At 44.1% G+C, this 288,358-nt stretch overlaps 2 protein-coding genes across 2 annotated transcripts; both read left to right on the forward strand.

The window, feature by feature from the left end:
• The first annotated feature begins 4,466 nt into the window (after positions 1-4,466).
• Positions 4,467-126,766, forward strand: HNRNPLL (heterogeneous nuclear ribonucleoprotein L like). Its single transcript, XM_040350780.1, has 13 exons — positions 4,467-4,722; positions 43,647-43,765; positions 51,395-51,632; positions 54,420-54,505; positions 60,337-60,433; positions 60,511-60,583; positions 74,243-74,314; positions 88,670-88,884; positions 90,137-90,258; positions 100,799-100,994; positions 109,399-109,456; positions 109,544-109,642; positions 125,714-126,766. Exons 1-13 carry the CDS (start codon positions 4,561-4,563, stop codon positions 125,767-125,769), a joined length of 1,593 nt encoding a protein of 530 aa, XP_040206714.1. The 5' UTR covers positions 4,467-4,560; the 3' UTR covers positions 125,770-126,766.
• A 62,383-nt stretch (positions 126,767-189,149) lies between these two features.
• LOC120937505 (ADP-dependent glucokinase-like) lies at positions 189,150-241,779 on the forward strand. Its single transcript, XM_040350781.1, has 6 exons — positions 189,150-189,698; positions 210,282-210,441; positions 214,643-214,833; positions 228,972-229,068; positions 236,822-236,958; positions 239,785-241,779. The coding sequence occupies exons 1-6, from the start codon at positions 189,515-189,517 to the stop codon at positions 240,450-240,452; spliced, it is 1,437 nt and encodes a 478-aa protein (XP_040206715.1). The 5' UTR covers positions 189,150-189,514; the 3' UTR covers positions 240,453-241,779.
• Positions 241,780-288,358: the final 46,579 nt, after the last annotated feature.

The following is a 288,358-nucleotide window of genomic DNA, read 5'->3' on the forward strand; positions in this document are numbered from 1 at the left end:
ATATTCAATGGGTTGAAGTTGGATCAATGTCGGACCAAAGTAGTACAGGGAGTAGTTTCAAAGTCGGACCGACTTGTGTCGGACCAGTTAAGACAGCTCTCATAGGGAAACATTGATTTTCACACGTCATGCTACATGAGCTCCCAATGTAGGACCGTTGTAGGACAAGTGTGAACCCAGCCTCAATTAGCTGATTAGAGTGGGACACTTTAAACCTAGAATATTGCACCTTTTCACAGTATTCTAATTTTCTGAGATTGTGGATTTGGGGTTTTCATGAGCTGCAAGCCATGATCATCACAATTATGACAAATCATGGCTTGAACGATCTTGCTTTGCATGTAATGAGTCTATCTTGTATACTTTTAAGTTGTATTAGTGAAATAAATGAACTTTTGCACGATATTCAAATTTTTCGAGTTTCACCTGTATAAGTTATATTGTTTTGCTGCTAAAAAAAACCCTGAGGGAACTTCCATTCTGAAAGCCAATGTCATTGGCTCTTGACTCTGATTGGTGATACAACCAGTAACCATGCACATGAACGTCAAGTCTGAGTGTCCACCCAGAACAGGGAATGTCGTTCCCAGCCGTCATTTCACTATAGGCCAGGTGGGAACCGGTTAAACACCTCTTAATAAATGATCACCCTGATTCACTCTGGGGAGCCTTAACCACTTGCCGATCGCCCAGCGTTGTTATACGTTGGCTGTTTGAAGAGGAATATTGTTTTTATTGCAGCAGCTAGCTACCATAACCCTGATATCCTCTTCAGGAGCAGGCAGTCGACTTTCAGATAAAAGTGGTCTCTGCGGTGGATGCGATGCAAGATCACTTTTATCGGTGGCGGGAGAGGGCCCTCCCACCGCGCTCCAGTGCCCCCCCCCCCGCTGGCAGCGGAGATTGGATCCTTCACTGTGTGTAGTATGGAGCTGAGTGAGGGGAAGATGGCCTCCACCCAGCTCCATAAAATTGCAGGGTGGAAGCGACGTCAAAACATCACTTCTGCCCATAGACCACATTCTTTTTCACATTCACATTCCGCCCACATTTTTTTTTCAAATTTTTCTTTTCTTTAATGAATCTTTTATTTGTTATTGCATTTTAGTGTAAATATGAAATTTGAGGTCTTTTTGACCCCCAAATCTCATATTTAAGAGGTCCTGTCATGCTTTTTTTCTGGGATGTTTACACTCCTTACAATAGGAATAAAAGTGACACAATTTTTTTTTTTAAAGGAACAGTGTAAAAAATAAAATAAAAAGTTAAATAAGAAAAAACTTACAAATTTTTTAACGTCTGCGTCCCACCGAGCTCGCATACAGAAGTGAACGCATAAGTGAGTAGCGCCTGCATATGTAAATGGTGTTCAAACCACACATGTGAGGTATCACCGCAATCGTTAGAGTGAGAGCAATAAGTCTAGCTCTAGACCTCCTCTGTTAGGCCCCTTTCACATTGGACCTGTAGCCGCAAAGGCTGTATATCGCCGCTAAAAATAGTGGCACTATACTGCCGAGATTGGCGCGGGAATCGGCCGCTAGCGGTGCGGTATTAACCCCCGCAAGCGGCCGATAAAGGGTTAATACCGCCCACAATGCGCCTCTATAGAGGCGCATTGCGGACGGTATTGCCGGGGTTTCCCATTGTTTTCAATGGGAAGGAGCGGTATACATGCCGCTCCTCTCACCGCTCCAAAGATGCTGCTGACAGGAGATTTTTTTATCTCCCGCCAGCGCATCGCCTCAGTGTGAAAGGCCTCGGGCTTTCACATTGAGTCTGCAGTGAAGGAGTTTTTCAGGCGGGATAGCAGCGCTATTTTTAGCGCTGTACCGCCTGAAAAACTCCTCAATGTGAAAGGGCAATAAAAGAAAAATGTTACTGCGCTGATCTAATTATCCAGGGGGTTTAGTCTCTGGAGGTGTGGACTAATATAATACACCGTCAACCATATGTGAAATATATATATTAGGGACACAATGTACCCAATGTAAGGTGTAAATAACCTAAATACAAACAATCTGAAAAAATATATAACAAGTGTGACACAGTATTTTTTAAACTTGAATCACAGATATGAATTAGTGTGTCGGCATACACATCAATATGCCACAGTGCTCCTGTGAAGGAAAAATGGCTATTGTTACTACTACTAGCCGGCTAAATGGTGAAAACAAACATTTCCAAAAAATATGAATAAAAATATTATTCAAAAACAGGCACCCAATGTGCAATGCGCCAACTGCACCGTGAATTATCCAATAGCTGATATTGGAAACAAAAAGGTTCAATGTTGATAGTGCTGTGTACAGAAAAGTGCCGCTATCTCTTCCACCCGACAAAGATGTGCCACCATCACCAATGGTTAGACTCAACACTCACCAGACCCCAAGTAGTATTAGGCCCCAAAGTGGTGTCTTTTCTTTGTCCGTCAGTGGGTATTGCCTCCTTTTCCCTTTTACAAGATATCCTTAAATCCTCAAAAACAAGGGGCTCATCATGGTGTAGTATATTAAAATATATTTATTAAAAAAGTAAAAAATAACACTTACAATATAAAGTGCCTCTGACCGGCACTGAGTGTCTTTGGTAGTGTCAACCGTTAAAAGCCGCTGACCAGCATTTAAATGGCGTCCTGGAAGGTGTGCGTACCCCGCTTTGCTCCACGTGTGTTGCTACAAGGGATCCTTGCGTGTATGCTTTACCCTCCGTGTGTGTGTGTCCAGACAGCCTCTACGCGTTTCGCTATTGCGTCGTCAGGATATCTTGTAAAAGGGAAAAGGAGGCAATACCCACTGACGGACAAAGAAAAGACACCACTTTGGGGCCTAATACTACCTGGGGTCTGGTGAGTGTTGAGTCTAACCATTGGTGATGGTGGCACATCTTTGTCGGGTGGAAGAGATAGCGGCACTTTTTTGTACACAGCACTATCAACATTGAACCTTTTCGTTATACTGCAACCTATTGTATAAGAGCAAGATTGTCTGTCATTGGACTATTTTCAGTGCAGCTAGCACATTGCACATTCCACTGGTTGTTTGATAATCAATCATTTTATTCTTTGACATTTTTTGGTATTATTTGTTTCCAATATCAGCTATTGGATAATTCACGGTGCAGTTGGCGCATTGCACATTGGGTGCCTGTTTTTGAATAATATTTTTATATATATTTTTTGGAAATGTTTGTTTTCACCATTTAGCCGGCTAGTAGTAGTAACAATAGCCATTTTTCCTTCACAGGAGCACTGTGGGATATTGATGTGTATGCCGACACACTAATTCATATCTGTGATTCAAGTTTAAAAAATACTGTGTCACACTTGTTATATATTTTTTCAGATTGTTTGTATTTAGGTTATTTACACCTTACATTGGGTTCATTGTGTCCCTGATATATATATATTTCACATATGGTTGACGGTGTATTATATTAGTCCACACCTCCAGAGACTAAACCCCCTGGATAATTAGATCAGCGCAGTAACATTTTTCTTTTATTGCACAATTAACCCCTATCCAGGGTACACAGTACTGCAGCAGGTCACGGTTTTTATTTTATTTTGCGCCGGTGACACCTATCACCAATTTTTCAATGTGAAAGGGGCCTAACTCAAAACATGCAACCTGTAGAATTTTTTAAACGTTGCCTATGGAGATTTTTAAGGGTAAAAGTCTGTCGCTATTCCACGAGCGGGGCGCAATTTTGAAGCGTGACATGTTGGGTAGCAATTTACTCATAACATTATCTTTCATAATATAAAAAAATTTGCGCTAACTTTAATGTTGTGTATTTTTTCCTAAAAAATTGTGTGCTTGTAAGACCGCTGCACAAATACAGTGTGACAGAAAATATTGCAACGACCACCATTTTATTCCCTGTGGGTTCTGAGTAATTTTCTAGCAAAAAAAAAAACAGTAAACACCAAATTTCAAAACGAAGCTTTGTCCTTAAGTGGTTAACACAACTTATCACCCACTTTTCGCAGTTTACATACAACTTAATATAATTAAAAATATAACCTTTACTACCGCTTTAAATTTAGCAGCGGCTAGCAGCTTCCCTTCATTATATCCTCTAAAGTTCCGTTATTTCTTCTCAGCAGTTTCATAGTTTACAATGAGCCCCCCACTCTTTGTCTGCACATAACACCGTCCTATAATGCTGTGTGTAGGGGGGGGCTGTGTGTACGGAGGGGGCTGCACTCATTGCTGAGAACATTCTGAAGAGAAAACACGAGCACGGGCCGTTGTCCAGGCCGGTGCCTCTACACGCCCCTCAGATCCTGAAGAAACACGATCTCTGTGGTAACAGTTAAGCCAATCGGCGGCCGCAGCCTGACGCGGGGCGTGTCCTCACGCTGTTGTAAGCGCCGATGCGAAGCTTGGAACATGCGCCTTCTTCCCTGACAATCCCGGAGAAGGTGGGCCTTGGGCGCGTCGGCGCTCCGCCCACCCGCCTGTGCCCGCCCATTGCCACTCCTCCGCCCGGCTCCCCTCTGGATAAGCGTAGTGTGTATAGTGTCACATCAGACAGAGTGGGACAATAGCCGCTGAGATGTCGTCGTCTTCTTCATCATCCGAGCAATACGAGGAAGGCGAGTATGAGAGCAAAGCCAAGAGAATGAAGAGCGGCCAGGAGGACGGCGAGATAGACTGTACATCGGAGGAACAGGAGGGGGAGACGGCCACAGTACCTGGAGACACGGCCAGCTATGGGGTAATGCTGTACTCTGATCTAATGCGCACACATCCTCCTCTGGGGGCTCACATCCCACATTTCCCCATAGACTGACCCACTGGGGGGACCACGGGACACATCTATGATCGCTAATGGGATGTGATCGGATCTATTGGTGGTCTGATCACTACATGTATGCCCACCGATGATCTGATCACTACATGTATGCCCACCAATGATCTGATCACTACATGTATGCCCACCAATGATCTGATCACTACATGTATGCCCACCAATGATCTGATCACTACATGTATGCCCACCGATGATCTGATCACTGCATGTATGCCCACCAATGATCTGATCACTACATATATGCCCACCAACTATTTGATCACTGCATGTATGCCCACCAATGATCTGATCACTGCATGTATGCCCACCAATGATCTGATCACTAAATGTATGCCCACCAATGATCTTATCACTACATGTATGCCTAACAATGATCTGATCACTACATATATGCCCACCAAGGATTTGATCTGATCACTACATGTATGGCCACCAATGATCTGATCGCAACATGTATGCCCACCAATGATCTGATCACTACATGTATGCTCACCAATGTTCTGATCGCAACATGTATGGCCACCAATGATCTGATCAGATCGCTACATGTATGCCCACCAATGATTTGATCAGATCACTGCATGTATGCCCACCAATGATCTGATGACTATATGTATGCCCACCAATGATCTGATGACTATATGTATGCCCACCAATGATCTGATCACTACATGTATGCCCACCAATGATCTGATCACTACATGTATGCCCACCAATGATCTGATCACTACATGTATGCCCACCAATGATCTTATCACTACATGTATGCCTAAAAATGATCTGATCACTACATATATGCCCACCAAGGATTTGATCTGATCGCAACATGTATGGCCACCAATGATCTGATCGCAACATGTATGCCCACCAATGATCTGATCACTACATGTATGGCCACCAATGATCTGATTAGATCGCTACATGTATGCCCACCAATGATTTGATCAGATCGCTGCATGTATGCCCACCAATGAACTGATCACTACATGTATGCCCACCAATGACCTGATCACTACATGTATGCCCACCAATGATCTGATCACTACATGTATGCCCACCAATGATCTGATCACTACATGTATGCCCACCGATGATCTGATAACTACATGCATGCCCACCAATGATCTGATCACTGCATGTATGCCCACCAATGATCTGATCACTACATATATGCCCACCAACTATTTGATCACTGATTTGATAAATGATTGAGTTCCCCTTCGCTTGATCTCTTTCAATAATCGATCTATAGTCTGCAACCCATTCGATCAGTATGCCACAAAAGGAAATGGATATTGATTTTATAGCTAAAATACAATCAGAATGTACGATTATAAATTATTGATCACATCTCTGTTCCCACCATGTAATCTCATATTCTGATTGATCCAAATACGATTGTATTCATGAAAGAAGTATGTGATTCCTTCTGATTAATGTAAACAGCTGATAATATTGCACCCTGGGTGATCAATGTGGTTTGAATCTATTTGAGATTAATGTAAATCAATCAGAAGAGAAGTTTTGGCTATTTGGTCACAGAGCCTATAGTTTTGATCGAATCGCACATGGATTAGATAAATAAAATAGAAGCGTATATGGCAGCCACCATATGACATGTCAAAGATAAGGGGGGATTCAGTAATGCTGCCGCACTGCTTTTCTAGCGTTCATCCCACTTGTTCTTGTTTTGCGAAAAATGAATGAATCATTTGTGATTATGTTTTGGTGCAAACAGCGACTTGTGCGCCAAATTCAGGTAGTTCTAAAATGCTCCATGTCAACATTGTGGCGCAATACCTGGAATGAATTCAAAATAAGATACCAACACTTGTAATCTTACGGAAGTGGAGTAATCAAGACCGACTCTTTTGGTGTACAGAGACAGGCTCTGGCCAAAGTGTCGCACTTCTAAAAGTAGCACAACGTGCACCCAATTCGAGTACGGGTTCCAGACCTGTACATACATTTCACGCACGCCATGTTACTTTTAGAAAGCACACAAGACACTTTTGCAGGATCAGCCTGCGCCCGTCTTTACGATCTTTAGGGACTGTCATCAGTCGATTTTTGAGCAAAACCAATTGATTTTAAACTGATTCTGATAGGTCTGGACTGAAAATGCGATGATGGAAAAGTAGATCATTTGATACGATCAATTAATGTATGATGTATTGAACTATTCTTTTGATTTTCTGATCATATTTCCAATCAGACAGCAAATCTATCAACAACACAATTGTATATAAAGTTGTTCTATTTATGACCACCATAACCTTATTATTATTATACAGGATTTATATAGCGCCAACAGTTTATGCAGACCTACAGTTACAATACCATTTAATACAGGAGAAATCGGAGGGCCCTAATTACATGTCTTTGTGTGTCTTTGTGTGTCTGTGGACCGGCAGATCTAAGGACACTTGTACATTTTTACTTTTTTTCCCCGCACCATTTAATTTATTTATTTTTGAACCCAGGTGCAATACGCACAGTTGTGTAAAGATCTGTAATATAGAGATGCATTCACAGGTGTTAAAGAAAATGAATTAGAAAATGTTAAGTTTCAGTACGGTTATATCATTATTATTATTATTATTATTATTATACAGGATTTATATAGCGCCAACAGTTTGTGCAGCGCTTTACAACATCAGGGAAGACAGTACAGTTACAATACAATTCAATTCAATACAGGAGGGATCAAAGGGCCCTGCTCGTTAGAGCTTACAATCTAGAAATATACTTGTATATCCATGTAAATTGATACACTGGCTACATGTATGAAAATGTTACGTGTGTGTGTGTGTATATATATATATATATATATATATATATATATATATATATATACCCAGGGTCTTTATGGAACATAATTTGCGTAATTTATTTGGGATCTTTCTGTCAGCAAGATTCAGCATCTAAACTTCAGTAAATTATTGCATCCGTGTGTAAGGCCCTGTTCACACCAGATATTGTACAGGAATGCTATCGCTTTCCGGAGCAATTTCTGTGGGATTTGAGTGCAGTGCGTTATTATTATACCGCGCCAACAGTTAACTTAGCGATTTATAACTTGAGGGTAGACCGTACTAAAACTTTGGTACAGTAGGAATCAGAGGGCCCTGCTCCTGATGCCTTGTACACACGATCGCGTTTCTCGGCGGTCAAAAGACAGAGGGGAAAACCGAGAACCGGCTCGGTCACTTTTCCCCATGTACACACGGCCGGTTTTCCCGACAGGAAATCTAACTGAGAACTTTGGTCGGGAAAACCTGCCGTGTGTATGCTCCACAGCAGTGTTTCCCCATAAGAAAACTGCGCAGTGATTTGCAGTGAGAAAAAAGAGAGCATGTTCTCATTTTTTTTCCTGTCTTGAAAACTCATAAGGAACATACATACACATGGCCGGTTTTCCCGGCCAAAGGAAAACACGTCAGTTTTCCCGACGGGAAAACCGGTCGTGTGTACAAGGCATTAGCGCTTACAATCTAAGAGGGAAGGTCAAGAGATACAAGAAGTAATAACTGTGTGGGATATGCTGATGGAGAAAATAAATGTACAGTTGTTAGGTGGGGGCCAGATAGGCTTCTCTGAAGAGATGGGTTTTCAGGGATAGTCTAAGGCCTTGTACACACGGTCGGACCAAACCAATGAAAACGGACGGAAGTTCAGTTTCATCTGTCCAAACCGACCGCGTGTAGGCCCCATCGGTCCGTTATCCTTCGGACGCAAAATTGAGAACTTGCTTTAAAATTGGTCCGATGGGCGCCTGACCGATCGGTCCAAAGTGATGGTTAGTACGCAAAAGCATCGGTTCCAAACCCGTGCATGCTCAGAATCAAGTCGACGCATGCTTGGAAGCATTGAACTTCATTTTTCTCAGCACGTCGTTGTGTTTTACGTCACCGCGTTGGACTCGATCGGTTTTAAAACTGATGGTGTGTACGCACATCAGACCATCAGTCTGCTTCAGCGGTTATCCGATGAAAACGGTCCTTCGGACCGTTCTCATCGGATGGACTGGTCGCGTGTACAGGGCCTGAAAGTGTACAGAGTAGGAAAAAGGTGGACATATTGGGGTAGGGCATGCCAGAGGATGGGAGAGGCTCTGGAGAAGTCCTAGAGGCGAGCATGGGATGAGGTGACAAGGGAGCCCAAGAGCAGGTGGTCTTAGGAGGAGTGAAGAGAACGTTTAGGTTGGTATTTTGAGACTAGGTCAGTGATGTAGCTGGGGGCCAAGTTGTGGATGGCTTTGTAAGTTATTGTTAGTATCTTGAATTTGATTTGTTGGTTGAGTGGCAGCCAATGGAGGGATTGGCAGAGCATTCATAATGTATTTAAGTGGGGATAGCCTATTTAGAGGTAAGCCAGTGAGGAGGGAGTTGCAGTAGTCGAGAGGAGAGATGACCAGGGAGTGGATTAGAAGCTTTGTGGTGACAATGGGGCTTATTTACGAAAGGCAAATCCACTTTGCACTACAAGTGCACTTGAAAGTGCATTTGCTGTAGATCGGAGGGGGACATGCAAGGAAAAACAGCATTTTTTGCTTGCACGTGATTGGATGATGAAATCAGCAGAGCTTCCCCTCATATCTACAGCAGTCTACAGTGACTGCACTTCCAAGTGCACTTGTAGTGAGCTTGTAGGGCAGAGTGGATTTACCTTTAGGCCCCTTTCACATTGAGGAGTTTTTCAGGCGGTAAAGCGCTAAAAATAGCGCTGCTATACCGCCTGAAAAACTCCTGCACTGCAGACTCAATGTGAAAGCCCGAGGGCTTTCACACTGAGGCGATGCGCTGGCGGGAGACAAAAAAATCTCCTGTCAGCAGCATCTTTGGAGCGGTGAGAGGAGCGGCGTGTATACCGCTCCTTCACCGCTCCTTCCCATTGAAAACAATGGGAACCGCGGCAATACCGCCCGCAATGCGCCTCTATAGAGGCGCATTGCGGGCGATATTAACTCTTTATCGGCCGCTAGCGGGGGTTAATACCGCACCGCTAGCGGCTGATACCCGCGGCAATTCCGGCGGTATAGCGCCGCTATTTTTAGCGGCGTTATACCGCCACCGCGGCTCCCGCCCCAGTCTGAAAGGGGCCTTAGTAAATCAACCCCATTGATTAGGAAGGAGCGTATCTTGAAGATGTTGAGAAAATTGCAAATTTTGGATAGCGATTGGATGTACGGCCGAAAGGTTAGTTCAAAGTCCAGGATTTTCGTTTTCAACCCTTTCATTTGAATGGGTTGAAATCGCACAGCATCGCACCAAAAGTAGTGCATGCACTACCTTTAAAAATGCATTGCAACTGGATCACAAGGTACTGTGCAATCTGGTGTAGGCAAAAGCAGTGCGTTTTACTATCTGCATTCTTCCTGCTGTGGAGAAAGCCTCTTGAGGGGGAGGGGTGAGCAGGAGTGTCAGGACGCCCACTAACACACAGCTCCTTTCTCTATCTGCAAAGTAGAGAGTGTCCTGACTTGCCTGCTCGCCCCCTCCCCCCTCAAAGCCTCGCATTACGATGTGTAGTTACAGACAGAAGAACAGGAAGTGAGGATTTCTCTGAAAAAATAAGGACATTTAAAAGCAAAATCGAAGGATGAGGTAAGTGAAGAAGGACTGCACTGAGGTAAAGGAAGCTATTTAGGGAAAAAAAATCCTTTACAACCCCTTTTTAATATGCTTGTTTTGTTTTCGTGTCACCCGTTGTCCCTGGAAGGGGCAAAAAACTAGGGCCCCATTTACACCCTTTTCCAGGGCAGAATGTTGTTTGTGCTTGCCAGGTGAAGGGATTTCCCAAGGGCATGATGGGCCGAGAAATATAATGCAGGCTGTTCAAAAGAATCAGATGAACGCACACCAGATATTTCCAAACGCCGTCTTTATTTGTTCATAAAAGTAATAGGGAAAATGAACAAAGACCTCTGTTTTCTGCAAAAATAAAATATTGCATGGGGAGGGGGGGAGGGGGGATGTATAAAAAAGACGAATAGCACAACCAGACCACCTCTCGTATCACAGACAATACAGCAGTTTTTGTGTTTATTTGCAATGCCCTACGTCTGCAATCCTGGGCAGCCAACTGAGGCCTGTGATGGAATTACCACCAGACAGATTTTTACTCCAAACTGACACAATTACAGAGTAGTCAGGGGCAGATTTTATTGTTGCGTTACAGGCAGAGGGTGCATATGTGTGTCTTATAATGAATATATGTCACAATCTGACTCATACAGTAGCTCCGGTTTAGCTTTGCCTTGCTGTGTGACAGAATTGATACATGTCCCCCATTGCTTGCTTTATTGGGTATTTGAATTTGATATATGTACACAACGAAGGGCCTGTTCACACTGTGTGCAGTTACCGACATTTTCTCACACTGGATGAATGCAGATAGCGACAATGACTCATCGAAAACCTGTGCGCACAAGTTTATATGCGTTCAGGACATAGGTGTTAAAATGCATCATGTTTGCAATTTATGTAAATGTGCATAATCGCAAAATACACCTTTAAAATCACATTAAGCAAAGCAAGCACATACAAAATGCAGGTAAATGTGCATAAAAAATTGCATGTGACTGCAGGCCAATGCAAATGCATTTTTACAGTGTTTTATGCACATCATAGTGTGATTGGCGAGTATACACTTTTAAATCCAATAGTATTATGCTGTAATTTAAAAATATACTTCTACATGCATATTGAACTACACACCTTCTATTGGTTGTATACTGCTGGAAGGTTTTTTTTTCTTCTTCTTCCTGCAAGGTAAAGGGATAATGTGCTAGTATGCATCGCATTCTAGCACATTATGTGAAGCTTACTTTAAAATAAAGCTGTTCCAGCACCGCAGCCGCATCCATTTTCACCCGTCTCGCTTTTGGGTTTACTAAGGCCCTGTGATTGGCCGGAGCCGCAATGACATCACTGGCGCGCATGCGAGTGAGAGCCGCCTTTAACGGCATAAGGCTTGGAGGAACGGCATTGGTGGCCATTCCATCTGAGCGCATGCGCCAGTGATGTCACTGGCTGCATGTAATGTAAATATCTCCTAAAGTCCTAAACGTTTAGGGGATATTTACACTACCTATAGGTAAGCCTTATTATAGGCGTTTTTATAACGTTATTTTAGCGTCCAGTGTGTATGGGGCCTTAACAGTAGCTAAATAGTGTAATCCATATTTGCCTAGTATATGACCAGCCTAATGCCTCTTGCACAAAGGGCTGTCTAGCTGCTTTGCACCCCTCCCGGTGTTTTAGTGCACCTCTGCTGCCTGCAGCCTGTTAAAGACTATACCAGGTAGCCGCTAAATGCTGTACAGAGTGGTGCCTGCATTTTTTTGGGTGCCTACACTTTCAGAGAAACAAATGCCTGGAATGCAGAAGACTTAAATCTAAGATGTCAGGAGCAATGCACAGCAGCTAGAGGGCCCTGTGCGCAAGGGCCTGGCTATAAGAAAACCAATATTTTGGCCATTTTCACAAGATTTTGCATGCTAAGCTAATCAAAGGGGTCAACAATATTTTCTACCATTCCTTCCATATAAATATAAAATTTAAAGCTACGGTAATCTCTAGGGATAATATATATTTTTTTTAATTTACTTAGAGCAGGGATCGACAAATCCCGGGCACCAGGTCGCCATGGCGACTAGAAATAGTGTCCTGGCGACTTGGCTTGGAAGGTGGGCAACAAAAAAAAAAAAAAGTTTTTTTTTTTGTGTGAGCTGGTTCCATCTGGTGGTGAGCCGTTGGTATTACAAGTTATTACCACCAGATGTGAGCTGGCGCCATCTGGTGGTGGCCGTTGGTATTACAAGTTGAGCATTACAAGTTAAACAGCAATTCTAATGTCATTTTTCACTATTTTCACTGCCATCTTCTTCCCTCTAATTAGAACCCCCAAACATTATATATATTTTTTATCCTAACACCCTAGAGAATAAAATGGCGATCGTTGCAATACTTTCTGTCACACCGTATTTGCGCAGCGGTCTTACAAGCGCACTTTTTTGGGAAAAAATTACACTTTTTTAAATTAAAAAATAAGGCAACAGTAAAGTTATCCCCATTTTTTTTAATATTATGAAAGATAATGTTACGCCGAGTAAATTCATACCCAACATGTCATGCTTCAAAATTGCGTTTGAACACCGTTTACATATGCGGGCGCTGCTCACGTATGTGTTCGCTTCTGCGCGCAAGCTCGTCGGGATGGGGTGCGTTTTCTGGCTCCTAACTTTTTTAGCTAGCTCCTAGATTCCGAACAAATTTGTCAACCCCTGACTTAGAGCCCTTCATTGGTTGCCGGTAAAAGACAGAATATCCTTCAAAGCACTTTGCCTAATGCATAAGTGCATCCAAGGAAAAGCCCCCCAATATCTATCCGAAAAAATAAAAGCCCATAACCCCAATTGTATTCTGCGATCCACCAATCAAAACCTTGTCCAGATACCCAAGGCCAGGTACAAGTCCAAAGAAGATCGAAGGTTTGCAGTCCATTGACCTCGCCTGTGGAATGCACTACCAACTGCCATCCGTCTGGAGGTGTACCACTTGGCCTTCAGGAGAAAGATTAAAACCCATCTCTTCTGAGGTCAAAGGGTTTTACCCTACGGTTATGGTTACAGCGCCCAGAGGCGATTCAGTTTGCACGTTGCTGCGCTATATAAATTTTTCACTCACTCACTCAGAGCCAACTTGGTTGGTTGTAATTATTAATGTTCTATCCAGAGAGAGCTGCAAGGGAATCTCAAAATCATCGTAGTGCCACGTATGGGTGCCACGTATGGGAAGTGCTTTTGTGGCAGTGCTGGTGCATCTTTCCCTATGTTACAGGAAACACAGGGAGTCGCTCGCTTGGCACCTCTGCTGGTCTGAATTTTTTTCTTCTTCTGTATACTAGATGTTCTCTGATTTGAGTAGGGGCATAGGAGACTTCACAATAACCTCTTTGTCAAATCGAAGAATGGGGGTTATTTATGAAAGGAAAATCAACTTTGCACTACAAGTGCAAAGTGCACTACAAGTGCAAAGTGCACTTGATATTGCACTGAAAGTGCACTTGGAAATGCAGTCGCTGTAAATCTGAGGGGTAGATCTGAAATGAGGCTGATTTTATTATCCAATCATGTGCAAGCTAAAATGCTGTTTTTTTTCTTGCATGTCCCCCTCGGATCTACAGCGACTGCACTTCCAAGTGCACTTTCAGTGCAATTTCAAGTGCACGTTGCACTTGTAGTTTTCACTTGTAGTGCAAAGTGGATTTGCCTTTTAGTAAATAACCCCCAATGTCTCCTATTCATTAAAAACATTTTTTTGCTGAATGGCACATGTGCAGAGCAAACCATTTCTTGTGTTCAGTGTACCAGAGGGGAAGATGCTCCAGCACTGCCATGTCAAAAAAGCACTTCTGTTATGTGGCACAGAGTACTATGGTGGTTATGAGGCTCCTGCGGGCGACAGATGTGACATATTGATAATTAAAGGTAACCAAGCTAACCCAATGTAAGTGGTAAAACTAGATCATTCCTGCACTTTCTATAAACTGCTAATGGTTTGTTGCCTCGATCCTTTCAATTGTTTATGTAATTTACAGCAAATTGCAGTTGGCAAAAAACTGCAGTGGATATAGCTAGCATAGATGTTTTAATCCGTTTGTAATTATAACCACTCTGTTGCCAAAAAATGACATCTTGAATAAGAAGAGTAATAATACCAGCCCTGCTGCCAGTGTCTTCAATCTTCCTTCACTTGCATAGCTAAACCAGCCCAAAAAACTTTTAGGCTTCATTTCCACCGGTCGTTTTTACAGCCACTTGTGTTAGCCTTTTTTACAGCTTAAAAACGCCTGTCCATGTTTATTTTGTAAAAAAAAAAAAAACTCAAAAACGCCGCGGTAGTGTTTTTGAGCGTTTTCGCAAGTTTTTGAGCGTTTTTTAACATCTGGCGTTTTTACAGCTCTACTCTGGAGCTTCAGAACGCCCTGGTCCTGCGTTTTTTTTACAGCACAAAAACGCCTATGCCATTTGCAGCTCAAAAACGCCTATGTGGGCATGATGCCATAGAATAACATGGACAGGCGTTTTTAAGCTGTAAAAAACGCTCAGAAAAGTGGCTGTAAAAACGTCAGTGGAAATGAAGCCTTAGTATCCCAACAATTGCAGATATTTTTTCTTTTGCAGCAGAGGCTCTTTCACTTGCTTTTCTATAAACATAAACTGTAATAGAGGGAAGTGCTAGGTGCACTATATCCTAATAACATGTGTACTATATCAGAAAGAAAAGATAGATTTTGACACAAACCTAGATAAAAATACCCAATTTTATTACAATGATCAAAAGGTTAAAAACAAGGTAAAAATTGTATACAAAATTAGCTATTTTACAGTGTTTCCCTCGATGAAATACTGTATCCACAGCTACAGAAACTCCTAAAATTCCAAATTATACTTGAGGTGTCTTCAACGCGTTTTGTGGGAGACCCCGCTTCTTCAGGGGGTGTAGGGGAGTGCTAATAATCACTGGAATTTACAGGAAAAATTACAAATTATATATAATTCGGCAAAACCATCTAGAGCAGGGCTCAAAAATTCAAGTCCCGAGCTACTAGCCAGCCTCAAGGGTTACTCGCCACCAGTTGGCCCACCCAACCGCCCCCACCCCATAGCTCACGAAATGACACCTAAATGTTTTATGCAGAATTAAGTTACAAAAATAAATATTAGCAACAACCACAACAACAACTTTATCCGTGCCACCAATGCAGGCTGCCTATGTCCACCAATGCAGCCTTGTGCCCACCATGCAGCTGTGTGTCCACCATGCATTCATGTGTCCACCATGCATTCATGTGTCCGCCATGCAGCCTTGTGCCCGCCATGCAGCCGTGTGCCCACCATGCAGCTGTGTGCATGCAGCCTTGTGTCCACCATGTAGCCTTGTGCCCACCATGCAGCCGTGTGCCCACCATGCAGCCGTGTGCCCACCATGCAGCCTTGTGCCCGCCATGCAGCCTTGTGCCCACCATGCATCCGTGTGCATGCAGCCTTGTGCCCACCATGCAGCTTGTGTCCACTATGCAGCCTACTTGTGCAGGGGAGGAAAGGAACAGGAGAGCCACCGGGTGATCAGAACGCAGCGCAGGGAACACATCGGTAACAGCTTTCATTTCAATTGCCATGTTCCCACTACTCAACGTCATATACAGAAATGCATTGTCCATGAATGTAAACCGATTGATTGTACATTTGCACTGCATGCTCAAGGTATCATGGCCACTTTTTCTGATCCAGCAAATCATCATCACTAGATAAGTTCCCTAGTTCTTAAACCATCCACACAATAAATCTGATACATCCATGCATGTGCGGTTTCTTTGCAGAACCACAGGGAATCGCCTTTGGGAGAGAAATGTTGGAAGTTGTTTCTTTTATGAGAAACTCTATTTCTGCAAAGCTGTGTTCTCCCCAGAGTTATTTCTCAACATGTCAAGAGGTGGATTTGCATGTAAAGTGAATTAAGGATCACTTATATTTAAGAAATTAGCAATCATATTTTGCTGTGCTGTGCCACCTGCTCAAAGCAGTGTTCAAATGTATATTTGTCTTTAAAATACACCCAAACCGTGAAGGTCTCATGCACACTGGACATTTAACCCAGTGCATGAGGCTCAGGAATTTAGGTGTGGGTGGTAGAAGGGGTAGGTGTACTGTACAGCCCCGCCGCCTGCAGCCTGTCAAACTCTGAGACCTCATGCACACTGTTGCTGTTAAACGGACGTTCAGAGGCAGATGCTTTTTTCAACTGCCCCTGAACACATTCAATGTTCTCTTGTGTGACCATGTACACAGTTTTGTTTACAGTAATTTTTAGGCAGTTGCGTTTAACAGCCTTTCTTTGAAGGCAAAAAAATGAGTTCAGACGCCAAAGATTTCCACGTTTCAGACTCCAAATGCTTCTAAACGCGGTACCAGCGTTTAGCCGTGTTTTCGTTTATAAGCGTTTTTAAAGGTCCCCAATTTTTGGGATATTAAAATACAATGAAAAATTATGAAAAAAGATGGGAAACAATGTATATACACATACCTGATAGTCATCAACAGTCGTTCCTCTGGTGGCACACTCTTCCTTATATTCCTGTCCATCTGTGTCAAACTGGGCTGAACTTTTTCCAAAATTCAGGGTAGGTACGCAACTGTACGTACATGTTGGTATAATATCCTACCGACATGCACTGTGCGATCAATAGATGGGTCCAGTAGCAACAAACTCTGGTCCTCGCACGCAATTTGCGACGCCGTTCTAGCCTCATCAAGAGCAACATCAGGAGCATTTGCTGACATATGCTCATAATGGGATCCATTATAAAAAAAGCAAAGAAATGGAGGCAAATACAAGGACACTGCTGCTCTCTCTGCTGCTCCTAATCACTCTGGTCTCACAAAATGGCTGAAATAGTTAAATAATATGTTTTTTTTGAGCTTAGGGAGGGTGCTTCTAAATGGAAACGCGGTAAAACGTCGCTAAACGTGGCATGCAAAAGCGGCTAAACAGACTTTGCCTCAGTGTCCTGAGAGGCTGAAAGCAGCTACAACTGAACTGGACAGTGGACTAAGCAGTACTTACATTTAGTGCAGTATGCTCCCAGGGACAAATGCCCAATATTCGAGCAGTCTTCCGGGCATTCGTCCTTGGGCACATACACTAACACAACGCCATCAAGCAGCAGCTGTTAGCCTCTCCTAAAGTTTGAGAAGCTGCCAGCAGTGGGGCTGAGGTAGTGTACGTCTTGTCCCTTTCACCCACACCTAAATGCCAGAGCCTCATGCACAAGAACTAAACGCCCAGTGTGCAGGAGGCCTGAAACCGTTGGAAAATATTGTGCAATAAAGACACACAGGCCTGACCTGTGATATGCCTTCTCTTTAATCAGCAGTAAAGATCAGACATACTGGAAAAAATTCATAGCTGTTTCAAAATGAGCATTGCATGTTAGATATCTACCTGAAAGCATCAGCGAGCATTTGTATTACTATGCCATATCATACAATCTCAAATCATACCTGATTTTAAGTGAGGAGGAGAAACCCACAATTGCTATATGTGTCACGTTTGTGCTCCTTTATACTAGGCTTGGCATTGTCTACACTTCCTTTCATTAAACTGTTGAAAACTGACTTCATAACTGAAAGTATATGAACTCCAGAAATGTGATATCTCTGCAAAGAAGTGATGTAAAACCAATTCACAGAGCTATCATAATTAAATAGTTTTTTTTTTTTTTTTTTTAGAAAAAGGACAATTTATTTTCAGCTCAATCCAATAAAATTTAAAGAAGTTGTAAAGTCAGAAGGTTTTTTATCTTGAGGCTGGGTTCACATCTAAGACGGATGCGGCTCGCAGCAGGGGACTAAACGCAGCCAAAGACGCACAGCACTCCTGTGCAAGCCGCTTTGCAGCCGCCACAAAGATATGTGATATGCAAATTAGATGCAGAGAAACCCACATCCAATCCGCACTGGTGCGAACCCAGTCTAATGCATTTTTTGCATTAGGATAAAAAGCCGTCTGTGTGCAGCAGCCCCCCCTAATACTTACGTGAGCCCCATCTCTGTCCAGCGATGCCCACGACTGTCCGAGACTCTTCTTCCTGATTGGCTGAGACACAGCAGCGGAGCCATTGGCTTCCGTTGCTGTCAAGGTCAGTCGGCCAATCAGGAGAGGGTGGGGGCGGGACGCAGCTCCGTGTCTGCAAGGACAAAAGAAGCTGTGACTTGGCTCAGGTGCCCCTATAGCAAGCTACTTGCTGTGGGGGCACTCGACAGGAGGAAGGGATCAGGAGCACAGAAGAGGAACCCAAGCAGAGGAGGATCCAACTGCTCTGTGCAAATCCACTGCACAGAGGAGGCAAGTATAACATGTTTTTTTAAAAAAAAAATAACAAAGAGCATTTACAATAACTTTTAATTGTGGTATAATTTTCTTTAACCAAGAAAAACAATATGGTAGCACAATGGCTAAGTGGTTAGCATTAGGGTCGTCCGTTCGAATCCCAATCATGGCACTAATTGCCTGGAGTTTGCATGTTCTCCCTTTGCCTGTGTGGGTTTCCTCTGGGTACTCCGGTTTTCTTCTACGCTCCAAAGGCATGTTGGTAGGTTAATTGGCTCATGGATAAATTGGCCCTATTATGTGTATGCTTGAATGTGAGTTGGGGCCCTTAGATTGTACGCTCCTTGAGGGCAGGAACTGATGCGAATGTGCAATACTGTATATGTAAATTGACAGTGCTATATAAGTACCTGTAATAAATATTATACTGCAGTTTACAATTCTGTAGATGTGGTGGTTGCATTAGTTTACCAAGCATATTTTATTTTTTAATCTGGTGATTTTTGTCAGTAAAACACTTCCTGTCCTACAGCGACAATGCTTATTCACTGTACTGTATCCACATAGGATCAGCATTGTCACCTTAGGAAGAAGTGTTGGGACTACACAACACACCCTCACTCCTAATAGCCATACTATAGTAGGTGTTTTTATAGTTCACAAAGCTCCTTTCCCACTCCTTGAAATAACACTGCAGAATGCATGGAAAGATTGTGAACTCATTGGATTAAAACTGTTTTTTTTTTTTGTCTGACAGATATAACAAAACATGGTACATTAAAGTAGTTGTAAAGGCACAAGGTGTTTATTTTTTCCCCATCTTAATGCATTCTGTGCATTATGATAACAAACCTTCTGTGTGCAGCAGCCCCCCTAATACTTACCTGAGCCCCAGCTCGATCCAGTGATGTGCACGTACAGAACTCTCCCTCCTAATTGGCTGAGACACAGCAGTGGGCACCATTGTGCACCAACCTGTTTGAATGGACACACAGAGCTGTGGCTCGGTTGCCCCTACAGCAAGCTGCTTGCTGTAGGGACACTCAACAGGAAGGAGAGGCAAAGAGCGCCGACAAGGGACCCAAGAGGAGGAGGATCCAGGCTGCTCTGTGCAAAACCACTGCACAGGGCAGGTAGCCATTACCCCCTACCTACCTCCTGCACCATTACTTGGTTCCACCCCCTACCCACCTCCTGCACCATTCTTTGGTTTTACCGCCTACACACCTCCCAGTACTGCCTCTTCTTTTTTAGAGAATACAGAACCAAGTAACAATTGTGGTACTAAGTAATTTTTATGAAATTTGTAAATAATAACAAGAAAAGTAGTAAAATAGATCCCATGCAGCCAGCAACAATAGACCCCCCCCCCCCCAACAATGGAACACCCGCGACAAAAGATCCCCAGCAGCAACAACAGATCTCCCTGCAGCCAGCATCAGTAGACCCCTCCCTCAACAGTTGATCCCACCCTCCAGCAACAATAGAGCCCCCACCGGCAACAATAGAACACACCCCTGCAAAAATAGATCCTCTCCAGCAACAATAGCCCCCCCCCCCCCCAACAGCTAGCTTCAATAGACCCTGCACCCATTGCCATTACATACATTCAGTGCTGGAGGTGCCAGAACTGCGTTCCCGGAAAAAAAAACCCTGCTTATATCCAAGATGGCTTCTTTGTATGTGGTTGGCCTTTTAGGCTCTAGTCCTTTTTTTACAGTCGGTATGATGCACATTTAAGGTTTTGTTTGTTTAAGCTTTACCTGCCTATAAGCACACAACAGCTATGTTCTTGGTCATTGAGTCATGCCATTTTGTTGCATACCATTAACCACTTCCATACAGGGCTGTTATACACACTTCCATACCGGGCCTATTCTGGCACTTCTCTCCTACATGTACAAATCATAATTATTTTTTTGCTAGAAAATTACGCAGAACCCCCAAACATTATATATGTTTTTTTAGCAGACACCCTAGGGAATGAAACGACGGTCATTGAAACGTTTTATCTTGCACGGTATTTACGCAATAATTTTTTAAACGCCTTTTTTTGGGAAAAAAATTGTTTCATGAATTAAAAAAATAACAAAACAGTAAAGTTAGCCCAATTTTTTTGTAAAATATGAAAGGTGATGTTACACCGAGTAAATAGATACCTAACATGTCACGCTTTAAAATTGCGCACACTCATGGAATGGCGCCAAACTTCGGTACTTAAAAATCTCCATAGGCAACGCTTTGAATTTTTTTACAGGTTACCAGTTTAGATTTACAGAGGAGATCTAGTGCTAGAATTGTTGCTGGCACTCTAACGCACGCGGCGATACCTCACATATGTGGTTTAAACGGCGTTTACATATGTCGACGGGACTTGCATGTGCGTTCGCTTCTGCGCGCGAGCTACTGGGGACAGGGGCGTTACATTTTTTTTTTTTTCTTTTCTACATAATTATTTATTTTTTTACACTTTTTTTTTTTATTTTTTTTATCACTTTTATTCCTATTACAAGGAATGTAAACATCCCTTGTAATAGGAATGTGTGTGACAGGTACTCTTTATGGAGAGATGCGGGGTCAATAAGACACTGCATCTCTCCTCCAGGCTGGAAAGCATGAAATCGGTGAAAAAAAATTCACCGATCTCATGCTTGCTGTTGCTTAGCAGCCGCAATTGCGGCTTTGTTTACTTACGGGGACCCGGGCGTGACGTCATCACATCGTGCCCGGGTCCTCCGACGGTCATAGAGATGACTGGTGACCATCTGGTCACCAGTCATCTCTGTGCTTCCTGCCAGCGCCGGACGATTCGTTCTCCGGGCCCCCGATGGCACGGGAGAGCCCGGAGAAGCACCGGATGGCGGGAGGGGGGGGATGTCCCCTCCCGCCGCCTGTAAGAACGATCTAGCGGCGGAACCGCCGCTATGACCGTTCTTACGTTATGCAGAATCGCTGACACAAGAGAAGGATATCTGAATGATGCCTCTAGCTGCAGGCATCATTCAGATATCCACCCGCAAAGCCCAGGACGTCATATGACGTCCACCCGGATCGTTAGAGGTCCGTTGTGAACGTCATTTTACAATGGGCTGGTATGGAAGTGGTTAAAAAAGAAAAAAAAAAGTGACTCATGCTGATGGCAGAGGATCGAAGCAGCAGACAGAAATGACACTTGGTGCTCTTAATTGAGACAAGTACACACTATAGAGGGCATGACTTGTGTCGTATTAGCTTGAGTTCAAGCAGTTGACAAGGCAGCAATTATCGGACCTCAGGGGTCCTTTCACATCTAAATCCTCTCTCCCAAGAGCCATCCTCTAACAAACAAATTTAACTAAGGGGATAATTATAAATCTATTATAGGTAAGCTTTTTAAAATATAATTCAAGACTAAGGGCCCCTATTTATAACCAAGCATATGCTACTGTCCGCAGATAAACAAGTATTTACTCCATGCTATACTGCCATTTTAGGCCCCTTGCACGTGGGGTGTCCAGTTCCTTTGCGTACAGTCCCGATGTTTTAGTGCGTCTGGGAGTGCTAGGTCCAACATCCAGAACACAGCTCCTTATCTGTTTTGACTCCAATGATGACAGTATTTTGTATGATTCTCCATGCATAACATCAATAAATGTGACATTGCTTTCCGGGCCCCCAGGAATAGTAGTGGGATTGGGTCTCTATGCCGTCTGCACTCTGGCAGTCCTTGAGCTTGTAAGCTATAGGACAGTGATGGCGCACCTTGGCACCCCAGATGTTTCGGATCCCTACATTTCCCATGATGCTCATGCATTCTGCAGTGTAGTTGAGAATCATGGGAAATGTGGTTCCAAAACATCCTGGGTGCCAAGGTTCGCCATCACTGCTATAGGAGCATTGAACCTGGGGTCTCTGTAAGGGAATCGTAAAAAGGCACAGCCTGAGCTATGACAGACCAGTACGGCTCTTGCTGGCATGTGGCTCCAGGGCATAAGACTGTTGTTTCAGTATGCGTGGAAGGCACAGCATATAGCTAGGATAGGCTGACAGGTGCTGTGTTTGGATGGGGCTGGACAGTGCACCAAGTGGTACTAACTTTAGGGTAGTATGTGCCCAGGGACAAATGACCATAGTGCAAGCAGTGTGCAATGCAGGTATTGGCCCCCTCGAAGTATACTGCCCTAAATGGTAATACTACTTGGTGCAACATTCAGCTGCAGCAGCTGTCACTTCTTATAGCTTTTTACAGGCTGCTGCTTCTGTGCCTCTCTCTGGTACTTAAATCTCAGAATCTTGCACTGGGGCCCAGTGCCCAGTTGGCCTTATCCCACGTACACACGATCGGAAATTTCACCAAGAAAAGTCTGATGTGAGCTTTTGGTCGAAAATTCCGACCGTGTGTAGGCTCCATCGGAATTTCCGCCAAGAAAAGATTGAGAGCTGGTTCTCAAATTTTCCGACGGGAAAAGTTCTTGTCTGTAATTCCGATCGTCTGTATGCAATTCCGACGGAGAAAAATCCTATGCATGCTCGGAATCAAGTCGATGCATGCTCGGAATCATTGAACTTAATTTTTCTCGGGTCGTCGTAGTGTTTTACGTCCCGCGTTCTTGACGGTCGGAATTTGGTATGACCGTGTGTATGCAACACAAGTTTGAGCCAAAAAAAATCCAGGGTTTTCTTGTCGGAATTTCCGATCGTGTTTACGCGGCATAAGTCATACAGACTTCAGTCTTAATTTTATTATTAGTGCTTCGCTAGAATTAAACTGGTTAGTGCTCAAGGGGAGCAGGTTTAATTTTTGTTTTTGAATTGTGCTAAGCTGCTTCATACTGCCCCAAGGTTTTGGTGCAACAGTTAAGCTATATATGTTAGTGTACCACAGGTAGAAATCCGAAATGTATTTTCATCCCATGAACATTATCTTTTGTGTGGACTAAGTCCACTACTGCTGCTCTCTGTTTTAATAGAAACTTCCTGAAGTTGGAAAGGTGGCTGAAAAAGAACTTTGGCAAAAAGACTGCTTGTCTTTGTCTTTACTTGTACAGTAAAGACTTCTTTCTGGCAACTTGACCATGCAGCTCTTTTTTGTTCAAGTATCATCATATTGTGTTTCTTAAATTAACCACACATCTTTTTCCAGAGCAGCCTGTATTTCTCCTGAGGTTACCTGTGGGTTTTTCTTTCTCCCGAACAGTTACTGTGGCAGTTGTGGCTGAAATCTTTCTTGATCTACCTGACCTTTGCTTGGTATCAAGAGATCCCCAAATGTTCCACTTTATATCCTTTTCCGTCTTTGTAAAGTTTCATTACCTTGTTACGCAGGTCTTTTGACTGTTCTTTTCTACCTCCTCATGGCTCAGTGTCTAGCCTGCTTAGTGCATCCATGTGAGAGCTAAAAAACTCATTGACTATTTATACACAGACACTAATTTTGAGTCAAGCAGTGGGAGTGTCATGTTCTGGGGCTGCATGAGTGCTGCACTGGGGAGCTAAAGTTCATTGAGGGAACCATGAATACCAAACATGTACTGTGACATACTGAAGCAGAGCATGATCCCCCTCCCTTCAGAGACCGGGCCTCAGGGCAGTATTCCAACATGACAACCCCAAACACACCTCCAAGACGACCACTGCCTTGCTAAAGAAGCTGCGAGTGATGGACTGGCCAAGCATGTCTCCAGACCTTAACCCTATTGCGCATCTGTGGGACATCCTCAAAACGGAAAGGTGGAGGAGCGCAAGATCTCTAACATCTACCAGCTCTGTGATGTCATCATGGAGTACTGGAAGAGGACTTCAGTGACAACCTGTGAAGCTCTGGTGAACTCCATGCCCTAGAGGGTTAAGGCAGTTCTGGAAAATAATGATGGCCACACAAAATATTGACACTTTGGGCCCAATTTTCACTTAGGCCACTTTCACACTGAGGCGCTTCTAATCTGCCAGTAAAAACACTGAGCGCTTTTGAATTGCTTTTCAGACGCTGTTGAAGAGCTTTCCATTTATTTCAATGGAGAAGGGAGTTTTTCACAGCTCTGCCAGCACACTGCCCCAGTGTGAAAGCATTCATTGATTTTTTTTTTTTTTTCACTTCAGCTCTTACCAAATTCTAGAGACCAGCTCATGATTTGATGCTTCTTACGTCTCTGTTTGTAGTTTGCATCATGTGTGGTATATATTCTGTGCATATTTTTTTTTTTTTTTTTTTTTTTTTTATTCCACCTTTAAATTATTAGTGTACTTAACAGTATGTGTAACAGCCACCCGCTGGGGCCGTGCGGACCTGACCCCACTTCCATAGCCCTCCACGCCCCAGCTGGCCGTGAGGTCCTGGCCCCACTTCCTTAGCCCTCTACATCCCAGCTAGACTGAACGAGGCACATTACCCTATAGCCAACTTTAGGAATTGTTTTCACCCCCCCCCCCTCCCCCTCATGGCTCCCAGGAATCTCCTAACTTTTCCCTTGAGTACAAGAACAGTCTCAAACGTTCATCAGAAAATAAAAAATATATAAATCGCCTTAGGAAATGATCATAGAAGGGATAGATATGGTTACTACTATAAAACTACTAACATACAACTCAATAGTAGCGTACCCTGACTCTCTCAGCATAGCTCCATGTTTTCTTATAATCCCTCCATTTTTCCCATTTCTCCCTATGTTCACCAATCGTCTCTAGGTGACTATCCTTTAACTCTTCCAACCTATACGTTTCCTCCACTTCGTCTATCCAATTCCAGACGTGTGGGCATTCCGTCTCCTGCCACTTTTTAGGTATAAGCTTCTTAGCAGCGTTTAATAGGTGAGGAAGTAAAGACTGCTTATATTTTTTTTCCCCCTCTTGGCTGCAATGAAAGAGTACCACCCAGGGGTCTTTCTTTAATTCTTCACCCGTAATAATTTTAATTTGACTCAGAATTATGTCCCAATAGGTTTGTATTTTTGGGCATGACCACCAAAGATGGGCCATTGTGCCTCTTTCTGAGCAGCCCCGCCAACACTCTGCGGTCTGACCCGCTTTAAATTTGTTTGCTTTCTCCGGGGTGATATACCACCCTGAGATACACTTGTAATTTGTTTCAGCAGTTCGTATATCGATTGCAGATGAATGGGTTAGGTGCATAATCCTATTATAACTATTTGTCCCTCTTGTGATTCCTAACTCTCTTTCCCATTTCTCTATGAAAGGTGCAACACTCCGTGAACCTATCTTTACCAATATCCCATATAATTTAGTGATTGTGCCCTTTGAATTTTTAGATTTGCAAATCTTCTCAAGTGGAGTGAGCTCCGCCTCCGTCCGTAATGGGCGGGGGAGGTGCCGCACGAAGTGATGCAACTGGGAATAATGCCACCTATCCAGATTCCAAAAATCCGTTTTGGATCTCAAATCTTCATAGGACATTATCTCTCCATCTTTAATAATATCACCTAAGTGAACAGTGTCTACCTTTATCCAATTCCCTCCAATTTTATTTTCGCCTGGAGCAAAATAGGGGTTTTCTTTTAGATTCATTAATGGGGAGTTAAATTTCCCTTCTAATTGTGTCATTGTCCTATCCCACATTCTTAAAGTGTCCCGTGTTAAAACATGTATTTTGTGATCTAGTGCTCTGTGTTGTGCGGGGATCCAGATAATATTTTTCAAATATTTACTTGTTAGTGCTTTCTCTATTTGCACCCACCTTTTATCAGTCCTATCCCGTGCCCATTCTACCGCGCAAGCTAAAACCGCCGCCTTGTAATAACTTTTAATGTCCGGAACTGCCAGACCGCCGAGTGGCTTGCCCTGTTTTAGGGTGGAGAGGGATATTCTGTGCTTCTTATTTTTCCAGACATAGTTTAGTAGCAAGGCATTGATGATTCTCAAAAATTGCTGAGGGAGAGCTATGGGGACTAATAAAAATGTATAAAGAATTTTTGGGACTACAACCATCTTCAGCATATTGATACGTCCGATCCATGATATAGGTTTATTAACCATTCTTTTTAATTCGCTCTTAATCTCATTTAGTAAGGGAACATAATTTATTTTATACATCTTCCGCTCTGTGTTGGCCAGTTTGATACCTAGGTACTTTAATTCTTTAGTCCAGGGGAATGTGCAGATCTCCTTGACTCGACACATCTCCTTTTTGTTTAAATTAATATTCAAAATTTCAGATTTAGTTACATTGATTTTAAAATTTGAGATCATGCCATATTGTTGCAAGACTTTAGAGAGCTTTGGAATAGAATTGGCCGGATTGGTTAAGTAAAACAAAATATCATCGGCAAAAGCCGATAATTTATGTTCCTCCCCTTCTACTCTAACTCCGTTAATGTTAGGGTCGTTACGTATGGTAGACAACAGCGGCTCTAAGGATAGAATAAAGAGGAGGGGGGACAGGGGACAGCCTTGTCTTGTCCCATTTTTCATCTCGAATGAGTCAGATAGTGTACCATTAATTTTTATTTTTGCAGTAGGATGGTGATATAGTGCTTTGATCCAACGGGACATCTTATTTCCTATTCCCATGGTATTAAGAGTCTCCATCATGAGCCCCCAGTCTACCCTGTCAAAGGCTTTTTCAGCATCTACTGACAGGAATAGTCCTGGGGGCTCATTCTGCCTTATGGTCTGTAGCAGGAGAATTGCCCTTAGACTGTTGTCTTTACCCTCTCTGTTGGGCACAAAGCCTACCTGGTCGGGGTGTACTAAAGCGTGCAAAACCCCTTTCAGGCGCCCCGCCAGAATTTTGGCAAAAAGCTTAATATCTGTATTTAACAGAGAGATAGGTCTGTATCCCGAACAGAGAGAGCTATCTTTCCCTTCTTTCAAAATTATTGCGACTACTGCCGCAATAGCTTCGCTGCTGGTTTCGAATTCAGACCCTAGCCCATTGAAATATTTGCACATCCTCGGTATCAGAATGTTGCTATATCTCTTATAATACAGGGAAGGAAACCCATCCGGACCCGGGCTTTTTCCGCCCGTGGTGGTATTTATAGCTATTTTTATTTCTTCTTCAGTTATGGGGCGGTCCATGTTGGAACTTTCCTTCTCCTCTAATCTAGGAAGTCCTGCCCTGTCAAGGAAATCTCGGGTCTTTCTCTCCCTCTCCCCTGCCTGCCACCCTGGATGTTTTAATGTGTATAGTTCCTCATAATATTTTTTAAATGTTTCCGCAATTTCTCTGGTTGCGTTGACCATGGTCCCGTCTTTCCTTTTAATTTTTTCAATATAATTTCTAGCTTTCTTTTTTTGCGCCATTTTAGCTAGGAGCTTGCTTGGTTTGTTACCCCAAAGGTATCTCTCTTTGGAGATACACTTTAATTTATTTCTCGCTTCCTGTTCCATGATTTCCTTGAGAGCGTCCCTTTTTATAATTAGATTATGATAAATCTCTTTTGATCCCTGCGCTTTGTGTTTGCATTCTAGGGACTCTATATCTTTCATCAGGGTGTTTGCTTTACTTTTCCTCTCTTTTTTTTTTTTAACGCCCTCCGCAATTAGGATTCCTCTGATGTAAGCTTTGTGCGTCTCCCAGAGGGTTGCGCTAGTAATCCCTTCCGTGTCATTAATAAGAAAAAATTGATTTAGTTCCGCCTCGACTCTACTTGCCCCTACTTCGTCGCGTATCAAGCTATCATCTAGGCGCCACATCGGCCTCTGTCTCTTTTGTATAGATAATTTAATATTCATGGAGATTGGTGCGTGATCTGACACCGTTATAATACCTATGTCCGTCTGCGTAATAGAGTCCAGTAGCCTATGATCCGCCAGGATGTAATCAATTCTGGAGTATGTTCCGTGGGGAGGAGAGTAAAACGTGTAATCATGTTCATTTGGATGGAAGATCCGCCAAACATCAACTAGTTGGCAGTCATGAATCTTTCGTTTAATTCTTTGTAAATGCGCATTTCTTGTCTCCTTCCCACGGAACGTGCTATCTTCTTGCGGATCGAAGACGAAATTCAAATCGCCCATCAGGATTATATACCCCTCAGCGAAATCATTCAATTTCCCCAGAATTTTCCCTAAGTATTGGGTTTGGTGTACATTTGGGGCGTAGATATTTGCTAAGGTATAGACTATATTATCAATCCTTACCCTAAGAAATATAAATCTCCCTTCAGGGTCTGTCATCCTTGCCTCTAGGGTGAACCCGAACCCCCTTGTAAACCCAATTGCCACGCCCCTAGCGCGTTTTGAGATAGAGTCCCCGTAAAACCAAGTGGGGTATGCAGGGGAAAAAAGCTTGATATTCGCGTCTATAGTTAAATGGGATTCCTGGATAAAGACAACGTCCGCTCTAAGTTGTTCAATCTCGGCAAGGACCTTTAGTCTTTTAACGACTGAATTTAATCCCTTTACATTATAGGATAAAAATTTTACTTCTGTCATTTTCTATGACTAGATCATTTCCTGCTGAACTTTCCATGAGATTCCGGGATCCATTTTCCCTATTCCCCCCCTATTTTGGAGCTGGAGAATCCTTCTCCCCTTCCTAACCCTCACACCCCCCTCTATCCCTCCCCCCTCCCCCCCCTGCCCAGGCCAATACATCGCCTCTGAACCGTAGGGATCCTTGGTGTCCCCTACCCGTCGGTTCTTGTGGATGAGGTGGAGCACCTCTGCGCTCCTCCCGCCCTTTTTCCCCTGGTATTCCCCGGTACTTGATCTTATATGGGTGGGGTACAGATCTGCCCTCCCCATTCCCCTCTCCGGTCGTCCCCCCTCTCCCCCCCGCAGCACCAAATCGCATCCCTCGGGACCGCCCCGGGGGCCGTGCTGCTTTCCACTAGCTATTCGACCCACCCGGGTAAGTCCACAGCAGGCATTTCCAATTTGCGGCAGAACCCCGCCAGATCCTCGGGAAATATTAATTTTGCTGACACCCCTTCTTTGTGGCCTATCAAACAGGCCGGAAATCCCCATTGGTAATTTATGTTAAGTAATCGCATCTGCTCAAGTAAAGGCTTCTGATATCTTCTTCTGGCCAAGGTTTCCCAGGCCAAGTCCGTGAAAATCTGAATCTCCATCCCGGCATAGGATAACTGCGGCTTTCTTCTCAGTTTTCGCCATAACTCCTCTTTATGTTCGAAATGTCTGAACCTGACAATAATGTCCCTATGCCAGTTTCCTCCTCCTTCCCTGATCTTCCCCACACGATGGACCCGTTCTAATTTGAGGGGGCCTCCCGAGCCATTTTCGAGGAGGGGGAGGAACAAATCATTGAGAATCTTTCTCAGGTCTTCACCCTTCTCCTCCTTAATAGATCGTATTCTTAAATTTTGCCTTCGGTTGCGGTTCTCTTGATCTTCTAAACGGTATTGTAGCCACCTCTGGTTTTGTTTCAGAGTCAGATGTTGATTTTTTAATTCAATAAGGTCAAGGTCCTGTTTCTCTATCTTTTTGTCGGCTTCCTCCACTCGTTCCAACATGTGGAATAGGTCCGTTCTTAATGTGCTGATTTCCTCTCTTATTACGTTCTCCAACCTCTTTAACATAGCCTCCATTTCTCCCATGGTGGGGACATGTGAGTCTAGGCTAATGTCATCCATTTGGCTGGCTACGTGTTCAGATTCTATTGAGATGTCCGCAATTGGGGTTGCCGCCCCCCCCACTCCCTTTTTATTAGTCCCAGATTTTTCCACTTTTTTTGTCGTGCCTGGACTCTTAGAACTCCCGTCCGGAGTCATATAGTGTCTGATCGTACTGGTAGCAGAGACCTCTTTAGGGATTTTCGGGGCAGCCCCCCTAGTTGACCTGTTCATATTATGTTTCTTTGTAGATCTAATACGTTTCCCCAGTTTGAACGAGAAGGGACAGGCCTCCCCCCCTTTCTTTTCCTTTGCCCTTTAACAGTAGATTTTATAGCTTGCTGAGGGGCTAGTTGGAAATATTAAGGAGATGTTGGTTACATCTATTAATAGACTTTAAGAACGCAACCAAAAACAAAAGTAAAACAAAAAGGGGAGACTGAAAGGAATTATTGCGCCGGATGTTCCGGAGGACCTCGAGAATTTAAAAGTTTTCAGTAAGTTACCCAGGACGTTAGGGTGTATACGTAAAAGGGGGAAGGTGATTCCACCCCCATTAGAACCAAAGACCTTCTTGGGGAGGGACCCAGCAGTATCCGAGCAGTGACGGGCCGGGGGGGGGGGCTGTATACCCCCCTTTTTTTTTTTTTTTTTTTTCCCCTTTCCCTTTTCCCCTTTTCCTTTACCACCTTGGGGTGTGCAGAGACCTCAAGAGAAAGTGGGACTGCTGCACACTATGCCCTGGTAAAATGCCCCCAGGGCAATCTATCACGCCCAGCCCACAATATAGGTCAGGCCCGAAGAGGGAAAGACCTCTCTAATGTCGCCACTAATGCTCTGGCCCAATCCCCCAGTGGTTTAATAGACGTCTGCGAGGGTAGGTATAGTGTCTCTTAAATGACTAGTAGCCCTCGGGGGCTATTTCAACTGTGTGTGTGGTCTCAGCGCTTATGGACCATATATGCTTTCCCTTTTGTAGTTGTTTATTTAGTAAGTAGCCGAGCTATTATTTACAAAGATAGGTACAGTGACTCTGGAGTATCTGATATTTTTCAACTTATCCCCCTTAGTCAGTGTTAGTGTCCATGTCCACAACAAACAGAGCTAGTTGCCTGTAGACCATACGTGCTTTAACTCTTAGGGTATATATAAGCAAGCAAGACATCACTATAACACTTGAGATATTATGAATAAAGTAGGAGGGCTCCACTTTCTTACCCTGTCCTCGCTGTTAGGGCTAGGTCTCACAGTCCACACATTGCTACCATACCGTCATTTGAAAATGAGAAAAAGGTTAATATTACCTATTTACCGATCATCCAGTTAAGGAAAAAAATAAGAAAATTTCTCTTCCACCTGGTGCCGAGATGTCTCAGAATGTCTCCGAGCAAAAAGGGGGGGCGGGCAGCTGACAGCTGACAAATGAGCCACGGAAGGACGGAAACCTCCCTGAGATTCCTCCATGCAGTTTCATCTGCCGTCCGGGGGATGCGGGGGGGCCAGAGGATGAGAGACTCCCGGAGAGCGGCGGGGGCTGATGTGATCTGCGGGGGTGGACGGGCTAGCCGCTCGGTGGGCACCCTCCCTGCAACGCGTCCTCCGCCTCCGTCGCTGGAGCACCGCCGGATCTAGCTCCCTCCATCCCTCGCCGCCGTAGCCGGGTCAGATCAGTAGCGCTGGCCGCTCCTCCCTCCGACGTGCGTGCTTCACGTGCACCACGTCATCTCACCCTCCCTTCCACCGCATTCATTGATTTTAATGGAAATACGTTTTCGTGAGCTTTTTAGTCACTGTTTTTCGTGTAAAAAGCGCCTCAGTGTGAAAGTGGTCTTAGGGGTGTACTCACTTTGTTGCCAGCGGTTTAGACATTAACCACTTCCTTACTGGGCACTTAAACCCCCTTCCTGCCCAGAGGACTTTTTGCGATTCGGCACTGCGTCGCTTTAACTGACAATTGGGCGGTCGTGCGACGTGGCTCCCAAACAAAATTGACGTCCTTTTTTTCCCACAAATGAAGCTTTCTTTTGGTGGTATTTGATCACCTCTGCGGTTTTTATTTTTTGCGCTATAAACAAAAATAGAGCGACAATTTTGAAAAAAAAAAACATATTTCTTACTTGTTGCTATAATAAATAGCTCAATTTAAAAAAAAAAAAATCCCTCAGTCTAGGCCGATGCGTATTCTACATATTTTTAGAAAAATAAAATCGCAGAACGTCTGTTGGCGGAAGAGTGTGATAAAAGTGAACAATTTTCTCTCACCTGGAGTTCATGGTCTATGTTCAGATACTCCTCTGAGTTTATTTCCTGGGCTGAAAGTAGCTTAGATGACGTCGCTCTGGTTCCATGATGGAGTGCTTCTTGCCCCAATGCTTGCCCCAATTTCTCTCCCCCTTCTGTTTGCCCCTGCTTCTTTTCCTTTTCTTTTTATCTAAATACATCTTTGGGATTTCGTTTAGTCCACATTTCATGGCTTTGATCTGCCGAATGTTGCTGATTCGCTACCTGACCCCATGTGTTGTTTTTATTTTTTTATCTAATTTTTCCATACAGATTAGTATGCTCTTCCATATGCTGCACCGTATGCGGGGTAGCACTGCTCCCTTACCTGTAGTGTGGTTGATAGCTACCATAGCTAGACCTTCCTTCCATTTTTAGTTCTACGGGGATTGCTAACACTAACAGCCTTATGGTGGTCCTTGTATTCCTGCTTATACTCTCATTTCTATGGCCAGCGACATGTCTATATTCTGTTGTACACAATGCCTATTGTTGGTGTATTTAATTTTGCTGTATGTAATGTTGGAGACGATATTTGTCTTTCTGCTTTTCTTTTCCTTAATAAAATAAGATTGAATTAAAAAAAATCGCAATAAGCGACTGGTTTGCGCAAAAGTTATAGCGCCTACAAAATAAGGGACAGAATTATTTTTTATTATTTATTTTTTTACTAGTAATGGCGGCGATCTGCGATTTTTATTGCGACTGCGACATTATGGCGGACACATCGGACACTTTTGACACATTTTTGGCACCATCCACATTTATACTGCAATCAGTGCTATAAATATGCACTAATTACTGTATAAATGTGACTGGCAGGGAAGGGGTTAACACTAGGGGGTGAGGAAGGGGTTAAATGTATTCCCTATATAGTGTTCTAACTGTGGGGGAAGGGGGGTGACTGGGGAGGTGACCGATCTGTGTCCCTAGGTACAAGAGACACAGATCGGTCTCCTCTCTCCCTGACAGCACGCTGTCAGTGTGAGAGCCGGAAATGATCTCGTATGTTTACATATGAGATCATCTCTCATTGGCCGCACAGATCGCCTACCGAACGGCCACTCCGATTGGCCGTTCACGGCGATCTGTGATTGGCTGTGTCCAAGGGACACGGCCAGCACAGAAGTTCCCTGCTGCGCGCCCGTAAAAAGACGGCGCCCCAGAGAAGTAGAACCACCCTGCGGCCGTATATAGTCGTACGGCCGTCGGGAAGTGGTTAATGGCTGTGTGTTGAGTTATTTTGAGGGGACAGCAAATTTACACTGTTATACAAGCTGAATATTCACTAGCAAAGCATAATTTCTCCAGTGTTGTCACATGAAAACTATATAATAAAATATTTACAAAAATGTGAGGGGTGTACTCACTTTTGTGAGATACTGTACATTGGTGTATCTGATAAAGTGTATATATGTATGGATAGTTTGCTTCTTTTATCAAACTTTAGTGATACAATCTGTGCCAACGCACAGTGTGCTGGGACCTTGTGCTGTAGTTGGCACATAAAAACCAATGTTCAGCCGCTGCTGGAGTATGTACACATCCACAGGAAGTTTATATGAAGTGTCTACAGGATGTGAATGCTGAAGGGAGAGAAAAATGTGTACCAAGTATATTTGTCACGTATCAGCAGGTGTGACCAGACTGTGGACTGCACAGAGAGAACCAAAACTCATGTAAATAAATAGTAATTTATTAATGAATAAATACACCACCAATAACAAATAGAATACAATAAACCTACAATAAGACAGTGATCCAAAAACAGCAACCGACAAATGAGAATAATAGAAGGGGTATACCAGGATCATTAAAGTGGATGTAAACCCAAAATTTTATTTAGTTAATCCAGCTCTGAGCAATCCTCTTTTATTGTTCAGTGAAAATTAACAGACTTCCAGATAAAAACCTGTCTAAATAAAAAGTCCTTGCCTCCCTCTCCTTGCTTTTGAGTGACAGGTTATTTACATATCTAGCTTGGACATGTTTATTATATGTTATGTTATGTTATGTTTATCATAATATGAGGTGATTCATAGTATATTACAAGGATGTGTTATGCGGGGGAGGGGTGGATTTCTCACTTTTTATACTGTGGATCACCTCATATTATGATAAACATAACATAACATATGATAAACATGTCCAAGCTAGATATGTAAATAACCTGTCACTCAAAGCAAAGAGAGAGGAAAGGACTTTTTATTTAGACATGTTTTATCTGGAAGTCTGTTAATTTTCACTGAACAATAAAAGAGGATTGCTCAGAGCTGGATTAACTCTGTGTGGCAAGACTGGGCACAGATGATAGGAAATCTACATTGTGACATAAATATATTTTTTTGGGGGGTTTACATCCACTTTAAACGTTAGCCAGGCCAGGGTCATCAACGGGAGATCAGGAGATGGGACAGGGAACATCAGGACCAGGAGAGGAGGGATGAATATGTTGCAGGGTAGAGGTAAAGGTAACAGGAGGGACAGGTTTAGGATAGGCTCGGGATCAGATACAGGGTCAGGTACAGGTCGGTGCAGTTTCAGATAACAGGATCGCAGGTCAGGGCACAAGGACGACACCAAAGCAGCCTGTGTGTGTGAGTTGCCAGGTGGCGCCTGACTGCAGGAGATAACATCGAAACCAAGCTGCTGGGAGACACCCGCTGGTGGACACCGGTACTACGGCCCAGGGATCTAACAGTGCCACCAGCAGGTGAACCCCTTTCACTACAGATTCCGACTGTTAGAAGACATCTGCTGGTGGACACTGGTACTGTGATCCACAGGACCAACAGCGCCACCAACGGGTGAAACCCTTCCTTACAATGTTAAAATTATACTTTTTTTTTAATTATTTATCTTTTTTTTTTTTAGAACCACTTTAATGCAGCAGAGAGCTCTGTAATTTGGAGGTGAATCCGGTCACCTGACTGGCCCTTTCTTCCAGCTGTATCATGTAACTTTTTTTTTTTTTGTTGTGCTGTGCAAACCTATGAGTCCTAAGTTAATGCCTTTTAGTTGATTAAAATATGTTTTAATTAGAATAAAATAAAATATCAAATTCTGGAGCACTGTACCTTTAGGTACAACTTAGCAGTGTAAGGCCCCTTATTCATGTTCTGATAGATTAGATAATACATTTTTTTTTTTTTTTTTTTTTTTTTAGCAGAGACAGAAAATTTTAACTAGGGTAAAAAAAAATGTCTATGCGGGGTCCATTTTATAAATGTTTTTTTTGCACTATATTTAAAAATATATACAGTATTTAGAATCGCCGTTTTTGGCGATCTGAATACTTTGAAGTGCAACGGAGGGATTTGGGGTCTTTTAGACCCCCGATCCCTCCATAAACAGTACCTGTCACCGCCTATTACGGTCACAAGGGATGTTTACATTCCTTGTGACATAAATAAAAGTGCCCCCCATCCCCGCGAGCTCACGCAGCAAAGAAAACGCATACGGACGTCACGCCCGAATATGTAAACAGTGTTCAAATCACACATGTGAGGTATCGCCGTGATTGTCAGAGCGAGAGCAATAATTCTAGCACTTGTAACCGTAAAAAAAAAAATGAAAGCGTCGCCTATGGAGATTTTTAGGTAGCGTAGTTTGTTGCCATTCCACGAGTGCGTGCAATTATAAAACATGACATGTTTGGTATCTATTTACTTGCCGTAACATCATCTTTCACATTATACAAAAAAATTGGACCAAGTTTACTGTTTTCGTTTTTTTTTTTAATTCATGAAAGTGTCCCTTTTCCCAAAAAGTTGCGTTTAAAGCACCGCTGCACAAATACCGTGTGACATAAAATATTGCAACAATCTCCATTTTATTCTCTAGATTCTCCGCTAAAAATATATATATATATATATATATATAAGGGCCAGATTCACAGCAGAAATACGCCGGCGTATCTACTGATACGCCGGCGTATTTTCAAATTTGCCGCGTCGTATCTTCATTTGGAATCCTCAAACCAAGATACGACGGCTTTTGGCATGGATCCAACAGGCGTACGGCTTCGTACGCCTTCGGATCGTAGGTGTAATTCTCCGGCGGCTGCTGGGTGGAGTTCGCGTCGTTTTCCAGCGTCAGGTATGCAAATTAGCTGTTTACGGCGATCCACGAAGGTACGCGCGTTCGTCGCATTCTCTTACGTCGGCTTTTCCCGTCGTAAAGTTAAGAGTGCTATTTAGATGGTGTAAAATTACACCATCCATGTTAAAGTATGGCCGTCGTTCCCGCATCGAATTAATTTTTTTTTTGTTTTGCGTAAGACGTCCGGGAATACGAAAGTACGTTACGCACGTCGCCGTTTAAAAAACGCGTCGGGGCGCCGTAATTTCACGCAAAGCACGGCGGGAAATTTACAAACGGAGCATGCGCAGAACGTTCGGCGCGGGAACGAGCTTAATTTAAATGGTACACGCCCCATTTGAATTAGGTGGGCTTGCGCCGGACAGCTTTATGCTACGCCGCCGAAAGTTTACACGCAAGTGCTTTGTGAATCAAGCACTTACACTGGAAACTTGCGGCGGCGTAACGTAAACGGGATACGATATGCCGCCGTAAATCTACATGAATCTGGCCCAAAGTTTGTTGGTTCTACGTAATTTTCTAGCAAAAAATACAGATTTTCTTTCCCAAAGCACTTTATATTTGATGAACGAACAACATTCTACCTGGAGAGAAAATAGCCTGATAATATTGGTTTTTGCCCACTTTCACACAGAATGAGTGTCCATGCAGTTTAATTGGCAAAATTGTGAATTCTTTACAAATCCAATCCTTAACGGATTATAGGGGTTCACCCTATAAAAAAAAAAAAAAAAAAATTTTTTCCCTCTAGCATAAAATTAGGCATAGTAGCGCGAGCTACAGTATGCCTGTATTTATTTTTTTAGCCCCGTACTCACTGTGCAATCGTATATTGAAGATTCCGACTCCCCGCGGGGAATGGGCATTCCTATCCAGAGGGAAGGTGATTGACGGCCGGCTCTGGCACGTCACGCTTCTCCGGAAATAGCCGAAATAGGACTTGGCTCTTCACGGATATCTGTACGCAGGCGCCGTATAGCGCCGTGAAGAGCCGAGACCTACTCCGGCTGTCTTCGGGGAGCGTGGTTCACCCTTTAAAAAAAATTCTGACATCACACGGAGTCGCGCCATCCTACCGACAGAATGCCGGTGTTTTTTTTTTTTCTCAGCACATACCTCTTAATCCCGATTTTCACCTCACGGCAATCCCGCGGGAGTGGGCGTTCTCAAGCACTGCCTGTGATTGACAGGCTTCCGAACGGCGCATACTGCGCGTCACAGGTTGCCGACAGAACACGAACGGCGGTGCGCAGGCGCCGTATAGAGCCGCACCGACGTTCGGGTTTTTTCGGCAACCTGTGACACGCAGTATGCGCCGTTCGGAAGCCTGTCAATCACAGGCAGTGCTTGGGAACGCCCACAACCGCGGAATTGCCGTGAGGTGAAAATCGGGATTAAGAGGTATGTGCTGAGAAAAAAAAAAAAAACACAGACATTCTGTCGGTAGGATGGTGCGACTCTGTGGGATGTCAGAAATTGTTTTGAGGGTGAACCTCCACTTTAAGGTAAAAATTGTTCTTTTATCGTTCCCTCTGATATATAACACTAAGCTCCCCAGTAGATGTCATTTTTTTTAAATATGCGATATAATTGCTCAGCTGACTGCCCGCCGGCCTCCACTGGGGAGCTTAATGTAATATAATAGACGGAACTATAGAAGTTTTTGTCTTTTATAGCAGATGGGGGGGATCGGGGAGCTGACTGGCAGGGAGAGGAGAGGGGAGGAGGACAAAGGGAGACAGATACAGGAGAAGCAGGGCTGCAGCTGAGGGAGGTACGTACTCTGACCACGGTGGCAGGGCTCAGCAGCCCTGATTATCATGGTTAGTGCAGGGGGGGGGGGTAGAAACTGACAGGATCACCCAGGTATTTCAGGTAATACAGGGGGCCAAATTATAAAATATGGTTAATTTAAGGATGTTTAGGCCATGGTCATTAAGCATAACTATTCCCTTTTCTTTTCTTTTTTTTCTCTCGCTGTATTGTTGTTGTACAATGCCATTATTTTTCAATAAAAATATATTAAACAGATACATGGGGTCAAATTACACAGCACAAGCACTGTGCTGTATAACATGCTTTAGCCCCGGGCCTGTTTTTCAGAGTCGGTGTTTACGAGACAAAACCATTTTTTTTGCTAGAAAATTACTTAAAACCCCCAAACATTATATATATATTTTTTCTAACACCCTAGAGAATAAAATGGCAGTCATTGCAATACTTTTTGTCACACCGTATTTGCGCAGCGGTCTTACAAGCGCACTTTTTTTGGAAAAAATTCACTTTTTTAAATAAAAAAATAAGACAACAATAAATTTGGCCCAATTTTTTTTATATATTGTGAAAGATAATGTTACGCCGAGTAAAATGATACCCAACATGTCACACTTAAAAATTGCGCCCGCTCGTGGCATGGCGTCAAACTTTTACCCTTAAAAATCTTGATAGGCGACGTTTAAAAAATTCTACAGGTTGCATTTTTTGAGTTACAGAGTAGGCCTAAGGCTAAAATTATTGCTCTCGCTCTAACGATCGCGGCGATACCTCACTTGTGTGGTTTGAATACCGTTTTCATATGTCGGCGCTACTCGCGTATACGTTCGCTTCTACGCCCGAGCTCGTCGGGACGGGGCGCTTTAAAAAAAAATTTTTTTGCTTTTCGCATAAATTTTTATTTTATTTTTTCAGTGTTAAAAATTCTAAAATAAAAATAATCACTTTTATTCCTATTACAAGGAATGTAAACATCCCTTGTAATAGAAAAAAGCATGACAGGTCCTCTTAAATATGAGATCTGGGGTCAAAAAGACCTCAGATCTCATATTTGGGCTTAAATGCAAAAAAAATAAAAAATAATTTGGAAATGTCATTTTTTCAAATGACAAAAAAAAAAAATGTTTCTTTAAGACGCTGGGCGGGACTGACGTTTTGACGTCACTTCCGCCCAGGAGAGCTATGGGGACGGGCGAAGGAGATTTTTCCTTCAGTCTCGTCCCCGCTCAGCTGCTGGATGGTCGCGATCCCTTCCGCCGCTACCGACGGCTACGGTAAGCGGCGGAGGGCGCGGGAGAGTGGCGGAAGGGGGGGCCCCTCTCCCGCCACCGATAACGGTGATCTCGCGGCGAATCCGTCGCGGAGACCGCCATTATCGTTAACACGGCCGCCCACAGAAGAGATGAATATCTCGATTGTGGCAGCAGCTGCTGCCGTTACCGAGATATTCATCTCTAAAGTGAGGACGTATAACGACGGTGGGCGGTCGGCAAGTAGTTAAAGAAACAGGATCAATAATTATTATTTTTTGGTTAACAAATGCTTTAAAGTTAAGCCTAGTACACACGGGACAAATGTCGGGTGGCATCGGCCAGTTCAATAGAAACCAGCCTACATTCAGCCCGTGTGTACTGGAGTCGGTCCGACAGAAGCCTGTTGACGGGGCATGACCGAAAAAAGTCTGTTGATCAGCACTTTCAACCAATGGCTGAGAGCGCTGACCATAGTGTCCTGGTGGGGGGGCTGTCCCCCTGTCAGAACAAAATAGAATAGCAGGGGAGATTGTTGTACTAACATTGAATAGTTGGTACAGCTCCTCCTCCTGAGCTACTAGTGTGTACAAGGCGTTAAAGTTGAACTTCAATCAATCTTTCTGTTTTGTTGGAGTAGTTTAAAATTCAATTGCCTACCAGGTATTTTCAGATTGTTTTGTGTGTAGAGGCCGGGTTCACACTGGTACGACAAACGCTCCGACATTAGGAGATAATGTCACATGACGTATGAAAATCAACGTTTCCCTATGACAGGGGTTGACAAATTTGCTTGGAATCTAGGAGCCAGCTAAAAAACTTAGGAGCCAGAAAACGCGCCCCGTCCCGACGAGCTTGCGCGCAGAAGCAAACACATACATGAGCAGCGACTGCATATGTAAACGGTGTTCAAACCACACATGTAAGGTATCGCCGCGATTGGTAGAGTGGGAGCAATAATTCTAGCCCTAGACCTCCTCTGTAACTCAAAACATGCAACCTGTAGAGTTTTTTTAAAATCTCCATAGGCGACGTTTAAAGGGTAAAAGTTTGACGCCATTCCACGAGCGGACGTAATTTTGAAGCGTGACATGTTGGGTATCAATTTACTCGGCGTAACATTATCTTTCATAATATTAAAAAAAATGGGGATAACTTTACTGTTGTCTTATTTTCTTATTAAAAAAAGTGTAATTTTGTCACCAAAAAAGTGCGCTTGCAAGACCGCTGCGCAAATACGGCGTGACAGAAAGTATTGCAACGATCGTCATTTTATTCTCTAGGGTGTTAGGATAAAAAATATATATAATGTTTGGGGGGTTCTAATTAGAGGGAAGAAGATGGCAGTGAAAATAGTGAAAAATTACATTAGAATTGCTGTTTAACTTGTAATACTTAACTTGTAATACCAACGGCCACCACCAGATGGCGCCAGCTTACACATCTGGTGGTAATAACTTGTAATACCAATGGCTCACCACCAGATGGTGCCAGCTCAAAAAAAATAAAAATTTTTTATTTTTTTTGCCCCCCCTTCCAAGCCAAGTCGCCAGGACCCTATTTCTAGTCGCCATGGCGACTTGGCGCCCGGGATTTGTCGACCCCTGCCCTATGAGACCTGTCTTAACTGGTCCGACACAAGTCAGTCCAACTTTGAAAAAAGTTCCTGCACTACTTTGATCCTACTTCAGCCCATTGAATATCATTGAAGTCGGATCAAAGTAGGATCCTTGTCCTTACCATCCGACTTGTGGCATCCAACATTGTGAGTACAGCAGCAGTAAAAGGAATTTATCTCGCACTGGGATTGTTTTGATTGGTCAAAGAACAAGTCAGACTGTCACAAAGTCAGATCAAAGTATTATCCTGTTCATGAAAGGCGGATGGATGTCGGACCAATGTAGGACCGATGGCGCAGAGCAAAGTAGGATGAAAGTTGTATGACTGTCGTGTCGTACCAGTGTGAATCCGGACAGAAAGTAAAGCTGGATAAACACTATACAATTTTCTGTAGATTTTTTCCATATATGGTTCGAATTTCGAAAATCGTATCAAAGAATTTTCGTACGAATTTCGCACAGTTAGTGGTATGCAACAATAGCCGATTTTCGTGTGGCAAACCAATTTGAGGAATCCGACATGTTGGAAATTTTTTGAAAAACAAAAGATTTTCTGATCAATGATGGGAGAATCGTGCGAGAAATGTAATAGTAAAAAAAATGCGCATGTGCAAGAAAAGAATATACCCGGAGAGAAAAGAATATTCCTGGCAACATGAAGGCCTGGTCGGCCGAATTTCGAAAATCAATGGTGGCATCATCGGATCACAAAAAAAAAGAACTTTTTTGATTTTGAAAAGAAAATTAGTTCGAAATTCGACCGTGTATGACCTGCTTTAGATTTACCAAAACCATAAAATATGAGGTCAAATCTTAAAGCGGATGTGCCATGGGAACAAAATATTAAAAGTCAGCAGCTACAAATACTGCAGCTGCTGACTTTTAATATTAGGACACTTACCTGTCCTGGAGTCCAGCGCCGATCGCAGCAGAGCACGAGCGATCGCTCGTCACTCTGCTGCTCCCCCCGCCATCCACGCTCAGGGAACCAGGAAGTGAAGCGCTGCGGCTTCACTGCCCGGTTCCCTACGGCGCATGCGCGAGCCGCGCTGCGCCCGCCGATTGGCTCACACGCTGTGTGCTGGGAGCCGAGTGTTCCCAGCACACAACGGGCGACAGACGGGATGTGACGGAATGCCCGTCTTTCGCCCGTATCGTGTGGCCGGAAGTGGGTGCAAATACCTGTCTTTAGACAGGTGTCTGCACCCCCCTCCCCCCTGAAAGGTGTCAAATGTGACACCGGAGGGGGGGAGGGTTCCGATCAGCGGGACTCCACTTTAGGGTGGAGGACCGCTTTAAGAGTTTCAATTTGTATGCAATCAGGCAGGCCCTGGCCATGGTTTTGGTAAATCTAAAGGAAATCAGGCAACAAAAGTTACATAGTGTGCAGGGGGTCTAAGGCTGCATTCACACTATAACGCGGCGTATTTTGCCGCGATTTGTAAACTTTTTTTTTTTACAAAACATTTACACTGATGTCTATGCCGAACGCCGAAAGCCGCCTGAAAAAAAGGGTCCGGGACTTGTTTTCAGGTGTACGGCGTGAGATGTGAACCATCTCCCAGACATCAATGTAAATTCGCCCCTCCAGCGGCACGGGCGTCGGGCGTAAATACGCCTAGGTGTGAATGCAGCCTAAGAAACAGTAGTACCTGATGGGTATTTAATATATGTCATTTGTTTACCTCTTCTGAGAAGATATCTGTATATGTCACACTAGACATTCTGATTTTCTGACACTCCCTAAATTCTTTTGTACTTTTCTTACTGTGTATTAATCATTTGAATCACTGCCAAGGAACCACTTTTTAACCCTCTCAGTTATCACATATACAGTGATAACAGAAATTTACTTTTATTCAGCAGTTGATTCACAGTAGGTGGACTACCTCAGAAGGGTTGATTCCGATTACTTCTTTCCGACAGGGCAATAAAGGCTCATTCACATGTGTGGGTATTATTGCCACCCCCCTGAAAAGTAATCCATGGTGGATTGCTCTTTACGGAATGTTAGGTAGTGAGGAGGTGATATGTTGCCTCCTTACAGTCTGTTTTAACTCTCAAAATGCTGTCCACTGTGCCTCAACCTCATGCATTGCGGCTGAAGTGCAGTGTGGCCTTATTGACTCCAATGGGTGACATGCGGCGACAGTATCATCCACCAAATGCGACATACTGTATAATTTGCGCCGCAAAGCTTCGGGGGCATGTCACGGGTACAGCCCTTAGGGACTGCATTACGCTGTTTAGTTGGGGGGATGGTAAAAAGAATAGCAAGGTACTGTCTCACACGTTTTAGCCAGAATGGTGATATTTTACATATACTTGAATGGAAAGCTTCATACAGAGCTTTTAATGCCACAGTTTTAATAGATTTATAATTTGTATCTTCTTCAGGACGCAGGTGGAAATCAACACAAAGTATCGGTCTCTCCTGTGGTCCATGTACGAGGGTTGTGTGAGTCGGTGGTAGAGGCTGATCTAATGGAGGCTCTTTCGAAGTTTGGGACAATATGGTAACGTGTATTTAAGTTATACATCAAAGTGATTGTTTTTTTTTTTTTTTTTTTTTGTCATTTTTCAAGCTAGAGAATTTGGGCACCAGGGCCAGGTTTAGCCTGTCTGATCATGGGGTGCAGTAAAAAAAAAGGTCAGCTGGGGGATAATGTCAGCACACCTTTTTGTTTTGACTTTTATTTTTTTTTATTTTTGTGATTGAATAGTTCTTTTATTTTTATTTTTATGTGATTGAATAGTTCTTGTTTTTAACAGTCTTATTTTTCTTTGTTCCATGTCCTTGCACAAATGGAAATTGTTGTTCTGGACTCCCCATGAGTCACTGACTGTCTTTCCCACAGTGTAACAGCGATGCAGGGAACCAGTATCCCTATTCACTCAGCATGCTTCTGTACCACAAGTCCCCACGTCTGACATTACTTTACTAGTTCTCTGGGTCTCTACATGGCTGCAGGCACCATTAGAAATCATGGGGCCCTGTACAGCTTACCTTACAGCCCCCTCCCCCAATAGGGGTGTAGAAATTTGGAGGCACACTTGGAAAACCAGAAAAAATTAGGTAGTTTGTTAAAGCGGGGGTTCACCTGATTTTTTTTTTTTTTAAGTCCACAGCTACAAATACAGTAGCTGCTGACTTTTAAAAAACTAACACTTACCTGTCCAAGTCACCCGCCGAAGCCGAGCGGTAGGGAATCGGGAAGTGAAGTGCTGCGGCTTCACTGCCCAGTTCCCTACTGCGCATGCGCAAGTCTCGTTGTGCAGTTCCCAATGATTCCCATTGTGTTCTGGGAGCCGATTGTTTCCCAGAACACAACGGGGGGTTGTGACGCAGAGGGGCCTGGCTCTCGCGGGAGTCTATACCCAGAAGTGGTGCAAATACCTGTTTTATACAGGTATTTGCAACCCCTCCCCCCTGAAAGGTGTCAAATGTGACACCGGAGGGGGGGAGGGTTCCAAAAAGTGGAGGTTCACTTTTCGGTGAACCTCCGCTTTAATTGCGTAGGTGTAGCAAGTTTGCACTATTTAAGAGGGGCTTAATATGTGACTACTTCAGAGTGCAGGAGTCATGAGTTTGTAAAGTACAGAGTGCTGGGGTCAGATGTGTGTAAAGTACATAGGTCATCTGGCAAAAGATGCATTACATGTGCCCAAACACTAGTCATGCCCATGTCATCAAAAACGCTGGAGGGGTTTGGACACACTAGCCCTCCAGAATACCTGACTGTATATAGTGCTCTCTGTGTACAGCCTACTACACCTTGCAGTACACAGAACACATATTGAGAATAATAGTTATCACTGAGATACAACAGCAGCAGAGAGGAGCAGTGGGCTCTGCCATACCTTTCACGGCCCAGGGTGCCCAATAGATGAAAACCAGCAGGATTTGGGGACCCATAAGTAAAGGAAGATGCATACACAGGAGCCTCTCTGGTTCGCTGGGGCCCCAGCTCTCTAGAACATGTGTGCCCAAGTTGTGCAGCGCCCCTTGGCCCCCCTTTATTTATACTACAGGAGAGGGAGGGCTAAAATCATATGGATAAAATATATATAGTACCGTGCAAAAGCTTTAGGCTGCTTTCACACTGAAAACGCAGTTTTACCGTTGTTTTTGCTGCACTTTTCGGCCGTTAGTGTGCCGCTTTTAACCCCTGCTAGCAAGTTTGGTGGTGCTGCACATTGATTTCAATGGGAAGGGAAGGAGCGGTGAACTCATCGCTAATGCGCTCCAAAGAAGCTACTGGTAGGACTTTTTCTGACGCCCTGCCAGCACACTGGAGTGAATGGGGCTGCTGTTTCAGGGCGCTTTGCAGGTGCTATTTATAGCGCTATAGTGCTTGCAAAGCACCCCAGTGTGAAAGGGGTCTTAAGCAAGGGTTCAGAAATGCTGTAGAGAGTGTAAAATGGCCTTAAATAAATATATTTTTAGCAATTTAATATATTACAAAGTGAAAAAATCGAAATCAAATCAATATTTGGTGCGACTACCCTTTGGCTTCACACCAGCAACAATTCTTCTAGGTACACTTGCACACACGGTTTTCGAAGAAACGGCCAGTACGATGTTTCAAACACCATGGAGAACTAACAACCGATCGTCTGTGCATGTAGGCTGCCTCAGACCCTTCTGTCTCTTCATGTAATCCCAGACAGACTCGATGATGATGAGATCAGGGCTCTGTGGTAGCCAAACTATCGCTTCCAGGACTCCTTAGCAGCTGCAAGATTAAAGGATAAGTTCACCTTTTAAATAAATGCAGGGGTGTGTGGGCTGCTCATTTAGTAACCTGTTACACCCTAGATATGGGTGTAACATGTTATGAAAGGTGAATTTATTCTTTAAGTAGTGGATGTGTATGGATTTTTGAAAAATAAGAATATCTTTTAGTGTCACTTTAAGCAGTGTGCACAGTAAGTTAGATGCTTACAGGGTTTCTTGCAACATCAACAGAGTACATGAACATTTCCCAATATTTTAAGGATAATATTTTAAGGTTTTCGGATGAAAAACGGACATACCGTATTTATCGGGGTATTGCGCGCTCCGGCAGCGTATAGCGCGCACCCCTAAAGTGGACCCGACATTCCTGTAAAAAAAGATTTTAGTACTTACAGTTTTGGTGTCTTGCGCGGCGGCCTCGTCGGGTCCGTCTGCGGCTTCGGGTGTCCTCTTCGTCGGGTCCGGCGTCCTTCTGCGGCGTCCTCCCCGCTCGATTGCCGCTTTCCCGCGCCGAGTTCGAATACTGCGCCGGCATATACCGATGGATCTGACGAAACAGCTGACGCTGTGAAACGCGTTATCCGATTGGCTGGCCTGGACTCCCACGTCACTTCCGGTGCGACGACGGATCGCTGCGCTCCACAGTGGAACGCACGCCGCATCCTATCATCTCCACTGGCTTCCAGAGTCCAATGTGTGTAACAGTCTCAGCGTGTAGCTGCCCTGGACATGGATTTCCACAGATGACGACACCTTTGTGACCCCAGGCTTTGCATCTTACTCAGTGCCCGTATTTATTCTCCTTTTGTGAGTAGCCATTTCATTGTTTTTATTCATTTATTTATTAAACTATGGCTCACTGCACTTAGATTGGCGCATCTTGTCCTTTTCTTGTGATTCCTTCAGAAGTTTGCTTCTGCTTCAGGTGCTGCCGCCAAGTGACTTCCATAGCCACGATTATACATTTCAACTAAGACTTTCCTTGGACATTAGCCCTAATCATGGACTCTTATTAATTGATGATAATTATTTTATATACCTCCTTTTTATTTTCATTATTATTGCTTGTATGCATTATTGGATCGTGCGCCACATACCATTTTCTTTACATTATACCGAGCGCAGTACACTCCTGTATAGTCGGGCAGGCTCGGCTACTCTCGCGCTCACGTCCTGAGGGCGTGAGAGGAGCCGAGCCTGCCCGACTATACACGAGTGTACTGCGCTCGGTATATGCCGGCGCAGTATTCAAACTCGGCGCGGGAAAGTGGGTATCGGCGTATATCGCGCAACCACGATTTTGCCCCGATTTTCAGGGCAAAAAAAGTGCGTGGTATACGCCGATAAATACGGTACATGTATCACAATGGGATTGCGGATGAACATCCGCTGACACCCGATGCTCCATTTCTGCAGACGGAGGAGTCCTTTTTTACCATCCGTCATTGGATCGGATGATCTGTGTTCATCCGATCCCCCCCCATAGAGGAGAGTGGAGATCTGACAGGGCGGTCCCTGCACAATGTGAAGGGACCGTTCTGTCATCTGCCGGCTCAGCAGGGATCAACGGAGCGATCCCCACTGAGCAAGCGTATGTTAAAGGAACGGATCCTCGCGGGATCCGTACATGTGAAAGGGCCCTAATGCACACGTTGGAGAGACCTAGTGTGTGTTTGTCATGATGTTTTGCTAAGTGAACAGCAGCCACTATTTTAGTAAAACGCATCCAATGTGACCCCTACTCTTTTTTTAAAATTAGAGAAGCAGGACACTGTCCCCAATCCACTAAAACGTGCTGTAGGGTATCTGTTGTCTTTAAAAAAAAATATATATGCTTTAGTGTGAAAATGGTTTTAAATGTAATGGTTATCCTCCCACTTTTAATTGGGATTGAGCCTTTATACACAGGTTATTAATATATACGGTAATTACTTATATATAAATGCATAAAAATAAAATATAAAAAAATATATAATATGCAACATCCTGGTACTGTTTGTTTTTTTATCAATATCCCCACCACACACTGATCTTGCAGCACATTGCTACACACTCTTAGCTTCTGTGTCTAGCACCTTAATCACCAGCGTATGCACTAGCATCCACACTGTTCTGTCAGCTCATCCCCACCCCATAACATGTGCTCTGGCACCTCTCCGGGTGTCAACAAGATAAATATGTGCTGCTCCTTGGCCTAAATACACTAAGTGGCAGAATGGAATCTGATCGTGACTGGCACCCTATTACAGACTTAAATATTAGGTAGGGGCGTGCTCACCTCTGTGATATATCTATTACAGTGTGCACCTAGAAACGTGTGCAGCTCAATAAGTCTCCCGGGATGGGTTCTGTATGGGAAATTCATCTCTCTCTTCTGCTGAGGTTAGGTTATGGTCCCTTGGAAGGGGCATCAAAGGGTTCGTAGACTCATAGGGGATGTTTAAAATGGAAGAAACTACACAGAGCACACGATTGAGCTGTAGAAGTTTGAAGTTGGGAAAACCCCCCTAAAAGCTCTAGTACTGTAACACCCCTCCTGTAGGTACAAGCTTGTTGTAGTATTTTGTAAGTGAACTTTTTATGTTACTAAGTGGAAGAAAAGCTAAGTTTGCTTTCTGTGGTGTTGTTATTTTGGAAAATATAGACTGTAGATAAACAGCTGCTGGTGATCCAGACTCCTTAAAGGGGAGTTCCAGCCAATATTTATGTTTATTAAAAAAATGTTTATCAAAAAGTGTAGCTGCTGGCTTTTAATAAACAGACACTTACCTGCTCCAGCGTTCCAGCGACGTGCCGGCCGGGGCTCCGCTCCTCTCCCCCCCCTCCCCGGCCGGCGTCTTCATTGTCACTGTGGGCACCCGGCCGTGACAGCTTTCGGCTTCACGGCCGGGCACCTACTGCGCATGCGCGAGCGGCACTGCGCACGCGGCCCGGGGCTGCGCTGTTTGATTGGACAGGCGATCGCCTAGGACCTGTCACGTGTCCTAGGCGATCGCCTACAGGGAGGGGCTGCCAAAAGGCGATTAAGCTTAATCGCCTTACCAGCCCCTCGGCGGAAGGAGGAAGTGGGACAGGAAGTCCGACTCCTCCTGAAGCCCCCACTCCCCCCCCCCAAAAAAAATTACATGCCAAATGTGGCATGTAAGGGGGTGAGGAGTGGGATAAGCGGGAGTTCCATTTTTGGGTGGAACTCCGCTTTAAAGGGGTTGTAAAGGTAAACAATTTTTTTCCCCTAAATAGCTTCCTTTACCTTAGTGCAGTCCTTCTTCACTTACCTCCTCCTTCCATTTTGCTTTTAAATGTCCTTATTTCTTCTGAGAAATCCTCACTTCCTGTTCCTCTGTCTGTAACTACACGCAGTAATGCAAGGCTTGCCCCCTGGTGTGGAAAAAGCCTCTTGAGGGGGCGAGCAGGAGTGTCAGGACGCCCACTAACACACAGCTAATTTCTCTATCTGCAAAGTAAAGAGCGTCTACTTTGGATGAGGTAAGTGAAGGAGGACTACACTAAGGTAAAGGAAGCTATTTAGGGAAAACATTTTTTACTTTTACAACCCCTTTAACTTAAAAAAATGAATATACAGCAGGTAAAATAAGTATTGAACACATCATCATTTTTCTAGGTAAATTTCTAAAGGTGCTATTGACATGAAATTTCCACCACTTGTCAGTAACAACACATGCAATCCATACATACAAAGAAACCAAAAAAAAAATTCAGAAATTTAAGTTATGTGTAATAAACTAGTGACAAAGGGAAAAAGTATTGAACACGCTAACTGAAATGTATTTATTACTTTGTACAAAATCCTTTGTTGGTAATGACAGCTTCAAGATGCCCCCTGTATGAAGAATCTAGTCACATACATTGCTCAGGTGTGATTTTGTCCCATTCTTCTTCCACACAGTCTTCAAATATTGGAGGTTTTGTGGGGCTCTTCTATGAACTCTGATCTTTAGTTCCTTCCATAGATTTTCTATTGGATTCAAGTCAGGTGATTGGCTGGGCCATTCTAGCAGCTTTATTTTCTCTTTCTTTAAAACCAATTGAGAATTTCCTTGGCTTTGTGTTTGATTTCATTGTCTTGCTGAATTGTCCTCCCTCGTTTCATCTTCATCGTTCTGGTAGATGGCAGCAGATTTTTATCAAGGTCTTGGTCCATTTATCCTTCCTTCAATGAAATTAAGTCTGCCAGTACCATATGCTGAAAAACAGCCCTACACTATGATACACAACTTCACTGTTGGTATGGTGTTTTTGGGGTGATGTGCAGTGCCATTTGACCTCCAAACATGGGGTGTATTATGACATCCAAAGATTTCAATTGTATACAATATTCGCTGTGGCTGGTTTATGGTGAAATTATGTTCTTTCCACTTCCAGATTATGGCTCCAACAGTGCTCACTGGAGCATTCAGAAGTTTAGAAATCCTTCAGTAACCAGTGCCATAATTGTGTTTTGCAACATTAAGGTTGTGAAGGTCTTGAGAGAGCTCTTTGCTTTTACCCATCATGAGATGTTTGTTATGAGACACCTTTTTATAGGCCATCAGTTGACTGATCAAGCTGATATTTGCACTGACAAGAGACAGGATTGCTTTCTAATTACTGATAGATTTCAGCTGATGTCTTGGCTTTCCATGCCTTTTTGCACCTCGCTTTCTTCATGTGTTCAGTACTTTTTTCCCTGTGTCATTCCATTTTATTACACATAACTTAATTCCTGAAATTATTTGTTTTGCTTTCTTTGGATGAATTGCATGTGGTAAACATGTCATGTCAATAGCACCGTTAGAAATGTATTTACTGTATTTATTGGGGTATAGCGCGCTCCTGCGTATAGCGCGCACCCCTAAAGTTGCCCAGAAATTCCTGTGAAAAAAAGATTTTTGTACTTACAGTTTGGTGTCTTGCATGGCGTCCATCGGCGGCCTCGTTGGGTCCGGCGTCCGTCTGCGGCTTCGGGTGTCCTCTTCGTCGGGTCCGGCGTCCTTCTGCGGCGTCCTTCTCGCTCGTTTCCCGCTTTCCCGCGCCGAGTTTGAATACTGCGCCGCAGTACACTCGCGTATAGTCGGCAATGCTCGCGCTGACGTCCTGGACGTACAAGACGTGATCGCGAGTGTAGCCGAGACTGCCCGACTATACACGAGTGTACTGCGCTCGGTATATGTCGGCGCAGTATTCAAACTCGGCGCGGGAAAGCGGGTATCGGCGTATATCGCGCACCCACGATTTTGCCCTGATTTTCAGGGCAAAATAGTGCGCGGTATACGCCGATAAATACGGTACCTAGAAAAATGGTGACGTTCAATACTTATTTTACCCACTGTACATATATAATATAATCTCAATTTTACTGCCAAAAGTGATCCGGTAACTAACATACTAACCTTTCTTTTCTTTGCAGTTATGTGATGATGATGCCCTTTAAGCGTCAAGCCTTGGTAGAATTTGAAAATACCGAGTTTTCTAAGAAATGTGTTACATTTGCTACCTCTGAGCCTGTGTATATAGCAGGACAGCAAGCCTTCTTCAATTATTCCACAAGCAAGCGAATCACACGGCCAGCAAACACTGAAGATCCTTCTGGGGGAAATAAAGTCCTTCTACTATCGATTCAGAATCCCTTATATCCAATCACAGTTGTAAGTCTGCTCTCGTGTACTGATTAGAATTCGTGTGAGAACTGGTGCTTACTCTAATGTAAATGAATGTTCTAATAATGAAATGCATAGCCACGTGAACATGTGTTCATTATACATCATTTATATTATTTGTCTGCTGTGGTTCCTGATAGATTATTGGGGAAACGATCAGTATATAAATATTTGAGCTGCAGCTGCTAACTTATTTATATTGTTGCATGATCAAGGGCTGTCTTTCTAATTCCCGCTAATTGGTCTGCATTTCCAACAGCATAAACCGAAGCCGAATAGAGGGGTCTCAATAACCTCTAACTGACTGCCACGTAGGTTGGGATGGGCAATTGCTTGTTCAAATGCATGCATTTTGGAAAGGAACGCCTCTTTAAAGCATAGGTTTACTTGTCCTCATCAAGAGGGCTTACAACCTCCAGGCTAAATGGAAAGCCTGTCTACATGCTCCTTGAGGCAGAGAGGTACAGCTATTTATACTCTGACACCTAACAATAAGCAATTCAAATAAGCACCTTCTGACACTACTGTATCATTAAGGCCGGGTACACACGGACAAACATGTATGGTGAAAGCGGTCCGTCGGACCGTTTCCACCATACATGTCTGCCAGAGGGCTTCTGTACGATGGTTGTACACACCATCGTACAGAAGTCCGCGCGTAAACAATACGCGGGGCGTGTCCGCGGTGTCGCCGCGTCGATGACGCGGTGTCGCCGCGACAATGACGCGGCGACGTGGGCGGCCCGCCTTTAAAATGCTTCCACGCATGCGTCGAAGTCATTCGACGCATGCGAGGGACGGCGGGCGCCTGGACATGTACGGTAGGTCTGTACTGACGACCGTACATGTCCGAGCGGGCTGAATTCCAGCGGACTGTTTTAAAACAAGTCCAGGAATATTTGTCTGCTGGGAAAAGGCCCGGCGGGCAAATGTTTGCTGGAATTCGGCCCGCTCGCGCCCACACACGACCAAACATGTCTGCTGAAACTGGCCTGCGGGCCAGTTTCAGCAGACATGTTTGCTCGTGAGTATGGGGCCTAAAGGGGCGTTCCAGCCGGTTTTTGTTTATTAAAAGTCAGCAGCTACAAAAAGTGTAGCTGCTGGCTTTTAATAAACATACACTTACCTGTTCCATGGTCCAGTGATGCGCCGCCCGGAGCTTCACTCCTCTCCCCCCCCACCTTCTCCGCCAGCGCCTCCATTGTAACTGTGGGCACCTGGCCGTGACAGCTTTCGACTTTACGGCTGGGCACTCACTGCGCATGCGCGAACGGCGACCTGTCATGTGTCCCAGGTGATTGCCTACAGGGAGGGGCCGCCAAAAGGTGATATGATGTATCGCCTTAGCAATCCCTGGGCAGAAGGAGGAAGTGGGACAGGAAGTCCCACTCCTACTGAAGCCCCCATTCCGCCCCCAAAAAAATTACATGCCAAATGCGGCATGTAAGGGGGTGAGGAGTGGATTAAGCGTTTGTTTTTTTTTGCCCAAGATGCTGCTCTGGACCTAAATTCTATTGTTTAATTGTTTAGTAGTAATTCAGCATTGCAGTTAACTCCCAGACAATCTGTAGATACACAAATCAGACACATGTACAGTACCTTTAGACTGGTTTACCTGCCAAATTATTTGTAATTTTGGGATCACATAGGTAGTTAAAACAGGCGGTTTAGCCTTATTTCTACTGCTCACCTCCAAAGGAACGTGGTGGCCACTCAGGTGAGTACACATGGCTGTGGTGCTTTGCTCTGCAGTGTGGCAATTCTAACTTAGCAGACAGATAGCCAGATTCAGAAAGACTGGCTTAACTTTGAGCCGGCGTAGCGTATTGCATATGCGCTATGCCGCCGTAAGTCAGAGAGGCAAGTGCTGTATTCACAAAGCACTTGCCTCCTAAGTTACGGCGGCGTATCGTAAATGGGCCGGCCTAAGCGCGCCTAATTCAAATGAGGAACAGGGGGCGTGTTTTATGTAAATGATTCGTGACCTGACGTTTTTTACGAACCGCGCATGCGCCGTCCGTGGACATATCCCAGTGTGCATTGCTCCAAAGTACGCCGCAAGGACGTATTGGTTTCGACGTGAACGTAAATTACGTCCAGCCCCATTCACGGACGACTTACGCAAACAACGTAAAATTTTCAAAAAAACGCTGTCCATACTTATCATTGGCTAGGCCAGCTATTTGTTCGGCTAACTGTACGCCTGAAAATGCCTTACGTAAACGGCGTATCTTTTCACTGCGACGGGCAAGCGTACGTTCGTGAATCGGCGTATCTCGCTGATTTACGCATTCTAGGCGTAAATCAGCGTTCACGCCCCTACCGGCCGGCGGGACTAGACAGCTAAGATACGACGGCGCAGGCAGTCGTATCTTAGCTACATTTAAGTGTAACTCAATTTGAGAATACACTTAAATGTACGACGGCTTAGATTCAGAGGTACGACTGCGTATCTACTGATACGCCGGCGTAAACCTCTCTGAATCTAGCTAAGAGTATAGAACGTGGTGCACGCTTTCTAAACTCACCCATTGAAGTGGAAGGGACCGTGTCAATTTTCACAGGGGGTAGTAGGGACTTCCACTTTTGTGTGAACCCACATAACATGGATACAGACAGCAATAAAACCCTGACCACTTCCTCTCTATCCATAACTAAAAAAATATTTTACCTTCAGTTATCAAGTTTCTGAATAATAAAAACATTTAAATATTGCAGTGCATTTATTGTTTTCACAACTATAAAATAATTGTATTCCTTATTTCTTTCCTATAGGATGTCTTGTATTCAGTCTGCAACCCAGTAGGAAAAGTGGAGCGTATAGTTATTTTTAAGAGAAATGGGATTCAAGCCATGGTGGAATATCCTTTTTTTTTTTAGCTATTTCTTTCAATGTTTAGAAAGGATAAAATCAGGAATATAAACAAGGTTTGTTTCATAGAGATTTCATTGGTATGTGTTTTTTAGAACTGGTGGGATAAACTGCTTTCTTTCTCGTTCATTGAGACACACAAGATTCAGACAGCATAAGAAAAATTGGCCAGGCTGGCATAACCCACTCACATTTTCAGCATGCTTAGTTGTTTTGCTATTGTCCTAGAAGGGTGAACACCTTTTCTGTAATCAGAAAAAGTTTAACCATTTTGTACTAGCCATTTCTTTCAAGATTATTTTCTTTATCATAGATCACAGCCCATAGGAGGTATTCAGAAATTTAGGGCTATGCTGCCATCTTCAGGAGTCTGGACACAATCAAAGCTGTTAGGGCAGTCCTGCATAACCTCTATCACTCCTAGCATGCCTTCAGTTTTTTGCAAGTATTCTTGAGTGCTTTCCAGATGGGCTCATCTTCAGCATTGCCTCAGAGCCCATACCCGGACCCCACAATGAAGATGAAACCAGGTTTTCCTGCAAGAGAGAGTGGAGCTGTCAGCTCGATGTTGGGGGTAGGCGGGACCGGCCGGGGTGGGCGGGACCCAGCAGCTATATTACACCGGCCAATGGGATAGTATCTGGTTGGGCCGCTACGTGTATGTGGCCCCACCAACTTTATAAAGCCGCCCAATCATTGGCTGGTGTAATTTAACTGCTGGGTCCTGCCCACCCCCGACATCGAGCTGACAGCTCCTCTCTCTCTCTTTCACACAGTTATAGTTACACTCGGCTTAGTGTGAAACCTATCAGTGCCACCAGCCAGTGCCATCTGTCAGTGCCACCCACCAGTGTCACCTGCCAACCAGTGCCATCCGCCAATCAGTGCCACCTGCCAGTGACAACCAGTTCCAATTGCCAGTGCCACTGCCAATCAGTGCCATTTATCCCAACCAGTGCCATCTGTCAGTTCCAAACCAGTGCCACCTGCTAGTGCCAATCAGTGCCACCTGCCAGTTCCAAACCAGTGCCACCTGCCAGTTCCAAACCAGTGCCCTCATCTGCATCTTCCTTGACTCCTTTTGGGGCAGATTCCTCCTCTTCCATGTCTAGGGAAGAATTTATTGCTGTTGTGGCTGAGTTTTTGGGAAAACTTTCAGCCATGATTGCTGACTTTAAAACACAGGGGCCACAAGTGGGTTTCCTCGTCCTCTCCTCCAGAATCATCTGTTTCAGAATTTCCTACTGTGGCTGGAGATGCAGAGGTGGGTACCCTGTCCTTGGTAGATAACTTGATACTTAAAGTCTGTCTACCTGGATAAGCCTACAATTAAGAGACCCTGTAGCTAAGCTCACTGATGCAGTTCACATATGTCTAGACCTGGAACAACCAGAGTCAGCTAAAAGTCCCTTTCTTGTACAATCACTGTTGCACCCTTTTTTTTAAATAGGGATTAGCCTAACCCAGTTAAACTGGTTCTAAAGCCTTAACCACTTGGTAACCGCCCTATAGCCGAAATACGGCTACAAGGCGGTTCCCTAACTCTAGGAGGGCGTCAATATACGTCCTCCCAGAGAGTCAGAATTGCGCGCCCGAGCGGGCGCGCGCACACGCGATCACCGGCGCTCGCTGGGTCCACGGGACCCGCAGCAACACGGATCGCGGTAAGGAGCCAATGGAAGCGGCTCCTTACCACGTGATCGCGCCGTCCAATGACGGCGCGATCACTTGTAAACAAACCGGCGTCATGTAATGAGCAGCCGCCGCACTGTGGGCTGGATCTGTGACAATTGCAGTCACAGATCCAGCCATCCCTGCGCAATACTCTGCAATATAAAAATAATGATAAGCGCTAAAGTATGAGTGCAATACTCTGCAATACCCCCCATACTCTTCAATACCACCCCCCCATACTCTGCAATACCACCCCCCCCCATACTCTGCAATACCACCCCCCCCATACTCTGCAATACCACCCCATACTCTGCAATACCCCCCCATACTCTGCAATACCCCCCCATACTCTGCAATACCCCCCCATACTCTGCAATACCCCCCCAATACTCCGCAATACCCTCAATACTCCAATACCTTGCAATACGTCGCCTATGGGGATTTTTAAGTAGCAACGTTTGGCGCAATTTCACGAGCGTGTGCAATTTTGAAGGGTGACATGTTGGGTATCTATTTACTCGGCGTAACTTCATCTTTCATATTATGCAAAAACATTGGGCTAACTTTACTGTTTTTTTTTTTTAAGCACAAAACAGTTTTTTTTTTTAAAACACGCGTTCAAAAAATTGCTGCGAAAATACCGTGCAAGATAAAAAGTTGCAACAACCGCCATTGTATTCTCTAGGGTATTTGAAAAAAAAACATATATAATGTTTTGGGGTTCTATGTAATTTTTTAGCAAATAAATGATGATTTTTACATGTAGGAGAGAAATGTCAAAATTGGCCTGGGTGCTCCAGAACGCCTGATGGTGCTCCCTGCACGTTGGGCCTCTGTATGTGGCCACGCTGTGTAAAAGTCTCACACATGTGGTATCGCCATACTCGGGAGGAATAGCAGAATGTGTTTTGGGGTGTAATTTGTAGTATGCATATGATGTGTGTGAGAAATAACCTGCTAATATGACAGAAACTAGATTTTTTTTTTTATTTTTACAGAATTTTCAGTCTTTTTTCTTTTATAGCGCAAAAAATAAAAACCGCAGAGGTGATCAAATACCACCAAAAGAAAGCTCTATTTGTGTGAAAAAAAGGACAACAATTTCAGATGGGTACAATGTTGTATGACTGAGTAATTGTCATTCAAATTGTGAGAGCACCGAAAGCTGAAAATTGGTCTGGTGATTAAGGGGGTTTTCGTGCCCAGTGGTCAAGTGGTTAAAGGGTAACTCCACTTTTGTGGGGGGGGGGGGAATAACAAATAAAGAAAAATAATAGTGTATACAATTGCGACATAAGTCATATTGTAATGTTATTAAAAATTACTTTCCCCTTTCAATCTGCAGCCACTGTAAGTTTGTGAGAATGCATTGCAATATGGCTACCTGGAGGTGTTCTGTACACAGAGTGTGTACTGACCACCCCCAGAAACATAATTCCCTGCTTGTGTGATAGGCTCACCAATTTTTCCAGAAGTCTGCCTAAGATACAAGTCAGATTTCAGGCATTCCCTGCAACAAAAATTTCATTTTTGGTGAGACACTCCCAGTAGGAACATATCTAAAGGTTTTCAGGCCCATCAGATTTCCTCATTAGTGCCCTGCAGGTGCACACCTGATAGATAATTATAAAACCACTCCCATTAGACCCAGTCATCACTGAGGCTCAGAGGAACATACAGGGATTACTTCAGAATAACAAAAGGTAGTAATCTGCAACAAAGGTTGTTATAATCCTTGCAATGTACATAGATCACCCAGAGGGGAATTTTTTTTTCTCAACAAAAGGGGAGTTACTCTTTAAGGTTTTTCATCTTAATGCATTAAGGTGAAAAACCTTCTGTGCTGCAGCTGCCCCCCAGAATGCTGTCAATCAAATCTCCTGACATGGAGAGGTGCGGGGCCGAGTCCCACTGTCTGTGTAAGTGGATGCAGCAGCTGGACCAAGAGCGAACATGCATGGGTGCCCCCATGCAGGGAGGGGCATGTAGTGCCGAAGAGGTACCCCAGAAAAAGAGGATTGGGGCTGCTCTGTGCAAAACCATTGCACAGAGAAAAGTAAGTATAGGCATGTTTGTTGTTTTTATTTTATTTTTAAAAACAAGGGTTTAATAAAATTTTATAGTTTTTACCCCTCTAAGCAATTTGCACAAAAATACCTTATGAAGGCTGAGTACTATACAAGTGGGCGGTCCCCTAAAAAATGTATGCTTTTAAAGTGAAACTACACTGCATCTGAGTGTACAAACCAAAATCCCTATTTTCTTCATTTTTGAACCCATTGACCCATATGCGGCCATTCGGCGGGTGGGCCTAACGCTAAGCGGCGTTAGGCCTAGAGGAGGATCTGGGCTGCTTTGTGCAAATCCACTACACAGATCAGATAAGTATACCATGTTTGCTATTTAAAAAACAAATTTGACTTTGGTAGCACTTTACTTTTTTTACCAGGTTGAGGTTCAGGCTTAATATGATGCCAGTTTCAGTGTCACTTGCTTGGGGATATCCCTATATTTCTGATTACCTCCTGTGTACTGTAATGTTAAAGAATTTTTTTTCCTTTTGCCTTTCAAATCCCTTTCGTGAAGTACATTACAGGACACTTCATTAAAGTAATTGTTTCCCAAATAATTGCATTTTAAAGCCCGCTGCGCAAATACAGTGTGACATAAAATATTGCAACAACCACCATTTTATTCTCTAGAGTCTCTACTAAAAAAAAAGTATATATAATGTTTGGGGGTTCTAAGTAATTTTCTAGCAAAACAAATGATTTTAACTTGAAACCAACAAATGTCAGAAAAAGTTTAGGGGTAGATTCACAAAGAAAGTATGCCGGCGTATCTATTGATACGCCGGCGTAATTTCAAAATTCCTGCATTGTATCTTTGTTTTGAATCCTCAAAACAAGATACGACGGCATCTGGGTTAGATCCGACAGGCGTACGTCTTCGTACGCCTTCGGATCTAAGGCCCCGTACACACGACCAAACATGTATGCTGAAACTGGTCCGCGGGCCAGTTTCAGCATACATGTTCGGTCGTGTGTAGGCGCGAGCGGGCCGAATTCCAGCAAACATTTGCCCGCCGAGCCTTTTCCCAGCAGACAAATATTCCTGGACGTGTTTTAAAACCGTCCGCTGGAATCCTGCCCGCTCGGACATGTACGGTCGTCAGTACAGACCTACCGTACATGTCCGAGCGCCCGCCGTCCCTCGCATGCGTCGAATGACTTCGACGCATGCGTGGAAGCCTTTAAATGGCAGGCCCGCCCACGTCGCCGCGTCATCGGCGCGGCGACGACGCGGACACGCCCCGCGTAGTGTTTACGCGCGGACTTCTGTACGATGGTTAGTACAACAATCGTACAGAAGCCCTCTGGCAGGCATGTACGGTGAAAACGGTCCGACGGACCGCTTTCATCGTACATGTTTGCTCGTGTATACCGGGCCTTAGATGCAATTTTTCGACGTCTGCTAGGTGGCGTTCCCGTCGTAATCCGCGCCGAGTATGCACATTAGCTATTTCCGCCGATCCACGAACGTACGAGCGGCCGTCGCATTTTTTACGTCTGCTTTTTTCGGCGTATAGTTACAGCTGCTGTTTTGTGGCGTATAGTTAAACCTGCTATGTTAAGTATGGCCGTCGTTCCCGCAGAAAATTTTATTTTAGTTTGCGTAAGTCGTCCGTGAATCAGGATGGACGTAATTTACGTCCACGTCAAAACAATGACGTCCTTGGGACGTCATTTAGCGCAATGCACGGCGGGAAATTTAGGGACGGCGCATGCACAGTTCGTTCGTGGCGGGGACGCGCTTCATTTAAATGAAACACGCCCCCCTACTCGCCGATTTGAATTAGGCGCCGTTACGCCGCGAGAGATAGACTATGCCGCTGTAACTTACGGTGCAAAATCTTTATGGATTCGAACCAAACTGCAGTAAGGTACGGGGGCGTAGCGTATCTTAGATACGGTGCACCGGGGCAGATCTTTGTGGATCTGCCCCTTAGTGTTTAAGTGGTTAAACTTTCCTTATTTACACACTGAAGTGTATTCCTTTGATCTAAAGGACAAATTAATCGTGCAGCTGTAATTTGCACTTACCTGCCTATTTGACTGAATGCCAGGTTCCTTAACACTAATGAACATTTGACACAGTGCACAGTGCCCAGAAGGCCAAAGCTGCATTAAATGGCGCAGACATTTATGCTGGATGCTGCACACTGAAAATAGAATATGCCAGGGTAAGTCTCACTCTTGTTGCGTGTATCTTTGTTTTCTCACTTGCCATATTATTGATTGTCTCTTTCATTGTGTGCAGCCTACACGTCTTAATGTTATTCGGAATGATAATGATAGCTGGGATTACAGCAAACCCTACTTGAACAGGCGAGGTAGGAATTTCAAACCAATGGTTTCTATGCAAACATGAGCAATACATTACATTTAGTCTTTTTGGTGGTGTATGGCAAAATCCTACTTGGGGTTTTGTTTAGATGCTGTCCAGGGTATTGTTTAAAAGGCTGTCTGTGACAGCTTGCAGTTTCCTACTTTTTCTTCATGCAGCCTCTTTTCACCAGTTGTCCCTTTTCACTTTATCGCTCTCACACTTTGATGAGGGGGAGGGATGCATTTCCAAATCATAAACTTGCACGCTGCTTTTCAACGGACGAGACTTTGTTCCTACGCGTTAAAGCTGGACAAGGCATTCAGAAGTCCAGAGGAGGACGTCTCGGCAGGCTGACTCTACACCTCTTCATGCATCACTGAGACAACTACAAACAGCTCTCCGAAATAACCATCCTAAAATCAGACTTGCAACTCACCTTGACTGCATTCTGCATGCATCCTTACCGCACAAGCTCTCAGTGGAGGACATTTGAAAACATTTTATTTATTTGCTTGGATTCAGTGTGGTGCTCTAGCTCCATGGAAGCTGTCACCTGGATGTATTCTGACTTATCTCCAGTAAAGTGGTTGCAAATCAGTCTTAAGAGGACTGTTGAGCATGCCCAAAGTTTAATACATTGACTTCTGAACTACTATATCCACGTATTACGGACCATCGATCAATGCAGTTTAGCAAACGTTTATACATGTCAAGTAACTGCTTTACCAGTGTACTTTCAATAATCAACAACAACTGCAGTGATTCATCCACATTTATTAAGGTCAAAGGGAGTGTAATATCCAACTGTTAGAGGAGCTCACATCTTTTAAAATGTGGTACATTTAAAAAATATATTTTAGTATAATTGTATTATTTAGGATGTGTATGACGTGAATAATTTGCTTGTTTGTATTTCCTAAATGAATGAAAACTGAAAAACAAACTATTAATATGTTCTATAGCACTTGTAGGGTATGACCTACCCTTTTTGAAAGCGTGTTCTTTAGTTGCTATTAAGGACCAAGGCCGCGTACACACGATCGGTCCATCCGATGAGAACAGTCTGGCAAAAACAAAAGAACAAAAGCTGGACAGCCGCACTCCAAAATTTTCTTTAAAAGAGATGTCTTTATTTTCAACTGTGCATACAGTCACTGCAAGCCCACAAAAATCAGTATGGCCAACGTTTCGCACTGGCGTCAGTGCTGAGCCATGACTAAGCACTGATGCCAGTGCGAAACGTTGGCCATACTGATTTTTGTGGGCTTGCAGTGACTGTATGCACAGTTGAAAATAAAGACATCTCTTTTAAAGAAAATTTTGGAGTGCGGCTGTCCAGCTTTTGTTCTTTTGTTTTTGCCATTACCGCATTGCCAACACCCTGGTGGTTCAACAACCCCTGATCATCACGAGGCTCACCTGGAGCAGTGAGAATTCTGTCTGGATGAGAACAGTCTGATGGATTTTTCCATCGGTTAACCGATGAAGCTGACTGATGGTCAGTCGCGCCTACACACCATCAGTTAAAAAAACGATCGTGTCAGAACGCGGACACGTAAACCACGTACGACGGCACTATAAAGGGGAAGTTCAAATCCAATGGCGCCACACTTGGGGCTGCTTTAGCTGATTTTGTGTTAGTAAAAGAAGTTTTGCGCTTTTCTATCTGTTGCAGCGTGATGAAGGTGCTATCTCCATAACGAACGCTAGTTTTACCAGAACGAGCGCTCCCGTCCCCTAATTTAGTCTGAGCATGCGTGGATTTTTAACCGATGGTCGTGTCTACTAGCGATCGCTTTTTTTCTATCGGTTAGGAATCCATCGGTTAAATTTAAAACAAGTTGGCTTTTTTTTAACCGATGGCGCCCACACACGATCGGTTTCGACCGATGAAAAGGGTCCATCAGACTGTTCTCACCGGTTTAACCGATTGTGTGTACGCGGCATTAGAACACTGATACCAATTGTACAGAACTTAGGTTGTGTGTTTTGACCTTGTGTGTATACAGTGACAGTGCAACTAAAGCACTTTTGTCCTGTGTGATATTGGCCATTTAAAGCATAGTTTCCCTTATAAAATATGCCAAAATAAGCAAAGGTATACAGAGTGGGTATAGAAAAGCATCACCCCACTTAAAAATATTAACATTTTGTTGCTTTGCAGCCTGAAATGAAGACACCATTTTTTGTTTTATCCAGCTGTATTTATTTAGTGCAATTTATAAAATACAAGTGAAAGATATAACCAACATGCCAGGAATGAAATAAATAAAATCAAAAACTGAATAACTGAGTTGGCAAAAGGATCGCCCCCTTCTTAAAAAGCATTTCAGTACCTGGTAGCGCAACTGAAGCAAACACTGAACTATAGGTGGCAAGGCAATGTCAAAAGATCTCCAAGATAAAGTTGTGGACAGGCACAAGTCAGGAAATGAATGCAATTTTTTCAAAAACTAGAAGCACAGTGAAGTCTATTATTATGTGGAAGGTATGTCCTAGCATGGCCTAGTCAGAGCCCAGATTAGGGCTCCAAAATCTGTGGAATGACTTGAAGACCGCAGTCCAAAAACAGTCACCATCAAATTTAACCAAACTTTAGCAGTTCTGCAAAGAAAAGTGGGCAAATATTGGTCTAGATGTGCAAAGTTAGTAGAGACATTTCCCAACAGACTAAAGGCTGTAATTGAAGCAAAAGCTGGTTCAACTGACACAAGGGGGTGATCCTTTTTCCAACTCAGTGATTCTTTTTGATTTTTTGTAGTAAGGTATATTACATAGATGTCATCCACTTCTCAGTAGAGTGGCCCCTAACCTAACGACCCATTGATCACAAAGGTGGTTGGAGAAATTAGATTTTGCTGCCTTATGACCAGTTGTCTAGGGTGTAACTTGATCCAAGAAAACAACAGGTATGTATGAATAATACTAGACTATATGGCCAATGTACTGAAAAATCAGGATAGCTACACGTTCATACCACTGTATGTATACAGAGTTTCAAGTTGTGCTGAATGTAAGATACCATAGCGTACAGTGGGGAAATTATTTATTTGATCCCCATCAGATTTTGTAAATTTTCCCACTTACAAAGAAATGAAGGGTCTATAATTTTTTATAATAGGTGTATTTTAGACAGTATATCAACCAAAAAAACAGAAAAAACACATTAAACAAATACTATAAATTAAGTTGCAGTTGTAAAAAAAGTGTTTTCTCCCCAAGCAAAACATGACTTGGTACTTGGTGGAGAAACCCTTGTTGGCAAGCACAGACCAGGTTTGCACACATCTCAGGAGGGATTTTGGTCCACTCTTTCTTAGGCTGGGTTCACACTACGATTTTCCTGTCCGTCAGCCGCATACGATTTCAGTATTGAAAACGTACGGGCCCGGACGGGAAAACGTATAGATAGACAATGCATTGCAAATCGTATGCACTCAGATGCATCCGGGTGCGTACGATTTGCTGGCAAAACGTTTTTTAAACGTACGCAAAACCGTGTTCAAACACGGTTTTGCGGCCGTTTTTAAAACAGTATGGCAAACGCATACTTTTTTCTTTAACATTAACGTCAATGGAAAACGCACATATGTGCGGTTCCATACGTTCCCGTCTGTTTCAGCCGCATACGGTTTTTCATATAAATCGTATGCGGCTGACGGACGGGAAAATCGTAGTGTGAACTCAGCCTTACAGATCTTCTCTAACTCCTTAAAGCGGTGGTTCACCCTGCTGAACAACATTTCAGCATACAATTCGGCATCGTAGCGCGAGCTACACTATGCCGGTCTTAATTTTTTTATCCCCGTACTCACTGTTTAATCGTACCTAGACGATTCCGTCTGCCGCGGGGAATGTGCGTTCCTAGCAAGAGGGAGGGTGATTGACGGCCGACTCTGGCACGTCACGCTCCCCGAAGACAGCCGGAGTAGGTCTCGGCTCTTCACGGCGCCTGCGCACAGGCTATGCGCAGGCGCCGTGAAGAGCCAAGCCTATTTCGGCTATTTCCGGAGAAGCGTGGCGCGCCAGAGCCGGCCGTCAATCACTTTCCGTCTGGATTGGAACGCCCATTCCCCGTGGGCAGTCGGAATCGTCTAGGTAGGATTAAACAGTGAGTACAGGGATAAAAAATGTAAGACCGGCATACTGTAGCTCGCGCTACGATGCCGAATTATATGCTAGAATAAAAAAAACAAGTTTTTTTTTTTTTTAATAGGGTGAACCCCCGCTTTAAGGTTTCATGGCTGTCTCTTGGCAACTCAAAGTTTCTTGGCTCTCTCCAAAGTTTCTATAGGATTAAGGTCTGGAGACTGACTAGGCCACTCCATGGCCTTCTTGAGCTACTCCTTTTGTTGCCTTGTATGTTTTGAGTAATTTTCATGCTGGAAGACCCATTCACAACTCATCTTCAGTGTTCTAGCTGAGGGAAGAAGATTCTCATCCAAGATTTTACAATGCGTGGCCCAGTCCATTGGCCCCTCAATGTGGCAAAGTCAGTCAGTACCTTTAGCAGAGAAATATCCCCAAAGCATAATGTTTCCACCTCCATGCTTGACTGCAGGGATGGTCAGAAATGTTTTTGTGTGTTCAGTAGCTATGATTAAACACTAAGTATAGTGTGAAACGTGTCAGCTTTGCCGGTGTGCTGTGACATGTAGTGCTGTTTTTCTATTAGGATTTACAATAAAGGCAATTTTTATTCGGAGTGCGGCTGTCCAGAAGAATCCGTTCTTTTGTTTTACAAACTGCAGGGATGGTTGGTGTTAGGGTCATAGTGAGCATTTTTCTTCCTCCAAACGCAGCGAGTTGAGTTAATGACCACAGCATTTCTCCCAATCCTTCTCTGAATCATTTAGATGTTCATTGGCATGACTGTACATGTGCCTTCTTGAGGAAGGGGACTCGCCGTGTTTGAAGAAAGAAAATAGCTGACTATGATCCTAAGAACACCATCAAGCACAGAGGCAGAAACATTATGCTTTGGGGCTGTTTCTCTGCTAAAGGTACTGACCGACTTTGCAGCATTGAGAGGCCAATGGATGGGGCCATGTATTATAAAATCTTGGACTAGAACCTTCTTCCCTCAGCCAGAACACTGAAGATGGGTCGTCGATGTGTCTTTCAGCATTACAATGATGCAAAACATACCGCCAAGGCAACAAAGGAGTAGCTTAAAGCGGGGGTTCACCCTAAAAAAAAATTCTAACATTACATTGAGCTGACTTCTGACACTGACATTATTCTGATCTTCTTTTTTTTTTTCATACATACCGTTTTATCGCTATTTTTCACCCCGGCTTCCGGGTAGTGAATCCTGCGGGAGTGGGCATTCCTATTCACAGGCTAAGTGATTCACGTGATGAGAAAAGATTCCCACCGGCCACGTCACGAGTTGCTGAAAGAAGCCGGACTGCGAGTCGGTTCTATATGGCGCCTGCGCACCGACGTTCGGCTTCTTTCGGCAAATCGTGACGTGGCCGTATGCGCCGGTGGGAAGCTTTTCTTATCACGTCAATCACTTAGCCTGTGAATAGGAACGCCCACTCCCACGGGATTCACTACCCGGAAGCCGGGGTGAAAAATAGCGATAAAACGGTATGTACGATTTTTTTTTTTAAAAGATCAGCATACTGTCAGTGTCAGAAGTCAGCTCAATGTAATGTTAGAATTTTTTTTAGGGTGAACCCCCGCTTTAAGAAGAAGCACATTAAAGCGGGGGTTCACCCTATTAATAAAAAAAAAAAAAAAATTTCTTCTAGCATAACATGAGGCATAGTAGCGCGAGCTACAGTATGCCTGTCTTTATTTTTTTAGTCCGGTACTCACAGTGTAATCGTAGCGACAAGATTCCGACCCCCCTCGGGGAATGGGCGTTCTTATGGAGAGGCAGCATGATTGACGGCCGGCTCTGGCACGTCACGCTTCTCGGGAAATACCCGAAATAGTCTGTGCGCAGGCGCCGTATAGCGCCGTGAAGAGCCGAGACCTGTTCCGGCTGTCTTCGGGGAGCGTGACGTGCCAGAGCCGGCCGTCAATCACCTTCCCTCTCCATAGGAACGCCCATTCCCCACGGGGAGTCGAAATCTTGTGTCTACGATTACACTGTGAGTACGGGACTAAAAAAATAAAGACAGGCATACTGTAGCTCGCGCTACTATGCCGAATTTTATGCTAAAAACATGTTAATAAGGGTGAACCACCGCTTTAAGGTCATGGAGTGGCCTAGCCGGTCTCCAGACCTTAATCCTATAGAATTTTTTTGGAGGGAGCTGAAACTTTGAGTTGCCAAGGGACAGCCAAGAAACCTTAAAGGGGTTGCAAAGGTAAAAAAAAAAATCCCTAAATAGCTTCCTTTACCTTAGTGCAGTTCTCCTTCACTTACCTCATCCTTCGATTTTGCTTTTAAATGTCCTTATTTCTTCTCAGAAATCCTCACTTCCTGTTCTTCTGCCTGTAACTCCACACAGTAATACAAGGCTTTCTCCCTGGTGTGGAGTGTCATGCTCGCCCCCTCCCTTGAGGGGGCGAGCAGGAGAGTCAGGACGCTCTCTACGTTGCAGATAAAAAAAGGAGCTGTGTGTTAGTGGTTGTCCTGACTCTCCTGCTCGCCCCCTCCCCCCTCAAGGGAGGGGGCGAGCACGACACGCCACACCAGGTAGAAAGCCTTGCATTACTGTGTGGAGTTACAGAGAGAAAAACAGGAAATTAGGATTTCTCAGAAGAAATAAGGACATTTTAAAAGCAAAATCGAAGGATGAGGTAAGTGAATGAGGACTTGTGAATCTAACTACAAATGCTTATTCTACTCTCTGAACTGCAACTTAATTTATAGCGTTTGTTTTATGTTTTTTTTCTGTATTTTTAGTTGATATACCATATACGCCAGAAAATAAGACCTTTTACACTTAAAAAAATGCCCAAAAATCGGGGGTCATCTTATACGCCGGGTATAGAATGCTGCCCGATGGATGTCAGCCCCCTGGATGTCTGTTAATACTGTATGTGGCTTCAGCCACATACAGTATTCGCCGCTGAGCCAATCCCGGCGAGCAATGTATTCTATTAATGAATACAGAGCCTGCTCGGATTGGAGTAACAACCTCTGCCAATCCGAGCAGGCTACATACAGTAGCCTGCTCGGATTGGCTTTGAGAGAGGGAGAGAGGCACTGGCTGATGATGCTACAGCCTCTGCCAATCCAAGCAGGCTTTGTATTCATTAAAAGAATACATCGCTCGCCATACTTCACAGGGTAAATCCATTCACTGATTTTCACTGGAAAAATAGGGGGTCGTCTCATACGCTCAGTCGCCTTATACACCGGCAAATACGGTACTGTCTTTTATCATTTAAAATACACCTATGATAAACATTTTAGACCCTTTATTTCTTTGTAAGTGGAAAAACTTACAAAATATGCAGGTGTTCAAATAATTTTCCGCACTGTATGTTTTAAAATATTTTTAGACATTATTATATAGCTACAATTAGGAAATTAGGACCCAAAAAGGAATATTAAAACATTTTCAATTTGTTTAGGAAAATGTTTGTAAAAAGATCTTAATGCTCAGGATATTTTAAACATTTTAGTATGTGTGTGTGTGTGTGTGTGTGTGTGTATGTATACATGTACTCCTAGTTAATGTTTTGGAGTATATCTTCATGTGGGTGTCCTGTAAAAGTTTGTGTTTCTTTAAGTTGTTTAGGCCCTCTCTACTTTTATGTTGCTCCCTGGTAGGTAAGCAGTTATTTCCTGCAAAAATGTGGCCCATGGGTGACCCGCCCGACTCAACAAAAGTTGATTTAAAATTATCAGCTGAACAGCCCTCCTATCTGAAAAGCCCTCTATTGGCTGAACAATCTTATTAGATGTAGTCATTGTTTGGGTATAGCTGGCAGTGGAGGTTCTTCCAATCCATACTGTTTAGCATGAATGTAGGGATCGGTTGCGGTTCTATCCTTCGGCTATCCTTCGGCTGATTTCACAAGAAAAACAATGGTGTGCTTGGTTTTTTGGCTGTCCTAGCTTCATTCAGCAAGAGCCCACAGCGTAGCACTCGCCGCATGTCACTGGAGAGCACATTGAACACATTTTATAAGTGGTCAGAAACTTGTAAATAACTCATGAAAGAATAAAGTTATGTTAAAACCAAGCACACCATTGTTTTTCTTGTGAAATTCCCAATAAGTTTGATGTGTCGCATAACCCTCTTCCTATTGAAAAAACTAAAGTTGGATTCAAAATGACCGACTTCAAAATGGCCGCCATGGTCACCACCCATCTTGAAAAGTTTCCCCCCTCACATATACTAATGTGCCACAAACAGGAAGTTAATATCACCAACCATTCCCATTTTATTAAGGTGTATCCATATAAATGGCCCACCCTGTACTTTTAAATGGCATGACTTTGTTTTGAAGCTGTGTGAGCGAATTTTTCATCACTATGGGTGACCATGCACATTCCTTGTTCTAAGTTTTGGTATGTTTTAATCTGATCCCCTGCCAGTAGAAAGAACTTTGCTGTGAACAGACACACTTACAGATTGAGCCTACATTGTAACTGTAATTTACTAAATAATTGTGGATTGCTGTCAAATTTTATTATAAAAAATGTATATATGTTTTTGTATGCATTTTCTGTCCAGCTCTTCTATTTCAACACTGTTCATTTATGTAGAATGTTAATTGTGAAACCATGTAATACAGGTTGTTTTTGGATTATGCTGAAACCTCTTGAAAGGCGACATCTTTGAAAATATCTTGCTGATGAAGCTTGTAATTGATTTCAGGTACTGTTTTTGTTATCTGAACCTATTTGTTGATGTAGTCTGTTATATTGTTGTTATACCGTTCTAAAAATCTTTTATTATTTTTTTTATGATTGTGCCAAATATGTACATGATTAGGCTTGAACAATACGTTTATCTTTTTTGAATAACCAGACAGGAGGATAAGAGGGCAAGAGTCTAGACTATTTCTGGTCATACATGTAGCTCTGTAACTGTTCACTATACAAATACTGTATCTTCTGAAGATGCATTGCACTAAATATATGAGCTGATCAATACACAATTGTTTTTATTAAAAGAAAAAAATGCACTTGGTGGAAAATCTGGTAGAATGTGCCCAAACTGATCTTCTCTTTCTTGTGTTCAGTGTTTGTTTCTGAACAAGAGCATTTAAAAAAATATGGAATCTATGGCTGATTGTTTATTATTGCATGTATGACTATCATAAGGGTGCTAATGCCCACAAAAAAAAAATCTGACTGGTGAGATCCTGAGCAATCTTTCTCCCTGGCACAGCAGACTGGTTGGATTGGTGCAAACAGTGAGTCCTATATTATCTGATGGCTGAAACAAGATCCGCACGCATGTGTATATCCAACCCTGTGTTACCCCTAGGCCAGGTAGAGCCTTTACTGAGGGGAAATATCCTATGATTGTTTTGTAATTGGGTATATATGAAATATTGCATTTAAAACATTTCATATTTATCTTTTTACAGGCAGCTCCAGGGCAGCGGGTTTTGGACATTTGGTTTACTGTTGCTCTTTAACTACTTTACAGTCACCGCTTAGAACGTCAGAGCAGTATTTCTGAAGTGCCATTTACAGTGCCTTGAAAAAGTATTCATACCTCCTTGAATTTTTTTTTTACAAATAAATATGTGAAAAGTGTGGAGTGCATTTGTATTCGGCCCCCTTTACTCTGAGGCCCCCCGTACACACGGCCGAGGAACTCGACGTGCCAAACACATCGAGTTCCTCGGCCAGTTCAGCCCTGAAGCCGCCGAGGAGCTCGGCGGGACGAGAGCTCCCATAGAACAACGAGGAAATAGAGAACATGTTCTCTATTTCCTCGCCGAGGTCCTCGTCGGCTTCCTCGGCCGAAAGTGTACACACGGCCTGGTTTCTCGGCAGAATTCAGCCAGAAACTCGGTCGGAAGCTGAATTCTGCCGAGGAAACTGGTCGTGTGTACGGGGCCTGATACTTCTAACTAAAATCTAGTGGAACCAATTGCCTTAAAAAAATCCTCAAATTTAGTAAATATAGTCCACCTGTGTGTAATTTAATCTCAGTATAAATACAGCTGTTCTGTGAACCCCTTAAAGGTTTGTTAGAGAACCTTAGTTAAACAAACAGCGTCATGAAGGCCAAGGAACACACCAGACAGGTCAGGGATAAAGTTTAAGCTTAGAGTTGGGCTATAAAAAAAATATCCCAAGCTTCGAACATCTCACGGAGCACTGTTCAGTCCATTATCAGAAAATGGAGAGCGTATGGCACAACTGCAAACCTACCAAGACGTGGCTGTCCACCTAAACTGACAGGCTGGCAAGGAGAGCATTTATCGGAGAAGCAGCCAAAAGGCCCATGGTAACTTTGGGAGGAGCTGCAGAGATCCACAGCTCAGGTGGGAGAATCTGTCCACAGAACAACTATTGGTCATACACTCCACAAATTTGGCCTTTATGGAAGAGTGGCAAGAAGAAAGCCATTATTGAAAGGAAGCCATAAGAAGTCCTGTTTGCAGTTTGCGAGAAACCATGTGAGGGACACAGCAAACATGTGGAAGAATATGCTCTGGTCAGATGAGACCAAAATTTTACTTTTTGGCCTAAAAGCAAAACGCTATGTGTGGCGGAGAACTAACACTGCATATCACCCTGAACACACAATCCCCACTGTGAAACATGGCGGTGGCATCATCATGTTGTGGGGATGCTTTTCTCCAGCAGGGACAGGGAAGCTTGTCAGAGTTGATGTGAAGATGGATGGAGCCAAATACAGGGCAAGCTTAGAAGAAAACCAGTTTGAGTCTGCAAAAGACTTGAGACTGGGGCAGAGGTTCACCTTCCAGCAGGACAACAACCCTAAACCTACAGCCAGAGCTTCAATGGAAGGGTTTCGATCAAAGCATATTAATATGTTGGAATGGCCCAGTCAAAGTCAAGACCTAAATCCAATCGAGAAACTTTGGCAAGACTTAAAAATTGCTGTTCAGATGCTTTCCATCCAATCTGACAGCGCTTAAGCTATTTAGCGAAGCAGAATGGGTAAAAATGTCATTCTCTAGATGTGTAAAGCTGGTAGAAACATACCTAACAAAACTTGCAGCGAAAGGTGGTTCTACGAAGTATTGACTCAGGGGGGCTGAATATAAATGCATACCACACTTTTCACACATTTATTTGTAAAAGATGTTGAAAACCATTTATCACTTTCCTTCCACTTCACAATTATGTGCCACTTTGTGTTGGTCTATCACATAAAATCCCAATTAAATACATTTACATTTTTGGTTGTAACCTGACAAAATGTGGAACATTTTCAATGGGGGTATGAATACTTTTTCAAGTCACTGTATATTCAGAAGTGGCCAGTGCACCTGTGGACGACTTTGAGCTTAGCTGTCATATAAATAAACATCAAATGCTAAAAACGCGGTTTTAGCATTTGGTATTTTTTTCTTTTTTAATACAAAATAAAATCCATTTGTTATTAAATATAACCAAACAAAAGCTCTATCTAAAAAATGTCACATTGTGTGTGTGTGTGTGTGTATATGTATATAATATAATTATACATTTTGGTATTGTGGTGTATGACCAAGTAATTCCCTGTCAAACAATTGCAGCACTGGAAAAATTGCCTAGTATTGAAGGGGTATTACAGGCTGGTATTCAAAGTGGTGAAGTGCCTAAATGGTGTAGACATAGGCACAGGCATATTTGGGTGAACTGAATGACTTGGGAGGGACTCTTCAGGTAGAGACCATTGTTGCCTCGATCTTCAGTCTGCAGGAAATGTAGAGAAATTAAAGGGCTTTCCTTTTAGTCAAGCATGCACTGAATGCACATAAGCATGTGGTGTGTGGTGCATGCTTATTTGTTAAAAGACTGTATACAAATAATGCCAACACTGCCTAAAAACTCACTTCTTCAGCTTGCCAGTACATGTATATTGTGTTTAGTGACTTCATCTTCATGTGGTTGTTTGTTTGTTTGTTTTTTACTTTTTGATGTACTTTTGAAATAGGACAAAACAGCCAATCAGTTTGTAGTGTTCTTTCTGTTGCTTTTGTTAAAAGGTAAAGCAATACTTTTCCTTTCTTCCATTTTTATAAACCAAAATCTTCATGTGTTACTGTCATGTGATACAATACATACAGCACCAAATTTTTTATATTGTTAAGATCTAAATGTGCTCATCCATATTTGCTTTGTTGATTTACTGCTATTTAACTTTTGAAGATTCCATTGAATGTACATCATTGTGCTCCTTGTTGTGCAGAACTATAGATTTCAGACCCTAATAAAGTAGCAATTATTTAAACTATATTTTACTGAAATAAAGCTGGTGTTGCTTTTAAAATGAGCAAATTGTTAGCCTACATTGAATACAGGCATCAAGAGGCAGCTACAGGATGTTTTATATATTTTGCAAAGCCCCATTGAAGCCTATGCACCCAAGGTTGATTTGTGAGGCCTCGTACACACGGCCGAGGAACTCGACGTGCCAAACACATCGAGTTCCTCGGCCAGTTCAGCCCTGAAGCCACCGAGGAGCTCGGCGGGACGAGAGCTCCCATAGAACAACAAGGAAATAGAGAACATGTTCTCTATTTCCTCGCCGAGGTCTTCGTCGGCTTCCTTGGCCGAAAGTGTACACACGGCCGGGTTTCTCGGCAGAATTCAGCCAGAAACTCGGTCGGAAGCTGAATTCTGCCGAGGAAACTGGTCGTGTGTACGGGGCCTAAGTCTCATCATTGTCAGCCCATTACTGGGATGAATGAGTAGAGTATAGGAGAGAGGACAGAAATCCAACTTCAGGAATTAAAGATGGAATTCCCATAATAGAGTGCTTTGAAAAGCATGACTAGGTGTCTGCTTTCAGTGTATTCTAACTTTTACTAGTACTTGATTGTGAGGCCTCATACACACGATCGAGTTTCTCGGCAAATACCAGCAAGAAACTTGCTGGGAGATATTTTTTTGCTGAGGAAACCGGTCATGTGTACATTTTCGTCGAGGAAACTGTAGAGAAACTCGACGAGCCAAAAAGAGAGCAAGTTCTCTATTTCCTCGACGGGAATGGAGAAACTTGCCTTGTCGAGTTCCTCGACAGCCTAACAAGGAACTCGACGAGGAAAACAATGTGTTTCGCCCCTCGAGTTCCTCGGTCATGTGTACGAGGCCTCAGTCTTAAAAATAAAGAAAAAGGGTTCACTGCAAAGAAAATGAATTTAATAATCCCCTGTAAAGCCACCCATGTAGCCAGTTTTTTTGTTCTTTTCTAGAGTTAACACTTAATGTATAAATGTATAATTTGTAGCATCCAACACTCCTCAGTGTCTGATTCCTGGTCCTATCTGTGTGTACTTTGGATTTTTGTGTTGACCTCTAAATCACCATCAGACTTTGTGCATGTAGAGAGTGAAGACTGGTGACATAGGAGGTAAGAGGATTGAGTATTGATTATCTTTGCAGGAAATCCCTTTTTTCTGGTGTGTGTTTGTGTTGTGTGTTTTTATTTTTTTTATTGCGAATAGTTACTTTAAGGTAGCAACTGATTCACATTATGCACACTAATTACTGGTATTTTCATAAATGTTTGTGTGATACTGTGTAATTTACGTGAAGCTTTTGCTTTTTAAGATCGGGGTAAGGGACGTCAGCGGCAAGCAATTCTAGGAGACCACCCATCATCGTACAGATATGATGGTTATGGTAAGGATCTTCAACTCTTCACGATGAATATAGATATGTTACTGCTTTTTAGATGGTTATCTTTATACAGTATATGCCATGTAGGAGCAAATTTTTATTTAAATAATGCTGTTTTTTTTTTTTTTACAAAATACATAGGGCCAGATTCACAAAAGGGATACGACGGCGTATCTGCTGATACGCCGTCGTATCCCTGTTTCTATCTATGCGACTGATTCATAGAATCAGTTACGCATAGATATCCCTAAGATCCGACAGGTGTAATAGGTTTACGATGTCGGATCTTAGGATGCAGTACCGCGGCCGCCGCTGGGGGGATTTCACGGCGTAAACCAGCGTCGGTATGCAAATTAGCAGTTACGGCGATCCACAAAATGTTTTCCCGTCGTTGCGTCGCAGCAAGTGTTAGTTTGCCGTCGCAAAGATAGGGTACCTTTTACAAAGTGTAAACTTAGTACACCATGTAAAAGTATACCTGTCTTTCCCGCGTCGCTTTCGATTTTTTTTTATTTATTTTTTCCCGGCGCAAGTCTTTTTTACCCGTCGCGATTCACAAAATGGGAACACGCCTAATTTAAATGGGACTCGCCCCATTCGATTGGGCCCGCCTTGCGCCGGACGGATTTAGGATACACCGCCGCAAATTTCCAGGTAAGTGCTTTGTGGATCGGGCACTTAGCCATAAAATTTGCGGCAGTGTAACCTAAATCGGTTACGTTACGCTGCGCCGCCTGGCTGTGAATCTGGCCCATAGTGCTTAGTGCATATATATATATATATATATATATATATATATATATATATATATATATTTATTTATATATAAAAAAGCTTGCAATTGAGCATCGTTAAATGCCATGGCCTACCTGAGTATTGTTGCTGACCATTTTCATCCCTTTATGACTACACTGTACCCATCTTCTGATGGCTCCTTCCAGCAGGATAATGCACCATGTCACAGCTCCAATCATCTCAAACTGGTTTCTCGAACGTGACAATGAGTTCACTGTACTCCAATGGCCTACACAATCACCAGATCTCAATCCAATAGAACACCTTTGGGATGTGGTGGAATGGTAGAGAGAGAGAGTGTGTGTGTGTGTGTGTGTGTGTGTGTATATATATATATATATATATATATATATATATATATATATATATATATAAAGGGGTGTAGAATAGGACCTGCAATGCACACAATGATATAAACACTTCCAAATATGATTTGCAGAATATTAGAAAGGTACTAAGCAGCTATTTAAAATTTGTAAAAAATCTAAAACAGTAGTATAAAAATAAAACCGTCCAATAACTGGATCATTCGGATACTAAAACACTCCCCCAGGGGGTCAGACTCACCAGAAGCCTCTAATGAGAAGGCCTTAAGATGAGTGTTCCTCAATCAGTTTGTTCTGGGTCCTCACCATCAATAAAGATCCACTGGTACAGGGGCTCCAACACACATCATAAAATACAAGAAGCGTAATCCTATTTATTTATGACCAAACTCCCCATACATCAGAAGACCCCTTAATACTAACTACGTACATAAAACATAAATCAACAAGCATAAATGCGACCCAAGAGAGCGCTATCACCGTGATCAGCTGTCCAGGAAGAAGCGTGTGTCTCCTTGTAGACACCACGATCACTTCCGGGTAGGGAACAGCAAACGGTGAAGCACAAACAACACTTTGTGCGGGTTACGACTTGTGCGTTTCGTCATATCCGACTTCAACAGAGGGCCACTGTTAAAGTTGGATAACAACCGTTAACTAACACCTATGATGTTTTTAACTGTTTCCACTGTCATTACTACACAAAGTACTTATAACTGTGGTGCTGGCCACGTGTTTATCATTTTTATTTCTAGCGCTGTTTTAGTATCCGAATGATCCAGTTATTGGACTGTTTTATTTTTTATACTACTGTTTATATATATATATATATATATATATATATATATATATATATAGTGAGGGGTTAGCTCGGTAGCGGGGTGTGACCCCTTGGATGGGTTCACCACACACTGAATTTATACAGACTGGCAGTCGAAGACGGTTGAAAACAACGTTTTTGGTTTATTTTTCCATCTTGCTGGAAAACAATTGCAAGCATCCAAACAGCATAAACAAAATCAAACATAAAATAAATCCCAGCCACTCTGGGCGTCTACCTTCCACACAGGAACCTATCTATGAAGTCTAACACAGCCTACTGCTGGGTAGACAGTGCTGGTCATACAGCACAAACAATAGTCTTTTGATTTTTTTATAACACAGAAAAATCAATCCTCTTCTCACCTTCACAGAAGACCTTCTGGCACTGCTCTCCTACTCACACAGCCTTAGGAGTGATGCAGCCATTTCAGTGGTAATCCTTTGGGCTACTTATAGAGGCCTTAATTGCCTCATTCTGAACAGCTGGAGTCTTTCAACGCCCTTAGACCTTGTCTGGCTATTTCTCGCAGCCGACGCCTAATAATGATTAGTGTATTGTCTAAGCAAGGCAGAAATGTATGTCCCGTTTGTGACAACACCCACAGATTTACCTGACTTCCTGTCACATACCCCCCCTCTTGTTTCAACCCTAGGGTTGGGACACAGGTTGCCAGGCAGGCATGCACTCGGGACAACCCATCTGCATTCCCCATTTTAGCACCGGGGTGATGCGTTACCAGTTCAAGCTTTTTAATTTTCTTCTGAAGCTCATCTATCATGCTCTGTTTACTGTCCAGATCGGACTTGCTCTGTACGCTGCTCATCAAACGTTTCACCCTTTTTTTCAGTTCCTCATTTTCCTTGTTTACTTCATTTTTTTCCTTCTGTTGCTTATTAAGGGTTCTCTGTTTTGTTCGCAACTCTTGGTTTAGGTTTTCAAGGTCTTCTGTGAGGTTATTCTCTCTAGCCTTACTAGTTTTTGGGGCCTCTTTAAGCTTTAGTTGTAGCTCATTTAAATCTTCAATCCGTGCCTTTAAATCTTTGGTCTGTGCCCTCCACTTCAATGGGGCATGATCCGTCACCAGTTCAAACTGTCTACCCACGAGGTAGTACCGGAGAGAATCCAAAGCCCATTTCACCCAGGGGATTAGTATTCGTGTCATTATCTCTTGTTTTATTAAATTGATCACAAACAGCAAATTATCATATTCAGTATTCAGGCCCCACAGCTTCACTTTATTGGCTTCATACTGGGCTTTCTTTTTTTGACGGCAAGCTCTGGAAGCAAGCTTGTTTTTCTCCTTTCGAGATCGCGACCTGGCAGTGACAGGAAGCTCCGATACGGGTGTTAGGTCACTGATTACTTTATTCAGTTTACGCAGTTCACCACCAATCTGCAGAAGTTTTCTTGGATTTGGAGTCAGGTCTTCCACATCTATCCTGCGAGATTTCTTCACAGTGTACTTGCCGTGATGCAGACCATTCTTCTGGTACATATTACTGGGAAGCGTGTCTCTGTCCCATTTAGACGGTCTCAGCATCCCTTCCTGTTGAGAAGGCATTAATTGCTCGCTATATTCCCAGAAATACCTTCGCTTTCGTCTTTTCCTCGATGACACAGCAGTTATTCCTTTCAAATCTTCAACAGAATCATTTTCATAACCTGGCTCTTAAAAAGGTATCACTGATATCATGTTTATCATCTTCATTGTCTTCTTCCTCTGAGTCACTGGCTCCTCCTATCACAGGTGTATCATCATCACCGCTGCCTTTTTGTCTGGTTGGCTCATCATCCGAATCACTGCCAATGTGCTTTTGAGCATCTTTATTTTCAGACTCACTAGCATTACGATTATGGCTACCATTTTCTACATCGCTGGATGTTCGCTCCCTAGGTTCATTATCTTCTGAATCATTAGAGTCACGCTCATCCTGAACTGGGGTTGCACCACCGTCATCTGAGTCATCCAGACAGTCAGATTGTCCATCGCAAACAGCATTAGTTGGAACACAATTAAGATTTTTACACTGATTCTCGTTACTTTTGCACATCTGCAGTTTGCAGTGAACTTCATCACTGCCATCATGGCAGTCCGTGCGACCATCACACCGCTAGGTCGGAATACATTGATCTTCACTAGCACAAGCCCCCACTGCTCATTTTCACAAGTGATCTTCTCCAATTTACAGTCCTTTTCATCACTTCCGTCTTTACAGTCTTTTGCACCATCACATTTCCATTCCATTAGCAAGCATTCACCAGATGGACATTTAAATTCCCCACTTTGACAGCGGACGTGTTTAGTGACTGTACAGTTTTGTTCATCTGAATGGTCACCACAATCACTGTCTCCATCGCAGTGCATAGTATAGGGAATACACTATCCATTAGTACACTGGAACTTGTTACTGCCACATTCCTTACGTTCACAGCCTTGTTCATCAGGCTCATCAATGAAGTCTGGTTTACCATCACAGATCCAATTCTGAGGAACGCAGCAAGTCTTTGAAAGACACCGAACAGAGGGATCTGTTGGTCTCCAGCAGTTTTTTTCATCAGATCCATCAGGACACTGTGGCACCCCATCACAGCAGTATTTCTTCTCAAAACATTTTGTACTACTTTCGCACTGAAAAAAGTCTTCATTTGTCGTTTCCTGCTTTTTGGCTACAGCACCACAAAAACAAGTATTTTCCTTGGCTGCATCTCGAACTACAAATGGCTTAACTTTGAATGCCTTGCTAAGAGCAGCTGCTTGATATACAGCCCCCATAGCTTCTGCTTCATCTGCATTTATGTTCTTTCCCAACTCCTCCTTGCCCACTGCTTTAAGAAGCCATTCTTGACCTTTAGGTACACGAGAGTGGCTCCACCCACTATGATCACTTGATCAATTTCATCCATGTTCATTTCAGCACCACTCAAAGCCTTTTGCACAGGTATGGGGACTCTTTCAAATAGGTCTTCACAAAGCTCCTCACTGTTTAGCTGAGCGAGAGTGGGGGTTTTACTGATAACTTCTTCATCCTGATAGGGACTTGAAAAGTCATCAAGACGAAGATAATCCACCTCTTTTGTTCCCCATATTTCAAAACTAGTTAGCTTTGTGTCCTTGGTCAGATCCTCACAATATGTGTCCCACTGCTCCCAGTGAGATGTTAAGGGTGGACTGTTCCCAAGGATACCAGTAAACAAATCAAATATTTCAAAGTCTTTGCACTCCTCCAACAACAGACAATTCTCTGCTGGGCTTTGTTGCTGTGTCACGCTGGCCTCCATTTGCTGCTGGTGTCTCTGTTCCCAGCCTGCCATGCTCTCTCGGTGAACCTGTTGTGGAGCTGCCATGCTCTCTTGGTGAGCCTGTTGTTGAGCTGCAAGGCTCTCTTGATGAGTATCAGGAATCAAGTACTCACCGGGACCAAAATGCAGAGGGTGGTTCACCTTTACGACCAGGCGCGCCCGCCCACTGAGTTTTGGAACAGGTGGCGGAAGCACGAGGCGGTACCGGTGCCAGTGGGGAAGCGTTGCTGAGTGATGGTCGTAGATAGCAGGTGCTTCTGGATGGCGGTAGACGGGAACAGGAAACAGACAGTAATGAATCCGGACAGCCGGTACTGAAGGAGTTCAGGAGACAAGCTGGATAGTCCGGGGTGCAAGCCAGGGTTCGGGGAGCAGAGAAGACAGCAAATCCGGGTCACAAGTCAAGAGGTTCAAGGGCAGGAGAAACAACAACAGAGTCCAAGTCACAAGCCGAGGTCTGGATCAGGAGAGTTCAAATAGAGTGGTGAAGCAAGCCGAGGTCAGGTTCCGGGTGAGAGGTGAGTCGAACGGAATTCCAACAGGAAAGAGTTCCAGAGAAACAGGTCCAGGAAGTAGCTGACGATAAACCAGCAACCTGTCTACTGACAGGAGCTGGTTTAAATAGGGCGGTCACGTTGGTGATTGGCCCCGAGAGGCCCCGTGCGCACACGTCTGAAGTGCCCAATTAGCCGCCGGGAAGCCAATCTACTGCGCAGGTGTGGCAAAGGAGGAAGTACAGCGCTTTGGCCCTGACAGTGCCCCCCCCCCCCAAGGGGCGGACTCCGGACGCCCAAACCGGCCATCAACTCCGGATGCTCCTGGTGAAAGGCACGAATTAGCCGAGGGGCATGCACATTTCTTGAAGGCTCCCATGAATTGTCTTCTGGAGGGTAGCCCCTCCATTTGATCAGGTATTGGAGTTGTCTCCCCTTCTTTCTACAGCTCAAAATGGCCTCGACCTCAAACTCTTTTTCCCCATCTATCTCCACAGGTGGTGCAGGAAGAGCTGCCCTTCCCTGAAAAGGATCGGGAATGGTAGGTTTTAGGAGGGAGGCATGGAAAACCGGATGGATTCTATAAGAGTTGGGTAATGAAAGTTCAAAAGCCACTTCATTGATCTTGCGTTTGATTCTAAACGGGCCAATGAATCTTGGGCCTAGCTTCCGGGCAGGAACAGGCAACTTTAAATTGGCCGCAGAGAGCCAGACCTCCTCCCCAACTTCAAAAGAGGGACAGTCCTTCCTTCCTTCCTTTATCATATAACTTCTTGTAGTCCTCCTGGGCTTGTTGCATTACTTCCTTGAGTTTCCGAAAATTAGATTGTAAGGCGGTTATGTGTTCTTGAGCGGCTGGGACGGGTATCTCCGGGAGAGGATCTGGCAGGAAGGCTGGGTGAAAACCGAAATTAGCCCAAAAAGGTGTTTGGTTAGTGGTAGTGTGGACAGAGTTATTATAGGCGAACTCAGCGGTGGGTAATAGAGATGACCAATCGTCTTGGGAGGCAGAACAAAAACATCTGAGGTATTGCTTAAGAGTTTGGTTCGTCCTTTCCGTTTGTCTGTTACTTTGCGGATGGTAGGCCGATGACAAGCATGTTTTAACTTCCAGGGATCTGAAAAGTTCTCTCCAAAATTTAGAGGTGAATTGGACCCCTCTGTCTGAGACAATGGTCTTGGGGACCCCGTGAAGCCTAACGATTTCCATGAAAAAATTTTTTGCCGTTTCGGCAGCAGAAGGGGTTCCAACCATAGGTAGAAAATGTGCCATTTTAGACAGACGGTCCACGACTACCAGGATTGTCGTGAAGCCATCCGATGGAGGTAAATCTACAATGAAATCTAAAGCAATATCAGCCCAAGGACGTTCTGGAACCGGCAAAGGTTTAAGTAATCCCCAGGTCTTGGTTTTAGGACCTTTGTTGCGTTGACAGATTGCACAAGAAGAAATGTAAGCTTTACAGTCTTGTTTCCATTTTGGCCACCAAAAATATCGGGAAAGTAGTTCAGAGGTCTTCCTTGCCCCGAAATGACCTGCTAACTTACGGTCGTGGAAAGTGCTCAGAACTGATTGCCTAGTCTCGGTTGGAACATAGATCCTGTCGTGAAGCCAGAACAAGCCATCGCGCTCCTTTAGTGACGGTAGTTCTGGGTCAGAGAGTTGTCTGGAAGCAACCTTGATGGAATTTAATAGATCAGATTCAGAAATCAAAAGAAAATTCCGGGAAGGCAGGATGGTACTTGGTTCAGCTGTGCAAGGAGTCTCCGGGAACATCCTGGAAAGTGCGTCCGCTTTTCAATTTTTTGAACCAGGCCTATAAGTAATATGGAAATTAAATCGCAAGAAAAAAAGAGCCCATCGAGCTTGTCTAGGTCTCAAACGTTTTGCGGAGCGCAGGTACTCGAGGTTTTTATGGTCAGTAAAAATTATTATCGGGTGGATCGCTCCTTCCAACAAGTACCTCCACTCCTCGAGGGCGAATTTGATAGCGAGAAGTTCTCTGTCCCCTACGTCATAATTCTTCTCGGGAGTTGTTAGCTTCCGGGAGGCAAAGGCCACAGGGTGGAGTAGGGACTTTAACCCTTGCCTTTGTGAAAGAATGGCCCCTAGGGCTGTCTCAGAGGCATCTACTTCTAAAGTAAAGGGCAACTTTGGGTCAGGGTGCCGTAAGACAGGTGCTGAAGAAAAAATTATTTTTAATTTCTCAAAAGCTTCCTGAGCCTCTTGTGACCAGTGAAAGTGGCTGCCGTGGTGGGTAAGTTGAGTGATAGGAATTACGATGGCAGAAAACCCGACGATAAATCGCAGGTAAAAATTGGCGAAGCCAATAAACCGTTGCACTGCCTTCTTATCTACTGGTGTCGGCCAGTCTAAGATGGCTTTAATCTTCTGGGGATCCATGGCGACCCCGCCGGTGGAGATAACGAATCCCAGAAACTGTATGGTCGTTCTTTCAAATTCGCATTTCTCGGCTTTCAAAAATAATTTGTTTCCTGAGGATAGTGAGAACTTTCTTGACATGGTGCCTATGAAGTTCAAGAGAAGGGTAAAAAATGAGGATGTCGTCCAGGTATACGACCAAGAAATCGTCCAAATACTCACGAAAGATATCGTTAACTAGATGTTGAAAGGTGGCCGGAGCGTTACAGAGTCCGAATGGCATGACGAGGTATTCAAAATGACCAAAACGCGACCTGAAGGCGGTCTTCCATTCATCCCCGACCCGGATTCTAACAAGATTGTAGGCACCCCTCAGATCCAATTTGGAAAACACCTGGGCATCTCGAAATCTCTGAAAAAGCTCTGGTATGAGAGGCAACGGGTACCTATTCTTGATGGTGATCCGGTTCAGTTCTCTGTAGTCTATACAGGGTCGTAAAGAGCCATCTTTCTTTTGGACGAAAAAGATACCTGCCCCTGCTGGAGAAGAAGAGGGTCGGATAAAGTTATTTTGCAAGTTTTCGTCAATGTATTCCTTAAGAGCCGCAAGCTCGGTTTCAGACAGCGGAAAAATGCGGCCGAAAGGTATCTCAGAGCCGGGTAAGAGATCAATCGGGCAATCATAAGGCCGATGGGGAGGGAGAGAGTCAGCCTGCTGTTTATCAAAAACGTCTTTAAATTCGTGGTAAACAGAGGGGACGTGAGATGGAAGTTCAGGTGAGGTTACCACAGTTGAACAGGTGGCTACCGTGGGTGCACAGCAGTTTTGGGCACAAAAGGAAGACGTAAAGTTGACCTCTTTCCGTAGCCAATCAATACAGGGTTGATGTGTTTGCAACCAGGGGAGTCCCAAAATAATAGGAAAAAGCGGTGAAGGAATGAGATCTAGTCGTAGAAATTCCTGATGACCTGAATCAGTAATGGCTAGAAGAGGCACAGTTTCTTGTGAGACTAGTCCCGATTTAGGAAGAGAGCCATCGGCCAGATGGATTTGCAGGCGTTGATCCTTATTGCGAAGGGGTATGTGGAGTTTAAGGGCTAAATTAGAGTCCAGAAAATTACTGAAATAGACTTTTGATTTTTTATCACACAGAAAAATCAATTCTCTTCTCACCTTCACAGAAGACCTTCTGGCACTGCTCTCCTACTCACACAGCCTTAGGAGTGATGCAGCCAATTCAGTGGTAATCCTTTGGGCTACTTATAGAGGCCTTAATTGCCTCATTCTGAACAGCTGGAGTCTTTCAACGCCCTTAGACCTTGTCTGGCTATTTCTCGCAGCCGACGCCTAATAATGATTAGTGTATTGTCTAAGCAAGGCAGAAATGTATGTCCCGTTTGTGACAACACCCACATATTTACCTGACTTCCTGTCACAATATATATATATATATATATATAATATATATATATATATATATACGCACACACTGTATCTCACAAAAGTGAGTACACCCCTCACATTTTTGTAAATATTGTATATATTTTCATGTGACTACACTGAAGCAATTACACTATGCTACAATGTAAAGTAGTGAGTGTACAGCTTGTATAACAGTGTAAATTTGCTGTCCCCTCAAAATAACTCCACACACAGCCATTAATGTCTAAACCGCTGGCAACAAAAGTGAGTACACCCCTAAGTAATAATGTCCAAATTGGGCCCAAAGTGTCAATATTTTGTGTGGCCACCATTATTTTCCAGCACTGCCTTAACCCTCTTGGGCATGGAGTTCACCAGAGCTTCACAGGTTGCCACTGGAGTCCTCTTCCACTCCTTTATGGTGACATCACACGCATTGCGCTCCTCCACCTTCCGTTTGAGGATGCCGCACAGATGCTCAATAGGGTTTAGGTCTGGAGACATGCTTGGCCAGTCCATCACCTTTACCCTCAGCTTCTTTAGCAAGGCAGTGGTCGTCTTGGAAGTGTGTTTTGGGTCGTTATCATGTCGGAATACTGCCCTGTGGCCCAGACTCCTAAGAGAGGGGATCATGTTCTGCTTCAGTATGTCACAGTACATGTTGGCATTCATGGTTCCCTCAATGAACTGTAGCTCCCCAGTGCCGGAAACACTCATGCAGCCCCAGACCATGACATTCCCACCACCATGCTTGACTGTAGGCAAGACAAACTTGTCTTTGAACTCCTCACCTGGTTGCTGCCACACACGCTTGACACCATATGAACTAAATAAGTTTATCTTGGTCTCCTCAGACCACAGGACATTGTTCCAGTAACCAATGTCCTTAGTCTGCTTGTCTTTAGCAAACTATTTGCTGGCTTTCTTGTGCATCATCTTTAGAGGTTTCCTTCTGGGACGACAGCCATGCAGACCAGTTTGATGCAGTGTGCAGCGTGTGGTCTCAGCACTGACAGGCTGACCCCCCGCCCCTTCAACCTCAGCAGAAATTCTGGCAGCACTCGTACATCTATTTTCCAATTTCTATGACTAAGCATTAGTTGTTAATGCGAAACGCGTCAGCTGTCTATCCCACTGTATGCTGTTGTGTGCTGTGCATTTTTTCCTTTTTACAATAAAGAGCACGTCTTTTTTCAACAAGACTTTTTGGAGTGCGGCTGTCCATCCATTCTCCCACCTGCTTTATTTTCCAAAGACAACCTCTGGATATGACGCTGAGAACATTCACTTCTTTGGTTGACCATGGGGGGGTCTGTTCTGAGTGGAACCTGTCCTGTTAAACCACTGTATGGTTTTGGCCATCGTGTTGCTGCTTAGTTTCAGGGTCTTGGCAATCTTATTATAGCCTAGGTCATCTTTATGTAGAGCAACAATACATTTTTTTAGATCCTCAGAGAGTTCTTTGCCACGAGGTGCCATGTTGAACTTCCAGTGACTCTAAGTAAAAAACTCAATATAAATTTAAAATATGTAAAAAAAAAAGTTCAACTTTATAATGCATTTAATTATTATAATAATAAATTGCTCAGTGCTTGTACTATTCCCAAATGCAAAATTAGTGGCTTGTGTAAGAATTCATCCAATAGTTGAGGTGATATTCTCATGTATGCTACCCAAGTACAATCCAAGTGTCCCCAAACTCTTGCAATGGAATAAGGGAAAGAGAAATTACCACTCCAGGTGGGTCTGCTGGACAGGAGGCCAGGAGTGCCGGCAATGCACAAGGCAAAATTTAAAAGTTGAAAGGATGGACAGCCGCACCTCCAAAAAAAAACTTAAGTTGTCTTTATTTAAAAAAAAAATTTAGATGGAAAATGCACTACAAACAACAGCAAAGGGTGGAATACAGCCTACACGTTTCGCACTGCGATCAGTGCTTAGTCATGGCTTGTGTAAGAATTCATCCAATAGTTGAGGTAATATTCTCATGCATGCTACCCAAGTACAATCCAAGTGTCCCCCAACTCTTGCAATGGAACATTTGATGCCAAGGAGAGGAAAGAAAGCCTGCCATAGTGAAATAAATTTTCTGATGATGAAACATAAAATACATACTTTATCATCAGTAAAGGACATCTTTGGGTCAGGAGAGAGTCCTGAAGACAACTTTGCTGCTGATGAAACATGTGAAACTGACATCATATCCGCTCTTTGGATCGCATGCTGGATACAAGTACAGTGGCACTTACTGATACAGTTGATCTATGTGTATGCTTATGTAAGTGCTTTAGCTTTTACTACTTTTATGAAATAAACAGTATTTCACTATGGCAAGCTTTGTCTTCTTTCCTTGGCATCAATTGTTTCATATTATGTGTGGGATATGAGCAAGCGGCAATACATGTGGAACAACATTGAAGTCGGTCCCTGGGTGCAATTAAATCTCGGTTTGACTCACTTTTGATTAAAACAAGTAGTCAATATCATCTGGTGAGTGCAGAAGAAGTTAGGGGGTCACTTGGATTGTACATGGGTAGCACACATGAGAATATCATCTATTGGATGAATTATTACACAAGCTTCGAATTCTGCATTTGGAAATAGTACAAGCACTGAGCACTTTATTATACTACATTATTAAGTTGGACTGTTTTTACACATTATTTTGATTTTATATTGACTTTAATTGACATAGCACTGCACCTCCCGCTGGGTTTTTGTTTACGCAACTCTAAGGAGCCAATTTTTGAAGAAGAGGTATGGCCATACCATGACCATACTTGTGCTTTATAAAAATTACTGCATATTTATAAAAGCATAGCAATGTATTTTAGAAATGTTTTTAGCACTCCGCTACTCTTCTGAAAATGTAAAAGTCACATGACCGACTCTCCTCCAATGATGGAGCTTTCTCTTCTGGTCTACGAAAAGAAAACTTAGTGTGGTACTGTGGGGTGCATGAATAGGATGTAAAATGCAATGCACATTACCTGATGTGCATATAACTTAGCGTTATATTCTGTCTTTGCTACTTTACCCAACTTGAGCATGTTATGTCATCTGTCTGCTGCAGGCATGAGGATCCTCATTCTCCTTCCGACCTGTGTTAGGCAGAGAGTCTAGGGGAAATAGTTTTGACAGGGTTGAATCCAGTTGCAGAAAGAACATTTTCCGCATCTAGACGTGCCAAAGGGCAATTTGACAGCATAGAAGAATCTTAGTGTAGTGGCTAGTCGTTAGTTCGTCCCTCAAAGAGCTGGCACGTCTAAAAATGATCTCTGGTCGTGCCCCCTTCATACTTGCCAATGGTAAGGATCCTCTCGTAGAAGGTGCCAGTGGCTATTGAGCATTGATCGTATGTCCATATGATGACTCGAAAATTTGGTAATTAGTTTAGGAGTGGGTTTAAGAGAGGGAGTCTTCACCTTATACAAAAGTTCATTCCTAGTTTGGCCAATGGCTTTGTTATAGGTCTGACGTAATATGGATTTGCTGTAACCTCTAGCAAGTAAACAAGTTTTTAATAACTTTGCTTGTGTTTGAAAATCAGATAAAAAGGTACAGTTATGTCGTAGCCTGATACACTGAGTATATGGTATGCTCCGTATCAGAGCTGGGGGGTGGGAACTTGTTGCATGTAGCAACGTATTGCCCGCTGTTTTTTTTTTTTTACGAAAAAGGTTAGTGGCCAAGGAATTGTCTGCATTCCTAAAAATTGTTAAATCTAGAAATGTGGTAGCATTCATATCGCAACCAAACGTGAAGTTTAGATTGTACTGGTTAGTGTTTTATCTTGCCATAAATTCTTCAAGGAGTGCTTGTGTGGCAGTCCATACGATAAAGACATCATCGATATATCGCATCCAAACGAGTACATGGTCAGTGAATTTGGCCATGGACTCGTTGGAAAAAAGGTTCCTTACCCACCCCCCAGGTACATGTCGGCGTAGCCTGGGGTACAACAGGTACTCATGGCTACGCCCTGCACCTGGAGGTAGTGGGAGTCACAAAAACTGAACCAGTTGTAAGAATAAATTGTAGAAGCTTGATGATGAATTCATTGTATGGCCAGCGATGATGGTCTTCCTCATGAAGGAAGGTACGTATTGTCCCGACGCCCTGCTCGTGAAGGAGCCGGGGGGGGGGGGGGGACCATCCCCCTCAATTTGTTTGAGGAGAGCTGAAGTATCCCTTATGTAGGAAGGGAGGGCCATAACTTGTGGCATCAAGACAGAGTCCACCAGTTTAATGGCGTTCTCAGTCAAACAACCGCTACCCAAAATAATCGGTCTCCCAGGGGTCAACACAGCATTATTATGTACCTTGGGTAGTGCATAGAATTTCGCCACCCTGGGAGACCAAACATTCAGGTAATCGTAGACATCCTGGTCTATGAGACCTTTCGTAAAGGCATCATTGATGATGTCCAAAAATTGAATTTTGTAGGAAGTAGTGCGTGCCAACGTAATTGGGCAGTACCGTTTACGGTTAGATAAGATCTTCAAACACATATACAGGTTACTGCCTTGGCATTGGGAATTACATGATGCCATGGATGAACATCTTGGTCCATAAAGTTGATGCTGACCCAGAATTCTTTTAAGGGGAGCCGAAGATGAAATCATTGCCAGGAGAAGAAATTATAGCTGTGTTGTACATATACATTACATAGCGTGCTTGCAATTTTAAAATATATCAAATACCACTCTCACTCTTATCTTTTTGTAAGCTTTGTCTTTTTATTCCATTTTAAATGTAAAAGTTGCTGTATATACACCGTTATATGCTAACAAAGATTTTTCTTTTATCTCAAGGAAACCATGGCCCATTGTTGCCTCTACCAAATCGATATAGGATGGGTACTAGAGATACTCCAGAACTAGTAGCTTATCCTCTTCCTCAAACCTCTTCATACTTTCATGGTGGACCTACTGTTGGTTCAGTAGCCATGGTTAGTGGTCTTCATCAGGAGAAGATGAACTGCTCTCACGTTTTCAATCTCTTTTGCCTATATGGGAACGTTGAGAAGGTACAGTATGGTTTTCATGTGGCATTTCATCCAAGTATTTTTAAAACGTAATCAAAGCAGTCTAAAAAGGTATGATGAAATGCAAAGCTAAACAAAATCACTATACAGTGGGTCCCCATTCTGGGTCCCTAATAAGGACGTAGAAATCTAGAGAGTACTAACAACCAGCCTTCTCCTCTCTAGCCAGATCATCCTAGAACTCCTCACCGTGCATGGGAATCCTTGAGTACTCAGCAATGTCTTCAAACTGTCCCCCTTAAAGAGACCAGAACTCGAATATACCTGCCATCCGGGACACATTCCCGCTATTTATTTAGTTTCAAGCTTCTATCATATGATGTTCCCCATATGTTGAGGCATAAAGCGGAGGTTACAGAGAGAATACATGTACATGGGAAATGGTAGAACAGACATAACCGTGGCGCATTGCTACTTTGTGAAAGACGTGAAAAAGGAAGCTGTGGGTGTGAACAAATTTGTGAAGCTTAAAAAAAAAGCATGGTTAAATAAAAACAAGAGCCTACATCCTGTATACAGGGCACATATATGTTACAGTACTTGTACAATATGCTTTAACCCTTTTACAACCACCATCATACAACGGTTGCTGGTGGGGGGAGTTTAGCCAGTAGTGTGCGTAAATCTGACAAACCGACTGCCGGTTTCTATTAACAAACCGACTGCCGGTTTCTATTAACCCCATCAAAAGATGTTGTAAAAATTAGTACACCCTTGGCCTCAGAAGTTTGTGTTTTCCTCACAACATTTAAAAGGCATTCAAATAAGGGCTTTGACTAAGCAAGCCCATAATCCTCTATTTCTTATTTTTGAGCCATTTCTTTGTTTTCTAATTTTTTATTTTATTTAATTTTAGTAAAAAAATAAAATAAAAAAAGTAGTATGTTGCACTTTTGTGCACTAAAATTGTTTGTATTTTTTGACAGTTTGCATTTGATAAACCAGTGCAACAATATAGTTTGACATAAATAAAATGGAAACTCCCACCATTTTAGAGTCAAGTTTCTCTCTGGATTTTGTTTCCTTCTGTGACTACTTTGGCAAGATTTTCCCTGACCCCTTAATGATGGTGGAGTTGGGTGCAGAACAGAATTGTAGGAACGTCATGCATCCTTCCTCACAATACTAAACTTGTGTTTGTTCTTTTCTGTACTCTCATTGTAGAGAATTTCCATCACATTCTGTTTGTAGGTGAGATAATAAAAGCCTAAAAATCACTATCCTTTTATCCCAGGTAAAGTTCATGAAGACTATTCCTGGCACAGCTCTTGTAGAAATGGGCGATGAGTATGCTGTGGAAAGAGCAGTCACACATTTAAATAATGTGAAAGTCTTTGGAAAAAGGCTAAATGTTTGGTAAGAACCTTATTTATAAAGTAAGACAGTACTTTTCAGCTTTGTGATTCATATAGCCTGCTTTAGACATCTGTGATATATTCTCACTTATAGGAAAGTGTGATATTTGGCTCACACTCTTCTAATAATATTAAAGCAGAACTACACTCACCTCCACTCCAGCAATGCAGTGTCCAGAAGCTATCAGCCAGCCACTGACATCTTTGGCTAGGCTTCCTTTATTCAGGTTCCGATCTTAGGTTATTTTGATTGGCTGGGCTGGGCTGATGTCCCTTTAACGAATGCATGGAAAGACTTACCTTGAAACAAAGCTCTCCTGTGGCGCACTGTCACTGCTGCAGAGGCTTTCCTCTTCACCTGGTCTTCCTCATGATTTCTCGGGCTGAGGCCGCTTGAATGGCTGAGCAGTGATGATGTCACTCCCGCACTTGCGTGTGGAAGTCACACCCGTGACACAGAGCTCTGCAGAAATGTCACAGGTATGCCATTGACGTCACTGCCTGCTGCTCACTAGAATATCTTCTAAACAGGGCACATTTAGGGGATATTTATTTAACCTACAGGTAAGCTTTATTAAAAGCTTACCTGTAGGTAAAAATGGAGGGCCAGATTCAGAAAGAATAACGTTGCGCAGCGGCGGCGTAACGTATCCCATTTACGTTACACCGCCGCAGGTTTATAGCGTAAGTGCCTGATTCACAAAGCACTTACCTGTAAACTTGCGGCGGTGTAACGTAAATCCACTCGGCGCAAGCCCGCCTAATTCAAATGGGGCGGGCACCATTTAAATTAAGTGCGTTCCCGCGCCGAGCGTACTGCGCATGCCCCTGTCCGTCAAATTACCCGACGCGCATTGCGCTAAATGACGTCGCAAGGACGTCATTGGTTTGACGTTAACGTAAATGGCGTCCAGCGCCATTCACGGACGACTTACGCAAACGACGTGAAATTAAAAATTTCGACGCGGGAACGACGGCCATACTTAACATTGGTAGACCACCTAGGAGGCAGCCTTAACTTTACGACGCGTATCGCTACAGAAACAACGTAAATTTAGATCGACGGGCATCGCGGACATTCGTGAATCAACGTAACTAGTCATTTGCATATTCTACGCCGACCGCAATGGCCTCGCCACCTAACGGCCGGCCTAGAATTGCAGCCTAAGATCCGACGGTGTAACTCAAGTTACACCTGTCGGATCTTAGGGCTATCTATGCGTAACTGATTCTATGAATCAGTCGCATAGATACGACAATCGTATCTCAGAGATACGACGGTGTATCGGGAGATACGCCGTCGTATCTCTTCTCTGAATCTGGCACAGAGAGTTTACTACCACTTTAAATTGTACAGATTGCCCATTCTGAAAAAAAGTGTCAGAATGTTGTAAAAGTATCTACCTATATCACAAGCAGCTATTGAATTGCTGTGAATTTACATAATGCTCTAGCCTAAACTCTTTTGTGAATGTGTAGTTTGTACTGACACTGTCACTTTTTCTATTTAAAGCGGAGTTCCACCCAGGAAAACAACATTTGGGCAAAAGTCCTAAAAAAATAAAATAAAAAAAAAGTGAAATTTTTTTTTTTTTATACTCACCCGAAATACCTGTTGCTATGCGGAAGTCCGTAATCTGCCTCTTCGGCACCGCGGCGTGTTTTCTTCTTCTCCTTCTCCTAGTGAATGGGGCGCGCTGCTTTCTGGGAACTTTGTGTGTTCTCAGAGAGCAGCCGCCCATTCACAAGCCGGCACGAGACTCACACAGGCGTAGTAGGAAATGGGCAGTGAAGCCGTAAGGCTTCACTGCCGGTTTCCCCTAGTGTGAATGGCGGCGCGGGACCTGCATCAGTCGTGGGATCGGCATCGGGGGGCCATCAGCGCGGGCAAGTAGGACAAGGTAAGTGTCCTTATTAAAAGTCAGCAGCTACACTGTTAGTAGCTGCTGACTTTAAAAAAAAAAAAAATTGCGGGTAGAATCCCGCTTTAAGGCAGTGTCATTGCATTCTGATCGCTAGGCATTACTTTGGCAGAAATCTGTGTACCTAGCTAGTGCAGTCCCTTAAATTGTGTGCTACCCCAAACATCAATAACATGCATATGTGTTTGTGAATTATACAGATGTTTTCTTTCTAATTCTTTTCCTATAAAATATATGCTGATCTTACCAGTTCACTTTTCTTCCTCTTAATCTGACCATACAAAGCGGGGAAGCAGACTCATGCTGGTATCTTGGCTTGGCTTTACAAGATGCTGTGCCTATGCACAGTGTGCCTGTACCTCTTGTGATCAACTTTATAGTCACGCCTCCCTCCCAGCCCTAAATGTACAGGAAAAATACTGCCTGCCAATTGCACAAATAGACAGAAGTTTAAAAGAAATAATCTGCACCTCCCACTTAAAGTGGAGGTTCACCCGGAAATACCATTTTTTAACCTTAGATTCCTGCTCATTTTGTCTAGGGGAATCGGCTAGTTTTTTTAAAATCGAAGCTGTACTTACCGTTTTAGAGATGCATCTTCTCCGCCGCTTCCGGGTATGGGCTGCGGGACTGGGCGTTCCTATTTTGATTGACAGGCTTCCGACGGTCGCATCCATCGCGTCACGATTTTCCGAAAGTAGCCGAACGTCGGTGCGCAGGCGCAGTATAGAGCCGCACCTTCGTTCGACTTTTTTCGGCTACTCATGACGTGATGGATGCGACAGTCGGAAGACTGTCAATCAAAATAGGAACGCCCAGTCCCGAAGACCATACCCGGAAGCGGCGGAGAAGATCGCTCTCTAAAATGGTAAGTACAGCTTCGATTTTAAAACAACTAGCCGATTCCCCTAGACAAAATGAGCATCAATCTAAGGGTAAAAAATGTTTTATGGGTGAACGCCCGCTTTAAATACATACACGGCCCGCTTAAAGCAGAACTAAACCCATCGATTTAAGTTAAAAAAAATTGCTACTTTCCTGGCACAGCACGCCCATGTGTTTTCCTGGCTGAAATGACTGACAACGGCTCCTATATGGAGTCCCGCTGTTAAAATTGTATCAGTACGCTGTGTCCTATGGAGAGCGTGATCCCCAGCTGTGCCTTGGTCACCTCATCTGTCACACTCTCCTTTCAACAGCTGGGTAAGTGGATCACTCTCTGCATATGATCTCGTTCTGTATGCAATGTGCTTTTGACAGCATGACTGGAGTCACTGTCAATCATTCCAGGCAGTACTGAAAGAACTAAACTAAGAAGGGAATGCCTTCCCAAACACAGAGCACTTGCACATTACAGAGACGAATTCAAATTTTCCTAGCTATTTAAAGCAGAGTATGACAGGTGAGGTCACTTGGCAGCCAATCGCAGAGGAGGATTGCCCTTCTTGGTAAGGGTATTTAGGACACTTTTTTTTTTATTGCAATAATGTTACATTTTTATGTATATCTGATCATACAGATTTTTTTCCCTGACTTATAGCAGGAATAAGCAGTTAGAAAATTGGACCGCCGCCCAACGAAACAGCGTTTGTTGATCTAAATCATTGCCAACCTTCACCAATCCCAAATTATTTTTTTAAAAGAGCAATCAAAATCATATGTAGTGTTGACTTCTCACGTACAAGTGGGGTCGTCATGCGTGATAATGTTCAAGAGATGACCTTCACACCAACGAATAGAATATCGTTCGTTCGCAAACGATACGACACAATTTTTCCATTTTTTTCAATCTGTCATTTTTATTCACAATATCGATATGTTGGGTATTACTGAGCATCAACAAGTAGAAAATCGGGCGATCGGTCGCAGAACGGAAATTTTTCACTGATTTTCTTATCATGTATTCCTGCCATTAGTTTCATACAGTTTACTTTAGACTTTACTTTAGTTTCATACACTTTAACTTCTCTACTGAAGCCTACACTCATGTGCAGTGCATACAGTGTAACTGTTTACAGAGTGCTTTCACATCAAAATAATGTTGTTTTTTTGCTTTATATGTCTAAGAAAAACTTTTAGGCCCCATTCACACCTGAGCATAGCATTTTCAGGCAGAAAGTCGCGTGTTTTACCGCGATTTTGTACAGGTCAAAAGGTCACCAATATAAAAAGCAGAAAAACACCCAAATGTGCCCAAAAAAGTCCCAGAACTTGTTTGAGCTTCAGGCGTTTTGGAGCTTCTGAATAGAATAAGGGAAACAACTGCGCTATGTTAGATAAATTCTGTAGCCTATGTCTGGATTGATAAGCAGCAACTAATCTGTGAACCAACAGTGTACAAGAATAAGAAATAAAATAGTCGCGCTAAACCAGAAAAATTAATGAAAAAATATACTACCACTGAGGGAGCATATCAAATACACATGTTAAACCTGTGAAGTAAACCATATATGCTTGATAGTGAATAAACGTATTAAACCTGTGAAGTAAAGCATATATGCCTAATAGTGATTGGACATGAATAAATTATGAACATATATTAGTAATGGATAACACAAATACCACTACTATAAAGACATGTCATGTGCATATAACACCATTTGTTAAATAACGTGAATCTAATCAACATAGGTGCTCAATCTGCAATAGACAATTAGACCAATATTGATCAGTCTATTGGATATAATGAACAGTGACATAAGAAGGAAAAAAAGTCCATCAATGAGATATGTGAAAGAGTCCATAAAGTTGTGTAACATATTCAACACCCGTGCACACTCCAATCGACTGCGCTCTCGTGATCCCGCATGGAGCCCAATGTGAATCCACCACCATTAGTCAAGCAATCTGCTTACCAGATCCAAAGGTTCTAATGGACCAGAAACGGCATATAAAAAATCCAGCGGGATAATGATATCAACTGTGTCCGCAGTATGGCAAATGTCAGATGGACTCCAAACACAAATCTCTCATGGCAGTACGATCATGTAAGGAAGGAGAAGCCTCACATAGCATAAAATCAGGGTGATTTATTGATAAAAAGTATACAACTCACATTTTTGTGAACATAAACAAGCCTTAAGCCTGTAGCGCCGGCCGGACGCTAAACAGGCAAACCCGTCCGTGTAGAGATCAAACGAATGAGGGTGATGACGTCAGCACGCCGCTCGCTCCACCCAGTGCGTTTCGTGATAGGTCACTTCGTCTCGGGGCACCAGGAGCTTCTGGCTTCAGGTGTTTTGGAGTGGAGATGTGAACCATCTCCATAGAGAATAATATAATTTTTCCCCTCCAGCGTTTTGTAGCTTCAGGCTTCAAGCTACAAAACGCTCAGGTGTGAATGGGGTCTTAGTGAAGTTTAAATTGTTTGTTTGCACCAAGCTGGTCCAAACAATGTTGTGTTCTGGCAATGAGATTAGACCTTTCCGTCCTGCTCTTGGAACAAAATTGAGTCGGGCTGAACACCCCTCAGCCATTAACAGAACTTTGTATTATATTAATAAATATGAAGCTTCCTCTGACTGAATCTGAGATCATGATGTCATCCATCTGCCTCTACGCCTCAGCCAGTCAGAGGAAGATTTGTATTCATTCATAAAATATAAAGCTCCCTGTGATACAAAACTTCCTGTGAATGGCCGGGCAGTGATTTTGTTACAAGAGTGGGACGGAAGGTCTCGGTATGCTGCTGGAACACAGCTCTGTATATTGCATGCAGTTAAGGCTACGTAGTACAGTTTTTATGTGGTTCTTCCAGACACTGCATCTGTTAACATTGCTAAGTAAATGGTTAATTTGAACCAGCTTGGTCCAAATGAACTACAGGCATACCCCACTTTTAAGTACACAACGGGACCAGAGCATGTATGTAAAACGAAAATGTACTTAAAAGTGAAACAATACCCTTTTTCACTTCTAGGGTGTAGTGGGGGGTCAGGGACTGTAGTGGGGGTGTCGAGAGCTGTAGTTGAGGTCTCAGGGGTTGTAGTGGGGGTGTCAGGGGCACACTGGAACAGGGTGGGCTATGCTCTCTGAGCTTCAGCTCCTTCTACTGCGGCTGCAAAATGTCCGTACAGTACTTGTAAGGCACTTTACATACACTCGCAGGTATGTCCTTACTCGCGAGTGTATGTAAAGTGAGTGTACTTAAAGCGGGGTATGCCTGTATTCAAACTTTAATAAACACCTTAAAATGTGACCTGCTCAGGGGGTGGATTAATGGAGGCTCTTGCCGCCCCCCCCCCGCCTGGCTCGCGGGCCGGGGCTCCTGCCATGTGTTTCATAAAGAGCAGACACAGCAACCCGACCCTATATTACACAATAGACAATTGCACCCCCCTTGGTAGAGACTACTACACGAGACACCCGTTTGGTGCCTGTTATCTTGGCACTGTTTGTCTATATACTGTTTGTTCAATGGTCCCTCTCGGGATTTTAAAGTTTATGAGACCCTGCGTGGTCGCCATTTCGCTGTGTATACAATTTACTGGTGAATGTATGTATGTGTTTTACGTGTTGGAAAAACAATAAACTTGATTATACAAAATGTGGCCTGCTCCACAGTTGCTCAATAAGGTTTTAAAAACATATGTGCCAAACAAAGGAGCAGCTCTAAAAATACCCTTTGGTGTTTGCTCAGAGCAAGTAAGGTAGCAAATTCTTATCAATACAGCAGGTTTTAAAAGCTTATTGTAATGATCTCTAGTGATAATTTTGCAGCAGCATAGAAAATCATGCTTATTGTGTCCAAAGCTTGTACTTCATGTATATACAATGCAGGTTATTTACGAAAGGCAAATCCACTTTGCCCTACAAATGCACTGCAAGTGTACTTGAAAGTGCACTTGGTAGTGCAGTCGCTCTAAATCTGAGGGGAAGATCTGAAAAGAGGGGAATCTCTGCTGATTTTATTATCCAATCATGTGAAAGCTAAAATGCTGTGTTTTGTTTTCCTTGCATGTCCCGCTCGGATCTACAGCGACTTTACTTCCAAGTGCACATTCAGTGCACTTGTAGTGCAAAGTGGATTTTCCTTTAGTAAATAACCCCCAATGTGTATGGTACTCTCCTTGCACCAAGAGCTATTTTTTACCTTTATGGGCTTTACAGTAATTTTAGTGATATTAGTGCATACTTCTCTTCCAGCAAGAATTTTGCATGCAAAATAGTCAAATAGCCTTAAAAGAACTATAGAAATTACATTTTTTTTTTGATATGCTGAAACTTGTCTTTAATCTTTGAAGCAAACACTGCTTTAGAAACACTATTTGTTTGTGAACTTGCAGTGTGTATGCTATACCTGATGTTTGCATTTCCATGAGCATAGTAAATACTTTGGGTCAGTGCATCTTGTTTCGCTATTTTGTTAAATAAATCCACTGTTGAAAAATGTACAGTATGTAACCGTATGTCAATTATAAATATATGAGGGAGGGCCTGTGTTAACACACTTTGGGCTTGTGCAGATGGACATAGTTAGATAGTTAGTCAGGTTAAAAAAAGACTCAAGTCCATCCAGTTCAACCCCCAAAAAAACATACAATCCCATATACACAATTCTTCATCCAAAGTTGATCCAGAGGAAGTAAAAAACCCCAGCAAAGCATGCTCCGATTTGCTACAGCAGGGGAAGAAATTCCTTCCTGATCCCCCAGGAGGCAACTTTACCTATAAATGTTAGTACTCAGATATATTTTTTAACCACTTCCATACCGCACTTACGCACCTTCCTGCCCAAGCCAATTTTCAGCTTTCAGCACTGTCGCACTTTGAATGACAATTGCGCGGTCGTGCTACAAAGTACCCAAACAATGTTTTTATCATTTTGTTCCCACAAATAGAGCTTTCTTTTGGTGGTATTTGATCACCTCTGCGTTTTTTATTTTTTGCGCTGTTAAACAAAAGAAGAGTGACAATTTAAAAAAAAAACACAATATTTTTTACTTTTTTATTTAATAAATATCACAATTTTTTGAAAAAAAAAAATGTTTTCCTCAGTTTAGGCCGATACGTATTCTTCTACATATTTTTGGTAAAAAAAATCGCAATGATCATATATTGATTGGTTTGCGCAAAAGTTATAGCGTTTACAAAATAGGTGATAGATTTATGGCATTTTTATTTTATTCATTTTTTTACTAGTATTGGCGGCGATTTGTGATTTTTTTACTGTCACCGTGACATTGCGGCGAACACATCGGACACTTTTGACTCGTTTTTGGCGCCATTCACATTTATACAGCGAATAATGCGATAAATATGCACTAATTACTGTATAAATGTGACTGGCATTCAAGGGGTTAACACTAGGGGGTGAGGGAGGTGTTAATATGTATACCTGTATTGTGTTCTAACTGTGGGGGAAGGGGGGTGACTGGGAAGGTGACCGATCTATGTCCCTATGTACAAGAGACACAGATCGGTCTCCTCTGTCCCCTGACAGGACGTGGAGCTCTGTGTTTACACACAGAGCTCCACGTCACTGCTCTGTCGTTACCGATCGCGGGTACCTGGCGGACATCGCGACCGCCAGGCGCGCGCATCGGCATCTCGGGGACGTGCCGGCGCGCTCGCGCACCCCCAAGTGACCGGAGGAATACAGGACGTCAAAAGACGTCCTGTTGAATATTCAGAGTCACCGTGAAGCCGTCATTTGACGATGGCCCGGTGCTCAAGTGGTTAAAGCAATCTACTGAGCTGGCCAGAACCGCCTCTGGAGGGAGTCTATTCAACATTTTCACAGCTCTACTGCGAAGAAACCTTTCCACATTTGGAGATGAAATATTTTTTTCCTCTTGACGTAAAGAATGCCCCCTTGTCCTCTGTGGTGACCCTAGAGTGAATAACAACACCAAGTTCACTATATGGACCACTTATGTATCTGTACATGTTGATCATATCCCCCCTTAATCTCATCTTATCAAGAAGGAGTAGATTCAGTTCCTCAAATTTTTCCTCATAGCAGAGCTCCTCCATGACTCTTATCAGTTTGGTTGCCCTTCTCTGCACTTTCTCCAGTTCTCCGATATCCTTCTTGAGAACTGGTGCCCAATATCTCTATTAATACAAGAAAAGATTTTGCTCGCTTTGGAAATCGCAGCTTGGCATTACAGGCTATTTATTGAGCTTATGATCTACCAAACCACCAGATCTTTCTCCACCATTGATTCTCCCAGTTGTACTCCCCCTAGTATGTATGGTGCATGCATATTCTTATCCCCCAAGTGCATAACTTTACATTTATCAACATTAAACCTCATTTGCCACTTAGCTGCCCAATTAGACATTGAGCATTGAGGTTGGAGAATCCACTGCATAGCTTAGTGTCATCTGCAAAGGCTGAAATTGTACTTTTAATTCCAGACCCAATATCATTTATAAAGATATTACAAAGAAAGTGTCCCAGCACTGAACCTTGGGGTACACCACTGACGACCTTAGACCATTCAAAATAAGAATCATTAACCACTACTTTCTGAAATCTGTTTTTTAGACAGTTTTATATCCATTTACAAACTGATCTTTCCAAGCCTATAGACTTTACATTACACATGAGCCGTGTGTGGGGTGAACTGTGTCAAACACTTTTTCAAACTCCATGTATACCACATTTGCAGCCACCCCTCTGTCCAAGGTTTTACTTACCTACTAATAGAAATAAATCAGGTTTGTTTGAAAACTTCTGTCTTCCATAAATCCATGCTGTCTGTTGCTTAAAATATTTTTTCCCAGCAAGAACTCATCTATGTGGTCTTTTAATAAACTCTCCAGTATCTTCCCAACTATAGAAGTTAAACTAACAGGTCTATTGTTACTTGGTAAAGACTTTGATCCCTTTTTAAACATGGGCACCACATTGGCCCTGTGCCAATCCAGTGGTACCATTCCAGTCATTGAGTCCCTAAATATTAGAAACAATGGCTTTGAAGTGACAGAGCTCAATTATTTTAGGATCCATGGGTGGGTGCCATCTGGTCCATGTGCTTTATCCACCTTTATTATGTCTAAATATTTCTGGACCATATCACTTTTCAGTCATTGTGGATCATTTGGGGCTGTGTCACTACTATCTCCATTATGAACATGAGCTCCCCCATGCTCCTTTAAATACACAGAGCTGAAGTATGTATTTATTAAATTAGCCTTTTCTTTGTCCCCAGTAACCCACTCTAGATTTATTTTGTAAAGGGCCTACATGCTCAGACCTGACCTTTTTACTATGAATATATTTGAAGAATTTTGGGGATTTTTTTCCTAATATCTTTTGCATTCTGTCGTTCGTTTTGACTTTTTGATTTCCTTGTTAGATTCATATTGCAACTTGCTTTGCTCTTTAGTTGAGATAAGCTTGAGACGTTTCTGAGATCATTCACAGTTCATTGACTGGTGCGTTTGCCCTGCAGTGGACCTCTTTCTAAGCTGTATCAAGCTTCTACAGTCCCATTGCCTTGTATGCATCGAGAAGCAGTTGTAACGTAAAGAAAAGCCCATCAAGACAGGCACTAAGGCAAATCGGACATTGCGTTTACTGTAGATCCAACTGAAATGTATTCATGTGTTATGGAGAAATATGTAACTGCCATTTAAAATATATTAAATGCTTTATTGTTCTCATTTCAGTGTATCAAAGCAGCATTCTGTTGTCCCAAGTCAGGTTTTTGAACCTGAAGATGGTACTTACAAGGATTTTTCAATGAGTAAGAATAATAGGTTTACCAGTGCTGGTCAGGCCTCCAAGAACATCATCCAGCCACCATCTTGTGTTCTGCATTTTTATAATGTCCCCTTAACAATGGATGAAAGTATATTTCAAAAGGTAATCAATCATGCTTTTCTTTGTTGTCTTATTATTTGGGCAGTGGAAGGTGCTCGAATTTGGCTAATGCAGGCTTGCAAGCCCTTGTAAATCCGACTACCCCTCTAGACCCTGCTACACATTGCGTAGTGTAGTGCTCTGTACCTGGTACACCCAATACACAGCCCTGGAGTGAGTATTCATCATAATGCTCAAAGTGGCAATTGCTCATTGGTCAGCATCTAACCTCACTAACCAATGAGAAATGTTTCTTTATTCTGTGACATCAGAAGAAGAAGCCTCATATGCGCTTCTCATTGATCAGCATGGTCCGTGAACGCCTGCTGTTGCGAGCATGATGGAAACTCACGCTGTGTATTGCAGTGTATGAACTGCTATACCAACAGCACAAGGCTTTAAGGCTGCTATGTGCAGCAGGGTTTAGAATGGTGGCCAGGATATTTGGAGTTAATTTACCTTTTCATTTTTCATGAATATGTGAATTTAGGGGATGTACCATTCTTGTATAAAGTTTCTTTATGTTCAGTGCTAACAGAATTATATAATTTTTTTTATTTGTATTCAGGTAAACCTAAAAATAATATTCCAAAGGTCCCAAGCACACTTACTAGCTAGTCAGCAAAATCAAACAGACAAAACTGTTTTAACAATTCATGTTAAAAACCAAAAAGGTTTTTTATTTTTTTATTTCAATTTTTTTTGTAAGCATTTTCAAATATATGTAAAGCTATACTGCCATGCCAAGGCTCTAGCACAAAGTGTGAACTCCCATCCTCAGACAAGCTGTATATAACATTAAATAAACTGTGAGCAGGTATGCCTTGGAGGTATACCTTAAAGGTGCAGGGACACACCAGAAGCTCAGATTCAGTAATGGCAGCTAAAAACATCAAACAAAGTAAGAACACTAGGGCTGTTTAAAGATCAATTCTGTGAAAAAGATTGTCACATAGCAATCGGATACTACTGCTCTGTCTCTTTATAAAATACAGAATAGAATATAGGTTGTTACCTATTTTTATCTGGAGCCATCTCTTTGTTACATCCTCCTAAAGCACACGGATCAAAGGCTGTTTCTCAGCAGTTGAAGGTAGGGGTGGGGCTCTCACATCACCCACACACTGCACAGCTATAGCACAGAGTTCAGTGAAACCTGAGTGGAGAGAATGGACACCTCCCACCTTTATACATAATCATAGGAAATATACATGGCTAAGGCTGTCATCTGCTATGTACTTGGGGTGAGCCGTCACCTGTGATGCTTTGGAGTCCGCTTCAGGCCTTTCTCTGCATGAGGAATAGACAGCAGATTACACTATGGGCTTCGGATTGAGGGTATTAATTACAATAGAGGGATATGCTTTTTTCATGTAATGCCTCGTACACACGATTGCGATTTCCGACAAGAAAACCAAGGGGTTTTTTTTCAGCAGGAAAACAGCTGAAACTTGTCTTGCAAAAAAATGTGTATATCCAGGGCGCTCCAAGCATTTTAATCCTGACAGATCAAGTCTGTGTTGGAGAGGGTAGCAAATCTTCACACATTTTAGGCAGCACTCAGGGAGACAAGCAATCTCTAATAGAAACAGAAAAACAAACAAGGCACCTCTAAGTGCAGAAGTATAAAACTTTTAATATCCCCTAAAGGTGTTAAAAACACTTACAAGATGGTGGATGAAACAGGCATGTAGCAGGTAAGTGTGTCCAGAAGATGTCCCAGTCTTTGATGGTAAAGCTTCCAGGGAAGTCCACAAGATAACAGCCAACTTGTGCTGTGAGTGTTCAGGGGACACAATAGTGCTGGAGCCTGGGGATGATGTCAGAGGAAGCGAGACAAAAACCAGCATGGAACACAAACAGGAAGTGTGTCATAGAGACGGGACGCGTGGCTGAAGAAGGAACCAATGAGCTGTTCCGAAACACGTCCTGCCTCTATGACACACTTCCTGTTCACTTCCTGTTTGTGTTCCATGCTGGTTTTTGTCTCGCTTCTTCTGACATCATCCCCAGGCTCCAGCACTATTGTGTCCCCTGAACACTCACAGCACAAGTTGGCTGTTATCTTGTGGACTTCCCTGGAAGCTTTACCATCACAGACTGGGTCTGCCCTGCCACTGGAACATCTTCTGGACACACTTACCTGCTACATGCCTGTTTCATTCACCATCTTGTAAGTGTTTTTAACCCCTTTAGGGGATATTAAAAGTTTTATACTTCTGCACTTAGAGGCGCCTTGTTTGTCTTTCTGAAACTTGTCTTGCATACACACTAATCTTGGTCGAAATTCCGACCGCCAAGAAAGTGGTGACGTACAACACGTACGACGAGCCGAGATCAATGAAGTTCCATAGGCAGTTCGGCTCTTCTGCTTGATTCTGAACATGCGCAGGGTTTTTTGCGTCGTAATTGCTTACAGGCGATCGCGATTCCCCATAGGAATTTTTCCTGTCACGAAAATTTAGATCCTGCTCTCAATCTTTTCTCACATCGCACTTTTCACTTCGGGAATCGCAATCGTGTGTACGAGGCATTAGAGGTTTACAACTGGAAGAGTGGCTAGTCTTAGGTAGGCTGCATTTGTGTGCTGTAGATAACACCCCATGTGATGCTAAACCTTAATGACTAAAAGAACTGAAATTCAGTGAATCAAAAGGACAAGCAAGGGGCAGTAAAGCTGAGGAGGAATGAGCTATATCATGTTGGATGAGCTTGTCATGCTGGATGTCCTCCAGACAAGAAAATAGGTGAGCTGTATCTGAGAGCTTGCTGCAGCTGTCATTGTGTAATGTGAAAAGCTTTCAGTTTTGCAGTGAAATCATAGTAAATAATTTCAGTACAGAAGAGTCGCCTGTAACTGCAGAAGATGAGGCGGAACTGACAAAACCCGCTCAGGTGAATAGAAATGCATGAAGAAGTCATAACAAATGTATCTGTGATGACATTTCAATGCATTTAAATGCATGAAGCCCATATAACCACATTGGGATAATGTATTTTCCTGAAGAATGTGTGCAAATTTTACAGCATGGTAAGAATTATTTGATAACCGTAGACCCAATACAATTTTTCCAGGTCTCGTTTGGAAAATATTTTATTTATTGCAGGTACTTCTATAGTGCCATCAATTTACATATATATTCTACATTCACATCTGTCCCTGCCCTAGTGGAGCTTACAATCCAAGTTCCCTAACTTGCATTTATATTGCACATACTAATTTAGCCAATTTAGACAGGAGCTGATTAACCTACAAGCATGTCTTTGGAGCGTGGGAGTAAACCCACGCAGGCACAAGGAAAACATTCAAATTCCATGCATGTAGTGCTGTGGTTGGAATTTCAACTGATGACCCTAGTGCTGCTAGGTGGAAGAGCTAACCACTTGGCCACTGTGCTGCCCATGTGTAACATGTTCCTTTAACAAACAGCAATGAAGAGAATTTAAGGTTCTTATACCTATAAAGTCCAACATAATGAAGAATGATCACTAGGGGTGCAACGGATCGTCATTGATCCGAACGGGTCAACGTCCGGGATCAGCATACCACGCGATCTGCGAATTGAGCCCATAGGAAAGGCCGTGACTTCGGCCTAGCTCTGGAGCAGCAGCCATCTCGGTACACGCGGCGGCGGCCTAGGTGAGCTTCCCAGAGCGGCGTTGACTGGGGAGATGTGGACATTACAGTGGGGGAGATGTGGACATTACAGTGAGGGAGATGGGGGGACATGTGGACATTGCAGTGGGGGAGATGTGGACATTGCAGTGGGGGAGATGTGGAAATTACAGTGGGGGAGATGAGAGGAGATGTGGACATTACAGGGGGGGGGGGGTGATGTGGACATTACAGGGGGGAGATGTGGTGAACATTACAGTGGGGGAGATGTGGACATTACAGTGAGGGAGATGGGGGGAGATGTGGACATTGCAGTGGGGGAGATGTGGAAATTACAGTGGGGGAAATGAGGGGAGATGTGGACATTACAGTGGGGGAGATGATGTGGACATTACAGGGGGGAGATGTGGATATAACAGTGGGGGGAGATGTGGACATTACAGTGGGGGGGATATGTGGATATTACAGTGGGGGGAGATGTAGATATTACAGTGGGGACTATATATGGTGGTGTCCGAAAAATTATCCGATCCGTGGCTCTGATCCGAGGAACGATCCGAACCGTGAGTTTTTTGATCCATTGCACCACTAATGATCACTGTGGACAAGAATGTAGAACGACATTGCCTTACGTGTTTATACATAAAAATGTATGCAAAATGCATCAAACCACATCACGAGTGTCTTGTTGAACCAATGCTGCAAAGAATTCAGGCTATCCTGAAAGCTAATGGAGGTCTGCTCAGACCACGCTACATATGTGTAGAAGTGAAGACAGACGAGAAGTCTTCGAAAACTTGGGTGGAAAATCATATCCCTTGTGGGATGCTTATGATGACATTCTCAGGCATTTTCAGGCATTTTCAATCGACTTGATTGCAACAATCACGTGATTTCTCTGACCATTAAGACCACTATGGCTGGGACATTATTCATTACAAGTTTAAGCCCAGATGTGCGGGTTTACTTTGGATTGAGAACTAATGGCGTTGATGTTCTTTAACTTTCTCATACTGTGTGTGATGGATTTTAAAAAATTGGGTTTTTGTAGCCCCTTGATTTTATAGATTTATGAAATACAGGAGATTCTTTTTAACATGTGTTGATCTTTCTGAGCAACCACCCACCTAACAAATCCTTGTTTTACAGGGTTGAGGTGTATTCCGCTATTTGAAAAGTGTTACTAAATGTAAAGAGTGGCAGATTTCGATGGTTCTGACCTATGGGGTTGATTTACCAGGGGTCCTGCCCAGTACTGGATCGGTGGATAAAGTGGCCACATAAGTTTGCTGTTTAGCATTATGCAAATTTACATTTCTCCCAATCTTTTGTGATCATCTATGTAATACTATGAAAGCGCAACAAGTTTAACAGTTGTCTTTTGCCCTTTTTGACATGTCTAGCTTTGCAAGAAAACAGCACTGCCTAAGTAAACCTATCTAAAGCATTTCTAAGCAAACAGTATTGCATTGCATACAGTGTACACTGCATACAAGTACTTGTACTAGTTTTCTAGTTGATACCCCTTGGATCCCAGGATCAGACTGTACATAGGTCCTTGGCTTAAAGTAGTTATAAACCACTAATATGAAAAATAAACAAAGCATATACCTCTATAATGTATGCTAGTCTCAATCCAAAGTACCGAGTGTCATTTCTCTTTGACCTCTCTTCCCTCTGTCTGCATGAATAACAGATAGTAAGGGCGGAGGGGGCTCAACCCCCTCACACAGGTTTCATTAAACTCTGTGTTCTAGCTGTTCAGTGCATTTGTATGATGTCAGATCCCCGACCCCTTACTTTTACTGCTGATAAATAGCCTTTTAATATGCGTGCTTTAAACTGATGTAGAGAAGAGCGATAAACAGGTACAACTTATGTAGGAGGATTTGTTTCAACCACTTTAAGCCCCTCCTCTCCTAATGATAATCTCTGCCCATTGTCATCAACTGTTAAATGTCATCCCCTACTGCTGAGTGTAGCTCTGGCATTTGACATTTACATAACAGATGGTGGGGCTTATGTGTGTCAGATAAAAAACAATTGTTTTCCTTCTCACATTGTTTTTTGTGTGTTTATTGATTTACAGTAAAAAGTTTGCTACAAGTAAAACAGTATGGGCTAGATTCACATAGAACCGCGTATCTTTGCCGCCGCTTAACGTATCCGATTTAAGTTACGCCTCCGCAACTTAGATGGGCAAGTGCTGTATTCTCAAAGCACTTGCTCCGTAAGTTGCGGCGTAGCGTAAATCGGCCGGCGTAAGCCCGCCTAATTCAAATTTGGATCAGGGGGGCGTGTTTTATGTAAATGTATTGTGACCCGAAGTGATTGACGTTTTTCCCGAACGGCGCATGCGCCGTCCGTGGAATTTCCCAGTGTGCATTGCTCCAAAGTACGCCGCAAGGTCATTGGTTTCGACGTGAACGTAAATGACGTCCAGCCCCATTCACAGACGACTTACGCAAACGACGTAACTTTTTCAAATTTCGACGCGGGAACGACGGCCATACTTAACATTGTTACGCCGCACTTACGCCACCATATAGCAGGGGTAACTATACGACAGGAAAAGCCTAACGTAAACGGCGTAACTTTACTGCGTCGGCCGGGCGTACGTTCGGGAATTCGCGTATCTAGCTCATTTGCATACTCAACGCGGAATTCGACGGAAGCGCCACCTAGCGGCCAGCGTAAATATGCAGTTACGATCCGACGGCGTAAGAGACTTAGGCCTGTTGGATCTAACAGATATCTATGCGTAACTGATTCTAAGAATCAGGCGCATAGATACGACTGTGCAACGCAGAGATACGACGGCGTATCTGGAGATACGCCGTCGTATCTCCACTGAGAATCTGGCCCTATCTGTTTAACACTGTCTTACCATAAAATCTGTCAAGAGTTGTTCATGGAATTTGCTGACACAGGTCTGGATCAGAATTAAAATTCTGATTACTTTCAGTGTCCAAATTTTCCTAATGGTCCGTACACACGATCCAAAAATCGCAAGACAGATCGTCAGTTTTTTTTGCGTGCTAGTCACATATCGAAAATGGAGAGGTTTCTAAAATGACAAATTCTCATACGACAGAATAAAAAATTCGGAGGTGATGTCATGTGTTGTAGTGTATTTCTATTGTATTTTTGGATGACAACTGTACTGATTAAACAAAAAACGTATGATCGGGTATCGTGCGAGAAATTTTTTCGTGTTTGTGCAATTGGCTAATATCGGATGAACTGTAGTGATTGGCTCTGGCAGGCTCTGTACTAACGATCAGATTATCATACGATCAATTTAAAAGCAGTATTTTTCATCCGATTTTCGGATCGTGTGTACGAGACATTACTGTACAGCAGGCCACTTTACTGTTTTCAGCCTGGGCTAAAATATTTTAACTAGGGGGAGGGGGAACTCTCATTTGGATTGCAGATACTTATACAAGAAACATTTTCAAACAGACACATTCATCTTGATTTTTTTTTCTGATTAGTACCAATTGTTTGATACATGCAAACTTTCACTCCATTCATAGGTGAAATCTCCATTTTAGCCATAGATAAAATTCAACAAATGTGGCCTATAGCTTCATTCACGTCCCGAAACGCTGCAAATCGATGGACGTCCGTGCAATCCCCGTCACTTCCAATGGCACCCTGATTGCGGTGCAATTTTGCAGTGATTGTCACCTGACAAATCGTGGTAACTTCTGTTGCCCAAAAGAAGAAAAAAACTTATTTTGGGCGATTTAGACTGTTGTGATACTGAAGCTTTAAACCACGCCCAACTGATTGGATTATGCTCTATACTATTTTTGGTTATTTGTTTTGTATATTCCATCAAAGTTTTGTAGCCGGCAATATAGTGTGTCCTGTCAGGCATTTGCTCTCTACAATATTATGTTCTCTTTTGTCTATATTTTTTCTGTTGAAAAATCTTGAACCAATAAAATGTCAGTTTTAAAAATAAAAATAAAAAAACGGCAGACAGTCGGCACGTGTGTAGGGCAGCCAGTCTGACAGTCGGACGAGCATGCTGGAAAACCAGCAGCCTGACCAGCTCCCAATCGGGTTATGACTAAGCACAAGATGTGTGAAACATGTTAACCTTCCATTCATTTCTGTAACTGCATCTGTCTACATTACAATAAAGGACATTTCATTGGTACCCTGTTGCGGTGTGCAGCTGCCTATTTCCTTGTTTGTCGTGATGGCAAACTGGGCCAGCACCTGTGGGGGGTTACCTGCTGTGGGATCTCCTTGGCTCACCTGTAGCAATTATTTCTCCTCTGGCTTCCAGCGCTCTCAGGCGGGGGGGGGGGGTTGGGGGGTACATCCCACCGATCAGAACACAATAGCTCAGTGGGGGAGATCGATGTACTAACATCGGATTGTTAGTACAGTGGCCCTGACCTGAGCTGTCAGTTTTTTTTATTTTATTTTCACTTCAACCCATGGGGCTAAATAAAAAAAAAGATAATGTGTACTAGGCTTTAAGGTATTCTTTAGTCACAGGGAATGTCCAAAGGATGTAAAAACCTTAATAAGAAGTTCAATAACCATGCAAAACTGAAACCTCACCTTTTCATGTTTACTTTTACTATGGAGCTAGAATGCACTACGAAGCCTGTATAGTCTCTACTCCCTTGTTCTGAGCAGCACCTATATGTAGCATAAGAAAATAACTGCCTTACTACTGAAGAGCTCACTTTGTACTTTTGTGTTTATTTTTAATGCATGTACCTGTATGTTTCTTAATTTATTAACCATTTTGTGTTTTTATTTTAGCTCTGCGAAGACCACAACGTTTCTACATTCATCAAATTCAAAGTGTTTGATGCAAAACGTTAGTAGATCTTAAACTGTCATAGAATATGTTTTTCTGTGGTGGTGTTAGCCTATTTAATATCACTATCCTATTGTTCTTCTACAGCTTCATCTAAAACATTGTCTGGCCTGCTAGAATGGGAGACAAAGAATGAGGCTGTTGAATCACTCACAGTATTAAATCACTATCAAGTAAGAGTACCAAGTAAGTTAACTTTCTGTTTCAATCATTATGCAGTAAAATTAAATGATATACGGTATGTCAAAAAATTACTGTCAGTATGTACCGTAATTATCAGGAACCATGAAACCTTTTAAACCTTATCAAACCTTTTAATAAAATGGTACAACTGGTAAACGTAGTCAAAACATAGTCAGGATTCGGTGGCCAAATCGGGTAGTCAGAACAATCCAGGAAATCAGGAAGCCAGAGATCAACGTAGTCACAGGCAACAGACAGGATCAGGAACCAGAAGGGACGTCAGCCAGGCAAGTCTTCAACAGGAACACAGCAGAGAGTCTCTAGATATGTTGACCAAGGCGAAGACATTGAAGACATGAACCAAGCAGTTTGAATAGCCAGAAAGGGCTGGCTGTGGGCTTGACTGATGAGCAGGAGATAATCAACAGGTGAGCCACTGTGAAACAATGAGTACTGACAATCTTCTGGGACACGTGACAGGTCCCAGAAGATTGTCTGTCCACTGGGAGAGCACAGTGAGTGCCTGGCCGTGAAGCAGCAAGCTGTCACGGCCAGGTGCCCACAGTTCCAAAGGAGGTGCCGAAAGGAGGAGAGGGAGAAGAGCGGGGCTCAGTGTGGCCGTATCGCTGAACCACGGAACAGGTGTCTGTTTAATAAAAAGTCATCAGCTACACTTTTTGTAGCTGCTGACTTTTAATAAACAAAAAAAGCCTGGAACTCCACTTTATGTAGGACATGGGTGATTTAGAGAAGGCTCACAGACAGGCAGCTACATTTTGATTAAAAGGATAAGTTTACATAAACCAGGCTTAAAGGTTTAAAGGAAGTAAATGTGATTTAATTCTCTAAATATACTTTATTTAAAGGTTTGGTGAATAAAATATTTTAAAGAGATCAGTTACAGCTCAAGGAGAGAAGAGTTTAGTGTTTGGGTCCTTTTACATAAGCCTTGCCCGGGGTCTGTTCAGCAGAGAATCCATAAACAAATCTATTGCTGAAGTGTAGCAAAACAAGATGGATAACGCTGTTGTGAAATTTGTACCTGGTCATCTTTTTTCTGTATTTTGATACCTTTCCCTACCTGTGTGCGATCTATGGGTATCTGGAATAAAACAGACTTGCATCCGTATGTTGATCCCCATGTTAAATCCAGAAAAATAAAATTAAGGATGCAACCCTCCCCCCCTGACTTGGACGGACTCAGAGGTAAACAGATGTAATCAGACACACATCTGTTTTCATCTGCCTGTCCATGGACTTGCATGGAGTTTCCGATCAGGTCTACCTGAAAAACTGACAGGCAAACCCGATTGGAAAGCCAGTGTAACGCCATGTACACACGACCGGTTTTCCTGACATGCCAAAACGCAAAGTTTTTCCCAAAGTGATTCCTCTCAAGCCTGCCTTGCATACACACGTTCAGTCAAAAAAACGCTCGACCAAAGCGCAGTGGCGTCCAACACGTACAACGGCACTATAAAGGGGACGTTCCATTCAAATGGCGCCACCCTTTGGGCTGCTTTTGCTGATCCTCGTGTTAGTAAAAGTTTGGTAAAAGACGATTCGCGCTTTTCAGTCTTCGTGCTTTTCAGTCCGTTACAGCATGACGAATGTGCTATCTCCATTACAAATGCAAATTTTACCAGAACGAGCGCTCCCGTCTCATACTTGATTCTGAGCATGCACGTTTTTTCCCTCGGAAAAGCATACACATGAGCGGTTTTCGTGACGGGAAAAAATATAGCAGGTTCAAATTTTTTTGCGGGCAGTTTTCTCGTCAGGAAAACTGCTATGGTGCATACACACGACCAGTTTTCCCAACCAATCTAAAAAACTGCAGTTTTCTCGTCGGGAAAACCGGTCGTGTGTATGAGGCTTTAACCACTTGACCACTGGGCACTTAAACCCCCTTCCTAACCAGATACATTTTCAGCTTTCGGTGCTCTCACAATTTGAATGACAATTACTCAGTCATAAAACACTGTACCCATATGAAATTTGTGTCCTGTTTTTCACACAAATAGAGCTTTCTTTCGGTGGTATTTGATCACCTCTGTTTTTTTTATTTTTTGCGCTATAAAAGAAAAAAGACAGAAAATTCTGTAAAAAAAAAAAAAATAATCTTGTTTCTGTCATATTAGCAGGTTATTTCTCACACACAGCATATGCATACCACAAATACACCCCAAAACACATTCTGCTATTCCTCCTGAGTATGGAAATACCACATGTGTGAGACTTTTACACAGCGTGGCCACATACAGAGGCCCAACATGCAGGGAGCGCCATTAGGCGTTCTGGAGCACCCAAGCCAATCCTGACATTTCTCTTCTATATGTAAAAATCATCATTTATTTGCTAGAAAATTACATAGAACCCCAAAACATGATATATGCTTCTTTAGCAAAGACCCTAGAGAATACAATGGCGGCCATTACAACTTTTTATCTCGCACTGTATTTTCGCAGCAATTTTTCGAACGCGTGTTTTTTAAAAAAAAAACAGGTTTGGGCTTAAAAAAAAACACAAAACAGTAAAGTTAGCCCAATGTTTTTGCATAATATGAAAGATGAAGTTACTCCGAGTAAATAGATACCTAACATGTCACCCTTCAAAATTGCACACACTCGTGGAATGGCGCCAAACTTTGCTACTTAAAAATCCCCATAGGCGACGCTTTAATTATTTTTACTAGTTACATGTTTTTAGTTACAGATGAGTTCTAGGGCCAAAATGATTGCTCTCGCTCTAACGTTCGCTGCGATACCTCACATGTGTGGCTTGAACACCGTTTTCATATGTGGGCGGGACTTACGTGTGCGTTCGCTTCTGCGTGTGAGCACATGGGGACAGGGGCACTTTAAAAAATATATATATATATATATATTATTGTTCATTTTACTTTATTTATTTTAGTTTGACACTTTTTTCCCCAAAAATACATTTTTAGATCACTTTTATTCCTATGATAAGGAATGTAAACATCCCTTGTAATAGGAATATAGCATGACAGGTCCTCTTTACAGTGAGATGTGGGGTCAATAAGACCCCACATCTCACCTCTAGGCTGGGAAGCCTGAAATAAAACTAAAAAAAAAAATGATCCTGGCTTTGATCGTAGCGGTGAGTGGCGAGTATTGCTAAGTATTGCAGGGTATTGGAGTATTGCAGGGTATTGGAGTATTGCGGGGTATTGGAGTATTACAGGGTATTGGAGTATTGCGGGGTATTGGAGTATTGCAGGGTATTGCAGAGTATTGCAGGATATTGCAGGGTATTGCGCAGAGTATTGCACAGGGAATGGCAGAGTATTGCACAGGGAATTGCAGGGTACTGCAGAGTATTGCACACGGTATTGCAGAGTATTGCGCAGGGATGGATGGCTGGATCTGTGACTGCAATTGTCACAGATCCAGCCCACAGTGCTGCTGCTGCCTCCGCTCTCTCCCCTCTCCTCTCACACTGTACCGATCGGTACAGAGAGGGGAGGGAGGAACCGGCGTCATCACATGACGCCAGTTTGTTTACAAGTGATCGCTCCATTATTGGACGGAGCGATCACGTGGTAAACCGCCGATATCATAGGCGATTTACCGTGATCCGTGATGCGCTAGGTCCTCCGAGTGCGCGCCATTCTGGGAGGACGTTAACTAACGGCCTCCCGGGGTTAAGCAACTGCCCTGTAGACGTACTTTGTCTATAGGGCGGTTGTCAAGTGGTTAAAGGACCTTTGTAAGAAGGATTTTTTTTTCACCATTATTCATGTGACCTAATACTGGTTGGGTTTTATTTTTTATTTTTTTCACTAGCTTGAATATGCCAAGATAGTAATATTTGTATCCAGAGAAATGCTCTGCTTTTGTGCAGACATAAAGGAAATTGACTCCCTAATGAGGCAATATTGTACAGTATGCCCTTCGGACTTTGACTTCAATTGAACTCAAGCTGCTGAAGTTTGTGAAAAGCTGAAATGGACACATTCTTTTTTTCAGCTGAAAAACTTGTATGCGGCTGCCTATGTCACTATGTAAGTTTCCTAAATAAACCACATGGCTCCTGAAGGTGACCATTTGCATTAGCTTGTCACTAAATGTGCACTAAGAGTTAAACCACATCCTCTACAGCTTAAAAACATGTCAAGACAGTGAGCCAAAACAAATTGTGTTCTATGTGAATTTTGTGTTAGAATCCCATAAAATCCCAGAGAATAATTCTTTGAATAACAGATCTCAACAGTAAAGCTGGGTTTACATGCCAAGGTTTTTTGTTCCAACCAGTGGGTTGAACAGAGAAAAGAAAAAAAAAACTCTCAGATCCCCTCACCAACCCAAGCGGTGTAGATGCAGGGATCCCTGCTGATCTTTTGTATTCTGGCAGTGGGGACACCCCGCATGCAATGATCAAATGCTAGTTTTCCAGCATAACCTATCGACGTGACGGTTCTAACGACCAGCTTCTGTTGAACAGACAAGTACACACGTAACAAAATGTGTCTAGTTCCTGCTGAACCGGACGATTTCGATATGTATAGTGAGGGACAAAAAGTGTTTGATCCCCTGCTGATTTTGTACATTTGCCCACTGACAAAGAAATGATCAGTCTACAATTTTAATGGTTGGTTTATTTTAACACTGAGAGACAGATTACCACAAAAAAAAAAATCCACAAAAACACATTTCAAAAAAGTTATAAATTGATTTAATTTGCATTTTAATGAGTGAAATAAGTATTTGACCCCTTAGTCAAACATGACTTAGTAGTTGGTGGAGAAACCCTTGTTTTCAATCAGAGGTGAGACGTTTCTTGTAGTTGGCTACCAGGTTTGCACACATCTCGTGGGATTTCGTCCCACTCCTCTTGTCAGATCCTGTCCGTCATTAAGGTTTCATTGACGTTTCATAAAACTAATCTTTCAGCTCCCTCCACATATTTTCTAAAGGATTAAGGTCTGGACACTGGCTAGGCCACTCCATGACCTTAATTTGCTTCTTCTTGAACCACTCCTTTGTTGCCCTGGTCATGTGTTTTGGGTCATTGCCATGCTTAAATACCCATCTACATCTCATTTTCAAAGCCCTGGCTGAGGGAAGGAGGTTCTCACCCAAGATTTGATGGTACATGGCCCAGTCCATCGTCCTTTTTGATGCAGTGAAGTTGTCCTGTCCCCTTAGCAGATAACCACCCCCAAAGCATAATGTTTTCACCTCCATGTTTGATGGTCGGGATGGTGTTCTTAGGGTCATAGGCAGCATTCCTTCTCCAAACACGAGTTGAGTTGATGCCAAGGAGTTAGATTTTGATCTCATCTGACCACAACACTTTCACCTTGCGGGTGCTGCAGAATTTCAGTCCTTTGCGGCGTACTGTGTTACCAATTGTTTTCTATGTGACTATGGTCCCAGCTGCCTTGAGATCATTGACCAGATTCTTCCGTGTAGTTCTGGGCTGATTCCTCACAGTTCTCATGATCATTGAAACTCTACAAGGTGAGATTTTGCATGGAGCCCCAGACCGAGGGAGATTGACAGTTATTTTGTGTTTCTTCCATTTGCAAAAAATCGTGCCAATTGTTGTCACCCTCTCACCAAGTTGCTTGGCAATGGTCTTGTAGCCCATTCCAGCCTTGTCTAGAATCTTGTCCTTGACATCCTTGGACAGCTCTTTGGTCTTGGACATGGTGAAGAGATTGGAATCTGATTGTTGCTTCTGTGGACAGTGTCTTTTATACAGTTAAAGGGGTGGTTCCCCCATAAACAAATTTCTAACAATACATTCGGAAGACTGCTTACACTGCGGGTAGGCTGGCTTTTTTTTTTTTTCGTACATACCTTGATATCGCCGTTTCATCCCTCGGCTTCCGGGTATGAGTCTTGCTGGACCTAGTTGATTGACGTTCCTCCGACCGGCGCATACTGCGCGTCACGACTTTCCGACAGAAGCCGAACGTCATTGCGCAGGCGCCGTATAGAGTCGGCTCTATACGGCGCCTGCGCAGCGACGTTTCGTATGTACGAAAAAAAAAAAAAGCCAGCCTACCCGCAGTGTAAGCAGTCTTCCAAATGTATTGTTAGAAATTTGTTTTAAGGGGGAACCACCCCTTTAAGAGAGTGCTCCTAATCTCAGCTTGTTACCTGTGTAGAAGACACCTTGGAGCCAGAAGGGAGGATCAAATACTTATTTCACTCATTAAAATGCAAATCAATTTATAACTTTTTTGAAATGCGCATTTCTGGATATTTTTGTTGCTGTTCTGTCTCTCACTGTTAAAATCAACCGACCATTAAAATAATTATAGACTGGGGGCGTGGTCCGGACATGGCTGAGTGAGGACGTGTGCCTGAGGAGCTCCTGGTCTGACCCGTCCTTACCCAGCTATACAGCAAAATAACTACTCGTTTTTACCCGGCATGAACTCTGCTGGTAAGCGGAGAGAAAAGACACGGCTGCGGGTACCTCCCAAGCCCAGTAAGAGCGGAGATATCCAAAAATACCTTACCAGCACCAACGGATCCTTCAAGATGGCCGCCGCCAGTGGTGATGAGCCTCGTGGCATGCAATCTCCACAGCCCTCAGCGGCGACATTGAATATGGATCTTACCATTCCGGCTGTCTTCCAACCAGACGCACAGGACCCATCTCAGCCTCCCTCCACACCGCTGACTTTGAGGGCAGATGCAGAGCTGAGAGCACTGTTGCAAGCCCTGCAGACAAGATCAGATATAGAGGCCATCATCAGCAGACTGGAGGCATCACACCGTAAGGAGATAGAAGTGGTGCGGCAGGAGGTCCAGACATTGTCTGACCGTCTGGGATCGGGAGAATCGGCGGTGGCCACTCTCGAGAGTCGAATGTCGGCAATGGAGGCGACACAAGCTGCCCAGGCGGGCAAAATTCTCACCCAGCAACTCCAACTCGAAGAGATCGAGGACCGGAGCAGGCACAATAATCTGCGCCTGAGGGGCCTTCCAGAAGCCACGGGTGTGGAAGATCTGGTGGTGTCCACACTGGCAATCTTCAGGAGCTTAACAGGAGAGCTCTTCCCACCCACCCTGTAATTCGATCGGATTCACAGTGCCCCGGGCCCCCGATCGGTAGACCCAGATAGGCCGCGGGATGTCATATGCCAAATTCACCAATATGCACATAAAGAACTGATACTCCGGACAGCTTTGGAAAAAGGCGACGTGGAATTTGATGGAGCAGTACTTCGGATTATGCCCGACTTGTCCCGAGCGACACTACAACGATGGGCACTACTGAAGCCCGTGCTGGAGGCTGCAAGACGCGCTGGGCTTACATACAGATGGGGGTTTTTCCATCTCGGTCACCTTAAAGAAGGCACAGCATTCCTTCACCCTCCGCTCGCCGGCTGACCTCCCTGCCCTGTTTGACTTCATGGACGTGGAACAGGTCGAAGTACTTGATTGGCTCCAACCGCTGCCGCGCTCAGGACTGTCCGGAGTGAGGAGAGCCAGATCGCCCGGTCCATAGAGGAATCGGCGCAGACCCCGCCATGTCTCGGCAGAAGCACCAAGAGAGGACTAGCACACTGTCGGTGAGGTGAGCCCTGGAGTCTCAATAACTTTGTGTGCCTCGCCTTCCCCTGATCACCTTTTACTTTCTTCCCCGATATATTTTTTGACCCCCCCATTATTTTGTTGCTGCTCTCCCCGTTTTTTTTTTTCTCTTCTTCCCTCCCTCTCTACCGCTCCCCGGCATTATATGGTCCCCCTGTTTTGATCCTTTTTTTTTTTTTTAACAACCGCACAAGACAAACGATAAGGCTGATACGGCCCCCATATGCGGGCCATGTCCCCTCAGGATTCCCCCCCCCCCCCCTCCCACTTAATTTCTGATTTCCTTTTTCTCTCTGCTTTACTACACTTCCCTCTCTTCTTCCTCTATGCACACGTTGTCTCAGGTATAGGGCCTCAGAGGGTACAATAGTTTCTCTAATAAGATGTATTGGTAATCAGGGTTTTGGCAAAGCGACCCGGTCTGAAGCTGAGACGATGAGGGGATGCTCCGGATCCGTTAGATGGGACTCTCGTTGGTGGGCATCTCCTGCAATTACGGACTGTTTATTAAATACCTTTAACACCGATACCACTGTTAGTGTTGTGCCATTTGGATGCCTGTGAGCGTCTGTTACCGTACTTTGTAATGTAATATAATGTACATACTCTGTATGTTTTTTTCTCTCCTCTTCTGTTTCCTTTCCTTTTTTGAAAAACAATAAACTTATATTTGAAAAAAATAATTATAGATTGATCATTTCTTTGTCAGTGGGCAAACATACAAAATCAGCAGGGGATCACATACTTAGCTGGCCTGCATACAGAATGCATTAATTGTTTACATATTAGGAAATACAGTGCAGCACACATACAGCTCAGTACACTGTCCATACATGGCAGTTTGTGCCTGAGAACTTGTGAATGTGTGAGGAGCATTGCCTCATGGGACATGTAGTCCTCGACAGCAAGTAAGTGGTTCTAAAGGCAGATGTTTTTCTTACCTTGCTATAGGACCTGTCATTCTTTTTTCTGTTAGGGATGTTTACATTCCTTGTAATAGTAATAAAAGTGACCCAAAAAAGTATTGCAATGACCACCATTTTATTCTCTAGGGTGTTGGGGAAAAAAATGTATAATGTTTGGGGGTTCTAAGTAATTTTCTAGCAAAAAAATTGTTTTTAAAATGCAAACACCGAGTCTGAAAAACAGGCTCGGTCCTTAAGTGGTTAACATTGTTTTCTTATGGGACACATTCACACTTTTTTCGGCTGCTGTCTATTTGAAAAAGGTCAAGGACTTTTTCTCAAAGCAAAACAGTGATTTTTTGGTTCAATAGACTTCAATAGAGAAGCTGCTGAAAAGCATGTAGTGCCTTTTTGCAGCGATTTGCATTTTTTAATCTGCCCAACAACAAATTGGCCAATAAAAGCATAAAAAATGCATTTGATTAATCAAAACCATAATCGGCCAACTACCGGTAATCTATTATGAAAATAATCGTTAGTTGCTGCCCTAGTTCTATCAGATTACCGCTACCTATCAGATTGTGCAACGGAAGTGACCTTCCAATCAAAAAAAAAACGTACTGCGCATGGCATGATGCGTTTCACACACTTTATGATGTGACGGGTAGCAGTCTTCTGATAGAACAGCAGATTTGGACGAATGCGCAAGTGTGACGGGCGCGAGCACGCACCAATGATGATTACAGATCAGATTGTTAAAAAACCCATCAGATTTTAGCACCATTACAACAACCCAATCGGACATCTTATTACACCCAGCTACGTCTTAAGTTTCAGTCATTTTAGCAAGTGCCTTTCAGCGCCTCCCATCATTGACACCTATCGGTGCCATCTCTCAGTGCTGCATATTAATGCCACCCCATCAGTGCCACCTATCAGTGCCCATTGATTCTGCATATTGGTGCCACCTCATCGGTGCCCATCAGTGACACCTATCAGTGCTACATAAGAAGATATCATTAGTCTGTATTGTGTTTTGAAAATTGTCACAAGACATTAAAAAAAAGTATCGATAATCGGTATCGGCGAGTACTTGAAAAAAAGTATTGGTACTTGTACTTGATCTTAAAGTGGTATTGGTACAACCCTAGTATATACCTAGGGTAAGACAAACCTCTGGTTGTAATTATGTAACAATGTATGTTCCACTCCACTGTGTGCCAACTGACTGTGAGGATGGGACCCTGTGCTGTGGGAGAAATGGCTGCTTTACGCCAAAATCTGTAGAGAAACACACGTTAATGGGTCAGCTGTTTTTTGGGCTTTTTAAGGCTGACCTGAACAGCATTTAAGGCCCCACCCTACAGACAGGAGGTCTGTTCCTAGGAGCCAGGAGAGCTCCCATCTCTCTGAGTGAAGAGAGAGGCTGCATGGGTTGCAGCTAGAAGCTGTGTGCTTCAAAAGGACAAGTCGCTGTGTGCGAATCTAATGCTGTGTGCAGATAAGTCGCTGTGTGCGAATTAGAAGCTGTGTGCTTCAAAAGGACAAGTCGCTGTGTGCGAATCTAATGCTGTGTGCAGATAAGTCGCTGTGTGCGAATCAAACGCTGTGTGCGGACTGGTGATTTTTGCAAGACACAGAAATGATGAAACCCCCCTGCGAGGGCTACTTTTTGTTTTCTTTGAACTTTTCTTTTAAATAAAAGTGGGCTACCAGCCCTTAAAAACTCAGTATTGGATTGGCGTCTCACTGAAAAACGCATCTACCCTTGGAGTCTGATCCCCCAATCTCACACAACATATACCACACTCATCAGATTGAATTGACTCCTTGTTTGCACAAAAAAGTCAGAAAATGCTTTGTTGTAATATACACATCAAAGACTGGAAACTGTTGCCACTTTGGTGCAAGAACCACATATGGCCAGTCAAAGATAAACCCAAGGGTGCCGCTGGCTGCCATCACTGCCTGCCTCCCAGGACCACTGGGGTTTAGCATAAGCAACATTAAGGAGAAAAGGGGAAGCCTCTCATAGTAAAATAACATTTATTCAAACAATAAAACAAGGTAAACATGCACACAGTGTGTAAAAGTAGGTCAGGCATCTACAGCAATAAACCAGGAAGCCCTGCTGGCTTTCCAGCGTGCGTTCCACCAGACTAGAAGTGACGTAATTGGGAGTTTCACCCAATGCGTTTTGTCATTTAGATGCAGCATCCTCAGGAGCAGCCTGAAAAATAATTGTTGGTACTTGTCTTTTCTGCTGCCTGCACCACTGAACTTTAGTCTGTTGAAGTGATTGTAAAGGCAAAGGCTTTTTATCTTAATTTATTCTATGCAAAAAAAAGCCTTCTGTGTTCAGCAGGCCCCCAATCCTAACCTGAGGTCCATCTAGATCAGTGGTTCTCAACCCCTGTCCTCAGGACCCACTAACAGGCCAGGATTGCAAGATAACTGAAAGGCATCACAGGTGATATAATTTGCTGCTCAGCCAATGCAGTATTCTAGTCTGCATCTCCTCAAGGTAATACTTCAAATCTAGCTTGTTAGTGGGTCCTGAGGACAGGAGTTGAAAACCACGGATCTAGATGCAGCGATGTTGCAGGAGTTTCTCGGCTGCCCGGGACTCTCCTCCTCCTGATTGGCTGAGACAGCAGCATGGTGCCATTTGGCTCCCGCAGCTGTCAATTAAGGTCAGTCAGCCAATGAGATAAAGGGGGCCGGGCTGCGGTTCCATGTCTGAATGTTTTGCAAAGAGAAAGAGCCTATTTTAATGTGCATATGTCGCGTGGTGATACCGCGAATGCACCTGTATAAAATGTGCCACCGCCCCGATATATCGAGAATTTAGGTGAGGAACTATTGATTGGGCTTTGAGGGCACACAGTACAATTTGGTATAGAAAACTAGAGATTTATTGAGTATGAAATATCATATAAAATCAAACAGACATAAAATCGAATTTAGGTCAGTGACTAATACTACAAGGGTAGTGACAACAATATACAATCTTATTATATACAAGCTTTATCTGGCAAGCACAGTTACAAGTATAATGTTGAGTTGTGTATCCCATGTGGTATTTCCGGAGGTTTACTGGAGGCCTTGCTCTACATGTTACGCGCGTTAGCGCTTCCTCAGGAGCATAAGATATTGCATCTATTAAAACATATATACAGGAAAACAATTAAGTTCACAAGTATACATACATAGGAAAAAGATTTTTGTGTTATAAACAACACATAGAAAATAACATAAACATAACAAATTATATAAAGAAAAACAACATATAGACACAAGAATTGTAAAATATTTGCATTTGTCAGCGTAGGTGCGGTAGAGCAAAGGGGCAGCGTGTCACCAAAACCCATTGAGATAGATAAAAAGAGAAAGCATCACAGAAGTTTGACGCCAAGAGGGAAGGGGGTAAAATGAAAAGGGAAGAGAAAGGAAAAGAAAAAAAAAGGGGGGGGAAGGGGAAAAAAGAAGGAGAAAAGAAAAAAAGGGAAAGGGGGGAGGGGAGAAAAGGAAAGTGCAGGAATAAGGGATAGAAGAATAAAGGGGGAGGAAAATGGGGAAAGAGGAGGGAGGGGGAAGGGAAGGGACAGGGTGAGGAGGTAGAAAAGAGAGGGGAAGGGAAATAGTTAATGTGGGTAAATAAAAGGCATGGATAACTTACAAAATAAGTCGCATTGGGGGTAGACAAGCGACAGTAGTGTCCTAACCCCACAGTGGCTGAGTGGACAAAGTCTGTCAATCCAGCCTAACGTGGGGATAATATCTGTAGACAATATGGAGTTACATTTTTTTGAGTTAGACAGGTATTAATATGGTACTTTTATAGGACAGAATGAGAGGGGAAGGGAAAGGGGGGATTATTTTTTGGGGGGGATTTTTTGGAAAGAATGATTAAACCTACTGTATCTGGATACCTACTCACCAAAAAACACATAAAGGATTGTAAAAAAGGGTGATCAGACAGTCAGGTGCTGGTAAGCACTTAAATTCAGATCCGGGGATCTGCACGTGCGGTATTTCAATGCTCAATGTGCTGGGCTAGATAGGGTAAATGAAAACATCTAGTAACGCAGTCTTTCGATCCTAGGTATAAGTGCCAGAGGGTATTGTGTGATACTGCCAGAACAGAATCCTAAAAATAAAACGAGTATATGAAAGGGTGAGTCTCCAATGTAAATGACTGAGAGTCATTATTGGCATTAAGGCCCTATGTTTAGACCTATATGGTAAAGTAAGGGTGTGTGTACCTGTATATATGGAAAAAATTGTTTGAACAAGAGAGTCAAACTTAAAAGGAGGACTATAGGGAAATACACCTGACTAAATAATTATTCAAAAGTAGAAAATGTATTATTAAATATTAATAGTACATATAGTGGAAGAACTTGGTTGGATAAGGAACAATATTATTAAAAGATTGGCTGCAGTGCGGTTCACCGACTATAGGGTATATTGAGACCAGCAAGGCAGCCTCCACATACTAACAATAAAGAAAAAATATATACAGAACATATAAACATAAAGGCCATCCGGATATCAGATAGTATGGAGGGATATATATTGCAGGGAAATCCCTGAGTGAAATTACCAATAAACCAACTTATTGAAAAAGTAAAGAAAATATATTATCCCTCCAGTCTCATCTGAAGCTCGAGCTGCTGAGAAAAATAAGAAACCAGAGGTGGCAGAGATAAAGGGAAGAGGAATCAATGTAGCAATCTTATAATAATCAAAGAGGGAGCAGGAAATCCTGTGTATATCCTCATATGGTTGATGTTGAATGTACTCCGCTACATATAGGTTCAGACCAGGAATATTGTATCTCTGCTGGTTGATATAAGGCAACTGTGGCTGATGGATATTCACATATCTAGAGAAAAAAAATAATAAGGGACAGGAAATTACCTGTATACGTCCTTACAAAGTGAAAGTGCAGTAATTGCAGCAATGTCTAGAAAAGATTGGATTCCTGAGGCAAAAAGACCCGCATATATTTCAGAGGGGTCCCTGAAAGTCCAGCTTATGATTTCAGTATTTTCCAATAAATGCGTTCTCATAAAATATAGAAGAGAAAAGCATTAATTCACAATGGGTACTTTACCAGTCCTGGAACATTCAGGTGTTTGCTTCTGCCGTTCGTGATTGTAGTCCACAGATGGAAAGATCGCAGCGTCTGTGTATCCAGCCAAGCTGGTTGAGAAGAATTCTCCAGCCGTTTGCAATCATGTAGGGGGATCTGTTCAAGTGTAGATAACAGACAGACCAACTAGTGTCCTCATACTCTGAAGGTATTGCTTCGTGTGGGTTATTCAACGTTTGCAGTGATTAGCTTTGTAGCCGGTTTTACTGTTGTCCCCAAAGACTCACATCCGTAGGTTTGAAACAGGAATCAAATCATGTTCTATATCCATCAATAGTTGCCTGAAGTTTTAGCTCTGCTCTCAGTTGTATTTGTCATACAGTCTCAGATAGCTACTTAAGCCTCATCGTGTGAGAATCACACAGACATGCAAGTCTGTAAGATAGCCGGATGGTCAAAATAAAAAAGATCCTCGCCGACTAGTTTCGCATGGTCAATGCATAGCTTCGTCTGGGCGTATCGATGCACATCAGGGTTTCCTCTTTATAGTGTCCTTCCCTGATTGCAATCGTTGATTAGTTAATTGAGAAAAGAGGAAAGAAAAAGGAAAAAAACAAGGACAATAGTAATTGTATAGACATGTGTTTCTGATATAGCACCCTACCTGATTGTAAGGAGCTGTGTCAGCTGGAGCAGCGAGGTCCGTCGCGTCAGTGATGACGTCATCTCCGAGCGTCCATCACGTGACCCGGCGTCGAACGTGATGGAGTAAGAGATGGTTGGATAAGGAGGGCGGGCACAGCAGGTACAGCGCCCAATGAGGGAGCTAGGAAAACGAGGCAGGAGGACAATTAGGTGCCGTACGTAGTGCAGACAACGCTGCATCACATGGTATTCCCCCACGTGGGCTGCAATAACATTGTTGAACGGCGTCACACATAACGCGCTATCAGGTCGGCATGGAGACCGCCCAACAGGGCGGGTATATCGCCTAGACCGGCCAGTGGGAAAGGGTTATCAGGGAGGGGGGAGAAGGAGTATGGAGGACAAGGGGTAAACAACCGTTCACATCGGCTCAGTAGGTCCATATAGAGGTTGTTAGAAGGAGGGGAAAAAAGAAACAGTGACAGCAGGTTAGGTGAGGTGGTTATAACTAAGATGGAAACAAGGTTATAAGGAACCATATCGCAGCCCAATGCTGCACCGCACCGACATAACAAATACTCTACCACAGATGAACAAAGCACATTGTAGTATTAGTCACTGACCTAAATTCGATTTTATGTCTGTTTGATTTTATATGATATTTCATACTCAATAAATCTCTAGTTTTCTATACCAAATTGTACTGTGTGCCCTCAAAGCCCAATCAATAGTTCCTCACCTAAATTCTCCATGTCTGAATGGGCACAGGGAGCTGTGGCTCAGTTCAGGTGACCCCATAACAATCTGCTTGCTGTGGGGGCACTCAACAGGAGGGAGGGACCAGGAGTGCTGAAGAGGGATCCGAGAAGAGGAGGCTCTGGGCTGCTCTGTGCAAAACCGCTTCACAGAGCAGGTAAGTAAAACATGTTTGTTGTTTTTATACCAAAAAAAATGACTTTACAATCACTTAAAGGTGCTAGGCTACTGAAAAATCTTCAGCATCAGGCCCCGTACACACGACCGTTTTCCTCTGCAAAATTAATCAAGAAAAATGTTGGCAGAGCATTTTTGCAGAGAAAAACGGTATGTTTTTCATCGAGAAAACTGTTGTGGATCTCGACGAGAAAAAAAGAGAACATGCTCTCTTTTTTTCTCGTCGGGAGTCTTAATTTCCTCGTCGTGTTTCTCGTTGGGCTGGTTTAAGACCAGAAACACGTTCGTGTGTATGCTTAGAAACCTGCACATGCTCAGAATAAAGTATGATACAGGAGCGCACCTTCGGTAAAAGTAGCGTTCGTAATGGAGATAGCACATTCGTCACGCTGTAACAGACTGAAAAGCGTGAATTGTCTCTCACCAAACTTTTACTTAACACGCAGTAACATGAGATTAGCAAAAGCAGCCCCAAGGGTGGCGCCAGTGGAATCAAACTTCCCTTTATAGTGCCGTCGTACGTGTTGTACGTCACCGCGTTTGAGAACGACGAGATTTTGTCTTGACAGTGTGTATGCAAAGAAAGCTTGACAAGATTCTCGACAAGCCTGACAAGAAATTTGTCGAGGAAAACAATGTTTCTTTCGTGTGTACGAGGCCTCAGACTTCTTTTTAAGCCTTGTGTGTGCTGTGGTTCCATCTGACTTATTTTTACAACATTTTAAACTACCTACAGAGTAATTTTTAAGCAGTTTACACTTCGGATGGTTCTCCAGCAATCGAAAAAATACAGTAACTAGTTGCAGAAAAATATATGTACATGTGTGTACACTTTTATTGGAAGCAGAATAATAATTTGTAACGCTCGTATATTTTGCCATGCAGACTTTACTAAAAATGTTATTTTTTTCCACAGATGGTTCCAATCCATATACATTGAAGCTGTGTTTCTCTACCTCTTCCCATCTTTAAACAAGAGTATCGCAGAGCTTTTGTACTCTGCATGATTAACAATGCCTTGTATTGAATATATGTTCTTAGATGTTTAAAGCAGCACTACATGTTTTTATTATAAATGTTAGCTTAATTTAATATGGAAATATGGGATATAACAATAACAAAATGTATTTGAATATCTTGCAAATTTCCATTACCAGTAATTCTCATGGATTGAGGTTTTAGTCTCCTTAATAAGAACGCCTGACTGGTGGTTTTGTTTTCTGTACCGTATTTTTCGATCCATAAGTTGCACTTTGTCTGTGCATCTTATGGAGCGAATACTGACCAGCAGAGCCGCTGATAGGGGAATCGTCTTGGTGACAGAATCTCTCTGCCCCCAGCTAAATCCTGTTTCTTCCCTGCCTTCTGCTGCTATAGGGAGATTAACAAAAGGCATTGTTCTTTAAATAACATCTGCATTCACATGTAAATTGTTATGTAAATGCGGTCAGCCGCCGTGATTCATATGCAAATCAAGCCCCACCCTCTGCATGCTGCCCACCTAGAGGATGTAAAAAGCATACAGGTGAGCATAGGGGGCATATAGAGGTAATCAAAAAGGGGGGCTTGAGGTGCAGAGGTGAGCAGAAGAGGTGTGCAGTCAGCTGAGCAGAGGTGGTGTACAGAGGTGCAGAGTTGAATGGGAAGGAATAGTTGGAGTGCAGAGGTTAATACAGTAGGGGTTTGGGGGACAGAGGTCAGCAGATTGATGAGTTAGAGGGGCAGAGTTGTACTGAGAGGGAGATAATAATGCAGAGATTAGTAGAGAGATGGGGGGGGGGGGGGGGTTACTGTAAATACACCTGTTATATGGCTAGTCAGTGTAAATGTCTCAATGACATTGGTGGTTGATGTAAATACTCCTGTTGTGTTGGGTCAGTGTAAATGTCCCAGTTACATTGGGGATCAGTGTAGAGTGCCCCCTTAAGCCTCGTACACACAACCGAGTTTCTCGGCAATAACCAGCAAGAAACTTGCTGGGAGATATTTTTTTGCCGAGGAAACCGGTCGTGTGTACATTTTCGCCGAGGAAACTGTCGAGAAACTCGACGAGCCAAAAAGAGAGCAAGTTCTCTATTTCCTCGACGGGAATGGAGAAACTTGCCTTGTCGAGTTCCTCGACAGCCTAACAAGGAACTCGACAAGGAAAACGATGTGTTTCGCCCGTCGAGTTCCTCGGTCGTGTGTACAAGGCTTTACATTGATTGTCAGTGTAGAAATATTATTTGGTTATATTTTATTAAATATTTTAGTCCACCATTTGGTTCAGATTTTTTTCATATTTTCCTCCTCTAAAACCTAGGTGCATCTTATGGTCAGGTTCGTCTTATGGAGCGAAAAATACGGTATATAGAAATATATAATGCTGCTTTTAATTTGCATGTATGCATTCTCACTAAGACCCCTTTCACACTGAGGCCCTTTTCAGGCCTTTTAACGCTATAAATGGCACCTGAAAAGCGCCGCTCATGCCTCCCCAGTGTAAAAACTGAGTGCTTTCACACTGGGGCAGTGCACTTGCAGGACGGGAAAAAAATCTTTTGGGCGGTTTTGGAACGGTGTATACACCATTCCCAAAATGCCCTGCCCGTTGAAATTAATGGGCAGCGCTGCCAAAGCGGCTGCCAAGCAATTCGGCAGTGCCACAACACGGGCACTTTTAACCCTTTCTTTGGCCGCTAGCAGGGGTTAAAAGTGCCTCGCTAGCGGGCGAAAAGCATCGCTAAAATGACGGTAAAGAGACGCTAAAACAAACAACGCTTTAACGCTAACGCACCCCTTCCGCAGTGTGAAAGTAGCCTTAATTTCTTTGTGATATACAGAATTATTTCAATATATTTGTGTTAATGTGCATTGTGTTGGTCCTAAAGAGGATATCCAGTTTTACCTAAAACTTTCTTTCATAGCCCTATCTGTAGTAACATGGAGGACCCCCCATGCCAGCTGCTGGGTTTTACTAGTAGCTACAACCTCCATTATCATTTGCTGGGGAAGTCTAATATTGTAGTCCTGACAAAGACTTTTTTCTACTTTTATGATGGGGCTGTGGGAGTTGGGAACCCCTTCATGTAACTACACAGAGGGGTAAATAAATGATTGGGGTTTTCCAGTAAACCAAGAAATCCTCTTTGTTTCATAGGAAAGGGTTTATTAGTAAATGGTGATTATAAAGTAGGTAGTCTACATTTCACATATACATCTCATACCATCTCATGAGCCAACTTCCTTAAACTACAAACCTTGCTAGAAGGCATAAATTGGGATAAAATCTTAGAAACAAAGAACGGGGATGAGAGATGGGTTTGCTTTAAGAGCATATTAAATAATAAGGGCATTGGCCAATGCATCCCATTGGGTAATCATTTTAAAAGTGCAAACAAAAGTCCTGGATAGCTTAATCCAAAGTAAAAATGCATATAAAAGTAAAGGAGAAGACCTTCAAAAAATACAAGGTTGAGGGATCATCAGCATTCAGACTTTATAAAGAATTCAACAAGAAATGTAAGGGTGCAATTTGGGCGGCTAAGATAGAACATGAAAGACACATAGCGGAGGAGAGCAAAAAAAATCCCAAGATATTCTTTAAGTATGTAAACAGTAAAAAAGGGAGGACAGACCATAATGGCTGAGGAAGGACATTTGGTTACAAAGGATGGGGAGATGGCAAAGGTATTGAATGTATTCTTCTCCTCCTACTTCACAAGGGAATTAGGGGGGCTTCAGTAACCAAAACTGCAGTGTTTATCCTCATGACACATCACAGGAAGCATAGTTAACAGAGAACAGAATTAAAATTAACATTAATAAATCAACTGGCCAGATAGCTTGCACCCAAGGGTACTTAGGTACCTTAGTCAAGTAATTTCCAGACCATTGTTCCTAATTTTTACAGACAGTCTATTGACTGGAATGGTACCAGCTGATTGGAGAAAAGCCAATGTAGCACCAATATTTAAAAAGGGCCCAAAATACATCCCTGGGAATTACAGACCAGTTAGCCTAACATCAATAGTATGTAAGCTCTTGGAAGGGATGATAAGGGACTATATACAAGATTTTTGTAATGAGAACGGTATCATTGGCAGTAATCAGCATGGATTCATGAAGAATTATTCTTGCCAAACCATTCTATTAACCTTCTATGAGGAGGTGAGTTGCCATCTAGATAAAAGAAGGCCATAGATGTGGTGTATCTGGATTTTGCTAAAGCATTTGACACAGTTCCCATCAAAGTTTACTGTACAAAATAAGGTCCATTGACTATAGGGTAAGTACATGGATTGAAAACTGGCTACAAGGGCAGGTTCAGAGGGTGGTGATAAATGGGGAGTACTCAGTGTGGTCAGGGGTGGGTAGTGGGATCCCCCAAGGTTTTGTGCTGGGACCAATCCTGTTTAATTTGTTCATAAATGACCTGGAGGTAGGGGTAAACAGTTCAATCTCTGTATTTGCGGATGATACTAAGCTAAGCAGGGCAATAACTTCTCCGAAGATGTGGAAACCTTGCAAAAAGATTGGAACAAATTAATGGGGTGGGCAACTACATGGCAAATGAGTTTCAATGTAGAAAAATATAAAATATAAAATAATGCATTTGGGTGGCAAAAATATGAATGCAATCTATACACTGGGGGGAGAACCTCTGGGGGAATCTAGGATGGAAAAGGACCTGGGGGTCCTAGTAGATGATAGGCTCAGAAATGGCATGTAATGCCAAACTTCTGCTAACAAAGCAAACAGAATATTGGCATGCATTAAAAAGGGGAATAACTCCAGGAGATAAAACGATAATTCTTCCGCTCTACAAGGCTGCACCTAGAGTATGCTGTCCAGTTCTGGGCACCAGTCCTCAGGAAGGATGTACTGGAAATGGAGTGAGTACAAAGAAGGGCAACAAAGCTAATAAAGTGTCTAGAGGATATTAATAATGAGGAAAAGTTGCGAGCACTGAACTTATTCTCTCTGGAGAAGAGACGCTTGAGAGGGGATATGATTTAAATTTACAAATACCAGACTGGTGACCCCACAATAGGGATAAAACTTAACAAGACACGGAGCCACTCATCAAAATTAGAAGAATAGGGGTTTAACCTTAAAGTACGTAGATGGTTCTTTACTGTAAGAACAGCAAGGGTGTGCAATTTCCTTCCACGGGTGGTGGTCCCAGCGGGGGGCATCGATTAGTTTCAAGAAACTATTAGATAAGCACCTGAATGACCACAACATACAGGGATATGCAAGGTAATACTGACATGTAATCACACACATAGGTTGTCTTTTTTTCAACCTCACCTACTATTTACTATAAACATTCATAAATACTGTAGTCATTAGTGTGCATAATTGCAAATACATTTTAAAAACCTCCATGTTATTAGTGCAGCGTTATCAGTAATATTATTAGGCAGGTATTTAGACTTTTTCAGAACGTTTTTTACTTATTTGGATTTGACCATTCTGTATGCTTTTTAGCATCTGATAAATGTGCTTTCCATTTTTAAGATAGACGGTAGAATAAACCCTTTCCATTTTATTTAAAGTTAAAACTAAATAGTCGTGTCTCTTTTTCATTGTAAATCAGCTGTTTAAACTGTGTCATTCAGCTTGGATGCCTCACTGCTCAGGCCTGTCCAGCTAATTCTTATGCAACATTGCATGGACTGGAAAACACATAAAAAAGCAAAGAGAAGTGGAACAATGAGGTTGATTTACTAAAAGCAAATAGACTGTTCACTTTGCAAGAGAAGTTGCACGGGAATTTTCCCCAGAGCTTAGTGAATGTGGTGAAGTTTAATTTTGCAGAGAATACCCGATCACATCTAAGCAAAATAAAAAATAACAGCATTTCCACTTCCATTTGATTTGATAACGGAAGTCGGCAGAGCTTCACCTCATTTACTTATCTTTGGTGCAAGTTACCTAGTAAAAGTACAACTCCTCTTGCAAGTGAACGGCCTATTTGTCTTTAGTATATCAACTCTGAAAAGCTGCACATTTCAAACAACTGATTAGTGGCAGTACCCCATGTCATCATTTACACACAATTGGGGAATTGTCCATCTGAAAGCCTAATAGAAAATTCTTAAGAGGATGTACTATTAAAAAAGCATTGACTTTAATATCATATCATGAGACCCATCAAACAAGTTTGCAGATATAACATTTTACATTTCTCTTGCATTTGTATGTAACACTGAGATCATTAAAGGTCCTGACATTTCAAATTTCCTTCTGTTCAGTTACAAACAACTATAATTCTTTAGATGTCAGCGCACACCCTTAGGGATCGCTGCACTGCTCTCTCGATACTTTACTTCCACACGCACATACACAGAACATTTGTAGCTTAATGATCGCACCTCCCATCCTTTGCACAGCACAGTTCACTCAGATTCATATACTCACAAAATAATAGTAATGCCGCCTATAGCTTTAGCAATCACCTATTGTGTATTTTGATTGTCCAGATACTATCACAACAACAAAAAATGTAGGTTTAACAATCATTTGTCTTGCTCTGATTTTTTTTGCTAGTCCTTGTATATGCAGTAGTTTTTTAATATAAGTGGCTGCTGTGATTCAGTTGCAGAAATAAAGTCACCATTCAAACATGGAACCATAAAAAAGAAGACGTTTATCTCAGTTCGTTTGTAAATCTGTTCCATTGCGCCTGTGTCTCTCCTCCAGTCTGTCTTTCCAATTCCTTCCAGGTTGTTTCTTGGTGAAGGTAGAAACACCCTTTCCTGTCCAGATACTTGTAACGGCTACCCACTGGTAGTGAGGGGTATCGGCCGTTGGAGACGTCCTTTTCCCTGGCAAGCTGCGATATGCAGGTACAGCGGGTATATCCCATCGAACGCCCTTCCAAGAAACGAGACGGGCTACGTTTGAAGGGTCAAGCAGACTGAGTTTATTTTCCACATTTTTCCTCCTTATATCTGGTTACAACTGTACAGAAACAAATGACACTCCCCCCCTCATCACACACTAAGGCTAATTACTAAACATTCTTTAATTAATAACAACAAAACCTTCACCCACTCCGTCTCCTAGGCAGACGTTTCGTCTCCGCATACAGAGACAGTGTTATCACACATAAACAGTTTTTAGCATGCATAATTATAGTTCTGAGAGCAGACCTGGGATTAACACCTGTCCATTACAACACCTTTATACAAGGACAATGGACTGTCTCCCAGGCCCTGACGCAATTAGCATGTCACTAGACTGAGTCATAGAATATTGACTGGTTGGGGTCACAATTAACCAACATCTTGTAGTCTCTCAAGATCCTGCAATTATTATCAATGTCCAGGCAGAATAGTCCATAATCCGTTACAATACTTTTCTGTTTACTTGGGGTTCTCAATATTCCTCCATGCCCTCTCTATAAGTTCAAAGGAAAGAAAAAAGATGCTTCTTCTTGTGTATCATAAAGCTATAGGTGGTATTACTATTATTTTGTCAGTTTAGGAATCTCAATAAACAGTGCTGTGTAAAGGATAGGAGGGGTGATCGGTAAGAGTACAATCTTTCTGTTCAGTTGCATGAAGTCCTCTGCCGAGTAGGAGGCAATTAAATATCTGCAGATTTATATCTCAGAAGGCTTTACAGAACCCCTTCTATGGATTGATCCCGATTGGCAGAAAAAATGCTGCAGATTGTGGTTGTAAAGGCTTAAGATTTTTTTTACCCTAATGCATTTTCTGCATTAGGGTAAAAAACATTCCGTGGTCAGCTCTCCCTCTCCTACTTACCTGAGCCTGATCTCCAGTGCTGGCCATTGGCTCCTGCTGCTGTCAATCAAATCCTGTGAGGATGGGGTGGGGCTGAGCCACGCTGTGTGTCAATAGGCACGCACAGCCCAGCTTGGGATCGAGCATGCACGATTGCCCCCAAAGGAAGCGGCTTGCTGTGGGGGCGTTGAGAAGAGGGGAGGAACAATGGCTAGAAGAGGAGGTTAGGGCCACTCTGTGCAAAACCTTTGAGCAGGCAAGTGTGACATATTTGTTATTGGAAAAAAAAATACTTTTCGATCAGTTTAAGCTGGCCATACGCTGTGTGAGTTTTTTGTCTGGTTCACAATTTGTTTTGTGGTTGGGCTTCCTCCAGCCTGACATTCTTTGATTGAAAAAATCAAAGGAGCTTAGTGGAAAATTGTCAGACAAGGAGCAGGTGTATCAATTTAGATGTAGCCGTGATTCAGGCTGGGTTCACAATACTACACTACTTTCATCCTACTTTGCTCTGCTACATTGGTCCTACATTTATCCTACATTGGTCCTACATCCATCCTACTTTCATGAACAGGATACTACTTTGGTCCGACTTCAATGATATTCAATGGGCCTGAAGTAGGATCAATGTAGGACCAAAAGTAGTACAGGGAGCATTTTCAAAGTCAGACCGACTTGTGTAGGACGCTACAAGGCGCTCTCATAGGGAAACATTGAACACAGAGCAAAGTAGGATGAAAGTAGTGTAGTAGTGTGAACCCAGCCTCAAACATTTAAAAAGCCACTGCTGCCAGGCTATCAGGATACAGTAGACCAGCAGCAGGGTTCCTCCATCTGTATTGTATACCACGAAAGAAGGAATTTTATTTTTTTTGGCCTGCAGACTAAGAAACAAAACAATCAGTGCATGGCCAGCCTTTGTCTTTCCTTGGCTTCTCCCCCCCCATGTTCTACTCCACTAGAGCCATGTGTTATACATAAATCATCTGACAGATGGCATAGAACTGTCCAGGTACAAGGAACATTATTTTTATTTTTTTTGCAATTCATATTTGACAAAACATTAACTAAAAATTGATACAACTTGTTCTCTCGGTATCTAGTTGACTGAATAGACAAGTGTTACTGTAGTAGTGTTTTAGCTTTTACAATGTGATGTACATTATGTGCCTACTCTTTAATTGTGGTTATATCTGTCACAAGTGAATAAACAAGGAGTCATTTACAATGTATAAAGAAACCATAATTTTTGTAAAGTTACATAGGAGCAAACTATTATGTTAAATCTGAAAACACAATAATGTTAATCAGAAGTGTGAGAATTGGAGTTAGATAGAGAACCACTATAGTGGGCAAACAGTTTGTGGTTACTCCTAAATGATTCTCTCTACTTCTCTTAAAGGGAACCTGTAAGGATAGAAATGCAAAAGCTACGATTGTGGACTGTACTTTAAAAGTGCAGGCCATCAGGGTGTCGTCCCAACTCAAGCTTAGAAAGTCACTGACCTGGAACAAGCATGCAGCAAGTGAAGTCTAAAATTGTCCGCTCTTCTCCTATAATACATAGGTCAGTGACTTTCCTATATACATAAGTCAGTGAGGCCTGGATCAGGATGACACCCTGTTCCTTTAAAATCAAGTAGGCATTGACCACACCCATAGTTCTATCCTCATAGGTTTCCTTAAAGGGCTCCACATAATAATGTTTCTAAATCTGCTTATTAATAAAATAAATAAAAAAGTGCATTGTTTCAGTTGTATTACTGTTTATGCTGCAGTCAATATGAGAGGTCCTTTCAGTGGAGATTTAACTTGAAACCAACAACGGTGTGAAAATAGTGACCGCAATGAATGTCCAAATAGTGTCTTTTATATTACTCGTTAACATTATCAGTACAGTGTTGCTGCTGCATGCCATTCTTGCCATCATTCTCACAAAAAGCTGTGTGTAAAAAGGATATGTATTGGGTATTCTAAACCTGATCTGCAGATAAGTGTACCCTATACAATATGGTCTCCTAGAGCCAATACACAATCAGTTGGTAATCAGAGTCAACATGGTAGATGCCTAATGGCACACAAGGGGGATTACCTCTCCACAAATAAAAATACAAAAATGTTTTTTTCAATGTTTAGGAGGGTTAGATGTGGTATCATCATAGACCACCGCCACTGGTGCCCTATGCTTTTTACAGATGAGAGCAGGTTCACCCTGAGCTTATGTGATAGGCGTTAAAGGGTCTGGAGAAGCCGCAGAGAACTTTATGCTGCCTGTAACATAGTTTAGCATGACCGGTTTGGTGGTGGATCAGTGATGGTCTGAGGAGGCATATCCATGGAGGGACGCACAGACCTCTACAGGCTACACAATGGCACCCTGACTGCCATTAGGTATTGGGATGAAATCCTTGGACCCATTGTCAGACCCTACGCTGGTGCAGTGAGTCCTGGGTTCCTCCTGGTGCACCACAATGCCTGGCCTCATGTGGCGAGAGCATGCAGCCAGTTCCTGGAGGATGAAGAAATTTATACCATTGAATAGCCCCCACGCTCACCTGACCTAAATCCAAAAGAACACCTCTGGTACATTATGTTTCGGTCCATCCGGTGCAGCCAGGTGGCACCTCAGTCTGTTCAGGAGCTCAGTGATGCTCTGGTCCAGATCCCAGGACACCATCCATCGTCTCATTAGGAGCATGCCCTGATGTTGTCAGGCAAGCATACAAGCACTTGGGGGCCATTCAAACTGAGGACCATTTTGAGTTGTTGAAATTTCAGCAAAATGGACTAGCTTGCTGCATAATTTTTTCACTTAGATTTTCGTGGTGTCTTTGAATTTAGCCCTCTGTAGGTGGGTAATTTAATTTCCAGCAAAAGATGTGCCATCCTTTCATTCCTAACACATTACCCAGTCCATATCAGTATAGATATCCAGCATGAGATTTTTGCCGGTTGAGATCTAATATGTTTTCAAAGTGTTCGAGCAGTGTATATAAAGTTCAGATCAACCATGGTATTATTGAGCTTGGACCACCTTTAGTTTTGTCCCAAACATTAAAACTAGGTAAAAATGATGTTGAAAGATTGTCTTATACTTAGTATTCATAGTACGTAGTGGGAGATCTTTTCCACATATGTAATATATGCTAGGTGGTTATTTTACTAACTGCAATGATATCAAATGTGCTCAGGACTTAACTTGGGGCTCCTGTAAGGGGGAGGAGGGTGCATACTTAAGTAAACATGCTGCCATTTTTGCTTATCAACTCCTTGGATACCACAGATATGGTGGCATATTGACCCAGAGGGGCATTATCCTTACTCATCGATTGCCCTGGGTTTGGGCACTAATATTAGCCAGTTGATTATAAAATCATGTTTAGCTTCAATAACCCAGTGGTACATTTTCATGTTTTAGAAAGCATTGCTATGATGACTACCTGCAAAAATTTTTAATAAGCTAAACATAGCCAAGTATTTAGCAAACCCAACATTTCAGCATGATTTCCAAAAAAGGACTACATGTGTGTTATGTGCTACTATTCATACAGCATACCTAAAAACATTTTTAACCAGTTGACCTCTGGAAGGTTTTACCCCCTTCGTGACCAAGCATTTTTTGCTATGCAGCACTGCACTACTTTAACTGGCAATTGCATGGCCATGCAATGTTACACTTTAGAGCTTTCTCTTGCTGATCACCACTGGGATTTTTTTTTTACATAAACAAAGAAGACCAAAAATTCTGAAAATTCTTCTCTAATTTCTGTTATAAACCTATCCAATAAATAAATCGAATTTCTTTATAAGTTTAGGCCAAAATGTATTCAGCTATATGCCTGTTAAAAAAAAAGAAATCTCAATAAGTGTATATTAATTGGTTTGTGTGAAAGTTATAGCGTCTACAAACTATGGTGTATATACTGGAATTTACGCAGCTATAAATGCGATACTGTAATTTCAGTGATCAGCTACTTAGTGGGACTGTGACATTGTGGCGGGCAATCAGGCATGAACAGACACTATCTGGGAGGGTCACTAACTGACAGTGATTTTGCTAATGACACTAATACAGTGATAATGCTGTACAATGACACTGGCTGGGAAGAGGTTAACATCTAGGGGCAATCAAGGGGTTAACTGTGTAGTTATAACAATGTGTAATGTGTTCTGCTTTTACTAACCAATCTGGCTGTTTTTTCTCTGTGCTTTGCAGGGAGAAGAAACAGCCAGACCACTGATCTGTGTGTATGTAAACACAGGACAGCCAATCAGCAGGTCTCAGCCATAAATCATTGCCGGGACTTGTTGACAAAATCCGATGGTGTAGCCAGTGACATGTACATGATCCAGCCAGCCTGTGCTGTCCTGCCACAGTAAATGTACTGAGCGGCAAGCAGTTAAGGGCTCTTTCACACGTCCGTTCAGTTTTTTAGATCAGTTTTTTTTTCATCAGTTGATCCGTTTTTCCATCAGTTTTTCGTCAGTTTTGCATCAGTTTTTCCATCCGTTTTTTTTTGTTTTTTTGGGCTTTTTACATAGAAAAACGGATGTTAGCGGAACGGATGATAAACGGATCATCCGTTAACGTCCGTTTTTCGTCCATTTCGTTTTTTAGACGGAAGAAAAATAGGGTTTTCTTCCGTCCAAAAAAACGGAACTGAACGCAGACGGATGCTAACGAACGTTAGCGGATGCTCATCCGCTAACGGACGCTAGCCCATAGGGAAGCATTGCGGTCTGTTAACGGACGTCCAAAAAACGGACGAACGGAACGGACGTGTGAAAGAGCCCTAAGACATTTCTTACCTTTTTGATGTTTGAGGAAAGATTGACATGGCTGCCTGCAAGCATTTCTCTAGCTAGCTGAGCATGATCTGTCCCAGTAGCAGGGCTGGGAACATACAATTGAGAAGCCCAGCTGTATGTTGGTGAAAACAAGACTTAGCCAGTCCCCACCCCAGCCGTTAGGACAGATCAAGCTCAGCTAGCTGAGAAATGCTTGAAGCCAGTCATGACATGACACTTGGGCTTCTTTAAAAGGGAAGTATGGACTAATCTTTTTTGGCTATTTTCTTCTGGGTCACAGAAGTGCACCTGCTCTCTCCTGTGACTCTAAATCACCTGACAGTGGGCTTTAACCGCTCCAGGCTCTGGAAGGATCCTTACAATAATGTTGGGATCCACCCAGATGCCTGATTGGTAGCTGGCTTAGGCAGGCCATATACTGCAAATCCCCCCGATCAACACAGACAGTGCAGACAGGGGAATCCCTCAATTGTCTGCTCCTGTGAGACATGATTATCAACTTGGTACATTCAGCCTGTCCATTAACGGTTCGATCCAAACCATGTATGGCTGGCTTTAGCCTCTCGGCTCATTACTGAATGCATGAGGCAGGGGGAGAACAAAGACGGTCACCGTTCTCTGCTCAGAGCAGACCGAGAACTGAGTGATCAGAGGTCCTGTTCTCGGGACTGGTGAAGGACAGCTACAGCTTTACACTGATGCTGCAGAATAGAAGTGAGTGTAGATGCTACAACCCCAAACTTCTCCTTTACAGTAGGAGACTCACATTTCGAGTTTGTCGCACTGCTATTTGGCCCCAAGAATATTCACGAAGGTCCTTGTACCTCTTCGTGCCTCAAGAACTTTGAGTATCCAGGTCATAGGTAATCTAGAGGATGTTTTTCTGAGGGTCTCATCTACCTTTCAACTATGTGCAAAAATGTCCACAGCACAGGATGCTTCAGGTTTTTGGTTGTGTTGGCTTCCAAAAATCTGCTCTCCAACTGTGTCCCGCGATCGGTCACAGGAGCTGAAGAACGGGGAGAGTTGTGTGTAAACACACCTTCCCCGTTCTTCACAGTGGCACTGTCATTGATCGTCTGTTCCCTGATATAGGGAAAGACGATCAATGACGTCACACGTCCAGCCCCCCCTACAGTTAGAAACACATATGAGGTCACACTTAACCCCTACAGCGCCCCCTAGTGGTTAACTCCTAAACTACAATTGTCATTTTCACAGTAATCAATGCATTTTTATAGCACTTTTTGCTGTGAAAATGACAATGCTCCCAAAAATGTGTCAAAATTGTCAGATGTGTCAGCAATAATGTCGCAGTCACAAAAAAAAAAACGCTGATCGCCGCCATTAGTAGTAAAAAAAAAAATGTATTAATAAAAATGCCATAAAACTATCCCCTATTTTGTAAACGCTATACATTTTGCGCAAACCAATCGTTAAACGCTTATTGCGATTATTTTTTTACCAAAAATAGGTAGAAGAATACGCATCGACCTAAACTGAGGAACATTTTTTTTTTATATATTTTTGGGGGATATTTATTATAGAAAAAAGTAAAAAATATTGAATTTTTTTCAAAATTGTCGCTCTATTTTTGTTTATAGCTCAAAAAATAAAAACCGCAGAGGTGATTAAATACCACCAAAAGAAAAAAAAGGACGCCAATTTTGTTTGGAAGCCACGTCGCGCGGCCGCGCAATTGTCAGTTAAAGCAACGCAGTGCCGAATTGCAAAGAGGGGCAAGGTCCTTAACCTGCATATTGGTCCAGGTCTTAAGTGGTTAATGAAGGAACAACATTTAGTAACTCATTGGTTGATTAAACAGGCACATCTTAGTATGCAGGCATTCAGGGTAAAGCTGTCCACATAGATCATCCTCCTCACCGTCATCGACGTTGTCCCTTCCACGAGCAGTTCAATCGCTCTACTGCAGGGTAGTGTTCCTGGTCACAGACTCACAGCGGTGAGAGATGGTGGTGTGGGATTTGGTCTATGTGTGGACAGCTTTACCCCGGATGCCTGCCTACTTAGATGTGCCATGTGAGTTACTAAATGTACCTTTATTAAATGTAACCATATTGCTACACTTAGGCCCCTTTCACACTGAGGTGTATTTCAGGCGTTTAAGTGCAAAAAATAGCGCATAAATAACGCCTGAAATAATCCTGCCCCAGCATTCTCAATGTGAAAGCCCTAGGGCTTTCACACTGAGGCAATGCGCTGGCGGAAGGAAAAAAAATCTCCTGCAAGAAGCATCTTTGGAGCGGTATAGGAGCGGGGTGTTTACTGCTCCTTCCCATTAAAATCAATGGGAAATTGCGGTAATACAGCCGGCAATGCGCCTCTGCAGAGGCGCATTGCCGGCAGTATTAACCCTTTTTCGCCCGCTAGCAGGGGTTAAAACCGCACCGCTAGCAGCTGAATATTGCGGTAAATACAACGGTATAGCGGCGCTAAAAATCGCGCTGCTATACCACCACCGCACCCCCCCTGCCCAGTGTGAAAGGGGCCTAAGAGGCGCCTCTCTTCTTTTTTATACTGTGTAGCTCCTGCTGGAGTTTGCTTCTAATCCCCCTGTGAAGGCTGCCATTTGTGGATAGACATTTTATGGTTACACAACTTATCGCATTGCTATAATCTTTTATATGGGCTTTAAACTGAAGGATTTATGAATAAATGGTTGTGGAACAAATCCTTTGAGTTTCCATTATTTGTTATGGTAAAATTTGCTTTGATATACAAGAGTTTTGGATTACAAGCATGTTTCTGGAACAAATGCTCGCAATCCAAGGTTTTACTGTACCTGGTTGAGTCTGCTTTGCCAGTTCCCACTTCCTGGTTGTAAACTGGCCACGCAAAGCACAGAAGGCTATCTGTGCTAGGGTGGTCAGTTTGCACTCTTCTACTTCCGTTAAAAGTTACAGGCACTTCTGTGGTCAGTTTGTGGCCACACCCCCTGCCCATCCCTTCTTTCTTGATTGTCAGCAGCTTGACATTGGCTAGGGAAGTGACGTAATGCCACTGGGTATTTGCTTGCATCTATTTTCTTTGGAAACGCTTATCCTTGGCTGCAAACCTCACTTCTAGAAATTATGTCGATGTCTCCGAGATAGTCAGGCCTATCCACAGGTCCATGATGCGCTGAGGAAGGCAAATCGATCACGTAACTTATATCAAACATCAAAAAAAGGTATATATGTGCTTTCTTTTTCATTTCTAAGTATGGATTATTGAAATATACATTATTAACGATAAGAATACCATATATATATTTATTTTACAAATTTCATGTATTAACTTTAACTTTGAGGTCATGCTAATCTCAAAACTTGCAAGCAGCTGTAGCGGTCATTCACCACAGTAAAGCTGTACAGTGTTTCAGAGATGAAAATCTTCTGTACTATTTCAGTTACTGAAGAACGTTGCATCAATAAAAATAGACACTTAGCATTCATTGTAGAGACATTCATTTTATTTTTGTCTCTTTAACACGTCATATTGGTGCTTGGTTAAAATGACACAAAATTTTTGTTTAAAAAAACTTCTATTCATATATGTAAGCTTAACTCTAAAAAGTAACTTCTATTGCTCTCAATCTCCTCCAAATCTTCACGTTCCTTTATCTTAATTATATAGAGGGCTCAGGCTGATTATTACAACTTACAACCATAACAGTGCAGTGCTCCGTTATACTAAATACAGTAAATGACTATATCAAAATGTGTATACCAAATGAATACAAAAAAAATACCTAATGTATAAACAAATATAACCTAACCCACCCTTTGTGACACAATATAAAAAAAACATACACAATACAATCGCTGTGCAATTCACTATAGAAATGATATTACTTATACAAGTGCACATAAACAATACAAATGCGGTTCAATCCAATACATAAAGAATAATATTTAAAGTGCACATAAACAACATTTAGGCCCTTTTCACACTTGTGTGACTTGTCCCTGCGACTTGGGGTTGCAAAGTCGCATGACAAGTCGTACCGCATGATTTCCAATGAGTACCATTTATAGTTGTGCAACTTCAAGTCACAGCGACTTCAAATTAGTCGCTGCACTACTTTGGTCTGACTTTGATGCGACTTGAGGTCCATAGACAAAGTTGTGCGACTTTCAGTTCGTACAAGTGTGAAACGGGCCTAAGTTATTGCAGTATGCTTTGAATGAGGAAAAGATCTATAGGAGGGTTTACAACCACTTTAAGGAAAAATTCAACAAACTATGGGCCAGATTCACAGTTGTAATACGCCGGCCTATCTACTGATACTCCGGCGTATTTTCAAATTTGCCGCGTCGTAGCGTTGTTTTGAATCCTCAAAAGTTACGACGGCTTTAGGCTTCGATCCGACAGACGTACGGCTTCGTACGCCTTCGGATCGTAGGTGTAATACTCCGGCGCCCGCTGGGTGGAGTTCGCGTTGTTTTCCGCGTCGGGTATGCAAATTAGCTGTTTACGGCGATCCACGAAGGTACGCGCGTTTGTCACATTCTCTTACGTCGTCGCTAATCGGCTTTTCCCGTCGCAAACTTACGCCTGCTATTTCATGGCTTAGATTTAGACCAGCCATGTTAAAGTATGTCCGTCGTTCCCACGCCGAATTTCAAATTTTTTTTTTTTTTTGCATAAGACGTCCGGGAATACGAAGGGACGTAACGCACGTCGCCGTTCAAAAAACACGTCGGGGCGCCGTAATTTTGCGCAAAGCACGGCGGGAAATTTCCTAACGGAGCATGCGCAGAACGTTCGGCGCGGGAACGCGCCTAATTTAAATGGTACACGCCCCATTTGAATTAGGCGGGCTTGCACCGAACGCATTTACGTTACACCGCCGCAAGTTTACAGGCAAGTGCTTTGTGAATCAAGCACTTGCGCTGAAAACCTGCGGCGGTGTAACGTAAACGAGATACGTTACGCCGCAGCGCAGGTACCTGAATCTGGCTCTATGTGCCTGAGGCTGGATTTCCCGAACAAACAACCCTGACGGCACCTGAAGCTGGCCGTCCTGGCTTGCCCCCCCCAAAGCGCCCGTGAAGTCCTTCAAAAACATATGGAATACTTTGCGGTGGGGGGCCATTTATATGCCAGCAAATGTGTGATACATTTTTTAAATAAACATTTTAAAACCGCACTGTGGAGGTTATTTACTAAAGGAAAATCCACTTGGCACTACAAGTGCACTTGTAGTGCTTAGCGGATTTGCCTTTAGTAAATAACCCCCACTGTCACTGTAAACACCAACTTACTCCAAAAGCTGGTATTGAGCATTGAAAGTAGAAGCCACACACTGTTGAGTAGAAAACATTTTACTCCGTGCACATTCACATGTGCGTTAGAAAAGGTCTTTGAACAAACCAACATTTTATGTTTGACATTAGAAATATAATTTTTTTGGTTAAACAGGCATGTTTCAAACCATAACATACACAACTCTGGAACTTACAAAGTAACATTTTGAAAAAGTGAAGGCAATATCAGACATTAGTCAAACTGTGTTGATCTGGCCTTCATCAGATGACGTGATGTCACATCTGTAAAAGCCAAATTTTGAAGATGCACACAAATTTGGAGTCAAAATGTGGATTTCACTTCTGATCCCATGCCTAATGTCAACATGTGCTATGTCGCATCATGGGGGATCAACAGACGTGTTTCGCTTCTGAAACCCCTTTCTCTCACCTACTTGAGTTGCGAGGAAGGGATTGCACCCACAAAACGCATACATTGATATCCCGTGATGGCAGATAGCACGTTGAGACACTGTGTGCATCTTCAAAATGTGGCTTTTAAAATGCCTTAAAACTTGATTTAAAAGAAAATGTTACACAACAAAACGGTACAATTGTGTGTTTTAGATTCTGCCTAAAACATCAATGATGTTCTTCATTTTTATTTATTTTTTAACATCATTGATGTTTTCCTTTATCAGCTCTAAATCACGATTGCACACCATTATCTCCCAAATGAGGATGTGTGCATTTGCACTGGTGAAATTAGTTTCTTCTTTCACAACGTCCATATCACCTAAAAGAAAAAAACACCATGTATTATAAATATGCAGGTATACATCTATTACATGAAGCTGTGGTCTCTGTTGTGGTCACTATTTCGCCCACTTCATAAACCTCTCCTCCCTCCACCTCAGGTTGTGATGTGCTGAGTTCCCCTTCTTTAGGAGGTGTGGGGTTCCTGGTGTCCTCAGATGTCCACTTGGAAGTGTGGTACAATTGTCTGTTTTGGCAGAGTTCCAAGCTGAAGACATGATTTTTTCCCTTACCAAAGCTGGAATACTTACCTTTTTTCGACAAGTTTCACACATGGAGACACCCCAATTATCCATTGGATCACCTGTGTGGGACACCCTAAAAAGGTTGTTCTGGTGTCCCACACTAGTGCTCCTGTGTAAAAAGCTGCTTAGTGTCCTCTCCTTACACTGAATCAAGTTTGCATTTCATTCTGGTTACAAACACATCTAGACAACAATGTACTAAACTTCTTTTAATACAAATAGGCATGACCAAATGTAGTTAACTTGTATCAGGCAAAAACATTGTATTTATAGGCGAACAAACAATGTTTATTACGACCGATTACTGTGCCCACAAACCTGAAAGTTTACATTTTAAACTGTACAACAGTAAAGAAAAGCACATGGAGAAACATGCAAGTAATAATAATAATAGGAACACAGGACAAATACTTTTTAGTAGCAGTTTCCTGATCCTTCTGTACTGATCGTGCTCCCTCAATTTCAGGTCTAACCAGCGTTTCCTCAATTTGTCCTTGGATCGTCATACCCCAAAATTACTGTGCAGAGCTCTCACAACTTTAGACATGATCTTGGCCTTTCTCATATTTGGGTTTGGGTATGGTCCATATTTACCATCATAGTCGGCCGTCTTCAAGATGTCCACCATCTCTAAAAAGGAAATTTTTAAGGCCTTCTATCTCCTCCTGGATCAGGACGTTTCTGGCTCCGGGGCTTTCAACGTTGCTGCTACTATCATTCACCTGCTGTCTCTGAAAAAGAAGGGGCAGGGAATATACTAAAAAGAAGGTCAGGGGTGGGCGGAGTTTCACGCACACGTAGTGTATATAAAGCGTAACACGTGTGCATGGTACGTACGATCTGTGAGCGGAGGAAGGAGTGAAAGCGCTGATCGTGATAACGAAGGTATACAATTTTAACTTGGGGCATCAGTGGCCTATGCTGCTTATAGATTGAGGCGTATATTGGGAAAAGATTAGGAGATTTTAGCCTGACATTAGGGTTTGTTTTGTGTTGTGTCTTGCAGAGAAAATGGATTGCTTCAACGATCATGACTTTCTCCCCCTATTCATTGATAAGTACAGGGAGCTGCCCTGTCTGTGGCAGATCAAACACCTCTTTTATACTAATAAAAGAAAAAGGAAGGCAGCGATGGATCAATTGGTGAAGCCGCAGATCCCCACGGCAACCATTCCCTATTTGAAGGCAAAAATTGGTGGCATGAGGAGCACTTATAATAGGGAGCACAAAAAAGTCCAGGATTTACAGAGATCAGGAGCTGTAGCAGATGACATTTATGTACCCAGGCTGTGGTACTATGACAGATTGTGGTTTCTGTCAGACCAGAGTAAAATCAGGCCGTCACTCTCCACTCTTCTTCAACGTTTCCCTCCACCCCAGCTGAGGCTTCCGACGTCCAACCTGGGCCTTCCACCCAGGAAAAAGTGGAGGAGCCCAGCTTGAACCAGGTATAGCATTGTTCAACATATTTCTTGTCCTAAAATCAATGATGTTAATTAGATGTTATTATTGATCACTAATTTCTGTGACAAACAACATGTACGACGGTACTATAAAGGGGAAGTTCCATTCGGATGGCGCCACTATACATGTGCAATTAGTTTAGTTTCTAATTTGTTTTTTAACGAAAATTTGGAAATTCGTTAATTTCGAATTTTCGTTTCAACAAATTTTTTATTTCCGAATTTTCGGACTTCCCGTCTCATAACTTGCTTCTGAGCATGCACGTTTTTTTCACGTTGTTAAAGCCCACACACGACCATTTTTTACGATGTTAAAAACGACAACGTTAACTTAATTTGTAATGCCCATTTTCTACATCATGAAAAATGCTCTGGAGCCCACACACGATCGTTTTTTAATGACATTAAAAAAAAAAATTTTTACAACCCGATAAAGGGTTGTGTGTACGCGGCATAAGATTACAACCCCTATTAGAAACTATTATAGATTCAGACCAGACAAGCTTTATGAGAACGACGGATATTAACCACTTAACCCCTTCCATACAGGGCATTTTCACCCCCTTCCTGCCCAGACCAATTTTTAGTTTTCAGCGCTGTTGCACTTTGAATGACAATTGCATGGTCATGCAACACTGTACCCAAACTAAATCTTTATTTTTTTCCCCCCACAAATAGAGCTTTTGTTTGGTGGTATTTGATCATCTCTGCGTTTTTTATTTTTTGCGCTATAAACAAAAGAAGAGCGAATTTTTAAAAAAAAAACACAATATTTTTTACTTTTTTATTTAATAAATATCACAATTTAAAAAAAAAAAAATTTTCCCTCAGTTTAGGCCGATACGTATTCTTCTACATATTTTTGGTAAGAATTTGATGAATGACCCTAAACCAGTAGATTATGAGATGGACAGAGTGCATAGAGCCCTGGGCCCTAAATCAAAGGACAGTAGACGCCCGCGGGATGTGATCTGTAGATTACATTACTTTTCACACAGGGAGATAATTCTTCGAAAGGCATGGGAGGCCAGCTCAATTGATTTCCAGGGAGCCCCCGTGAAAATACTACCTGACTTGTCTAACGCCACCCTCCACAGAAGAGCGTTGCTCCGCCCGGTCTTGGACCGGGTGAAGGCCTGGGGAGGGTCGTACAGATGGAGGTTCCCTATGTCAGTGCTTATTAAAAAGGGACAATCATCCTTCTGGTTGCGTACAAGGGGCGATCTCCCAGGACTTTATACATTCCTGGAAACGGAACCATTTGCGGTCCCCGACTGGTTACAATTGAACCCCAGAACTGTAGATGTTAAGTAACTCTAAAGTAGGAGAGGAGGGGGAGGGTGATGGAGTAGAACTGGACTAATTCCCTTTTTTCCTTTTTTGGGTTTCGTTCCTTGGGCGCTCCAACCAGCCATGAATAAGCACTAAGTCAGTGCGAAACGTCGGTTATCCTCCTGTTTCTGTTGCTGTGATCTGGTATGTTTTGCTGTTCGTTTAAATAAAGACAACCTGTTTGGTTTGGAGTGCGGCCATCCATCCTTCATTTTACGCCCATGCTTGCCTAGTGCACTGCCAGCACCCTTGGAATCCTACACCTGTGTATGACCCTATAGCAGACCCACCTTGAGCGGTGATTTTCCTTCTTCTACAGCAGCCACTTCCTGAAGGCGACTAAGCTTAGTCGCCTACAGGAAGGAGGAAGTGGGACAGGAAGTCCCACTCGTGCTGAAGCCCCCACTCCCCCCCAAAAAAAATTACATGCCAAATGTGGCATGTAAGGGGGAGAGGAGTGGGTTAAGAGGAAGTTCCAAATTTGGGTGGAACTCCTCTTTAAATATACCTGAAAAAAGGAGGATATTAGTGCAGGACTTGAAGAAAAGGGGATGTAACATTGCCTTGGTACAAGAGACCCATTTTAGGACGGCAGACCCTTCCCGCTGGTATATCACGCGACAAATCCAGAGGCTAAAAGAGGGGGAGTGTCTATCTTGATATCGAACAACACCCCATGGTCACTGACAGAATCCTTGGTGGACCCAGGGGGCAAATATTTGGCCCTGAAAGGGAATATAGGTGGCAAGGTAATAACCCTTGCCACTTTTTACTCCCCCAACACATACCAAGACCGTTTTTTGAGAAGGTTTCTAGATAAACTGGCAGGATTCCAGGAAGGACAGTTCATAATGGGTGGAGATTTGAATATGCCACTTGACCCAAAGCTAGACACATCCTCGGGTGGTTCATCAGTTATGGGGGGGACTCGGAAGAGAGTTCAGCAGATGTTGCAACAGGCAAGGTTGACAGATGTATGGAGACTGACGCATCCAGGGGAGCGAGACTATTCCTTCTACTCCATCCCGCATAAGAGCTATTCACGTATAGATTATTATTTTATCCCACACAACCAGTTGCACTCTGTAAAGGAGGTAGTAATCGGTGAGATTACATGGACAGACCATGCACCAATTGTCTTAAAATATACGTTGGGGGACTCGGGGTCAGGAGGGAGGGGGCCCTGGAGACTGAACGAAAGCCTATTGCAGGAGGTGGTTGTATTAGAAGATGTGCGGAAGGAACTGAGGTGGTATTTTGAGGCTAATATGACCCCAAATTGTAACATGGGCGTGGTGTGGGAAGCCCATAAGGCAGTAATAAGGGGGGTTCTAATGAAACACGGGGCAAGGATAAAAAGAGAGAGAGAGCTGAGGGTAACAACCCTTATGACAGAAGTGGCAAATCTGGAGACAAAACACAAACACAATCCCAACCCTGCGCTGGAACGTGATCTAAGGGCGGCTCGGAGAGAAATTACTGAATTACTTCTACAGAGGGCTAAATGGGTAATTCAAAATGGCAGAAGGCAGAATTACGAATTCGGTAATAAAAGTGGAAAACAATTAGCTAGTGCATTAAAGGAACAACAAACCAAAACCTATATCCCGTCGATTCAGGGTACAGAGGGGGAGAAAATTGTGCTGCCTAGAGAGATAGCAGGGAGGCTTGGGGATTTTTACAACTCCCTATATAACTTACAAACAAACCCTAAGGACCAGGCGGAAATGGGTAATTACATAGCAACCTCAGGTATCCCGAGCCTAAGACCAGAAATGTCCCAGGAAATGGAAAAACCAATTACAATAGACGAATTGCAGCAGGTAGTGAAAAAGGGGAAGGGAGGAAAGGCACCAGGGCAGGACGGATTTACCACTCAATATTACAAAACCTTTATGCCTGAACTGGGTCCATTTATGGTAAATCTATTTAACGGTCTAGGGGAATCAGGCGCTCTTCATAGTGAGTCACTAAAGGCGGTGATAGCGGTGATTCCTAAAGAAGGAAAGGACCCCTCCCAATGTGGAAGTTATAGACCAATTTCGTTGTTGAACGAAGACCTGAAGCTCTTTGCCAAGGTCTTGGCAGGGCGGATACAGCAGAATATACCAGGGCTTGTCCACAAAGATCAGGTGGGATTCGTGCAGTTGCGGGAAGCCCGAGACAATACAGTCAAGACTATGAACTTGATCCATCTGGTAGGCTCCACCCGAACCCCATGTGTCTTTTTAGGTACAGATGCAGAGAAAGCATTTGACCGGATCAACTGGCAATTTATGTTTGCAGTGCTAAGGCACATGGGGTTCGGGAGAAAGATGCTGCAGTGGATCGCAAGCAATTACACGCAACCAACGGCACAGGTGAGAGTGAATGGAATACTGTCTCCACCTTTTAAACTATCAAACGGGACAAGACAGGGATGCCCCCTGTCACCGCTCTTATTTGCCCTGACGGTTGAACCACTACTGAGCAGGATCCGCCTGAACCCGGGTATCAAGGGGGTGTCTCTGAGAGGTACAGAATATAAAATTTCAGCTTATGCTGATGACATGATGTTCAGTTTGACCAGCCCGAGTGAATCCCTCCCCAATTTGGAACAAGAACTAGGTCTGTACGGTGAGTGGTCAAATTTCAAGATTAATTACGATAAATCTGAGGCGATGGGAGTGGCGATCCCGGGGAGAGAATTAAGGATATTGAAATCAAAATTTAAATTTAAATGGTCTGACACTGCCCTTACATACTTGGGAACCTCCATACCGGCGGACCTAACACAAGTTTTTAAACTTAATTTTCTGCCCTTGTTGTCCAAAACACGGGTCCTCCTGGATGGATGGCACAGGGGGTTTCACTCGTGGCTGGGGAGATCTAGCATCATTAAAATGAGTATATTACCCAAATTTTTGTACCTCTTTCAGACCCTCCCGATAGCAATACCCAGATCTTTCTTCAGGCAGGTACAGGCTCTCATTAATAAATTTATTTGGGCAAATAAACGCCCAAGAATTAAGGCTCATATTATATCACTGGCCAAACGGGACGGAGGAATTGCGGCCCCAGATATTTTTAGATATTACCAAGCAACATTACTGGGTCGACTTATTGACTGGAGCCGACATACTGGAGAAAAGTTATGGCCGGGGCTAGAGCAGGACCAATGCGACAGTGTCCTACAGCGGGCAGCATGGTGTTACCGGGCTCTCCCAATAGAAATGAAAAGACATCCGCTGATAGGACCCACCTTGCGGGTGGCACACAAGCTATTTGTAAGGGGGGTACTATCGACGGAGGACTCACCCCTTTTTCCTATCTTGGGAAATCCGCAGTTTGTACCAGGGTCATTGAACGGCCCCTTTAGTAAGTTAATGAAACAGGGGTGGTTCCAAGCATCGCATTTCTTGAGGGAGGGCGCTTGGATCCCCAGGCAGGAAATGGAGAGAAAAGACTTGCCCTATCAACTAGACTTTTGGAGATCCTTATGCCGCGTACACACCATCACTTTATGTGATGAAAAAAAATGACGTTTTTAAAAACGTCACTTTAATTGACTGTGTGTGGGGGAAAACGTCGTTTTATGTCTTGTAAAAAACGACCAAAAAAAATTGAAGCATGCTTCAATTTTATGTGTCGTTTTTCAAAAGTGCACTTTTTACTTCACAGAAATTGACCGTGTGTAGCAAAAAACGTCGTTTTCTAAGACGTTTTTTCATCCACTCATGCCCAGAAGCTACTTATGAAGCAAGCTTCAATGGTAAAACGTGGTGGAACGTAACCTCACTTTGCAAGATCTTTGTGAGAAAACGATGGTGTGTAGGCAACTTCGTCTTTGAAAATTGAAGTTTCAAAAACGTCATTTTTTACTTCACAGAAAATGTCGTTTTTTTTCATCACATAAACTGATGGTGTGTACGCGGCATTACAATTGTACCACTTCTTAGATACTCTAAAACCACCAGTTAGATACAGCCGAAGTCTGACAATGTTTGAGATATATTGCAGCGGGCAGGGGACTTTACGGCATTCCCTCTCAAGAATTAGTGCTTTACTTAATACTCCATCAGTGGACTCTCAGTTACCCTTTTTTAATAAATGGGAACGGGAACTAGGAAGACCTTTTACAGAAGATCAAAAAACCAAGATAATAGGGAATATTTTCGAAACATCTATGTGTATAAAGACACAAGAGATGAATTATAAAATCTTGTCTCAATGGTATCGGACCCCCGAGATCTTGAGTAAATGTTTTCCAGACATGACAGACAGATGTTGGAGGTGTGGGCAGGAAGGAGGAACCCTAATGCATATCTTTTGGGCCTGTCCTAAGATTTTAAGTTACTGGAGTAGGGTCCGGGAAATTACACAAAGATTTAGTAGGGAACAACTACCAACTGAGTGGTCTTTTTTCATACTTCAGGATGTGGAAATTTCAGTGAGGCGTTACAGGAAATCAGTGGTGTGTCATCTCCTGAATGCGGCCCGGGCCTGTATTCCAGGGCTGTGGAAACAGACAAGGGCCCCATCCATTAAGATGTGGCTTAATAGAGTTGAAAACCTGAATAGAATGGAGGACATCGTATGGACCTCAAGGCAGAAGCGGAGGGTTTACTTGGAAACATGGGCGGAATGGAACATATTCAGATATTCGGAGGAGGGGAAAGCCTTGATGGATGTAGACTGAAGGGGGGATGACTGCTGCGGGGTCCGTGGAGGGGAGACAGGCAGGGGCGCGTTTTTTTTTTTTCTCTCTGTTTCTTTGGGCTTAATGGGTATTGGGGATGGGTTAGGGATTGGGGGGGGGGGGTTAAGTAAAGTAAACAAGGAGATACAGGGGAAATGTCCCAATCATGGCGGGATTTTGGTTCCCCGCTATGAAGGGGACGAAACCGAAACGGGATAATAAAGGTGTTATCAGGGTTAGAGCCCCGACTTTTGAGGAGTGAGGGTCTCATCCAATATAAGAATATTTAAAATGTAATTTGTTTTTCCTTCCCCTGGTTATAAATGAAGAATAATTTGATGGGGAAATGGTTTTTGAAATGTTGGTTTTCTTTCCATGGGTAATCAAATGGATATCCCTGTAATATGTGATCAAAGGGGATTAAACCAGAGGAATACCCCTCGGGTTTGGTTTCTTTTTCCTTTTTCTTTTTTTTGGATTGTACTCGTGAATCTCTGTTTTCCTTGTTTAAAATCAAATAAAGGATGATTAAAAGAAAAAAAAATCGCAATAATCATATATTGATTGGTTTGCGCAAAAGTTATAGCGTCTACAAAATAGGTGATAGATTTATGGCATTTTTATTTTATTAATTTTTTTACTAGAATTGGCCGCGATTTGCGATTTTTTTACTGTGACCGTGACATTGCGGTGAACACATCGGACACTTTTGACACGTTTTTGGGACCATTCACATTTATACAGTGATTAATGCTATAAATATGCATTGATTACTGTGTAAATGTGACTGGCAGGGAAGGGGTTAACCACTAGGGGGCGCTGAAGGGGTAAATATGTTCCCTAAGGTGTGTTCTAACTGTAGGGGGGAGGGGACTCTCAAGGGGAGGAGACCGATGTGTGTTCCTCTGTACTGGGACAGTACTGACAGGAGGTGGATCTGTGTGTTTACACACACAGATCCACACTCCTGCCGTGATTACCGGCAATCGCGGGTGCCCGGCGGCAATCGCGGCCACCGGGCACCCGCGCCGGGTCACGAGCACTGCCGCGGGCGCGCGCGCCCTAGATCGCCGGGAACACAGGATGTTATATGACGTCCACCCGGAACAGCGAGGGGTTCCTGCCACCGTCATTTCCCTATGGCGCGGTATGGAAGGGGTTAAGGACCTTGGCTGTTTTTCAGATGTGGTGTTTACAAGATTAAAATAGTTTTTTTTGCTAGAAAATTACTTAAAACCCCCAAACATTATATATATTTTTTCTAACACCCTAGAAATTGCGGGTGGGATCCCAGATTCCGATAAGCCCCCCGCCCGCAGACCCTGACAACCAACGGCCAGGGTTACATAGTTAGTTAGTCAGGTTGAAAAAAGACACAAGTCCATCCAGTTCAACCACAAAAAATAAAAAAACAAAATAAAAAAACACAGTAAAATCCTATACACCCAACTCCATACCCACAGTTGATCCAGAGGAAGGCAAAAAACCCCAGCAGAGCATGATCCAATTTGCTACAGCAGGGGAAAAAATTCCTTCCTGATCCCCCGAGAGGCAAACGGATTTACCCTGGATCAACTTTACCTACAAATCTTAGTACTCAGTTATATTCTGTACATTTAGGAAAGAATCCAGGCCTTTCTTAAAGCAATCTACTGAGCTGGCCAGAACCACCTCTGGAGGGAGTCTGTTCCACATTTTCACAGCTCTTACTGTGAAAAAACCTTTCCGTATTTGGAGGTGAAATCTCTTTTCCTCTAGACGTAAAGAGTGCCCCCTTGTCCTCAGTGTTGACCGTAAAGTGAATAACTCAACACCAAGTTCACTGTATGGACCTCTTATATATTTGTACATGTTGATCATATCCCCCCTTATTCTCCTCTTCTCAAGAGTGAATAAATTTAGTTCTTCTAATCTTTCCTCATAGCTGAGCTCCTCCATTCCTCTTATCAGTTTGGTTGCCCTTCTCTGCACTTTCTCCAGTTCTCCGATGTCCTTTTTGAGAACTGGTGCCCAAAACTGAACTGCATATTCCAGATGAGGTCTTACTAATGATTTGTACAGGGGCAAAATGATATCTCTGTCTCTGGAGTCCATACCTCTCGTAATACAAGAAAGGACTTTGCTCGCTTTGGAAACCGCAGCTTGGCATTGCATGCCATTATTGAGCTTATGATCAACTAAAACCCCCAGATCCTTCTCCACTACAGATCCCCCCAGTTGTACTCCCCCTAGTATGTATGATGCATGCATATTCTTAGCCCCCAAGTGCATAACTTTACATTTATCAACATTAAACCTCATCTGCCACTTAGTCGCCCAATTAGACAGAGCATTGAGGCTTGTAAATTGGAGACATCCTGCAAGGACGGTTGTCGGGAAGAGGCCCTTGTCCCCATCAACATGGGGACAAGGTGCTTCAGGGTGGGGGGCGCAGTGCCCCCCAAAGCACCAACCCCCCCCATGTTGAGGGCATGTGGCCTGGTATGGTCTAGGAGGGGGGGTGCTCGCTCACCCCCCTTCCTGACCTGCTGGGCTGCGTTCTCGGATAAGGGTCTGGTATGGATCCTGGGGATTTTTTTCGGTGTGGGGGATTCCCCTTAAGATCCATACCAAACCGAAGGGTCTGGTATCATCCTGGGGGGGAACCTCACGCAAACGTTTCTTTTAAATTTTCGCGGGGGTTCCCCTTCAAGATTCTCCGCACACGAGTCGCCCCGCAAGTCGGATCATCTTGATCCGACTTCTGGTGCGACCTCTATTCAAATCAATGGGCTCCCATAAGGAACCATTGATTTTGAATAGAGAAAGAAAAACGCGGCTGAAAGCTAGTGTGGTGAAACGTGCATTGAATTCAATGCAAAACGCGGAAAAAATTGCATTAAAAACGACACTTTTTTCCTGGCGTCTGTACTAGCTTTACAGCCCAGTTTTTAAAACGTCCGTGGGCATGAGGCCTAAGTGTCTACTCTTAAATAAAATATCACTGTTATTGAACAACTGCTGCTGCACCTTCTGATACCTGTATGCACAGTTAAGCAGGCAATATGCAAATAATTTGTTTTTCGTTCAGCCTGCAGTACAAATTTCTCCATTCTCCCTATAGAGTAAGTATGAATGAGCCATTCTGTAGTGCCTGCTAATGTATTCTAACAGCCAGTGGCAGGGGGGGGGGGGGGCTGTGGCCCCGAGCGCGACATTTAGGGGGGTGCGAAATTTCGTGCCAGTAGTGTCACTACTGGCTGCCTTCTCCTAATTTTCATTTCCACGTCCCCCGATCTCCGGCCGCCATGTTTAGTGTCCGGCACCTTGTGATTGGGCGTATGGGGGTCATGTGCAGCATGGGGCTGGCCTGTCCGCTATCACGGTTGCTCTTGAAGTCTAGCCTCCACACATGACCCCTCCCTATACGCCCAATCACAGTGTGCCGGGAAACACTGAACATGGCGGCGGGACTCGGGAGACAAGCATTGCAAAGTGTGAGCTGCCAGGGCTTCTCCTTTGCCTGTCCCTCTGGTGCGGTGATGTGTGTACAGTGGGCGGAGGGGTGGGGCGTGGCTCGGTGGAGATGGCAATCATGGGAGCATGGAGGTGCAGCGGCTGTTAGCTGACCCCCGGTTCCCGCCCGGCAGGGACACCATGGAGCGGGTGGATGGCGCTGGCCTGGCCCCGGTGGGGACACCGACCATGGAGCGAGCTGGCGGGGACGCCACGAAGAGCAGAGGTAAGGAGGAGGATGGATCTGCACCAAACTGTGTGGAGGGGGGTCTGTGTGAGTAGTGCAGGTGGGTCAGTGTATGTGTCAGGAAGGGGGGTCAGTGTATGTGTCAGGAAGGGGGGTCAGTGTAGGTGTCAGTTAGGTCAGTGTATGTGTAATAGTCAGTGTAGGTGTCAGGTCAGTGTAATAGTCAATGTAGGTTATCAGTGGTGTACTCCAAGGTTCAGTGTTGGGACCCTTACTTTTTAATATCTTTATAAATGATATTGGGTCTGAGATCAAAAGTAACATTTCTGTCTTTGCAGATGACACCTTTGCAGTGGAATAACGTCCTTACAGGATGTCTCCAATTTACAAGCCGACCTCAATGCTCTGTCTAACTGTCTAACTAGAATACTGCAATCACTGAGCAGCAAATGATATCACCTGTCATGTATTTCAGTTATCTTGCAAACCTGGCCTGTTAGTGGGCCCTGAGGACAGGGTTGATGACCACTGGCCTAGGGTATCAAAGATCCTTGCACCAGCCCTGGTGGTCAGTGTGGTGTGTAGTGTAGTGTGATGTATAGTGGTCAGTGTAGGAATCGGGTAGGTCAGTGCACTGGACAGGTAGGTAAGTGCAATGGTCAGTCTAGGAATCATGTAAGTCCGTGTAGAGGTTAGTGTAGTGGTCAGTATAGGAATCAGGCTGGTCAGTACTATTGTAGGAAGGGAAGGGACTCGGGGAGTCCCAGGTTAGGGTGCGCAAATTTATTTCCTTCTTGCCTTGCCTTGGTCGCTGACAACCCATGCTACGCCACTGCTGACAGCTGCCACTGATAGTTAAAAGAATACCCGCACAGTAACTGCATCTGATTGGTACGGACATCTACCCACGAAGCAAATTTCACTCAGTGTATGGCCAGATTTTTTTTTTTTTTTTTTTTAAAGAGTTGCTTACTTTCCTTAACCAGACATGGTCATAGAGCAAAAGTCACAGGGTGCTGGAATTTATTATTATTATTATACAGGATTTATATAGCGCCAACAGTTTGAGCAGTGCTTTACAACATGAGGGCAGACAGCACAGGTACAATACTATTCAATACAGGAGGAATCAGAGGGCCCTGCTCGTTAGAACTTACAATCTAGGAGATAAGTAACATAGAAACTAGCAAGAGATCTGCTCTAAACTACCAAAGCAAGAATGTATTGTATAAGCTTGCCACCCATCTGGTTTTGAAATGAAAGTTTGTATATTTCTGCTGACTTCTGTAAGGTTCTTTTTTAAATATGCAGAATGACCAGTTTAGGCATTCTGCATTGAAACCCTACCCTTTAGCTGCCGCCGGACTGTTAAAAAAAAAATATATTTAACTCATTATTTTAAACCCTTTTTTTAACACCACCTTCCACTTCTGCTTTAGCCTAGGTTCATACTATGAACCGCACGTGAATCACACAGGAATCGCATCGCAACCAGTGAGGTATAATTTGAGGCCATTCATTTTGAATGGGCTCGAATCACATGGGAGGGCATCAAAGAAGTGCAAGCACCTTTTTTGAAGCCAAAGCTCAACTGCATCGCACTGTCATTTTGTACCATAAGATCAGGTGCAGGCAAACTGCACTGTGATTGTAATGTGTTCACATGTACACTTAATTGTATTATTTTTATAATGTTACGTAAAAAACTTTGACACATTTTTTAATAACTTTGCCATGCTTTGTTTCAAAAACATAATTGTAGCGTAATTATAAGTGGGACAAATCATTAAATAAAATGTAACCTTTTGCAAGAGGAGATTAGAGTTATAAGCTTTCTTAGTTACCAGACTGAATAAAAATGAATTTATCCTAATGTTAATTATGTTAATTTAAACTGGTTTTATCATGCTCACATGGTCATAATGACTAAAACACGTGAGAATAACTAAGCAAATTGAGCCATGCCTACGTTAGATAAGCCACACCAACTTTACACCACCCTTTTTTTCTAAAACTGTTTTTTCTCCTACATGAATTATGATTAGGAATAAAAATATATTTTTATTTTGCGTTTGTTATTAGTCTGGAGAATTTAAAATGCTGCATCTACAGTAATACTTGAGATTTAATTTCCACAAGCAGCAGTTGGTAAGCGCAAGTTTGGTACTGCAAATGCGGATTTGGGCCTCATGCACACAGGATGTTTTGGAAACTCTCCTAAAAAACGTTCCACCTGGCAGCAGCGTTTAGGCCCCTTTCACAGCTGAAAACGGTCGTGTGTACGCGCCAATAGATTCGGATACATCCGAATCTCTGAATAAGAAACATTTTGTCCGAATTTAGATTTGTAATGAAACAAATAGCACATGTCTGACTTTTATATCAAAAAATTCTCATAGCCCTGTATATTCTGCTTCTTGTGGAAGACATCAAAAAAATGTCATCCCACCCTCAGCCTCCTGTCATACACTCCACACATCCCAGGAGGATTTTCCCCCATGGGTTGGTAGGTATGTGTTTTTAGGTTTCGTTCACATAGGCATAAATATGTGTATTGCTTGTGTTTGCCTACACAGGTGCTTCATGCATCCCCCTGCAGGTAGTCCCAATCATGTCAATTGGGATACATACACTGCTTCCAATTGGACATTCATGTGGGTGCAGGTACATGGCTCCAAAAGTACAGTGTCTGAGTTTGGGGTCATGCACCTGCATGGCTGTCAAATTGGGAGCAGCAGCTGTGTCCATGCAGCTGCTGCACTCCAAATGACATGAATGGGACTGCCTGCACGGGACATCTGTGCATCCCTGTGTAGGTAAACACAGTGCTTGCATGGGCATACGCTGTAGTACGCATGTGCGAATGAGGCCATAAACGTCAGCTGATACAATACTTTTAGCTGCTAACATTTGCTTTCCTAGACCCAGGTAAAGTTCCTCTTTAATGTCTTGACTTATTCACACCATATTAGTAGAGCTGTATAAATGCAGGCTCAATGTAAAGACAATTAACAATTGTTGTGTATGTGCCTTGTCCACAGCATTCAGGTGCTTTGCGTAAAACTGCAGCATTTTTACACAGCAAACCATACAACACATTGCAAAGCACAGTTGTTGCAATGTGCTGATGTGCATAGTGCTGAATGAAGTTGAAAAAAAGAGTAAATACTGCAAATCATTAAACAAAAAGATGCAATGCTCAGAGCAGTGAAGATTCAAATGCAAACTTGAAGTTGCATCCTGGGTGCCGGAGCTGTGGTGTCCTTCCATCCACCAAAAGACAATGCAGTCATAGGCAGTAGTGTATTTAGGTTTTGTGCTGCCCTAGGCCTGACTAAACTCGTGCACCCCCTAATTTAAATATCACCCACCACTTCCTGTCAATGCCACACCCCTTGCTGTTTAGGAACTGCCCTGAAGTTTTTGAGTGGGGACATTAGTTCTGGGGGGGGGGGGGCAATGGATTTCCCTAATTTGCAGGGATTTCCTCTCACTTCCTGTTTGACTATGGGGCAGGAAGTGAAGGGAAATCTCTGCAATGGGACAGGGATGGTAAAAAAATAAACTGACAGGGGCTATTACCCTCCCTGACTCTATCTAAATGAAAAAAAAAGTGTTGCTTATAGTTCTAGAGGACTAGGAAGATATAACCGTGCCAATGGTGCAGCAGAAAACATATAGCACAGTGATGAAGGTTTTTGGTCCAGGATGATAGGACAGTCAAAATTAGAAGCGCCCCCCCCAGTTGCGGAATGCCGGCCACCTGCATACCGGAAGCAGTGCGTACACTTTATGGGGGCGATAGACTAATTTGCCTCTAAGCCCAGTCCACCCAAAAAAGACTGGCGCTACACTAACAGTGCAAGCCGGCGGGGACTCTTTTCGAGCTGCCCACCTGCAAAGTGCTGCTCTAGGCCTGGGCCTTGTCGGCCTAGGCCAGGATACAGCAGTGGTCATAGGAAAGAGTCAGCTAGCAACTCCATAATCCTCAAGTGTTTATTATGCACAGTGAGTATACAGATGGTGGCAGACACGTTTCGGCGATAAGCCTTTCTCACAGGCACAGCACACCAGAGCCGGAGTCCACGAACCTGGAAGCAAGATGGGTGAAGATGGGCGTGCCTGCAGCTCTGACATCTCGGTGTGCTGTGAACAAGGCTTATTGCCAAAACGCATCTGCCACCATCTGTATACTCACTGTAATGGCCTAATAAACACTTAAGGGTTATGGAGTTGCCAGCTGTCTCTTTCTTATGACTGCAAAGCATTGTTACATAGTTGGTAAAGCTGATGTATACCAGTCCATTTAACAACTGTTTTCCCTATTCCTGTACGTTGTGCTCACTAAGAAACACATCTAAAAAATGTTTGCATTTATCTACACTTGCTGCTTGTTACAACGCATGGCACCACAACTACACAACATTTTTCATAATACGCACCCGCTGATGTAAACAGGCCTTTATAGATTGTTTGAGTAGAGAAGACTGTCCCCCTGGCAACAGCTGCAGGGGACGGCTCTACAATTACTAAACATCATGCTCTCTGCTAATTGGTGAGCTCTGACTCAGCAGGTAGTGTGTCAGACTTCTGTAGAGAGACCACTGCTTCCACATAGAGAGCAGGCTTCCAATCTGCAGCGTGTTGGCAGGTGACAGGCTTTTCTACTCAGGCTGTGATTATTTTCTAAGGAAGATTAACTGTACTCCTGTTCAAACCTGTGCACTTTGTTGCACTTCATCCATTGCTCGACAGTGCACATCGAGGGGAATCCCATTATTGTCTATGGGGCTCATTCACACCTATGCAACATGCTTCTGTGCTACTTGTAAAAAGGTACAGGTACTTCTTTTGATGCAACAAAGTGCATTTTTAGTCCCATAGACTTAAATGGGAGTGTATGAAAAATGCAGATGCGCAAGCGCAAACCTAGATTTTTATACGCTATTTTCTTTGATGCACCTGAAAGGCATTTACCTTAGTAAAGTGGGTGTAAACCTCATACATGAAATATTAAAAAAGCATATCCCTCTGTAGCACAGGTCTACTATCAAAGTTATCATTTAATAAATGTATTGTTCTTTAGAAAGGGTTTGGCTCCCTCTAGTGGCCATTGAAACTTTATCCGGATATTTTCTTCTGGTTAAGAAAAACACTTATGCATTGTGGGATATGTGAGACAATGAGGAAGTACTCATGTTGTTAAATCAGGCTGGGAACTACAAACCCACAATGTCAAGTCACAGCACAGCCTGCTGGGTAAGCAGATAAAAGGACAGGCGTGGCCTGCTTTCTCTCTCTCTGGATCCAATTCAACAACCAGCAAGAGTCCTGTGTGTGTGTCCAGGGCTGGAAGAGCCTGCGGCCTATAGCAGAGAGCGGAATGCCTTCCCCAGAAGAATCCTTGTGAGCAGCCCTGCTGATCGAGCAAGAGAACCAGCTGGCGCTTCAGAGCTTTTGAAGCCATCTGCCTTCCAGCATTCCAGATGGAGCAGCACGGCGCAGAGATGCCATCTACACAGCCAGCTGGGATCCAGAGTGGTAAGAAGGCATTTGCCTATCCATGTAGTGACTGTACTATTGCTAAGTGATTGCCTGCTATACAGACTGCCGCTGAGACCTGTAGTTCCACAGCTGTGGATCTATTGCACCTGAGTATTCTATAGCTGGATCCTGTGGTTTTCTGTTTCCCTTTTCCCCTTGCTGCAAGGTCAGTACTGTACTGTTCACTCACAGAAGGAATTACAAGTGGGGATAGTTTGCAGATAGGTAATCAATCTCACCATATTCTACAGTTACTGTTGCCCTTGCTATTTTGGATTACGAATACATGCACCACCCCACACTGCAGTGCAATAAAGCTAGCTGAAGACAAAAAAAATGGAATTTGAGGAACTTTCAATACTTTATTCTTCCACAAGGCTTTACTGCTATACAATTGTGTATCACTCTGAACTGCACTCTAGGGGGAGCCATTTAGCAACATACAGTTGGAACTTGTACTTTTATTACTGTGCTCACTATTGTGTATTCTGCGTGCAGTGGTCTGTGTGCTGAGGCCTCAGTGGGGAGGTGCCTCAATACAGGTATTAAAGTATTGAGGAGCTATTCCACTGTGCACCTGTTCATATATACCCTTATTAGGTTGCTATTGGATACAGCGGTGTGACATTATTACTTTGAACATATATCTCTGCCAATCAATACTCGTGTTATTCATCTGTTATTCACACCATTTCTTTATGTTTTTCTTCACCATTTTTTATCATAGTAAACTTTTACAAGTTGTTCATTGATATCTTGTGTGAGTCTCTATATACTGTGCCACAACTGATGAAGTGACGGAACCCAGGGTCTCTGTAAATATACTATATGCTTGTACATTATTGTGTCACTTTCTGTTGCTGGGTTCTACACTAACATTGTTAAAGCGGGGGTTCACCCCAAAAAAAATGTTTAACATTACATTCAGCCGAGTTGTCCTAATGACAATCGGCTGTTTTTTTAAATTTTATTCCCGTACATACCGTATTTTCACCGCCGCTTCCGGGTATGTCTTCTGCGGGACTGGGCGTTCCTAATTGATTGACAGGCTTCCGACCGTCGCATACAGCGCGTCACGAGTTGCCCAAAGAAGCCGGACTGCGAGTCGGCTCTATACGGCGCCTGCGCACCGACGTTCGGCTTCTTTTGGCAACTCGTGATGCGCAGTATGCGACGGTTAGAAGCCTGTCAATCAATTAGTAACGCCCAGTCCTGCAGAAGACATACCCAGAAGCGGTGGTGAAAATACGATATGTACAGGGATAAAATTTAAAAAAACAGCCGATTGTCATTAGGACAACTCGGCTGAATGTTTTTTTGGGTGAACCTCCGCTTTAAGCAGGTGTGCCAGAGGGGTTGAGACAGTTCTTGGGGTTGAGCAGCAGAGTGCAGAACCAAACAAATATTAAGCAGCTCCTACGGAGGTAACGCTACACCTCTATAGTGTGTACTTGTCACAATTAGGAGCACTAATGCCGTGTACACACGATCGGAAATTCCGACAAGAAAACTGTGGATTTTTTCTGACGGAATGTTGGCTAAAACTTGTGTTTGCATACACACGGTCACACAAATCTTGTCGGAAATTCCGACTGTCAAGAACGCGGTGACGTACAAGACGGACGCTGAGCCGAGATCAATGAATTTCAGTAGGCAGTTTGGCTCTTCTGCTTGATTCTGAGCACTGCGTGTTTTTTTGCGCGTCGCAATGGCATACAGACGAGCGGATTTTCCATCAGAAAAATAGAGAACCTGCTCTCAATCTTTTGTTGGCGGAAATTCCGACAGCAAAAGTCAGATGGAACATACACACGGTCGGAATTTCCTAACAAAAGCTCACATCAGACTTTTCTTGTCGGAATTTTCGATTGTGTGTACGCGGCATAAGAGTTATTTCTGTCCACTGTTTTGTTCCTCTGCTTTTAGAATGAATCCATTCTGACAAGTTTTCCTGACACCAATAGAAAAATGGTAACAGGGAAAGGACCTGCAGTAGATTGACAGCCATGGCTTTGCTCCTGTGAGGTGTGTGCAGAGCCGGCCTTTGGGGTGTGCGAGCTGTGCGGCCGCACAGGGCGCCATGGGCAACAGGGGCGCCATGTGGCCATCACAGCTCGCAGAATGTGACTCATATCAGGGCCTATCCTAGACGGGGTGCAGTTCACCCAGGCGCCACAGAGGTGGGGGCGCTCAAGCGCCACAGTGCTCCCCTCCCTCCTCCTCCCCCTTGTTGGTGTCTCTCTCCGCTGCTCACAGCTGCCGCGCTGTTTCCCAAGTCCGTTCAGCGGTGTGAGGTGTGAGCAGGACACCAAGCCGTGCGGGGGGGGGGGGGGGGCTACCTGTAACACTCCCCGTCTAATGCTGTCCCTCGGGATCTCCAATGTCTCCGGAGGCAGTCTGAGTTGGTGGGCGTAGCTGGGGGTGTGGCTGCCTCCTCCACTCCTCCCACAGACTCCTTCACTCTGGCTGATCCCACAGCTGAAGGAGAAAGAAACAAGGACACAGAAGCATCTCCAGGCATGCTGTAAGTTAGTTACTGCACTGCTTCACATGTCCCTACATAAAGTCCTGACCTGGCACCATACCACCCCAGCCTGCCCTATGCCACCTCAGCCTGCCTTATGTCACTGCAACTTGCCCTATGTCACTGCAGCCTGCCCTCTGCCACCGCAACTTGCCCTCTGCCACCGCAACTTGCCCTCTGCCACCGCAACTTGCCCTCTGCCACCGCAACTTGCCCTCTGCCACCGCAACTTGCCCTCTGCCACCGCAACTTGCCCTCTGCCACCGCAACTTTCCCTATGTCACCACAACTTGGCCTATGCCACCCCAACTTGCCCTATGCCACATCAGCCTGCCCTATGCTACATCAGTCTGCCCTATATCACCCCAACCTGCCCTATGCCACTTCAACCTGCCCTATACCACATCAGTCTGCCCTATATCACCACAACTTGCCCTATGCCACCGCAACCTGCCCTATGCCACCGCAGTCTGCTCTTTACCACTGCGGCCTGCCCTATATCACCCCAGCCTATGCCACCACAACCTGCCCTATGCCACCCCAGCCTGTCCTATGCCACCCCAACCTGCCCTATACCACTGAAAACTGTCCTATGCCACCCAGCCTGCCCTATATAACCCCAACCTGCCCTATACCACTGCAACCTGCCTTATATTACCCCAACCTGCCCTATATCACCCCAGCCGGCCCAATACCACCATATACTTTAATTTACAGGGGCTATTTGGGGGGGGGGTGCCACAGGATTAGCTCGCACAGGGCGCCTGAACACCTAAAGCCGGCCCTGGCTGTGTGGAAGGGGGTGTGTCCCTTCCCTCCAATCAGCTCTCAGAGCTCTCCTCAGTGAGCTCTGTAGAGTGTAATTTCAGCTCTGAACTCTCACAAGTTTTAAAAATTCAGCACTTTTTCACAGATGCACATAAGAGATGGCTGCAGATAGACAGGTATAACATACAGTATGTAGGAGAATTTGTTTCACCTCTGTGTTTCACCTAAAGGTCAGTCACTTCACTGGGTATTGTTGGTTTTGTTGTTCAGTCATTTAGTCTTGTCAGACTCTTCATGACCTCATGGACCATAGCGCACCAGGCTTTTCTGTCTTCCACTGCCTCCCGAAGCTTGCTTAACTTCATGTTCATTGTTTCAATAATGCTATCTATCTATCTTGTTTTCTGTCATCCTCTTCTCCTTTTTCCCTTCCATGTTTCCCAGCATCAGGGTCTTTTCCAAGTAGTCCTCTCTTCGCATTAGGTGGCCAAAGTATTCGAGTTTCAGCTACAGGATCTGTCTTTCCAGTGAATATTCAGGGTTCATTACCCTCAGGATTGATTGGTTTGATCTTCTTGCCATTCAAGGGACTTTCGAGAGTCTTCTCCAACACTAAAGGTCAAAAGTATAAATTATTTAGGGTTCAGCATTCCTTATGATCCAACTTTCACAGCCATAGGTTACTACTGGGAATACCATAGCTTTGACTATACGGCACTTTGTCGGTAAGGTGATGTCTCTGCTTTTTATGATGTTGTCTAGGTTTGCCATTGCTTTCCTCCCAAGATGCAAGCTTCTCTTAATTTCACAGCTACAGTCACTGTCTGCCGTGATCTTGGAGCCTAGGAAGATAAAATCTGTCATTTTTTCCATTTCTCCTCCTTGAATTTGCCAAGGGGTGATGGGACTGGTTGCCATGAGATCATGTTTTCTTAATGTTCAATTTCAGGCCAGTTTTTGTATTCTCCTCTTATACCTTCATTAAGTGGCTCTTTAGTTCTTCTTCACTTTCTGCCATTGGTGTGGTATCATCTGCATATCTCAGGTTGTTGTTATTTCTCTCTGCTATCCATAGGCATGCACACAGGGTGTGCCAGGTGTGCCCAGGCACACCCTAATCACCCTGTGCAGCATAGATTCCCCCTACTACCCTCTACTACCCTACCTCCCCCTTCTCACCGCACCGCTGCTGGCTTCCCTCCTCTCCTCTCCCAGCGGCTGATGCTGCAGGGATGTTTTAGGATGAATGGGGGAAGGGGCCGGTAGATATGTAATTTACTGAGCCCTTCCCTTTCTGAATGAACACAGTGACCAATCTGTAGTGTGTGTTTGAGCTTTGGGGTGCACACCCTAAGCCGACTAGCATGATATGAAAGCTTAGGCCAGTGGGAGATTCTTTCATTCACACAGTTCAACTTAGATGGAGGAATCTGTTCCACTTTCTTCATCTGACCATAGAAAATCTGAAGATAATCTATAGGTGTATGGCCAGTCTTACTGTAGCAGAAGTAGACATTCTTCTGAAACTCCCATGCTTTCTCCATAATCCAGGAAATTTGGGCAATTTAATCTCTAGTCCCTCTGCCTCTTCGAAATCCAGCTTGTACTTGTGGTAGCTCCGGTGGCGGCAAACAACCACCTAGCCGCCGGTGGAACGGCACTAGCACAACTGAACCCTAACACCCCCAGCAAACCCCCACCCCTGTCTGACGGTTATTCGTTACCCTAGATGCCGGCAGTGAGAGCAGCGGTCGGGTCTGTGATGGACCCCCGTACTCAAGATGAGTCTGTCTGCCGTATTGCTCCTCTGTCCGGTACCACACAATCCAAGACCCCTTAGCTTTCTCATTCTCTAGTCATAGCTCAGTGTAGGGTAAAACTTTAGACAGTTTATTAGAACCAGAATACAAGTCTTATATACCGTTAAAGAGGCGGCCCCTACCTCCTGCTTATATTACTCTAACAATACATCTGTCCAGAAACATAAATTAACATGAGCTAATTAACTAATCCCTTACAGCAGCCGATGTGAATTCCTAACTACAATACACATTATCATACAATACAGAACTCCTTCATACAATTGCAGGGTTAATGTCAGGAATGCTGGTAGACCAGTACTGTGTGACTGCACAGAGGAGACCCACAATGTATGCGGTGAAGTTAAAAGGTGTTTATTAACAAATAAATGAAGACAACCAGTGCGTAACAAAATAGCATATACAATCAGGGGAAATACCGTATTCATAAACGAAGCCAGGCCGAGGTCATACACAGGGGAAGTCAGCAGATGGGTGAGGATGGGAACACAGCGGATCAGGGAGCGGATGGATGGACAGGCTGCGGGCAGGAATCCAAGAGGGAACAGGAATCAGGACACAGGGAGGACAAGTCCAGGCAGGGATCAAGGATCAGGTCCAGAAATCAGGGTCAAATACCAGCTCAGGTCCAGGAGGTATGACGATACCAGGGCGAGGAGTGATTACACACGCCGGGTATTTATAGAGGCGTGCTGATTGCATTCAGGTCACACCTGAACGCAGGAAGGGCTGTGTGCTCCACACTGCTAAGAACGCACCGCTGGTGGACGCCAGTACTGCAGCCCAAGGATAACATAGCAGTAACACCAGCAGGGGGAACCTTCCCTGACAGTACCCCCCCCCAAAGGAGCGGCCTCCGGACGCTCCAACTAGCTGTTGCTGGGGAAAGTCCGTGGTGTCAAGCTGGGCAGCAGATAAAGTCACATCAGGTTGGGCCGGATGAAAGTCCATGACTTTTAACAGGGCAAAGTGCAGCTCAAGCTGGGCAGCGGGTACAAAAATCTTAGGTTGGGCAAAAAGTACATCAAGCTGGGATGCAGATAGGGGCCAATCAAGCTGGACAGCAGGCTCCGGGTCGTCGAGCTGGGCAGCAGGCTCCGGGTCGTCGAGCTGGGCAGCAGGCTCCGGGTCGTCGAGCTGGGCAGCAGGCTCCGGGTCGTCGAGCTGGGCAGCAGGCTCCGGGTCGTCGAGCTGGGCAGCAGGCTCCGGGTCGTCGAGCTGGGAAACAGGCTCCGGGTCGTCGAGCTGGGAAACAGGCTCCGGGTCGTCGAGCTGGGAAACAGGCTCCGGGTCGTCGAGCTGGGAAACAGGCTCCTGGTCGTCGAGCTTGGAAACAGGCTCCGGGTCGTCGAGCTGGGCAGCAGCAAACTCCGGGTCGTCGAGCTGGGCAGCAGCAAACTCCGGGTCGTCGAGCTGGGCAGCAGCAAACTCCGGGTCGTCGAGCTGGGCAGCAGCAAACTCCGGGTCGTCGAGCTGGGCAGCAGCAAACTCCGGGTCGTCGAGCTGGGCAGCAGCAAACTCCGGGTCGTCGAGCTGGGCAGCAAACTCCGGGTCGTCGAGCTGGGCAGCAAACTCCGGGTCGTCGAGCTGGGCAGCAAACTCCGGGTCGTCGAGCTGGGCAGCAAACTCCGGGTCGTCGAGCTGGGCAGCAAACTCCGGGTCGTCGAGCTGGGCAGCAAACTCCGGGTCGTCGAGCTGGGCAGCAAACTCCGGGTCGTCGAGCTGGGCAGCAAACTCCGGGTCGTCGGGCTGGGCAGCAAACTCAGGGTCGTCGGGCTGGGCAGCGGGCAGGGACACCTCAGACTGGGCAGCGGACAGGAACTTCACAGGCAGGGCGGATGGCACTGAAACAGGCAGGGCAGATGGCACTGAAACAGCAACTTCAGGCTGGCAAACTGGCACAGCAACTTTAGGCTGGCAAACTGGCACAGCAACTTTAGGCTGGCAAACTGGCACAGCAACTTCAGGCTGGCAAACTGGCACAGCAACTTCAGGCTGGCAAACTGGCACAGGAACTTCAGGCTGGCAAACTGGCACAGGAACTTCAGGCTGGCATACAGGATCAGGCTGGCAAACTGGCCGCATAGCAGGTAGAGGTTTGGCAGAATCAGGTTCAGCTGGCATGCAAGCAGACTGGAGCAGGTTGGTTGGTGTGGAGACAGGTTGGGTTACTGGCAGGATCATCTTGGTTGGGAAAAACTTTCGTTTTTTCTTGGGCTTAGCCACAGAAGCTCTGTAGGTAAGGGGTGCAGCAGACTGGAAAGGAGGATTGGGATATGGCAGAGTAGAGGGAACAGTAGCTGGAGGAAGTTTTTGTGGGTTAGTAGGCGGCTGAGAAGAGACAGGTGGGTTGTATACAGGATAGGTACAGGGAGCAGAGACTGGATATTGGTATCTGGTGGGAAGCAGTGTATACTGAGCTTCAACTGGGGTTGCCATTGGTGATGGACAGATGGATCTTTGGGAAGGTGAGTGGTTAATGGCAGGGCTGGAAACAGGTGGATTTGCTGGAATCAGGAGATCTGACCAGGCCTGCAGCACAGGCTGAACAAAAGCAGATTCACACACACCTTGTCTAATCAGAGACTGCACTGAACTAATGCACTCAGACAACTTCTGCTGGGAACAAGAGGAATAATGTTCATCAAAAGAAACTGGATCATCCTCTAATAACCATATCAAGGATTCAACTTGGTCATGACTGAAGGGGGGAGAGAAATCGTCACTGCCATCAGGAATAAATGACAGGGCTGGCTTTACACACAAACGGATTAATGCCTGAACATCATCATAAGACATATAACCCTGATCCACCATGGAATGGGCTGATCGGATGGTTTCCATCAGCCGGTCACTTGTCCATCCCTCAAAAACCTGGCGACAATACTCCTCATCCTCCTCTGCCAGCAGAGAAAAGTAAGTGATTTCATTGAAATCCATCTTCAAAAAACGCACCGCAACAGGATGGTTCCTCAATGCAGGCACGTCTGGTCAGGGATGGCCCTGGTATACTGTCAGGAATGCTGGTAGACCAGTACTGTGTGACTGCACAGAGGAGACCCACAATGTATGCGGTGAAGTTAAAAGGTGTTTATTAACAAATAAATGAAGACAACCAGTGCGTAACAAAATAGCATATACAATCAGGGGAAATACCGTATTCATAAACGAAGCCAGGCCGAGGTCATACACAGGGGAAGTCAGCAGATGGGTGAGGATGGGAACACAGCGGATCAGGGAGCGGATGGATGGACAGGCTGCGGGCAGGAATCCAAGAGGGAACAGGAATCAGGACACAGGGAGGGGGAGGACAGGCAGGGATCAAGGATCAGGTCCAGAAATTAGGGTCAAATACCAGCTCAGGTCCAGGAGGTATGACGATACCAGGGCGAGGAGTGATTACACACGCCGGGTATTTATAGAGGCGTGCTGATTGCATTCAGGTCACACCTGAACGCAGGAAGGGCTGTGTGCTCCACACTGCTAAGAACGCACCGCTGGTGGACGCCAGTACTGCAGCCCAAGGATAACATAGCAGTAACACCAGCAGGGGGAACCTTCCCTGACAGTTAATTAGCACAAACAACAATGGGTGAAAGAGTCTTATGCTGCGTACACACGGTCGTTTTTTGTGATGAAAAAAAACCACATTTTTAAAAACGTCATTTAAAATGACTGTGTGTGGGGAAAACTTTGTTTTATGTCTTCTGAAAAACGACAAAAAAAAAATTCGAGCATGCTTCAATTTTTTATGTTGTTTTTCAAAACGTTGTTTTTTGTGTCATAAAAAATGACCGTGTGTAGCTAAAACAATGTTTAAAACTACGTTTTTAAACCCGCGCATGCTCAGAAGCAAGTTAGGAGGCAAGCTTGAATGGAACAGAGTGTCGCCGTACGTGCTGAACGTAACCACGCTTTGCTAGAACTTGTTGAAAAAACAATGGTGTTTATGCTACGTAGTTTTTTAAAATGATGTTTGAAAAACGTAGTTTTTTTTCATCACAAAAAATGACCGCGGCATTAGTAGTTATACTAGACTCATTTACATTATAACAGACAACAGACGGACAGGTGGCTGGAGTTGATGACTTTAGCATCTAACAGTATGTGTCCCAACATTATGAATCAGTCACTATTTCTAATATGTCATATACAGGGTTTCCGGAGTCTGTGTGTCTTGGGATTTCACAGTAACGTGGTGTTACTGTGGAGTCCCAAGACACACAGAGGGTCCCCAAGGGTCCCCAGGCATACATCTCACAAAAGAGCACTGTTTCCCCAAATGCCAGGGCCCATGATCACAAGGCAAGAGGCTAGCATTCAGTCCCCTACAAAGCCTCTGTCCTGGCTAGGTCTGTCACAGGGTCTTTATGGAGTGCGGAGCTGATGCAGCCATCTTCTATCGTGGTGGACCCAGCAACACCGTACGGTGGTGGGTCAAACGTGCTTAATCAACCCAACGAGTGGGGGGGCAACTTCTCTCGATGGCTCTGGACCGTAGCTCTCCACGCTGGTAGAAATCCAAATCAACTGGATCCTGGACATAGAAGTGGTATCAACAGCTTCCTTGTAGGCATAGGATGGACTCACCATAAATAAGAAAGAAAAGAAAAAAACAAAAGAGGACGCCTCCTCATAGTGTAAAAAAGCAAAATGTATTGTTCAAAAGGCAAAAAGCCACACATGAACACACTCAGCAATACAACACTGAAAATGCATAAAACCACAGCAAGGAAAAAAGCCAAAAATGGAATATAAAAATATAAAAAACCCTGTATTCAATAACAAGCACAGTTAGGAATGGCACATACATTGGCCCCAGCCATTCCTAACTGTGCTTCTTACGTTTGACCCACCACCGTACGGTGTTGCTGGGTCCACCACATCTGGTAAGGGTATTTTATCTCTCTACCTCTTGATGATTGGAAACATCTGTTAATGGGATCGTAGCCACTGTTGCATTGGAAATTTACCAACATCAGTTACCATATAAACTCTGAAGGCTGGATTTAATAGGATGGACACCATACACACAATATTAATGTGTTTTATGAATTCTCACCATTCACGTTGAACTTTATCATTCATTGATTGTTTTTTTCACATGTCGGATGTGTGTTTGAATATATCGCACCAGCGTTTTATCCTCCTAACCTTGAAGTGTGACACATCACACTTGTGTTTATTTTTCTAGCCACACCTATGTTTGGTTAGATTTTCATGTTTGGCGCTGCACTTTTGTTTTTTCACTTATTTACACAATTTATTCCTTTGTTTGTGTTGGCTGCCACTTTCTGACATCTTTTGGATCAGCGCAGTATATATTTATTATATAGTCGCATAGATACGACCGGCCTAACTCAGAGATACGACGGTGTATCAGGAGATACACCGTCGTATCTCTTTGAGAATCTTGCCCCATAAAACGACGTTTTCCCCACACACGGTCATTTTAAATGACGTTTTTAAAAATCACATCACAAAAAACGACCGTGTGTACGCGGCATGAGCATTAAGGCCCATTTGACTTCACTCTCCATGATATCTGGTTCGAGGTCAGTGATTGCATCATCATGGTTTTATGGGACATTTAGATCATTGGTGTATAGTTCTTCTGTGTATTCTTGCCATCTCTTCTTTATCTCTTCTGCTTCTGTCAGGTCTTTGCCATTTTTGTCTTTTATTGTGCCCATCTTTGCACAAAGCTTTCCCTTAATATCTCCAATTTTTCATTTTTTTTAAAAAGTCTTGTAAACCACTGGAGTTTTTTTTTCTGACCTGCAAGGTAATGTCATAATGTGCTAGAATGCATTACATACTAGCACATTATGTTATACTTACCTTCAAATGAAGAATTTCAGCTCTGAGATGTCAGAGCTGCAGGCCTTTACATCTTTATGTGTCTTGCTGCCTGGTTTGTGGACTCCAGCTCTGTGACTGACCAAAACTGCGATGACGTCACTCCCGCCGTTCACGACACAGGGCTCTAAAGGAATGGCACGGGAGGCTGTTCCTTCAGAGTGCATGCGCCAGTGATGTCACTGGCTGCATGTACAGTAAATATCTCCCAAACTTTGCCCCTTTAGGAGATATTTACACTACCAATAGGTTAGCATTATTATAGGTAAAAATTTGTGCTGGAAGTTTACTTAGGCTTATCCCAGGTTTACATGTCAGTTCCGACTTCGGGGGCGATTTCAGAGACAGAGTGTGGGTTTCTGCACAGATGCCAATGAAAATCACACCCTGAAGTCGCCAAAAGTAGTACAGAAACTACTGTCGCACCGATTCGGACGATGCCATTTCCGGCAATTGCAACTGGTTTGGCATGCAATTTAACATGTCAAATCGCTCCAATGTGCACCAGGGCTAAAGGGCTTGCTTACATCAGGTGCTCTGGAGTTATATTGGACAGCCTTGCTTAGTACAGACAAAGTGCAAGTTAATGCATAAAGCCTTCTTTCCAATGGTGTCAGTTCAAACCACTGCCTTGCACGCAGTACTCTCTTTTTTTCAGTTCAGCAAGTTGTACTGCACACTACTGCATCACAAGAGCGTTGTTTTGTGTGTATAGATGTTTTTGACAACTCAAAAAAGTTCAGACAAAATAAAAAGGTACACAGTGTAGTGTGGCAGGATCGGTGTATCTGCATTGTTTCTGTGTTCACTACGGCAGTCTGGTGAAAACAAGTCCTTAAAATGAAGGTTCTTAAAACAGTTTAACACACGGTTACAAAATATTCACAAAGCGATGCAAGCTTGATACTTGATACTAATTGCAATATAGGTGTAGGAACTGAATTTATATGATCTCATATAATCTTCAAGTAAACACCACCTGTGCGTATGTTAGGTCAGAAGGCTGTGAGTGTTGACCTTAGATCCTGCTGCACTGTTTACAAGGTAAGTCATACATGTGTTTAACTGCACATTGTTCCCATGCCATGTGAAAAATCAATACAACCAGCAAAGGTACAGCAACCGATAACATTTCAGTCTAATTTAAAGTGCTAGAAATACAAGTAATTACAACTTAATTGACCTTGATAAACGTTGCTAAAAACTGCTCAGATAGGCTGCTTTCTCTGCAGCTACAGATCCCATACCAGAGCGTCTGACCAACTCACTGATACACGTACTTCACAAATTCCTCATAGCCATTCTACATGTATGACAGTACAACACAGAGGTGGGCGATCCAATAAACCACTGATTGCAGACCTCACAAGCACCCACTTAACAAAAATATTAAGTGTAGCGCCGGGTTACTTTCAAGGTAACCGGTGCTGTCGAAATTTAAGGGGTAATCAGAGTGTAAGGACTCTGATTTCAATTTGCAATGTTTAGGTGGGGTCTCTGTTTCAGCTTGGTTTTACTGTGGGCTCATTCTGTTGTTGGTGGGGTGTTATCCCACCCCGGGACAACAGGTGGCACCGATGGAGTTGAGGTTTGGGCGCCTTTTACCTGCAGCCAATCAGGAGGGAGTGTTCTCGCTGGGCATGCTGGGAGAGGGTACTTCTGGAACAGACGCCATGGAGGCGGAGTTCTTTTCCCAGTGCGGCACCCACCTTTAGGGTGACTGCACCACGGCGCCCCAGCGTTATGGCCCATCTGACCGGGGTGCGCGTGCCACTCAGTGTTCCTGGTTCCGGGACCACGTTGGTTCGGAACGTTCGAGTCGTGATCGACTGGGTCCCCAAACCTGAGAAGATCCCAAGCGTTGTTCCTTTGAGAGAAGGCTGTTCGGTGGGGAGTCCGCCTAAGGAGAGCCAAGATAGGCTGGCAATCCAATAGGGTCTCGACAATCCACAGGGGATCAAGGTAGCCGGACACTAATGCCGCGTACACACGGTCGTTTTTTGTGATGAAATAAAACAACATTTTTAAAAACGTCCTTTAAAATGATCGTGTATGGGCTTCACATAGTTTTTTGTCTTCTAAAAAACGACCAAAAAAAAATTCGAACATGCTTCAATTTTTTATGTCGTTTTTCAAAATGTCGTTTTTTTTGTCATAAAAAATGATCGTGTGGGCTAAAACAGCGTTTTAAACGACGTTTTAAACCCGCGCATGCTCAGAAGCAAGTTATGAGACGGGAGCTTGAATGGAACAGAGTGTCGTCGTACGTGTTGTACGTAACCGCGCTTTGCTAGAGCATTTTCAGAAAACGATGGTGTGTGGGCAACGTCGTTTTTTATGATGAAGTTAGAAGTTTCTCATGATGAAAAATGTTGTTTTATTTCATCACAAAAAACGACCGTGTGTACGCGGCATAAAAGGCTGGACGTTGGTCACCTATCAGTCGGTAACCTAGCTGCAAACTACCTGAAGGAGATCCAGGCACAAAGTCTATCAAGGAGGATTGTCTCTGTAATCTAAATTTTGGGGAGGGTCTGTGGCAGAGACTTTCTTCCCTTAAAGTTCCGAGTGATACTCTGGCTGCCAGGTCAGTGAGAGAGGCCTTCCGGGTACACTAAACCCACTCTGGCGGGAGTGGCGAAGAAAACAAAGTGTTGTTGGAAGCGGGACTGTTTCCTTATTGTTATGCCTGAATCTGCTGTTTTTCCTCCTACTGCATCTTTATTCTTCACCCAGGGCCGCCATCAGGGGGGTACAGGCAGTACACCTGTAAGGGGCACAGGCAGTACACCTGTAAGGGGCACGGATGGTAACCCCCTTAAAAAAATTTTTTTAGGGGTCCGGAGGTTCCCAGGTGCCCGGAGGCCCACAGGGCCCCAGATGGCAACCCTCCTTTTTTTATTTATTTTTTATAAAAATATATATTATTTTTTTTAATATATTTTTATTTTATTTTTTATTAAAGGGCCAATTTTTTTATTTTTTAGGGGTCCGGAGGTCCCCAGGGGAGCGGAGATCCCTAGGGCCCTGGATGACAACCCCTCTTTTTTATAAAAAATACATTTTTTTTTATATATATTTTTTTCTTTTATTTTTGATATATATATTATATTATTATTATTATTATTATTATTATTATTATTATTAAAGGGCCCAGAGGGCCCCAGATGACAACCCCCCTTTTTTTTATACATTTTTTTTATTTATTTTTTATATTATTTTATTTCTTATTGTTTCTACCTCGTTGGGTAAATACCTTGTTGGGTAAATAAAAGCACACCTGCTGTGTGGACATTCCATTGTTACGGCTCTCATCAACTACCCTAGACGGCGGAGTCACAGAGGTAACATGCCTCCCAAAAACAAACCAGCAGCTCCTTCGGTTAAAAAACAAAAAAAACAAACAAAAAACAAAAAAAGACAATCATCTTGAAATTATTAGGCAGCGCCCCTTTATTGGGGTTAAAAGCAGGGTGTGGGGGAATGAGTGTATAAAATGGCAAGGGGTGCATGGTTTAGCTGCAGGATCTGTAGATTCTGGTGGCTGGGGCTCTATTATCGCTGGAGGGGATTTATTTTTGAAGGGGGGAGGGGATTTTGTTGCTGGGGAGTTCTGTTGTTGCTGGGGGGTTAGTTGTTGCTATGGGGGATCTACTGTTTGGGGGGCTATTGTTGCTGGCTGTTGGAAGATCTGTTGCTGCTGAGGGATGGGGGTGGTATTTTCTTGTAGGTGGTCCATTGTTGCTGGGTGTCTATTGATGCTGGCTTTGAGGAAGTTTGTTATTGGGGGTCTATTGTTGCTGGGGGTATATTGTTGCGGGTGGTCTATTGTTGCTGGGGGGGGTTCTATTGTTGCTGGCTGCAGGGGATCTATTATACTGCTTTTTCTAGTTATCATTAACAAGTTCTATACAAAAAGTTAGTTCCACAAATTTTACTGTATTCTCTAAAAGGGGTGGTCTTGGGAGGTGGGTAGGGGGTGGAACCAAGGATTGGTGCTCAGAGGTGGGTAAGGCCAGAGACAAGGGGCGACTTGGAGAGGGGGAGTTCCTGCACCTATTCTCTGAGAAAAAGGTCCCGGTAAAAGTATTTAAAGCGGAGTTCCACCCAAAAATGGAACTTCCGCTTTTCCGGTTCCTTCCCCCTCCAGTGTCAGATTTGGAACCTTTAAGAGGGGAGCAGATACCTGTCTAATACAGGTTTTTGCTCCCACTTCCGGCGATAGATCACCGCAGATTCCGCTGCAATCTATGCCATGTCTGGCCCCTCCTCCGTCCGCCACGGGTGTCTTCTGGGAGACACACAGGTCCCAGAAGACAGCAGGGACCAGTGAGGACATGCATTATGAAGCAAGGCTTCACTTCCTGATTCCCTTACAAAAGATGCCGACGCCTGCACCCGGGAGCTAAGGGACGGGTCAGCTTCGGGTGAGGACATTGCGGGCGCACTGGACAGGCAAGTGTCCTAATATTAAGAGTGCAGTATTGGTAGCTGCTGAATTTTTTTTTTTTTCGGCAGTAGTCTGCTTTGTTAACCCCCCCAAAAAAGTACACATCCTGGTCCCTTAAAGCAGATTAAACAGCACAGTGCTTGTGCTGGGTAATCTGCCCCCCTCTAAACGGCTACTGAGCCAAGACCACCGTGGTCAGAATGTGTCCCTCCATCATACGCTGCTGTCCCATCTGCTCTCCTCTCTCTCCCCTCACCCCCTCCTTCCTCCCTGTCAGCTCCCTCTCTCTGTCTCCATCTCCGCCCCCCAGGGCCAGACTTACCATTGGGCTTGACTGGGCTCAAGCCCATGGGCCCCGCCCAATAGGGGGCCCCCTTAAAGAAAAAAAAATAATAATTTATTTAGGGGTCCGGAGGTCCCTAGGGCCCCATGTGGCAACCCCCCCTTTTTTTAATTTTTTTTATAAATGTTTATTTTTTTATTTTTGTTTATATTTTTTATTTTTTATTAAAAGGCCCAGAGGTCCCCAGGGGCCCAGAGGCAACCTCCCTTTTTTTATGTATTTTTTATTTATTTTTTATTTTTTATTAAAGGGTCCAGAGGTTTATTTTTTCTTTTTATTAAAGGAAGGGTCCAGAGGTCCCCAGGGCCCCAGATGGCTACCCCACTTTTTTTTATATAAATATATATATTTTTTTCTTTATTTCTTCTTTTTTTTGCAGCAGCCCCCCCCGCTTCTCAATTTCAGGCGGCAGCACCCCCCCCCGCCCTGGTTCTCTGCTCCAGGGGGCCCATGCCTTAAGCTGTGTAAGGCCCTGCGCATACCTCCCAACACGCACGGATTCTGCAGGACTTTCCCACACAGACAGCTTCTTCCCGCAGTCCCGCAAAAGGGTTAATTTTCCTGCACTGCAAGATGAGGCAGCACGGCAGCAGGAGGAACCGGAGCGGTGTGTGGAGGACTGTGGCTGCTGAAGGGAAGAAAGCCGAGAGCCGGGCTAATGACAGTCTGTGGCCCCGGCTGTTGGCACAGGTGAGAGGCACTCCCCCCGCTCAACAACTGCAAAACCCCCCCCGCTCAACAACTTTAATGCACCCCCCCCGCTCAACAACTTCAATTCGCCCCCCCGCTCAACGTCGACCCCCCCCCCAATTCTCAGCTCCAGGGGGCCCCTTCAACACTCAAGCCCAGGGGCCCCCACCACCCTAAGTCCTGCCCTGCCGCCCCCGCAGCTATTATTAAAATTTAAAAACCTAAAATTGTCACTGCCAGACCCTCTATTAGATTCTGGTATACAGCACTATGGAAGTTATTTAAAAAAAACAAGCATTCTAAATACCTATTTACAGCTGTCTTCAAGCCTGTTACATGATCTCCCCAGCTGACTTCAGAGTGAGATCACGGCTTCTTCCGCAGAAGCCCTGTCTCGTAGCTGCAAAGCAGCCGTGAGTCATGTGACCGACCTTGTAAATAGGTATTTTGAATGCTTTTTTTTTTTAAACTTCCATAGTGCCTGGCAGGATCAACAGAGGTAGTCCGGACATTCAGGAACTCCCCAGGAACAGAGAAACAGGAGCTGAAGCAGCTGACAGGTTTGGCAGGCAGGAACTGGATCACTGGACCGGAACCAGGAACAAACAGGCACAGTTCAGCAGACTAGAACAGCTTGGACTGGAACCAGGACAGACAGAAACCGTTCAGCAGGCTTGGAGCAGACCGGACTGGAATTAGGAACAGATAGGAACCGTTCAGCAGACCGGAGCAGACTGGACTGGAACCAGGAACAGACAGGATTGTCAGACAGGCCGGGTAGGTTATCAGGCGGTCGGCAAAGTGCAGAGATTCAGGCAGAAAAGTAGTCAGAACAGGCCAGGCATCAGGTGCAGGCGGATGACTGGAACAGTCACAGGTAAGCCAGGGTTTATCACAGGTTAAGTCACGGATAAGGTTTCAGGTACACAAATATTGTAGAGCAGACAGCGGAGACTGTATGTGACAGGCAGGCTTAAATAGTCCGCCTGGTGCCAACAGAGGTGCGCATGCGTGGTTGCAGCCGCAATCGGGAACCAGAGAGTCTGAGGCGCCTGTTTCTGGCAAGATCTTCATAACAGTCTGGCAGTTACTTGCAATTTAGACTTCACAAACACTTTAAGTAAAATCATTATACTTTCTTTAAACTTTATAATCATAAACAAACCAATAATTATTTTAAAATAAATGTCAAACAACAAAGCTCAGTCACCAAGACTCGAGCTAAATGTAACACTCCATTAACCTCTTCAAATGGGCAACCCATGAGACAGAAACCTCTCTGGGATAGTATGTATTCACTACTGAAGGATGTTCACGACCCCTCGCCCTATATCCACGACCAAGCCTACTAGAGTCCAGGAGGTTTTTGATCACCTCTGCTATCTCCTCCGTAGTGATAGGGGCGTTAAGCGTAGAAATTTGGTCAGTGGACAATTTGGGCAAGACTAGTGAGGACATGAAATCGTCAAACTTCGACTGTGAGAATTGGGAGGTCGAGTCAGAGCTTAAGCAATTATATAGTTGTTTGTAGAAGTCACCAAATACCGTAGACATAGCTTTAGTTTAGGACAATGTGTAGGGGTACCATCTGGCTGCATCAAGTGGTCAGGTATCGATAAAAAGTGACATGGTTTAAGCATGTTAACTAGCATCCTATGTGGTTTATTTGCAAATTCGTAACATTTTTGTCTGGCCCATAACAATACGATTCTGGATTGAGATAGGTGCATCTCTTCAATCTTCAGTTGAACAGTGAGGTCAACTGTTACTTTGGCGGAATCTCTTTCAGGCGAGAACCTGTAGATATGTACTCACCCTTAAAAAAAAGCCTTATGGGCTTCCCACAAGGTAGAAATTTCCGCAACGACACATCATTGAATTGAAAAAATTCAGATAGCTTTTGTTGCAAGTGGGCTTGGGTTACTGGATTTTTGATCAGGGACTCGTTAAGATGCCAGTGGCACGTCTTGGGGCTTGAAGCCATCAAAACAATGTCAAGTTCAATGTATGCATGGTCCAAACCAAGTAATAGGATTTATCTCAGAGGAGACTACATACAGAAGTAGAGGGGCTTTTACAAAAAATGGTCTAATCTAGAATATAGCTTATGGGGGGGAGTAGAATGTGTAACTCTTCTGAGTGGGATGTTTTACTCTCCAGTTGTCGAAGAGGTTGTGCGATCTGGTTAGTTTACAAAAAGATGCGGACAGTTTCTGGGTTGCGGTCCATGGGGTATCTTGGAATAATGCCTATTTATCCTTGGCCGGGGACATGCACACATTGAAATCGCCGCCTATGATTATAAAAGGCTGAGAAAAGGAATGTAGCTTCCTTTTGTAGCGCTACCCCCTAAAGGAGCCGCTGGTTAATTTGGGATCGGCGTATTAAGTTACCAAATTCTTCGATCTAAGGGCAATACTCGTGAGTGTGGACGAAAGAACAAGTGTCCAGCCGGTAGCGTGAATTTTCAATGCTTTATTCCAGGCCCAACAAGGCCAACATCAACATAACACACAGTGGAGAAAAGGTTGATGAGTAGAAAGAACTTGTAGCATCAGGCCTTGGATATCAAAAACGTAGAGCGCAAGCCTGCTCTCGACACAGATAATTCAAATGTTGCCACCCTCGCCAGGGCGGGTAAGTGCCCCTTGGACAGGCAATTAACTTGGACCTGGCAACCTCGCCAAAATCAGATCACTGGGAGGAAATAAAGCCTCTGCCACAGGCGTAGTACATTTTCTTAGTATAGTTTGAAGTGTAAGGATAGCGAATCCTCCCAGTAAGTCCTGTACTATAGGATCACCCACTGACAACCAAAAAGAAAGAGAAGTACCTGTCATGTAGCGTGATGATCGGATCCCCGGTGGTTCGTCCAGGCCTCACAGACAACCTCTGCACTCAGGTTCTCCCGTGCCAATCCCCCACCATTCAGCCTTCAGCTTAGGATCTGGAAACCAGCAAGCCGCTGGGGTCCCTTTCTTTATCAGAGAAACTCCGCAAGGTGCACAGCCTCGTACAGGCCGGCCACGAGGATGGGGCCCGCGGATGCGCGCACCCTGAAGGTGGATGCCGCACCTAGAACTTGGGCCCTGCACTCTACCCGAAAAAATGGCCGGTTCCCCAGATATACCCTCCGCCAGCATGCCCGAAGAGGGAAGCTCCTCTGATTGGCTGCTGGGGAAGGATGGTTCCATCAGAACCCCTATAGCGCCAACTGCTGCCAAGGGGTGGAAGCGCACCCCTGGACACACAGACTGACCCAAGAGGCAGTTCTGAACTGGCAACAGCACAAACCAACAATTAGTGAATGGGAGCAACTGAAATCTCCCATTCCCCACTAACTTCAGCGTAACGCCCCACTAATTAAAAAGGGGGGGGGCGCTACACTTTTATGAGAAAACTAAACTGATATGTCTACATTTGGAGCATATATGTTAGCCAAAGTAAATTGAGTGTTCAGGTTACTACACTTCAGGAGTATGAACCGACCATCCTGGTAGGATGAGAGAACCCAGATCGGGCAGGATCGTTTGATGAGGATTGCCACACCTGCCTTTCCAGATGAGTCAGAGGCCATATAGGCCATGGGAAAATGTTTGGAAGCAAACTTAAATGATCCACCGGGTCTGAAGTGAGTCTCCTGAATCATAATCACCTCTGTGTTGGAGGACCTAAACTCCTTCAGAGCTTGCCATCGCTTCCCAATGGAGTTTAGGCCTTTTACATTACATGAGTATATCTTAAAAGCCATAACATAGCAGGGGGGAATATTGCTAGCATATTATAAACTTTAAACAAGTATATTATCATCCATGGTATAAAACACATAGGGGCAGATCCACAAAAGAATTACACCAGCGTATCTATTGATACGCCGCGTAATTTTAAAGTTCCAGCGTCGTATCTTTGTTTTGTATCTACAAAACAAGATACGACTGCATCTGGGATCGATCCAACAGGCGTACGTCTTAGTACGTCGTCGGATCTTAGGTGCATTTTTTCGGCGGCCGCTAGGTGGCGTTTCCGTCGAATTCCGCGTTGAGTATGCAAATTAGCTAGATACGGCGATCCACGAACGTACGTCCGGCCGGCGCATTTTTTACGTCGTTTGCGTTCGCCTTTTTCTGGCGTATAGTTACCCCTGCTATTATGAGGCGTACTCAATGTTAAGTATGGCCGTCATTCCCGCGTCAAATTTTGAATTTTTTACGTTGCTTGCATAAGTCGTTCGCGAATAGGGATTTGCGTAGAATGACATCACCGTCGTAAGCATTGGCTTGTTCCGGTTTAATTTCGAGCATGCGCACTGGGATACCCCCACGGACAGCGCATGCGCCGTTAAAAAAAAACGTCGTTTACGTCGGGTCACAACGTATTTACATAAAACACGCCCCCATCACATCCATTTGAATTGCGCGCCCTTACGCCGCCAAAGATACACTACGCCGCCGTAACTTACGGCGCAAATTCTTTGAGGATTCCAAAAAAAAAAAGTACGTTACGGCGGCGTAGTGTATCTTAGATATGCTACGCCCGACGCAAATATGCGCCGATGTACCTGAATCTGAAGTTGAAATGGACATAGAAGTTGAAATGGCGTCATAAGATTAGCAGTGATATCTGTAGAAAGGTCAAAAAAGCGACCTATAAAATGAGGCAACAAAAAACACAAAAAAAGAAAAAAAATTGAAAAAAGAACACAAAAACATTATTTGAAGAACCTGAAGGTAAAAAAAACTTGGGATATGGTTGGGGGCATAGCAGCCCGTAAGACCGACGGAGGGTCCCCGTCTCTTCTGTGATAGCAGTCAAAACCAATCAGTGGTATGAAACTGATGTAACAGAAGGGAAGTAATCAGCTTCCAGAGTAACATGGGTGATGAGACTTACAAAACAGGGTGAGAAAGGTGTCTCTAAGAAAAAGAAAGTGACCCATCTCCAAAGGGCTCACTCTGGCATAACCAAACTAAACATTGTCTAGCTGTGGTATGAGGCAAATAAAGAGCAGCGAAGGAAGGGTCTCTTCAGGTCGGGAATCTGTGGGGGTTAGCCCGCTGAGGAGTGGAGAAGGCCTTCTGCGATCATCGTTAAACTGGGGTCCAAATTTTTGCCGGGTTTTGAGTTGCTTGGGATGTGGAACCTAGAGCTGGAGTTCTTCCTCAGGGAAGAGTGGGAGACCCAGGTGGCAGACAAAAGCTTTGCTTTCATAGAGTTCTATGTTTTGTAGTGGACAAATAGCGGAAGGGGAACCCCCAGTGGTAAGGCACTTGATGGTTCTGTAGATGAGTAGTAACCGGGTGGAAGCTGCGCCTCTTTGCCAAAGTAATTGGGGAAAGATCGCTGAATATTTGGATCTTGGATTGTTTGAAGTCAATGCGTGATTTGTTGCAGGTTGCGACTGTAAGGGCTGTCTTACTTTCATAGTAGTGGAAACGAGAGATAAAGTCTCTGGGGTTAGAGCCAGGGGGGGTTTTGGAGCTAGAGATCTGTGGGCCGGTCAAGGCGCTGATCTATGTCTGGGATGTGGGGAGCTAAGGTGAAAAACAGGCCCAGAAGGTAAGAACGCAGCTACTAACCGTTTTACTGAGTTAACACATCGAACTTGCTCTCCAAGGTGTCAGTGTGCTCTCCCAATTGATCAATCCCCCCCCCCCCCCCCCAGAGCTTGTGTGCTATTTTACCCACCTCTCTTGCAATATTGTGGGTCAGGTCATGGAGAAGTGATTGCAGCCTGAGATCCAGTACAGCCACAGTCACTAAAGCTGTAGTGTCGGATGGCTGGGATTGCTGGGAGCTGTTTTCCACCAGAGGTACACTTTCCACCGTTGGGCGGGATTCGATGGAATCACTCGAGACCGGGGATTGCGGCCTGTACAAGAAGCGCTCCATGGTGTGGTTAGGTCGTGACGATGGTGGTGGGATAAATCCTCTGTAATTCGCTTTCTGGATTTTTCCCATATGGTGCCCGGGAACCACTGGCAGCCCGCGGTGTCGCTCCTGGAGCTGATGGTGTGGTTTGAGCTGAGCGAACAGAGAGATGGGGACCAGAGCTCTTCTCTCACATGTCCACAATCCTACTGCACTTTTTTAGGGTTTTATTTATTTTAGGGAAAATTTGTTGTTGGGCAGATTGAAAAACACAAAATGCTAATTGCTGCAAAATCGCGGTAAAACCACACTACATGCTTTTCTGCAGCTTCTCCATTGAGATTCATAGAATCGCAAAAAAGCACTGTTTTGCATTTAAAAAAGTCCCTGACCCTCTCCAAAAACACAGAGGCTCAAAAATATATTAATGTGAAAATGCTCCATAGGAACTGATGTTAAAAAAATGTCCTGCATTTCTGCAAAAAACACATTGGTGTGAATGGAGACTTAAAGTCAGCACTTTCTGAAACTCTGCATTAAAGGAGTTGTAAAGGTAAAAAAAAAAATCCCTAAATAGCTTCCTTTACCTTAGTGCAGTGCTCCTTCACTTACCTAATCCTTCGATTTTGCTTTTAAATGTCCTTATTTCTTCTGAGAAATCCTCACTTCCTGTTCTTCTGTCTGCACAGTAATGCAAGGCTTTTTCCCTGCTGTGGAGAAAGCCTCTTGAGGGGGCGAGCAGGAGGGTCAGGACGCCCACTAACACACAGCTCCTTTCTCTATCTGCAAAGTAGAGAGTGTCCTGACTTGCCTGCTCGCTCCCTCCCCCCTCAAGAGGCTTTCTCCACACCAGGGAGAAAGTCTTGCATTACTGTGTGTAGTTACAGACAGAAGAACAGGAAGTGAGGATTTCTCAGAAGAAATAAGGACATTTAAAAGCAAAATCGAAGGATGAGGTAAGTGAAGGACTGCACTAAGGTAAAGGAAGCTATTTAGGGAAAAAGTGTTTACCTTTACAACCCCTTTAAGTCTCTAATTAAAAAACGGGGGACAAGGTGCTTTGGGATGCTGGTCCAAAGCTCCCCCACCCCATGTTGAGGGCATGTGACCTGGTATGGTTCAGGAGCTTGCTCGTCCATCCCCCACACCTTTCCTGTCCTGTCGGGCTGCATGCTCGGATTAGGATCTGGTATTAATTTTGTGGGGCCCCTACACTGTTTTTTTTTTAAATGTTGGCATGGGGTTCCTTTAAAAATCCATACCAGACCCAAAGGGCCGCATTCTGGGTGACTGCCACGCCATTTTTTTCTATTGCTGGCAATGTTTTTTTTTCTCATTCTGCTGTCAGCAGGGAACCCTATTAACAGCTGATGACTCATCCATTGTTAAGGACGCAGCAGCTGGATTCCCTGCCCGCTCCTTAACAGCCAGCTATTCACTATGCCCTGATTGGGCAAAGCTTTGCCCAATCAGGGCTTAGAATGCACTGTGCTTTGCAGTGCGCAGTGCATTGTGGGGCACCCAGTAGCCAAACATCCCACTGAGTGCCCCGCAGATTCAGGTGTTCGAAGAAAGGGCAAACAGGCAATGTTCGGGCCAATTTCTGGCTTGGCTCTAACAGTTCGCCCAACTCTACACCTTGTCAGTGCCCATCAACGCAGCTTATCAGTGCAGCTCATCAACGCACAACGTGTTGATCAAATTCCACCAAAAGAAAGCTCTTTGTCTCAAAAAAAGTGATAAAAATGTAACATGGGTACAGTATTGCATGACCGCGCAATTGTCATTTAAAGCGTGATAGTGGCAAAAAGCTGAAAATTGTCCTGGGCAGGAAGGGGGTGAAAGTGCCTGGTATTTAAGTGGTTACACTGGGTCCACGTGATCCAAATATTGTCCAGTTCAGCAGCAACTGGCTGACATTCGGACGGAGGCAGTTATTTACTAAAGCTGGAGAGTGCAAAATCTGGTACAGCTCTGCAAAGAAACCAATCAGCTTCCAGGTTTTACTGCCAAATCTTAATTGAACAAGCTAAATTTAGAAGCCGATTGGCAAAACGCCATGCTGCAACCGCATGCATTACACACAGTTGCTGAGCACCAATCTACACTTAAAAGAGTTTTAGCCTGGGGAAAAGAAAAAAAAAGAAAAGTCAGCAGCTGTAGCTACTGACATTTAATATAAGGAAACGTACCTGTCCAGGGAGCTTACGATGTTGGCACTGAAGCCGATCCATCCATCGGCTCCAGGTGCAGATGCAGTTTCTCACTGCGCATGCGTGAGTCACGCTGTGCTTTCTGAATGATCTTGCTGTCTTCTGGGACCTGTGCATCTCCCAAAAGGCAGCAGGGAGAGGGGGGGGCAGAAGTTTAGTAGATTGCCGCACAACAATGCAGCCATCTTACTAAGAAGTGGGAGTGAATACCTGGTTTTGACAGGTATCAGTTCCACCCTGACCCTGAAAGGTGCCAAATGTGGCAACAGAGGGGTGGGGGGTGAGGGAGCAAACAAGCAGAGTGGAGCGCCTCTTTAAATGGGACACTATGATTAAGTGCTTTTGTAGTGTGAAATGCATTGTCAACGGAGTAATTTTAGTAATTGGAGTATATTTTTGGAGTGTGGTCAACCACCTATGTTCTTTTAGCGCTGGTTCATACCAGTGCAGCTTTGAAATCGCATTACTTCATCGTTATTTCAAAGCTGCAGATTTGTACTTGCGGCTTTATTTAACAGAAGTCAATGCAAGTCGCAATGAAATTTAAAAAGTCGTACAGGAGCCTTTTTTAAAGTTGCCGCGACATGAGTCGCGGCGATTTGAACGGTTCCATTTCTGACAAAGCGGTGCGACTTGATATGTGATTTGGAACTGTCAAATAAGGATGAGCTCCGGCGTGTTTGCAAACCCCACGTGCAGAGCCTGCCAGGAAGTCGGCACTGCAGAGATCAGGAAATGTCTCAATGCCTGTGATTAGCGCAGTGCCGACTTTCTAGCGGGCTCTAAACCTGGGGTTTGCAAACACGCCGGAGCTCATCCTTACTGTCAAACAAGTCACACCGGTGCGAACCAGGGCTAAGGCTGCATTCACACGTTTTTGGTCGTTTTTTCTGGCGTTTTGTTGCACGTATTCACACGTATTAGCGCGTTTGCATACAGCGTTGTCCGACGTTTTTGAACTTTGTCGTTTTTTATTTTAGCCAATAGGAAAAATGATCATCTCTTTCATCACTTGTTGCTATGTTTGTAGATTTTTTTATCTTCTGCCTGGGTGAAATGTTCTATTTCACAGAACAGATTAAAGTGACAAAACGCCCGTAGAAACGATCATTGTCGCGCTAGACGCTTGAATCGAGCGTTTCCATTACTTTCTATGGGAATACAAATGCCCAAATCCGCCCAATTCACGCGAGAAAAAAGGGTCCGGAACTTGTTTGAGCTTCAGGCGTTTTGGAGTGGAGATGTAAACCATCTCCATAGAGAATAATGTATTTTTCCCGCTCTAGCGTTTTGGAGCTTCATGCTTCAGACGACAAAACGCTCAGGTGTGAATGCAGCCTTAGGGAGGTGATATGTTGCCTCCTCGCTGCCTGCGTTAACCCTGTAAATGCTGCACTGCAATTGCATCACAGTTGCCTTGCCACACACCCCATGTGCTTGGGTTTTGTTTAGTACAGACCTGGGCAAACTACGGCCCGCGGGCCGTATACGGCCCGGCGGACCTTTTAATCCGGCCCACCCCCGCCGCCGCAACCTACTGTTATCACCGCGGCGGGGAACATAACAGACAGCGTTCGTTTGAACAGCTGTTTTCCCCGCCGCGCATAGACACTCCCCCTTGGACTGATCTGTCCAATCGCGAGCAAGGGGGAGTCACATAGACACTCCCCCTTGCTCGCGATTGGACAGATCCGTCCAAGGGGGAGTGTCTATGGCATAGACACTTCCCCTTGGACGGATCTGTCCAATCGCGAGCAAGGGGGAGTCACATAGACACTCCCCCTTGCTCGCGATTGGACAGATCCGTCCAAGGGGGAGTGTTTATGCGCAGCGGGGAAAACAGCTGTTCAAACGAACGCTGTCTGTTATGTTCCCCGCCGCGGTGATAACAGTAGGCAGGGCCGGGAGGGGTCACTGTGCCCATCACACGCAGCACATGCAGCCACTTGTGCCAACACATGCAGCCACTTGTGCCAACACACGCAGCCACTTGTGCCAACACACACAGCCACTTCACCACCATAAATTGTCGCCACTGTGCCAATCACACGCAGCCACTGTGCCAATCACACTCAGCCACTGTGCCCATCACACGCAGCCACTTGTGCCAACACATGCAGCCACTTGTGCCAACACACGCAGCCACTTGTGCCAACACACGCAGCCACTTCGCCACCATAAATTGTCGCCACTGTGCCAATCACATGCAGCCACTGTGCCAATCACACGCAGCCACTGTGCCAATCACACGCAGCCACTGTGCCAATCACACGCAGCCACTGTGCCAATCACATGCAGCCACTGTGCCCATCAAACGCAGCCACTGTGCCAATCACACGCAGCCACTGTGCCAATAACACGCAGCCACTCTGCCCATCAAACGCAGCCACTGTGCCAATCACACGCAGCCACTGTGCCCATCAAACGCAGCCACTGTGCCATCACATGCAGCCACTGTGCCAACACACGCAGTCACTGTGCCATCAATTGTTGCCACTGTGCCCATCACACGCAGCCACTGTGCCATCAATTGTCGCCACTGTGCCCATCAAACGCAACCACTGTGCCATCACATGCAGCCACTGTTTAATCAATTGTTATTGATTAAACAGTGGCTGCCTGTCCCCAGCCTCTGTCCCCCTCCTGTGTCATGTCCCCAGCGTCTGTCCCCCTCCTGTGTCATGTCCCCAGCGTCTGTCCCCCTCCTGTGTCATGTCCCCAGCGTCTGTCCCCCCCCTGTGTCATGTCCCCAGCGTCTGTCCCCCTCATTTGTCATGTCCCCAGCGTCTGTCCCCCTCCTGTGTCATGTCCCCAGCGTCTGTCCCCCTCCTGTGTCATGTCCCCAGCGTCTGTCCCCCTCCTGTGTCATGTCCCCAGCGTCTGTCCCCCTCCTGTGTCATGTCCCCAGTGTCTGTCCCCCTCATGTGTCATGTCCCCAGCCTCTGTCCCCCTCCTGTGCCATGTCCCCAGCCTCTGTCCCCCTCATGTGTCATGTCCCCAGCCTCTGTCCCCCTCCTGTGTCATGTCCCCAGCCTCTGTCCCCCTCATGTGTCATGTCCCCAGCCTCTGTCCCCCTCCTGTGTCATGTCCCCAGCCTCTGTCCCCCTCCTGTGTCATGTCCCCAGCCTCTGTCCCCCTCCTGTGCCATGTCCCCAGCCTCTGTCCCCCTCCTGTGCCATGTCCCCAGCCTCTGTCCCCCTCCTGTGTCATGTCCCCAGCCTCTGTCCCCCTCCTGTGCCATGTCCCCAGCCTCTGTCCCCCTCCTGTGTCATGTCCCCAGCCTCTGTCCCCCTCCTGTGTCATGTCCCCAGCCTCTGTCCCCCTCCTGTGTCATGTCCCCAGCCTCTGTCCCCCTCATGTGTCATGTCCCCAGCCTCTGTCCCCCTCCTGTGTCATGTCCCCAGCCTCTGTCCCCCTCCTGTGTCATGTCCCCAGCCTCTGTCCCCCTCCTGTGCCATGTCCCCAGCCTCTGTCCCCCTCCTGTGCCATGTCCCCAGCCTCTGTCCCCCTCCTGTGTCATGTCCCCAGCCTCTGTCCCCCTCCTGTGCCATGTCCCCAGCCTCTGTCCCCCTCCTGTGTCATGTCCCCAGCCTCTGTCCCCCTCCTGTGTCATGTCCCCAGCCTCTGTCCCCCTCCTGTGTCATGTCCCCAGCCTCTGTCCCCCTCCTGTGTCATGTCCCCAGCCTCTGTCCCCCTCCTGTGTCATGTCCCCAGCCTCTGTCCCCCTCCTGTGTCATGTCCCCAGCCTCTGTCCCCCAGTTTTCCAACAATGATATTTACTGCTTTTTATAAAGAAATACAATTGATTTAATGCAGTATTGAGTTTAGCCTTTTGGCCCGGCCCTCCAAAATATTTTTAGTTTCTCATGTGGCCCCATCGAAAAAATAATTGCCCACCCCTGGTTTAGTAGCATGACTTTCCCTGCTGAAGTTTTGCTGCAGCAGTAAAGCAAAGCATCATGCATGTGTACAACCCTGATCAGCTATGTGCCCTTCTTTAGGTGGGCATTAAAACCATAGCTCAACCACCTGCTTTTGTCACCCCCATCTGCTCATGTGAACGAGCTCTTTATGAATTCCATAGATAAGTGTTTAGAGATAACTTCAGTCTTGCAGGTTAGGATTCCCCTTCTTTCTACTACTCTGAGCACTGCAGACAGCAATGATATGGCACAAACAATGCTAAGCAGAGCAGACACACCCTCCTCAGTATTGCTGAGTAGCAGCTTCCGTGTGTGTGTGTCTCTAGCTCCTCCCCTGACAGAGGAAGAGGCCGGTGCTGTGTGTGTGTGTGTGTGTGTTGGATGGGAGAAGCTGGATGTGGCAGGAAGGTGACTGTTTATCTTACCTGAAGTAAACAGGCAGCAGCTCACCTCAGCTCTCACATGAATGGACACATGCTCTGCTAGCTGCTGTGTGATGACTGTGCATGTGTGTGATGTGTAGATAGTATTGCACAGATGTGCCATTGCATTCCACTCTTTACTATACATATGTGATTGCTCTGTGCCTGTGGTAGTAGCTGCTCTTCGTGTTTGTGTGGATCTTCTTTTGCTACTTTTCAGGAACAGGACTGACAACCTATGTGGTGAGCTTGGCATTTGAAGAGGACCTGTGTCTGACATTTCATGGCTGCCCCCAAGCTCCTGTGTCTCCCACTTTTATCTTTACTTGCCCTGCTTGTTGCCTACTGGTTCCGCCATGTAGAAGAGGACAACCTGCAGAACCGGTTGGATACAGTGTTATCATCTCTGCTTCAGGCTGAGCAAAAAGCTGGACTGGATGCCCACCGTCCTCCTCGTATAGCAATCGGTGAGTACGTTATCTGTGTCACCAATCTGATGTAGAACATGACAGTGGCAAAGATATTTATGAATCTGAAGGGAATGTTGTAGTATTATTCTGGACACTTCTTTAATATAATTTTATAGTCTTAAACTGATTGTAAAGGAAATTATTATTATTATAATATATATATTTTTTAACCAGTTAAGCCCCGGACCAATATGCAGCCTAAAGACCCAAGGTGTTTTTACAGTTCGGGACTGCGTCGCTTTAACAGACAATTGCGCGGTCGTGCGACGTGGCTCCCAAACAAAATTGGCGTCCTTTTTTCCCCACAAATAGAGCTTTCTTTTGGTGGTATTTGATCACATCTGCGGTTTTTAGTTTTTGCGCTATAAACAAAAATAGAGCGACAATTTTGAAAAAAATGCAATATTTTTTACTTTTTGCTGTAATAAATATCCCCCAAAAACATATATAAAAACATTTTTTTTCCTCAGTTTAGGCCGATACGTATTCTTCTACCTATTTTTAGTAAAAAAAATCGCAATAAGCGTTTATCGATTGGTTTGCGCAAAATTTATAGTGTTTACAAAATAGGGGATAGTTTTATTGCATTTTTATTATTTTTTTTTTTTTTACTACTAATGGCGGCGATCAGCATTTTTTTTCGTGACTGCGACATTATGGCGGACACTTCGGACAATTTTGACACATTTTTGGGACCATTGTCATTTTCACAGCAAAAAATGCATTTAAATTGCATTCTTTATTGTGAAAATGACAGTTGCAGTTTGGGAGTTAACCACAGGTGGCGCTGTAGGAGTTAGGGTGCACCTAGTATGTGTTTACAACTGTTTGGGGGTGTGGCTGTAGGAATGACGTCATCGATCGTGTCTTCCCTATAAAGGGAATGACGCGATCGATGCGCCGCCATAGTGAAGGACGGGGAAGCCGTGTTTACACACGGCTCTCCCCGTTCTTCAGCTCCGGGGAGCGATCGCGACGGAGCGGCTATAAACAAATAGCCGCGCCGTGGTCCCGGATCGCTCCCCGAGCGGACCCGACCTCCGCATGTAGCGGGGGGGGTCCCGATCGGACCCCCCACCCGCTAATAGGCAAGGACGTACATGTACGCCCATGTGCCTGTACGTGCCATATTGTGGACGTATATGTACATGCGGGGGTCGGGAACTGGTTAAATAAGCATGTCATACTTACCTGCTCTATGCAGTGGTTTTGCACAGAGCACCCCCGATCCTCCTCTTCTTGGGTCCCCCATCTGTGCTCTGGGCCCCTCCCTCTTGCTGAGTGCCCCCCTATATCAAGCCGCTTAATGCGGGGGCACTCGTGCGTGCTCGCTCCCCAGTCCATAAGACAGAGAGAGCACGGCTTATCCCACTGGAACGAAACCATTAATTTTTTTCCGACGGAATGTTGGTGTTGCATACACACGGTCACACAAATGTTGTCTAAAATTCCAAACGTCAAGAACGTGGTGACGTACAACAGTACAACGAGCCGAGAAAAATTAAGTTCAATGATTCCGAGCATGCGTAGGATTTTTGTGCGTCGGAATTGCATACAGACGAACCAGCTCTCAAATTTTTGTTGTCAGAAATTCCGACATAAAGCTCACATCGAACATTTGTTGTCGGAATTTCCGATCGTGTGTACGCAGCATTAATGTGGTCCAAGCTAGACCAATATAACTATGCAATAAAATCCATGTCTGGAGTTCAACTTTAAAGTGTATATAAAGCCTAAGTGCCATTCACACCTAACATGCACATTATTAAAACGCACATCTGTGTGGTGCTTAGGGTGCCATCGGGGTGGATTTGATTTAAATGAAGTCGATTAAAACATGATTTAAATCGCTTGTAAAAAGGCTTGATTTAAATCCTAATTTTTAAAGAGCAACTATCATCTCTGTCCCCGCAGCGGCTCTTCCTCTGACCCGCTGTTGACTCACCGACAGTCCCATTCACTTTAATGGGACGGCTGGCAATACGGCAGGGACACAACAAGGTGAGGGACGTGGCGGCAGCAGGTGAATGGATGCCCGCTAACAGGCGCTGCCATGATGGATCTAAAATGACAGGTGCTCTTCAAATGTAAGGACTCATTCTTGCTGGTAGTTAAAATCTTTAATATTTGCAAACAAAATTGAAGGTTTCCCATTTAAAATAATAAGCTGTCAGGTTAGTAAAACGGTGATATCGGAACTGATTCAATCATACAGTTTGTAGTGTACATAGATTTGCAAAACAATGGAATAAAGGGATATTCCTGAACTTTGTTTTATCTTATGGTTATTGTGAAATTATGTGAATGCATCAATGCAGTGCATGCTATCGCAGCTTGCAGAGCTTGGATTCATTGAATGAGTTTACCAAAAATTTTAATATTGCAGAATATACAGCCTCATGCTCCATTTTATGCGGAATAAACTAAATTATTAATATATCTTAAATAGAAAACTATCTTTAGATATATTTTTACTCCAAAAGCATTTTATTAAAATAAATTTGTTAAACAAAAAAATTGATTTGAAATCATATTAAAAAAAAAAAAAAAAAAAAAAAAAATATATATATATATATATATATATATATATATATATATATATATATATATATATATATATATATATATATATATATATATATTTTTACCATTGATTTTTATCCACCCTGGGTGCCATCTATTGTCCAGTTTTCTCCAGGTGGATAAAAAAAGATTGATGGTATCACGATGCATAAAACATGGCAGCACATTACATCATACATATTGTGCGTTGTGCTGCACTGCTTTGTGAAAATACTGTATGTACACTGAGAGGCATGGGCTGCATTAAAGTTGTTGTAAACCCCTACACAGTGTATACCACCGTCATCTTGTCTAAGGCTGGGCTCACAGCTGGAGTCCGGTGCGTCGCCATTCACTGTTTCAAGGTCTGATTTCAGGCCAGATTTTGGACTGAAACGGAGCAAAAGACACACAGGGCTTCTGTGCTCCGGAGATGTGTGAACCGGCTCTCTATGGAGCCGTATAGAGCCGACTAGCAGATCTGCATGTTCGGCTTCTTTCGGAAACAGTGACTCGGACGCGCCTACACAATACGGGGGCGGGGCCTTATCCGCCGGGGGGAGCTTTTGCTGAAAAGATGTCAATCATCTGGGCGACCTCCTCAGCTTGGAAACGCCTACTCTCGTGGGGAGAAGTCCCCGGAAGCCGGAATGAAAAGATAGATTATAAGGTATGTACAGCGTAAAAAAAAACTGTACATGTTAGAAGTCTAAAGAAGTTGTTCTGAGAAAAATGTTATTTGGGTGAACCTCCGCTTTAAAGCGGAGGTTCACCCATGGAGAACACATTTTCCCCTTAGATGGATGCTCGTTTTGTCTAGGGGAATCGGCTATTTGTTTTAAAATATGATCCGTACTTACCGTTTACGAGATGCATCCTCTCCGTCGCTTCCGGGTATGGGCTGCGGGACTGGGCGTTCCTTCTTGATTGACAGTCTTCCGAGAGGCTTCCGACGGTCGCATCCATCGCGTCACGATTTTCCGAAAGAAGCCGAACGTTCGGCTTCTTTCGGCTACGAGTGACACGATGGATGCGACCGTCGGAAGCCTCTCGGAAGACTGTCAATCAAGAAGGAACGCCCGCTCCCGAAGACCCATACCCGGAAGCCGACGGAGAATATTCATCTCGAAAACGGTAAGTACAGGTCATATTTTAAAACAAATAGCCGATTCCCCTAGAAAAAACGAGCATGAAGCTAAGAAAAAAAAAAAAAAACGAATTGGGTGAACTCCCGCTTTAAGGACCTGCTCATGTACATATACGTCATTTTTTTAAAGATGGATATCTCGGTAACGGCAGCAGCTGCTGCCACAACCGAGATATCCATCTTTTCAGTGAGTGGCCCTGTCAACGATAACCGTGGTCTCCGCGGCGGATTCACCGCGAGATCACCGTTATCGGCGGCTGATGGCCCCCCCCGCCGCTCTCCCGGGCCCTCCGCCGCTTACCGGAGCCGTCGGCAGCGGTGGAAGGCGATCGGGTCCTCTCACCTGCTCGGCTGGGATACGAGTGAGGGCAAGATGGCCCCCACCCGTCCCCATAGCAGGGCGGAAGTGACGTCAAAACGTCACTTCCACCCATGCTTCTTAAAGCAATATTTTTTTTGTTGTCATCTTCTCAAATGACACATTTTTTTTTTTTTTGCTTTTTAGTGTAAATATGAGATCTGAGGTCTTTTTGACCCCAGATCTCATATTTAAGAGGACCTGTCATGCATTTTTCTATTACAAGGGATGTTTACATCCTTGAAATAGGAATAAAAGTGATCCATTTTTTTTTTGTGTGTAAAAATGTATAAAATAAATAAGAAAACAAAATTTTTTTTTTTTTAAAGCGCCCCGACAAGCTCGCGCGCAGAAGCGAACGCATACATGAGTAGCGCCCGCATATGAAAACGGTGGTCAAACCACACAAGTGAGGTATCACCGCGATCGTTAGAGCGAGAGCAATAATTCTAGCCTTAGACCTTCTCTGTAGCTCAAATGATGCAACCTATAGAATTTTTTAAATGTCGCCTATGGAGATTTTTAAGGGTAAAAGTTTTACGCCATTCCACGAGCGAGCGCAATTTTGAAGCGTGACATGTTGGGTATCATTTTACTCGGCGTAACATATCTTTCACAATATATAAAAAAATTGGGCTAACTTTACTGTTGTCTTATTTTCTAATACAAAAAAGTGAATTTATTTCCAAAAAAAGTGCGCTTGTAAGACCGCTGCGCAAATACGGTGTGACAAAAAGTATTGCAATGACCGCCATTTTATTCCCTAGGGTGTTTGGAAAAAATATATATAATGTTTGGGGGTTTTAAGTAATTTTATAGCAAAAAATAAATGTTTTAATCTTGAAAAAGCCAAATCTAAACAGGCCAGGTTTGCAAGATAACTGAAATACATCACAGCTGATATCATTTGCTCCTCAGTGATTGCAGTATTCTAGACTGCATCTCCCCAAGGTAATACATCAAACCTGGCCTGTTAGTGGGCCCTGCAGGACAGGGTTGATGACCACTGGTGTAAAGGAAGCTATTTAGGGATTTTTTTTTTACCTTTACAACCCCTTTAAGGTCTGGAGACTGGCTAGCCACTCCATGACCTTTTTAATGTGCTTCTTCTTGAGCCACTCCTTTATTGCCTTGGCGATATGTTTTGGGTCATTGTCATGCTGGAAGAGTCATCCATGACCCATCTTCAGTGTTCTGGCTGAGCAAAGAAGTTCCCATCCAAGATTTTGCAATACATTGGCCCCTCAATGTGGCGATGTCGGCCTGTACGTTTAGCGGAGAAACAGTCCAAAGCATAATTCCACCTGCGCTGTGCTTGACTGTAGGGATGGTGTTCTTGGGGTCATAGTCAGCATTTTTCTTCCTTCAAACACAGCAAGTCGAGGTAATGCCAAAGAGCTCAGTTTTGGTCTCTTCCGACCACAGCACTTTCTCCCAATCCTTCTCTAAAACATTTCGAATTTCATTGGCAAACTTCAGATGGGCCTGTGTATGTGCCTTCTTGAAGAGGGGGACCATGCGGGCACTGCAGGATTTCAATCCATAGCGGCGTATTGTGTTACCAATGGTTTGTTTAGTGACACTGGTCCCAACTGCTTTCAGATCGTTCACAATCTCCTCCTGTGTAGTTCTGGGCTGATCCCTCACTTTTCTCATGATCTATTTGGGAATAATCGCTCTTCTCACCAAGCTTCTTGCTGATGGTCTTGTAGCCCATTCCAGCCTTGTGCAAGTCTACAATCTTGTCCCCGACACTGCCAGCCGAGGAATTTCTTCCATTCTACAGGTATATCTCAACCTCTGAAAGGTTTCCTGCCCCTGCTCTAATTACTGTCCTACTTAAAAAAAAATCAAGACCCCTTGGCAGTTTCCAAATGCTTTTGATTCCTTATCAGTGGCGTATCTAGGGTATGGCAGCCATGGCAAGTGCCATGGGCGCCATATGAAGGGGGCGCTGTTGAGTGGCTGGGCAGCAAGGCACTTACCAGGGTCTGATGGTCTCTTCTTCCCTCCTCCCGGGCATAGGCAGGATTTCCTTTTCAGCACCTTTGCTAATGGACAATGGCAGCGCTATCCCTGCTGCGGTAAGCCACAGCCCTCCCCTGTTCTCCCAGGCTCTCCCATTCCATCTGGTCGAATTGGCAGCGTACAAAGAAGGAAGAACTTCAGTTTCTCCCTCTCGTCTGTCAAAACTGAGGCCTTAAGTGATGAAGATTACATCACTTCCAGTATTGGTTCTGCATTTACCTGGCCTTGGAGAACAGAGGAGGGATCAGGGGTCTAATAAACCCCAGATTTCTCCATAAAGAAGATATGTCACTACCAGGGCTGTGGAGTCGGAGTCGAGGAGTCGGAGTCGGGGGAAATTTTGGGTACCTGGAGTCGGAGTCGGCAAACAATGCACCGACTCCGACTCCTACTAAATTTAGATTGGAATAAAAAAAAAAAAAAAAGCAAGTTTTAAATGTCCCAATTCACAAAAAGTTATAATTAATGACTTCTCTACTGTAAGAATAAAGACCAATGCATGCAGTGCCTCACGTAACCGCAAAACGAACACGTTAAGTGACCGTGAAGAAGCATGCTTTTCATGTGCTTCACTATATGGCACGCAACGCACAATTAGGAGCTGCAATACTTATACTTTCCATAGTGTTGTGTTCTGCTTTTACAGGGAACGCATGTTAGAGAACCAGTAAGTGTCCAAATAAAAAAATTCAAACAGGAGTTTTATAAAGCACTAAAAGAAGTTGAAAAGTATGATCGCTCATCAAAATGTACTGTTGAAGAAGCCATCCTTGTTTATCCAGAGATCGTTAGTGATGTGGCCAGAATAGTTACTGCAATGCCACCCACCCAAGTCAGTGTCGAAAGATTATTTTCAGCCCTAAAAATAATAAAGTCCTGGTTCACACTGGGTACGATTTGGAACGATTTGAGATGCGATTTGACATGTTAAATCGCATCTCAAATCGGCGGCAATTGTCGGCAATGGCACTGTCCTAATCAGTGCGACGCCGCATCTGCGATTTCAAAAAGTAGTTCCTGTACTACTTTTTGCGATTTCGGGCCGCGATTTACATTAAATTGCGGCCGAAATCGCGGCAAAATCGCAGCCGCGAAATCGCGGTAAAATCGCGCATTTTACCGCGATTTTGAATTCACAGCAGTGTGAACCTAGGCTCAGTCTGACTTAAGAGCTTCTATGAAAGAGAATACTGGCAGAGGCAATTCTCTTCCTTAGAACTCTACATTGAATTGATTTGCATTTGCTAAGCCTATAACTACATTTCAAGATTAATATAAACCATTTCTAGGTTTTACAGATTTTGTTTTTGGTTCATTATAGATAAGCTTTGTTTTTGTTCTAAAACAACCAAATAATGTGGTTTGTATTTTTGAACTGGTAAAAATCCTGTTCCTGATGTTTATGCCTGCTGCTACTATCCAGCCACTTGATTGTTTTCATTGTGTTTGTCTTTTGCTTAAACTGTGCAATACAGTAGACTGTTGGCTTCCCAGCCAGTAGTCCTGTGGTAGGTTGCGTTTCTTTCCCTCAAGGAATGTATAAAATACATTCGCATATTAATACAGAGGAGTCGGAGTCGGAAGTACATAAAACTGAGGAGTCGGAACATTTATCTACCGACTCCACAGCCCTGGTCACTACCCAAGGTATCACAACGGATGATAAATATCACTAGTTTTGTTAGCTGTTTTTTTTGTTAAGGTTATCTGAAAGATGGGTTTCAAATATTTCGACAGGGGCGCAGTTTCAGTGCTTGCCATAGGCGCTATTTTCACTAGATACACCTCTGTTCCTTATACACAAGACCATATATGTTCCAACAGTTCTGGAAGGTAAAATTGAATTGACTGACGTGGGTAAGCTCAGCCAAAGAGACAAATATTCGCAAGCCATGTAAATATTTGTTGTAACATACAGTTTGTCAGAGCCGGTTCACACTGGGATGACTCGTCAGGCGGCTCAGCTGCCTAACAAGTCGCGTCCCATTCTATGCAATAGAACCTTCTAATAGGAGCGACGCAAGTTGCTCCGACTTAGAAAAAGGTTCTTGTACGACTTCGGGGGCGGCTCGGGGCGATTTGCATTGACTTCTATACAGAAGTCATTTTGCTAATTGCCTCTGAAGTCGTCTTCAGGACGACTTGCAGAGTTGCCCCCGAAGTCGTGCTGCCGCAGTGTGAACCGGCTCTCAGTATGTTCATTTGTTCTTAAACAATTATAAGCACTTGCTAATAACAGAAATGTTTATTATGATTTACGGAGACTTTTCACGACGTTGGGAAAACTGCATGTTCAGCACATCCAAATGTCTGCTGAGTTAAATTGCTGCAGATCCTGGTAGTGAACACATTTCTCAGACAGTAAACTCACTCTTTGAAAGATCTAACCATGTGTAATCCAGTCTACACATAATTACTTCTGCCAAATTACAACCAAATAATAATGATTCAAGGTCACTGAACATGCTGTGTACATGTGCTATATAGCTATAAGCCCCGATTCACACTATTGCGATGCGAGAACCCGCGTGTTTTCATTGCGGGTTCCCACATCGCATCTCCCTAGCAAGCAGTTCGCATTGCTGTCTGCGAACCGCTGCGGGTGTACACAGTTAACGCCCCCAGATCGGTTCGGAGATCGCAGGGTGAACTGTGAATTCCGATAGGAATCGAATTGCATGGGTGTGCGATCCAATTCCAGTAGGGGGGGGGGGGGTCCTGCACCATTTTCATGCAAATCCAGTGCGAACAGCCACCCAAAAACACAAAAAGCCATAGACTAAATATGGGTACACGCAGATCTAAATTTGGCGGGTTCAGCGAATTGCGATCGGTGTAACCGCCCCGAATCGACAGAAGCATTTGGCTTCTTTCGTATAGGGCTGCTGGAAAACATTGTTCAATCAGCAGTGTGCAGCTAATCGACTGCAGCACTGATTAGTGATTTCTAGCAGAGGCGAGGCCCCCACGGTCAAAGTACAATTCCAGAAATGCTTGTGCGGATGTAGGAATCTGAGTTTTTTTTTATTCAGTCCACAGGTTGAATAAAAAAAAGAAATATGCGTATAATACATTTTTTTCTAACAGATTCCTCCATCGATGCTATATAGTGCAGGTGTACAAATCTCCCACTGCAGCTATTGTATTTTGACAGCTGGCACCAACATCTGTCAAAGTACCCGTACAGCACCTGCATGTGATTGGATGCTGGCACTTCTCTGCCTGGCTCCTTTTTAATTTTTCTAAAGAGGGACATCAGCTTAACTAACTTCAACTAGAGTAATACCACCCACTGTGCAATTACCTGCTAGTTAAAGTGCCTCTACGTATGTATGTAAAAATATCGAATAATTCATACACATCTCCAGATATTGGTTTTATGTGAATTGCCCTTGAAACTAGGACAATCGGACTCATTAGTCATTATATGGTTTAAATGAAACCAATGGGCCGGATTCAGATACCTGAGCGTATCTATCCGGACGGCGTAACATATCTTAGATACGTTACACCGCTGTAACTTTGGGCGCAAGTTTGGTATTCAGAAAGAACTTGCGCCCTAAGTTACGGCGGCGTAACATATGTGGGCCGGCATAAGCCCGCCTAATTCAAATGGGGATGTTGGGGGCGTGTTTTATTCAAATTTGCTTTGACCCCGCGTATTTTACGTATTTTTTTTAACGCGCATGCGCCGTTCGGGAAAAAATCCCAGTGCGCATGCTCTAAAATCCGCCGCAAAACGTCATTGCTTTCGACGTGAACGTAAATTACGTCCAGCCCTATTCGCGAACGACTTACGCAAACGACGTAAAATTTCAAAACTCGGCGTGGGAACGACTGCCATACTTAACATTAGCTACGCCTCATATAGAAGGGGTAACTATACGCCGAAAAAAGCCGAACGTAAACAACGTAAAAAAATGCGCAGCGGGACGTACATTTCTGAATCGCCGTATCTACCTAATTAGCATATTCCTTGCGCCACCTAGCGGCCAGCCTGAAATTGCAGCCTAAGATACGACGGGGTAAGACACTTACACCTGTCGGATCTTAGGGATATCTATGCGTAACTGATTCTCTGAATCAGGCGCATAGATACGACCGACCCCACTCAGAGATACGACGGCGTATCAGGAGATACGCCGTCGTATCTCTTTTCTGAATCCGGGCCAATATGTTTTCTCTTAAGTTTGGCTGGTGTTTAAACCTCTGGTAGGTTTTGTTTTTTTCTGTGTGGATTTACCTTTACGAACAGAAAATTAGCAAAAGTCCAAAGTGTTACAGTTGTGTGGGGAAATAAGACAATAAAAAATAAATAGGTAAGTAAAAATAAAAATGAGAGGAAATAAGACATGGTCGTGAGGGAACAGGGCCAACTGCTTGTGTGAGTTTTTTTTTCTTCTGTGGAGATAAGCAATGGAGGTGTGTGTGTGTGTGTGTGTGTGTGTGTGTGTGTGTGTGTGTGTGTGTGTGTGTGTGTGTGTGTGTGTGTGTGTGTGTGTGTGTGTGTGTGGGTATTCAAAGGTCAGGGCTGTGGGGGTTACAATGTGCGCTGTGGACGGGGATTTGCTTAGCTGGGGGTGTGGAGGTGAACTGTGGAAGGGGATAATTGTTCGGAGGTTAGCTGTGGATGGTGAGGTACAAAGGTGAGCTTTGGACAGGGGTAACTTTTAGACAAGGGAGCAGAGATGAACTGTGGAAGGTAGGTGCAGCGGCAAGCTTTGGTTGGTGGGGTGCAGAGACAAGCTTTGGAAAGATAATCCGCCGATCTTCCGAGTGCAAGACTGGTTCTGGTCTCTCCTGTTCCCTAGCGGTCTTGTGTATGGACTGTTCCTGATGTCATCACGCCCATAGACCGGCTCTGGACGTGAGGACGGCAGGAACAGTCTGCCACTGGATGCGGGGGGCTCAGTTTTCCAGTGGAAGGATTGGGTAAGTATAGCTTTTCCTTGCACCCCAGGATAAAATGAATGGTTAACCCATTCAGTGCAGGCACAGCCCCACTTCTTGGGAAAATAAAAGATTTGCCTGGAATTCTTCTTTAACATTGCCCTTTTAAGACCATCTTGCTGCAAGTCAAATTTTGATGTGCACAAAAAGCCATCCCCTGCGGGGGATGGGGGCGGGGTGGATGAGTTCCTGCACTTACTTTGGGACAAAAAACCTGTTATGAGATGACAACTGTCTAAACTGTTTACCAATTGTGCTACTGTGTTGCCACCTTACGATACTACACAGCCCTGATGGAAGTTGCTGGTTTCTGTACTGAAACACATTGACATGGTACAGGTATGGCCCATCATTGTCAGTATTATAAAGTCGGTACTGAGTAATGTTGTAGATCTTGTGCTGCAGCAAGTGCATGTAGACAATAGAAAGATGAAGATTAGCAGCACTAATATGGCGGGTGAAAACAGCATAAACATTGTTTATGTTTTGGCAAACAAAAATAAATTCTAATTGGAATTTAGTTCGACTTTAAGCAGGGATTTGTAATGGGTACAAAGACTATGTTTAGCCTTCAGGGCCGGGCAACCAGTTGCCGCTAGTTTGTCATGTGGGGAAGAAAAGTATTCTAATCTTGAAATACTTGCAAAATGTTATCTTGCATGGAATTCAGATAAGGATACAAATAATGTGTGATGTGTGTGGCCTCATGTTCCAGTTGCAGTCTTGCTGCATCTGCCATAATGTACAGATCTAAGTATTTGCACATAGGCAATGCTGAAAACTTTTTTTTGCTGCTGCTATTCATGAAGTAGGTACCATCAGCACTTCCGATACATGGCTGTCATATTCACTGTCCAGTCCTGCAAATTACGCTAGGAGATCCTGCAGTGCAATCTATTGGGCTCAGATTTCAGTTTGACAGCTTAGTTCTGGTATATCTTGACAGCAGATTCAATAATACAGAGTTGTACATGGCTGTCGGGGCATGACCAAGCAAGCTCACCACTGACCACCTGCCTGATGGGATATTTCTCTGTAAAATAATGCATACTCCTGACCCCTGCACTCTGTAAGCAGTGTTTTCTGTTAAATATTTCTGTTCTTTTCCAACTGTTGCTGGATAGTATGGAAACAACTGCAGAGTGTGTGTGCAATGTAATCTGACAGTAGACTCTGGTTCCAATTTACCTTGCCCTCTTGATCATCTTGAGAGATGACCTCCTAGAATTCAGAGGGATCTACTGTGCAGGCGCCACTGGGACACTGAAGACTTTCAGTGCAACATACAAACCCGGGGGGTCATGGCCTAAGTAAGCATCTGGTGACGGAGAGGGTGGAATAGATTAAAGCTTTTGTTAACCCCAAAAAAATGGACCCTGCTCCTTTTAAAGTATGTTATAACACATCAAAAACCTGGCTGATCCTGCCAGTTTCTGACCACGATGTATCATGGCTGCTGAGACCTGACGTGGTCAGTTTATGTGCCTCTGTCATCAACAGCCTGCTATCTGCTCTCCCCTCTGCTCCTGTGTCCCCTCCCATCTCTGTCTGTGTGTGAAAACTGTGATGTGGGGGGCTGAGGATGTGGGCTGAGGACATCAAAGTGGGGGGGGGGGGGCTGGGGACATTAAAGTGTGGGGAGCCAAGGACTGGAAAGTGGGGGCTGAGGACTGTAATGTGGGGAAAATGATGACTGTAATGTGGAGGGAGCTGAGACCATTAAAGTGGGGAGGGGGGGCTGATGACTCTAAATAGGGGGCAAAGGCAACACTGTATCCAACAAGGCCCAGGCCTAGGGCAGCACTTTGCAGGGGGCAGCACGGAAAGTGTCCCTGCTGGCTTGTGCTACACTGTTGGTGTAACACAAGCTGTTTCTAATTTTTGACTGTCCTATCATCCTGGACCACAAACCTTCCTCACTGTGCTATATGTTTTCTACTGTACCATTGGCATGGTTATATCCATATTTAAATTGGGGGGTGCACGAGTTTAGTCAGACCTAGGGAAGCACAAAACCTAAATACACCACTGGGTAAAGGACAGTACTGTTTATGGGGGTTGCTGTTAAGGAAGTGTGAGAACTTTACTGTGAAAGGGTTGGAGGGGTGTGATGTAAAGGGGGCCCTGAGGACACTCATCAAGAGGGGATCTTGATGTGAAGAAAAAAGGGACTCTGATGTGCAGTGGGGACTAAGGACGCTGATGTAAGAATTGGGTTCAGATCTGTGCATGTGCATGTGCATTAGGTGGATATGTCATGGGTAGGTGAGCAAGAAACGCAAACAAATAAGTTCTTGACCCTTTTTTTTTTTTTTTAATCATGGCGCGCCAAGCCGCATGGAGCTGCAGCAACAAGCAGTTTGGCACATGCAAAAATACACTACGGGTTCCAATATATTTGGACCTCTACTGGAAGAAAACTTTACTGACCGGACCTCAGTAAATTTTAATTCAATACCGCTGCACTCGATCAACACTCAATCCTGCCACAAAAAATGGAAAGATTGCCATTTTATGTCTATGATTACTATACTGAAATAATGCCATCAAATCAGTTTCTGAAACGTGCAGAGCTCGTTTGAAAGTAATTTGTGGTGAAAATGAGGTTGTACAAGGTCACTCACTTCTATGTAAACAATGGATAACAAATAGATTTGTGTAACTGGAAGAACCAGTTAGGGGGTTATTGTAGCTTAAAAGATTTGCAAGCCGTTGACAACTAAAATATCCTAATGCAATTTGAAGCTGTACCTTAAAAACTCTCGCTGGAATTGTAGACATCCAGATAGAAACTGAAGTATATGTCAACCCTCCCCTTGAAAAAAAAACAAACTTAAAAATAGAAATAAAAGGCAAAATATTTGGGTATACTTAAAAAAATAAAAATAAATTACAAATACCCTTTTTACAATTTTTTTTCTTTTTTTTTGATCACATAACCTCTGTTTTCATCTGCATAAGGATCTCAAAACACTAGCGGAGAAGAAACAGCAGCACACTGGTCTTCCCAGTGAATGGCAGTGCAGGGGGTGAGTGCCTGCACCAGTCTGATCATTGGAGGAGAGCAGGCTGAGTTCCCAGCACAGCCAGAAAACCGACCGTGCTGTGCTCTCATGCCTACTGTAGTCAGTTTTTACTAGGAAAGCAGAGGGAGTGGCAGAAACACCAGGGACTTCACACAAAGGAACCAATACAAGGAGAACGGGATACTTTTTTATACAAGTAAATTGTACAGCAGGCACATATCAGGAATATGAAATTCTGGGTTGACATAGTCTTTATGTAACAAAAGAACATTACCCTGTGTAACGGAACGTTTCACACACCGTTTGATTGCTTCCGTCATATACCGCTTCCTATCAGTCTGGATATAGATATCAGATATTCCAGCTGCTCACAAGCACACAACGAGACAAGACTTGTTTGTGTGCTGAACATGGAGTCTTTAATAGAACCAAGAATGCAACCTTATATACAGTTTAAAGAGGAGGTAACCAGAACATAAATTAACATGAGCTAATTAACTTATCATTTACCCAGACTAGGCGACTTGGATATAACCTTTCAGAGTAGATGTCATGTCTCCGCTTACCTGCTATACAATACACATTATCATAAGTGTAAACACAGGACATCTTCACACAATAGCAGGGTCAATTAGCACAGAGAACAGACAGATGGCTGGAGGTGATGGCATTAGCATCTAACAGTATGTGTCCCAACAGTATGAATGAGTCACTCTTACAATTAACCCGTTGAGTTCAGAATCAACAAACAGTAAATAGTTCTTTACAGATATCTTGGAATATATATTGTGGATAATAATTACATAATAATCCCATCTCTGGTAGTCCAAGATATCATTCCTCAGTCATCCTATGCCCCTAGTGGACATAGGATGATTTTAGACATAAGAGGGTCCAAGTCTGTCACACCCTGTGTACCAAGTATCATTTTAAATCTGGAATTGTGCCAAATAAATGTGTATCAATAGACAGGATTCAAACACCTCCCCAGGGATAATGAAATGGCACCCTTTTCCTTACATACAGCACATATGAATGCAGGCTTTAGCCAATGGTCTCTTACTTTGCATGTACTGTATACTCATCCTTTTCTTTCTTTAACACAACGGTGCTAAATAATATGTATGCACTACGATTGGATCCCCCCATTAATCAGATCAGAATACTTTAATAATTTAATTAATTTTTATTATTTATTTAATACTTTAAATCGTCAAATGACAGAGGGGCAGTATGGCTCTCGTTCTGGGTGGCTGGCGGGTACGCCGCGCAGCGTTATCACTGCTCTCTGAAACAATGTGATCGGCTGTCCAATCACAGCCAGTTACATGTAAATGCAGGAAGTGCCACTAATGGGCTCTTATCGCCTCACACTGACAGACTGTGTGGCGAGGACAGCCTATCAACGGCATCTTCTCGCAGGGGACATCAGAACAGGTAATCGGGGCACTGATGATAAGTGCAGCCTATCTGTGCCCATAAGTGCACATCGGTGAAGGAGAAAAAATACTTATTTACAAAATTTACTGACAGAAACTAAGAAACTTTTTTTTTTTTTTTTTTTTTTTTAAACAGCGGTGATCAAATACCACAAAAAGAAAGCTCTATTTGTGGGTACAAAAAGATAAAAAAAGTTATTTGTGTACAGTGTTGCATGACCAACAGTTGTCATTCAAAGAGTGACAGCACTGAAAGCTGCAAAATGGCCTGGGCAGGATGGGGGTGAAAGTTCCCTGTATTGAGATGGTTAATGTCTACACTGACTACCATGCTACACTTAGAAGGCTGGAGTGTAAGTTGGTTTAGCTCTCCACAAACACTAAGTGAAGTATTATATCCAGAAAAAAAGGCACTTCAATTGAACTCTTTTAAAAAAAAAAAAAAAAAAATAATTGTCTCTACTACCAAAATACTATTTCCCCTCCTTTTGTATTTAATTTACACTGTGTCATATGCATGAGGCAGTGTAGACTCAACACCTGTACGATGCAGAAGAGTGGAGCCTATTGTTGGGATAATGCAGCTCAATCACACATGTGCAGATATTGCATTATCACTGTCCACTTAATGGCCAAAAGAAGACATCGGAGGGGATGGCAGCAATGGAGAATGCAAAGCTGTCATTGCTGGCTCACAAACAACTCGGAAGCAACTTTCATAATGTGCCAGTATACTGTGACATTTTAAAGCAGAACTTTATCCACAAAACTATCTTTCCTTAGCCTTTTTCTACTTGGAGCAAAGTAGTGTGTATGATGACAAAAGCATTTGCACGGTTTATTGCATGGTTTATTCTCTGCATTAGCAATATGCCGGAATGAAGGTTTCACAATGTGATTATGGCATCAGCAGTAGTATTGCTACAACAAGTATGAAACTATGTATTCAAATTCAAGTATGCGATGGCAGTGGCACAAATTACATGTATTCAAAGCTAACACCAGCATCTGGCAGCAGAAAGGTTAAAGTGATTCTCTAAAAATAAAAAACATGTTGTACTTCCCTTCTCTGTATAATGGATTTGCACAGAGCAGCCCGGATCCTCCTCTTCTCTGGTCCCTCTTCGGCTCTCCTGGCCCCTCTCCTGTCGCGTGCCCCCCACAGCAAGCAGCTTGCTATGGGGGCACCTGAGCCGAGTCATAGCTCCTTGTGTTCATTCAGACACTGAGCCCCTCCCCATCTCTCTCCTGATTGGCTCCCGCTGCTGTCAAAGTCAGTTAGCCAATGTCGCCGCTGCTGTGTCTCAGCCAACCAGGAGGAGAGTTGTGAACAGCGCTGGAAAGAGATGGGGCTCAGGAGGTATAGAATAGAATGCATTAAGATAAAACTTCTTCTGACCTTACAGCCCCTTTAACTCGGTGTTAATTTTTTTGACGAAAATGATTTGCTCAATGCTTTCATGCAGCCGACAAAAACTATGATAAAAACTAAATGAAAATAAAATTAGAATGAAGTCAATTGACAAAAACTATGACGAATATTGATTCCCATTTCAATTTAGTCGACTAAAATCTCCAGTACATTTTAGTCTACTAAAATCTAATGGGTTTAGTTAAATTGTAATGCATTTCACTAGAGTTTCCAAACTCATTACCGTATATTCTCCTGATATAAAAATCAAATAAAATGTTATTTATGGTAATAAGGTTTAAACATGCACTACAGACACAGATCTAGCCATTGTGATATATAACCTTTTTGTCAAAAAGCAACATTTTGGTATGTTTATAAAATTGGTTTTATTTATAAACAGAAGTGCAACTTTAACCACTTCAGCCCTGGAAGGATTTGCCCCCTTCCTGATCAGGCCATTTTTTGCACTGAGCCGCTTTAACTGACAATTGCACAGTGATGCTGTACCCAAAAAAAAATAACGTCCTGTTTTCAATCCACCTAGCCACAAGGAATGGTAACGTGTTACCATGCCTTGTGATGTGTTACCTTAGTGCATTGAGGTGGCACCGCAATGTTATAACATGTGCCTGGTGGGTTGTGATATCATGCGCTTTACTGCAAAACACTGGAACAGATAGTTGTAAGTGTGCCCTATGTTCTGCCAGTGATTCAGGCTGTTTTGTGAATCAATGTATGAATTGTGATATCACTGGAACTTGTGATCATAAGTCCATGATTGCAGCAGTGTGTAATTGTGTCCATCCAGTCAATGATCCAGGAACGAAAAAACTATTTGATTATTTGTAAAAAAATATGTAAATACTTTGGGTTCTATTATAGAAATATTTATATTTTTTCAGGATGAAATGATTCTAAAAATAAGGAACCAATAAAGACATCTGAATGTAAAATTTTGTAAATTCAGGCATTTCATGTTTCTCATAATCGCAAAATAAAATGCTAACTTGAGGAAATTTGGAGCAGTCACTATATCAATTTGTCACAAAAAAGAAAATGCGTCCCATGCACTAACCTGATTATGAAAAGTAGCAACAACACTGAGAAGACACACCCCCAAGGCTTGAAGGGGTTTTGCCGTAGCCAAAAAGCCAACTGAATATATACAGTTGTGTTCAAAATTATTCAACCCCCCAATGCTGTAAAGGGTTTTAGGGAATTTAGTGTACATTTGTAATTGTATTCAGAATGAAATCCTACAAGGACTTCTTAAAGAACCATATGCAACTAAAATGACATCAATTGGTTTTGTAATACAGTAGTAAATGTTTATTTTGTGAATTCTTCATTTACACAATTATTCAACCCCTTAAAGACTACCACTCTGAAGAACAGAGGTTCATTGAAGTGTTTTCAATCAGGTATTGAAAACACCTGTGGATGTCAGGGAGCAGCAATAAAGCCTAATAAGCACCAATCAGGCAGCTTTAAAATGACTGTGATACTCAGCTCCTTCTAGACATTTACTGGTGTGGTTACAAACATGGTGAAGTCAAGAGAATGGTTCAGGAAGACAAGAGAAGAGGTGATTACTCTTCACAGGAAGGGCAATGGCTATAAGAAGATTGCAAAGATGTTAAACATACCAAGAGACACCATAGGAAGCATCATTCGCAAATTCAAGCCAAAGGGCACTGTTGAAACGCTACCTGGTCGTGGCAGAAAGAAGATGCTGACTTCGACTGCTGAGCGCTACCTGAAGCGTAGAGTGGAGAAAAGTCCCCTTGTGACTGCTAAGGAACTGACAAAAGATTTGTCAGATGTGGGTACTGAAGTTTCTGCTCAGACAATATGGCGCACACTGCGTAATGAAGGCCTACATGCCAGAACTCCCAGGCGCACCCCCTTGCTGTCTCCAAAGAATAAGAAGAGTCGACTGCAGTATGCAAAAATCATGTGGACAAACCACAGAAGTTTTGGGATTGTGTTCTGTGGACTGATGAAACAAAATTAGAAGTGTTTGGGCCCATGGATCAACGCTATGTTTGGAGGAGGAAGAACAAGGCCTATGATGAAAAGAACACCTTGTCTACTGTGAAGCATGGCGGGGGGTCAATCATGCTTTGGGGCTGTTTTGCTTCTGCAGGTACAGGGAAGCTTCAGCGTCTGCAAGGTACCATGAATTCTCTTCAGTACCAGGAGATAGTGGATAACAATGTGATGCAGTCCGTCACAAACCTGAGGCTTGGGAGACGTTGGACCTTTCAACAGGACAATGATCCCAAGCATACCTCCAAGTCCACTAGAGCATGGTTGCAGATTAAAGGCTGGAACATTTTGGAGTGGCCATCGCAGTCACCAGACTTAAATCCGATTGAGAACCTCTGGTGGGAATTAAAGAAAGCAGTTGCAGTGCGCAAGCCTAAGAATGTGACTGAGCTGGAGGCTTTTGCCCATGACGAATGGGCCAAGATACCCGTAGATCGCTGCAAGACACTTGTGTCAAGCTATGCTTCAAGTTTAAAAGCTGTTATAACTGTAAAAGGATGTTGTACTAAGTACTAAGATTAAATGTCAATTGGGGGTTGAATAAAACTGATAATGATGTGAGCACAGAAAAGACATTTGTGGTTATTTCATTATAAATGTTATGTTATATTTGTCTGACCTACACGTGCCTCTTTGATTTAATTGTAAGCAGGATGACAGGATGATCAAAATCAGTGTCAAACTGGGCAAAACAATCAATTTCAGTGGGGGTTGAATAATTTTGAATACAACTGTACAAAGATACCCAGGTAGCAACCCTAAAAAATAAGGCTACCTCTGGGTAAGAAGCTGCTATGGGCAAAACAAGGGCTATACTCAAATGTGCAAAAATATGAATATTTAATAATAATTTATAGTTTACTACAAAACATGGTAAAAACCGATCAACTATAGATACAAATTGAAAATGTGGCAGAGCTAGTTGGTAGAACAGAATGCTCCCGCGATAGCGGTTTTGCAAGTATCAGACATACAAACAAAAGACAATGACAAACATGCAACAATAAGACCCAGACAGTCCGGGTCTTATTGTTGCATGTTTGTCATTGTCTTTTGTTTGTATGTCTGATACTTGCAAAACCGCTATCGCGGGAGCATTCTGTTCTACCAACTAGCTCTGCCACATTTTCAATTTGTATCTATAGTTGATCGTTTTTTACCATGTTTTGTAGTAAACTATAGTAAACTAAGTAAACGATAAATTATTATTAAATATTCATATTTTTGCACATTTGAGTATAGTCCTTGTTTTGCCCATAGTAGCTTCTTACTCAGAGGTAGCCTTATTTTTTAGGGTTGCTACCTGGGTATCTTTGTATATATTCACTATATCAATTTTGTCATGGTGGGAAATTTTTATATAAAACTAAAGGGACAGTAAGCTCCAAAGAGCATTATTTAGGATCAATCAGGAGCACCTTTTTTTTTATCTTCTGCTACTTGTAAATAGATGTGGCTTTTCTCAAATATAATATGACTCCTGGTCATAATTTTGTAATTTTGTTAACAAATATAAGAAAGCCTAAAATATTAATTGAATAAATCGAATTGGTGAATTGTGTCAGTACAAATGCTTTTATAACCTGTAGGTTTGTATTCCCACACAGGTTTTGGTGGCTGCCTGGATATCATTGTAGATGGCGTAGCCCTGATGAAGGAAACCGCCATAGGACCTAGTTATAACCCGGTTCACCATAACTTCATTGAGACAGAGACACAGCTGGCTGAGAGTTTTGCCTATTTCTTTCCTCCCGGTGCAGCTTCAGAGTAAGTGTTTCATTTAAAAAACAGAAATAAGCTTCACTTTAACTATGCAAAGCCATCCTTTAAGCGGAGGTCCACAGAAAAATGGAACCTCCGCTTTTCTGAACCCTCCCCCTGTTTGGTGTCACATTTGTCTTCAGGGGAAACACACAGGTCCCAGAAGACGGCAGGGACCAGTGAGGATGTGCAGCGCGACTTGCGCATGCGCAGTAGGGAACCGGGAAGTGAAACCGCAGCGCTTCACTTCCTGATTCCCTCACCAAGGATGGCAGCGGGGGCAACCGAGAGCCAATCGATTTATTAAGTCAGCAGCTGCAGTATTTGTAGCTGCTGGCTTTTAATAATAATAATAAAAAAATTATATATATATATATATATATATATATATATATATATATATATATATATATATATATATATATATATATATATATAAAAACATTTTTTAGGTGGATTTCCACTTTAACATTTTGTGAATGCACTGCTGACAGCTCTGATAAAAGTAGATGTATTGGTTTGCAAATAGGTTTAGTCTAGGTTCACATCTGTGCAGGTAGTACGGTTTGTGTTTGACCTATGACAGGAGCCCCTTTATTTGGAAAGGGCTGCTGTACCTGCAAATTTTTGCAGTAGGGCAGTCCCTGATCCTTTTTTAACGCGGCTGCGTGGAACGCCATGGTGCTTTGGCACCATGTGGTTTTACGAGCCACAGTTCCTGATGCATTAAAGTGCGAGTAGGAAATAATGGCACCCCCTCACATCTGCAAAAAAGCAGTGCATTGTGGGTGCAGGAATGCATGCGGATCTGCATGTAAATTGCAACAGTGTGAACCTGGCCTTAGCAATAGTAATTTAGACCAGTTGTAAATTGTAATTCCACATACAAGGACTTTTGAGGTGTCAGTCATTAGTCTTAATACAATGATACAAAATCTTACAGGCATTTATTAAATAAATATTACTTTAAACAATCCAAAATGTTTACAATTTCTTTCATGTTTAAACAAACATTGTGCCAAATGACCTTCTTTATATGGTTAAGCCGGTGCAGTGCCATGAAATGCGATTTGCCATGAAATGTGATGGTCCGCCTCCATCACATCCCATTGGCTCACTCATGTCATGTGACATATAGACACGTCATCAGTCTCAGCGAGTCTATGCTATTAGCGTAGACCTGCCCGAGCGTCCGACGCTGGGTTCATAGACTCACAGGTTTACTTGCAATGGCAAGCTTACTCGCGCACCCAGGGAGGTCAACCCCCGTGCAGCTCTTCAAAGGGCTAAGAGAGAGGAGAGGGGGGCAGGCAGATGGCTGGGAATGGTGTGTGTGTGTGTGTGCTGCTGGCCACACAGCCTGAGAGCAGGAGGAGGGGAGAGGCAGCCTATAGATGTGTGTGTGAGATCATTGTTTCTATACATTGTTACACCAGCAATGCACTCACTGCAACACAGGCTGCTCCTCACAGAGCTGTGCATATCACATTGGCTTCTCCTTCCTAACAGTATATTTAATATGTTACACCACAAGCCCAACACTACTGCACTGCCTGCTCCCAGTTACAGGCTGTGCATGATGTATATACCTCGACACACAGCCTGAGGGGCTTTCTCCTGCCTCATATTATGCATTATGTTACACCCAGCACTGCACTTATGTATTGCACTTGTCTCACCTCACACACACAACAGCGTAGACTCGCTAAGACTGATGACGTGTCTATATGTCACATGACATGAGTGAGCCAATGGGATGTGATGGAGGCGGACCATCACATTTCATGGCAAATCGCATTTCATGGCAATGCACCGGCCACACAGACTATTGGGCTTGCTATAGGGTCACTCGGCTGGGTAAGGAGCTCGGGGCACTGGCAGAGGATCTGAGAAGAGGAGAATCAAGGCTGCTCTGTGCAAAACCATTGCACTAAGCAAGTAATTATGTAGTTAAAAAAGGGGGGGGTTTCCAATCCTTTTAAAGTGCTAGTAAAGTCTGTGTATAAAGATAAACTCTGGTTGCCCTGCGGGGTAATATCATAATGTGCTAGTAGTATGCATCACCTACCAGCACATTATGGAAGACTTGCCTTAAAACGTAGCCCTCTAGTTGTGTGCTGTCACTTCCATCTTCACCCGGTCTTCCTTCTGAGTTCGCAGGCTCCTCCAGCCATTTGAGTGCCTAATCCATAGTGACGTCACCCCCGCATATGCGTACGGAAGTCGCGGCACAGAGCTCTGAAGGGACAGCATGTGTAAATGCCGTCCCTTTGGGGTGCATATTCCGGTGAAACCAACGGCTGCCGAAATAGAGAATAATCCTGTAGGTACAAGTGACCATGCAGTGTTTACTACCACTTTAAATCTGACTGTTTAAGTACATTTTTATTTTTTTTATAAAAACTGTAAGATTTTTATCATTGTGACTAATGACTGGCACCTCAAAGTCCTTGTATGTGGTTTCACAATGTTAGGCACTTGAAAATAGGGGTTGCAAACGGGTACAATAAAGTAATCGGAATGAATTAGCATGACAATTGTGAACCACTATAACTGGTTTCTGAATTGCTTTACATTATTGCACAATATAAATCTATGGCACACATAACCAGCACAGGTTCTCATTCCTATTGAGGATAGTGCCTTTAGTCTGAGTTTCATTTTGTCACTGGGAGTGTCACCCCTACAAACATCTGCCTGTCCTGTTTCCATCAGTATTACCTTGCCTTCCCTCTTACAATGTCAGCCAGGCCCCCTCCCCAGTATCACCCAACCCCCTTCCTGCAGTGTCAGCCAACTCCTTTCCCCCTCCCCCATTATCACCTAGCAGCTTCCGGCTCCCTCAGACAGCCCCCAACTAAACTGTCAACCAATCTCTCCTGCACAGCACCTGTTATTAGTATCCATGTACTCCCTTTTCGTTCTTAACCCTCCCTTTTGGCAAGCTACCCATTATACCTTTCTCTCAGCAGCCCTTGTTCTTGCACCAATCTCTCAGCTTCTACTGTGCCTGCAGCCCCTTTTATTCAGCAGCCACACTTCCAATCTTAGGGTTACAACACTCTCTGTATTTGTATGTATAGAGAAGCAGGGTTGTCTCTCCAGGAGGATTTCTCCTAATTTGGACTATCTCCTAATCTCTTTAACAGGTATTTTGTAGTTCAGAGGTAACCCGGGAGGGTTAATAAAACCACTTGGGATTTCAGAGCAGCAGTATCAGTGTTGTCAGCTCACTACAGGAAGTTACAAGATCATTGTATCTTTGCAGGATCAATCGGTATTTTTTGCACTTGTCAAATGGCTATAAAGAATGGCAAAAAATGGTAAAAAGAAGGGAGCAAACAATTGTATATTAAAGGAAACCAGTAATGAAAGAAATATTTTTTGGCTGCCATTGCTGACCTCTTTCTGAAAACGTTAGAGCGAAGTGAGAAGGTCAGCAACTCAGAAAGTACTAAAGCCAGAGGATCAGACGGCCAGAAAAACGATAAAATTAATAAAAATTATCATCAATGGTAGATTTCAAATAAGGTTTCTAAGCACTTAAAATACTCTTTTGGGCAGCCAAATTGTGACCATTCTTGACATATAATGAAGCTTGAATTTATTTGATTCTTTTAAGTTCATTTGATAGCGTCTTGTGCTGCTGTCAATCATATCCTGCAAGAAGGCTCTGAGCTGTGCTGTGTGTGTGTGTGTGTGTGTGTGTGTGTGTGTGTGTGTGTGTGTGTGTCTATAGACACACACAAGATTTCCCCCATAGTAAGTGGCTGGCTTTGAGGGTACTCAGAAAGGAGCATGAGCTGAGTGTACTGACTGGGGAACCCAGAAGATGAGGTTTGGGGCCACTCTAAAAAAAAATCATTGCACGGAGCAGGTAAGTATAAGACCTTTATTTTAAGACAAACCAACCTAAACCACTTTTTTTTTTTTTTCTAGGTAAGGTGATTGTTTTCTGACTGACTCTGATTGTATCAATAAAATGTGCATTAACTACAATTTTATTAAACATTGTTTCATACTCCCACCAACCCCCCCCCCTTTTTTTTTTGTATTGCCTTCATTTACTAATCTTGAGGTACTTTGTGTATTTTATATAAATTATAATGGTGCTGTTAAATGTTGCATAAGGCAGCTAAGCTGAAAGCAAGTAAAACCTGTAACAGTGCGGGGAAATTTAATTTGAATTTATTATTCATTGTAACAGGAGGTATGTGTCCAATGAGACGTTGTTTAGAAAGCTTGTAGATGCCTCTAAAAGACTTCCGGAAATGCGCTGGGCTCTGGGTGGAAATGCTCCAGTCATGGCAAACCGCTTGGCTGCTGAAGGTTGTGATGTTCTACTAGGGGGTCGCCTAAGTCAAGAAGAAGCTAGTGTCTTATCCGATCACATCAAAGGTGAGTAATGATTCGTTGTTAATCTGTTCTACATAAATAACATGACAAAAAGAACCATGCAGGTGTGGTGTGGTTTTAAAATGTGTTTATCAGTTGCTATGTTGGTTCAAGAAACAGATTGACCCCCTGTGAGAAACTACAGCTGCAACTGGTGGACCATAGACCACCTGAAGTGATACCATCTATTGTATAAAATCATAAGAACCCACACAGAGAGTTTACACTGCCTTCTGCGAACCAATGTGGGTATCATTACATTAATGACACCCCCAGATCGGTTTACAGATCACAGTGCAAACTGTGAACTCGCACAGGAATCGGATCGCATGGGTGAGAACTCTCATCTCACAGACATCACATGTGATCAGCACCTGCAGTTAGGGTGCGAATCGCATTCAATGTCTAAGATCATGCTAGTGTGATCCTGGGCTAAAAGTTTTTTTATTTTTTTACTATGGTCTTCTCTAAAAACTGTTTCTTTGTGTGTACACAGCGAGTGCAAACCGAACAAATACTGTGACAGCTGGACGCAGTAGAGGCTTGTTTATTTATGTACCTTATGTAATCATTTAATAGCTGTCATGTGATCACATGATCAGGAACCATGCTGCTTGGTTCCCAATTGTTAGTTGAGACCAGAGCCGCCAGAGACGGTGTGAAATGGAAATCTGGCCCGAGTCAGTGTGAATAACTATGCAGCTTAAATCTGAAACCAGGCAGGGGAAAAAAAGTCAATAAATGCAGTTATGAAAAGAAACCCCTTGCAAACTACTAAATACAGAGTTCAAAGACATGTTTACTATGATTTGTAACTTTGTCCAGTCATTGTTGTGATGCATACACCTCTGCCAGTCCCGAAAAGTGATATTTGTGACTAAGCTGTAATAACTGATTCTAAAGTTTATTTAACAGGTATATATATATTTTAAATGTATTTTTTTTACAGTTGAGTGAAGGTGGTAAAAAACAGGCCAGTTCATTCCCTGTCAAAGTGTATCTCTAGGCAATGCAAGTTCACCAGATTCAGAACACTGCAAGCCATTTACAACTTGGAGAACAGCTTGTTGCTCACCGAGCAGATGCCCGGAGAGGGAAGTAATGAAGTGGGTGGAGGCAGGCGAATACAGGAACAGGGAGGCTACTCTTAAATTATAAGTTCACATTTTGTAACATGTTGAACCCATATTCAGGGTGCACCATGTAACATGTTACTGTAGAATTGCCCCCCCCTCGTTGTGATCGCAAGCAGGGGATTTCTTCCCCCACTCCTTATCACAATTTAAAAAAAGTGGCTGTGCGAGGCTTTGTCCATCTGGCCACATAATTCATTCATTCACAGAGTTCTGCTAATGTGACAACTACAAGTACCGACAGCCTTTGCGGCTCTTAGCTTGTAGTTCTCAATGAACTACCAGGGTGCTGTTAAGTGTTCTGGTAGTAAATTGATTCTTTCAGTCAGCGTGAAACTTCTTGCCAGTATAATGTACGAGCAGACAGCTTTTACTGACAGTCTGCAGGAATCCTGCATGGCACCCACAATTTGCTAATTGCAGTGTTTTTTCCAGGCTCCTACAAAAAAAATGTAAATGCAGATTTTTTTTTTTACCTGCAAAACTTACCCCAACAAAAATGCACTCTTGGCTGGTACTGGGAATTACATTTCCAGGATAACACTGTCGCAGCAGGATATGTCCCTAGCAACCTGGGGTATGGCTGCTGAAGTAAGAATGGGAATTTAGTGTAGCGGAGGCAACATAGTGATGGTGGTAGGGGACTCCATTATTGGTATAATACAAAAACGGGTAATCTGTTGCCAAGATACGGAAACCTGAACAGTGTGGTGTTTTGGGGGATCCAGTTTAGGCATATTATGGATCAAAATAAGCATATTATTGGGTGGCATTAAGAAATATCCGGTGGTAATGGTATACTTTTGCATCAGTGCCTAAAGTTAAAGTGGAACTATGCTCACTTCCACTCCAGAGATACAGTGTCCAGGAGCTCCCTCACTGGCTGCTAGCGTCTTCTTCCGGGTTCGTATCTTTGACATTTTGACTGGCCAGGAAAAGATGATGCGAGTTTATTCACAAGAGAGAAAATATGTGTAGCTCAGTGTACATTGTGAACAAGCTCAAGAATACATTAATGACGAAGAGACATAAAGTACTGTAGGCTTTTACAAGAGTATAGAAGCTGGTACAACCTCCCTCTCCTGAACGTAGAAGAATCGCGTTCATGTGAGGAATGATTTGACCGACAACCGAAATCGATTGTTGCCACGTTTTTCGTCTTCCGGTGGTCAGCCAAGTCTGTGAGTATATAAAGTGTTTTTTTTTTTTTTTTAAATGCTACTGGTGCCTTAAACTACACCAGATAGGCAGCATAAGCTTGGGGCATTACAGTCTTCAGGAATTAAACATGTACAGTCTGAAGGAAAGAGGAAACCTTAAAATACATCAAGGGAGGTAAAATGGTTTAGAGGGGTAGTATTTTCAATATGAAGCAAGGATCAAGAAACACTGAATGAATGAATGACTTGTATAGCGCTACACATGCGAACTGAATCGCCTATAGGCGCTTTTTCCAGCCAGTGTCTGCTTGGCTGGAGCGGTCATTTTACCCCGTAGGATCACGACACGCTTGGGACACACAGTCATACACACAGATATACATATATATATATACTGGGCCAATTTGGACAAGATCCAATTTACCTACCAGCATGTCTTTGGAGTGTGGGAGGAAACCGGAGTACCCGGAGGAAACCCACGCTGGCACAGGGAGAACATGCAAACTCCAGGCAGATGGTGTCGTGGTCAGGATTTGAACCAGTGACCCTTTTGCTGCTAGGCGAAAGTGCTATTCACTACACCACTGTGCTGCGTACTGGGACATGACCTCAAACTAGTAGGAAGAAAGTTCAAAACTAGAAAGTATGTTTTTACCGAAAGAGTATTTAATGCTTGGAATAGACTTCTGGTGAATAGTGTGTGGATTTAAACATGCTGGGGCCAAACATAGACAAAAAAGCTTAAAAAAAAAAAGTATAAATCCCCCCCCCCCCCCAAAAAAAAATTGGACAGACTCTATGGGCCACTTGGTCGTTTTTCTGCCATCACACTTCTTAAGTAGATGATATTTAGCGTGCTAAAGCATTGTGTATAATAAACACTTGCTGTGTTTGTGTTTTTTTTTTAAATGAAAAAATTAATACTATTTTCGTCTTTTTTTCCTTGCATCACAGTGCGGATCTCTCCTTTTTTTTTTTTTTTTTTTTGCCATTTATGCATATTTAAAGAGATTGAAAACAACTTTTGTTTACAGACACTTTTATTGAAAGGAAAAAAAACAGATAAATATACACAATATCCAATGTTAGTACATTTCCAAACAAACAAAAAAAATAAAATAGGTAAATATTGCATATCTGTCACATAATCCAGAACCAAGATTGCGTATGAAGAAAGTATCGGATACAATTCACATATACATATACTGTAGTGCAGTGCGTAAAAGAATACTACCAAAAAAAAAACACGTTTAAGGATAGAATGGAGAATAGGAATAGAGGTATAAAGTTCGGAAATGAACCAATCTAGAGAAGAGCATTAATAATAAGACCAGTAATTCCACTTCCTATGAAAGATGGGTATCTTATTCTAAATGATGTGATGTATCCTCTCAATAAATCTATATGACTCCATTCAGTCTGAGTCAGACCTGTGACCAGGGTGTAGTTAGTTCACCAATGATGGATAATAACCCATTGAATGCCACTATACAGGGTGCGCAACAGTTTTGCACAGGGGGGGCAGGTACATCTGGGATGGGGGCAAACGGGCACATTTACAAATGAAATGAAAAACCGGCAGTTTTGGTGGCCTCATGTTGCCACAATGGATGATGTACGTAGTACTTTTCAACTCCAAAAAGCATGAATAAAAGTACCCCAGTCCTGACAGACGTGAAAGCAAGTTTCACAAATGTTGGGAAAGTCATATTGCAGTGCCTTGAAAAAGTATTCATACCCCTTTTTGAAATTTTCCAAATTTTGTCATGTTACAATCAAATGTAAATGGATTTTATGTGATAGACCAACACAAAGTGGCACATAATTTGTGAAGTGGAAGGAAAAGGATAAATGGTTTTAAATTTTTTTTTTTACAAATAAATATACAAAAAGTGTGGTGTGCTTTTTGTATTCAGCCCCCCTGAGTCAATACTTTGTAGAACCACCTTTCGCAGCAATTACAGCTGCAAGTCTTTTCGAGTATGTCTCTACCAGCTTTGCACATCTAGAGAGTGACATTTTTGCCAATTCTTCTTTAAAAAATACCTCCAAGCTCTGTCCGATTGGATGGAGAGTGTCTGTGAACAGCAATTTTTTGACTGGGCCATTCTAACACATGAATATGCTTTGATCTAAACCATTCCATTGTAGCTCTGGCTGTATGTTTAGGGTCATTGCCCTGCTAGAAGGTGAACCTCTGTCCCAGTCTCAAGTCTTTTGCACACACTATCAGATTTTCTTCTAAGATTACCCTGTGTTTGGCTCCATCCATCTTCCCATCAACTCTGACCAGCTTCCCTGCCTAAGAAAAGCATCCCCACAACATGATGCTGTCACCACCATGTTTTACGCTGGGGATGGTGTGTTCAGGGTAATGTGCGGTGTTAGTTTTCTGCCACACATAGCGTTCTGCTTTTAGGCCAAAAAGTTCAATTTTGGCCTCTGACCAGAGCACCTTCTTCCACATCAAAGAACAAGGAGAAGCACACCACTCCAGGCAAAATCAGGTGCAAGGTAGATCACAGGCGCAGACCTTGGCTCACCACCGTGGAAGACAAATTAAACAAGAAATTGGTCGCACACTGAAACTCCAACTTATCTTGATGTCATCTTTATTGTCAAAAGGGTCAGACGGATACAGGCAATGGTCAACGCGTTTCACAAACTATTGCTTGTGAAACGCGTCGACCATTGCCTGTATCTGTCTGACCCTTTTGACAATAAAGATGACATCAAGATAAGTTGGAGTTCCAGTGTTCGACCTTCTTCCATATGTTTGCTGTGTCCCCCACATGGCTTCCAGCAAACTGCAAATGGGACTTCTTATGGCTTTCTTTCAACAATGGTTTCTTCTTGCCACTCTTCCATAAAGGCCAGATTTGTGGATTCCACGACTAATAGTTGTCCTGTGGACAGATTCTCCCACCTGAGCTGTGGATCTCTGCAGCTTCTCCACGGTTACCAGGGGCCTCTTCACTGCTTCTCTGATTAATGCTCTCCTTGCCGGCCTGTCCGTTTAGGTGGGCAGCCATTTCTTGGTAGGTTTGCAGTTGTGCCATACTCTGTCCATTTTCAGATGATGGTTTGAACAGTTCTTCGTGAGATGTTCAAAGCTTGGGATATTTTTTTATAACCTAACCGTGCTTTAAACTTCTCCACAACTGTATCCCGACCTGTCTGGTGTGTTCCTTGGCCTTCATGATGCCGTTTGTTCACCAAGTTCTCTAACAAACCTCTGAGGCCTTCACACAACAGCTGTATTTATACTGCGATTAAATTACACATTGGACTCTATTTACTAGATTTTAGTTAGGGGTATAAAATAAAATACATTTACGTTTTTGGTTGTAACATGACAAAATGTGGAAAATTTCAAGGCATATGAATACTTTATCACCCAGAAAACCCCTGGTTTTGACAGGTAACAGTCTCCTTCACCCACATCCTTCTGGGATACTTCACAGGACCCAGAATGCTGCGGGACCAGTCAATAGTGCTGCATGCAAATGTACAGTGAGCAGCCGGCTGTGAAGCTGCAAGCGGTCACAGACCACTGCCCACAGCTAGTATGCAGGTGCTGGGGACCGAAACCTGGTGATAAAACAGGCCAGGTGAGGACAGCACTGGATCCTGAGACAGGAAAGTGTCCTATTACTAAAAGTCAGCAGCTACAGTTTTTTGTAGCTGCTGATTTTTTATTTTTCTACAGATAACTGAACAACCTCTCTAAAGGGTTAGTAAAGGTTAGTTTAACCACTTAAGGACTGCCTAACGACGATATACGTTGGCAGAATGGCCCTGCTGGGCACAATCGCGTACCTGTAAATGATTGTATAAAGCCCAGCGGTGGGGCACGCTCCCGCGACCCGGTCTGAAGCTCCGTGACCTCGGCCGCGGGACTCGCGGACCCGATCGCCGCTACAGTCCCGCGATCGGTCCCCGGAGCTGAAGAACGGGGAGAGCCGCGTGTAAACACGGCTTCCCCGTTCTTCACTGTGGTGCTGGTATCGATTGTGTGTTCCCTAATATAGGGACGCACAATCAATGACGTCAGACCTACAGCCACACCCCCCTACAGTTGTAAACACACTTCAGGGAACACAACTCCTTCAGCGCCCCCTTGAGGTTAACTCCCAAACTGCAACTGTAATTTTCACAATAAACAATGCATTTTAAATGCATTTTTTGCTGTGAAAATGACAATGGTCCCAAAAATGTGTCAAAATTGGCCGAAGTGTCCGCCATAATGTGGCAGTCATGAAAAAAATCGCTGATCGCCGCCATTAGTAGTAAAAAAAAAATTAATAAAAATGCAATAAAACTATCCCCTATTTTGTAAACGCTATCAATTTTGCGCAAACCACTCGATAAACGCTTATTGCGATTTTTTTTTACAAAAAATAGGTAGAAGAATACGTATCGGCCTAAACTGAGGTAACAAATATTTTTTTGATATGTTTTTGGGGGATATTTTATTAAAGCAAAAAGTAAAAAATATTGCATTTTTTTCAAAATTGTCGTTCTATTTTTGTTTATAGCGCAAAAAATAAAAACTGCAGAGGTGATCAAATACCACCAAAAGAAAGCTCTATTTGTGGGAAAAAAGGACGCTAATTTTGTTTGGGAGCCATGTCGCACGACCGCGCAATTGTCAGTTAAAGCGACGCAGTGCCGAATCGCAAAAAGGGGCCTGGTCTTTTACCTGCATTTTGGTCCGGGTCTTAAGTGGTTAAAAAAATAATACTTGCCTCCACTGTGCAGTTAGTTTTCGAGTGGCCCCAATCCTAGTCTTCTGGGGTCCCTCGGGCGGCTGTCTCGGCTCCTCCCCGCAAAAGCTAACCCCTTTCTGGAAAGCGCTCTCCCAAGGGGGTTAGCTTGCGTGCGCGCTCCCGTGTGATACAGTGGCAGCCTTAGCTGCCAAGTGTATCACTCAGCCTCGCACCCCGGCACGCCCCATCATTGATTTGATTGACAGCTGTGGGAGCCAATGGCTGCGCTGCTATTAATCATCCAATGAAGAGCCGGGAAGACCGGGCTGAGAAACCATCGCTTTCACGACGCGGGATTTTCGAGGGCTCAGGTAAGTAAACGGGAAGCTTTACAACCCCTTTTAAGCTTGGAAGACGTGAAAACAACTTTTAAAATGACATTAACATTTTGAAGTTTATGAGATTTTAGTGCTTTCTGCCTTTCTAAACATGCTATAACTTTCAAAATAGATTTTCAATGCTGCAAGGCTTCTGTTCTTAAATCATTATTATTATTATTATTATTATTATTAATAATAATAATAATAATAATAATAATAATAATAATAACCAGATATGTGTATTTTATACATTGTTACAGTGGTCCAGCTTAGACCAATATAATTATACCTGGGCAATTCCCCTGGAATCTGTAAATCACTAATGTAGACACTCTTAGTCCGTAGGGTTCATTTTTGAGTTGGCCCACCCTTTGCAGTTATAATAGCTTCAACTCTTCTGGTAAGGCTGTCCACAAGGTTTAGGAGTGTGTCTATGGGAATGTTTGACCATTCTTCCAGAAGCGTATTTGTGAGGTTAGGTACTGATGTGGACAAGATGGCCTGGCTCAGTCTCCACTCTAATTCATCCCAAAGGTGTTCAGGTCAGAACTCGCTCATCCATGTCTCTATGGAACAGGAAGTGCCCATCCCCCAAACTGTAGTGAAGCATGAATTTGTCCAAAATGTTTTTGTATTTTGTATGCTGATGCCTTAAGAGTTCTCTTCACTGGAACTAAGGGGCCATGCACAACCCCTAAAAAGCAACCCCCCACCAAATGATTTGGACCAGTGCACAAAGCAGGATCCATAAAGACATCTTAATATCATTCCACTAGGGTTTAGCCCAGGTTCACACTGGGCTGCGGGAATGAAGCCATGCGAGTTTGGCTGAATTATCACGATTTCACTTCCACCTATTTGGTGGCAATTACATCTGTGCTGAAATTGCAAAAAGTAGTACAGAAACGACTTTTTGAAATCAGTGCAGATGCGGCATCGCACCGATTAGGACGGTGCCATTGCCGGCAAATGCTGATGATTTGACATGTGATTTGACATATCAAATCACATGTTAAAATTCACCAGTGTGAACCAGGGCTTACATCGCCTTAAAATCCATAACATTTCAAAGTAGTGATACTTCTAAAGTAGTGATAAATTCTCCTGTTTGTATAAATTCTAAATAATCTAAGCACCTAGACCAGATGGTATCCACCCAGTGTGCTAAAAGACTCAAGGACAGTAACAAACCACTCTCTCGCTTGTGCTTTCCCAACTGTGATGACCCAGTACATATTGGGCTGTTATTTAAGAAGGAGGAAAAAAAAACTAAAACTGGGTAACCATAGAACAGTACTGTAAGTCTAACTTCTATACTGTGTAAATAATTGAAAGGGGGATTAGGTTCGGGCAGTGGGTGTAAAGGGTGGTGCACTTCCATCAGGCATACAAGGGTGCAGTGGGGAAGGGGGATGGCAAGAGTACAAATGGTTGAGAGTGTAAAGATCTAGTGTATTTAGATCACATGGCTTTGGGAACAGGGTGGTGGTTGGGGAAATGTGCAGGTACGATGATGAGGGTGGAGGTTGGTGAGAGAGGGGGGAATGCAGGTGTGGAAGGTGTTGAGAGATGGGTGAGTGCAGGCACAGTGTGTGTTGTGAGAGGGGGGTGCTGATAGAAAGGAGTCTGCAGGTGCAGTGCTGAGGGAAAGGAGGTGTAGGAGAAAGGAGGCTGCGAATGCAGTGGGTGATGAGAGGAGGGGTGTAGATGCGTTTAGTAGTCAAGCCAAGAAGGGCTGTAAGCACCATGTATGTTGCAAAAAGGAAGGCTGCAAGTGCAAAGAGTGCTGACATAATAGACGCTGATTGAAAAGAGGGCGAAGGTCTGGTGGGTGCTGGAAGGAGGGGGTATAGACATGGTAAGTGGTTGTAGAAGGAGCATGCAGATGCTGTGCGCTCTGAGAGAAAGAAGGGGATGTAGAAAATTTCACAAATGTACTTTTTATTCTGAAAACTGGAAGTAAGAAGGTTTTGTTTCCAGCAGTTTAGAGTTGTTTACAATTCTAGTTGTTATGCTGTAGAATGTTTTGTCACATGATGCAGTAATGGCAAAAGCCAAAGTCAACAGAATTGCAGGAGATGAGAGATTAAACTTGGACATACAGTGTTTAGTCAGCATTATTCGCTATGTAATTCTTGTGACTTCTTGTCAACCATTACTACTGTTACTGCTTGGTTTAGCACACATGTACACAGGGCTGTGGAGTCGGAGTTGAGGAGTCGGGGGAAATTTTGGGTACCTGGAGTCGGAAAACAATGCACCGACTCCGACTCCTACTAAATTTTAGATTGAAATAAAAAAAAAAAAAGCAAGTTTAAATGTCCCAATTCACAAAAAGTTATAATTAATGACTTCTCTACTGTAAGAATAAAGACCAATGCATGAATAAAATAATAAAGTCTGACTTAAGAGCCTCTATGAAAGAGGATCTGGCAGAGGCAATTCTCTTCCTTAGAACTCTACATTGAATTGATTTGCATTTGCTAAGCCTATAACTACATTTCAAGATTAATATAAACCATTTCTAGGTTTTACAGATTTTGTTTTTGGTTCATTATAGATGAGCATTGTTTTTGTTCTAAAACAACCAAATAATGTGGTTTGTATTTTTGAACTGGTAAATATCCTGTTCCTGATGTTTATGCCTGCTGCTACTATCCAGCCACTTGATTGATTAATAAAAAAAAAATAATAAAACTTTGTTTTCATTGGCCCAGATTCAGGTACGAGTTGCGCTTTATTTGCGGAGGCACAGGGCAACGATTTTGCCCTGCGCCCATGCAAATATTTTGCGCTGCCCTCAATTCACGGAGCAGCAGCTCCGTAAATTGCGAGGGCACGCCGGCAAAATTGCCCAGCGTAAGCGCGCGCAATGTAAATGATCCCGCCGGGGGCAGGAATCATTTAAATTAGGCGCGTTCCCGCACCGATCGTAAAGCGCATGCGCCGTCGGGAAACTTTCCCGACGTGCATTGCGGCAAATGACGTCGCAAGGACGTCATTTGCTTCAAAGTGAACGTGAATGGCGTCCAGCGCCATTTACGTATCACTTACGCAAACGGCGTGAAATTCAAATTTCACGACGCGGGAAGGGCGGGTATACTTTAGCATTGGCTGCCCCTACTATTAGAAGGGGCAGCCTTACGCTAAAGACGCCGTACGGAAACTCCGTACCTTGCGTACGCAGGGCCCGCGCAACTTTGTGAATCGGTGTTAGTATGCAATTTGCATACTATACGCTGATCACAATGGGAGCGCCCCCTAGCGGTCAACGCAAGAATGCAGCCTAAAATCTGCGTGGCATAGGAGCCTTATGCCACGCAGATTTTAGGCTGCAGTCGGCGTAACGAGTTCTCTGAATCAGGAGAACTCGTTACGCCGGCGCAAGTCAGCAATTGCGCTGCGTAACTATGGTTACGCAGGCGCAATTGCTACCTGAATCTGGGCCATTGTGTTTGTCTTTTGCTTAAACTGTGCAATACAGTAGACTGTTGGCTTCCCAGCCAGTAGTCCTGTGGTAGGTTGCGTTTCTTTCCCTCAAGGAATGTATAAAATACATTTGCATATTAATACAGAGGAGTCGGAGTCGGGGAGTCGGAGTCGGAAGTATATAAAACTGAGGAGTCGGAACATTTATCTACCGACTCCACAGCCCTGCATGTACATGTTAGTCTCCGGCACTCAACAGTAGTGCGATGTCAATGGAGGAAGCCTGGAATTCCTATGGCTCCCAGTACATGCACAGGCCTTGCTGCCCTCCAAGGGTCAGGGGATACCCAGTGGCAACACTGTAAAATAATGAAGAGAGGGCGCACCAACCTTGTGCATTACCCAAGTAATATTTATTAAAATTATATAAATATTATTTGGGTAATGCGCAAGGTTGGTGCGCCCTCTCTTCATTCTATTTCAATGCTCCTTTTAATGTTTTTATTAATCCAGCTAATGTAAGTCCCTAAATTTGCCTTTATAACAACCAGTGGAGCCATCAGGCTCTGCAGCAGTGCCCATGTGCATTAAATGTTTGGACAGCAGTATTGAACTAAGCAATGACCCTGTCCATGAGACACAGCTCATGGATGATGTCAATGAGTAGGCTGGAGGTGTTTTGGGCAGTGTTTATGATAAAGATGGATCTGCTGCTTCTGCAGTTGAGGTTGACAATCTAGATGTGCAGTCTGGCAAAAGTGCTTGGATAACAAACATTTTTTTTTTGCTGTTGAAACAAGTTCTGTATACAGTGCCTTGAAAAAGTTTTTGTGATGTTGCAACCAAAAACGTCAATGGATGTTGGGATTTTATGTGATAGACCAACACTAGATTTCAGTTAGGAGTTTCAGAGTAAAGGAGGCTTAATACAAATTCACGCCACGCTTTTCACATATTTATTTTAAAAAATTGTCAACTTTTTATCATTTTCTTTCAACTTCACAATCATGTGCCACTTTGTGTTGGTCTATCACATAAAATCCCAATAAAATACATTTACGTTTTTAGTTGTAACATGACAAAATATGGAAAACTTCAAGGGGTATAAATACTTTTTCAAGGCACTGTATGTATTTTATCTACTTGCTTGGAGTTCAGCTTTAAGACCATAACACGACTGTGAAAACTATTAAGCCCGCTAGGAGCTGAAGCCATCTTGCATTACCTGGTTTAGCTTGGGTCACAGTGAGTCTGCATCCTGTGTGCGATCAATTGCCATTTTTCTGTAGACTGACAAAATGTTTTATACAATCTACACCAGTTCATTACATGTCCTATTGGCTGATCTCAGGGATAGGCGCATTAGAGCGGTACTTTTTTTTTTTTTTTGTCATAACATGACTGTGTTAGACAAGCTTGGCTCATTTTTAATATTGCAGATCTGTTTTCAGCAGCAAAGTGGTTGAGGAATAAAAACTTTTCAGGAAGTCGGGTATTGCAGTTTCCTGTGTATCTGTTATATGTCCTAACATTTTTATATATATATATATATATATATATAGATAGTGTGTTTTTTTTTTTTTTTTTTTACATTCGAGCCAGCATAGTAAGGTAATCTCATTTTCTCTGCACTTACCTTTATATCCTGATTTTGTCCAGGGCTTCCGCGTTCTGATGTCTCCGGGACTGGGCGTTCCTATCCCAGCCTCAGGGTTCCGATGACTGCGGGACTGGGTGTTCCTATCCTTCCGTTCGATGATTGACGGCTTGTGAAACAGGTAACCTGTCGCACAATGCGCGTCACCAGATTTTCGGAAATACCCGAGCTAAGAGTCGGCACTATAGGGCGCCTGCGCCCGCCGTGTAGAGCTGACTGCGCAGGCGCCGTATAGTGCCGACTCGCAGCTCGGCTCTTTCCCGACGTCTAGTGACGCGCGTTGTGCGACAGGTCACCTGTTTCACAAGACGTCAATCATCGTACGGAAGGATAGGAATGCCCAGTCAAGCAGTCATCGGAACTCGGAAGCCCTGGACAACATCAGGATATAAAGGTATGTACCAAGAAAAAATAAGAAAAAAACTGCCGATATATATATATATATATATATTTTTTTAATGAACCACATAGGCAAGCTCTGTTTCATCAAATTACAGAGTAACTTATTTTGAGCACTTGCTTCTAAGGCTGACTTCACACTGATTCAAACTGGATGTGGGTTTCCCCGCATGAACCCAGCCTAAGGCCCCATACACACGAGAGGATTTATCCGCGAATACGGTCCAGCGGACCGTTTCCGCGGATAAATCCTCTCGAGGATTTGAGCGGATTTCCATGCGATGGAGTGTACTCGCCATCGCATTGAAATCCGCGCCGAAATCCTCTGGCGATGACGTGTCGCCGCGATTATGACGCGGCGACGTGCGCGACGCTGTCATATAAGGAATTCCACGCATGCGTCGAATCATTACGACGCATGTGGGGGATCCCTTCGGACGGATGGATCCGGTGAGTCTATACAGACCAGCGGATCCATCCGTTGGGATGGATTCCAGCGGATAGATTTGTTTAGCATGTCAGCAAATATTTATCTGCTGGAATCCATCCCAGGGGATAAATATCCGCGGAAAAAGATCCGCTGGAGTGTACACACCATAGGATCTATCCGCTGAAACCCATTCGCTGGGATTTTTCAGCGGATGGATTCTATTGTGTGTATGGGGCCTTAGAGTATACCTAAAGACAAAACCCTTTTTTTTATTTATTTTCTTTTACTTTTGCGTAAAGTGAAAAGTCTGTCTGTTTTGATTGCTGTCTGTGCCCTGTTAAGAAGATCCAACATTGTCATTATGTGGCGTTACTCTCTGTTGCATTTAAGATTCACCCACTTCCAGAGGGAGAAAAGTATCCGTGATGTCACTGTAGCAGACTAAAGACACTTGGGGGGGGGGGGGATATTTGTGTGTGTGTGTGTGTGTGTGTGTATATGTGTATATATATATATATATTAGTGTGTGTGTGTGTGTGTGTGTGTAAAGTCTGCAGGAGTGCTCTCATTGCAGAAAGGACAGGGACAAACGACCCGTCAACACCAGGATCACAGTTTAGGTAGTAAATACCGTCTCTGTACAATGTCTGGATGAAGATGGTGCTGTCCTTCCAGTGGAAGAAGCAGATGAAGGCACTAATAAGGGAAGTCCAGGATTTCTTTAAAAAGCAATACATGCATTCACACGCAGTGTAACCTACATGGATTTATAAATGAACAATTGCTGTATATCTTATGTTGGGTCTACTTTAAATGCTTTCCTAACTGTCCTTTCCACTTACAGTTGCTGGTGAGCCAGTGTTAGATCCTGACATCCACCTTATTATGGAATATCCAACTGGTGCCAGATGGGGGAACCACATCTCTCGACGAGCAAACAGGTGTCTTATCTGATTCTAAACCTTAGTTGCAATGTTTATTCTTCCTTTCTCATTCCTCCCTTGTACATGGTAGCCTTGTCTTGTACACGGTGACCAGGTCTTGCTGAAGGCTACCAAGCATGAAACCACTGTATGCAAGGCTGGATACATGTATCTGTCTGACCTGTATACCTGTAGCTGTGGACAGCTGGCCACAGGCACATGGATGGACATGGACTACATGATTTTTGCCTTGAATTTTTGACGGAAACAAAGCTAGTGTTTAATAGGCAATACTGTACTTCACAGAGCTAAAAAGGGCATATTTGGCTCTGTCTTTATATCCTGACTGACTATCCTGTCACTTTGATATTTAGAAATAATGTATTTTTATGTTTCTCCTTAATTACTTCTATGTTATTACAGACTAAATTTGATTCACTAATGAAATGACGACTGTTTAGCAAAGTAAATATTCACTGACTTTAATAAATAAGGGAAAGTGTTTACTTCAATCATGCTATCAAAAGCCTATTTTTTTTTTTTTTTTTTTATTAAATTTCTCTTTGTACATTATTAGGTACTACAACTAAACACCGATCAACCTTCTTTACTTTCATTCACTTTGCAGACTTTGCTCCTTTAGTTAAATATGTGGTATATCCGCTCATTGTGCACTGTGTAACAGAAGTAATAATGCAAATCACATTTGCAGAAGATTCAGCTATCAAACAATGAGCACTTCATGCCATCGGTAGAATATTACCCATGTTTGGCAATTAAATTCTTGCAGTTTGCCATTCCTCCCTCCCATGAGCCCACATCACCATTTATAAATTTTACCAAATAAGCACCCAATGTTATACAGTCATGCCGCTTACACACAATCAGAAATTCTGACCGTGTGTAGGCCCCATCGGACATTTTCTGTCGGAACTTTCTACAGCAAAAATTTGAGAGCTGGTTCTCAAATTTTCAACAGGATAAGTTCTTGTCGGAAATTCCGATCGTCTGTATGCAATTGCGACGCACAAAAATCCTACGCATTCTCGGAATCATTAAACTTAATTTATTTATCGTACATCACGGGACACAGAGCAGCATATTCATTACTATATGGGTTATATGGAGTACCTTGAGGTGATAGACACTGGCAATCTCAAAAACAGGAAGTGCCCCTCCCTATATAACCCCCTCCCATAGGAGGAGTACCTCAGTTTTTACGCCAGTGTCTTAGGTGTTGGTCATTGTTTAGCTTGCCTCCACATCCTTGGGATTAAGGTGGGCTAACCGGTTCTGTCCAAAGGCCTCAGTGCTAAAGTGGTCAGCAACCGGACCCCAAACCATTGGGGTATAGCCCATAATGCTTTCTGTCACAGAGAGCTGGACTCTGGGCCCAGAACTTAGAAACCTTTGGGGGCCTAATGTTTCTGTTGCCAGGGTGCTATATGGGCCCAGGACAGTGGATCCTTCATAGGAACCCAGGGCCTGAAGGTCTAGACGCCCCACGGAGATGGGGGAAGATTGGACCTCTTGCTGTGGAAAGTCCTGCGGCATGGAGCAGGTAAGTGAAGGGGAAACTTGCGGAACTTGGTTCGCAGCAGGTTTTTTCTGGGGGAAGGTCACAGTGGGACATGCCTATGGTTTATGCGCTGCATCTGGCAAGGTGAGTCACATATCTTAGGATAGGATGACTTTGTATGTATATATTCCCCATAATCGTGACCTCCCTGGTAGTATTGCAACTGGTGCTAGAAAGCATTGAAAAAGGGCCTGTGTGTATAGTGACAATTCTCTCTAAGAGTAGCCCCTGGGAATCTATTGAGGTTTCTTATGTAAAAAGGGAGTGAATGCTCCTACCTGCAAGCCTGCTCAGAGAGGTCCAGGCGGTTGCTGCAGGGAAAGATGCCGCTCTGTGGATCCTGGCCTGGACGGCAGGATCAGCCTCTGACCTCCTCGTGTGGCCCCCTCCCCCCCCCCCTCGCCGGCGTGTGCGCGTCCCCGTGATATAGGCGCAATTTCGCGCCGTTTGCTGACAGGGGAAGGGCGGGCCTGTAGGTAAAAGGAAGGGGCAGCCCTTCCAAAAGGTTCCCAGCTCAGTGAAGTGTGGAACTGAGAGAGGAAGGACCAGAGCGGCAGCGTGGGGCGCCGAGGACACACAGTGGCCAAAGAACAGTATTACAGTCTTCAAAAAGACTGTCTTTTACCCTAAAGAAAGGAAAAGGGTTTCTTTTTCAGCAGTTTTTTTTGGCAAATACTACTAAAGGGGGACAGAATGGTTTTTCTTTCTTTGGTTTAAAAAAAAAAGGAAACAAACCAAGTTAATTAGAAAGAAGGCATTTTTTAAAGAGTCCCCCAGAAAGGTTTTTTGGGCAACAACTATTTATTTTCCCAAACACCGTTAAGTAGCGGGCGTACCTCGGTATTGTACCATGGCATCTGGTTTAGAGGGTACAAGAGGTGGGGATTCCCCCAGAGGCTCTGAGGTCTCAGACAAAGTCATGCCGCTACTTTCCCCAGAGGGAGCCTTGGTGGAACCATCGGGATCTGGGGCTGGAGCTGGCACGGGTCAGTCCAACCCTAGGGTGGTCACGGACGAGGTACTGTCCACCTCTCTAAAGGAGATGGAAAAAAGAATGGAAAAAATGATAGCCAAGGCTATGCGGGGCAGAAAACGGAATAGATCTCCGTCGCCCGAGTGTGAACCCTCAGATGAGGAGGTCCATTCCGCAGGGGAATTGGAAGACCTCTTGGACAAGGACCAAGTAGGTTCAGGGATCGAGGATCCGGGTACGGAGGAGTCTGGCGCAGCCTCCCAAGGGGAAGGCTGGTGGGTTCAAGTTTTAACAGACTTGGTCCATAGGACGTTCAACTTGCCAGTACCAGATCTCCAAGTATCAACGGTCTCAGCTTTGGGCTCACTAAGAGCGCCTCAAACCAATGCGGTTTTTCCGATCCATCCTCTACTAGAGGAAGTTATGTTCCAAGATTGGGCCAAGCCAGATAGAATCTTTGTACCGCCAAAAAGATTCTCTGCCTTATATCCTATGGAAGAGAAATTTTCCAAGAGATGGGCAGCCCCGGCTGTAAACGCAGCCATCTCATGTGTTAACAAATCTTTAACATGCCCTGTAGAAAACATACAGGTGTTCAAAGATCCGGTTGATAAACGCTTGGAAACGCTACTTAAAAACTCCTTCACTACTGCAGGGGCAGTAGTGCAGCCAGCTGTGGCTGCGATTGGGGTTGCACAAGCATTATCGGATCAAACTAAGCAGATGCTTAAACTTATTCCTGCCCAGCAGGCAGAAGAATTTTCGGACGTCCCTAGGGCCTTACGCTTTACGGTAGATGCGATTAAGGATTCTATCCAGCAAGCGTCACGTTTATCGTTATCCCTTATCCATATGAGAAGACTTTTATGGTTAAAGAGCTGGGAGGCAGAGCCCCCATGCAAGAAGCTCTTGGTAGGGTTCCCCTTCCATGGAGGACGACTCTTCGGAGAAGACCTGGATAAATACATTCAGACCATTTCAAGCGGAAAAAGTACTCTGTTGCCCACCAAGAAAAAGTTTCGAGGGCCTGCGTTTAAACGACAGTACTCCCCTGGGCAGGGGCCTTCCAATACCAAGCAGTATCGACGGCCTCCTGCAAGATCAAACTTTAACAAGTCGCAAGGACAGGCCGCCGGAGGCAAGAAGCAGTGGTTTCGCAAGCCAGCAAAGCCAGCCCCCAAGCCGGCCTTATGAAGGGGCGCCCCCACCCACGAAGGTGGGGGGAAGACTGCGTCTCTTTGCAGAGGTTTGGGAGGCCAGCATTCCCGACAAATGGGTACGGTCTTCCGTGGCTACAGGCTACAAACTAGACTTCCTAAAGTTCTCTCCTCATTTTCAGGAGTCAAGAGTACCAAACGATCCGCAGAAGGGAGCCGCATTAATAGCGGCATTGAATCATCTACTCTCTCAGGAGGTAATAGTAGAGGTACCAGTCCAAGAACAGGGGCTAGGTTTCTACTCCAACCTATTCATCATCCCAAAGCCCAACGGCGATGTCAGGCCAATTTTGGACCTAAAAATGGTGAATTCATACCTAAAGATCCGCTCATTTCGGATGGAATCCGTGCGGTCAGCAGCTGCCGCACTTCAGAAGGACGATTTTATGGCATCCATAGACATAAAGGATGCTTACCTTCATGTTCCAGTTTACCAGCCACATCAAAGATTTCTACGCTTCTCGGTGGCTCTACGTAATTTCCAATTCGTGGCGCTTCCCTTCGGGTTGGCTACGGCCCCCCGGGTGTTTACGAAGGTCCTAGCTCCAATCCTAGCCAATCTAAGGATCCAAGGGGTCACGATCCTAGCATACCTGGACGACCTCCTAGTCATAGATCACTCGTCTCCTGGCATGGAACGAGCAGTGGCCCTCACAGTTCAGTACCTCGAGAGGTTCGGCTGGGTCCTAAATCGAGAAAAATCAGCATTCCAGCCCACAAGGCAGTTGGAATATCTCGGCATGAGATTAGACACAGAACAACAGAGGGTGTTTCTACCTCTGATAAAGGTCAAAGCCATCAAGGAATTAATCCTACTGGTTCTAAGCAAGAAAGAACCAACTGTTCGCCTATGTATGCGGTTACTAGGCAAGATGGTGGCCACATTCGAGGCGGTACCGTACGCCCAGAGCCACACTCGCATCCTGCAGGCAGCCATCCTGTCAGCATGGAGCAGGAGGCCACAGGCCTTGGATATCCCTTTGCCGCTCTCATCAAGAGTCCGACAAAGTCTGTGTTGGTTGTTAGACCCTCAGAATCTACTGAGGGGGAAGTCTTTCAGCCCAGTGGCTTGGAAGATAGTAACCACAGACGCCAGCCTGACGGGCTGGGGAGCAATTTTGGATGGTTGCACTCGCCAAGGTACTTGGGCAAAGCCAGAGAAGCAGTTGCCCATCAACATCTTGGAGCTCAGAGCTGCTCGACTAGCCCTCAGGGCTTGGACGGCCAAGTTGCAGGGGTTCCCGGTGAGAATTCAATCGGACAATGCCACGGCAGTGGCATACATAAATCACCAAGGGGGAACCAAGAGTCAAGCCGCTCAGAGAGAGGTGAGCTTGATTCTCCTATGGGCAGAAGCCCATGTGCCCTGCATATCGGCAATATTCATACCAGGAGTGGACAACCTTCAGGCGGACTTCTTAAGTCGCCAGACTCTATGGCCGGGGGAATGGTCTCTACATCCACAGGTCTTTCAGACACTCTGCCAGAGATGGGGAGTGCCGGACGTGGACGTCATGGCATCAAGGCTCAACAAGAAGCTAGACAGGTTCATATCCCGCTCAAGGGATCCGATGGCCTGCGGAACCAATGCGCTGGTTTGCCCTTGGCATCAGTTCAAACTACTTTATGCTTTTCCCCCGCTCCAGTTACTACCCCGCCTGCTGCGCAGGATCAGGGTGGAGCACATACCAGTCATCCTGGTAGCTCCAGCATGGCCCAGAAGGGCATGGTATTCACTAATCCTAAAGATGGTAGTGGGAGATCCTTGGACTCTTCCTCTAAGGCCAGACCTGCTATCGCAAGGTCCGATCCTCCACCCTGCCTTACGGCATCTAAATTTGACGGCCTGGAAGCTGAATCCCTGATTCTCAAGGGTAGAGGTCTGTCTCAGAAAGTAATCTCTACCCTAATCAGAGCCAGGAAACCGGTCTCTAGGGTGATTTATTACAGGGTCTGGAAGGCCTATGTAGGTTGGTGTGAGTCCAAGCGATGGCTTTCTCGCAAGTTTACCATCGATAGAGTATTAAGTTTTCTCCAGCTAGGAGTGGATAAAGGACTGGCATTAAGCACTATCAAAGGACAGATTTCAGCTTTGTCAGTGTGGTTTCAGCGGCCGCTGGCCACCCACTCGCTGGTTAAGACCTTCATTCAAGGGGTCTTGCGTATTAATCCTCCAGTTAAATCCCCGCTTTGTCCGTGGGATTTAAATCTTGTTCTGTCAAGATTACAGAAACAACCTTTTGAGCCATTGGCTGAAATTCCTTTGGTTTTACTGACAAGGAAGTTAGTATTTTTGGTCGCCATAGTTTCCGCCAGAAGAGTATCGGAACTGGCAGCCTTATCCTGTAAGGAACCATATCTTATTTTTCATAAGGACAGGGTCGTTCTCCGCCCTCATCCTTCCTTCCTACCAAAGGTTATATCCAGTTTTCATCTAAACCAGGATTTGGTATTACCATCCTTCTTTCCTAAACCTACTTCCAGACAGGAAGGGTTGCTGCATACCTTGGATATTGTCAGGGCCATGAAGGCCTATCTTAAAGCTACAGAGAAGATCCGGAAAACAGATGTGTTGTTCATTTTACCGGATGGGCCCAAGAAGGGGCAGGCAGCTGCAAAATCCACCATCTTGAGGTGGATTAAACAGTTAATCACTCAGGCCTACGGCTTGAAAGGGTTGCCTCCTCCGTTATCATTAAAGGCTCATTCTACTAGGGCCATGGGCGCCTCCTGGGCAGCACACCACCAGATCTCTATGGCTCAAGTTTGCAAGGCGGCAACCTGGTCTTCAGTCCACACGTTTACAAAATTCTACCAGTTGGACGTAAGAAGGAATACTGATACAGCCTTTGGGCAGGCAGGCTGCAGTTTGAGACCCTCTGATTCCGGGGGCTCCCTTTTGAGTTAAATTTAAAAATTATTTTTCTCAACTAAGTTGGATTTATTATGATTTGAGTATATCTCTAAATTAAATCCTTTTGTTTTGGGAAGATGTTCTCCCTCCCCTCATTGTAAGCATTGCTTTGGGACATCTCATATAGTAATGAATATGCTGCTCTGTGTCCCGTGATGTACGATAAAGAAAAAGAGATTTTTAATACAGCTTACCTGTAAAATCTTTTTCTTGGAGTACATCACGGGACACAGAGCTCCCACCCCTCTTTTGGGGACCATTTTGGGAGGCATACTGCTTGCTACAAAACTGAGGTACTCCTCCTATGGGAGGGGGTTATATAGGGAGGGGCACTTCCTGTTTTTGAGATTGCCAGTGTCCATCACCTGAAGGTACTCCATATAACCCATATAGTAATGAATATGCTGCTCTGTGTCCCGTGATGTACTCCAAGAAAAAGATTTTACAGGTAAGCTGTATTAAAAATCTCTCTTTTTCTCGGCTCGTCGCCGTGTTGAACGTCACCGCATTCTTGACGCTCAGAATTGTTGACAACATTTGTGTGACTGTGTGTATGCAACACAAGTTTGAGCCAACATTCCGTCGGAAAAAAATCCATGGTTTTCTTGTTGGAAATTCTGATCGTGTGTACGCGGCATTGGTGAAAAGAATGGACACATGGATCAAAATCCAGATCTACGTGTGTCCTTTTGTACTGTAACCATCAATTAATAGCAGAAATAAATATTCACTACTGCTACAGACTTTCAGCTTGGGGAGAAATATTGTCATGTGTATATGATAGTATTGGTGTTTATAACATTTTTAAGTGCTGGCTAGCTTAAATATGGGGGTATACGGAGTGTAGGTACAGGCATTTAAAGAAATTATTCCTGTGTAGGAATGATAACAATATTATAAAATATTATTGCTGGCAGGGACGTGCATATGGTTTTAGAAGGCTGTTATACTCATCTATAGGACACCACAGAGAACTTTCTTAGTACAGGCAGTAGGGGTAATCATTTTTTTGAGGAAAGGAAAAAACAGATTAATCAGATGACCAGTTTTTTTTTTTTTTTAACTTGAAATAATTGTATTCCTGACAGGTACATCGTACACAGTGACTCTCATAATCCCATGATTGACTCCCTTGAAGATTTCAGATCACAATTGAAAAGTTTTAAGCCTGATCTTCTTGTGATCGGTGGGCTACAAATGATGGATAGCTTCCCCTTTAAACCAGGTGAGGATAAAGCAACTCCATGGCCAGAGGTGCCTTCACATACAGTACCTGCAGCCACCTCCAAAACAATGTGGCTACAGCCAAATTCTGAACTATTCTGATGTGCAAAGTTCTGGCACATCCTGGTAGTGTTTAAAGCCTACCTTGTGCATTATCTTATTGGCAACAGATCATAGTGATGGGCCAGTTGGATAGTATGAGAAACAGCTGCAAGCTTCAACATTACCAGTTAAACAAGTGTTTGAGTGTTGGTGATTAGAACTTCCCAGGATGCAGCTAAAGAGGTAGGGTCTTGGAGGCTGCTGTACATATGAAAAGCACCTTTAGGTGCCTGCACTTTATATTTTACATCTTTTTATTTATGTAATTTTGTAAAGGTAAATTGAGCAGCTTTGCCAAAATATGAAAACTGCTCTCTGCTTGGTGTTAAGGGCTTTTCATGTCATTGTGCTGCATTGGCACACACATGTTAATGTTCTGCTGCGCATTGTGTTGCATTAGTTTGTGTTGGGGTCCCATTCAGATTAAAGTGTACCAGTGCATTGCATTAACAGTGCGAAGGTATGAGAGGTCCCATCTGTGCCTATAAGTCAGTACCCCAAGCCTGCATTTGATCCAGAGAAATACAGAAATGTGGTGCAGTTTGTCCTAACAGTAAAAACATCCTTAGTTTGCTGGATCAACATTTTGTACAGTGTTATTTCTTATAAATATTATTAGCCATTTATATTTTGTGATTTCTTTTTTTTTTTTTTAATGATCGCAATACACAAATATGTGGAGTCAGGGCGGACCTTTTTCACCCTACCCCCAGTAACGTGCACTTCCACCATGTATCCTGGGCAAATTGTACTGCCTGGAAGGAGGCCACTATTAGGCCTAGGACTCTCATTGAGAATTTCAATGTGGGATGTCTCTTGGATCTCAGTTCTTAAGCATGTGATCTTAGAGAGAGAACTTTTTTATTTCTGGGAGAGACTTTTGCTTCTGTCAAGGAGCAGATCCAAGTATTCCAGGCAAAGGGAAAGCTGGAGAACAGATTTGTTTGAAATTGGCAAAAAAATAAATTCTATATTTTAATTACTGGTGTTGACTAAAAAAGGTTTTGCATTTTATTGAGGTTGAGTATTTATCTTTTTCCCAGGGCTATGTTTGATACCCTTTTTTTATTTATTTTTTTAAAGTAATTTTGCCTCTTTTTTTTTTTTTTTGCCATTTATGTTTATCTTGGATGTGGAGCCAACTGAGCAAACTATATTCCTTATATGTGTACAGTGAGGGGAAAAACATATTTGATCCCCTGCTGATGTTGTACGTTTGCCCACTGGCAAAGAAATGATCAGTCTATAATTTTAATAGTAAGTTTATTTTAACAGTGAGAGAGAGAATAACAACAAAACAGAAAAATGCATTTCAGAACCTCCTTCCCTCAGCCAGGGCACTGAAAATGGGTCATGGATGAGTATTCCAGCATGATAATGACCCAAAACACACAGCCAAGACAACAGAGTGGCTCATGAAGAAGCACATCAAGGTCCTGGAGTGGCCTAGACCGTCTCCAGACCTTAATCCCATAGAAAATATGTGGAGGGAGCTGAAGGTTCAAGTTATCAAATGTCAGCCTTGATTTGGAAAGGATCTGCAAAGAGTTGTGGGACAAAATCCCTCCTGAAATGTGTGCAAACCTGGTGGCCAACTACAAGAAATGTCTCACTTCTGTGATTGCCAACAAGGGTTTTGCCACCAAGTACTAAGTCATGTTTTGCGAAGAGGTCAAATACTTCAGTCATTAAAATGCGAATCCAATTTATAACTTTTTTGAAATGCGTTTTCCTGGATTTTTTGTTCTCTCTCTCACTGTTAAAATAAACCTACCGTTAAAATTATAGACTAATAATTTCTTTGTCAGTTAGCAAACATAAAATCATCAGGGGAACAAATACTTTTTTCTTTAACTATATTAAGATTTGTTGAAATTGATCGCCCAGGCAAAGGCTTGAAGCAGCTTAATTGTCTTGAGGACATTTTCTGATAGCTGCAAGGGGGATGAGTCCTTATGAAGAAGGTTGTCTAGATAGCCTGTGATTTGAATGCCCTGAGTTCTGAGAAGAGCAAGTGATCTTGCGGGAATCTCCTGCAGTGACCACCATTATCGGAAACTGGACCGGCTACTCACACTCCCTCCTTCCTGGCAAACTCTCAAGAAAGTGAGAGAGAGGGAGAGAGCTGTGCATGATGTCATAAGCCTAGGCTTTTTACCAGTCGGGAAACAGGAAGTGGACTGTATAAGGTATTTACTGGCAGAAGAAGATGGTTTTACTATCCAAAGTTAAAACGACAAGGGCAGAAGATTTAATAGATGGAAAGTTGAAAAAATTACCACTTCCCGCCTGGCCTATATTTAAAAAATGTCAATTTTTTTTTTTTTTTTTTTAGCAAAAAATAAAAACCCCAGAGGTGATCAATTACCACCAAATGAAAGCTCTATTTGTGGGAAGAAATTAAAAAAAAATTGGTTGGGTACAGTGTTGTATGACTGCGCAATTATCATTCAAATTGCGACAGCACTGAAAGCTAAAGATTGTCCTGGGCAGGAAGGGGAAAAAGTGTCTGGTATTGAAGTGGTTTATGCATGTGTGTAAAGCAAATTAGGCAAAAAAGGGTAGCAAAAAGTGTAATCCAGCATCTAGTTATATATTCTGTATATAATCTGCTAATTACATTTTTAATAAATAAAATACATTCTTTGCCCTAAATTGTGTTCTGTTGGCATTTTTAAAAACCCATGCTCTGTAATTTCACCACTTTTATATGATTATTTTTTAGGTCAGCGTGAAGCAAGATTGAAGGCGATTCAAGAAATGGTGTTGTCCATGGACCAAAATATAGGCTGTCACTTTGAGATGGCATCCTTTGTGGAGCAAAACCTCATGAAAGACTTGCTAGAGTATGTCATACCTTACTCTGATTCTCTGGGAATGAATGAGCAAGAACTTCCAAATCTCCTCAGTTTAATTAAAGGGGGAAACATTACAGTCCTCTCTGACCCTTATCCCCGTGTGGCTTCCATTCTCGACCAAATGCGTGAACTTTATCAGCTGCTTGGATCCAGGGAACTTAAAGAGGGTCAGAGGAGGCTGACCCGACTGCATGTTCACACGCTAGCATTTCAAGCTATGTTAGTGGGCAAAGAATCCATGTGGAAGAACACAATGTCTGCTACAGCAAAGGCATCTCTTACTGCTAATAGGCATGTTTGTGGTTCTGCACATATTGACACCGGCAAGGCTAAACTCATCATGGATGATTCTTTCTCAATCAGCAGAGAAGTAGGCAGCCAGAGGATACCTTTTAAAGAAAACCGCCCTGTGTCTTGTTGGGAAGAGGACACTTATGAGATCTGTCTAGCACCTGTTTTGGTCTGTACTGAAGTTTTTCAGACAGCAGGTGGAGGAGACAATATATCTGCTGCAGGACTGGTGTTGCAAATTTGAAACCATAGTCGATTCATGATTTTGAGAAGGCCAACATTCCACAACTAGAGAACCCTGTGACATTTTAGATGTATGTTTAAAGGACGGTGTGAGAAAAGGGGTACAATGCATACTGACATGATTTAAGGCATATTTTGTTTACTAAGAAACAGCGAAATCGGTGAGGATTCATTATTTTTGCTCGAAATACCATTCCATTTTTTCCTAAAGGTCAGTCCACCCAAAACGAATAGCGAATAATGCACAAGATTCAGATTCCATGTTGCTGAGTGAGCATGGACTTACGAGGATAACAGTGGGAAGATATCACTACAGAAGGCACTTTCAGTATCTTCCCAAAAATAAAAGTTCAATCAGTTTTAAATGAATGGACATTTGAAAGTCAAAACGAGCCCCAGTGTAAATCTGCTAAATATACATTCAGGTGTTCAATGTCTTACAATTTGTATCGTTCCTAAAGTGGCCACAGTCTGAGTAGAGAAGCTTCTTCCCTACCAGCATGCTTCGGTGTGGGACCCTTGCTCTTTGTGGGGAAGCAGTGATTTCCCTGCTGAGCCAAATCTCTGCAATCGGAAGGGAACATGACTGCTACAGATTTGCATAGCAATATCTCTGAGGCAATGGTCCTAAATGCTCCCTACTGAGTAACACAGGGAACAAGGGTCCTTGTTTACAGTGTGCTGGCAGGGAAAAGGTTTTTCTTCTTAGGCTGTGCAAATTATAATAGCGGTTTTGTGCCGGCTTGTAGTAGCGTTAGCACAGTACATAAAGGAAAAAAAAAAAAAGCTGTTGGAAGCATTTTATTAGCGTTTATTTCTGCTGGGGAAATTGCTAGTGTGCATGGAGCCTAAAACCTTAAACTCCTTTTGTTTTGATGCACATATAGAATATATTTAGCAAATTTAAACTGGAGGTTTAATTGGACTTTAAAGTGTCAAAGGTAGACATTTTGTTCGTTACCCATATCTCTGTAATTTACTCAGAGAATCAGTGGGGTGTATTCCCTAAACTATTAAATACCTACTTGCTTTTATAATGTGAAGAGGTCAGACAGACCTTCCATATTTTATATATATGTGTTAATTTTTTACGTGTATGTTCATTTTAAGATTTTTTTTTTTTTTTTTCTTCTCTTCAACAATGATTATGCATAGACTTGCATTCCTTACTCTCGTTGTATTGTATTACAGTAACTGAAATGTGTTTGGGGCTATTTTTCCCCCCCCCCTTGACATTTTTCCCCGTTCATATGCTTTTTAATTGCACAAGTACGTTCTAATCATTCCTCTAAAAAATATTGATTTTAATGAAAACCTTACTTGACCCTCCTTGCTTGTCTTTCTTGATCCATTTTCAACACCAGTGCTCCCACAAAGACCTCTTTCCCTAAGTCAATTTCTGCATTCTGCTATGTGAGCTAACTTATGTTACATACAGGTGCAAAAGTTCATACTCTGGGTCCTTGGTTTCTAAATGAGATGTAAAATTTGCACTTATCAAAAAAGAGGACTTTGGAACACTGAGCAACAGACCAGGTCTATTTTTCTTTAGCCCAGGTAAGACGCTTCTGATGTTTGTTGTTCAGGAGTGGCTTGACAAGAGGAATAAAAGGATTTTTAATAACGGCTTACCTGTAAAATCCTTTTCTTTATCGTACATCACGAGACACAGAGCAGCATAGTAATGACTATGTGGGTTATAGAGCTTACCTTCAGGTGATGGACACTGGCACTCAAAGACAGGAAGTTCCCTCCCTATATAACCCCTCCTACACCGGGAGTACCTCAGTTTTGTAGCAAGCAATACAGGTCCCAATATTCCCCAAGAGGGGCGGGAGCTCTGTGTCCTGTGATGTACTCCAAGAAAATGATTTTACAGGTAAGCTGTTATTAAAAATCCCTTTTTCTTTATCATACATCATGGGACACAGAGCAGCATAGTAATGACTATGTGGGATGTCCTATAGCAATGCCAAATGAGGGGAGGGAAACCAGAAGTAAATCACCTATAAACATATAGGCGCCCCCGGACGCGGGGATCTAAACAGCAGCCTGCAGAACCGCAGGCGCCCTCTAACAGTCCACACATTTACAAAATTCTACCAGTTGGATGACGACCAGGTCGCCGCCATGGAGACTTGATGGTGCACAGCCCAAGAAGCGCCCACTGCCCTGGTAGAGTGAGCCTTTATTGATACTAGGGGATCCTTCCCCTTTAATCCTGTAGGCCTGCGAGATTGTCTGCCGAATCCATCCAGAAATAGTGGCCCTAGACGCTGCCTGGCCCCTCCTGGGACCTTCTGGCAGGACAAATTAGACCTTAGTCTTTCGGATCTGGGCAGTAGCCTTTAGATAGACCTTGACAGCCCTTACTACATCCAAAGAATGTAGCATTCTTTCCTTCTCAGAACTCGGATTTGGAAAAAAGGAAGGAAGGATAAGATCCTGGTTTAAATGGAAACCCGATACTACCTTCGGGAGGAAGGATGGATGAGGCCGTAAAACGAACCTATCTTAGTGGATGACCAAGTATGGTTCCTGACAAAGAGCAGCTAACTCTGAAACTCTTCTGGCCGAAGACATGGCCACCAGGAACACCAGCTTCCTAGTTGGCAAAACCAAGGGAATCTCCCTCAATGGTTCAAAGGGCTGTTTCTGTAGAGCCGAGAGGACCAAGTTTAGGTCCCAAGGACACAAGGGGGTCTTAATTGGGGGATTAATCCACAAGACTCCCTGCAGGAAAGCCTTGACCAGAGAGTGGGTAGCTAATGGTCTCTGAAATAATACGGACAAAGCCGAAATTTGCCCCTTAATGGTGCTGACGGCTAGTTTCATGTCCACGCCAAGTTGAAGAAAATCTAGAATTCTTCCAACAAGAAACTTACGAGGGTGCCACCCCCTAGTTTCATACCAGGCTACGTAAGCCCTCCAGACCCTGTAGTAGATCAGTCTTGACACAGGCTTTCTGGCATTAATGAGAGTGGCGATCACCGGCTTAGAGAGCCCTCTCCTTCCTAAGATGTAGGATTCAGTCGCCAAGCTGTTAAACTTAGCGACTGTAAGGAAGGGTGGAATATGGGGCCCTGAAATAGTAGGTCTGGTCGATGTGGAAGGGACCATGGATCCCCCACTGATATCTTTACGAGTAGTGTATACCATGACCTTCAGGGGCCATGCCGGAGCTATCAGAATTACCGGCTTGCCTTCCACCCAAATCCTGCGAAGGAGCCGGGGTAATAGACGCACAGGTGGGAAGGCGTATATCAAGGAGAACTGGGTCCATGGACACACCAGTGCATCCGTCTGGCATACCAATGGGTCCCTTGTCCGGGACACAAATCTGCTTAGTTTTGCATTGAACCTGGATGCCATAAGATCTACATCCGGCGACCCCCACCTGCTGCAAATCTCTCGGAACATATGACATCTGAGGATGGAGGCACCATTCCCCTGGAGAGATCTGCTGGCGGCTGAGGTAATCCGCCTGCCAATTTTCTATCCCGGGGATAAATATCGCCGAAATGCAGGGCACATGCGTTTCTGCCCATGTGAGGACCTGATCGACCTCCCTCTGGGCTGGCCGGCTCCTTGTACCCCCCTGTTGGTTTATGTATGCCACGGCTGTGGCGTTGTCCGACTGAACCCTGACAGTTCCGCTGTCTAAGCCCTCAGAGCTAGCCGAATCGCCCAGATTTCCAGTTGATTGATGGGCAGAGACCCCTCTGCAGCTGACCACCTTCCCTGCTGGGATAGGTTCCCCATCACTGCTCCCCAGCCCGTCAGGCTGGCGTCTGTCGTTACTATCTTCCAAACGACCGGGCTGAAGACTCTCCCCTTTTGGAGATTGTGGGGGGTCATCCACCAACAAAGACTGCCGGACTAGAGGCGAGAGAGACATGGGGTAATCGAACGTCTGAGGTCTCCTGTTCCAGGCAGCCAGGATGGCCGCCTGCAATATCCTTGAATGGAATTGTGCGTAGGGTACTGCCTCGAACGTGGCCACCAGTTTCCCCAGAAGTCGCATACAGAGGTGAATGGATGGCCTTCCTTTGCTCAGGACTAACCGAATCAATACCCTTATAGTGTTGATCTTTGGTTGTGGTAAGAAGATCTTCTGGCTTTCCGTATCGAACAACATGCCGAGATACTCCAATCGTCTTGTTGGCTGCAAGGCCGACTTGTCCTCGTTTATGACCCAGCCGAGTGACTGGAGATACTGTACCATTACGCGTACTGCTCTCCTTAAACCGAGGGCTGAACGATCTGTTAATGAGATCGTCTAAATGCGCTATCACTGAGATCCCCGGGGATCTTAAGTTAGCCATCAGGGGTGCCAAGATCTTTGTAAAGACTCTGGGAGCCGTAGCCAACCCGAAGGGGGGGGCAACGAATTGGAAATGACGCTGACCTACCGCAAATCGTAGGTATCTGTGATGACCCGGAAATATCGGCACGTGGAGGTATGCATCCTTTATGTCGATGGATGCTAGGAAATCTTTGCCTTGTACTGTTGCGGCTACGGACCGGATAGAGTCCATCCGAAATGTCCGTATATTTAAATACCGATTTAGGCCCTTCAGGTTGAATAGTATCCCTGGTCCTGTACCGGCACCTCCACTATCACCCCCTGGTCCAGAAGCCGACTTAAGGCTGCCAGGAGAGAATCTCTCTTTCCTAGGTCTTTTGGCATGTTTGAGACAAGAAAGCGAGGAGGGGGGAACCCTCGAAACTCCAGTTGGTAGCCTGCGAGATTGTAGAGGGGAGCCATCTGTCGCGAACCTTCTCTTTCCAGGCCTCTGAAAAAAACTGGAGCCTCCCCCCCCCCCACCCGAGAGAGTGGGGGCGCCCCTTCATAGAGACGCCTTAGGGGCCGGATTGCCTGGCTTACGGGTCCAAGGTCTCCTGGTGCTTGACCTTGTGGCTTATTCCCTATGCCTGATCGACCTGGAGGCCGTTGATACTGTCGAGAGGCCGAAGTCCCCGGGGCTGAAGAGGGAGGGCATTTAAATGTGGGGCCCCGGACCCTTTTCTTTACCGGCAACAGGGTACTTTTCCTGCTTGAGATTCTCTGAATGTACCTATCCAGATCGTCCCCAAACAACCTTTCACCATGAAAGGGAAATCCTGCCAGGAGTTTTTTGCAAGGGGTCTCGGCTGACCAATTTTTCAGTCATAAGAGTCTCCGCATATGAAACAATGCTAGCGAGAGACGAGAAGCCTGCTGGATGGAATCTTTTGATGGCATCCACGGCAAAGCATAGGGCCCTTGGTAGGTCAGCCAAGTCCTGAGCCTGTTGGGCCGGGATATCCCTCAGTACCTGTTTAGCCTGGTCCTTTAAAGCCTGGCAGACCCCTATAGCCGCTATGGCTGAATTACTGCCCCTGCCGTGGTAAAGGAGGCCTTTAGCAAAGTCTCCAACCGCTTATCAAGTCCTTAAACATTTGGACATTATCCACAGGGCAGGTGAGGCTCTTATTAACACAAGATACTGCCGCATCTACTGTGGGGACCGTCCACTTTTTTGTGAACCTCTTCTCCATTGGGTAAAGAACCGCAAATCCTTTAGGGGGGGACAAAGAGCCTGTCCAGGCGAACCCAATCCTGATACATCAGATTCTCTAATAGAGGATGGATCGGAAAAACTGAATTAGATTGTGGGGCCCTTAAGGACCCCAAGGAGGAGACTGCACTCACGGACGGTACTGGCCGGGGTAGCTTAAAGGCCGAACGCACCATATCCATCAAGGACTGGATCCAAAGCCTCTCTACTTGAGTGGCTGAGAAGGGCTCCTCTAGAGTTGACTCCTCAGAATCTGCTTCCTGTAGCTCTTCTCCCGCTTGGTCCTCGCCCTTCTCCAAGGAAAAATCCTCCCTGTGCAGGGATTGATTTCCAGGAAAGGGGGACCAAGCCCGTTTCCTCTCGGGCAAAGCGGCCGCAATTAATGCCGCCAATCTTTATTCCAACCCCCCAAGGGTGGAAGCTAACACCTCCTCTGTAAAAGACAGGGGGCGCCTGGGTTGGAGCGACTGTAGCCCCCAGTGACCCCAATGGCTCAATCTGAGGACCAAACTCTGGAGTCTTGGGGGAGTATGGCGCCATAGAGGTCTGTCCCAGATCCTCCGAGCCCGATGGGGAGCCTTTTTGCTTTTTAGCGGTTTTCACTGTCCCTGACCCCTTAGGAGCCATGACCCTACTTGCAAGGACCGCTACAGGGACACCCACTAATCTGGACAAAAAATAGAGGAGGGGATCACTCCAAGGGTTAAACCCTGAGTACAATATGCCTCCTTGTCCAGATAGTTACTAGCTGGTCACTGTTGTCGGAGCTACAAAGACAGATTCAAATACAACCTGCTGAGGAACAGTGTGTTCGGGGTTAAGGTGAGTCTTCACTTTTGGAGAACTACTGCCCCAGTCACTGCTCTAAGAGCTCCAGCCATCAACTGCATTAGATGCTGCGTGTGCACTGTGTCCCATCTGCAAACTGAATCCTCTGCCCTTTTAACATGAGGCTGTCAGCATCTGGGCGAGTGTCCAGAGACGTCCCGCCCCCTCTCCCGATTGCGCACCCACGCGCGCACATGTCCATACGCCGCAGACGCCCGCCACATGCGCGCGCGCGCGCGCGCATGCCCGCCCAGGCCTGATGGAGGACAGCAGGAAATGAAGGGGGCGACCGTTCCAGGCAGGGGGGACACAGCACTGCGGGACTCAGCACATTAACCCAGGCTGAAGTAGGAAGACAATACAGATAAACAGTTTTTTACTTGCATACAGGTAAACAGTTTTACTTGCATTCAACCTAACAGCTTATGTAGGAATCAGCCAGGGGATATCTATATGGGTAAACTAGCAGCCATCCTGTCTATCAGACATAGTGATCATCATTGCCCATGCATAGCAGCATAATATAGACACCGAAAAAGATTGGAGGACCTACCGTCAGACCAAGTCCCGTAGGAACCTCCACTTACCTTTCCACGCTGCAGGGTGTTGCATAAGCAAGAGGCCCAATCTTCACCGTGGGTATTGTCAAAGACCTTCAGGGACCGGGGTCCATGGACCGGAACACCACTCCCCTGGACCTATATAGCACCCTGGCATCAGAAAACTTTTAGCCGTGGAATTGACCAAAGTACTGGAGCCCAGAGTCCAGCTCTCAAAAGAGAAACATTATAGGCCAAACCTCGTTCTTCCAACCGAGGCCCGGGTACCGTCCACTTTGGCTATGAAGCACTTTGAACGGATCCGGATTCTTAGCCTGCTCCAGTCCAAGAAGGACCCCATGAGCAAGAGCTTTCACGAACGTGACCAACACCTAAGACACTGGCAAAAAAACTGAGGTACTCCTGGTGTGGGAGGGGTTATATAGGTAGGGAACTTCCTGTCTCTGAGTGCCAGTGTCCATCACCTGAAGGTAGGCTCTATAACCCACATAGTCAATACTATGCTGCTCTGTGTCTCGTGATGTACAATAAAGAAAAGACATTTGAAGCCCATGTCCAGGATCCATCTGTGTGTGGTGGCTCTTGATGCACCGACTCCAGCCTCAGTCCACTCCTTGTGAAATTCCTTAACACTTTTGAATGGTCTTTTCCTGACAATCTTCTCCAGGCTGCGGTCATCTCTGCTGCTTGTGCACCTTTTTCTTTCACACTTTTCCCTTCCACATACCGTATTTTCCGGCGTATAAGACGACTGGGCGTATAAGACGACCCCCTAATTTTCCAGGAAAAATGTTGGTTTTGGGATATACTCACTGTATAAGACTACCCCCTTCTTGCTGTCTTTCTGGAAGCTGAGGGGGAGCCAGAACCGCTGACAGAAACAGGCTTTTTCAAATCTCACTGTGCCATTACATTACTCACTGTGCCATTACATTACTCACTGTGCCATTACATGCCCAGACTGTGCCATTACATGCCCCCACATTGCCACTGTGCCATTACATGCCCCCACATTGCCACTGTGCCATTACATGCCCCCACATTGCCATTGTGCCATTACATGCCCCCACATTGCCACTGTGCCATTACATGCCCCCACATTGCCACTGTGCCATTACATGCCCCCACATTGCCATTGTGCCATTACATGCCCCCACATTGCCACTGTGCCATTACATGCCCCCACATTACCATCACTTGCCCCTCACATTGCCATTGTGCCATTACATGCCCCCACATTGCCATCACTTGCCCCCACTGTGCCTGAACTTGTTGCCCCCCCCCCCAGTGCAATAACACTCACTTTTTTCCCCCAGCGCTGACAGTCTAACATGCTGCGATCGCGAGCGTGAATGATTTCAAAGCTGCGCCTTCACTGCAGAGTGTTCTGTGATAGGAGGAACAAAAATCTTCCCAGCAGCGCCTCTGTTATGTTTTCCGCCTATCACGGACGTCTTCTCATCTCGTCCGAGGATGAGAAGGCATCTGTGATAGGAGGAACAAAGAACAGAGGCGCTGCTGGGAAGATTTTTGTTCCCCCTATCACAGAACACTCTGCAGTGAAGGCGCGGCTTTGAAATCATTCACGCTCGCGATCGCAGCATGTTAGACTGTCAGCGCTGGGGGAATAAAAGTGAGTACTGAGACTGTACCCGGCGTATAAGACGACCCCCGACTTTGGATGCATGTCTTTGCATCCAGAAAGTCGTCTTATACGCCGGAAAATACGGTACATTTTTATTAATGTGCTTTGATACAGCACTTTGGGATCATCCAACTTTTTTTGCAATTACCTTTTTGAGGCTTTCCCTCCTGATGGAGGGTGTCATTGATGGTTTGCTGCACAACTGTCAGGTCAACAGTCTTTGCCATGATTGTGATTCCTACTGAACCAGACTGAGAGACCATTTAAAGGCTCAGAAACCCTTTGCATGTGTTATGGCTTAATTAGCTGATTAGAGTGGGGAACCTTTGAGCCTAGAATATTGCACCTTTTCACAATATTTAAATTTTCTGAGATTGTGGATTTGGGGTTTTCATGAGCTGCAAGCCATAATCATCACAATTATGACAACTTACGGCTTGAGCTATCTTGCTTTGCATGTAATGAGTTTATCTCATATATTAGTTTCACCTTTTAAGTTGCATTAGTGAAATAAATGAACTTTTGCACGATATTCTAACATTTCGAGTTTCGCCTGTATCTTGGCTTCTTCGGTACAATGCTGCATTGTGGGTCAAAAGGGGAAAGAATGCATGCCTGACCCATACTTGATAGTACATGGATTTTCAGCAGCATACTCAAGCAGTAGTGGTAAATATATGCCAAGGAGGTTGTCTGTGGATGGGATAGGAGGTTTTAATACAGGTGTGTTTAAGTGATAATTCCATCCAGCACTTAACTTTGCACTAGGCATTATATGGCATTTAAAGAAAAAGTGGTAAGGAAATTTTTCCCCAGTGGGGTTTTTAGCAGTGAAAATTCCAACAATTACAACATATATATTTTTTTTTTATTATCATGACTGTGTCCAAATGTACACATTTAATAAATTATTAAATGTGTACATTTGGACACCGTCATGATAATAAAAAAAAATTGAATCTCCATTTACAAGAATAAAAATACATACAGTTACAAACACAACATTGCAATTACAGTTGTACATAATAAGGACATCTGTATGTTGAATTTCTGACGCATTTCGATCCCTGATGCGGGATCTTCTTCAGAGGATTTATAGTTTGCTGTAATGAAATAAGTAATGAATTTAAATTCTATACCTAGGTGTATGCCCAATGGTTAGAAAACAAGAATATATAGTTACCAATCAACTGTGTTATAGGAACAGTATTCGTAACTGGAGTCCCACCAAATATGTTAAAAAGAGATCCCGGTGGTCTCCCGGCCACTGAACCTCCCAGAACGCGCTGCCGCCAAGCCGTGTGTGACTTGCAGAGAGTGATTCTAGGGAGAGAGGCACTTCTGGGGGCACGCAATTACATTTAAAGAAAAAGTATCCTCACATTTGAAAGTTCTAATTCAATTAGGGAGAGGGGTCAGCATCAATTACAACAAGTCGGCCATCTGCTGGTAACATTTTAAACAAATATTTACCAGCAGCTGGTTGATCACACATCACCGTTGGTGCTAAGTGTTTCTAAATAGTTTGTATAACTTCTTCCACCGTGTCCTCATGTGCCTGGACACCCCTCTAGAAAGCTATACAAGCATTCTAGTACAGTCTGGCAGGGCTGTGTGCTCAGCAGGCTGCTAGTAAACAATCGCTGACTGACTGGGCAGACATTGTGCACCCAAGCAACTGAATGCTTACTAGCAACTGGTTGATCATATAGCCCCCGCCAGCATAGACTGTGTTGGAATAGTTTGTATTGATTTCCTGAAGTGCATAACAAAGAACGCCAAGGAGGTGGTTAAAACTACTTGCTTCTAGTCAGTGCTGTGTAAAGGGCAGCAGGCTGCAATACTACACGATCCTTTCTGCAGACGGAAGGGAGTGTCGACTACGGTGCGGTCTTCTACCTCCCCTGTAGGAATTCCAATAAATTGGGCTTCAGTCATGGGTGGAGCTACAGCAGACAAATAAAATAAAAAAATGGGCCATGGATCAGAATAAGACCAAATGCTACATGTAGTTAGTCCCTTGGGGGATTTAACTAGGATTTTTCAAATGTGATAATACTTCTTTAAAAACACATTTTGTGGCACAAATAAACTGATGTTCACCCCTGCATGTTCATAGTCTTGTGCTTTAGGTATGCATTGTGCATTTGCAACTATGCCTTTAATAAAAAGGAGGGGGATTTCATGTGTGCCCATGATTTGTTTCATCTGTGCGTTACTTTCCTCGTTAGTTTAGGCATACACTTTGTCAGTTTCACCTTTTACTTGGACTTCACCTAGCAAATAGAGAACTCAATAGTGTAATTGTGATTCATGGGAGAAAGAGGGAGAACATCATATCATTAAACACACCTGGAGGGCTATCTACTAGCAGTGTGCAAAATGTGTTGCAATCTGTCCACAGTTAAAATTGATAATGCTATGCCTGGTGCATCTTACACGCTGGAGAACGAGAGTACACTTTCTTATCTACTCCTCACCATCTATATTCCCGGATAGACCTCTTTTTAGTCCCCCACCAGCTACTGTCGCTTGTCCTGGACGTTTCTATTGGACACATAACCTGGTCTGATCATGCACAGGTTATGTTACGCCTCTCCCTCCTCCCCGGATTTACAATAGCGCCTGAATGAGAGTCTGTTGCAGATCCCAGAGGTATTAACTGACATGGTTCAAGAACCCACAGCTTATTTTCAGACGAATGACACCCCTGAGAGTGACCCGGGTATATACATTCCTTACCCAAGGATATCGACCAAACATTTGGGGAATTCTATTCTTACCTATACTATCTCCCTTGTACTCCCCCTCTTAAATAGAAGATTACCTCTCTTCGCCTCCCATCCCTGATCCAAGGGGAGCTTGCATCTCGTTTGAGGAACTGAGTGGGGCAGTGAAGTCTGCCAAACAAAGAAAAGCACCCGGTTTGGCCGGTTTTACCATACAGTACTACAAGACCCTCCTACCCCTGCTGGGCCCACATATGGCAAAAGTGTTTAATGACCTAGGACAGTCTACATTGTTTCCACTGGCCACACTCTGTTATCCCAAAGGAAGGGAAAGATCCCTCTGTTACCAGCCGATTTCTTTGCTCAATGTGGACCTGAAGCTATTTTCCAAAACACTTGCCTCTTGGCTTCAATCTTTACTACCCCAACTCATCCCTTCTCGCAAGGCAAGAGACAATACTGTTAAAGTGCTCAATTTGGTCCACCTCGCCAATCAAACATGCTCTCCCTGCGTTTTCTTCAGCACCGATGCGGAGAAGGCCTTTGATAGGGTGAACTGGACCTTAATGTTTGCAGTCCTAAGACATATGAGGTTTGGGAAACAGATGCTCCACCGAATCTCTAGTGTGTACTCTTCACCATGGGCTGCAGTTAAGGTGAATGGGGTGTTTTCTGAGCCCTTTTCCATTTTTTAAGAGCACCCGACAAGGATGCCCCCTGTCACGTACCTTATCCAAGGACAAGATGCTGAGAGAGGCTCCCCTTTGCAGCTGAGCACAGTATACCCCTGAAGGTGGTACAGCGGGTATAATGCTCAGAGAAGCATGGGTTGCCAGCAGGATGAGGAGGACTTGAGCAGGTGATCCCTTGACGGCTACCTGAGGCTAAAGCAGCAGTGCAGGAGAAAGTCTTTAATGAGCTGCAGCAGAGTACAGTGGCTTGGAGCATCTAGGGAGCTCAATGTGCCCACCCAGGGGCAACCTCCGGATTCCCTACCTAGCCAATCTTGCGGAATGTCTACTGTGAAAGTTGTGGGGCATGAATATTGCTCTTAAAGGCTCCCCGGGATTGTCTTCTGGGGGATACCCCTTCCACTTGATGAGGTACTGTACTCAGTTTCACCTTCCACCAAGAGTGGAGGACTGGACTCTTTCTGGAAAAGGAATGGGCACTGTTGGTTTCAGTAGTGAAGCATAGAAAAAACGGGTGAATCTTGTAGGAGCTGGGTAATGCCAACTCAAAGGCCATTGGGTTTATCATTTTCTTGATCTTAAAGGAACCAATGCACCTTGGCTGAAGTTTCCATGATGGGCATGAGAGTTTGAGATTTACAGCGGATAGCCAAACATCCTCTCCTACTTTGAAAGCAGGGTTGTTCCTTCTTCTGTCATGATATCTCTTGTAATTATCGTGAGCCTTTTGCATGGCTTCCCAGAGTTGCTGATAAATGGACTAAATGAAACTTATCCAATCTTGAACTGCTGGTACAGGTGCTTACAGTATGGAATTGGGCAAGAATTAGGGATGAAAGCCATCATTGGCCCAAAAGGGAGTTTGGTGGTGTGCAGAGTTATTGCAGGCGAATTCTGCACAAGAGAGAAGAGAGGCCCAGTCGTCTTGAGAGCAGGTACAGAAACACCAAAGATATTGCTCCAAGGTCTGACTTGTCCTTTCAGTCTGGCCATTGCTTTGTGGCTGGTAGGCTGATGAAAGACGAACTTCAATTGTCAAGGATTTGCAGAGGTCCTTCCAGAACCTGGAAGTAAACTGTACTCCTCTATCGGAAACAATGTATTCTGGTACTCCATGCAGCCTATTTCCTTGATGAAAATGTTTGCTGTGTCAACAGCAGAGGGGGTGCCAACCATGGGTAAAAAATTAGCCATCTTTGAAAGATGGTCAACCAAGATGGTGGTAAAACCTTTTGGAAGGGGGTAAGTCCATGACAAAATCCATTGAGATTTTTCTCCAAGGTTGTTCTGGATGGGGTAACGGCCTTAACAGACCCCAGGACTTGGTATTAGACCCTTTTATTGCGTTGGCAAATAATACAGGAACTGACAGTTTTTACAATCTTCCTTCCACCCGGGCCACCAGAAGGATCATTGTAGAAGTTCAGAGGTCTTTTGTACCCCAAAATGACCAGCAAGCTTTTTGGTAATTTAAAGGTCCTTAGGACCTGAAGTCTTAACTTGTTGAGGGATGAAGATCTTGTCTTGAAACCGAAATGATCGGTTTGTCAAACAAGGTACCTTAGGTTCAGTGCACTGGCTGTAAGCTTGTCTAATTGCTGTCTTTTAGATCAGGTTGAAAGGATGGTACCCGGTTCAGTCATTTCAGGAACTTTGAGAAAGAGCATTGGCTTTCTCGTTCTCATTCTTGGAGCCTGGTCGATAAAAAAATGTGAATATTAAACCTGGAAAAGAGTAATGCCCATCGAGCTTGTTGGGGTCTTAGATGTTTCGCTGTTCTGAGGTATTTTCAGATTTTTGTGATCTGTGAAGATTATGATGGGATGGGTAGCCACTTCCGGCAAGTACCTCATTTCCTCTAGGGCAAATTTGATGGCTAATAATTCTCTGATGACGCATGCGTACATGCGAAATGCGTAGAGGCTTATGGGTAAAATTTCTTCATAGACGGAAATACGTCACACGCCTCCTCCACGGCACTTCCGCGTGCTGAACCGCATCGCAATCGAGGCATGGAGCGCACGCCGAGGAGAGATCGAGCAGTAACGCTGGACAAACTAGTGCCGGTTGGGCACGTTAACATGTGAGTGCACATTTTAATGTTTATAAATAAACTGCCTTTCAGATCAAACGGGACCATCGTTAAAAGTCTGAGGAGATACATACTGGATAGATTATATGCTATAATCTTACCCTGATCTGGTGAGCGCATAATATATAAGAGGTGGTGGTGACACTAAAATAAGGGTGAAAAAGTCACAACATTTTGGCAAGAACACACGGCACTATTTCTTGGAAGTTTGAGACATTTCTTGGAAGTCTGATATACTGGACTTTATTTCTGCATGTGCACATTGTATTTACATTTATTGAGACTGCATACTGAGGGTCACGTAATATATATATTTGAGAAGATTGGTGTTATTTTATATATATATGAATGTTATTTTATTTTATTATATGCACATGATTTAAACAATATATATACAGTGTCAACGAATTTCTATATGGGGTCAGTGCAGTAGTATATGTTCCACATATACGAATATCCATATTTTTCAATAATTCTCGTTCGCCCACGTCCTAGTTCTTCTCCGTGGGCTCATCTTCCATGAGGCAAAAGCTAAGTGTGGAGGAGGGCCTTAGGCCCTTGACGTTGGGACAATATTGCTCCTGTGGCTATTTCTGAGGCATCCACTTTCAATACATAAGGTAGAGTTGGATCTGGATGTTGTAGAACTGGAGCAGAAATTAAAAACTTTTTCAATTTGTCAAAGGCTTTGGAAAAGCCTATGAATCATTGGATACCCTTCTTGTCTACAGGAGCTGGTCACTCCAGAATTGCTTTGACCTTTTGTGGTTTCGTTGCTATTCCCTCAGTGGAGATAACAAATCCTAGAAACGGAACAACTGAATTTTCAAAGTCACACTTTTCTGCTTTTACGTACAGTCCATGTTCGCTGAGAGTTGCTAGTACCTTTTTTTACGTGGGTTTGATGAAGTTCCAATGTGGCTGAAAAGATGAGGATATCATTGAGATAGACCAGTGATGGCGAACCTTGGCACCCCAGATGTTTTGGAACTACATTTCCCATGATGCTCAACTACTTGCAGAGTGCATGAGCATCATGAGAAATGTAGTTCCAAAACATCTGGGTACCAAGGTTCACCATCACTGTGATAGACCATTACAAAGTTATCAAGAATTCCCAGAAGGTGCAATTTACTGTTGAAACGTAGCTGGAGCGTTGCAAAGGCCGAATGGCATGACAAGGTACACAAAATGACTAAACTGTGATCTGAAAGCCATCTTCCACTCATCCTCCCTCCCAGATTTGTACAAGATTATAAGCCCCTCTTAGATCCAAGTTTCGTAAAAAATATGGGGAGGTTTGGAATAATTCAGTGATGAGTGGGAGCGGCTAGCGATTTTCTAATAGTATAATCTTATTGAGATCTCTCACACAGGGTCTCAGGGTGCCATCCATCTTGTCAACAAAAAATATTCCAGCCCAGGCTGGGGATGAGGAAAGGGGCGATAAAACCTTTTTCTAGGTTCTCAAGCTTTCAACTCAATTTCTGGTAGGGGAAATATTCAGGGCAAACGGAAAGTTCGGCCCCGGGTAATAATGCAATTGACAATCATAAGACCAATGAGGAGGGAGCTTGTCGGCTTTTTTCTTTCAACAATGTCCATGAAATCTTTGTATACTGGAGGGACTTCCAGATGTGTATTGGATGTGGGTTGAATAGTCAGGCAGTTGGCCGAGTTATGAACACTTGAAACTAGACAATGCTGTGTGCAATAAGCAGAATAAAAGGATATTTCTTTGTTGCTCCAGTTTATGTGTGGATTATGGGCCTGTAGACATAGCAGTCCTATAATAATGGGAAACATAGGCAAGCAGATGATATCGAAGCAGATGAAGTCTTGATGACCGGAGTCTGTAATGGTGAGGATGGGCTTTATTTCTTGGGTTACGGGTCCTGCGCAGGGTAAAGAGCCATCGGCCAGATGGATTTTAAGGCTCCGTCTCTTATAATGAAGTGGGATACAAAATCTCTTTGCAGGGAAAAGTCCAGGAAGCAGCTGCAACCCCCGGAATCAATGATGGCTTGGAACCAGATTTCCTCTTCTGCCACCTGTAGGGAGACAGGAAGGGCAATATGAGAGGAGGAAGGACTAGCCACCTGAAAGTTCACTGGATGTTGTTGGTGTGACTTACTGGGCCTCACAGGGCAATCTTTTAAGAAGTGGTCAGTGCCTCCACAGTACAGGCAAAGATTGGCCTGATGACAACCTAGCCTCTCATCCAGAAGTCAAGGGAGAACAGACCAGTCCAAGTTGCATGGGCTCACTTTAAGGAAAGGTAGAAGAGGGAGGACCAGGTAGAGTAGGGTGAACTGGTGAAAGCTTAGGTAGCACCCAGGTGGGTCTGGAAGTGCTTGGAGTGCCGCTCTCGCAGGCACCTATCAAGTTTGATGGCCAATTGGAATAAACCTTCCAAGGTAGGAGTTTCAACTTGGGCAAGTTCATCCTTTAAGAGTCTCCAAAAAGCCATGGCGATATTGATATTTAAGAGCGGCCTCGTTTCACCCAGTGTCAGCGGACCACTTTCGAAAGTCCACAGTATAGTCCTCAATCGGGCGTTTTACTTGGAACAGTGTGTGTAAGATGGTTTCAGCAGTACCTGTACACTGTGGGTCATCATAAAGTTGAACCATAGATTAGAAAAAGCTATCCACAGAGTTTAATACAGGACTCTTTTGTTCAAGCAAGTTATGGGCCCATGCTTGGGATTCCTCAAACAGCAAGGAAATAATGAACCCCACTTTCACAGTTTCTGCAGAAAAAGTTCTGGGTTTGAGAGCTAGGTACAGCAGGCAAGCATTCTTGAAAGCACTGAACTTTTTTTCAATCCCCCGGAATCGTTCAGGCATGGGAACTCTTGGCTCTGGGGAGCCATTACTATGGTAGGACCTATGTTGACCCGTTCTTGTGAAGAGGAGGCAGAGGTCTCACTGGCAGATGATGGGCCCAGTCTGTTGGAGCGGGTGATATAGTCAGATGCTGGAGATGTCCCTCTAATTGGAAATAGCCCTCTTGAAGTCTTTGTACTGCCTAGGTAAGGGCAGTGACCTGCTGGCATAGGGCCTTGAGTGGGGAACCAACTCTGTCGGCCTCTGACATGGCTGGATTGTACTGTCACGTACCTTATCCTAGTCCAAGATGGTAAGAGAGGCTCCTCTTGTGGCTGAGTGCACTATACCCCTGCAGGTTGGTACAGCAGGTATAATGCTCAAAGAAGCATGGGTTGCCAGCAGGATGAGGCGGGACTTGAGCAGGTGATCCCTTGAAAGCTACCTGAGGCTGTAGCAGCAATGCAGGAGAAATTATTTAATGAGCTGCAGCGGAGTACAGTGGCTTGGAGCATCCAGGGAGCTCAATAAAAGGACCGGCAGAGCATCCAACACTGGAGATCAACTGATAACAGCTTCAAGAGGAGTTGGTGTGGCAAGCCTGGGGCATGCACGGGTAGACAAGCAGGTAGGAAGCAGGAGCAGGGTCCTTGAAACAAACCAGAGTCGTAAACAGGTGGGATCAGGTAGTGACAAAGTCCTAAGAGACAAGCCACGGTCATTCACAGGGTAATCAGGCAGATAAGCAGAGAAGAAGTCCTTAAGACGAAACAGGGTCAGAGCCAGGAACAGATCAGAGTAGGTCAAGAACAATCTGGGTCACAGAAGGAGGCACAGGAAGCAAATACAGGTTCAGGGAGAGCTGAACGTCTTGCACGCTACCACGCAGTCCCATCGCTTGCATACAAGCACCGAACTGACAATCTTCTGCGCATTCGCACGGGAACCTACCGATAGCGCCTGTTAATAGTTCCGCCATTGACTCCATTGCCATTTCCCTGACACCCCTCTTACGTCTGCTCTACGCCCTCTCGCTGGAGCCCTTTCTGAATGGGATTAGATTAACCACTTAAGACCCGGACCAATATACAGGTAAAGGACCAGGTCCCTTTTTGCGATTCAGTACTGCGTCGCTTTAACTAACAATTGCGCGGTCGTGCGACATGGCTCCCAAATAAAATTGGTGTCCTTTTTTCCCCACAAATAGAGCTTTCTTTTGGTGGTATTTGATCACCTCTACGGTTTTTATTTTTTGCGCTATAAACAAAAATACAGCGACATTCTTGAAAAAAATGCAAAATTTTTTACTTTTTGCTATAATAAATATCCCCAAAAAAGATATAAAAAAACGATTTTTTTTTCCTCAGTTTAGGCCGATACGTATTCTTCTATCTATTTTTGGTAAAAAAAATCGCAATAAGCGTTTAACGATTGGTTTGCGCAACATTTATAGCGTTTACAAAATAGGGGATAGTTTTATGGCATTTTTATTAATAATTATTTTTTTACTACTAATGGCGGCGATCAGCGATTTTTTTCATGACTGCGACATTATGGCGGACACATCGGACAATTTTTACACATTTTTGGAAACGTAATTTTCACAGCAAAAAGTGCTATAAAAATGCATTGATTACTGTGAAAATGACAATTGCAGTTTAGGAGTTAACCACTAGGGTGTGCTGTAGGGGTTAAGTGTGACCTTGTGTGTTTCTAACTGTAGGGGGGCGGGGCTGGACTTGTGACATCACTAATCGTCTTTCCCTATATCAGGGAACAGACGATCAGTGACACTGCCACTGTGAAAAACGGGGAAGGTGTGTTTACACACACCTCTCCCCGTTCTTCAGCTCCTGTGACCGATCGCGGGACACCGGCGGCGATCGGGTCCATAGGTCCCATGGCCGCAGTCACGGACTGGTTATCTCATATAGTGGCCTAGCCATAGCCATTATAGCTACGGGAGTTATTATCTGTAAGTATAGGAGAGTCACGGAAGTCAAAGAGCTCCAGGAATCTGTGGTTGTTCTATGGTGGTTGAAAGGTAGAGGGGTCGGATAGACCGGAGACCTTGAGGTTGCCCAGCGAGTTGGTGAGATCCGTTTTCAAATAGAATGATTTCTAATCACGATTTGCACTTTCCAAAGAGTGTAAAAATGGGAAGACAGCAGATACATAATTAAAATGAATGTAGGGAGATTTGTTTATTCTCTGTGTATCATCTGAGGCTGTTAACTTCACTGGGTATATGTGAGGGTTTACAAACACTTTAAATAATAAAATATTCATGCAGGAGAGAGAGAGAGAGATATATCTTGTGTTCTTATGGAATTGCAATAAAGCTGTTTGGAGTACTTCAACCCTTGAGTGCGGTCATCCACTACGAGTACTATTACATTCACACTGATATCACTTGAAGCAGTGTTTCCTCTTGTATTCAGTTTATTTGGACTTCGAGATCTTTGACAGCTCAGTGAGTGCTTTAACTGAGTTTATTGCTGATGCCTAATGATTTACTTGTATGTCCAATATGACACATCACGATTCACAAGGTACTGCTAGCCGCACATTTCAGACATTGACCACTAACTAATACACAAGATGTCTTGCGGATAAAAAGTAATGATAATATAAGCTCTCTGAGATTATTATTATTTAAGCTTGAGGAAAATATAATCAAGGAAGCCAAAGCCTACTGAGATAAATCCACCTTGACAGAGTACCTTACCCTTGAACCTAGGGGACTTAGAATCAAGAAGTTCAATGAGGAGTTGAAAAAATCATGGACAGATGTCCTCTCTGTCTGCTCTTTTGATTTGATATGCATCATCATTTTGTCAGAACACGAGAATTGAGAAAATATAGGACAAAGTCAGCAGCTCTACAAGCACATTAGATGCTAGACAACCTTTGGATCAAAAACAATTTGTATTTGGGCAATACTGTTTGAACCTTACAGATCACTGTGCCGTTCGGGATCTTGAATATTTAGCTCTGAGGGCCCAATTTGTCCTCTGAACTGGGTCTGTTAAAGGAACACTAAAGGTTCGTTTTTATTAGATCAATTGGATTGCTGTAAGGCTAGAGCATTTAAATATCACTTACCTCGTTTTTTTCCTTTTGGACCTCCAAAATACAGTAATCCAGGTTTGAAAATGCTATTTCCTGTCTCTCCTCCTCTTCTTGCTTTCCACCAGCATCTGAGCCGTTTTGCATGGTGGAAAGCAGAATGCGCTCACCCCCTCCCTATGACTACAGCCCTGCATGAAGATGCTCTCTTATCCCTCACAGGCATGGAGGCTAAGCCTAATGGGAATTGTAGTTCCCATTAGGCCGTGATGTAGCAAGAATGAATGTGCACCGCAAACCAGGAAGTCAGTGAGAATAATGATTCAGGAGTGCTGGAGGTGAATAAAACAGCTCGATTTCAACAGGTATCAAACTAGTTATAATGCAAAACATTACTTTTTACTTTATCAGCTACTGTCAGACTTTAATTTAAGAGGAAAATATTTTTGTCTTTACAACCCCTTTAAGAAAATGTTATTCAAAGCACAATCTGATTTGTACCCAGTCCAGTCCCCAGAACCCAGAGAAACCCAAATGGACAACTTTCAAAAGCTCATTGAGCGGGATCTAACCAATCTGGCTATTAACAACACATCTTTTGGTGCAAGTATTAATTGTGATAATCTAACTAAACAAGAGAGAAGGTTCTAAAGAGTCTAAAACAGGATACAGTTATAATTGTCCGCAATGCCGATAAAGTGGTATGTTAGTTGTCATGGATGCTGACAACTATAGAACAGGGGCAGCGAGACAACTGTCCGATGCCACTACATACAAGTTCCTGACTACCCGTGGTTAATATGCAATTTGGCCTGTTTATACTCCTGTATTCCACACAAATTAGCAAATTGAGGCAGTGTCATTTCACTTACAACATTTTACTGACTTTTTGCCTAAACAAAGTTTTATTTTGTAAGTACTTGTTTATTTGCTCACTCAAAACCATTTCATTTTTGATGGGATATATTACCTTCAGTGATGGGGAAGCATTTTTTCCCTCTCTTAAACCTCTTTATGGGGTGGTGGGAACGCGACCACATTTGTGGAGGTAGTAATCCCTATAGGTCACATATCAATCTCTACCTTAGACATATTGAGGACGTGATCATTATCTGCCACCGCGACAGAGGTGGTTTGGACATATTCCGGTCATACTTAAATGGAAATTGAAATTTAATGGTTCCATGCATAATACAGAGGTTTCTTTTTTGGATATCTGTTTGACAAGTGAACATGGTTGAGTAACTACTCATCTCTATCGGGGTCTAAGGTCTCCTTATTTACTTACCGCTTCTATGCACTCCGTGATTAGGGCATGGGCTGTTAAGTCCAAATGGCTTTTCCCCCAATCTACCTTTGTAGAGAAACCCCAATCTACCACATTTCTTTGAATATCCAGATATGGTGGTCTGGACAAAATATGGTATTAAGATTCTGCATAATATTGTACTAAATGGCAATTTGATGCCATTCAGTGAATTAAAACTCCCTTATGACTTACCGAACTCACACTTTTTTTAGATAAATCCAACTGAGACATGCCTTTTGCTCTCAGTTTGGCAGGGAACCTCTTGACCTTGAACCTAGTGACCTGGAACTATTGACACGCAGTGACTCCTTAACCACTTGCCGACCACGTCATGTAAATATACGTTGTCAGAATAGCACGGCTTGCGCAAAGCAACGTATATATAAGTTTCTTTAAATTTCGCACGCCCCTGCCGTGAGCTCCGTAACCGTGCCCACAGGATGCGCGGACTTGATCTCTAACCGATCTGTGTAAACAGGGCATCTCCCTGTTCTGCCTAGTGACAGGACACTGATCGTCTGCTCCCTGTAATCGGGAGAAGTGATCAGTGTCATGTCAAAGTAAGCCCAGCCCCCACACAGTGTGGGAGGGGGGGGGCTGTTGGGGAGCTGAACTGCAGGTATTATCCTATCGGATTGCACATGGTGTCTATGAGCTTAATTAATATGTACCCACTCTTGGTGGGACGGTCAGGACTGTATATCTGTTTGGGCAAGTATTGTATGTTTTTTCTTTTTTTTTTTCCCGTTCTGTCTTTTGTTGATGCTCACTGGACTTCTACTGTAACCGGTGGCTGATTTCTGCAATTGCGGCTGTTTTATGTATGTATACTGTAAAACTATACAAATTAATAAAAAGTATCTTGCAAAAAAACACTTGTCTCTACAGGAAACCCACTGGCTAACAATAGTCTTTTGATGGCTCAAGCTTCCCATCCTAAACACATGATGAAAAGCATTCCCGTGGAACAATTTCTTTGCCTTCACCGTATTTGCAGTAATGCTACCAATTTTTAACTATGAGGCATCTTTATCAGTGGTTCCGTGAACGTGGCTTTCCCACCTGGTTCATAAATAGAGCCTACAATATTGCTATAAGGACAGGACAGCTTTCTTTCAGGGCTCCGAGAAAGTCCATCAGGAAAGGTATAGCAAACCTACTTTTGTCATCTCTTTCAGTTGGGAATTTAAACAAATAGAATTGTTGAGAGGCATTCACCCATTCTTTTCAAAGGCCAGGCATGTTCAGACATCGGGACTGGTGGCATCATTGCTGTCTCTAAAAGTGCCCCCACTTTGGGTAATTTCCTTTCTCTTAGTTTTTTTTATCCAGTTGTATCACAGTCTACCACCTGGTTACATTTCAAAGGCAATTATAGCTGTGGGACCTGGAGTTGCTGTTCCCACATACTGCAAGAAGACACATTTTGGTCTACAATTAATTATAGATCCTTCAAACTTGATAAGTTTCTAGATTGCAACACCAGGTTTGTTATTGTCAGGAGCATGTACGCTCCTGCTCCATGTTTGCTGCTGGTTCCCGCATCCTGGTTTTGGCTGTGGCATTCTCCTTGTCTGCCTGTCCACCTGCAAGGTGATTGATTGTGGCCAGACTTTCGCTGGAGACCAAGCCTGTTATAAACTAGCCAAGCCTGCAGTCCCATGCTTGTGATAGTATGTGTAAATAAATACCTGCCTGTTTGTCTGCCCTGCTTTCCTAGATTGGATTTTGCTGTGTATGACCTCAGATCGGATAGCCACTATTTCTGAACTCTGCCTGCTTTATGCCTGGACTGTCATTGAACCACTCAGCCTGTCTGCCAACCACAAGTACCTGTTTGCTTTGCTCAGTTTACTTATGCCTTGGCATTGTAGCCAGGCACTATTGTTGTGTGTAAGGCCTCATTCACACGACAGACCGTTTGGGTCCGCCTGTTAGTTTTGACGGCGAACCTGAACGGCCGCTCCATGCAATCATCTGTCCATGCAGATCAGATCGGGTAAGATCTGATGAAAACGGACATGCTGTCCGTTTTCATCAGATCGCTCCATAGGAGACAGCGGTGCCTGACAAGTCCCTCCCCGCTCAGTGAGCAGAGAGGCGCTTGTCATCCGTCGGCTCAGACTGATCTCCCGCTGAGCTGGCAGGAGCAGGCGGACTCCGTAGGAACGGAGTCCGCCTCATGTGAATGGGGCCGTGTGAATGGGGCCTGCTTGCCTTATGGTAAAGGGGGCTGCTATATGTGAAAAACACAGTAGCCAGCTATAGTGTCTGACCACCTGCGTTAGGAGTAAGCGTGACAGTTATTTATCAAATTACCTGTGGTGTCTGCTCAATACAGTATGTGGGATGCACAACTAGGAGGCTTACAGATCATTTACATGATCAGGTATCCGCAATAAATCTGCTACCATGGCTAAACATTTTAACAGCTGTTACGAGGGGCATACACCTCAGCAGTCCTTATATAAGTGATTGAAAAGGTGAGGACTACCAAGAGGGGATGGGGTGGATTTGTACAGGCTTTTACACAGGAGAGAGGTGATCTGGATTATCCAGCTTCAGATTTGTTAGCCAATTGGTCTCAGCTACAAATGGTATGCCACTAATTTTTATGAATAATTCCTCTCTTCTGCATAAATATTTTAGTATTTTTTAAGTTTTTTTGGGTGTGCTTGCTAGTTTGTCCCTTTTTTTTCCCTACTTTTAGCACGCAGTGTTTATATTTATGTTTCCATTTACATGGTCTCAATAATTACTTATGTACCAGTGCTATTGAAATTTAGAGGGTGATCAGAGTGCTAAAAAGGGCCTCTGTTTCACCTTGGTTGTGCTGTAGGCTCATTCTGTTGTTGCTGGGGTGCTATCCCACCCCAGGGCGACAGGTGACAGCAGCAGAGTCAATTCTTGGGTGTTCTTTTCCAGCAGCCAATCAGGAGGGAGTGTCCTCGCTGGGCATGCTGGGAGAGGGTACTTATGGACAGACGCCATTGAGTCTGGGTCTTCTCCAGTGTGGCACCCACCTTTAGGGTGACCACATGACGGGCCCCCCAGCGTTTAGGCCTACCTGGCCGGGGCGTGCGTGCAGGGCCGGACTGGAATAAAAACCAGCCCTGGAAAAAATGTCATACCAGCCCCATAACATTATATACCAGCGTAACAGCATAGCATCATTATTTTCTGTTCATGAAGGGGAAAAACCATATCATTTTAAAGCACATTTAATGATTGTATTATATATAGTATAAGGACAGATATAAATACACATAGGGCTTTATACTTATAAAAGCAAATTTCATTTAAAAGTGGTCAATCATCAAGGGGGGACCCCAGGAACTCAGAACGTGGGGGGGGGACCATCTTCCGCAGAAAGAAATACACTAAGGTTAGGGGGGGTGGGTTACTGATATGAGGGGGAAACCTTATATCAGCGCCCCCTTACATTATTGTATTTACTTCCCCTTACATCAGTGACTCCCTCAGAGACTGCAGACATGATACAGGAGATGGTCAAAGGCTGCAGACATGATACAAGAGCTCAATGCAGCCTCATCAGTGCCCATCAAATGCAGCCTCACTGTGCTCATCAAATGCAGCCTCACTGTGCTCATCAAATGCAGCCTCATTGTGCTCATCAAATGCAGCCTCACTGTGCCCACCATTACAGCCTCGCTGTGCTCATCAAATGCAGCCTCACTGTGCTCATCAAATGCAGCCTCACTGTGCTCATCAAATGCAGCCTCACTGTGCTCATCAAATGCAGCCTCACTGTGCCCCCATTGCAGCCTCACTGTGCCCATCATTGCAGCCTCACTGTGCCCATCATTGCAGCCTCACTGTGCCCAATCATTGCAGCCTCACTGTGCCCATCATTGCAGCCTCACTGTGCCCAACGAATGTAGCCGCACTGTGCCCATCATTGCAGCCCCTCTTATGGCCCCATGTCTGCAGTCCCCCTGGCTGTGGGAAGTGTGTTGTTGATGCTCGGTACGGTACCTTCCATGCCAGCAGATATCCATGATCGCCATCAGCAGGCAGGGTCTGTTCTCGTATTGGATAGGGACAGTGCTCCTCCAGAGGATCTGTTTGCTGTGAGATGAGTGGTCCCTGGCCACCTGCACCTTCACCGTCGCATTTTCTGCCCCAGTCAGCCTTTCCTCTGGTCCTGGGGAAGTGAGAGCACTGGGGTGGGAGCTGGAGAGCGGAGAGCACTGGTGCGGTTGGAGAGCACATGGGTGGGGGCAAAGAGCAGGGGGTAGTGGAGATCACAGTGGTGGGGAGCGGAGAGCGCTGGGGGGGCTTGTGAGACACCAGGGGGAGCCAAAAGGAACAGGGGTTGGAGAGCACGGGAGGCTGAGAGGGGGGGCTGGAGAGCACTAAGGGGGCTAAGAGTGTGGGGGTAAAGAGCACTGGGGGGATCTTGAGAGCACTGGGGGGGGGAAAGAACAGGGGGGAAGAGCACGGGGGCTGGAGAGCACTGGGGGGGTACAAAAGAGCTAGGGGAGTGAGAGAGCACTGGGGGGAGTGGAGAGCAATAGGGGTGAGCTTGAGAGCAGCCAGTGGGGGGGGGCCAGAAAAAACAGGGGTGGAAAGTAGGGGGGCTAGAGCGCACTGTGATGGGCAGAGAGCACCGGCGGGGTTGGAGAGCACACGGGTGGGGACAAAATGCAGGGGGGAGCAGAGAGCACTGGCAGGGTTGGACAGCACATGGGTGGGGAAACAGGGGTGGACAGCACGGGGGGGGAGAACAGGGGGTAGAGAGCACTGGGGGGGGGGGAAACAGGAATGGACAGCACAAGGAGAACAGGAATGGAGAGCACTGGCGGGGGGGACAGGGCCAGGGTGGAGACCACTGGGGGTGGACAGCACGGGGGGGGGGCGACAGGGGGTGGAGACCAATGGGGGGGACAGGGGTGGACAGCACGGGGGGGGGGGAACAGGGGTGGACAGCACGGGGGGAGAACAGGGGTGGACAGCACGGGGGAGGGGGAGAACAGGGGTGGACAGCACGGGGAGGGGGAGAACAGGGGTGGACAGCACGGGGGAGGGGGAGAACAGATGTGGACAGCACGGGGGGGGGGGGGGAACAGAGGTGGACAGCACGGGGGGGAGACAGGGGTGGACAGCACGGGAGGGGGGAGAACAGGGGTGGACAGCACGGGAGGGGGGAGAACAGGGGTGGACAGCCACGGGGGGGGGGACAGGGGGTGGAGAGCACTGGGGGGAAACAAGAATGGACAGCACGAGGAGAACAGGAATGGAGAGCACTGGCGGGGGGGACAGGGCAGGGTGGAGACCACTGGGGGGGGGCAAACAGGGGTGGACAGCACGGGGGAGGGGGAGAACAGGGGTGGACAGCACGGGGGAGGGGGAGAACAGGGGTGGACAGCACGGGGGGGGGGAGAACAGGGGTGGACAGCACTGGGGTGGACAGGGGTGGAGAGCACTGGGGGGGGACAAGGGTGGAGAGCATTGGGGGGGACAGGGGTGGAGAGCACTGGGGGGGGACAGGGCCAGGGTGGAGACCACTGGGGGTGGACAGCACGGGGGGGGCGAACAGGGGTGGACAGCACGGGGGAGAACAGGGGTGGACAGCACGGGGGAGGGGGAGAACAGGGGTGGACAGCACGGGGGAGGGGGAGAACAGGGGTGGACAGCACGGGGGAGGGGGAGAACAGGGGTGGACAGCACGGGAGGGGGAGAACAGGGGTGGACAGCACGGGGGGGGGGGACAGGGGTGGACAGCACTGGGGTGGACAGGGGTGGAGAGCACTGGGGGGGACAGGGGTGGAGAGCACTGGGGGGGGACAGGGGTGGAGAGCACTGGGAGGGGGGACAGGGGACAGGGGTGGAGAGCACTGGGAGGGGGGGACAGGGGTGGAGAGCACTGGGGGGGGGACAGGAGTGGAGAGAACTGTGGGAGTACTGGAGAGTGTGGTGGGGAGGCGAACACTGGGGGGGGGGGGAGAACACTTGGGGGGGGGGTTCAAGGAGAACTGTATAGGAGGAGAAGCAGGGTGGCTGCATATAGAGGAAATGAGCTTTCTATATTCCTCCATACAGCCGCGGAAGGCTTGATTCTCCTCCTCTCCCTCCTGCAAGCATTCAGCGGCTGTATGGAGGAATATAGGCAGCTCAATTCTTCTATATGCAGCCACCCTGCCGAATCCGATCCTCCTTCTCCTATTAGGCACATAGGGCGGGCTGTACTGTACCGGCATGGCATCTAGCATAGCATTCATCACTGACTGAGGCTGAGCTGGCTCGGTCCGTGTTCGGAGGTGACGCTGTAACACAGTCCCGCCCCCCTAGACCGGCTTGTGTGATAGAATTCAGCCTATCTACTATCACATGAGCCGGTCTAGGGGGCGGGACCATGTTACAGCGTCACAGCCAAACACAGACCGAGCCAGTCGGCTCCGTAATAATACACAGGAGCGAGGGGACAGAGAGCACTGCAGCCCCGCAACCGAAACCGGCCGCAGAACAGGCAGCCTCCGGGAGGTTTCTCCCGATCTCCCGGTAGGCCAGTCCGGCCCTGCGTGCGTGTGTGCCATGCGGTGTTCCTGGTTCCGGGACCATGTTGGTCTGGAACGTTTGAGCAGCGGCGGGGACCCAGTGATCGACTGGGTTCCCACTTTTGGAGATCCCAAGTGGTATAGCTGTTCGGTGGGGAGTCCGTCTGAGGAGTGCCATTGAGAGGCTGGCGGTCCAAAAGGATTTAGAAAAAACACTGGGGGATCAAGGTAGCCGTACACTGAAGGATTGATCACCTGTCAGTTGGTACCTGGGGTTAAGCAGAAGATCCAGGCATAATTCTTTAAGGATGATTGCCTCCGCATTTGCAGCCAGAGATGGCCTGTGGCAGAGGTGTCTCCCTGAAGTTTATTCTAAGGAGGGTCTGTGGCAGAGACTTTGTCCTAACAAGAGTTCGAGTGATACTCTGGCTGCCAGGTCAGTGGAGAGAGGGCCGGTCCGGGTTACGCTAAGCCCACTCAGTCAGGGCCGGTGCAAGGATCTTTGACACCCTAGGCGAATCCTAATTTTGCGCCCCCCCCCCTCCCCGCTGCGCCCCTGACATCACTTTACTCTGCCCTTGCAACACATGTGACCTATCTGACACCCCCCTTATCTGACCCCCCTTACCTGACACAATGACCCCCCCTCACCTGACACACTGACCCCCCTTACCTGACACATACACTGACCCCCCTTACCTGACACATACACTGACCCCCCCTTACCTGACACACTGCCCCCCCCCGTACCTGACACACTGACCCCCCCTTACCTGACACACTGACCCCCCCCCTTACCTGACACACTGACCCCCCTTACCTGACACACTGACCCCCCCCCCCTTACCTGACACACTGACCCCCCCCCCCTTACCTGACACACTGACCCCCCCCTTACCTGACACACTGACCCCCCCCTTACCTGACACACTGACCCCCCCTTACCTGACACACTGACCCCCCCATACCTGACACACTGAAACCCCTTACCTGACACACTGACCCCCCCCTTACCTGACACACTGACCCCCCCCCCTTACCTGACACACTGACCCCCCTTACCTGACACACTGACCCCCCCCCCCTTACCTGACACACTGACCCCCCCTCCCCCCTTACCTGACACACTGACCCCCCCCCCTTTACCTGACACACTGAAACCCCTTACCTGACACACTGACCCCCCCCTTACCTGACACAGTGACCCCCCCCTTACCTGACACACTGACCCCCCTTACCTGACACACTGACCCCCCCCTTACCTGACACACTGACCCCCTTACCTGACACACTGGACCCCCCCTTACCTGACACACTGACCCCCCTTACCTGACACACTGACCCCCCCCTTACCTGACACACTGACCCCCCCCTTACCTGACACACTGGAACCCCTTACCTGACACACTGACCCCCCCCCTTACCTGACACACTGACCCCCCTTACCTGACACACTGACCCCCCCGTACCCGACAAACTGACGCCCCCCCGTACCCGACACACTGACCCCCCCGTACCTGACACACTGACCCCCCCCCTCCCGTACCTGACACACTGACCCCCCCTTACCTGACACACTGAAACCCCATACCTGACACACTGACCCCCCCCCTTACCTGACCACACTGACCCCCCCCTTACCTGACACACTGACCCCCCCCCTTACCTGACACACTGACCCCCCCCCCCTTACCTGACACACTGAAACCCCTTACCTGACACACTGACCCCCTTTACCTGACACACTGACCCCCCCCCCCTTACCTGACACACTGACTCTCACACACACCACACAGACAGCACCCCCACTCGGCACTCCACAGACAGTGTAATGTAGTTCGGAAGGGATCCGTCCTCCTCCTACCTCGGCTGTTTGTGGCTTCATCGTCATCGACCATCATCCAGTCTCTGCTCAGGGGCCAGGCTAGCGCCCATCCTCCCCGCTCCACAGTGGTCCCCCGCCGAGACCAGGCCAGCGCCATCCTCCCGCACCACGGAGGTCAGCTGCTCCTCTCAATGCTCCGGGCTCCCATTCCATTGAGCCCCGCCCCTCCGCTGCACACACAGACACACAGCGCTGCACCAGAGGGACAGGCTAGAGCAAAAGGAGTCCCCGAAGCAGAGCTGTTGGACCATTCTAGAAGATGTAACAGTGCAGCGGGGCGCTCAGCGGGACACATGAGGGATTAGTGGTGGCGGCGCACAACGAGCGCTCAGGAGAGGAGAGCCGAGCTCACACAGAACAGGGGCTGTGGTTGCGCCCTAGGTGGTAGTGCGCTCCAAGCGGCTGCTTACTTCGCCTAGTGGTAGCGCCGGCCCTGCACTCAGTCAGGATTGGTGCGGAAAGTGTTACGTATGGGAGCAGGACTGTTCCAAATACTACGCCTGAATCTGCTGTTCCCCTTCTTCTTCTTAAACTCTATCCCTTAATCACCAGTTCATTGTTTTTACCCAGGCTGGGTAATAAAGAGCACAGAAAAAGACACCTGTTGCGAACATTCCTTTACTATCGCTATATGCCCATTCACCCCCTGGAATTCGGAAGAGCAACGAGGTAAATGTGCCCACCCAAAACAATCCAGCAGCTCCTCCTGGCGGTAGTGCTACACTTATAATGATACTCAAATCACCATACAAATACTCCATATGGAGCTATATATGCATGTTTGTTTTGTCTTGTATATACAGTTTTGTTTTTTTATTTTTAATGTTCATTCCAAACTGACATCTGCTTTTCAACTTGTGAGCAAAAATGAGAATCCGGTCTTTTTGGGACTTGACTGCATTAATGATATGTGTAGATCATCCTCCCATTTTCATAAGAATGTATGGTACACGACCAAACATGTCTGCTGAAACTGGTCCGCGGACATGTTCGGTCGTGTGTAGGGCCGACCGGACCGGATTCCAGGCCTAGCGGACAGATTTCCAGCGGACAAATGTTTCTTAGCATGCTAAAAAAAAAAAATGTCCCGCTGGAACTATGTCTGTCGGACATGTCCGATGGTCAGTACGACTCATCGGACATGTCCGCTCGGCCGAAATCCCTTGCATGCGTCGAAGTGATTCAACGCATGCGTGGAAGCATTGAACTTCCGTCGCCGCGTATCCTGTCCCCGGGGAATTTGGTCTGATGGTGTGTACAGCCATCAGACCAAATAATCCCAGCGGACATGTCCGATGAAAACGGTCCGGCGGACCATTTTCATCGGACCGGTCCCGTCGTGTGTACAAGGCCTAAGACAAATATAAGGAATGTCTTTAATCTGTTGATTAATGATCAAAACCCATTTATCTGGAAATATAGAAGCCCTTGTATTTCTTATAAGACATTGGTAAGACCTAAACTAACCAGGGCCTCGTGTCTTCCAGATTTTGAGAAATACCATAAAGCTGCAGTATTGCAGAGAATAATGAATTGGGTACATGGTGCTCCCCCCCCCCCCCCAAAAAAAAAATGGGTGCAGCTGGAGGGAGAATTAAGTGGTGTTTTCCTGGGACAGAAAATCTGTCTGACTTAGCCAGTGATCTGTCCTCAATTACAAAGGAGACCCTTAGATCTTGGGAAAACCTATTTAAAAACATGACCTGATTATGTCCATTCTGCATCAATGGACATTAGAGTAAAATAAATGAATTACAATCGGTTAGCAAAGTGGTATTATGTTCCAACAAAAATGCATACGATCAATCTAAACATATTACCCAAATGTTAGAGGTGTGTAGGGGTGAGAGAACACATGCCCACTTGTGGTGGCACTGCCCCTTGATTCAGCCTTATTGGAAGGAAGTTCTGCGATTAAGAGGATCAGTAACATTGAAGTTGGACAAGATACTTGGAAGTGTTTGTTTCATGCAACAGGTGTCCCAAGGAAAAAAAAAAAAATACAGCAACTATTATATAATTTTTGTTAAAGGGGTTGTAAAGATTTGTTTTTTATTTTCTAAATATGTTCCTTTAAACTAGTACATTTTTGGTTCACTTACCTTTTGCTTCGATTTCCCTTCTAAATGTTTTTTTTCTTTGTCTCAATTTTTCACTTCCTGTTCCTCCTCAGTAAGCTTGCCCCCATAATCTGAGCCGTTCTGGCTGGGGGTTGTACAGCGTCTCCCCGCAGGGATGTAGTCCCAAGGGAGGGGGCGAGCATGCCGACTAACTCCCAGCCAGAACGGCTCGGATGATGGGGACAAGCTTACTGAGAAAGAACAGGAAGTGAGAAATTCAGACAAAGAAAATAAACATTTAGAAGGGAGAGCAAAGGAAAAAGGTAAATGAACCAACAATGCACTAGCTTAAAGGAACCTATTTAGAAAATAAAAAAACAAACCTTTACAACCCCTTTTAAACACAGCAAAAGCATTAATTCCAAAATACTGGAAAGTAAAGAAAACTCTAATGAACTGGTTTAGGGAAGTGGATATGATCAAGGTAATGGAAGAATTGGTGTCTAAACATGAATGATAGTGTAATCTGATTTTATAGAACTTGGAGTAAGCTGGCTTGAGTTTAAACAGTCTCCCAAGCTAGTACACGTATATGGATAAACGGGGTTTAACCTCCCAGGGGGTGCAAGGGGGCCGGGGATAGGAGAAACTATTGAGAGTGAGAGGGGTATGGAGATGATTGGGGACGAGAGGTTAAGCTTTATTGGATTGTTTTTTTTTTTTTTTCACAGCCATTGTGTGTTTTTTTTGGGGTAAGTTAACCGGTTCCCAACCAGCTCACGCAGATATACTGCAGCAGAATGGCGCTCCTGTGCGAAATGAGATTATATATATATAATATATATATATATATATATATATATATATATAATCTATCTATCTATCTATCTCTCGCCCAGGAGAGCCACCAGAGTGCGGGGAATCGATGCAACATGGCCAGTGGGCGTGATTGCCGCCGGCCACGAGCGGGAGCACAAATCCCTGTGCCATCTGAGCAGACAAGGCAGATTGCGTCTTTCTACAAAGTAGAAAACACGATCTGTCATCTCCTATAGTCAGTCCTCATCCCCCTACAGTTAGAACACAAAATAGGGAACACAATTAACCCTGTGATTGCCCCCTAGTGTTAACCCCTTCCCAGCCAGTGACATTTACATAGTAATCAGTGCATATTTATAGCACCGATCGCACTTGTAAAGGATCAATGGTCCCAAAAATGTGTCAAAAGTGTCTGACCTGTCCAGCGCAATGTCGCAAAAAAAAAATAATATATGCAGATCACCGCCATTACTAGTAAAAAAAAAAAACGCCATTTATAAGCCATGAATCTTTCCCATAGTTTGTAGACGCTTTGGGCTAGATTCAGCAAGAATTTGTGCCGGCGTATCTATAGATACGCCGCATAAAATTAAAAGCTGCGCCGGCGTATCTTCTTTCTGTATTCAGAAAGCAAGATACGCCGAAATTAGGCTAAGATCCGACTGGCGTAAGTCTCTTACGCCGTCGTATCTTACGGTGCATATTTACGCTGGCCGCTAGGTGGCGCTTCCGTCGTTTTCGGCGTAGAATATGCAAATGACCTAGATACGCCGATTCACAAACGTACGTGCGCCCGGCGGAATTGTAACGGACCTATGAACTATTCTGCCTACAGAGGACTGCATGACTGGTTACTGAGCTCAAAGGGTTAATTGTAGAGGGACTTTTTCACTGCTAAATGCTAATTGACGCTCTGTTGTGTATACCCAGTTAACAGCCTCTTGCCAGTGTATGCATAACGTGATGATCTGTGAGTGTAAATTGTTCTAAAGGTTAATTGAATTTCTATTGAGGAAAGGAATGTGCCCCGGCCAGGTCATGTTAAGTAGATCTCGGTGCCGGAACGTCTAGAGACTGATTGATTCAAGAGATCATTGTGTTTGAGTTCTGGTAATGAAGAAAGTTTTTTAATTAGCCCAAAGAAGGTGATTGAAGCTTCCCCACGGTGTGATGTGTGGGTGGGGACAGTTTGATTGTTCATGTGCCTTGAATACTGTATAAAATCTCAGAGTGAACCATTAAAATCAGTCCTGCTTGACTCTGCAAACGTAGCCCGTCTCGTTTCTTGAAAGGGCGTTCGATGGGATATACCGGCGGTACCTGCATATCGCAGCTTGCCAGGGAAAGGGACTTCTCCAACGGCTGAGACCCTCTCACTACATGGGTAGCCGTTACAGGAATTTTTTACATCGTTTGCGTAAGGCTTTTTTCCAGCGTAACGTTGCTCCTGCTTCTATGAGGCGTACGCAATGTTAAGTATGGACGTCGTTCCCGCGTCAAATTTTGAATTTTTTATGTCGTTTGCGTAAGTCGTTCGCAAATAGGGCTGGACGTAATTTACGCTCACGTCGAAAGCAATGACGATTTGCAGCGGAATTTCGAGCATGCGCACTGGGATTCTTTCACGAACGGCGCATGTGCCGTTCGTAAAAAACGTAAAATACGCGGGGTCAACAATAATTGAAATAAAACACGCTCCCACATCATCCCATTTGAATTAGGAGGGCTTCTACGCCGAAACAGCCGTAACTTAGGGCGCAAGTTTCTTTATGAATACTGAATTGCACCCTAATTTACAGCGGCGTAACGTAGATACGTTACGCCCGCACTAAAAAAACGCAGGGCTATCTGAATCTAGCCCTATATTTTTTGCGCAAACCCTCTATATACACTTATTGCGATTTTTTTTTAACAAAATTATGTAAGAAGAATACATATTGGCCTAAACTGAGGTTAAAAATTGTGTTTTTTTTTTTTAAATTGGGATAGTTACTATAGCAAAAAGATATTGGGGCAGATCCACAAAAGGATTACGCGGCGTATCTATTGATACGCCGGCGTAATTTTAAATTTTCCTGCATCGTAATCTAGTTTTGTATCCACCAAAACAAGATACGATGGCACTGGGATCGATCCTACAGGCGTACGTCTTAGTACGCCGTCGGATCTTAGATGTAATTTTTCGGCGGCCGCTAGGTGGCGTTTCCGTCGAAATCCGCATCGAGTATGCAAATTAGCTATTTACGGCGATCCACCGAACGTACGTCCGGCCGGCGCATTTTTTTACGTCGTTTTAGTTCGGCTTTTTTCCGGGACGTATAGTTAAAGGTGCTGTTATGAGGCGTACTCAATGTCAAGTATGGCTGTCGTTCCCGCGTCTAATTTAGAAATTGTACGTCGTTTGCGTAAGTACCGTTCGCCGAATAGGCATTTGCGTAGAATGACGTCACCGTCAAAAGCATTGGCTTTTTCCGGGTTAATTTCGAGCATGCGCACTGGGATACCCCCACGGACGGCGCATGCGCAGTTAAAAAAAAAAACGTTGTTTACATCGGGTCACGATGTATTAACATAAAACACGCCCCCATTACATTGATTTGAATTCCGCACCCCTTACGCCGCCAGAGATACACTACGCCGCCATAACTTACGGCGCAAATTATTTTTGGATCTCGAAAAAAAAAAAGTTGCGGTGGCCTAGGGTATCTTAGATACGCTGCGCCCAGCGTATTAATGCGCCCAGGTACGTGGATCTACCCCATTGTGTTTTTTTTCAAAATTGGTCGCCCTTTTTTTGTTTATAGGGCAAAAAATAAAAACCACAGAAGTGATCAAATACCACCAAAAGAAAGCTCTATTTGTGGGGAAAAAGGGATTTTTGTTTGGGTACAACATCGAACAACCGCGCTATTGTCAGTTAAAGCGAAACAGTGCCAAATCTTCCGGGGTTGAAGCGGTTAAGGAGAGTGTATATGTTTAACAGTATGTTAACTAGAATTTGGTGGGGTAATGTGTATTTTTGATAGGGGGCCCTACCATTGAGAGCTCCTCAATCCTACCCAAGTCCTCCTTCATACACAAAATATGGTATTTTATCATATTCCTATCAAAATTTTATTTTTTGGGTAAACTGGCGAGATAGCAGTTAGTATCTCGGGTTTACCCCTTAAACATGGTAAATCTAAAATTTCACATTAATGGATGGGTTTTCTATAAAAGCACAATATTGGATATTTTGAGATTAGGGTGTGTTTTCGTGTGTTGTTTAATCTCCCCCCCCCCCTGTCTCTTTTTCTCTCTCTCCCTTTACCTACATTTTGAGGGGTGTTTGGAGTGCTTTGTATATGTATATGTGGAATGTGATGATCCATCTTGTATTGTTGTTTTTTTTTTTCCCTTTTCTTTCGTTTTTTTTATGTATGTCTTGTAATAATTTTTCTCTTTTTTCAAAAGTAATAAGAATTTAAAATAAAAGAAATTGGAAATGTGTTTTGTCTGGATGTAAACATTCAAAAGACGCAAGTGGGCATAAGTCCTGGTTAAAGCAGAAAATCGATTTGAGATGAGAGGCCAGTTGTTTAAATCTTATAAAAATCCTTTTCGATAATTATTCTTTATTAATTTTTCATCATCTTTAAAAACAACAGGTGATTACAATCATATATCTTTTTACCATTTCTATTTCACATATTTCATACATATCTTCTATATTCCCCCTTTTATTTTACCCTTTTCCCTCCCTCCCCTCCCCCCTCCCTACTCTAATCATCCGCTTTATTGGGTTTTCTTTCACATGGGGTATCTCATTTCTTCCAACCAAGGGTTCCACATTTTGCAAAACTCCCTAATATTCCCTCTCCTGGTATAGACCACCTTCTCCTTCCAGATTGTCTCTGTGACTACATTGGTCCATTCCTTTACTGATGGAGGGTTCGCTGCTTGCCACCTCTGAGCTATTAGCTTTCTTGCCTGGAAACAACATCTCAACACTGCTTTTGATGTGCTGGTCATTCTACTTATTTCTTCCCCTAGACCCAAGATACATAATCTGGGGTTCATCTCCAACCCTATTTTATATATCTTGTTAATGATGTCCAGTATCCCCCTCCAATACCTGAACAGTTTCGGGCACTTCCATATCATATGCAATAAATCTCCTGTTTCTTGGCACCTAGGGCATCCTGCATCCACTCTCAGTCCGAAGTTAAATAATCTCTTAGGTGTATAATATGTCCTATGTATCAGCATCAGGAAGGAAAATCTCTGTGCTGGCGAGACTGTAGCCGAATGTCCTCTTTCCAATACCTTCCTCCATTGATCCTCTGTTATAATCCCTAGGTCTTCCTCCCATTTTACTCTACTTTTAGGTTTTTCTGGGCCTTCAATGCTCTCCTTGCATATGTATGAGTATACCTCAGAGATAAATCCCTTCATCTTACTCCAGTTATTCAGTTTCTGAAGGATAAAGATCTTAACCCATATTGGCCCTACTCTATTAAACTGAGCATCTAGTGCGTGTCTGATTTGGAGGTATCTATAGAATGTATGTTGAGGTACATCATATTCCTTTCTGATTGTGGCAAATGTTTTTATAGTTCTTCCTTCATATATCTGTGCCAATCTAATGATACCCTTGGCTGCCCATTCATTAATTTTCCCAACTGACTCCAGTTCTTGGAGATTCCTATTATCCCAGAGTGGTGTGTATTCTGTCATTCCTTCCTGTCCTCCTAGTATCTTTACTGCTTTCCACACTTTAAGGGCCATCTTGACCGTTGGGATTCTATTAGTAAAGGAATTGGCCTCCAGTACCTCCACCGCTGTCTTATGGGGTGCCCCTAAAAACATCAATCCCGCATTTATATCCCTTCCTGATTCAGTTCTCACCCCTATATGCTGCAGCTGTGCTGCCAAGAAGTAGCATTGTGGGTGGGGTACTGCCATTCCTCCCTCTCGTATAGGTAATTGCAGTGTTTGCAACTTGATTCTAGATTGACCCCCTTTCCAGATTAGTTCTCTGAACAATATATCTATTTTCCTGAACCACTTCTTATCTATCCATATTGGTGTGTTATGCAATATGTACAATAATTGGGGCATCCACAACATTTTGATCAAATTGCATCTCCCTGCCACTGATAGGGGTAGATACCGCCATATTTGGATTTTCTTTTTGAATTTAGACAGAAGGGGTACTAAATTATACTTTATGTATTTATTGGGATCAGTTGTTATGAATATTCCTAGATATTTCATTATCTCAACTTTCTTCATCTGGGGGATTTCAACTGAGGTTTGACTCTCTATTGGATCTATCGGCATTAATGCTGATTTCTCCCAGTTTATTACCAATCCTGATAGTTTCCCAAAATCTCTAAATATAGTCATTGCTTGTTTAATGGATTGATTCGTGTCCCCGAGGAAGAGGAGAACATCGTCCGCATAAAGTGCGATTCTCTCCTCCCCTGTCGGCCTCACGAATCCCTCCATTTTTGTGTCTGCCCTTATTGCAATGGCCAATGGTTCCATTACCAGAGCAAATAATAGGGGTGACAATGGGCACCCCTGCCTCGTGCCCCTCTCTAACTGAATCTTACCTGAATAATCGTTATTAACCCTAATTCTCGCACTAGGACCGTTATAGAGCGTTTTGATCCACCTAATAAACACTGGGCCGAACCCAAAAACTTCTAAAGCGTGCCACATATACTCCCATTCCACGCTGTCAAAAGCCTTTGCTACATCTAAGGACATTACTGCTCTTGTACCTTTGTTCTCTGTTGGTGTTTGTATATTAAGAAATACCCTCCTGATGTTCATGCTAGTCGATCTTCCCGGTATAAACCCAGTTTGGTCTCGATGTATTAGTCTTGTAATAATTTTATTTCGCCTAGTCGCCATTATTTTAGCCAATATTTTGGCATCTGCACATAAAAGGGAAATGGGTCTATAAGAAGTGGTCTCTAGCGGGTCCTTCCCATCCTTATGCAGTACTATTATTGTTGCTTCGGTCATCGAGGTGGGCAATCTCCCCTCCCTCAACGACCAATTCAACACTTTAAGTAGTTCTGGGAGCAATGTTTTCCCATAGTATTTGTAGGTTTCCACAGGGAGCCCATCCGGTCCGGGTGATTTCTGGTTTGCCATTTCTGCCACTGCACTTTGTATCTCTTCAAGAGTTATTGGGGCCTCCATTTGCTTTTTTTCTATCTCAGTTAGAGTTGGTATCTCCAAGTTCTTAAAAAAGAGTTCCAACTCCTCCGCTCCCACAACACCCTGCGATTTATATAACTTGTCATAGTATTCTCTAAATGTGTCTGTTATTTCTGACACACGGGTAGATATTCCTCCGCTCAGTTTTTTAATAGCAGTTATTGTGGATGTGGAGGAGTTAGTTCTCACTACGTGAGCCAGCATTCTCCCAACATTTTCCCCTTCCCCAAATGCAACTTGCTTCTGGAATAATTTCTTATTCTCTGATTTTCTTATCATTACATTTTTATAATCTTGTTGCTTATGCAACCAAATTCTTTGCTTATCTAATGTTGGGTCTTCGATATATTCCCTTTCGGCATACACTAGTTCCTCTCTTATCCTTTTTTCCCAATCTCTTGATGCTTTTTTTGTTTTTGCCACTTGTTGAATGCATAAACCCCTGAGGAATGCTTTCAACGCATCCCATATCACGTCCGGTGTTGCAGTTCCTTCGTTAATCTCTATAAACTCTTTTAATTTATCTAGTATCTCCTCTGGTTTCCCTATCAATTCAAACCACAGTGGACTGATTTTCCATATCGTATTAGACCTCTTCATCTCTAAACCCATAGTTATTGTTACCAAAGAATGGTCTGATACCCCTCTAGGCTGGTATTCAATTCCTTTTATGACTTGAGATGCTTCTGCATTACCCAATACTAGATCTATCCTTGAGAGTGTATTATAGGTGCTAGAGCAACAAGAGTATTGTAAAGCCTCTGGGTTTCTCTCTCTCCAGACATCAAACAATCCTGCTTCCTGTAGAAACTGAGACAGCCGACTCTCAGAAGTATTTGGTTTGTTTCCCCTTGGGAATCTATCCCTGTCTTTATTTATAACCTCGTTAAAATCTCCCACTACTATAACTGGGATACCCGACTTATCTATCATGAAACTCATTAATTTGTACATAATTTCCAACTTAAATGGCGGTGGGATATATATGTTTGCTAAGACATATTCCTTGTTCTCAATTACACAGTAAAGAAAAATGTACCGCCCCTCTTCATCAATACTGATCTGTCTACAGGTAAACAACACTCCTCTTTTAACCATAACAGACACTCCCCTTGAATAAGAGGTGTGTACTGAGTGGTATTGATATTGAAATTTCTTGCTCTGGACTTGTTTCTTAATTTCTTTAGTATAGTGTGTCTCCTGCAGACAGATCAGTCCTACCTCATATACATCCAGCATGTCAAATACAGCAGCTCTCTTAACTGGAGTGCCCAGTCCACGGACATTCCAGGATCCAATTCTCAACTCTCTAGATTGCATAGAAACCATCCGTATAAAGAAGAAAATGAAAACAATAAAACGTGAAATCTATAAAGCCTAGGGCTTCCTAAAGAGACACCCGTCACTACCATATCACATCTTATATAAAAAAAAAAAAAAAAAAAAAAAAAAAAAGGGAATTTCTATCTGTGCACTTGTGCTCCTAATTTGTTTCATCTTCAGAGGGTATAGCCCTATGACTTCCCCACTTTTAATACTTATTTTAATCATACATTTTTTTTTTTATCGTGCTCTTGTGGAGCAACTGTGTAGCTATACTATCGTTTCTTAATTTACTTGTGTATTCTGTCTTCAAAAAGGAAAACATTTTTTTCTTTTAATAAATAAAAATATAAATAATAATAAAATAGAAGAAAAACGTGTTTTAAAGTTTTTTAGGAACCCCATCCATGTGCACTGTCTATCCGTATATATATACACGTACACATACACACCCATGCTTTACCCTTGCTGTATTTAAACCCCTTCTATATTTTCTAAGATAACCCCCAATAATACCTATAGATACTTTACCCTCCCTGAGCTCAAGTCCTTCTATATTTTCTGATATACCCCTCAATAATACCTTACCCCCCCTCCCACCCACCCTCCGATTCTCCCTCCCTCCTCCCCCCTCCCTCCCCCACCTTCCTAGGTAATCCCCCGGGGCTTTTTTTGTGATCGATCCATACATCCCCAATCCTTTCACTACCATGCTTTCCCCGGCCCCCCTCCCAGCTCCCCCCTCCCCACATTCACCTCCTCCCTCCCCCCATTCGTTCCACATACCAAATACCTTTACATTACATTCCAAAACCATTCTCCTCCCTCATGTGGTGTATGTCCCCCACTACCCATCACCTCTATAACTTTATTTGTTTAAATTAACTTCATCTCCTTCCCCCTTTAATCTTCCTATATCCCTTTCTCAAGTGTCCCTCCCTTTTGTTGAAAGCTGATCCTTTTTGTCCTCCAGCCATGCCGTTGCGCTTTCTGGGGTGTCAAAGAAAAAAGTCCTATCCAGTGCTGCTACACGTAGCCTCGCTGGATATAGTAAGGCATAAGAAAGTTCAAATTTCTGCATCTTGCGCTTAACATCGATAAAGTTTGCCCTCCGCTTCTGTAGAGAGGGTGAAAAGTCGGGGTATAATGAGACCCTATGTCCTTCATAAAAAATATTCCCCGCTTCTCTACTCTTTCTCAATAGTGTTACTTTATCTTTGTAATTCAGGAATTTCATTAGCATTGACCGTGGACGTCCGCCAGATGGGGGAGGTTTAGCCGGGACTCTGTGTGCTCTTTCTATCGAAAACTGTTGTGTGAAGCACTCTCTCCCAAATAATTTTATGAACCAATTTTCCAGGAACTCTGTTGGGTTGGTCCCCTCACATTTTTCTGGTAGACCCACTAGACGCACATTGTCCCTGCGAAGCCTGTTTTCTATTTCATCCATCTTCTCATCAAATTTGCTCATTTGTTGTTTCATTATTTTGACCTCTTCTTTTACTGGGTATAACTCGTCCTCTATTTGGGATATCCTTCCCTCTGCCTCCGTTAACCTCTCATTTGTTCTTTGAAGTTCCTGTCTTACTGCAACCAGCTCTTCTTTGACACCCTTCATTTGCTCACATAGTTCCCCTAGTGTCTGTTTACAAGCATTAACCACAAGGAACACATCGCCTAGCGTAGGGGTACTTGTAATGAGAGGGGAATTTGATGCTGGTTCTATCTCCACCTCTTTACTAGCTACGGCTGTGCTTTTACCACTTGTGTTTTTTGTTGTAGTAGTCGCTGTTTGTCCCTGGCTCTTCCTGTCTGTTGTTTTTACCGGGGCTGATGATCCTGTCTTAACAGGTGTATGATCTGCTGTATGAAAATATTTTTCCAGTTTAGCAGTTGCTGCAGTAGCTTGACTCCCCTTATCTTTATCCTTAGCTGACCGAAGAGCTTGTGGCCCTGACATTGTGATTTTTCAGGCTTTCGGGCTTATCAACCCCCGAGCGAGCAAGAAATAGTCCAGGAGGGGGAGGGGGAGGAGAAAAAAAAGGGGGGGGCACTCTTGTTACTGCACTAGGCTTAGTTCTACTATGCTGAGTACTCTGAATACTCCGAATATTGCATATGTTACAGTTGCTCAGCTTGACCACTACTATCTTCCACTGCCTGCACAAATGTGCACAGATGCCCAGATATATTATGACCCAGTTGAATCTTCAGTGGTTCTCAGCTTCTTACTACCATGCCTAGTATATCAGTACAAAAAGTCACTGCATGCTATATAATGTATCCCCTTTACCGAGCCTGTGGTCTGTAGCAGAACTGTGACAATATACTGCGCTGTACTACGCATTTAGAGAAAAAAAAAAAAAAAAAAAGTTTATATTCCTTGCACCTCCCTTAATACAGTCTCTTAACCAGAATAGTTAATCGCGGCTGTCTTCCGACTTCCAGGCTTTTTTTTTTTTTTAGCTTTTAGCTTTAGCCGGGCAGCTTTTTCCCAGTCAGAGAAGAGGGCGGTTCTTTCCTTCCCACTGCCTTATACAGGATGAAAAAAAAAGAAGTAAGGTGCGGCGTTCAGGGTTGCAAGGTTTTAACTTAATTAATTCATTCAATTTTTTTATACCCTTTTACTGAAGAGCACTATGTTGTAGCTCCCCCTGTTACACACCATTATCTTCTTTTGTATTTATCACAGTTCCACAATAAGCATATAATAAGCATATACAAAATAGAAAGTTTAAAGTGCAGCGTGCAAGGTTTTCCTTTAATCAATCCAGTCAATTCAATCTGTGTACAATCCGTGTACATCAGCTCACTTTGGCTGCTTTTATTACTTTCCTGAGGGAAAAGAAAAAAAGGCTTAGAAGAACACTTAGCAGGAAGCTTAGTGGGCTTTGTAAACTTAGATTAATTTGAGTCCATAGCCCATTCATAAACAGAGGTTTATGCAATAATCATCTGTGCAGTCCTGCTAGAGGAGTAACTTCTTATAAAATCTTATAAAAATCCAATTCAGATTCAATAAGGAGTTAAAGGGTCACTAAAGGAATATTTTTTTTAAACTAAATAGCTTCCTTTACCTTACTGCAGTCCTGGTTTCATGTCCTCGTTGTTCGTTTTTGCTTTGATGTTGCTGTAAATCTTCTCTGTTCTGGACACTTCCTGGTTGTTTCCTGATGACCACAGTACTGGGAGATTTCTCACTGTGGTGACTAATCAAGGAGGTGTGATTACTGTGTGTAAAACGAAACTGGATTGGTGCTGAGGAGTTTTAGACAAAGTATCACTGCTCTCTATTGGCTGACTGCCCTCTAGTGGCTCTCTGTACATCAGAGAACCAGCAAACAACAGTAAAAACGAAACTAAACTGTAGGCACATTATACGATTGGTTTTTATCTATTTTTAATCATTTTTAAAAGGAATCGGTTAGTTAACTATTATGGGCCATATTCTGAGTATAGTTACGATGGAGTATCTCAGGATACTCCATCGTATCTCTCTTTTTTGGCCCGCGTATCTATGCGAGTGATTCTTAGAATAATTTTCGCATAGATACGCTTAAGATCTGACATGTGTAATTCACTTACACTGTCGGATCTTAAATGTAATTACCCAGCCGGCCGCTAGGTGGCGTTTACGTTCAGGTCTCATTTGTTTATGCAAATGAGCCTGATACGCCGACTCCCGAACGAATTTGCGCCGCGTAACCGTCGCTAACGTCGTTTGCGTAAGGGTAAGGTTACCCCTGCTATATGAGGGGTAACCTTACGCCAGTCCCACGTACGCCATGTTAAGTATGGCGTCGGGTCCGCGTCGTCTTTTCCCGTCAGGTAAGTCGTTTCCCTAAGTCGTTCTTGAATACGACTTTACGTCAATGACGCACACGTCGGCGTCATTGACGTTTTACGCCGAGAACTGGAGCATGCGCACTGGGCTATTTTAAGCCCGGCGCATGCGCAGTTCGTTCGAATCGGGGGCGCGCTTAATTTAAATACAAGCCGCCCCCTTGGATTTACGCGGGGATACGCCGGGCCAATTACACTACGCCGCCCCAAACTACGGAGCAAGTGTTTGGGGAATACAGCACTTGCTCCTGTAGGTTGGGGTGGCGTAGTGTAAATGGCTTACGCGCCGCCGGCCTAAAAAGTACCAGAATATGGCCCTATGTCTCTATACCCTGTAAACAGTAATTTCAGCTAAAAAATTTTTTTCCTTTAGTGACCCTTTAATAGCTATTTCAGTTAGTGGCTTATTTTGGTGACAAAAGTGAATTACTCAAAATTGGTCCTGCCCAATTAGATTGTGGAACTGTGGATCTCACACTATGAAGGAACTGAAGAGTGCCTAGAAACAGTATCAAAAGCATAGGCGTGCGCACAGGGTGTGCCCAGGCACACCCTAATCACCCTATGCAGAACAAATTCCCCCTACTTACCTGCCCCCCGAAGCACTGCAGGCTTCACTCATCCCCTGCTACCTGTTGCTGCGGGATGTTTTAGGATAAGTGGGGGAAGGGGCCAGTAAATATATAATTTACCAACCCCTTCCCTTTCTGAATGAACATCGTGAGTGATCAGTAGTGTGCGTTTGTGCTTTGGGGTGCACACCCTAATGTCATAGGCTGCGCACACCTATGATCAAAGGGCTTGGGGATGTAGAGGGGTTTGTGTTTTGGAAGAGGGTCTAAATTATAGTAATTAATGGTAGCCCCTATAAGTGGGTGGCCAAGTTTTTTTTTCTGGAAAACACGGTTGGGATATCTGGGAAGAAAGGATTGTTCTAGGGCAATCTAGAGTTTATTGTTTTTTTGTGCACACCAGTCTAATAGTCTGGCCATGTGGACCACCACATGGTGCTTAACTTGGTTCAGAAACTCTATCCCTCCCTTCTACTTCGCCAAAGCCATAGTTCTATTCATCCTGGGCTTTTTTTCCCTTCAAAAGATAGGAAAGAACTCTGGCTCTCAAGTTACCCAACAAGCTAGGTGGAATTTTATTCAGGAGTATTAGCAAGAGGTTTAATATGCATTGTAGAATGTTCTACTACTTTGAGTTCCCCATAGGGGAATACCTCACAGGTAGCAATGGCCAAAACCAGGCATAAGGAAACTGCGGCAAACATTCACTCTAATGAAAGCATGTAAAACACTCAAACCATTCAGGGTGATGACACTTCCCTTGCACCAGAGGAAGACCCTATTTTAACACCGATCTCTGTGAACAATTCATAGTTACATAGTCAGGTTGAAAAGTTAATCTAGTTCAACCAATCTAAAAAAAAAAATACAATCCTATACCCACAACTGATTCAGAGGAAGGCGAAAAACCCCAGCAAAGCCTGATCCAATTTACTACAGCAGCAGGAAAAAATAATTTCCTGATCCCCCAGAGGCAATCAGATATTCCCTGGATCAACTGTACCTATAAATGTTAGTACCCAATTATATTATGTAAATTTAGGAAAGAATCCAGGCCTTTTTTTAAAGCAATCTACTGAGCTTGCCAGAACCACCTCTGGACGGAGTCTATTCCACAATTTTTACAGCTTTTACTATGAAGAAACCTTTCCGTATTTGGAGATGAAATCTCTTTTCCTTTAGACGTAAAGAGTGCCCCCTTGTCCTCTGTGATGACCATAAAGTGAATAACTCAACACCAAGTTCACTATATGGCAGTGGCGGCTGGTGCTCAAAAGTTTTGGGGGGGCGCAAAAAAAAAAAAAAATGCAGCCTCACTGTGCCCATCAAATGCAGCCACTGTGGCATCAATCGTCACCACTGTGCAATGTCATCAAACGCAGCCACTGTGCCATCAATTACCAATGTGCCATGCCATCAAATGCAGTCACTATGCCATCAATTCGCACCACTGTGACACGCCATCAATTTGCAGCCGCTGCGCCATGCCATCAAATGCAGCCACTATGCCATCAATTCGCACCACTGTGCCATGAAATCAATTTGCAGCCGCTGCGCCTTGCCATCAAATGCAGCCGCTGTGCATGTCATCAAACGCAGCCACTGTGCCATCCATTATTACCACTGTGCCATGCCATCTAATGCAGTCACTATGCCATCAATTCGCACCACTGTGCCATACCATCAATTTGCAGCCGCTGCACCATGCCATCAAATGCAGCCGCTGTGCATGCCATCAAACGCAGCCACTGTGCCATCCATTATTACCACTGTGCCATGCCATCTAATGCAGTCACTATGCCATCAATTCGCACCACTGTGCCATACCATCAATTTGCAGCCGCTGCACCATGCCATCAAATGCAGCCGCTGTGCATGCCATCAAACGCAGCCACTGTGCCATCAATTATTACCACTGTGCCATGCCATCTAATGCAGTCACTATGCCATCAATTCGCACCACTGTGCCATGCCATCAAACGCAGCCGCTGTGCCATTGTCTTCACTGTGCCATCATCCATAATGTATCTAATTATCTTTTTACTTTTTTTTTTTTTAAAGAGGAACATAAAAAGAGATTTTTAATACAGCTTACCTGTAAAATCTTTTTCTTGGAGTACATCACGGGACACAGAGCGGCATTCATTACTATATGGGTTATATGGAGTACCTTCAGGTGTTGACACTGGCAATCTCAAACAGGAAATGCCCCTCCCTATATAACCCCCTCCCATAGGAGGAGTACCTCAGTTTTGTAGCAAGCAGTATGCCTCCCAAAATGGTCCCCAAAAGAGGGGTGGGAGCTCTGTGTCCCGTGATGTACTCCAAGAAAAAGATTTTACAGGTAAGCTGTATTAAAAATCTCTTTTTCTTTATCGTTACATCACGGGACACAGAGCGGCATTCATTACTATATGGGATGTCCCAAAGCAATGCTTACAATGAGGGGAGGGAGAACATCTCCAAGACAAAAGGATTTAATTTAGAGAAATACTCAAATCATAATAAATCCAACTTAGTTGAGAAAAATAATCTTAAATTTTAAATTTAACTCAAAAAAAGAGGAGCCCCCGGAATCCGAGGGTCTCAAACTGCAGCCTGCAGCACTGCCTGCCCAAAGGCTGTATCAGAATTCCTTCTTACGTCCAACTGGTAGAATTTTGTAAACGTGTGGACAGAAGACCAGGTTGCCGCCTTGCAAACTTGAGCCATAGAGATCTGGTGGTGTGCTGCCCAGGAGGCGCCCATGGCCCTAGTAGAATGAGCCCTTAATGATACTGGAGGAGGCAACCCCTTCAAGCCGTAGGCCTGAGTGATTAATTGCTTAATCCACCTAGAAATGGTGGACTTTGCAGCTGCCTGCCCCTTCTTGGGCCCATCCGGTAAAATGAACAGCACATCTGTTTTCCGGATCTTCTTTGTAGCTTTAAGATAGGCCTTCATGGCCCTGACAATATCCAAGGTATGCAGCAACCCTTCCTTTCTGGAAGTAGGTTTAGGGAAGAAGGATGGTAATACCAGATCCTGGTTCAAATGAAAACTGGATATAACCTTCGGTAGGAAGGAAGGATGAGGGCGGAGAACGACCCTGTCCTTATGAAAAATAAGATATGGTTCCTTACAGGATAAGGCCGCCAGTTCCGATACTCTTCTTGCGGAAACTATGGCGACCAAAAATACTAACTTCCTTGTCAGTAAAACCAAAGGAATTTCAGCCAACGGCTCAAACGGTTGTTTCTGTAAACTTGACAGAACGAGATTTAAATCCCACGGGCAAAGCAGGGATTTAACTGGAGGTTTAATACGCAAGACCCCTTGAAGGAAGGTCTTAACCAGCGAGTGGGTGGCCAGCGGCCGCTGA

This window comes from Rana temporaria, chromosome 4, assembly GCF_905171775.1.
Source record: "Rana temporaria chromosome 4, aRanTem1.1, whole genome shotgun sequence".
Lineage (NCBI taxonomy): Eukaryota > Metazoa > Chordata > Amphibia > Anura > Ranidae > Rana > Rana temporaria.

What these genes read in the sequence shown, in the direction of transcription:
- HNRNPLL (XM_040350780.1), top strand. Translation starts at nt 4,561, where the DNA reads ATGTCGTCGTCTTCTTCATCATCCGAGCAATACGAGGAAGGCGAGTAT. An exon ending in CCTTATATCCAATCACAGTT is followed by an intron (nt 51,633 to 54,419) that starts GTAAGTCTGCTC and finishes TCTTTCCTATAG; the next exon opens with GATGTCTTGTATTCAGTCTG. An exon ending in CTATCAAGTAAGAGTACCAA is followed by an intron (nt 109,643 to 125,713) that starts GTAAGTTAACTT and finishes TTTTTTCCACAG; the next exon opens with ATGGTTCCAATCCATATACA.
- LOC120937505 (XM_040350781.1), top strand. Translation starts at nt 189,515, where the DNA reads ATGGCTGCCCCCAAGCTCCTGTGTCTCCCACTTTTATCTTTACTTGCC. An exon ending in TCCTCCTCGTATAGCAATCG is followed by an intron (nt 189,699 to 210,281) that starts GTGAGTACGTTA and finishes ATTCCCACACAG; the next exon opens with GTTTTGGTGGCTGCCTGGAT. An exon ending in ATCTCTCGACGAGCAAACAG is followed by an intron (nt 229,069 to 236,821) that starts GTGTCTTATCTG and finishes TATTCCTGACAG; the next exon opens with GTACATCGTACACAGTGACT.